General features: G+C 48.8%; 7 protein-coding genes, 2 long non-coding RNA genes and 1 pseudogene across 39 annotated transcripts in view; 5 read left to right on the forward strand and 5 right to left on the reverse strand.

Annotated features, from left to right (window-relative positions):
* The window catches only part of Rhbdf2 (rhomboid 5 homolog 2), a 25,794-nt gene extending 13,594 nt beyond the window's left edge, over window positions 1–12,200 (forward strand). For 13 of the 16 annotated variants that reach the window (XM_013078231.3, XM_013078229.3, XM_004860758.3 and 10 more), the window contains 17 exons: window positions 375–531; window positions 1,322–1,446; window positions 1,953–2,148; window positions 2,243–2,440; window positions 3,270–3,398; window positions 3,764–3,882; window positions 4,021–4,215; window positions 5,085–5,196; window positions 5,409–5,483; window positions 5,658–5,819; window positions 6,156–6,265; window positions 6,404–6,467; window positions 6,573–6,667; window positions 6,848–6,923; window positions 7,056–7,156; window positions 7,273–7,426; window positions 8,111–9,398. In XM_013078231.3, the coding sequence (XP_012933685.1) occupies window positions 388–531; window positions 1,322–1,446; window positions 1,953–2,148; window positions 2,243–2,440; window positions 3,270–3,398; window positions 3,764–3,882; window positions 4,021–4,215; window positions 5,085–5,196; window positions 5,409–5,483; window positions 5,658–5,819; window positions 6,156–6,265; window positions 6,404–6,467; window positions 6,573–6,667; window positions 6,848–6,923; window positions 7,056–7,156; window positions 7,273–7,426; window positions 8,111–8,530 (2,475 nt within the window). In that variant the 5' untranslated portion in view covers window positions 375–387 and the 3' untranslated portion in view covers window positions 8,531–9,398. Of the gene's footprint in view, window positions 1–374; window positions 532–1,321; window positions 1,447–1,952; window positions 2,149–2,242; window positions 2,441–3,269; window positions 3,399–3,763; window positions 3,883–4,020; window positions 4,216–5,084; window positions 5,197–5,408; window positions 5,484–5,657; window positions 5,820–6,155; window positions 6,266–6,403; window positions 6,468–6,572; window positions 6,668–6,847; window positions 6,924–7,055; window positions 7,157–7,272; window positions 7,427–8,110; window positions 9,399–9,608; window positions 9,688–10,114 lie in introns of those variants that run through there. The other 3 variants (XR_015450239.1, XM_087208438.1, XM_021241108.2) reach the window with 3 other exon arrangements.
* Window positions 10,353–11,554, reverse strand: Aanat (aralkylamine N-acetyltransferase). The gene is made up of 3 exons (XM_004860757.4): window positions 11,379–11,554; window positions 11,005–11,159; window positions 10,353–10,658 (listed from the first exon to the last, which is right to left on the reverse strand). The coding sequence occupies exons 1-3, from the start codon at window positions 11,539–11,541 to the stop codon at window positions 10,353–10,355; spliced, it is 624 nt and encodes a 207-aa protein (XP_004860814.2). The 5' UTR covers window positions 11,542–11,554.
* A 13,581-nt stretch (window positions 12,201–25,781) lies between the features above and the next one.
* Window positions 25,782–79,705, forward strand: Ube2o (ubiquitin conjugating enzyme E2 O). Of its 4 annotated transcripts, none has more exons than XM_021241228.2 (18): window positions 25,782–26,259; window positions 66,847–66,906; window positions 67,081–67,191; window positions 69,221–69,318; window positions 69,745–69,808; window positions 70,413–70,556; window positions 70,975–71,084; window positions 71,214–71,289; window positions 71,606–72,075; window positions 72,439–72,593; window positions 72,814–72,926; window positions 73,030–73,158; window positions 73,783–73,875; window positions 74,736–75,432; window positions 75,734–75,870; window positions 77,153–77,356; window positions 77,441–77,498; window positions 77,612–79,705. In XM_021241228.2, exons 1-18 carry the CDS (start codon window positions 25,831–25,833, stop codon window positions 78,280–78,282), a joined length of 3,819 nt encoding a protein of 1,272 aa, XP_021096887.2. In that variant the 5' UTR covers window positions 25,782–25,830; the 3' UTR covers window positions 78,283–79,705. The 4 variants fall into 4 exon arrangements, with proteins under 4 accessions (XP_021096887.2, XP_087064565.1, XP_012933632.3 ...); XM_087208439.1 differs by having other exon boundaries at window positions 73,786–73,875; XM_013078178.3 differs by having other exon boundaries at window positions 25,786–26,259; window positions 71,214–71,364.
* Window positions 53,658–56,438, reverse strand: LOC110345101 (uncharacterized). The gene is made up of 3 exons (XR_002388196.2): window positions 56,240–56,438; window positions 54,006–54,093; window positions 53,658–53,885 (listed from the first exon to the last, which is right to left on the reverse strand). It is a non-coding gene; the product is annotated as an uncharacterized LOC110345101 (long non-coding RNA).
* A 1,028-nt stretch (window positions 79,706–80,733) lies between the features above and the next one.
* Sphk1 (sphingosine kinase 1) lies at window positions 80,734–85,605 on the reverse strand. 4 transcript variants are annotated; one of them, XM_087208441.1, is made up of 7 exons: window positions 84,477–84,614; window positions 83,235–83,372; window positions 82,901–83,095; window positions 82,440–82,595; window positions 82,262–82,356; window positions 82,062–82,177; window positions 80,734–81,784 (listed from the first exon to the last, which is right to left on the reverse strand). In XM_087208441.1, the coding sequence occupies exons 3-7, from the start codon at window positions 82,908–82,910 to the stop codon at window positions 81,016–81,018; spliced, it is 1,146 nt and encodes a 381-aa protein (XP_087064567.1). In that variant the 5' UTR covers window positions 82,911–83,095; window positions 83,235–83,372; window positions 84,477–84,614; the 3' UTR covers window positions 80,734–81,015. The 4 variants fall into 4 exon arrangements, with proteins under 4 accessions (XP_087064567.1, XP_021096888.1, XP_087064566.1 ...); XM_021241229.2 differs by lacking the exon at window positions 83,235–83,372 and having other exon boundaries at window positions 84,477–85,605; XM_087208440.1 differs by lacking the exon at window positions 84,477–84,614 and adding an exon at window positions 83,641–83,807 and having other exon boundaries at window positions 82,901–83,372.
* Window positions 83,867–164,730, forward strand: Prpsap1 (phosphoribosyl pyrophosphate synthetase associated protein 1). Of its 6 annotated transcripts, none has more exons than XM_087208442.1 (11): window positions 83,867–84,008; window positions 92,451–92,558; window positions 139,695–139,747; window positions 143,022–143,088; window positions 150,714–150,886; window positions 152,240–152,355; window positions 153,147–153,202; window positions 153,953–154,098; window positions 162,419–162,489; window positions 163,374–163,520; window positions 163,989–164,730. In XM_087208442.1, the coding sequence occupies exons 5-11, from the start codon at window positions 150,733–150,735 to the stop codon at window positions 164,145–164,147; spliced, it is 849 nt and encodes a 282-aa protein (XP_087064568.1). In that variant the 5' UTR covers window positions 83,867–84,008; window positions 92,451–92,558; window positions 139,695–139,747; window positions 143,022–143,088; window positions 150,714–150,732; the 3' UTR covers window positions 164,148–164,730. The 6 variants fall into 6 exon arrangements, with proteins under 6 accessions (XP_087064568.1, XP_087064569.1, XP_004860806.1 ...); XM_087208443.1 differs by lacking the exon at window positions 83,867–84,008 and adding an exon at window positions 85,648–85,828; XM_004860749.4 differs by lacking the exons at window positions 83,867–84,008; window positions 92,451–92,558 and adding an exon at window positions 135,470–135,894.
* Window positions 95,458–102,118, reverse strand: LOC147828753 (uncharacterized). 3 transcript variants are annotated; one of them, XR_015450242.1, is made up of 3 exons: window positions 101,734–102,118; window positions 97,381–101,541; window positions 95,458–95,955 (listed from the first exon to the last, which is right to left on the reverse strand). It is a non-coding gene; the product is annotated as an uncharacterized LOC147828753 (long non-coding RNA). The 3 variants fall into 3 exon arrangements; XR_015450243.1 differs by having other exon boundaries at window positions 101,650–102,118; XR_015450244.1 differs by having other exon boundaries at window positions 97,381–97,511; window positions 97,938–102,118.
* Window positions 146,361–146,523, forward strand: LOC147828754 (U2 spliceosomal RNA; annotated as a pseudogene).
* Window positions 164,731–164,928: 198 nt separating the features above from the next.
* Qrich2 (glutamine rich 2) lies at window positions 164,929–191,250 on the forward strand. Of its 3 annotated transcripts, XM_004860748.4 has the most exons (19): window positions 164,929–167,691; window positions 167,882–167,965; window positions 169,737–169,796; window positions 169,991–170,101; window positions 177,152–179,516; window positions 180,111–180,196; window positions 180,631–180,728; window positions 181,208–181,322; window positions 182,605–182,859; window positions 183,717–183,839; window positions 183,929–184,003; window positions 184,186–184,350; window positions 184,442–184,563; window positions 185,031–185,096; window positions 185,295–185,396; window positions 186,065–186,268; window positions 186,511–186,658; window positions 187,041–187,128; window positions 189,458–191,250. In XM_004860748.4, the coding sequence occupies exons 1-19, from the start codon at window positions 167,146–167,148 to the stop codon at window positions 189,655–189,657; spliced, it is 5,013 nt and encodes a 1,670-aa protein (XP_004860805.2). In that variant the 5' UTR covers window positions 164,929–167,145; the 3' UTR covers window positions 189,658–191,250. The 3 variants fall into 3 exon arrangements, with proteins under 3 accessions (XP_004860805.2, XP_021096666.1, XP_021096669.1); XM_021241007.2 differs by lacking the exon at window positions 189,458–191,250 and having other exon boundaries at window positions 187,041–187,846; XM_021241010.2 differs by lacking the exons at window positions 182,605–182,859; window positions 189,458–191,250 and having other exon boundaries at window positions 187,041–187,846.
* Window positions 191,251–192,163: 913 nt separating this feature from the next.
* On the reverse strand, window positions 192,164–197,204 carry Ubald2 (UBA like domain containing 2). The gene is made up of 3 exons (XM_004860747.4): window positions 196,785–197,204; window positions 196,575–196,637; window positions 192,164–193,169 (listed from the first exon to the last, which is right to left on the reverse strand). The coding sequence occupies exons 1-3, from the start codon at window positions 197,187–197,189 to the stop codon at window positions 192,858–192,860; spliced, it is 780 nt and encodes a 259-aa protein (XP_004860804.2). The 5' UTR covers window positions 197,190–197,204; the 3' UTR covers window positions 192,164–192,857.
* Between the last annotated feature and the right edge of the window lie 11,885 nt (window positions 197,205–209,089).

A 209,089-nucleotide genomic window follows, 5' to 3' on the forward strand; every position in this document is an offset into this window, starting at 1 on the left:
ACATCTTTGTGCTCCTTCCATGGATTGTTTCTTATCTAAAGCTATGACGCCAAAAAATGGATCAAGGTGGAAATCTGAGGCCTCCTGAGCCCTACTGGTATAGAACGAAAGTCAGAAATAGACTGGGGGCTGGGGATTTAGCTCAGTGGTGCTGGCGCCTGCCTCGAAAGTGCAAGGTCCTGAGTTTGATCCCCGGTACCAAAAAAAAAAAAGAAATAGACTGGGGATAGATGCGCCACCCAGCCAGGTGCAGTCTGCCTTTAAGCCAACCCTGGGCAGTTTGGCTCTGAGCCTAGGCTGCCTCCCCTGGGACCAGCATCCTCAGCTCCTTAGGTGCTGCCACCCCACTGCATCCCACCCTGTCTCTGTTCCAGGCTGCTGCCCACCATGGCCTCAGCTGACAAGAATGGTGGGAGTCTCTCCTCTGTGTCCAGCAGCCGCCTGCAGAGCCGGAAGCCGCCCAACCTGTCTATCAGCATCCCACCACCCGAAGCCCAGGCCCCCAGCAAGCAGGACAGGATGACCCCCCAGGTGAGGGGCCAGACGAGGCTCACCAGCCTGCCAAGGGAACAGACGTCCCCACAGGAGGGGACCTTTCAGCCGGTTTCACTTCCCAAAGAGGCTCCTCCTTCCTGAAGCCCCGCCTTTGTGCAGCTGGGCCCCTGGGTCTGCTGCCTCCTTCCTGGGCTTGATAAGATATTGCAACAAGTTCCTGGGGCATGGGGTATAGGGAACAGCAGAGCGCTGTCCTTGAGAAAGGGCTCCCAGGCACCCGTGGGTGCCGGCTCTTTGCATGCAGATACCCAGCCAGCTCTCGGTGCCCTTCTGAGGGCTGAGGGGCACGGGGTCCACAGCTCCAGCAGCCTGCATCTACAGTGTCTGGCTTCTTGGGAAGATGGAAATGAGCTCCCGCCCCATAAAGAGCTCATTGAGGACAGGCCCTAAATGGCGTGGGCTTCCTGCTGAGCTGGGGCATAAAGGGGTGCTGTGTTCGTGCCGCCTGCTCACCCCAGGAGCTATGTAGAATATACAAAGTCCAGTGGAAAGGTGCTGCAGGGGGAGGCATGCTGGGCTTTGCTGGGAGACAGGAGAACACAGGGATTTTAAATGCACAATGAGGGCTGTGAGTGTGGCTCGGTAGAGGGCTTGCCGAGCATGTGCGAGCCCCAGGGTCCATCCTCAGCACTACAAAAACAAGCAAAAGAGTTAATGAACTAATTCCCCACAGAAGCAGCTGGGGTGGGTGCTGAGCGGGGCTGAGCTTGTTCTCAGGGCTTTCCCGGCGGGAGGCTGCACACATTACCACCTGTCCTTCCTGCAGAGGCCCAAGAACCCTACCTACATGAAAAGCGTCAGCCTCCAGGAGCCGCAGGGACGATGGCAAGATGGTACAGAGAAGCGGCCTGGCTTCCGCCGCCAGGCCTCCCTGTCCCAGAGCATCCGCAAGTGAGTGCCTGCCCTGCCCAGCCATCCCGGCAACCCGTAGATTCTGGGCACCTGGACATTTGCTGAGCCCGTCCCCATGTCCCTTCCAGAAGGAGTGAGAGGCAATAGCAGGCAGTGGCTGTCGCATTAGTGAGAGTGTCATGTTATGCTGCAGATGGGGAAACTGAGGCCTAGAGGGGCGTGCCTTGCAGAAAGCCACCATGTGGAGGCCGAGAAGGTCCAAGAAGCTGGGGGGACCTCTTCCCAGCCCTGCTCCTCATGCTCCAGCCTTCGCTCGGCCGTTGGTCAGAGGGCTCCAGTCAGGAGCTCAAGGAAAGCTGATCCCCACCTCCCCAGAAGGCGCATGGACGCGAGTGTGTGGCGAGGCGGTCACCCAGCGCCACCACATACACGTGCCCCGTCCCCTCGCCTCCCTTGCACACTCACGGTCGCCTCACACGCGCTCTGCCCCCTGGGGGTGTGTGCTGTGTGCGTGTACACCGCCCACCCACCGGTCTGCTCCACAGGGGCACGGCCCAGTGGTTCGGGGTCAGCGGCGACTGGGAGGGCAAGCGGCAGCACTGGCAGCGCCGCAGCCTGCACCACTGCAGCGTGCGCTATGGCCGGCTCAAGGCCGCATGCCAGAGGGACCTGGAGCTGCCCAGCCAGGAGGGGCTGTCCTTCCAGGGCACCGAGTCTCCAAAACCCTGCAAGATGCCCAAGGTGGGCTCCATGGGTGGGGGCGGCTGGGTGGCTCTCCCCGCCCCCACCCCCGCCCCAGGGCTGGTCAGCCCTGCTCACCCTTTGTCTGCTCCAGATTGTGGATCCGCTGGCCCGGGGCCGGGCCTTCCGCCATCCAGACGAGGTAGACCGGCCCCACGCCCCCCACCCGCCGCTGACTCCCGGGGTCCTGTCCCTCACCTCCTTCACCAGCATCCGCTCTGGCTACCTGCCCCACCGAAAGAGGATATCCGTGGCCCACATGAGCTTCCAGGCTGCGGCCGCCCTCCTCAAGGTGGGAACCCCTCCTGTGGGCAGGGCCCGCACCTACCTTCCTCCCACCCTGCAGCTCACTCAGGTGCCTGCCTTCTCACACCAGTGGGTGTCCTGGGACTCTGGAGAGAGGGGGTGCCCCAGTTCTCACGTGAGCCCCCCACTGCCTGTCCTGTTTTGGAAGCCAATCTGCACTGACGCATAAGCCAAGGAAGTAGGAAGTGAGAGGCATGCCTGCCACTCCCCTGACTGTGTTAATGAGCCTGTGACATGCTGGGCAGAGGAGGCGCCCAGGCGGGGCAGTGTCACTGCTTGGTGGTCAGTTTGGGAGAGGCTAGTGTCAGAGAAGGCACGAACTCAGGAAAGGAAGGGGGGAACAGCACCCTCAGCTATGGGAATGGCTTAGGCAAAGGCCTTGTGGCCCTTCCAGGAGCATGGTGCTTGGGGGAGCAGTTTGATGTGGTTTTAGCAAGGATGACTATGAAAAGTATGGCTGGAGATATGGGATCAGACAGGTGAGCAGGGGCCTGGTGTACCAGGCCAAGAAACAGAAATGGGGGAGCACAGGGTGTTAGGGTGTCAGCTGTTCATGCCAGAGGGGCAGGAGGTTGCCAGGGAGGAGCTGACTCCAAACCACGGAGAGCAGGGAAATCAGGGCCGATGGGCATCCTAGCCTTCCTCCCTCAAGGGCTGCTTTGGCCTGTACCCCTCCCCTGTGCACCTTGCATGGGCAGGAACCCACTCCCAAATGCTGCTCCAGGGCAGCCTGGCAAGTCCTTTGGTGCTGAGGGACTGGGGACCTGGGCTCCCGTGCCCCAGTCCTGATGCCCGGGCCTCTGCCTCATGTGCAGGGGCGCTCAGTGCTGGACGCTACTGGACAACGGTGCCAGGTGATCAAACGCAGCTTTGCCTACCCCAGCTTCCTGGAGGAGGATGCAGTCGATGGGGCAGACACCTTTGACTCCTCCTTTTTTAGTAAGGCAAGCATGGGGTGTGGGCCCTTGGAGGACAGGGGATGGGGTAGCCTGGGAGCTGGGAGGGGCAACCTTGGCCTTGATCGTATCCTGTGGGGGCCCTGAAAGACCCAAAGGCCTGGTCCCATTGGTGGGACAGGCTGTGTCCTGCATGGGGCTGCCAGGCTGGGGCCCTGCTTTCTGTCAGGCGGAGCAAGGACTGGGTGGGGACAGTGGCCATAGGGGAAGTGACCGTCAAGGCTGACAGGCATGTGGCTTCTCCTTCCATCCTAAAGAGCCTGTCTGTCCACCCTATCTTCCCGATTTGGGGTGTTGGGGGCACCATTTGGGACGGTAACTCCTTGTACCACCGTCTGTGTCCTCCACCCCAGGAAGAAATGAGCTCCATGCCCGATGATGTGTTTGAGTCTCCCCCACTCTCTGCCAGCTATTTCCGAGCGATGCCACTTTCAGCCTCCTCAGCCTCCCCCGACGGGGTGCACATCCCTCTGTGAGTGTGGGATCCTGCATCCCAGCCACCCAGCCTGTGGCCTTCCCAGACCTGACCGGCCCCCCAGCCCCTCTGAGCCGTGCGGTGGGCGTCTGGGAGACGAGGGGACATCGGGCTGAGAGCTGCTGTCCCCACCAGGAAGGAGTGTGGCCACACCCCCATCCCAGTGACCCGGCGCGGCAAGCGCATTGCCTCCACCGTGAAGCACTTTGCCTTCGACAGGAAGAAGCGGCACTACGGCCTGGGTGTGGTGGGCAACTGGCTCAACCGCAGCTACCGCCGCAGCATCAGCAGCACGGTGCAGCGGCAGCTGGAGAGCTTCGACAGCCACCGGTGAGCTCCAGCCCCATCCCCATCCCAAGACTGACCGGGAGCCGCCGGGGCCTGAGTGCTTCCCAGTCCTCCTGGCCCCTTGCAAAGCCTGTACCCCCATGGCTAGCAAGCGCTAGAGGAGCCTCTCCTGTGGGTCGGGACTGACCGCAGCTGGGGTGCCTGTGTCTGGGGGAGCCCCGGAGTCTCATTGCCTCTCCTCCAGCTCCTGCTTTTGCACCCAGATCCTCAGCCCGGTGCCCAGATAGCAGTCAGATCACTGAGCATCACCGCACACAGATGCTGCAGCCCCAAAAGAAGGGAATGTGGAGCAGGGCAGATCCGTGGGGCAGGGCAGATCCATGGGGCAGATGGAAGCTGGGCTGTGAGGGCTGCTGGGGGAGGCTGTGCACAGTGACCTTGAGGGAAACCAGAGACCAGGGAAGGTGATTCTCAGTGTATGATTGGCAGTGTGACGTGATAGACACTGAACCTCAAATTCCAAGTAACGAACGAGAATAAGTATAGTGGGCATCCTGGACAGATGGACAGAGTAGGGGTGCAGAGCTCACTGGGAGAGTTGCTGTCAAGATAAGATGGGTGAAAAGAAATGGGCAGGGCCTCTCAGGCAACAGGTGCAAAGGTCCTGGGGCTTCAGAAACTACAAGAAAAGAAGAGGAAAGGCAGCAGAAGTGGGTGGAGGCTGTGCAGTCTGTGTGCAGCACAGGGTGATTTTGAACTTCAACCTCAGGGCATTGGGAAGCCATCAAGGGTTCTGAGCTGAGAGATTGCAGAGCATCTGAAAGTTGCTCTGGGGAAGGATGAGTTGGGAAGAGTAGAAGCAGAACCCAGGGCAGCCTTGTGGCTGGGCTGAGCCTAGCCTCTGTCCCCAGGCCCTACTTCACCTACTGGCTGACCTTCGTCCACATCATCATCACGCTGCTGGTGATCTGCACGTATGGCATCGCACCCGTGGGCTTTGCCCAGCACGTCACCACCCAGCTGGTGAGGCGGGGTTTCAGCCTTCTCCCGGGCCCCAGCCTCTCCTTGATGCTTCAGCACAGTGGGTGCCAAATCTCTGCCCCCAGCGCCAGGCCTGAGCAGGAGGTGCTCAGGCTCACCATGGCCTGCGCCCTTCCTGGAGGGACTGGGGACTATCCCGCCCCTCTCCCCTTCCTGGCTCTGGGCTCAGCCTTCTGATGCCACCTCCGCAACAGGTGCTGAGGAACAAAGGTGTGTACGAGAGCGTGAAGTTCATCCAGCAGGAGAACTTCTGGGTCGGCCCCAGCTCGGTGAGGCCCAGCCCGGGGGTGCCATCAGAGTGGGGAGCCCCTGTCCTGTCACACCTGCCGGGCAGGTGGGCGGCTATCTACCCAGCCCCTCATCGGGAAACTTGACCGAGGAGAGGCGGAGTGGTGGCCCCGCCAGTCTGAGCCCAGGCTCACCAACTCCTGCCCCACTCCCAGATGGACCTGATTCACTTGGGGGCCAAATTCTCCCCCTGCATCCGGAAGGACCAGCAGATCGAGCAGCTAGTGCGGCGGGAGTGGGACCTAGAGCGCGACTCAGGCTGCTGTGTCCAGAATGACCGCTCGGGTTGCATCCAGACCCAGAGGAAGGACTGCTCGGTGGGCCCCGATCCCTGCCACCCCGCACTGGTCCCTCCCTGCTCCCCCTGCCACGGCCTGGGGAGGGTCCTTTAAGGGCTGTGACCATGTCCCCTGCATCCCCTAGCCCCGCAGTCCCCCACGCACCCCAGGTCCTCAGCCCAGCGCAGAGACTGCCGCCGAACGGTCCCTGCTGCTCCCCAGCTCGGTTCTCAGGCCCTGCCCAAGAGGCCAGGGCTGGGCCTCGGAAGGGTCAGGCCTCGGTAGGCATCTGGGAGAAGCCCCTGTCCTGGAGGCTTCGTCTGCACTGATGCTGTGACCTTGCCCTGGCGTGACCAGACCTTGTTCACCCTCCAGGAGACTTTGGCCACTTTTGTCAAGTGGCAGGATGATACTGGGCCCCCCATGGACAAGTCTGATCTCGGCCAGAGGCGGACGTCGGGGGCTGTGTGCAACCAGGACCCCAGGTACAGCCGAGAGCCGCCCATGCATCCAGAGCAGCCCACGGCCAGGCTGCCTCAGTGGCCAGTTGGATGCTGTGGATGGGCATGGCAGGCAGGGGTGCCCCAGCCCCTCACCCTACTCAGTCTGATCTCTGCCTCCAGGACCTGTGAGGAGCCAGCCTCCAGTGGTGCCCACATCTGGCCCGACGACATCACCAAGTGGCCGGTGAGTGAGTGCCTGTGAGTGAGCACCCTGGGCGGAAAGTGGCCTGGGAAGGGTGGGGATGGATGGCTTCTGTCGCTTAGCCACCCCTGTGTATCCCCTCTGCAGATCTGCACAGAACAGGCCAGGAGCAACCACACAGGCTTCTTGCACATAGACTGCATGATCAAGGGTCGCCCCTGCTGCATTGGCACCAAGGGCAGGTGAGCTGGCCTGGCACTACCACCCCCAGGCTGCTGTCCTCCTGTAACTGTCCCTCCGCTCCCTGCCTAGGGCCAACCATGGTGTGAGCAGGAGGAAAGGGAGCTTTCCTGGGCCTGCTGTGACCAGGGGCAGGGCTTCCCCAGGACCCTGATGCTGCCCCTTTCCTTCCTGTGCCCCAGCTGTGAGATTACCACTCGGGAGTACTGTGAGTTCATGCATGGCTATTTCCATGAAGAGGCGACGCTCTGTTCCCAGGTGGGTGAGGCCCTGGAGGGGTCAGGGCAGGGGCTGTCACTCTGGGCACTGAGGCCTACAGGGGTCTCGTGTTCCCACGTTGCATCCCTGGACTCAGCCAGCGCTGACCACACGTGCTACCCACACCCCCAGGTGCACTGCTTGGACCAAGTGTGCGGGCTGCTGCCCTTCCTCAACCCTGAGATCCCAGACCAGTTCTACAGGCTCTGGCTGTCTCTCTTCCTCCACGCTGGGTAAGAGGGTCCTCACTGCCCCCAACCTGGACCTGTGGTGCCACCACCTGGACCCCAACCTGCCTGACCCCACTGCTCCTGAAGTGCTGACCATGCCCGGTGTGCCCGGCCCCCAGCTTGGTGCACTGCCTTGTGTCTGTGATCTTCCAAATGACCATCCTGCGTGACCTGGAGAAGCTGGCTGGCTGGCACCGCATTGCTATCATCTTCGTCCTCAGCGGCATCACGGGCAACCTTGCCAGCGCCATCTTCCTCCCTTACCGGGCAGAGGTAGGGACTTGCGGAACAAGGGCATGGAGGGGGGACGAGGTGCCCCCCACTCCAGCCCAATGCTTTGTGGCATGTGGGGAGGGCCAGGCTTCTACCCCCATCCCACCCACTTGGGATGTTCTAGAGGAACATGGGACCCCTCCTGTGTGCGCTCAATGGTGGGTGGACAGCTAAGCCAGGGCTCATTGGTGGTCCCTTAATCCCTGGCAAAAGGGGACAGTGGTGATCTTGAATCGCCAGGCATACGAAGCCCTGCTCTGCTCACTGGTTACCTCCAGCAAGAGCTTCCCTGGCCCCCTTCACTGCTTCATTTCTGCTTCTAACCATGGCGCTTCCTGACAGCAGAGGGAGCATCTGTGGCGTGAGCCCTGTGGCTTTCCTTGGCCTACAGACTCAACAGCCTTTCTGCCCGTTCAACCTCACTCTTGCTTATTCTGTTCTGGCCCCTCCCACTGTAGCCACCCACCCAGAGCCGGCTTGTTGTCCTGCTGATTGCACAGTGCCACACTGGGCAGGAATGCAGCAGGTGCTCACTGTGTGCTGAAAGGAAGGGTGGAGTAGCCCAGCCCTGCTCTGGCCGCTCCAGCTGTGCCCAGGCCCCTGCCAGGAGCTAGGCCTTGGTGCTGTTCATCCAGCCTGGTACCTGGCACCCCAAGGCAGCAAATCGCCCCTCCTCTATCCCAGGTGGGCCCGGCTGGGTCACAGTTTGGCCTCCTTGCCTGCCTCTTCGTGGAGCTCTTCCAGAGCTGGCAGCTGCTGGAGCGGCCCTGGAAGGCCTTTTTCAACCTGTCAGCCATTGTGCTCTTCCTGTTCGTCTGCGGCCTCTTGCCCTGGATCGACAACATCGCCCACATCTTCGGCTTCCTTAGCGGCATGCTGCTGGCCTTCGCCTTCCTGCCTTACATCACCTTCGGTACCAGCGACAAGTACCGCAAGCGTGCGCTCATCCTGGTGTCGCTGCTGGTCTTCGCCGGCCTCTTTGCCTCCCTGGTCCTCTGGCTCTATATCTACCCCATCAACTGGCCCTGGATTGAGTACCTCACCTGCTTTCCCTTCACCAGCCACTTCTGCGAGAAGTACGAGCTGGACCAGGTGCTGCACTGACCCCCGATGTCGCAGGGACCGTGCCTACCGTGCGCTGCTGTGCGTAGCAGAGACCCTGGCACTGGCCCCAGGCCCAGGCACTCACCCAACGCAACGCGGCGAGGCTGATTCCGAGCGAGCCAGCCAGTAAAGGCAGTTCCCAGGGCGCGGGCCCCTCCTTCTCAGGCCTGGGTGTTCCTGGCCCGGCTTGGGGACAACGAGGACCCCTGCTTCTCCGAGGGTCTGGTTCCAGGACTCCTCATAGGGACCCCTCTCGCAGGATCCCCTCTGGGGACAGTTTCCTTTCTTCCCAGGGCCGGGGCTTCTGCATCTGCTGGTGCTTCTCCCCACGGTCACTGTGAGCAAGCCCTTGCCAGACACGGAGCCGCTCCCTCTTTCCCCAGGACCAGGGTCCCCACCACGGTCCCCTTCCTGCTTCTCCTCTCCTGCCTCCCCCGTGAGTGCACCTGCTTCATCTGAGGCCTCATGAGCCTCCCCTTAGGCTCCAGACGGCATCTGGGAGGAGCTGTGGCCATGGTACGGACAGACGAAGCAAGGCGACGCGCAGACAGGGACAGGGACACCAGGAGCCTTTGCTTGTTTTGAGCAACAGAGGCTGGATCCAGCCCCCCTCACTCCTCCCTCTGGCGCCCGTGTGTCTGATGCCAGGTGGGCGCCGCCGCCACCTCTGCCTCACTTCTGCCCCAGTGAAGGGGACAGAGCTGGGGACCTGCTCCCAGGGGTGCCCGAGGTTCAGTTGTGCTTGGGTCAGGGTTTTGTTTTTCGTTTTGTTTTTGACTAGTTTATATTAGGGTCCTAATTTTAAAAAGTGACGCTAACTTTGTATGGATGATTTCTCAAGTGTATTAAATGATATTCTTTGTGGAAATACTCTCTTTGAACTGAGACCACCAGTGCAGTGAAGGCTGGAACTTTTGGGGCTGAGGCCATCAGCTCAGAGGCAGTGGCTTAAATCAAGGGACAGCAAAAAACTTGTGGGATTTTTTGGGATTTAGTTGGACCAGAAACCATCTTGGAGCCAGAGGGAAGACCTTGGCAGGTCTCCTGTAAGGACTGAACGGCATCCTTAAACTCCCAGGGCCCTGCCCCAACCTGCTCCACCTTCGCAGTGAGGATGCTGCTGGCTTGCCTTGCCTGAGACGCTGTAGCAGGAGAAGGTGAGGCCCTGCCACTACAGCCAGGGACGAGTCCCTTCACCATGCCTGTGCCTCACCCTGAGCCACACAGCACACCAGCAAGTCACCCAGGAGGCACTGGGACATGACTGCTTTATTCTGGGGCAGAGGAGTCCATGTGGGACAGTGGGATGGCCAGGAGGGAAGAGGGGTGGGTGGGGCACACGGGGGATCCCAGCAGGAGGAGGGAGGGCCCCTCATATGCACTTCCCTGCCCCGGGGCCACCCATCAGCCAGGCCCCTGGCCTCTCCCCATCCTGCTCCTGGCTCTCCCCGGTGCGAGGGGCCAAGGCCGAGAAGGGGTGACGGTGAGGCCCCCAAGAATCAGGATGAGGCAGGAAATACAGGAGGGACCTGAAAACCCCTCCCACCATCCCCATTTACCAACCCACTCTGGTCTTGGGCACAGAGTTTGGAGGGCAGGAGGCCCAGGGGACCTTGTGAGGACAGAGGACGCGGCATTCCTGCCATCTGAACAGCCTGGACCGGGCGAAGCCACCCCCTCTCCTCTCTGTTGACTACTCTGGCTGGGAATCGCTGTCGGCTCTCCAGCTCAGCCAGGCTGGGGTGGGCAGAGAAGGAGACGAGGAGGCCGGATGGGAGCCCCAGCCTGTCTCCCCACCTCCCGAGGCCCGGAGGAGCCCAGCTCAGCAGCCGCTGTTCCTGCGAAGGAAGCTGTGGCTGCGCAGCGAGCACCGGAGCTCTGTGAAGGCAAGGGAGCCCACAGTGACGGCACACGGGCCCACAGCCTGGAAGCCAGACTTCTCGTAGAAGGGCACCAGTGCATGCTCGCACATGAGCACGGCCCGCCGCACCGCCCACAGGCTGCCCAGGTGCTGCAGGTAGCGCCACAGCAGGACGGAGCCCTTGCCCTGCTGCCGGAAGGTACGGTGCACAGCCAGCACATGCAGGTGGGCCACACGGCCCCCGGGCCTGTGCAGCGTCAGCGACTCCTGGGGTGAGCAGGGCACGGGAGTCCAGGTCACCTCTGTGGCACTCGCTCCCCCCAAGCCACCCAACCCAGGCCAAGGGCAGTGCTTCTTAAGGGGATCCCTTCCCACCTAAGGAGGACCCCGAGTTGGGAGCTATGCCTCCTTTCCATGGAGGAAACCGGAAGTTGTTCAAGACCCCAAGGGCAGGGCTGGACACTTCCCCTGGGAGGGGTCTGTGGCCTGTGCTCATCTCTGGATCTGGAAGAAGCCCCAGTCCCAGAGCTCCCTGCCCACTGTCTGCCCAGTGCCTGCCCAGGCGTCTTCCAGAAGCTTCCCAGGAGCTGGGCATCATGGCCCCCATCCTCACCTGAGTGAGTCTCTCCTTGTCCCAAAGGGAGCCAATGACGAAGGCCACAAGGCTCCCCTCCTCGAACCACCCCAGGGACAGCTCAGGACACAGAGTCAGGAAGTGCCGGATCTCAGCCAGGTCCAGGGGACAGGCCCCCGAGACAGAGATAAAGGCTGGGGCGGGAGGTGACGGGCGCTCAGTGGGCACTGCACAGCGAGTGGCCACTCAGATGCACCCACCACAGGAAGACAGGTGACTGTCAGGTTGTGTCCCCCACTTTCTTCAGTGCACACATGATCTGATCCTTCAGTTTACACCCAGCTCTGAAGGGCAGGAGACTCTAGAAGACTCCTGGGCTGGCTTCACACACCAGCCTGAGCGGAGCTGCTCACCTTCACGCTCAATCTCGAACATGCTGACCGCATCCTCCGGGGTGAGGCAGCGAAACTCACTGGCAGGGAGCGTGTGGCGCCACTGGCAGCTTGGGGACTCTGAGATCCCAGGTGGCAGGCTCAGGGTCTCAGGTTTCAGGGAGAGGATGCTCTGCATGGACATCCTGGCTGCTGGTGCCTCCCCGTGGTGTCCCAGCTTCTGAAGGCCTTGTCACCTGCGGGACACATTCGAGGGTTGGGTCTGAGCCATCTCCAGGGAGGAGAGGCAGAGGCAGTGCATCCGGCACCAGGGTGGGGTCAACCCCTAAAGAGATGGGCTCTTTCTCCAGGTCAGCTTCCAGGGACCCCAGACATGGCTGCTGTCTCTCCCCACTTGCTCTCGGGGTCAGGATGCTGAGTGGCCCCTCCAGACCTCTGGACTTGATCTCTGCCTTCCTGAGCGTCAGGAGGTGGTGGAAGAGAAGGACAGGGCTTGATGGAGCCTGAGACATGCTGTGAGCCTCTGTGACCCCTTCTGCTGCAACTGCAGGGTGGGCAGGTGCCTGGGCCTCCCACGTTGCGGTTCGAGGGGCTTGTCTTACCTGTCCAGGGAGAGACTTACGGTCCTTTGGGTGCAAGATAGTATGACTTGGAGCTTTTTAGGCAGCCTTAGTCCTCAGGCCTGGGAAAGCCCCTTAATCAAAGTGGGCCCTAATAGCTGGATGTGGTAATACACGCCTGTAATCCCAGAGCCCTGGAAACTGAGCCAAGAGGATCACAAGTTCAAGGCCAGCCCGTACAACATAGCAAACATGTCTTAATAAAAAATTTTTGAAAGGCCAAGGATTTAGCTCAGTGGTTTCGCCGCCTGCTGCGCAAGTGCAAGGATCTGAGTTCGATCCCCAGTAGCAAAAAAACAAAAAAATTTTGAAAGGGCTGTGACTGAGCTTAGTGTAAAGTCCTGGGTTCAATCTCCAGTACAGCAAAAGAAAGACAATGAAAGTGGGCCCTTCAGGAGTCTAGAGGGCTTGAGACTGAGCCATGTTCACACAAGATGGGGGATAGAGTTAGAGGGAGTCGGGGGGCGGTGGAAGAAGCATGGAGGGCACATAAACACTGCCTGCCCCTCCCTCGGCTCACAGGATGAGCCCATATGGGCACCTCCTCGGCCCTGACACCCTGCAGCTTCCCAGGTCTTCACAGTTCATCCCTCCCAGGTCACCCCTCCCTCCCTCTGTCTTCAAAGACTCTCAGAAAGCCCGTAGCTGAGAGCCAGGAGCGGAGGTCACTTACCAGGACTTTGGAGTGGGGCCTCAGTGTCCCCTCCACAGAGCCAGTGTTCCTGGGAGCCCATCCACAGATGCAGCAACCAGGGAACCCGGATTCCAGGCTTCAAGGAGGTTGTGGCAGGTGCCGCTGGCATTCTCAGAGCTTTCTAATCCTCCAGCCCCGCCTCCTGCAGTTCAGTTTACCAGTAGGGCTTAGCGGCTCAGGCCCTGTCCCTGTTCTGCTCAGTGCTGGCACAGTGGATGCACAGGGACTACTCAACCAGCTGGGCACCACCACCTCACCTGCTGCCTATCAGAGGCCAGCTTGCCCACGTCCCAGAGCTCCCCCCGTCCAGGTGACCTGCGTGCCCTGTTGCCATTTCTGCCCCTTGCTTCATGCTGAGCCCTGAGTAAGCAGCTTTCACAATACACATGACAGTCCTGTCAGGGGAGCATGAACCCCACTTTCAAGAGGAGGGAGCAGGCTCCATCCCACTCCTTCAGGTCCAAAACCAAACCTCAAAGAGCAGGGAGGTTTCCACCTACACTTTTCATGGTTTCCGAACTGGAAACCACCTAAATACTGACCATCCCATGAAGACAGTGGAATATGCACAGAGTAGCGTGTGGTCCTGCTGAACAAACCACATGAAATGCAACGCCTTGGGTGATGCTAGCACAACACTGAGAGGAGCCAGGGAACAAGAGTGGGACTGTGAGACGCTGAGCTCTGCCGAGCCTGTCAGGACCAGGTCAGCAGCTGCCCGGGGGCTCTGGGATGCTGGGAAGGCCATGTTCAGTTCCTCAGTTGAAAGCATATGTGGGGGAGCTGGCAGAAACTCCTGAAGCTGCTGATTCACGCATTATGGCTTTTGTTGTTTTGTTTTGGTTTGGTTTTTGTTTTGGATACTGGAGATGGAACTCAGGACCTTGCGCTTGCCAGGCAGGTGCGGTGCCACTGAGCTATATCCTACCATCTCCACACCTGCCCATCCTAGGCTCCTGAAATCCCCGAACAAAGTCCTGGCCCTCAGGTGCATTCCTGCTGCCTCACTGCAGAAGGTGTGCCTGCTCTCACCTGGCCTCGGGAGGGACTGCAGTGGCTGCTTTGCGTGGCACATACTTAGCCCTGACCTTGGGGAGACCCAAGGCCAGCCCAGACACCTCTACCACATGCAGTCTTCTCTTTATCATTGGGGTTCCCTTCTCCCAGGGCCCCTCTCTGCCGTGTGAGGCCCATCAGAACCCAAGGGGCTCACTATGCTGCCTCAAGCACCTACTTCCTGGCTGCTTCCCATCTTTCTCCTGCTGGGGACCATCAACAGACTTCTCAAGGTTGACCAGAAAGACCCCTCGGGCTTCACCTTTGAACCTGGTAGGGGGAACACATCACGACCTCAGCTGGGCAGCCCCACCTCCACACTCTAGCACTCCCAGAGAGGCCTCCTTTGTCCTGAGTCCCTGACTCAGTTGCACCCCCTGGTGGCCAATCACAACGCTTTGGCGATGCTCAAGGGAAAGCCACTGAATCTACATTCCTTTCCGTTGACCACCCACAAGGCCTGGAAACATGTTATGGTTTAAACATGAAGAGTCCCCCAAAGACTTATGTGGCAGTGTCCAGAGGTGGGACCCAGAGAGATGACCGGATCGTGAGATTGCTGGCCTCATCAATAGATCAACCCATTGATGAGTTCATTAGCTGAATGGCTGTTAGGAGGGAACTAGCTGGAGGAATTCCATCATGGGAATGTGCCCTTCCTCTGTCTCTGGTTCTTTCCCTGCTCTCACCCTCTGCTTCCAGTTGCCGTGGGCCGAGCAGCCCTCCTCTGCCGTGCCCTTCCGCCATGATGTTTTTACCTTGGAGCCAGCTGACTGTAGACTAAAATCTCTGAACTCACAAGCCAAAATAAGCCTTTTCTCTTTTAAGTTGTGTTTGTCAAGTGTTTTGTCCCAGTAACGCAAAGGTGACTAATACAATGCCTTGAACCTCAGAGAACAGGATGAGGCAGTATATTAAAATTGGATAAAACCATCTGTGGAGCAGGAGAGAGAAACAGAGGGGCGGGGAGGGGAAAGGATCACTGGGGCCTCCAGCAGTCAACCAGAAGAAAACACACCATCAGCGATGAGAAGGAAAGGGAGGCAGGCCCACGGGGTGGTGAGTGTGAAGACCAGGGTGCCCTAAAGTGAAATGACATCGAGACCCCAAGATCAAGAAGCACAGTATTGATCTCTAGTCCCAGCCATGTTGTGAGGCTCTCCTGAGGCATTTCAGAACCTGACCACCTCCCAACACTGCAGGGTCCTCCCACGAGAAACTGATCAAATTCATCTGATCAACAGCAAGGCATTTTCTGGATGGGAGTGCCAGATTCAGCAAATAGAATGGATACCCAGAGACTTCTGTTTGTGTGGTTGGTTTTTTTTTTCCAGTACTGGGAATCGAACTCAGGACCTTGCACTTGCCAGGCAGGTGCAACACCACTGAGCTACATCCCTACCCCCTACCCAGTGACTTCTGAACTTCAAATGAGTAATGAACAACGAGGCAGGGCCAGGGATGTAGCTCCATGGTTCCACCGCCTGCCTAGCAAGCACAAGGACCCGAGTTCGATCCCCGGTACCAAAAAAAAAAAGAACAAAGAGGTAAGTAGATGTCTATACAATATTTGGAACATGCTTAAACTAAACAGTCAACTGTTTATCCAAAAGTCAAACGTCACCAGGCATCCTGTGTTTAATCTGGTGACCCTGTTTAGGAGGTCTGAGGAAAGGCGTGGGTGGCACAGACCAGGGACCAGGGGGCAAGGGAGCCAGGAAGAAGAGCTTGCCACACTGTGGTCAGGGGAGGATGTGCGCCCTGTAAGGTAGCAGCTGTTGTGTGTGTCCATAACTGGCTGAACCCACATTACTGTGGCCCATCCAACTCTCCCTATCCAAAGCAGGGTTCTCACTCCTGGCTGCACATGCGACTCACCTGGGATCTCTGGCACCCTTCCCAGACATTCTTTTTTTTTTGGTACCGGGGATCGAACTCGGGTCCTTGCACTTGCACAGCAGGCAGCGAAACCACTGAGCTAAATCCCCGGCCCCCAGATATTCTGATGTTGGAGTTCTGGAACTGAAAAGCCCCTGGTGACCAACAGCTCAGCCAGGGCTGAGAGCCACTGCTCCACACTCCCATTCCGCATGCAGCCTTCTGGCCGTGACTTTGCACTGTTTTCACACAGCCCCTGAGCCGCCGTAGATCCCACAGCCCACCAGGCTCACAGTGCAGGGATCCAAACCTTTGTAGCCCAGGCAAATTCCTACCACTAGAGGTCAAGGGTGCGCCAGACCAGGAGCTACCCCACTGAGCTGCTGCAAGTTACCCGAGGGTACCCCAAAGGGCCCAGCCAGGGGAGAGGTGTGGGACAATGTGGACCCCAGAAAGGATTCGTGGAAAGAAACAAAATTACAGAAACGTGCAGATCCAGTTTACAGCCTTCCCCAGGGGATGCCATCCCTTCCTACTGATGGTGTTCGTCTCTCCTGCCTGCTCCACCTGCCCCTGGCTGCTTAGAAGGGTTTTGCTTTTGTTTTGTTTTGTTTTGTGCTCCTGGAGATTGAACCCAGGGCCTCTGCACCAAGCTATTTTCCCTGTTCCTTTTGTATTTTTTAAAATCTTGGGACAGGGTCTTGCCCAAGCTGGGCTCCAACCTGCCTCAGCCTCCCAGAGTGCTGGGATTACAGATGTGCACCACCACACCCAGCCACAGATGGCTAAGGCTCTGCTGGGCTCAGGGGTGAGAGAAGACATCCTTCCTGGAGGGAGCCCCAAGATGCCCAAGCTCTTTGTTCTTCCTCGACCCCTCACCCAGCCGCAGCCTGTGACCAGGAGGCTGTCCTCCTGCCACGGCTTGAATATGATTACAGGGTGTACCCCAGGGCCATGCGTTGGGAGGTGATGTGGAACCTTTGAGGGTGGGTTTAAGTGGGAAGTAATTAGGTCACTGTGAGTTGTTACAAAACAGCAGGGCATAGTGGCAGACACCTGTAATCCCAGCCACTTGGAAGAATGAGGCAGGAGAATCACAAGTTCAAGGCCAGCCTGGGCAAGTTGACAAGACCCTGTTCAAAATAAACATTTTAGGGCCGGGGATTTAGCTCCATGGTTCTGGCGCCTGCCTTGCAAGCGTAAGGTCCCAAGTTCGATCCCTGGTACCAAAAAAATCAAACAAAATAAAAATTTTAAAAAGGGCTGTGCCAGACATGCTGGTGCCCAGGAAGCTAAGGCAGGAGGGCCACCGCAAGTTTGAGGCCAGCCTGGACTACTTAGTGAGTTCAAGGCCAGCCTGAACTACATAGTGAGACCCTGTCTCAAAATAAAATAATAAAAATAAAAATAAAAAGGGCTGGAGATATAGTTCAGTAGTGGGGCATCTGCCTAGGATGTGTGAAGTCTGGGTTCCACCTCCAGGACTCAAGGGAGCAGGGGAAAAAAAAGAGCTTGCCTGGCTTCTCCCTAACCTCTCTCTTGCCCTGTGATCTCTTCTCTCACTCCCACTCCTGCCATAATGTGATACAGCTGCTGAGAGGTCCTCACCAGAGGCCAAACACATGGGCCTACCCAATCTTGGACTTTTACTCTCTAAAACCATAAGCTAACTAAACCTCTTTTCTTTATAAAATATCCAGCCTCAAGTATTTCATTATAGCAATGGAAAATAGATGAACACACCCCCACCTGCCCTAAATCATTCCTACAAGAGTCCTTAGTGGGCAGATCTGATGCATACTGCTCAGTTCTCATCATATCCAACTTCTCCTGGAAGAAGCACAGGGGAGCATGCAGTGAACCCTCCAACTGGCTGCCTTTGACAGTGAAGTAGACCAGGGCTGCTGGTGTAAATGGGGGTGTCCTAGACAGGGAGCCTCTCCTCCTGTGACCTCCTCCTTGCCTGGTTCTTCACCATCTCCTTCCTGACCCCTCTCCTGTCTGTCCCTTAAAAGTTAACACACCTTGGGCCAGAGATTTAGCTCAGTGGTTTCGCCGCCTGCTGCACAAGTGCAAGGATCCAAGTTCGATCCCCGGCACACACACAAAAAAGTTAACACCCCTAGCACACAGAGTAGTTTTAGGGCAGTGAAACTATGCTATATGATACCGTAAAGGTAGGAGTGTGTCATTGTACATTTGTCCAGATCTGAAGAGTGACTCTTAGTTACTTTTGTTTCATTGCTGAGACAAAATACCCGACACCCAAAGTTAAAGGAGGAAAGGTTTATTTGGCTCAGAGTTTGCAGAGGTCTCAGTCCATAATTGGCTGGCTCCAAGGCAGGGTGGCATCGCAGTGGGGCAGCACAGAGGAGAAATAGTCAATGGCATGGTTGGCAGAAGGTAGCAAAGCAAGCAAGGGACAAGACAAGCCTCTTTCTGTCCCTTATATTGTATCCAAGCTACTAGAAATAGGGCGGTACCAAACCAATCAGTGGACCAATTTAGTAATCACCCACCCTTAATCTTAGCATTGCACCATGAATCAATCACACACCCCAGATCCAGGCACCTCTGAAAAAGCCCCACCTATGACTGCATGAGGCTTTGGGGGGCATCTAGACACAGCCGTAACAGTGACCCTCATGCTAACTATGTGCTCTGGTGATATAATGTCTTTCTCTCTCTCTCTTTCTTTTTTCTGTACTGGGGATCAAACCCAGGGCCTTCACACTCAGCTACATCCCCAGAACTTTTTGTTTTTTTATTTTGGGTCTTGCTAAGTCACTCAGTTGCCCGGGCAGGACTCGAGCTTGTGATCCTCCTCCTTCAGCCTCCCAAAGTGCTGAGATTACAGGTTTGCGCTACTCACAGCCAACCTCATCCCCCGTCTCTTTTCTGATTTCTTGAGACAAGGTCTTGCTATGTAGTTCAGGGTGGCCTTGAACTCACTACATAGCCCAGGCTAGCCTCGAACTTGCACTGATCCTCCTGCCTCAGCCTCCCTCACTCAGTGCTGGAATTACAGGTGTGTGCCACTGCACCAGGCATCAGTGTTCAATGATGCCAACAAACAGGCAACTCTGGTGGAGGACATTGATTGTGGGGGAGGCTGTGGGCAGATAGGAGGCATATGGGAAATCTGTGCTTTCCACTCAATTTTTCTGTGACCCTAACTAATAAAGTCTACTTTTAAAAGTTATTGTCTCCTTAAGGGGTGACTAGACAAGCAAACTGAGGTCTGTGCATGTGATGAAATATTACTCAGCACCAAGAGGAGTGAAAAGAACTAAGCTGCAATTTGGATGATCCTTGAAAACACACTGAGGGCCAAGCTTTGGGGATGACCACTGTTTGGGAGAGGAGGCATTAACAGGAAGAAAGCTGAGGGAATGAGAAGGGATGATCAGGACACAACTCACATCTATGAGAGCCTGTCCAAAGGACAAGGCAGCCAGCAGCATCGAATGCTGCCAAGAACGAACGGAAGAGCCAGGCATGCAGACCTGTAATCCCAGCACACCAGGACGCTGAGACAGGAGGATTACAAGTTTGAGCCTAGCTTGGACTCAAAACAAATAACAAAAAATACTGTTTAGCATGGTGATTACACATGCCTGTAATCCTAGCACTGGGGAGGCTGAGGCAGAAGGATACACTGCCCCCCCCCACACCTATCCTGGGACCCAGAGCCCACAGCAGCTGATGAAGTGGGTGCACAGTAAGCCTCCACCTGGGGAGGGAGGCCTGTCCCAGGCAGAGGGAGCTTCCGGCTGAGAGCTGTGCCTGCTCCTCTCTAGGCCGAAAGGAGTCCACCTGGGGGAGGCCAAGAGGAGGACCCTGAGAGAGATGCCTTAACTGTACCTTGGAGACTGCAGCGTCCCCTGTGCAGCCGCTGAAAGCCAGGTGGGGCAGGGAGGACAGTGCTCTCTCTTGGCACTTGTGCAAAAATAGTTGCATTTTCTGGTATTCTGCTTGTTTGTGTTTGTTTTGTTTACTGTACTGTACTGGGGATTGAACCCAGGGCCTTTGCACCAAGCTACATTCCCAGTCCTTCATAATTTTTTAAAAACTTCTGAGACAAGGTCTCACTAAATTGCCAAGTTGCCCAAGCTAGGGTTGAGTTTACAATCCTGCCTCAGCCTCCCAGAGAGCTGGGATTACTGGTGTGTGCCACCTCACCCAGGTTTCTGGTGATTTTGATGGTGGCTTTTTTCAACTCCTCCCCTGCCTCCAAAGTCTGCCCCACAACCACGGCTCTGCACATATTTTGCCTTCCAGTGTTCACCTGTCCGTCACCACGTCCCCAGGGGAACAGCAGGGGCAGCCGGCCTAGTGCGAGGAGCTCTCAAGAGCGACCCCTTCCGGGGAGCAAGGGAAGCGACGCTTGGAGGAGGGAGAAGTCGAGCAGGGCCAATGCCTTGGCCCGTAACTAGAGGGCGCTCCGGAGCTGAGAAACCCTTGCAGATCTAGGCCAGAGAGACTTTTTGGTCTTGCCCAAGCCTGGGGCAGGCTGCTCTCTTCAGCTGAGGGCGATACTGGAGAATTCCCAGCTTCCAGTCACCAGTGTAGGGCCAACCGGGGGAGGAGTGCTCGAGATCACTTTCTCCAACAGTCAGAGTGCTACGCTTGAGTGGCTTTGCCCCAACTTCTGGGATGATAAGCCCTCTAATATCGGAAAGCGCTCCCATACCACACACTCCTGCGCAGCACGCTGCATCCTCAGGCCTGCTCTCCTGCTCCTGCAGCGCCCATTGCCCAGGACCTCCCTCCCCGGACTCCACCCAGCACCTTGTCAGCGGGTTATGCTGTCATTTACCTTCATTACTGGTCTGCACAAGGAGGGAAAAAGTGGACTAGCTACCTGGGGCCGGGGTGGGGGTGGCAATGTCTCCTTAGGGAGAGTCCTGTCCTCAAGCAGGGAGGGGGCTAACCTCTATCAGGGGAGAGGAGACCTGGCACTTGAAGACTTTTTTTTTGGTACCAAGGATCAAACTTGGGACCTTGTGCTTGCGAGGCAGGCAGTGGAACCACTGAGCTAAATTCCCCGCCCCACTTGGAGACTTTTGAGTGCGTGTCAGAGTCCCACTTCTCCCAGCCATAAGAATTAACAATTAAAAAAAAAGAATTAACAATTAATTCTGATGAAGTTAGGAATCTGACGCTCAACTCTCCCATTTCCAAACTCCAGGGGGTATGGCTGCCATGGCGACCCTGTGGCTTTTACACTTTACTTTCTTTGGCCACTCATTACCCACAGGCTTTTACTGTCTCTCTATGCTACAGCCACTGCTCCCAACAGCAGCAACCCGATTCCCTACTCCTTCCAGTTACTGTGTGCCCCTTGCCTCTCCCACACTGAGATTTGACACCCACCACTGCCTTTCCTTCCACTTGCAGCCCATACCCACCTGCCACCAGCAGGTCACAGTGGAGTGCACCAGGGCCACCACACTGCACCTGCCACTGGGGACTGATCCTCATTGCCAAGTGGTCACCCAGCTCCAAAATCCCATCCAGAATCTGTTTCCCAGCCCTGCTGGCACCAACTGCCACACAGGTCAGATTCCCCAGGAAGCAGATCGTTGGCCTCTGGGATCTGTGCGGAGAAAGTTGGTTGGGCAGAATCCACCTATCAACACTGGTGAGGGAGAGAAGTGGCAGAAGTGGACACAGGGAGAAGCTGGTCTGAGATGAGGCCCTGAGCTGCAGCAGAGGCCTCAGCTGATCCCCGGAGGAATGCTGAGGCTGGGTGGCCCTTCACAGATGTCCTCAGTCTAGGCGAGAGCTAGGGTGTCCTCTCTCAGCCAAGGGCAGTCAGTCCTTGGAGAAGGACGCAGCTAGGAGCCATCAGCAGCCCAGCTGGATGGGCAGCGGGGAGAAGTTTGTTAGACCTGAAGGGGGTTAGGACTGCGTGTCAGGACATCCATGGGATGCCCAGGCCCGGCCTTCGATTGCGTGTGGAGCTTGAGGGTAAGGGCTGAACCTCAAGTAATCAGCTTGGTATCCAGAGAGGGGACACTGCTGTTGGCCAGAATGAGGACTCTGGGAGAAGAAACCATTCAGGGAGGAGATGATGAGTCCACTCTGCCCTCAGGCTGCTCACGTCCAGGAAGCGCCCATGAGGCAATGCGAAGGAGAGGGCCCTGGCCTGGTTACTGGAGAGGTGGCAGCGAACAAGGTGGGCAGCAAGGTCAAACGAGCAGCTCTAGTCGAGCAGGTGCAACAGACTCGCTGTGTCCTTCCCCTAGGTCTTCAGGGAGAAGGAGCCTGCCAATCCCGGACTCTCTCATGTTCCACCTTTTCCCACTGCCCCAGTGGGGTTGCAGCTGCTGGGCAGTGCCCATCCTCACGGCAGGAGTAAGAGAGGCCGAGGGCTGGCTGGTCTAGGTCTTGTTCCCGAGTGAGCTGCACAGTGTCCTCAGGCAGACTGGTGCTTCTCCCAGGGCAGGAGGGCAAGGCCCAGTGAGGTTTCAGGAGCATGAAGGGTCCTTTTAACTTCAAAAGCCCGTGAGTTTTGAGTGACCCTCAGTGAGTCTTGGAGGGAGGCATTTTTCCAGCTAGCCAGAGAAAGGTGTGGGAGGCTCCCCTTCTACCCTATCCCTCCCAGCTCAAGTCCCAGGTGCCTTCTAGAGCCCCCACTTGGTCTGGGATGGAGTTGCTCTTTGGGCCAGCCTGGACCTGCTGGCACAGTGAGGTGTGTAGAGCCCAAAGCTCCCCAGGGGGCAGTGTGGGGCCCTCCGGAGAGAGGTCCCCTGGCCGATTAAGATAGGGAAGAGACAGGCCTGCTTCCCCCAGATCAGCTGCTTGGCTGCTGGCTCTGCTGCCCCAGAGTACAGACCACTCCCACCCCACCCCACTCCTACAGGAAGGAGAGAGGCCGGAGTGGCTGTGTGTCTGGCAGGCACATTGTAAATAAGTGAAATTCTCCCCTCTATGAGTTGGGTTTTTGGGCCATGAGAGGAGGGGTTTGTTCATTATGGAATGAAGTCTTTTTCTCCTTCCTGTATCTCAACAGTGCTGAACATAAAAACTAAGGAGCTGCTTCCATCCCTACTCACTCTTACCAGCCAGCTAGGGTGTGCAGGACTGTGGCTGGGGGTGCAGGGTCTGGCAAGGAGTCAAGCCCCAGGCCTTGTCTGGAACACTTCAGATCTGAGGTCCCCAAAGACACCGTAAGGTGGTGGAGGTGGGAGACCTTGCAGGGGCTCTCTCTCCAGCATGGCTCGATGTAGCTCAAAGCGGGGTGGCCATTAAAGGGGCCTGGAGATTGCACACACAGGAGAGCGTCCAAGAGTGCTCTTCTCCCCAGGTGGCTTCAACTTGATGGGGAACAGGGGGGCCACTGAAGGGCAGTGTAAATCTCAAGCCCTTGCCCCCCAGTAAGATGACACAGTACTGAGCTCCAGTAGTGTACTAGGCAGGGCAGCACACACATACAGCATAAGGCACAGCTCAGCAGTGTAGTGAGGGAAGGATGGGCATTTGAAATCGAGGACTCTCACTCCCACCTGGCAGGTTCCTGATAATCTATGTAAAATACTTAGTATAGTACTTGGCATGAAGTTACAGCTCAATTAGTAGTAGCTATTATTAGCCATTATTACAAGAAGCCTCAGAATAAACATGGCACGTCTTCCTGGAAGGCCAATTTCACTCAGATTAAGGAGGAAAGGATATTCTTTTTTTTTTTATATTAAAACAACCAACACAGAGATATGCCCGAGTAGAAGTTTTTGGATTTTTGACATCAAACACAGATCTGGGGCCTACCCTGCCCCTTCATTCTATTTGTGTATCCCAGCCCTCGGGGACATGTGACACATGGACGGTCCCTGCAGTCAGGAGCCCTTCTGGGGAGTCTGGAGAAACAGCATCACTAGAGAATCCCCAGTTCTTAGAGTCTGCTACCTGTGACCTTGGGCACTGAATTCCTTGGGTCTTGTGTTGGTAAAATGAGGTTAACAATGGCTATGTGAGAGGCTGGGGCAGGAGGGTTAGTGCAGGTTTGAGGCCAGCCTGGGCTCCATAATGAGCTCAAGACCAGCCTGGACCAGTGAGACCCTATCTCAAAACACAAAACCAAAAAAAAATAAGGTTATGTGTATGATTGTGATAACAAACAAGATAATGTATGTAAAAGATTCAGGCACAATGCCTGATCTATAATATGTGCTTGGTAAATGTTAGGTTATCAGAGGCCAAAGAAATGGGACTAAGGGGGATGGGAGGTGGAACAGAAGCTACAGTTACACCTGCTTAATCTCCCCCATCGTTGGGGAGGGAACGGGGATCTGCAGATCTTCATCCTTACAGCAATGGTTCCAAGTGGCCATTCTGCACTGTGGTCTAGGATGGGAAGGCCAAGGCCATGACTTGAGAACTCAGCTTCCCTCTAATTGCATCCCAATTCCCCTTCAGCTTTTAGCCCCAGTTTTGCTTTTCTATACTTAGTGTATGAATTTTCTAAGATTTGAGTCCATTCAAAAACCTGTCTGAGCCCAATATTATATCAATGATCTATAAGTACTTGGTCCAGGGCATCTTTTGTACCCAGTCTGCCCCCTGTGCTTTGTGTGTATTCTTTTCATTTTTTCCAAGAGTGTTATTCTCAATCCCCAGCAGCCTGTCAGTTACCCAGAGAGCAAGGTTCTGGTTTTGTGAAGACCCTAAATACTGTAACATCTAATCACCTTGCCAATGTTATTGATAGTCTTGCAGAAAAATGTAGAAAAAATGATTCTGACTGAGAAAGTATTGAATATTCTTTATTTCTCCTGAACAACCCATTATGAATCTTTCCTCTGAGAAAGTATCTAAATCTTTCAGAACTTACTAAGTGACACATTAAATTAGCAGAATTGCTATTTATATTTTCAAATGGCAATATGGAGCAGACCTTAAGTGTAACTGAATAATTTCTGCCAGGCTGAAATTTAGTCTAACCAGGGGATTCTGAAATATTACAATAACACTTAAGCTTTATTGAGGGAGTGATATGCCAGGCACTGTTCTACTTCATCTAATCCTTCTAGCTACCCAATGATACAGGTGCAGCTATCATCAACCCTATTTTACAGATGAGAAAACTGAGGTGAAACGAAGTTACTCTGCTTGCCTACGTTTATAGATTAGTAAGTGACAATGCCAAAAATTAGAATCCATGGCTCTTACTTTTTTTCTACTAGGGATTGAATTCAGGACCTTTGCACTGAACAGCATCTCCAGCCCTTTTTAAACATATATATATATATTTTTAGACGGGATCTTGCGGGCCAGGGATTTAGCTCAGTGCTTTCGCTGCCTGCTGCGCAAGCGCAAGGACCCGAGTTCGATCCCCGGTACCAAAAAAAAAAAAAAAGATGCAGTAGACAGGATCTTGCTAAGTCGCTAAAACTGCCCAGGCTGTGCTTGAACTTGGGATCTTCCTGCCACAGCCTCCCAAAGTGCTGAAATACAGGCATAGACCACCACACCCAGCCCGCCCGCTCTTCACTTCATATTCTACCTCTTTCCATGCATAGGTCTCACAGCAATTTGAACTCATCTATGTGGATTTAAAGCTAAACCATTGGAGCCACAGACACTTGCTTTTCTTTCTTACTTTTCACTGGGCCTCGTTCATCAGCTCCTGGACCAAACCCTAAGGGGATATGACCTTCTGACCTGTCAAATAGCTAATTGCTTGGAATTCCTAGTATGATGCACTCCATGTATGCGCTGTACCTATCATAGTCTTGCTTACAAGCTGCCTGGAGTTGCTTTTTCAGTTATGTAACACGTATTTGTTTTGTCTCCCCAACTAGACTGTAAACGCCTAGAGGACAGGGACAGTATCTTCTTCCGTAACCCTCGCAGTGCCTAGCACCTGGCTGGGGCGCCAAAGGAGCTTATTAAAAGTTGTTGACAGCCTGAGGACCATCCTCCGCCCCACCTTGGCCACTCCCCTTTTCCTCTGTGACCACTCCACTTCCTCCCCTGGGTCCCCGCCCCTTCCCACCCTCTTAGCTTTTATTCCCTAGGACCTGGGCCCCCCCCCCCGGACCCGCCCCAGCATCTTCAGCGTCCCCTAGCGACGAGGCGGCGGCTCCTAGCAACCGCATCCCGGTACCCTGACGACGGCTGCACGTAGGGTTACGTCAGCGCGCCGCCGCCCCGCCCCCAGGCCGTTGGCCCCGCCCCCACCTCTTCTGCCGCCGCCGCCCGAGACTCCAGCAGAGCAGCTATGGCGGACCCCGCAGCCCCCGGGCCCCTGGCTCCCGCTCCCGTCCAGGCCCTAGCTCCAGAGGCGGCCCCAGCGCGGGCCGCAGCCCCCGCCCCGCCCCTGGCCCAGGTCCCAGCGGCTGCGCCAGCCTCGGACTCGGCCTCCGGGCCGTCCTCGGACTCTGGCCCCGAAGCCGGCTCGCAGCGCCTGCTCTTCTCCCACGACCTGGTGTCGGGTCGTTACCGCGGCTCGGTGCACTTCGGGTTGGTGCGCCTCATCCACGGCGAGGACTCGGACTCCGAGGGCGAGGAGGAGGGCCGCGGCAGCTCGGGCTGCTCGGAGGCCGGGGGCGCGGGCCACGAGGAGGGCCGGGCCAGCCCGCTGCGCCGCGGCTACGTGCGCGTCCAGTGGTACCCGGAGGGCGTCAAGCAGCACGTGAAGGAGACCAAGGTGCGGCCGGGCGGGAGTGCGGGAGGGAGGCTGTGCCCGCCGCGGTGCCACTGCAGTGCCGCGGTGAGAGCACAGCCTCGGCAGAGGGTGCTCGGTGCACAGTCATTGCGCCAGCCCGGGCGCACACGCCAGCCGGCGTCGCTGGCCTGGGACCGGTCCTGGGCTTCCTGGCTTGAGGGGGAGGGGTCTTGCCAGCCGTGCTATGTTGTGGTGACGGCCTCGGGGTGATAGTCGTGGACAGACGCCCGTGGGGACTTCCCCAGCGCCGAGGCGAGGCGTGTTCGGCATTACACCAGTGCGGCGTTCTGCTGACTCCCGAGGAGCTCGGTGCTGCATTGTGCATCCGGAAAGGAAGGCCTTGCCGGGTCCGTGCAGGCAGGGAGGGATTATGGGCATTCCAAAACAAAGATAGAGGTGAACATCCCAGCCGACATGAGAGAAGAAAACAGAAAACCTGAAAAAGTTGACTAGATTGCAGAATGCATGATGGTAAAGGAACCCAACCCCTTTTTGTTTTACCTTGCAGTCTCATTTTGATTCCTGTGGCTAACTTTGAGTAAAAATCATTAACAATCGGAGCCACGATATTAATAGTACTGGGGAAGATTGTGACAGCTTCGACAGGGATTGATGATGAGTCTTGAGTGTATTTGGACTTCTTGAAAAAAAAAAATTAAGAACGATGGCTAGAGGCGACTGACCAGTGTGGAAACCTTCAGGGTTATTCTTGACCAGAGTGAGGCTGTTAAGTAAATACCAGACTTTCATGGTATATTGGGATGAGGCTGGTGAATATAGCAGTTTTCCAGAAAAAAGGGTTTTATCATCATAAACCTGAAACACCAAGATTGGTTCTGTGGCTTGTTTTCATGAATGTGAATTCCTATCAGTGATTCACACACATACACACACACCTCAGTAACACACCTCTTCCCCTCCTGCCTTCCCCCTTCAGGAAACCATTTCTAAGCACAAATCAGGCCTATACTGTTTCAGGTCCCTGGGAGGTGAAGTCTGATTTCAAGGAAGACACTTTAGAAGTTAACCTGGGTTTCTCACACTGAGAGACAAAGGCGACAGAGCAATAGTGTGGCCTCATGCCACACTACAAAGGGCATCTGTTGGGGAGGCTTGGACAGGACTCCCAAGAAGACGCTGTGATCCTTTTCTTAGTGCAGAAGTGACTCCTGATACCAGCAGGGTCTCTTTCTCACTAATACACATGGGTTCCCAGCCACAAATCCACATACAGTACTCCACTTCCCCGAGGAGAAATGCAAACTGGGAACTGCTTGAAGAAAATTATGAGTTCATTTGGGAAATACTACATTTTTCAGCAGAATGCTTGTTAAAAATTACCACCAATATTGTGTTGGAAAAGATGGTTATTGCTTCTTGTACTATGTGCATCCACAACAGATGGTTGCTAGTGAATATCTGTGAGTTTTAAAAAATCTCCAGGCTTGTGGCTTTTGAAATGCTACTCCTTTGATTCTGGTGTCCCATGTCCTGTGTGCCTCAGCCTCCTGCCCTAGGACTCAGGGAGGCAGGCCCAGGGCACCCTGGGAGCTGCCATGTTTATCAGTTGTTGTTCCTGTTCATCATGACTTTGGTGGTTACGTTTGTTTACAGTCATGCTCTGTCTGCCTCCCCCACCATCTGTAATCATATAAAGTTTGACTTAAAAACTTAAAATACTTGTTTTGGAGTTAAATGTCTTTAAGGCATCAGCTCAGATGGATTTTGAAGCTGCCCTTTGGAGACTCAGTTCAAGTTTTTTGGAACCCATTCTGTGGCTTTTGTTGTGGTGTTTTCTTTGCCATTGTAGTTTTTACAGCTTCTAGAGCAATTCCAAGGAGGTGGTAGAATGTAGCACCCAGTTGTAGTTGCAGGACCTAGTTTTTAAGCACCTGAGAATGGGTTAGGTTTTGGGGGGGGGGGGCTGTTCAGTACGTGATAGCTGTCTGTTACCATGAGCTATGGGCATATGTGGCCCTGGTCAGCTGAATGTCCCCTGCTTTGCTTCTGGACATTGATAACGGTGGTAGCATGGGCCCTGGGACCTTCCCGCAGTGTGGTATAGGGGAAGTTGCCCCCTCACCTCCTGCTCCTTATATCTTCCATCAAGGTGATAGTGTGCTGTAACCTAAGACCATTAGACCAAGACTGACCATTTAGGTTCTTATTCCTACTCATCGCTAGTCTAGTTAAGAATCCCAGTTATTGATAGAATAATGTGACAGTTTTGAGAAACTTTTATCTTTTTTTTTTAAGCTGCCACCTATTGGAACCTTTCTGTTTTATTTTATTGGAATCTTTTTAATCGTGTCCATTTAATGTGGAGTATTTCTTAGGCAGGCCCCAGAGTATTTTTTATAGTTTTCATTTTAAATTGAAGGGTCATGAATAAAGGTTTAGTATTAGTCTCTCAATTTTTTTTTTTTTTTGGTACCGGGGATCGAACTCAGGACCTTGTGCTTGCAAGGGAGGTGGTGGAACCACTGAGCTAAATCCCCGGCCCTTAATTTTTTTTTTTTTTTTTTTTTTTGGTACTGGGGATTGAACTCGGGTCCATGCGCTTGTGCAGCAGGCATCGAAACCACTGAGCTAAATCCCCGGCCCCACCTTAATTTTTTGTTAATGGTAGCAGAGTTTATTTGAAAGAGTAAGAGCAAAGGGTGAGGGAGAAACTGGCTCAGCAGAGTGAGCTTGGGCTGAGTAAAAGAAGAAAAACCAGAATAGAAGTATACCCTGGAGGACACAGGGCAGGCTACAGTGAGGAAACCCACAATAGCCAAGTCTCTTAATTTTTTAATGAACATATTTACAAAGAGAGGTGAAGAGATGGGGCAGCAAGTACCTTTGCTGCCTCCTCCATGAAAATGTGCAGCAGAAATAAAATTGTTCTTTCACGAAGCTATGGAATGTATGGTCCTATTCCTGAAGGTCCCAGTAGCCAAGATTGAGCTCCTTTAAGACCTAACACATTCCCACCAGCTTAAACCACCAGTGGTACATGCACGACTGTCCCATGGGGCAGTTTGTACCACTGATGGTACAAATGGATCTATTGACTTTTATCCATCTTTTTACTAATAAAATTAATAAAAAGTTGCCTCATGGGACAGTCATGCATGTACCACTGGGGGTTCAAGCCACCTGGTAGTGAGACATATGAATTATGGCCCCATTATGAACATGTTGAAAGAAGCAAGTGAATGAGGCATGATGAATGCCTGTAATCCCAGCACTCTGGGAGGCTGAGGCAGGAGGATCATAAGTTTGAGCCCAATTGGGCAAGTTAGTGGCTTAGTAAGCCCCTGTCTCAAAATAAAAATAAAATATTTAACAGGGCTGTGGTGTAGCTTAGTGTGGAGATCCTGGGTTCAATCCCCAGTAATGTCAAAAAAGCCACAAAAGACCAGTGGCCAGTTCCTCTTACAGGCTCCTTTTTCTCCCCAGTATCCAGGCCCCTGAGGCCGGATAGCCCATTTGTGTTCACTTGAAACTTCTCCCGTCTGGCCCTGGTGTCCTCTGCAGAGGCCATCCCACCTCATGGCTCATCATCCTTTGAGTTAGACTGGAATAAAGCCAGACGTTGGCAGCTCCTTACCCCTTCCTGAGCCCAGCTAGACATGGTGGGTCCTCCTGGTCTCCACCTGTCCCGAATCCACAGAGCGGCTCTGTGAGAAGCACAGCAGGACCCCTCTCTGTCAGTTCAGGTTCATCTTTCCTTCTGAGGTGGCCTGTTTGTGCTTTTTATTTGCTTTCCTACCTCTTAGGCATGGCGTTTTAAGTTGCTGCAACATTCTCCCGAATACTTCTCAATTGAAGCTGTCTGTGACCACCCTGCCTTTGTAAAGCTGTGTGTGAAGCATCCTTGATGACAAGTCCCTCGGGAATTGGCTTTCAGTTTATTTTTGGCTCCTGCTCAGGCCAGCATTTCCACGAAGAAAGCTATTTAGGTGTAGTGTCAGAGCCTGAGAAGGCTGTCTCCCTTGTCCAGGTTCTGGGCCCATTAAAAGCAATTGTTCTAGTGATGTCATAGGGAGAAGTTATGTAAGGTTAACCAAGATGCAGGACTAAGTGCTTCTTAATTGCATTGTATTCCGATAGGATCACAGCTTGGAGACTCTTAACAGCTGTTCTGTGATTTTCATTCCTTGTCCCTTGATTTTCCCCCTTCTGACTCGTAGACCTCTGCACTGGAATGGTGCCTCTGTCTGGTCCCTGCCTGACTCAAGGGCACTTTGGCCAGAGGTGTGGTATGTGTTTTGTACTGCAATTGGATATTAAAATCTTTGGGTGCTGTTTTGGCTGGCGCCTGCTCTGAGTGGCCTTGGCCAAGTCACGGCCTCAACTCTGCAGTGAATCTAAGATCTATCTTTCTAGCCCCTGAAGAGGAATAGCTAGAAGTGTATCCAGGTCATGCCTGGGATGACCACTTGGCTATTAGCAGACACCATTCTGTTATGGATCAAGCAGAGCCAGCCCCATCCCTTTAGGACATGACTTCTCTGTGTCACAGTGTGATGCCACACCAAAAAGGCACCTTGGGAAGTAAAAGGTGTTATCGGGAGGTTGTTTCAGTAGCATAGGAATTCTTAATTTTTGTTTGTTTTGAGACGAGGTCTTGATATGTAGTTTAGGTTGGACATACATTCACTGTGTAGCCCAGGCTGGCCTTGAACTCATGGTGATCCTCCTGCCACAGACCCCAATGTTGGGATCACAGGCATGCGCCACCACCCTAGCCCAATTAGGTGAGGAATTCCTAACTGCTGATGTTGTGGGGAATGATCAGGTGGGTTATAGGATTGACTCTTCGGTCTCTTCTAGTGGTACTTACAAACTTCATTCCTCTCTTTCTTTTGGTACCGGGGCTCGAACTTCGGTCCTCATTCCTCTTTAATACACACCTGCTGACCTCCGGGAGGAGCAGAATGAATCTACCTGTGTGTGAATGTATGCTTCCCCTATTCTTAGACCTCTTTTGAAAGTCCCCCAAAGCAGGTCATAAGATTATGAATTACAAGGGTAGTAGAGTACTACTTTTAAGATAACAAGTCAAGCATTATACGCTGTTTACCATGTGCCAGGCACTCAAATGCCATGTTTTACTTAGTGCTTACAGCAGCCCTGTGAATGAGGTGCTGTTATTAGCCCCATATTTCAGAGGAGGAAACTAGGAACAGAGAGGTTGAGTAACTTGCCCTGCATCAGACTGCTGATAAGTGGCAGAAGCTGAATACAAGTTGAAGTAAATGGCATTTGTTCTCCCTGAGAATATTTAGGTTCAAGATTCACAACTCCTTGCTGTGCCTGACAGAGTAGGACCCTGATCAAACAGGAATCACAAACCATGCTTGGCCCAGTAATTCGGCTGTTAGACCCCAGCGTCTTAGTGAAATAGGAGCCAACTGTGGATGAGGCAGGAAGGCACTCAGGGTCCGGGTGGATGGGCAGGTGGGAGCACTCACACTGCTCTGTACACATTCTATTTCCTCACCCCTTGGGCACTCACAGTAACTTCTCAAGATCAAATTTTATTTCTAGAGAATGCCCCACAGTGTTGAATGAAAGCAACTCTAGTCTGATTCATTCCAGCACTGGTTTTAGTCCCTACCTCCACCTCCTGGAACAGACCAGTGCACAGACACTCCCCGTGACTGTGACCCCGACCGTGACCACCATTTCCGTGTGCCTTAGAAGTGGTCGGCCTTAGGCACTCCAGCTTGACCACCCGCCCACTGCTGTCCTCCTCCTGCTGAAGTGTTGAGTCGTGAGACAGGGCCGGAAAGGATTCCTTGAGGAGAGGCCAAGTCCCACCTCAGTTCCAGGTTCCTTTCCCTTTGGTTACCCTGTATTCCCTGTGCTTTTGTTGTAGGACAATTCAAGGTCTTTTTGTACCTTCCCTACCCCCACTTCACCATTGTCCTGCATTTCTCTTTTCCATTTTCCTGTTTTATCAAGATGAACCCTCTCTGTCCCTCCTCCCTTTTTATCTTATTTTGCTCTTTTACCTACTGTTGGCCTCATGGAATTCACTGGAACATGTTCGGGGCCAGGACTTCTAGAAAGAGGTGCAGTTAATGTGTGTAACATGAATTGTTGCAGCAGCACCGGGCACATGATCCGTGTCAGCTGCCCTGTGGTCCCCTCAGAGTTGAAGTCAGGACAATTTCTGTGGGTTTTCACCCTAGAGAGCATGGTCTGAGCTCCTATTCTGTTCAATAAAAGCATTTGAAGTTTCCCTGCCCAGTGCTTGGGCTGATCATGATTAAAGGTGGGGTCTGCAAATTTAAATTGATAATAAAGAGGAGAAAAATGCCAGGGATGATGGCACACCTGCAATCCTAGCACTCTGGGAAGCTGAGGCAGGAGGATTGCAAGTTCGAGCCCAGCCTGGGCAATTTGGCAAATTAGTGAGATTCTGTCCCAAAATTTAAAAAAAAAAAAAAAAATATATATATATATATATATATATATATATATATATATATATATTTTAAGGTTCAACCTTTAGTCACGCACACACATACATACACAGAGAGAAAAGCAATACTTAGGAACATTTATAAAGTGCTTTCTAGTTTCCAAGGTACTATCACTTATTTAACCTAGTAGGATTTTTTTTTTTTTTAAATACTAGAGGGCCGGGGATTTAGCTCAGTGGTTCTGCCACCTGTCTCGTAAGCACAAGGACCTGAGTTCAATCCCCAGTACCAAAACCCCCCCCCCAAAACACTGGAGTTTGAACACAGGGCCTTTGCACTGAGCTATGTCCCCAGCCCTTTTTTATTTTTTATTTTGAGACAGGGTCTCACTAAGTTCCCCAGACTGGGCTTGAACTTGGGATCCTCCTGCCTCAGCCTCCAAGAGTACTAGAATTACAGGCCTGTGCCACTGCGCCCAGTGGGTTTTAACTGTACCTCCGTCTTGAGGCTCCACTGGCCCATGGACTGCTCCCAGGCCCTGGGAAGCCCATGGCTTCCAGGGTACAGCACCCACACTGCCACTCACTGAGCAAGAGGGCCCATTCTGGCTGCGTCTCTCCTGACACCTCACCAGCCTAGGGGTCTCCGGAACCACCTGACGAGTGCGCGGTTCCAGACCGGGAAGAACAAAATGCTACTGGAATATTTTTGTTCCTCAGATTGAAATTGAATCTTATTATTGGGTAGCCCTTTGAACTCAGGTACTTCAAGGTTATTTCCCCTTCAGCCCAGACTGGCTATCAAATGGAGCCTTGGTCACTTGGTCACTTGGGTGCCTTGTAGGCACAGGCATACTGTACCATGTTTTTTAAAAGCAGGATTGTGAAAAGCATTTTTCTCTGATTTAAACACCGTGAGCAATAATACACCATTCAGAAGTGTTCAGTTGGCAATAATATTGGAATGAATGTTCTTTTGGGGCAGAATCTGGTTGGTTCTTTGGCTGGAGGGTTTCGAGAGACTACAGCAGCATTTGCTGTTCTGCAGCTAGATCAAAGTTGCCAGGTCACTTGTGGTTCAGATTGATAGCATAGCTATGACTGGGAAATAGTCTGTGGCGATTTATGTTTAAAAATCTAGATACTGAGTCATAGGTGTGGCAATCAGTCTTACCCAATAAGAAGAGGAACACTCCCAGCCAGCACTGGCAGACTTCCTGTGGGCAGCCTCACCAAGAGCGGCCTTCGCTGGCATCCTGCAGTAGCCTTGATGGTCTTCCTACCCAGTGGAGTTCTGATCCTGGTAGCCAGAGCCATGGCTAGGGTGCAGGCAGGTGAAGCTGCCCTCACAGGCCTCCTCCTGGGTGAAGCGAGTGCTGGCGGGAAGCACGGACACACATCGGGAGTCAGCCTAGGTCTCTACTGTGCTGGCGGCAGCCTGTAGGTGTCTGTCTGCTTCTGTTTCATTACTTAAGGGATTTGAGGGCCCAAAGGTTGATGAGTCTTCTAGGCGAGGATGAATGCATCCCTCCCTACTTTAGGGGTGTCCCAGAACTGTGCTGGGGGGAATGGTTGTCTGCCTCCATTTCCTTAGGACTTGCTCCCGCTTCAGCCCTTTGTCTGGCCTCACACATAGGATGTGGTGGCTGTCCTGAACGTCACAGAGGACTTGTGAATCCCTGGTCACTGCACTTGCTGACGTGTCTCAGTCCTTGTCCTCCTCTGGACCTGTCAGCTGTATGTAATGTGGTTGACTATACAGCCTTAATGGAAGCTTTCTTCCCTGGGGTCCATTATACGTGACTAGACCCAAGTTCTATCCCCCCATTCCCTCTCCCCTAACCCCCTCCAGTACTAGGAACTGAACCCAGGGCCTCACATATATTAGGCAACCCTTTTATTTTTTGAGAGAGGGTCTCATTAAGTTGCCCAGCATGGCCTTGAATTTGAAATCCTGCCTCAGCCTCCTGAGTAGCTAGGATTATAGGCATGTACCACCATGCCCACTAAGTTTTCTTTCTCTCTTTTTTTTTTTTGCCTTTTATCTACTTCCTGTTACCCCAGATGTGGTACTTTTCCCATGCCTATTTTCTCCTCACCTTTCCCTCTCCATTTTTTTGAGTACTGCCGGTATCTGCATTTATATGACCTCTGCATCTGCATCACATTCATCAATGCCTACTTTTTTTTTTTTTGGTACTGGGGATCAAACTCTGGTCCTTGCACTTGCGCAGCAGGCAGCAAAACCACTGAGCTAAATCCCCAGCCCTACTTTTTTTTGGGTATCAGGAATCAAATTCAGGGCTTTGCGCTTGCCAGGCAGGTGCTGTGCCACTGAACTATACATCCCTGGCCCACCACTGCCTACTTGATAGCTCCATCTTGTCATTTAGAATGTTGCAAAAATTTTGTGATTGTGACTACCCTCCCCCCACTCCCGAGGCTGTAAAATTAAAAAGTAAATTCCTCCAACTTTTTAATATGAAAAGAACTCAAATATACAGAAAGGTTGAGAGTAAGACTCTGATGACTAATTGCCAGCCAGCAGCTGTCGACACTGCCCTAGGGCCTTATTGGTGTGCATGTCTGTAAATCTGCTTCCTCCTGAGCTATCTCTAGGTTAGAAGCAGGTGTGATGGCACTTTAACCTTTGCCACTTAAATACGCATCTTGTAAAAGTCTGAACACTTGGGACCATTTGAAATTCACCATCTTTGGCTCCTGTCCTCATTTGAAACCAATACCTTTTTGAAATGCTTCTTGCGTCCTGTGCAGCCCTGGTCTGCTCTCTGGCTGCCTGGTCAGGTGTGGCCTTCTCCTTGGTCTCCCTGCCTCCAACTTCACCTTCAGCCAGCAACAATACCGACAACACCAACACCGTGGCCTTGTTCATGTGACTCCAGCCAGTGTCTTCCGTGCCCCTGATTCCTTGAAGCACACCCACATTCCTCTCCTGGATTAGAAGCGCCTTGAGGAACACAAACAGCCAGTCCTAAAGCTGTGCACATGGAGATTCTTGGGAAACCTGTGAATAAATGACCAGAGCTTCCCCCTTCCCATTTACCCACGAAGTATTCTTGCTAGATGTCTCCATCATCTCCCAGAAGCCTGGTCCTCTGTGCTGCAGCTGTGGGGGTCTCTCGACAGCCACTCCCGTCCATTCCACCCTCTCCACCTCGTACCAGTAGGTGGCCCCTGTCATTTGCTGCTCAAGGTGGGCTCTTTTGAGAGCACTATGAAAAGTTACTCCAGGGCTAGCACTTATGAGCATCCTAATATTAGGGAGAGCAGATTAAAACTGGGCATGGTGGCACACACCTGTAATCCCAGCACTTGGGAAGCTGAAGCAGGAGGATCATCATGAAGCCAGCCTGAGCTACATAGGGAGTTCAAGAATAGCCTGAACTACAAAGCAAGACCCTGTCTTCAAAAAAATCAGAAGAGGAGATTAGTGAAAATATGCCATACTGTAGCTTATTTTTGCAGGCTTCCATCAGAAAGCAGCCCATAGTGTGTGCACAGAGGACCAGGACAAGCTACCTGGAGCTAGAAATGCAACTGTGTTTAGGGTTAAGCCCCAGAAGAAATGGAGACACTGTCTTGGTCCAGGGCTCCCAGGAGCACAAGCTGAATGAGAGTTGAGTCTGGAGCCAGTGAAAAGTCTCCCTGGTTGGCATTGCTCTGGGTTGCTGAGGTCCTCAAACTGCCACTCTGAGTAACAGCACCAGTTTGACATTCACAAGTTGCCTAAGTTCTAGCACTTGTGGTAACTTCTAGGTTGTGATGGTTAATCTTGTCAACTTGATTGGCTTGAGAGTTGCCTAGGAGATTAGTAAGGTGCACTTCTGGGTGTATCTGGGTGGGATGTGGGGGCGTGGCCTTGGGGACCATATCTGGTGCTGACCCCTTCCTGTCTGGCTCTTGTCCTGCTCTTGGCTTCCTGCTTGTCATGAGATGAGCAGCTTTCCTTAGCTGTATCCTTCTACTGTGATGTTTCCGTTGCAGTGCCATCCAGCCATGGACTGAAGCCTCTGAAACTGTGAGCCAGAATAAACAACTCCTCATTTAAGCTGTGTAGGTCAGATATTTTGTCCCAGCAATGGAAAGCTGGCTACTGTACAGATCTAGGTGGAAACATCCACCTTCATTGTGTCTCAGTGTATCCAGTAGGCATGACTGTCTGTTATGGGGAGCAGCATTATGAACCCCTAGAAAGCACCTTGCACATTCACGTGTGTGCCTGTCTTGAATGGTGATCGGCACCCAGGCCTCAGCCTCAGCACAGGGTTTCTCTGGTGGAAAAAAAGAGTACCAGCCCCATGCAGCTGAACAGGATGAGGATGGCAGCTGGGGCCTTGTGCTGTGCCTCAAGACCGTAGTTGAGAGCCAGGTGTGATGGTACATGTGTGCTATCCCAGTGCTCTGGGGGGCTGAGGCAGGAGGACTGTAAGTTGAAGCCCAGCCTGGACAGTTTAGCTACTTAGCAAGACCCTGTCTCAAAGACTGGGGGTGTAGCTTAGTGAGCTCCAAGGCTCTGAGCTCAATCCTCAGTGTGGAGGAAAAAAGGAAGACACCAGTTGCGGGAGGAGGCTGAGAGCTCCACCTGGAGTTGCCCTGGTTATCCCGGGCCTGTCACTTTGAAGAAACCTAGGACCATGCATTAAAAACAGAAGTGACCACGCTATTTATCTGTACAGGGTTAGGGGCGCCGAGGAGAGTGCTGCCCTGCACAGCTGAGCACCTGGCTGTGTGGGACTCTCCTCAGTGCAGGTTGCGGCTCATGGGCCTAGAGCTCCCAGGGACAGCACTGCAGCTGCTGCTGCTCAGAACTGCCCGGTTGGTGCACTGCCCACGTGGCACAGAGGTCCTTCGGAGCCCCGTGGATTGTCAGGAGGGTTCGTTTTTATCCCGAGCTCTGGTGGGTGGTTGAGTTGGGTGTTTTTCTAGTGCCAGTGTTAATGAACCGGAAATTGTCAAAAAGTGAGCTCTGGAGGGTTGGGAATTCAAGGCCTCAATAATCAGACACCTCTTTTAACTTCCTCTTCCCCTTGCCATTCCTTCCTGACAGTTCTTATAAATACACAGCTGCTGCTAAGAAGTTTCATTGGATTCCAATTCTTTGGAGGATGAAAATATGATAGTTGTTAGGGGTATAAGGCAAAGAGTCAAGAGGAAAATGATTATTCATTGTTTAGTAACAGTGCAGTCCTTTTATCCAGCCAGTCTCAGTGGACTCTGGCTAGGGGCCAGGCAGTGTTAACCCTGCTTTCTGCCTGCAGTTTCACTCCCCCTAAGGTCTTCAGTGCCCTATTTTAGAGAGGGAGAGACTGAAACCCAGAGAATTCCTGCTGCCTCAGCTTCCCAGAGTGCTACAACCTTTTATTGCCCAAAGATACATAGTGAAAAGCAGAGCCCAGATTTGAACTTAGGTATGTTTGTTCTTCTAAGGCCCAGGTTCTTTGCACTGGCCTCATGGCTGCCTGTGCATTGGGCCAGATGTTGCAGGGAGTGGAGGCCCCCTCTATGCCAGGGGCCAGCAGACTTTCCAGAAAGTGCCAGGTAAATGTTTCAGACTTCTCAGGCTCCTCTATCCCCTTCACATCTGCTCAGCATTGCCAGTGCAGCATGCAAGCATCTAGAGACAGTAAACGAATGGACAGGCTGTATTCTAATCAAATTTTATTTGAATAGAAAGCACACTGGGCTTGAACTTGCGATCCTCCTGCCTCAGTCTCCCAGAGTGCTGTGACCTTTTATTTATATGCATTGTATCTATTAACATTTTACCATATAAGAAGTTAAAACAAGCTGGGTGTGGTGGTGCACACCTATAATCCCCCCCACCCCGAGGGAATTGAGGCTGGAGGATGGCAAATTTGAATTCCACCAAGACAGTTTGGGAAGCCCTGTCTCAAAATAAAAAATACAAAAGGCTGGGTGTGGAGTGATAGAGAACCCCCTAGTACCACACACACACACTGGGGACCCTTGAAACATTACCGGAAACCTCTGTGGTAGGCACCAGTCTCCTGCCCAGTGTACGACGCAGGCCTAAGAAAAAAATTAAAAGACAAAACTAAGAGAGACAGAAAGCAGGTGCCGGGATGACCAATGCCAGTGCAACCAACAAAGGCACTGGCCAGTCCAAGCCACTGATTTTTATTGGTAATCGATTGGGGTAAAGGCAAGCTATGGGCAAGGGCAGAACTACATGGGAGGATGCGCAGTTGTGGGGTTTCTATGGAAATTAATGTAAACAAGGCTTGTAAAAGACAAGACAAAGCATTCTCGAATTAGGAACAGAATAGACAGAATATGTAGTTGCGATTAGAACATTATCCTTCTAGTCAGAAGGTTTTAGTTGTGGGAATGGAATTTGGGTTCCAGTTACTCTGACCTCTGACCTCGTCACATAGGCTTCAGCCAGACTCACTTCTATAAACAAGCCACTTGTGTGGTTAACTCTTCACAGCCTGCACTGCTTACAGCCTGCCTTGGGCATTGCTGTCCCCTGCACACACACAAGTTGAAACAAATTTTAAAACCCAAGAATACCAGGCATACATTCTAAGAGCTGTCAGGATTAAAAAGGCAAATTAAAACGTTATGAAAAATGTGGATCCGGGCCTCCTAAATGGGTCTCAGGGTTGTATTTTGAGAACTGCTGAGCTAGAGGTGGGCTGGAAAAGGAGAAAGTGCTGGCCATGAGTTTGGGTGTGGCTGCAGAGTATGAGCTCCTACCACTTGCTGTGTTGCACCTGCTGTGTTCTGGCCCTGCCGGAAGCACTTTGGCTTCACTGGCAGAACCCGTGAAGCAGGCCGTGTCACTTTACAGATGAGGAGAGGTCGAGGCTCTGCCCAAGCTCATGAGGAGCCTTCACTCGGGTTAAACCCCGGGGCAACCCCACCATGACTCGGTCACCCTCGGAAGACTTTGCACGGTGCTGCCGTGTGGCTCACAGGTCTCGACGACAGGCCCAGTATTCTTCAGCGACAGGGAGCCCCTCCAGAGTTTGCATGGATGAGCTCACAGCCATTCACAGCAGGTTAGGTGGGGGAGCTGGAGAACCTGCAAACCGAGTAGAGAGCTTTTGCAAAGCAGGTGAGCTGAGTATTTTAATTTTTTTTTTTTTGGTAGTGGGGATCGAACTCAGGACCTTGCATTTGCAGGGCAGGCGGTGGCACCACTGAGCTAAATCTCTGGCCTAAATATTTAATTTATGTGACATCACATACATGCATGGCATAGTGTGTTGAAAAGACTGATTTTTCAAACAAAATGGCCCTAAATGTGAGCCAGCAACTTCAGCCAATATGCACTAGAGAAATGGTCATCGGTCCCACAGGAGAAGCTAGCTGTGTTGGACTCAACTGACAGATGTAAGGATTCTTCAGAGATGATTTTGGTAGCGTGTGATTTGACCTAGGACCTATCTCCCCAGTAACATTGGGACTCTGTTGAATCTAAGACAGTAGGAAAGCTTAGGATTAGAGTAGCTGGGCATGGTGGCACATGCCTGTAGTCCCAGCACTCTGGAGGCTGAGGCAGGAGGATTGTAACTGCAAGACCAGCCTGGGCAGTTTAGAGACTTAGCAAGACCTTGTTTCAAAATTTAAAAATAAATAAATAAAATAGGCTGGGGATCTAGCGCAGTGTGAAAGCCCTGGGTTCAGTCCCTAGTACCATTAGAGAGAGAGAGAGAGAGAGAGAGAGAGAGAGAGAGAGAGAGAGAGAGAGAGAGAGAGAGAGAGAGAGAGGGAGGGAGAGGGAGGGAGGAGAGATACTTCTGAGAGTTATAGCAGCCAAACTTTGAGGCCAGGGGGGTGGTTATGGCAGAGTGGGCATGGTCAGGTGGTGACTGCAGATGGGGGTGGGCTGGGATGTGGACTCAGCTCTTGGGGACCCGGGGTTAGCACATTGGAAAAAGCCTAGGTTTGTGGTTATTGCCTCTGATGATCCAACACTGACCAAAGAATCGCTGGGGTCCTTCTCTTATTTGTCTCAAATTTGTGGCTTTTTTTTCCTGATTACCTAGTTACTTATATAGGAATACAAGTTGAGTATCCATTATCTGAAATACTTGGAACCAGATGTAAAGATTTTGGAGTGTTTTGGATTTTGGAATATTTGGTTAGATTTCACCCATTGAACATCCCTAATGTAAAAAATACAAAGTCTTAAGTGTTATAGGATCTAGAACTTTCGGCATATCATACTGGTATTTCAGATTTCAGAGCATTTCAAATTTTTGGATTAGGGATGCACTTATACAAAAAATGCAAAATATATGAAGATTGAGTTAAAAAAAAAAGTGACCTATTGCTGGGCATGGCTGAATACTCCTGTAATCCCAGCTACTTGGGAGGCTTAGGCAGTTAGATCACAAGTTCAAGGCCAGCCTGGGCAACTTTGGGAGACCTCATTTCTTTTTGTTGTTGTTGTTGTTGTTACCCAGAATCAAACTCAGGGTATTGCACTTGCCAGGCAGGTCCTATAGTGCTGAGCTACATCCCTGGGCCTAGACCCTGTTTCAAAATAAAAATAGAAGAGGCTGATGATGTGGCTCAGTGATAAGAGCATGGGGGAAGCCCTGGGTTTAGTTCTTAGTATTGAAAAAAAAAGCCACCTATAATTCCACCACTCAAGGGTAACTGCATTTAATTACATATTTCAATGGATGGTTCAAGTCTTTTATAAGGATATATTTCCGAATAGAAGAACACATGCTGTGCTAATTCTAGCTTTGTCATTCCCCCCTACTTAATACATATTAAAAATGGGTCAGATTCCAAGAGTGCATTGCCCAAGAGGGTTTCAAGCTTGCTGTGCCCATACATAGTCCCCGAACTCTGGGTGCTTTTAGATCAGGCACCTTCTTTGTCGATCGGTGTTCTGGAAACCATCTTCCTCAAAACAGGTCATCATCCACACTGAAACCTGGCAGACTGGTTGCAGTGCAGGGGGCTCCTCCTCGGTGGTGTTGGGGGTGCCCCAGAAACTCCTCTGTAGTTGTTAACATCTTCCTTCACTGTCTTGCTTACTTTTCTCATTGCTGGTACCAACGGCCAAATTTAAAAGAGGAAAGGTTTATTTGACTCAGTCTGTAGAGGTTTCAGTCCATAGTTGGCTGGCTCCGAGGCAGAGGGGGAGAGGGCATCTCAGAGCAGAAGACAGAAGCAGCAGCAGTAATAAGTGACTAGCGACCACAGCAGCCTTCTCTGTCCCTTGTATCTTATCCAGGCTAGGGTGGGCAGCACTCACACCCTTAGAGTCCCAGCCTCACATCTTTGATCCCGCCAGCACCCACCCTTTTAGGAGAGCCAACCCTCCCAAAAGCCCCGTGTATGACTGCATGAGGCTTTGGGGGGACATCTGGATACAAGCCATAACATTCACCTTGGTGTTACCCTGATTCTCAGGCTTAAACCAAAGAAATAATTCCCGGATTGTGTTTTAAAAGTAAAGAACGGCAGTAACAGGAGCCCTTTTGCCACTGTGACCTTGTTTAGGTCCCCTTGCAGAAGGTTCACGCCTGTTGTCAGCGTATCCAGAATACTCTCGACATCCATCACGCTTTTCCTGCCTTCTCCCTGTTGCCAACATCACCTGTACTTCAGGGGCTCTCATAATCAAGTCCCTTTCTGTTGCAGCAGTTTCGGGGCACAATACCTTTGCTCTTTTCAGCTGCGATGGGATTACTATTTGTCAAACACACAGACCTTGTGCTTAGCACCGATCAGAGAGGCCAAGTGGGCTACTCTCTTTCAGGAACCTGGCTTTGGTGCTGCCTGCAGCACCTCCTAATAGATTCTCACATGCAGAGGTGTTTCTGGGTCGGAAAGCTTTTTTCCTGCTTCCAGAAGACATCACTGAATGCGTACAGTCCCATCAGAAGGACAAACTCAGGTTTCTTTAACTGGTCTCCACTTTTGAGCAGTTAAATATTTTTCAGTGTTATAAATAATGGGACTAGCATCATCATACTTTTATGTTATGCTCTTTGTCAGTGTCTTTATGTTTCTTAGGGAAAATTCCTAATTGGAATTAGAGTACTACCTTTAGGAGACCTTTGGTTCATTTTATCATCCTGAAAAGTGGCACCCGTTTTTGTGATGCATCTCAGACTGACTGCCTCTTTCCCTGCAAGACGGTGGGGGTTTGTCAGGGCGTGTGCAGGACCCCAGCTAGTTGGCAGCATCTAGAGGGCTGGCACTGGTCAAGTGGTGAGGCATTTGAGACTTGTACTCTGCCTGCCGCGATGAGGCCCCCCCTCGGGAACAGGCTTGTCCACTGTGCCTTTGGCCCAAGGGCCACAGCTCCCACACACAGGGCTGGACTGGTGGCGTCCAGTGAGCAGGGAAGGGCAGCTGATGCTTCACCTCTGGGTTGGGCCCACCAACCTGCAGTTTCTTGATGTCGGATGTCCGTGACTAGAACAGATTCCTGTACGTTTGTTGGCAGTCAGATGGGGTCATCTTTGAGAGACGCTGAGCAGAGCACCTGACTTAGTAACTGTTGCTTGGGGAATAGTTTACCTGTTTCCCTTTTCCCATTTTGGTTGGAAGCCCACACGGTAAACGTGACTGAAGCAAAGTTTAAGGGAAATACTGATAATTAGCTTGTTTGCTCCAGAAGGCTGACTTTATTTGTTAGCAGTGCTGAGGATCAAACCCAGGGCCTTTTTCCTGCTAGGCAAGCACTCTGCCACTGAGTAGAGTAGCCATTTCTTTATGTTTTATTTTGAGACAAGGTCTCACTAAGTTGCCCAGGCCGGCCTTGAGCTTGTGATCCTCCCAAGTAGCTGAAATTACCAGTGTTTGCCACCACGCCCAGTGCCTGCCTTGTTTTTTAACTGATGCATAAAAACATAACTGAGGGCCTGGGATTTAGCTCAGTGGTTTCGCCACCTGCTGCACAAGCGTAAGGACTGGAGTTCAATCCCTAGTACCAAAAAACAAACAAACAAACAAAACATAAACTGATACAGAACCAGGCAGTCGCTAATTGGAACTCAACCTAGTTTGCCTTAAAAGAACAAAAAGTAGGTTTGTTGAGATAATTCACGTACCATACAATTTACCTGTATTAAATGTGTATTTCAAGTGGTTTTTAGTGTATTCAAATACTTGTACAACTATTACACCACTTTTAGAAAATTTTCATTACCCCACGAAGAAACCCCTCACCCAATGACAGTCACCCTATCCCCACTCCTCCCTGCTCCTGGCAGCCATGGTCTGTTTAAGGTTCATCCATGTTGTAGTACATACAACATTCCTTTTTATGGCCAAGTAATATTCCATGTGTATGGACATGGTACATTTTGTTTATTCATTTATCAGTTAAGGGGCATTTGCTGGTTTCTACTATTTGGCCGTTCTGAATAGTTATGCTGTGAGTATTCATGTAGACATTTTGGTGTGAATATATGTTTTTAGTTCTCTTGGGTATCATACCCAGGAGAGGAACTGCTGGGTCATGTAGGATATCTGTGTTTAAACTCTTGAGGAGCTACCAAACTGCTTTCTAGAGTGGCTGTACCATTGCAGAATTCTACCAGCAAGTGCATGGGCTCCAGCTTCTCCACATCCTCACCAACACGGATGGTCTTCGGTTGTTTTGTGTGCAGCCATCCTAGAGGGTGTGAAGTGGTGTCACACTGTGCTTTGATTTGCATTTCCCTAATGACTCATGACATTTGGCATCTTTTCATGTGCTTAAGTGCTCATTTGTATGTCTGCTTTGGAGAAGAACTGTATCTTTTTTTAAAAAGTCGTTTGCTCAGTGTTGACTGGGGTGGTTTGTTGGCATCCTTACTAGACCCTTTGTCTGGGTCCTTCTGACAGGTGGACCACCTCGTGTGTCAGGTGCCTGCATGTCACTGGGATCTCTTCCAGGCTGGTATTTAACCCCCTTCTCCTGCTTAAAAGACACTGTACAGGATTGGAGATCCTTAGAAACTGCAAGGCTTTAGTCTTCACAGGTTTAAAACTGGGGCCCACAGCCTCCCCAGGATGAGAAAGGGCTTGTTGCTTAAGTCCCCTTTGACAGTGATCCAGCTTTCAGACTTTTACCATGCCAGGTACAGTTTAAGTTTTTCAAAGGCAAAGAGAGACTGAACCACTTACTTCTTTTGAGTCTCCCTCATTAGTTTGGATTGTGAGACTCCTTTCTGTGGTGGGATGAAATGTTTGATTGACGGTTACTGTAGCCCTTTGGCAGGTTGAAGACACAGTTACGCAGAGGCTGCTGAGAGCGTCCTTGGGTGTGCTTGGGGGGCCCTGAGTTTCCGAGTGTATCTTGGCTACTGTTGCTTCACAGAGCCTCCATCCTCCTCCGTCGAAGGCAGTGTAAGCAGTGTGGCCGTCTGCTGAGGGGCACATGTGCTGCTATTTATGTTTGGTGACTTTCGCGGTGATTGTTTTTAGTTTAACATTGAAGAATCTTATTTAATTTTGTAAGTGTGTAAAATGCTGATTACCCAAGCCAGCCACATGACATTGACGGTGAGCACCTACCCAGAGCCCAGCTTTGTCCTGGCTCAGTTCTGTCTTGGTCAAATCACAGCAGTTTATGGTGCAACTTTGTGCCATCTGTAGGGGCAGATCCGAGGCCCCTTCTGGTGTTTGGGGGAATAGCTAATAGATCTATGTTCTTTTCCCTGCACCACATCAGCTCTCAGGATTGCACGCTAGAAGAGCCTACCACATCTGAGCTGGTCGCTCCACCCAGTAGGTGATGTCTGAGTGAGGGCTTTCTAATTTTTAAATTTGTGATTTCCCGTTTTTACTGACTTATCACCTCCCTTTCATCTTCAAATGTCTTGTTGTTGTATGTAAGTACTTTGCAAATTAAGGTTGAAAACCAGGTACCACACTGGGTGCAGTGGTATTGTCCTGTATTCTGGACTCCAAGGAAGGCTGAGGTGGGAGGATCACTTGGGCCAGGAGTTGGAGACCCCACCTTAAACACTGCACACTGCCACCAAAACCTCTGCTCAAACACATCCACTTATCCCCCTTCCCCAAAAGCCCTGCCAAAATAACAGCAAGTAAAATTTGAAAACATAAGCTCGCAAAAGCGAAGAATGAGAGAAGAAACAATAAAAGGCAAGAGTTCACATTTTTGGAAAATGGAAGGTGAATGGAAGCTGAGCAGAAGCAGCTGAAGCTCTGGCATCTGCAGAGGCACCGGAAGGGAAGCCGAGGAGGTCCCGGGCCTTGGTGGCGCCTGGTGTGCTCATGGTGGGAGTGAGGTTGGGCCCAAAACACAGGGTTGAGCATCTGCACAGGGAGAAGTTAAACTCTGCAAGTCACCACGTGTGCACAGTTCCATGCCCTTTTACCATGTGTGTATAAATTCATGTCACCCCACAAAGATCTCTTGTTCTCTTGCCTTTTTTGGTGGGTGGGGTGGGGACAGGGTCTCTCTGTGTTGCCCAGGTTCCCGGGTTCAAGCCATCTTCCTGTCTGAGCTTCCCAAATAGCTGAGACTGCAGGCGTGTGTCACCGTGCCTGGAACTCCCACACTTTCAGATAGGAGTGGACAGGCTGTGATCACTGCTTATGTTCAGAAAGCTTCTGACATGAAAGATAGAAGACAGAACAAGCAAGAAAGACAAGTATCTCAGAGGAGCCCAGAAAGCAGCACATAGGGAATATGCTCAACATAAAAGAATCAGTATTTTTTTAAACAGGGCCCTGAACCATCTCAATGCCATTTGCAAGAATCAAAATTTTTTCAACTTTTAGAATTTGTTATTAGTAGCTGTTTGTAGTACGTAATGATTATGTTCATTGTGAGGAGTTGGTACGTGTATATAACATGTCTTAATTCTTTGCATTCCCTATCCCCTCTCCTCCCCTCCATCTGCTGGTCCCATTCTCATTTGCAAAAGATCTGTTTCCCTGCTTCCTATTATCTACCTTTTTATTTTAAAAAGCCAATATTTTTACCCACAATACAAAAACAGTATTGTGTAAAAATCAGAACAAGAAAGAGTTCTTGGAAATTAAAAACATTATAGTTTTTCAAAAAGCAAGTTGACAGGGCTGGGGATTTAGCTCAGTGGTTCCACCGCTTGCCTTGCAAGCGCAAGGACCCGAGTTTGATCTCTGGTACCAAAAAAAAAAAAAAAAGCAAGTTGACAAAGGCTCTTCCAGGAAGTAGGATAAAAACACCTAACAGGCTGAGTGGTGGTCTACACCTGTAATCCCAGCACTCAAGAGGCTGAGGCAGGAGGAGTGCCTCGAGTTTGAGGCCAGCCTGGGCTACATGGTGAGTTCAAGCCCAGCCTAAACTGCATAGTGAGTCAAAAAAAAACAAAAAAAACAAAAAAAACCTAACACTCAGGAGGTCTATAAAGAGAGAAATGGAAAAATGAAGGCCAGAAACATGTGAAAGAAATAAATGCTTCCAGAATTGATAGTCACAGGTTCCAAAATGGTGGATGAAAAACACCCTAATTACATACTGTATAATTCTAGAACACTGGGAGTAAAGCTTCCAAAGAATATAGAAGATTGGGAGTGAACAGGCATCGGAATTATCAATCTCACTGGAAGCCAAAAGACAGCGTGGATTTTGTTTCAATAACATGGTATATTGAGCTAAAGTAGAGCCATGCCAGCTGTAGTCACCTAGAAATGCTACAGAAAGTACAACAGAAAGATGTTAAATATATAGCTGAGCTTATAAGAAAAAAAGAAGTAACAACCAAAACCTAAGCAGGAACCTAAAGCCACAGCAGAGTGGGTGTCTCTGGGGATGTTTACTGGCCCCCAGATCAGCCCTAAAAATACTAGAAATTTGGATTTTAATCCACACGTAAAGCATGGAACTGAAATAGAAATCCCCCAAAGATCCATTCCCAGGTAAAGTAAATCTGGGGCTGTTCCCCATGGGGCCAGAGAAATGGCAAAGGAGCTCATCTTTCTTTGTGCCACACTCTGGGTAGGGTTGACAGAAGTCTTCTGTGAGCTAGGAAACATCCGGGTCCAAAGCCTGTATTTATTGTGCCCATAGTTCAGGAGACCCCAAGCTGACGCAGGCTAGCGAGGCACTTGGAGGCCGGAGCAGAAGCACAGTGAGACCTATCTGGAGTGCTCCCTCCATGGCGCAGGCCATGCGGATCCTGCGATCCCTGCAGGTGTAGGGATCCCGCTCGTTGTAGGGCGTTACCAGGTGCAGAATTCACAGTAAACTGCAGCCCTCACAATAAACTAAGCTTCCAGATGAAGACCGTAGCGTAGTAGATGCAGCAGTAACATGTTTGAAGGGGAAAGAAGCATGGAAATCAAAGGAAAGAGTAAGGCACAGGACATTTAAAAAAGGATTTTTTAAAAAACTAAATAAAACCTCCAGAATGAGAACTGTAATCATTCAGTTAAAAGCCCAGTGGAAATGTTAAAAAGTGAATGACATAAATTCTCAAGAGAGAATTATATGAACTGGAAAGTAGATGTGAAGAAGCTAGAGTTCTGCACTGAGAGAGATGGTTCATCAAGAAGGGAAGTCAGCAACATGGAGGACAGAATTTTTTTTTTTGTTTTGGTACCAGGGATTGAACTTGGGACCTTGTGCTTGCGAGGCAGGCGCCGGAACCACTGAGCTAAATCCCTGGCCCAAGAACAGAATGTGAAGGCCAGGTGTGTCTCATGGGCGTTCCCAAAGGGAAAAATGGCCTCTCAAAACCAGTATGAGAGGGAAGGATAGATTACCAGGAGGTTCAACAGTGAAACTCAACAAATGTCTGAGTAGTAACAGCAGAAGCCAGACAGCAGTTGACTAAAGTCTTCAGCATGCTAAGTTTCAAAAATAAATTGTTGGCTTAGTTTTCAGTAACCAGCTTGAATTATCTTTCACTAGTGAGAACAAATAAAGACATTTTCACAGAGAGAAGAAGCTGTTTATTCACTAATGGTCTTGTTACTGTAGTTCAGGAGGAAGAGAGGTCTGGAAAGGACTCGTGCAAGGGCATGGGAACGTGGGTAAATCTAAAGACGAGTCATTTACAAATCAGTGATGGTCCCTAGTTTGAGGAACTCTAAAAATTAAAGTACTGGTAATTAGTGGAAATAAGAGAGGAGATGATTTGAATTATTCCCAGATCTTTGAACCTGTGCAGAAGAGTGGGAGGGACATCCATTTGCTTTACACTTTGCGACTCAAGTGGACATGTTCAGCATTTAATGGTGACCCCTAAGATAATAGAAATGGGACTTAGAGCTTTCGGATGCATAGAGGGAAAATATATAGCAATAAAAAACGAGGTCATTTGTCTAGAAGAAAGAGAACAAAGAAAGAATGTGGTAGTTGGGTGTGGCTGTACATACCTGTAATCCCAACACTCAGAGGCTAATGCAGGAGGATCACAGCAAGTTCGAGGTCAGCATAGGCTGGTAGTGAGTTCAAGGCCAGACTGAATTACATAGTGAAACCCTGTCTCCAGTGTGGGGTGGGGGTGGGGTGATAAGTAGAAAGCCCTAAAGGTAATAGGATTAAACCTATTTGGACCACCAGAAAAATAAACATTAAATGTGCCATTTTCCACACTGGTTCCCAGATTGGAAAATAACAAAGCAAATCCCTCAGCCTTCTGAGGAATTAATGTATCCAGCCAGAAACCAGTCCGGTAAGAATAGTAAAAACAGTCCTCTTCAGGTCTGCAAGAACTGAAATAAGGAAATCTCCTGTGGGCCATTAGGTTCTTCACCCAAATCCAGGAGTTTCTCTGGTATCCAGGAAATAAGGGATCTGACCCAGGTGGGCAGGGAAAGGAGATGAGAGTGGCAGAGAGGAATTCTGCAGGAGGGAGAATCCAAGGAAAACCATAAGACAACTGATGATGTTTAGAAAAGTTATGGTTGTGTCTCTGCAAAAATCACCAATATGTGCATAGGTTATGTAAGAAAGGGGGTGAGAGTTGTGTGGTAGCAGCTACCAAAACAGGAAGTCAAAGGGTAATACCTATAGTTAACTAGTAATTATAGGTACAAACGTGTTTATTTAGAGAGAGGTATGTATAGGTTGAGCATTTCTAAGCTGAGATTCCAGTTGCTCCCAAATCCAAAATATGTAGAGTGCTGGCACAGCACCACGCGGGAGTGGAAAATTCCACACCTGACCTCGTGGGACTAGTGGCATTCACAGTGCTGGTGCACCTAAGGTACTGTTAAATTTCCTTCAGGCTAATACATATGAGGTGCATGTGAAACAGAAATGAATTTTGTGTTTACACTTGGGTCCTCTCCCCAAGATACCCTCTACATGCAAAGTACTATGGAATTCCAAACACTTCTTCCCGAGCATTTGGGGTGAAAGTTACTCAGCCTAGATTCAAACAGCTAAGCTATAGGAAGGGATTGCCTCAAGGGAGCACAGCCAAAAGGGTAAGACAGGGGACTGGTTGTTTTGGTACTGATTTCTTTAAACTTTTCTATGCATCACTTTGATAAAATTAAGCTTATTCTTTTAAACAATTAACTGATTTAAATCAACATTGTTCAGTAGAAATACAACATGAGCCACATAGGTAATTTTTTAAATTTAGTGATATTTTAAAAATTAAACAGGTGACATTAATTTTAAGCCAAGCATGGAGGCCTATGCATGTAATCCCAGGGTAGGAGGATGGTAAGTTCGAGCCCAATCTGAACAATTTAATGAGACTCTGTCTCAAAATTTTAAGAAAGTGGGGGGAAGCTGGGAATGTAGTTCAGTGCAAAGGCCCTGTTTTCAGTCCCAAATAACAAAGAAAGAATTTTCTCTAATATGTCTAACTTAACCCACTCTATATAGAGAATATCATTTCACTATGTAGTGAATATTGGCCCGGGGATTTAGCTCAGTGGTTCTGCCGCCTGCCTTGCAAGCGCAAGGTCCCGAGTTCGATCGCTGGTACCAAAAAAAAAATATGAAGTGAATATTTAAAAAACTAGTTTGCATTCTTTTTATTAAGTTTTTGATCCTGTTTTCCTAAATGCTGGACTTCCCTCCCCAACGCTGTTTCCACTGATGTTCTGTCAGTGCCAGCCTCCCAGCATGTACAGTGGACCCTTGACTTATGAACTCAACAGTTCCCAAGGGCTGGTTGTAACTCAAGTTGGTTGTAAGTCAGTACAGCTGAGATCTGGATATTTACCTGGGTACATGCTATAGATAACAAGAGGCAGATGAATCTTCCATTAACCTAATTAACCCAACTTATTCGTATGTCAGGCCTGTTGTAACTTGAGGGTCCACTGTATTCAGACCTTGGTTAAGTGAACAGCCCGCTCACTTCTACACAGATGCCTTAAAATAATGTGTGTGATCACTGCGGCATCTAAGCAAACGGGCACCTCCTGAGTCTTTGCCACTCTCTTGGGGCATCGGGAAGTAGTAGTGTGTCTCCTGGCTTTGCAAGCATGAATTTGAGCCTGCTGTGTTAGGAGTCATGGTTGAGTATTAATATTTAAAAGACTTTCTTAAACTGGAATTCTACGTAGATTCCTGGAACTCAATTCCCAGGTTTCAATCAGTCAGGAAGTTGAAAGCTACGAAATTTTGGGTTGTTCCAAGGGTGCCAATATTGTTCTCTGTCCCACCCTACTCCACTGTTTCTTTTTTGAGTCACGTTGCCCAGGCTGACCTCAAACTTTGGAACTTCCTGCCCAGGCTCCCAAATAGCTAGGATTATAGGTGGGTGCCACTGTGCCTGGCTCACTGTTTTTGATACTCTTTCTTTTGTAATTCTTGTTTTAATGTAATACTTTGGTGTAACTTTTAAAATGTAACACTGTGTGTGTGTGTGTGTGTGTGTGTGTGTGTGTGTGTGTAACTGTTAACGAGGATCGGGAAATCATGATCTACATAGTGGATTCACACAAGCACAAGAAATAACCCCCACTGGCTCCTTTTCCTTGTTTTTCTTTTTTCTTCCTACCCCTTGCAAAAAAAGCTAAAACATCAACCCAGTTTCATAAGAGTCACTGGCATGCAGGTCTGGCCTTAGGGTTGGGAATAAAGGGAGCACATCACGGTGCCCGAAGTTGAGGGTGAGGGCCTCCCCATTCTCTGGCCTGTGGCCATCCTCAGCCCCTCGCCCTCCCCTGAGACCTGGGAGAAAGCACAGACCTGTGCCCGAGCTCCTCCCGTATGCAGAGCCTGTACCATAGACACTGCCCAGAACTGTCACCTTGGACCCATAGCTGCCAGGGCTAGGGGTTGGAGCTGAGCCATTGGGCTGGGATACTGACTTGGGTTGTGTGCAGATGTGTGTGCCTGTTCGTGCTACTCTTCGGAGACCACAGAGATGTGGGTCTTGAGAGGGAGCTCACACAGTTAAAGGTCGCCGCTGGAAGGGGTCTGCAAGGATCCGGCTGGTCATCTGTGTTTGACTCTCCAGGGACGCACCGGCTAGAAGCAGCTGTGGCCCCACAGGACTGACTGCCACTCAGAGATGGCAGCAGGTGCTGTTGTCACGTACTCTGGCCTTGGCCTTACCCGGCCAGGAGATCTCTAGCTGCCGATTGGGAAACCCATCAGCAAAGGCAACGGAGTTCCTGATCTGAGCCTGCCAGTGTGGAGGTCCCTCTCCTGAGCTGTGCCTCCTTCATAGACACGCACCCTGGCTGTCTCCATGGTTACCTCTTGGCAGCCTCTGTCCAAACTCCCTCTGCAATTTCTGCCTGACCCCATTTTTAATATCTTAAAGAGACCCTTATCCCCTCACCTACCTCTTCCCCTTCCCTCTTTAGCCCTAGATCCTGAAGGAGCTCCACCCCAGCCTGTTTCCTGGGCTCCCTGGTCTTCTCCAGCCGTGCCAGTGAGGCTTCTGCCCACACCACCTTCTGAGACCACTGAGCCAGGGTCACCAGCTGCTGTCATCTGGGGCACTGGGTCTCTCAGCAGCATGGGCCATTGCTGACCACGCTCTCTTGGTATCTGTCCCACTCTCAGGGCGTCTCCTCCAGCATGTCTCTCTCGACTCCTTCTGAAGTGTTCCAGGAACTTGCCAGGAGTGCCTTACCGAGCTCACGTTCTAAAGCCCACTAGCAGGAGACAACAAAGGACGAAGGGACTGCAGAGTAGGGAACAGGAAACACTGTAGAGAAACACACGAGGCATGGGAAGACAATGAGAAGGAGTCCCTGGAGAACCCTTTCTGAGGAGATTACATCGAGCAAAGACTTGGGTGCACCGGACTGAGCCACGTGGAAAAGCCATGACTGTTCCCTAGGGCAGCTCAGACTTGCCCTATACTGGTGCATCCTCCCACCCTTTCAAGGCTGAGAATGTTTCACTAGCATCTGGCACTTTATCTGCCAAGCTAATAGTTTGTTGAGTGACTGAATGACTGAATAATGGCCTACCATACAGCAAGCGAGCAGCGTATCATAAATGAGAGGCAATTGTTGGAAGCCCTATGTCTGCCAAGCCCGTGGGAGAGGAGAGATGGGACCTGAGCACAGGCCCAGGACCCCCTCCTGCTCACACCCTCTCCCTGTGTCCTTCACGTAAGTTGGGCTTCTGCACATGATCTCCATTTCAGTTACTGGAGCGTGAAGTAACTGAAATAGCTGGGCAAGCGTGAAGGAGGGAGGGCATGCAGCGCGCTTGAGAGAGCGCCTGTGCCTCACTTAGCACCTGCACAGAGCGCTCAGAACCGTCACTGTCATCCCTGCCCCCACCCCCAGGGCCTGTTGTCCCTTAAGGAAGGGCGTGGTGGAGCCTAGAGATGTCTTCCCATTCCCGTCCATCTTTCTGCACTTGGGATCTGTGGTCCTTGGGAGCAAGCCTTTGGGTACCGGTTCATTGGAGACGGGAAGGATCTTTGTCTCGAGTCTGCTGTTGCCTCCTGGTGTCCTTTAGAGCCCAGCGACTTGTCAGCCACCTCTTAGGGCCCAGGAACTGAGGGGAATAGAGGTAGGGAAGCCATGGCATTTACCCAATAAGGAAAGCAGCAGCCCTTCTCAGCTGAGTGTGCCGCCCACTTCATCAGTTGTGATGTACTCATCCATGGGGTGCTGAGGTTCCTCCAGTCGTGTCCTGTGTCCTGGCGGGGTCCAATGTTGCCGTTTCCATGAGGGGGATGCACTGTGTGGTATCCACCACAAGGTGACAGCAAGTGCTCCTTCCCTTTTGTGGCGCTGTCCTACAGCTGGGCTCAGTTCTAGGAATCTTGTAGCTGTGAGCATTTCCCATATTCTGTCAGAGAAGGACAGATAGCGTGTTGGGGCTGAGTCTACAGCGCCGCCATGCTTCTTATCCTCCCGGTTTGCAGACTGGTAGAGGTGTCCCTTCCACTTTCCCAGCCACCCCAGTCACCTGGGTGGCTGCGTATTTGCGCATAATTTTGATGGCTATCTTGGCCTCGTGGGCAGGTGCTTGATCCCATCCTGGCCTAATTCCAGTGCTGTGGGAACAATAGGAGGACACACGTGAGGCGTGGTGTCAGGAGCACAGGTGGGTGAGCAGCAAAGCCATCTGCTGGCTCAGCAATGCCAGCCTGTCCTGTCCTCCCTGGGGTCTGTACAGGTCGACCGTCACCGCTGACCCGAGACCCCCCGCTTGCTGTCACTCCCGGGTCTGCGCCCTTCCTCCTTGGCTTCTCATGCCTTGACCATGCTCCTGATTACAGGTGGAAAATAAATATTTGCAGCACCACAGCCCAGTTTATCTTGGAAAGACGTAGGGAAGCCAAGAACCAGTAGTAGTTGGACAGTCACTTGGTGGGTTGAGAAGCCTGCCTATTCTGTGCTATGGATTCTCCTTGCCTGCTTTGGGGGTTACTTAGCTCTGTGCCAGCAAAGGTCTGGTATTATCTTCTCTGGCCACTGGGATTGACCTGAATTCATAAGTATAAAGAAAATAAAATGATACCAGCCAGGCATATTCGTGCATGCCTGTAATCCCAGCACTTAGGAGGCTGAGGCAGGAGGGTCACTGTAACTTCAAGGCCACCCTGAACTGCATAGTGAGACTCTGTCTCAAAAAAGAAAAGAAAATGATGCCAGAAACGAGTACTTCGTGGAAATAGCAGCCCCTTCTCTTCTCCACAGATCCTCTTCACCAGGAAACTGGTCCCTGAGAAGAGACACAGACATGGACCCAAGGCCCTCCCATATTATTTTTTACTGCCTTTTCTTACAGATTTGCATTTTTTTTAAATAGCAGTGCTGGGTGGACTCTTTCCCGTGTGCGCCTGCCTAGGAAGGTAGGGTGGTGCGTTTTGCAGAGTGTGGCTATTGATTAGCAGCTGATCAGTTTGGGAGGCAGCGCTGGTGCATTGGGTAAGGGTGAGACTGTGTCTCTGGCTGCTGCAGGAGGGAGTGGCAGGTGTCTCCTACTACGATTACCTCATTCTTCTATGTGCTCAGTTAGGGAGGCGAAGACAGCGGGATGACACCTAAGCAGTGGGTTCCCGAGGGCTGTCACCATGGGCACGGACCAGGCAGGCCGGGGTGCATGTTTCTGCCGGAGCAGGTTAGTTACTCTCGGGTTTGCACGGGAGCCATGTCACACACTGGCTTGCTCCTGTCCAGTGACCCAGCTCTCGTGGCCATGGCATGGGCCCAGGAAGCTGCACTGCCACCTGAAAGTCTTCAAGGTGGCAAAACTGTGTCCCCCAGGTTCCAGGGATGGGTGCTGGTAGGATATGCTTTGTCCCATGGCAGCAGCTGCCTTGAGTCGGGCCCTTCTCTCAGTCAGCAAGGTCATTTGTGAGATGTCCCAGAGCCCAGCTGCTTCTTGGCATCCGCTTGGGTTCTGGCCAGCCTGGATCTGGCCCACCTGAGCAAAGGTCACTCAGAGTTGCAGCCACATCCATTTGAGTACTTGGTGCCTGTGTATCTGTCTCCGAAGCTGAATCACAGGAGGACTTGGCAGGAAATGCTAAGCAGTAGCTATCAATTGAATCGCACTGTTATTTTAAGCCACCATGCTTTTGCACCTTGATCTACAGATTTCTATCTTTTAAGCTTTTAAAAATTAAATGTCTGTAAGTACTCAGTATGTTTTGTTTTAGAAGAAAGGCAAAAATTTCTGATTGAAGTAGAGCTACCCTCACCCCTGTGCTGGGGATGGAACCGGGGTCTTGTACGTGTTACACACATCCTCTACCACAAAGCTACACCCCACCCCCAAATAGAGCTATTTTAACCAGGTGGATTATCAGGCTGACCCAGGGGACATTAAGAAATAGATTCCTGGCTAGGAGCGTAGCTCAGTGGTAGAGCACTTGCCTACCATACATGAGGCCCTGGGTTCAATCCTCACCACCCCAAAAGCTAAAAAAGAAATAGATTCCATCTTCATCCAGACAGTCATTCACTAGGTCTGGGATGAGAAATCAGGAATCTATGTTTTTAAAAGAGCTCCTCTGGGGATTCTGTTAAACAGCTACCTGTCTGGGCTGCTCCACTTTTCACAGCTTCATAGTCTTGCCTTTTCAACTCCACTAAACAGTGTATAGAGTCCTCCCTATCTTATGGGGCCATTTGTTGGTTTCCACCAGCTGCTCCTCAGAGGCCAGCAGAGCACTGTAACCCTGCCAAACACACCTTGCAGTTGCTGGTTGTAGGGCACAGCTTCCAGAAGTAGGTATGCTGCAGTTCAAGTAAGTTCCACTTGTTGCTCTCCTGGCATGTGCCCTCCTTCAGGTCTGTGATGAGATGAGTTCCCGTGGGAGATCAGAGAGCCCTCTGGAGGCCGAACATTCCCAAGAGGAAGGAAGTTTTATGCATAATTGTGTGGTCACAATCCTCCAAAGACCCGGGCCTGCTCTGTGCTCTAGCTTCTCTCCCTCAGGATGCTACAGGTTCACCACAGGGCTGTCCTGTCCCCAGGGGAGGACCAAGCTTGAGGCTCTGCCAGTGTGGCCCAGCTCTGCCCTCCCCCTGCACGCAACTCTGTGTCTGAGCAGGATAACACCATCCTTCTGAGGTGCCCAGGGGTGTCGGTGAAGTCCCAGATGCTTTTCTTGCCTCCTGCCATTCTCACCTGGGCCTGAGATCACCCATTTCCTGCCATGTGGCCTTCGAGGTGTTATTTCTTTCAGTAGCTGAGAGCTCTTTGTAGCACTCTGTGCTGAGATGTGTTGGTGACAGCCCCTGAAGTCCAGCCCAGGTCACCTCTGCACACTGATGCGCTCTGCCTCAGGCTCTGTCCATATTCATAACTGGGTGTGGCCCTGCTCAGAGAGGGGGTGGGGTAGGAAATTTTGACCACATCAGTGTGAGGGTTCATACTATATGGTTTCCTATGGGTTTTCTTTAGGTATCTTCCCTGGTATATCTGAAATCTCCCCAATTAAGTACTGCATCTAAATCATGTATATTAATTTCTGAATCTTGTTGCAGTCATTGTAAATGTTACTTTGTGTGCATTTGGCTTCTCCAGGTGAGCTGTTAGTTCCTTGGGAGAGAACCTGTCCGGAGCCTTGTCCAGGCCCTGCCCTGGGCCCCACGAGCCAATATGTCTTTAACTTTCAGCTGGCCTGCTTTGGGAATCTGAGGGGATTCATGCTTCAAACGGATGGTCCCTATGTGGAGAGCAGAGGTCTGGCACATGGCAGGACTGCTGCCTGGCAGGTAGCAGAAGGGAACTCGGGGCAGAAGCGCTGGAGCTGCAGCTGGAGGAGCTTGTCCAACCCAGTGCTGCCCATGCCTGAAGAGGTGTCTGGCAGCTGGGGAGTGGCAATGCTGTATCCCCAGCAGGACCTGATTCTTGTGTGTCCTCTACCCTGAACACAAATCTGTCCTTTGCAGCCTGTGGCCTCCACCCTGCTATAGTCTCATCTCACTGCATCTATAGAAGTGAACAGAGCCTTCTCCCAGTCTTGTGATTGTGCTTTTCAGTTAGTGTTTTCATCCTGGCTCACTGTCCTGAGATGCTGGTGTGCCTTGGGAGAAGTGGAGGTGAAGGGATGAGTCGCTGAGGTTCCTGGATGTAATAATCCAGCTGAGAAGTGACATCAACCCCCAGGAGCCATTTTGCTCAGTCCTGGAGTCTCCAGGCCAATTGGTGCCCTGTGACACCAGCACCCCCAGTGGTATTCATTTCATCTGCCTGGAAATAGTAACTGCAGGTGTTTGAGAAGCGAGCGGAGGCTGGTGTGGCTCAGTGAGGGTGTGTTTCTCCACATGGGATCTCTCATGGCTGAAAGCAGGCCCTGCCCACTGGACTCAGACGTGGTCCTTCCAAGGCTGCTCTTGTCCTGGGGATCATGGCTGCCGAATGCCGATGTTCCCCCTCAAAACCAGGGTTTTCCAGAAGCAGCTCAGAAGGATGGAGCTGTGTCCCTTCTCCTCCCTTGTCTTTAAAGGCCAACCAGAGTCGCCAGGGGTTGGGAATGTGTATTAGAATTACTGTGGGACTTTTTCCAAATGCCTCTTTACAGAATATTATGGCAGGAGGGGCTGGGAGTGCAGCTCGGTGTTCAGTGCTTGCCCGGAACATCATAGTGGGGCTGGAGTGTGAGCCTGGTGTAGCCTGTAACCGCTCCCCCTGATGGTAAGAGCTGCTGCTGTGGATGTGCAGGGACTCACAGCTCACCTGGAAGCTTTGTTGACTTGCAGCTTCCCAGGGGGTGGGTGGGGCCTGAGGACCCGTGTTTCCAGTGAGCTCAGGAAAGATGCAGCCAGGGGCCAGGGCCCACACTTAGGCATCCTGGCTTAAGTTGTTCCGCGGGTATTAGGGCCAGGCTGGGGCGCCGCATATGCCAGATGAGAGTCAGGTTAGCAATAGCCGGGCCCTGGAGTCCTGGTGCCTGGACGACCTTGAACGGGACATTATGTCCCCAGCCACCTCTGGAGTGGAGCACTGGGAGCAGTGCCTCCCTGCACTGCCTCTCTCCCTTGTGGTACCTCCCTGGAGAATCCAAAGAAGCAGAGTGAGTGGCATCATCCCCGGGCACAGGGTGAGGTTCCTGTGACTACCGCCCTAATGTGACCTCAGATAGATGGGCAGGGTGTGGGGTTATCTAGAGGGCAGTGTTGAGGCCCTGGGCTCTCCAGCCCTGAGTACTCTCAGGAATTCCTGGTAGCCCCAGCATGGCAGCCTATCACATGGGAAAAGGTACAGCCTCAGCCAGGTGTGGTGGCGCATCCCTGTAATCCCAGCACTCTGGGAGGCTAAGGCGGGAAGGAGGACTGCAAGTTTTTGAAACTAGCCTGGGCAACTTAGTGTCTCAAAATGAAGGGGGGTTGTGCTGGGCACATAGCTCAGTGCAGAGGCCCTGGGTTAAACCCCAGTGCTGAAAAGAAAAAAGGACAATCAGATGGACTGGCTAGGTGGTGATAGCCCGGTCACAGAATGTGCGAGTGTGCTGTTCCGTTTTCTGCCTCTCTTCGTCCTTGCAGAGGGAGGCCTGCTCCTCCTAGAGATGTTCATTCTTCACTCCTGGCTCCCACCACGGCAAGCCTGTACCGCATATCAAGCACTACCGCATCTGCAGACCAGGCCTGCTGCCCTGGCCTCGCGCCAGGCACTGCTCCGCAGTCCTTCCCCCTCCACTTAGCAGACAGCTGAACTCGGCTCCCTTTTTCTGTCCTGGGGCAGGCCGAGTCTCCACCCATCCCAGCAAGCAGGCGCTGCAGCTGCAGTTTCCACTGAGCTGTGCTGCCTGGCCGCCTGACCGTGTGCTTCAGTCTGGGTGTGACCGCAAGGAGGGTCCCCAGGGAAGGGGAGGCGTCCCAGTGCTTTTGTTTCTAGGGTATGATCTGGCTCCTCCTGCCTTCCTCCGCCTGCCATGCTGGGACAGGAGCTCAGCAATGGGTTCACTTGTGAATAAACATTTGGCCATAGTTTCATGTTGTCTCCCCTTCTGAATGTCAGTTCCCTAAAGTCGAGACACATTCCAAATGTGTCTTGATATTCCTGTCTTGTCCTGAGTCTATAGTGAACGCTCAAAAGCTATGGACTAAATGGACCTTCCTCACTGGTCTTACAGAGCTTCTGCGGAGTGGCTTCTGGAGCACACAATTGACGGCAGTCCTAGCTGGGGACCAGCATTTCTTTTACCCAGCACGTGAAGCCCCCGTCCACGTGTGTTTTGCTAGTGAAGCCTTCTGTCCTCGGGTGGACGGTGCTGATTGCTGGGTTATCAGTGGCTCTGCCACATGATGGTCGATTGCACTGAGAGAGTCCTTACACAGGCACAATCTGAGTCCCTCCTGATCACATCCCCAGTCCGGTCTAAACTAGACTTGGGAAGCGGCTAGAAGAGTGGCCCAGCTGCAACAGGAAGCCCCATTTTATGCCATTCCTGGTTTTACAGGGGAGGAGTTGTTGTTGTTGTTGTTTTTGTTGTTGTTGTTGTTTTGTTGTTGTTTGGAGACAGGATCTCGCTATATAGTCAAGGCTGACCTCAAATCCTTGGTGATTCTCTTGCTTCAGCCTCCTGAGTACTGGGATGACGAGCGTGCACCACCATGCCTGGCTTCCTGGTTTTACTATTGTAGCTGGCAGTGACATTTTAAGGAAGGCCAGAGTCCTGAGTCTCTACCCAAAAAAATGTCCAGCATGAATGTGGTAGTGCTGGATCTGTGTGAATTTGCTTGGGGAGAGGGAACAGCTCTGTACTGGATGGAACTGGCCAAAATCCTGGCCAGAGAGAACCCAAAAAGCTGGACCCAGGATGGGGCAGACTTAGGAGGAGATTCTCAAACTTCTTGACAGTGACCTACAGTAAACATTTTACGTAGTGACCCAGGGCATATGTATATCATATATGCAACTGAAAAGGTTGAAAAGGCAAAGTAATAGGTATAATGCAAACGGATACTTTTTTTTTTTTAATTGTCGGCTGTGACCCACTAAATTGGTCCCATAACCTACTAGTGGATCCTGACCCTTTGGTTTGAAAAACACTGTTCTTCTAAGGTTCCCAGCACTTTTTCAAAGGTCCACACTGGGGTAAACTTTCCGACCTGGCCTGAGTAGTTTCTCAGGTCACCCTGTTGCATGAGCATGGAAGCTGGGGGATGAATGTCCTGGGCCTGCCCCTCCCCGACCCTTCCCTTTATGCCAGATTCTTGTAAATTTTCTTCAGAGACAATGTCCATTTCTAGCCAGGCTTGGTGGCACACACCTCTAATACCAGCACTCTGGGAGGCTGAGGCAGGAGGGTGACAAGTTCAAGCCTATTCTGGGTAGCTTAGTGAGTTAGTGAAACCCTGTCTCAAAATTTAAAAAGAAAATAAAGGGCATAAATAAATATAGCTCAGTGCAAAGACTCTGGGTTCAATCCTAAGTACTGAAAAAAAGTCTGTATTTCTCATTTTACATTTGTATTCTTGAGCCTGGACTCTGTGGGAAGCATAAAATGATTTGATTCTGGGTTGCAAAAGAATTCCTGTGAAATGGTTTCCTCTTCCTCCAAAACTGGACTGGGTTTCTCAGCCAGAACTGACACCCAAGACCCCATCGTGCACTGCAGTGCAGCCAGCCCAGTGGTGCAGCAGGGTCAGCTGCAGCGAGTTGGGGCTCAAACAGTGGGGTGGGGAGTGGGGTGGGCCTTCGGGCAGGCAGCAGGCTTAGGGGCAGGTGGGCACTGAGAAGGGCTGGTTAGGAGCGCTCAGGTCCCTGTCATAACAAGAAACCCTGTCTTCCCCACTTGACTGCTGTCTTACTTCACTCTTTTTCTATGTCTGTGTAGGACTCCGACCTCCTCAGACTATATGGGTGGAGCAGGCAGAGGACTAATGTTTCTCAGATTGTTTCTATGCCTTGGGAAACAGCAAGTTAGTATTTAGAATTTCCAGTGTTGGGGTAGCCTCATACTCCTTTTGTGAATCTGGTTTTATTTTGGCCGGGGAGTGCAATCTGGGGTTTGAACCAAAGACCTCACACATGATGCTAGACAAGCACTCTACTACTGAGCTACATCCCCAGCACTTTTTATTTAAGACAGGGTCTTGTGGAGCTCTTCAGGCTAGCCTTGAATGTGCAGTCCTCCTGCCTCAGCCTCCTGAGTAGATGGGATTACAAGTGTGTGCCATCCCACCTTGCTTGAGAACCTGTATTTTTGAGTCCTGCCTGAGTGAGCAGTTTCATGCCTGTGTGTGACTGCTGGGCTTCAGAGCTGTTAGGCCTGGCTTAGTCAAGCAAAGGAAAAGCCTCACTCTGAACACAAACCCAAATCAGGGGCCACTGCAGGCTGTCCTGTATTTTCTGCACACAATATGGGGCTGGCAGTCAGCTTGTCCTTGAGGTCTAGGATTAGACTAGGTCTCGGTCTGGGACTTTATTAAGCCTCTTGGGTGTTTGCCCTCAAACTGGGCCTTTTAGGTCGGCAGCTACCGCCAGTGGGAGATTCAAGATCTGATATTGATGATGTCACCAGTCCCCAGAAAAGGCGAGGTGTTGCTTCCTCTGAGATTGAAGGACACCCACATCTTTTGTGTTTTGGTCTTCCTTGGTGTTCAGCAGGTGCGTGTGGTGTGGCTCGTAGCTCTCAGCCTTGAGACATAACATGCTAAGGCCCCATAAAGCCTGCCCTTTGGACTTTCTGCAGCTCCCCACTAGATGAGGAGCCCGTTTAGTGTTCCAGATACTGGTGCTAGTGACCAGGCATAAGTCCTAGGACAAGTGCTTCGCCCTACAGAGCAGGCCAGCCACTCCTACAGGGCCGTGATGTTCAAAACCAATTGGAAGTATCTTCGTTTTAGCACCCTTCTGTATTCAACCTGTTAATCAGCCTTAGTTTGCCTTTTCTACTCTTGAACATTCTAAACAGTTTTGAGTCACCTGGTCAGCCAAAGTCAGTGTTACCGATGAGGGTCTGGACCAGGCACTCATTGCAAGATGAGCTAGTTGCTCCTGCTGTCTTGTCAGAGGTACATAGGCCTCAAGACTGCAGCCCAGAGCAACGTGAACCTCGGGATGAGGGTGATCTTCCTGGCAGGATAGGGCAGAAGTGCCGCTGTGGTGAGCTTCCTTCCCCCCGGGGCTGACCATGCTCTGAGCCCTGCTCCTTCGGCCTTCGGACACACTCCACACAGCACCTCCGACAGCTGCTCTGATCTCTCAACTCCCGTTGGCCCCGCCCCCATTGCCTTATTTTTCTCTGTGGCTCTGATCACGACCAGACCTACCTCTGCCCCTGCTTCCTCCCCCTGTGTAGCATCAGGGGCTTGGCAGAGCAGCCCCTGGGCCCCACAGCACTGGCACAAGAAACGCTCCATCAGCACTGGCCGGGCTTCGAATTCCTTAAAGTCCCACAGCACGAGACAGATTGCCTCTTTCCAAAGGAGGCAGCAGAGACAGCCTGTCCTGGAATCCCAGCGCCAGTGGGCAGCCCCACAGTCCTGTAACCTGTGCAGACAGTCCATGTCCACTACCGACCACTCGTGCCCCTCCCCACCTACAGAGACCTAGCTTTTTGGCATCTTGTCTTCCTCATCCTTTTTCTGTCCAGAAACTTCTAATCACTGCAGCTCTCCAGGTTATGCAACAGATACCAACTCTGAGGTCGCTTAGAGTTTTAGAAAGTGTAATGATAGCTGAAATCTGCCCCATCCGTTCCTAAGCTTCCCTGTCCCTAAGTAAGATTGTTTTAAAGTGACATTCAGGGGCCAGGGATTTAGCTCAGTGGCACCACACCTTCTTCGCAAGCATGAGGTCCTGAGTTTGATCTCCAGTACCAAAATAAAAAAAGACATTCAAGGGGCTCCTGGGCAGTAGGGATTTGGGTTTTGTTTCATAGCCTTAATTTTGCTCCAGGGTCTCCTTTTCCTGGGGCAGGCGTGTCACCCCCTGGTGTTCCCTCCTGGTACCATCTGGCACCTGTAATTTGAGTCCTTGACATTTTAGGGTTGTAAGGGAAGCCAAGGGCAGATGGCCACCCCCAGGGGCAGGGCCTGATGGCATCTGCAGCCAGTGGCACCACAATATCTTCCAGACACCCCAGAAATATTTTATTGCCTTTATGACCAGCATACTCATCTTTGACAACGTGTGGACCTGCCCCCAGTTCTGGGAGTTGAACCCAAGGTCTTCACACTGAGCTACATCTCCAGGCCATTTTTTATTTTTTGTTTTGAAACAGGGTCTCATTAAGTTGTTCAGTCTGGGCCCAAACTAGTGATCCTCCTTCCTCAGCCTCCCGGACTGCTAGGATTGCACTCATGGGCCAGAAGTATATTTTACTCTGTTACTATCTCTGCAGCTCTGGGGAGGGATACACTTTTTTTTAAAAATGTGGTCTAAGAGAAAAGACTCTGAGGTCAGGCTGCTGAGTTCAAGTCTCAGCCCCTCTCCTATAAAGCTTCGCCAAGTTACATGCTTTTTCTTTATTTCACTTTACTTATCTGAAAAGGGAAATGACAGTAATAATTGCAGTACTTCTTCCGTGTTAGGGGAGACGCACGAAGTGCTTAGAAAAGTGTCTGACATGCAGTGAGCAACTGGTGGTACTGTGGGGAGGCAGAGGACAGAGGTCACAGGTGCCCCAGGAGTGCTGGGGACCCCTGAAACATTGTGGGAAACCTCTGCAGTAGGCTGCAGCCTCCTGCCCAGTGTATGACACAGGCCTGAGAGGAAAGAAAACTAAGAGAACAAAGAGAGACAGAAAGTGGGGCCCAGGACGACCAATGCTGGTGCAACCAACAAAGGCGCTGGCCAGTCCAAGCCCTGATTTTTCTTGGTAATAGATCGGGGTAAAGGCGAGCTATAAATGGGCAAGGGTGGGACTACGAGAGAAGACTGTGCGTCTGAGAAGATGCGCAGTGATGCGCAGTCATGCAGTTTCTATGGAAGTTAATGTAAGCAAGGCTTGCAAAAGACAAGTCATTCAAAGCATTCTTGAATTAGGAACAGAATAGACAAACTGTATGATTGTAATTAGAATATTGTCCTAGTTAAGAAAGTTTTAGTTGTGGGAACAGAATTTGGGTACAAGTTACTGACCTTGGCACGTAGGCTTCGGCTGGACTCATCTCTCAGAACAAGCCGCTTGTGGGGTTAACTCTTCACAGCCTGCTTTGGGCATGATCAGTATTGCTGTCTCCCACACAGGAGCACAATGGTTCCTTCCAGAATGGGGACTCGGAAAGGCTTTTGTAAAGCAGGGGCGAGGAGTGCAGAGGGGGCCATTGGGAAGGAACTGTGAGGCGTGCAGAGTTGGAGGAAGCAGTGCCTGGGGTACAGTGCAGAACCTCGGTGGGTGCCCTTCCAGACACCTGCGTCACCCTCTAGTATGCCCAAGGGAAGAGCACGTATCCCACGTAGTGGCTCCCCTCTCCCTCCCTTTTGACCCTCCCCACACAGATACTCTGCTCCCAGGACTTTCCTCATCATGAAAGGATTCGAAGGACCCTTGAAGACGGCGTCCAGGAGGGTGGCCTCTGGGAGACCCCTCTTTAGGAACATGGCTGTGCCTACCCGCTCCAGCCTCAGGCTTGGCCCTCACACCAGCTTTGGCCTGCTGCTTTGTTCCTGCTTCCGCCTCAGCTGTGGCCTCCGTTTCCCCTCCCCCACGGGGGGTGGTGCAGGAGTCCGGACAGAGTGGGTCGCAGGAGAAGGCACCTGTGCTGCTCTGCCTTTCCCTCTCGGCAACTCTACCTGGCAGATGCCACCAGCGAATGATGTGCAGGCTCAGCGCAGGGTTCTCCTTAAAGACCCATCTGCCCCACATGGCACAGTCCCTCTCTCCAGGGTTCCCACGACACAGCTTCTGGATTCTGTGATGGCTTGGAAGGACCCCAGTGGTGGCTTTCTAAAGCCTAAAAGGCTTGGTGGGGCAGCATAGAAAATGCCTCTCTCAGAATAGAGATGTGGGCACACGTCGTCACAGCCAGAGTGTTTTCTGAGTCAGGAGAGTGGCGGTGGCATCCCCGTGAGCTTCTCACAGCCCGGGCACCTGAAGCACATGTCCGAAGAGACTGGCCTTTCACGGGGCTTCCGCCTGCACCTCCCAGGGGCTGTGCAGTCAGGCAGTGGCCACAGCCATCCTGCTTGAGTACCAGCTGGGTCCCTCGCACCATGAGCATGTTTGTACATTTCTTTCCTTGCTTGTTCAGTCCTGTGGCAGTCACCTGGGAATGGCTGCTTGCACCCATTTTGTGTATGCACACAGGAACGGGCTGCCCGGGGTTGCTTGGTGTCTGACTAGAAGACCCCGTCTGCTAGGTTTGTTGACATCTGGAATGGGACTTGGGTTGCCTGTGGGATTTCTGCACTGCTGGTTGATGATAGGGTTCATTGCTTCCCTTCACATCCTACTGATAGAGTTTTAGTCATCATTGCCAAAATTTCAGCCCTTTCGTTCTGCCTTTGTGTTGTCACCTTTCCAGGGCCCAGAGCTTGTGAGCAGAGAGGCTGCTGCTACAGGTGTCTGGTTGGGTAGTATTTGAGGGAGCAGCTCCCCCAGCCCCATGGTTTGGGGTCTTGGTGAGCAGACAGAGACCACCCATCCCTTTGAGTCAGTGAGGGACTACAGAGAGGAGCCCAGGTTTGGGGACCCAGCAGAAGAGAAGACAAGGCTGCTCTGGTGGAGAACCAGCCCCTTTCTGGGCTGTAGGAGGGCTATCCAGCAGCTGGGCAGCAGGAGTGGTGGCAGCTGCCCCAGGGGGTCTGTGGAGGGACAGATCAGGTGCCTGGGTACGAAGCGAGGCTCCTGCAGCCAGCCATCCTGAATTACCCATCGGCTTCCAGGCTCTCCAGTGCTTAGAAAAGGAGCAGCCTGCAGCTGGCAGGATGGACAGCCCAGATTAGAATGTGATGTCGATGATACCCTGGCTTCAGGGGCCCCCACCACCAACCACCCACTTGTGCAGGTCCCCACCCTCTCTCTCAGCACTGAATAGCTGGGGTTGGAGGTGGGCACCTGAGGAAGGTAGGCAAGAATTAATTCACAGTGAGGTGTTTGTAGAATGAGCTGTTAACCTTGCCCTAGAGCAAGGCCTTTATATTGTCATTCAGCCACTCTTCTGTGATCAGGAGCACCTTCCAAGGCTGGGGTGGGTCTTTGGTAGGAGACAGTGACTGCAGGGGACATGTGCCAGTTCTAGATCTGACTGCTGGTTTGCAGGTTGTGGGACTCCCTCAAGCCAAAGCCAGGATTGTGCACACTTGCCATATGAGCTGTATACTTGCGAGAAGTTGGAGGAAAAATGTGTCTTCTGGTGGCTTCTGAGCCCACCTCTGACACCTGTGTTCCCTTTCACAGCTGAAACTGGAGGACCGTTCCGTGGTGCCCCGAGACGTGGTCCGGCACATGCGCTCCACCGTGAGTCCTGGGTCTCCACCCTAGCCTGGGTATCGGGGTACCTACCTTGGGGACTCGAGCCTGCCTGCCCCATATTCTGTGCGGGAGAGCTGCCTGGCTGTGGCAGGGAACACCTTGAGATTGTCCAGGTGGGGTCCCTCCGCAAGGCCCAGGCCTGAATGCCTTCTCCCTCAGGACAGTCAGTGCGGCACAGTGATAGACGTCAACATCGACTGCGCCGTCAAGCTCATCGGCACCAACTGCATCATCTACCCCGTCAACAGCAAGGACCTCCAGCACATCTGGGTGAGCGGCCCCTGCTGACCGCTCTCTCCGCTCTCTGGCTCAGCAGTGCATAGCCCACTGTGTCCAGCTCACTCCTGGCGCCCTCTGTTGCAGCTTGCGAGTGAGCCATTCAGACACAAGAGCAGGACCCCGAACACTGCAGTGTGTTTTCTAGAACCAAGGGCGCACTCCCATGTAACTACCACACGATGCCCTGGATTAGGAAATGAGCACTGACATAAGACTGGTCTGTCCTCAGACCCCATTCAGTCATCCCAACAATGTCCTTTTTCCTTTTCTGACCCCAGATTGCATTCAGGAACTCGTCTGGCTCTTTGTTGTCAACTCTTCCATCTCTGTCTAACCTAGGCCCATCACTTCTCGGCCTTTTGGCTAAGATCAAGTGTAATCTGGCCTGGCTCCCATAGTTCCCTCTCCTCCACGTCCCGGACAGTGACACGCTCAGTAGTGTGACCTTCGCCCTCGGTCTGTCTGGTTTTGTCTCCTAACCTGACCAGGACTGCCCCTGCCAAGCTCTCCTCTGGCTCAGTGGCCAATGGCCACACCATTGCGGGGGGGTTGCTTTGCCCCCTGCTCATGCTGCTGTCCTCGGATCTCCATCCTGAAGTCTCCTTTACCCTTTTGTAAGTGACTGTATGGGGGGGGGGGGTTGTTCCAAGACTGTGTCTGTATTCTGGCACCTGTCACACCCCATGCACTAGCCTTAGCTCTTTCCCTTCTAAACCAGCCATCACTCTGACGGTTGCTGTGGTGAGTGCATGAAGGCATCATTCTCTTATTATTAGTTGCCATCCACCTATGTGGAAGAGCTTTATGGCTTTACCTTCTAGTCCATTTACTTACTTATTTGTTGATTTATTTTGTGATGATAGGGACCAAACCAGGCCCTTGGGCTGTATTACTGAGCTGTATCCCTAGCCCTGTCTCATTTGTTTTTTTTAATTTTTCCCCAATACTAGAGATTGAACCCCTAGGGCCTTAGCACTGAGCTATATCCCCAGCCCTTTTTGGTTTTTAGTTTGAGACGGGGTCTTGCTGAGTCACTAAGTTGCCCAGGCTGGGCTTGAACTTGCACAGACCTCCTGCCTCAGCTTCTCAGAGTGCTGAGATTACAGGCAGTTTATTTATTCTTTTTTCTATGTAAGATGACACTGGGAGTAGTGTTCTTTTATTCTGTTGGTTGTACTGTGCTTATTGTGTTGCTGATGGAAGCCTTCAGGCCAGCTTTTGTGTTCTTTTTCATTGGCTCCCTCTCTTCATTTTTAAAGCTCTTTTCACTTTCTGTCAGAAAGAGGTATTTCAGGCTCATCTTATTTTCTCTCTGATCTAGCCCAGGAATCAGCCATTTCTCCCAGGACCTGGTTTCTTTCAAAGAAAGAAACATTTTGGCATTTTAAAATCCAAGATCCGGGGATTTAGCTCAGTGGTTCCACCGCCTGCCTCATAAGCACAAGGTCCCGAGTTCGATCCCCAGTACCAAAAGAAAAATACAGGCAAAAATCAAGATCTTGGGGCTAGGGGCTGTATCTCAGTGGTGGAGCACTTGTCTAGCATGCTCAGGGCCCTGGGTTCATTCCTAGCACACCAAAAATAACAAAAGAAAAAAAAAAAGAAAGGAAACCAAGTAAGATCTGGATCTAGGTGTGGTAATTGTACTAGACCCTCTTTAGGATGGCGGCACCTGCTTCGGCAGTGAGGACGCTGGCTCTCGATATGTTCAGTGTATCAGTCTGTTTACTTAAGCCCTTTACTCTCTTGCCCATGTGGCCACATCCTGGCCGCGCGCTTGCTCCAGACTCCCCACGTCCCCCCTGAACCCCCGCACCACTGCCTCCCCCTCTTGGGGGCAAGACTTGGGGGTGCAGCTGGACCTGTCACGGGAGCCTGCACTGCAATTGTGTAGGTCCGTGGCTGACTGGTCTGCACGTGAGCCATCCGGAGCCTCCCTTGCCATCTCAGCTTGTGCCTCCTGTCAACAGTGTCAGCAGTGTCTCCTCTCTCTCACCACCCCTGTCCCCTCACTCTCCAGCCCTTCATGTACGGGGACTACATTGCCTATGACTGCTGGCTGGGGAAGGTCTATGACTTGAAGAACCAGATCATCCTCAAGCTGTCCAATGGTGCCAGGTGGGTATCACCACCAAGGACTCATCAGCTGGGGAGGGCAGGCTGCAGAAGGCGGGCAGAGGGGGCTTCCTCACAGGGTGGTGATACAGGCTCGATCCTGGACTACATGTTACAGGTGCTCAGAGCCTTACTGTGTTGGGCTCTTTATCTGCTGTGGCCCAGTTCACCTGCTTAATCTTTGGTCTACCTTAGCTTGGAGACATTCTTTCTTTAGGATATCTGCAGGGAGTGGGCTTTATCTGACACTAATAGCAGTGAGCACTCAGGTGAGGCCTCAGTTCTTGTACCCTTGCAGAGGCTGAGCTGGTGGTGGAAGAAGAATGGTAGCTGTTAGGCCTCATGGACACCTCGGCACCTCTAGGTTACCACTGCTGGGTGCTTGGTTGTTGTGCCTGGTGGAGACCAAGCCTCTGTTCGCTGTTTCAGGTGCTCCATGAACACAGAAGATGGTGCCAAGCTATATGATGTCTGCCCACATGTCAGCGACTCGGTATGTGCGTCTGCCAGGCTGGCTTCTCTGAGGGGAGGTGCCCTATACTCCTTCGGCTGCATAGGAAGGAGGACTTAGCAGAGAGCTCAGAACTGACCCAGACCAAGCAAAGAGGACCCCTGGAAAAGGGGCGGGTGTGCACCAGAGTATCTAGCAGTTTGGGCTTGGGCAGAGAACATTAGAACTTATATTTGCACCTGTGCTTTTCATCTCATCCTTTCAGGTCTCTGTTTTGGGGTGTGTAGAGTGACTTAGTCCAGTAGGACGTGTGGCATATAGTCCCAGCAGTTTATACTGCGGGGTATGTGATTGAACATGTTTGGGGACCCTGATCTCCAGAACTGAAAGTGTGACCCTTGCCCAGCAGTTTGGCGTTGGTGAGAGCTTGGTAGGATCCCGGAACAAATCTGCAGCTGCAGCTTATCCAGCTCCTGGGTGACTGGCCAGCATGTGCAGTTGCTCAGAGCCCTAGGATGTGTCACAGGAGAGCAAGGCCTGTGTGGTGCGGCTTCTGCAGGCCAGGCCGCCGGAGGCGTCTATAGAGAGCACTGTCACCGGAGGAGGCCGCACTCACAGGAGTTCCCTCTGGTCCTAAATCCTGCAGGGTCTCTTCTTTGATGATTCTTATGGCTTCTACCCGGGCCAGGTGCTCATCGGCCCCGCCAAGATCTTCTCCAGTGTCCAGTGGTTGTCAGGGGTCAAGCCTGTGCTCAGCACCAAGAGCAAGTTCCGGGTGGTGGTGGAGGAGGTAGGAAGTGGGGCAGGGGTGGGGTGGCCTCCTTAACCTCCACACCCGGAGCTGAGCTTTGCCCCCTTTCTTGCCTGCTGCTCAGCACCTGGACCCTGTTGGACTGAAAGGCCTTTGGGTAAAGGGAACCTGGGGTCTGGTCATGCAGTGGCCCATAGGTTAATGTCTCCCATCTGGCTGCACAGGCTGAGTGAGCTGGGGGTTGGTGCCTGACTCGGGTGGGGGACTGGTGCATGTCTGAACGGGATGCTACACCAGGAAGGTCCACTTTCCTGCCCCAGAGGTCACAGGAATCTGGATAGCAGGTTACAGAGAATACCATGGGTTCAACCCCCAGTACCACACGCACGCACGCACGCACGCACGCACGCTGTAAGAACCTACCGCAACTGTGGCCTGTCCCACCTACCGTCCCCAGGTGCAGGTTGTGGAGCTGAAAGTCACATGGATTACCAAGAGTTTCTGTCCAGGAGGCACAGACAGCGTCAGCCCCCCACCCTCTGTCATCACTCAGGAAAATCTAGGCAGGTGAGCCCCACTCCTGCAGCCCCAGGGCCACACCTGGGGCCAGGCCCCAGGCCCTGGCTGTAGGTGCACAGAGGGCCAGGAGCATGCTGGCCTCTCGAAGTCCAGCCCGGCCCCTGCTTCTCCCCGCAGGGTGAAGCGTCTCGGATGCTTTGACCATGCTCAGCGGCAGCTGGGGGAGCGCTGTCTGTATGTCTTCCCAGCCAAGGTAGAGCCGGCCAGGATTGCCTGGGAATGTCCAGAAAAACACTGCGCCCAGGGGGAGGGCTCTATGGCCAAGAAGGTATGTCCTCGGGCTGGGGTTTTGGGCACTTGAGGAACTGACCGCAAGCCATTTTCGTGGCCAGGAAGGATGTCTTGGGAGCTATCCTGAGGACCCTTGCTGGCCACTTAAGTGTGTCGAGCTGCTGTCCCCCCAGACCAAGACCGTGGGGCCAGGCCAGCCTGGCCGTCCCGTGGGCTTCAGGCAGGGCCACTCCCTGCTGCTCCCCATAGCACCCTGTCCTCCTCCTCTGCCCCTGCAGGTGAAGCGCCTGTTGAAGAAGCAGGTCGTGAGGATCATGTCTTGCTCCCCGGACACCCAGTGTCCCAGGGACCATTCTATGGAGGACCCAGACAAGAAAGGGGAAGCCAAGGCCAAGAGTGAAGCAGGCTCTGCTAGCCCGGAGGAGCCACCCGACGGGTCTGCCAGCTCGGTGGAGATGCAGGACGAGGGCCCTGAGGAGTCCCAAGCCAGCCAGCCACTGACCCCCTTCCTGCTAAAGGAGGGTGGAGAGGATGGGCTGCACTCGCCAGAGCAGGACGCAGACGATGAGGCCGCCGATGACACTGATGACACCAGCTCTGTGACCTCTTCCGCCAGCTCCACCACCTCCTCCCAGAGTGGCAGTGGCACGAGTCGCAAAAAGAGCATCCCCTTGTCCATCAAGAACCTGAAGCGAAAACACAAGAGGAAGAAAAATAAAATCACTCGTGACTTCAAGCCAGGAGACAGGTAAATACACAGCGTCCAGCCTGGATGGTGCTGAGGGCCCACGTGGATATGCCCAGGGCTGTGCAGGAGCACACAAGGTCTGCAGGCCTTGCGCCAGCTCAGGGACCCCGCCCACAACGACAGGCAGCACCCAGGGCAGAGGTGGCCGCCTGAGAGGCCTGGGCGTGGTAGGGAAGTGGTGAGGTGGCCAGAGCCGGATCCCTGCCGGAGCTCTCCTAAAGGTGTCTGCTTCTTGGGGGAGAACATGAGGCTTTCGAATGTGAACTCTGTCAGGCCCGCTTACCCTGGGGAGGGAAGGAAGGAGTCCCCAGCCCTCGCCTGGAGAAGCACTGCGTGGCCTGTCTCACTGACCTGCATTGGCAGGGTGGCGGTGGAGGTGGTGACCACCATGACCTCAGCGGACGTGACGTGGCAGGACGGCTCTGTGGAGTGCAGCATCCGCTCCAATGACCTCTTTCCCGTGCACCACCTGGACAACAATGAGTTCTGCCCCGGGGACTTTGTGGTGGACAAGCGAGGTAGTACCAGCCCCAGGGCGGCAGTGGCACAGCTGCCCGTGAGAGCCTGGGGGTGCCAGGAGGGGTGGTTAGGGGCTCTCAGGTCAGAGCTAGAACAAGGTCAAGGAGGAGGCTGCCCTTTCGTGGGTGGAAGGGAGGCCCATGCGGTTTGGTTGCGGTGGGTGGGAGATGGGCCCTGTCAGGCCTCCTTAGCTAGCCGGTGTCCCCTCTGCTTTCCTAGTTCAGAGCTGTCCAGACCCCGCAGTCTACGGTGTGGTGCAGTCAGGGGACCACATTGGCCGTACCTGTATGGTGAAGTGGTTCAAGCTGCGACCAAGTGGGGATGACGTGGAGGTGTGTGTGACCCCTGCTCTTCCTTCAGGTGGGCTCTGGGGGTCCTGTGAGGGTCCCCGTGAGGGTCCGTGGCTCACAACACCCCATCCTGTGCTACATACAGCTCATTGGAGAAGAGGAAGATGTGAGCGTTTACGACATTGCTGACCACCCTGACTTTCGGTTCCGCACAACTGACATTGTCATTCGCATTGGCAACACTGAGGATGGGGCTCCGCCCAAAGAAGATGAGGTACACCCTGGTGCAAGTTCTGGATCCTTGCTCCCTGCCCGACAAACAGCTGCAGTCCCTGAGGGTGCCACCAGGTGGCTCCAGAAGACAAGACCTGAAAGTCCTGTGGGCCCGGTGTCCCAGGTGCTCCTCGGCCCTGGCACCTGTTGCATTCAGGCTGGTCATGGTCTTTGGAGGAGCTAAGCTCCATGTCACAAGCCATATGAACCTGAAGTCAAGTACTGCAGAGCACAGGCCAGGCTTGGGAGGTAGAGCCTGAGCTGGGCCTTGAAGAGGTGGGAACGTTGGGTGGGGTTGGGGCAGATTCCATGCAGATGAGGAGCAAGAGTCTGGAGGCAGGAACCCCAAGCTGGGAAAGACCAGAAGCCCAGAGAGGCCAGAGCCCTGGTGGTCAGAAGGAATTAGTAGGACTTAGGAAGAGCCGTGCTGAGTACCCTGAGTACTCGCTGCTCAGTGATGATGAGCACTGAGGGTCCCATCCCCAAGTCTCCTCCTGCAGCTGCTCATGTCCTTCAATCCTCATGGCCTCATTCCATACCACCCACTTCTGGGGCTCCTTCAGAGGTGCTGGGGCCTATGCCCCTCCCCGAGAACTGCTCCCTTGACTGTGTCTCCTTTGCCCAGCAGCCGTCGGTGGGTCAGGTGGCCCGCGTGGATGTCAGCAGCAAGGTGGAGGTGGTGTGGGCTGACAACTCAAAGACCATCATCCTGCCCCAGGTAGGCAATCCTGCTCCCGCGCTGGGAGCTCTAGCCTGTCTTCTGTCCTTGCGGGCCCAGAGACGGGCTTTCTGCTCTTTACCCACCAGGCGAAGAGACAGAGGCACCCCACATGCCCAGGTACAGGGAGGTGTTCTCAGACTTCCAGGCTTCTGATTCTGAGCATACTGTGTTGAGAAAATGCAAGTTACTCCTAGGAGATAGGGACGGGACTTTCCTTCCACATTTCTAGGAAAACTTGAGCAGACAAGGGAAAGAAGAGCTGGCCCCCCAGTTCCAGCCCCTCCTTTAGCCGAACCTACAGCCCCTCTCCCATCTCCCGGTGTGGTAGGGCCAGGTGCAGGTGTGCTGGGTGGGCCAGGCAGGGCAGGGAATGCCTTGTCCCCTCGTCCTGACAGCCACTCCAGGGAAAGGTCAGAACGTGGCCCATTCTCGCACACCTCCCCTCCTATCACGTGTTCCCAGCTCTAGGTGCAGCCCCACAAAAGCTGTCCTGCAGCATCAGCAGCTGGCCCAAGTCCTGGCGGAGGGCTGGATTTGCTAAGATTTCCCCTCGAGCCCCTCAGCCCTTGGGTAGATGCTGACCAAGTGCACAGAGTAGGGAGGAGCCCAGTGTGGGCTGTTGATTGGGGCTTTAGATCCTGCCCAGGGAAAGGAAGGATAGGCGAAGGGTCCCTCCCAGAGACTGAGGTGTCCCAAGCTGCAAAGCTGAGAAGAGTGGGAAAGGGGGGGAAGGTAGAATGGGGTCACTAAGGCCTCAGGGAGTCACCATGAGCTGTGAGGATGGGGTCCCAGAGCTTCTCCTGAGTGAGGGGCGGACTTCCTGTCTGAGTTGCCACTGCAGTGTCTTTTGTCCCCAGCACTTGTACAACATCGAGTCCGAGATCGAGGAGTCAGACTACGATTCGGTGGAAGGCAGCACCAGTGGGGCATCCTCGGACGAGTGGGAGGATGACAGCGACAGCTGGGAGACAGACAATGGGCTGGTGGAGGATGAGCACCCCAAGACAGAGGAGCCCCCCATCCTTCCCACCGAGCAGCTGCCAGCTCCTGAGGAGGACAAGGGGGTGGTGATCAGTGAAGAGGCTGCCACCGCTGCCATCCAGGGGGCTGTGGCCATGGCCGCCCCAGTGGCAGGGCTGATGGAGAAGGCTGGCAAGGACGGGCCCCCCAAGAGCTTCCGAGAGCTGAAGGAGGCCATCAAGATCCTGGAGAGCCTCAAGAACATGACCGTGGAGCAGCTGCTGACGGGCTCCCCCACCTCCCCCACTGTGGAGCCTGAGAAGCCCACCAGAGAGAAGAAGTTTCTGGACGATATCAAGAAGCTGCAGGAGAACCTCAAGAAGACCCTGGACAACGTGGCCATAGCAGAGGAGGAGAAGATGGAGGCAGCACCCGACACGGAGCGCAAAGAGGACAAGCCTGAGGGGCAGTCACCAGTGAAGGCTGAGTGGCCCAGCGAGACCCCTGTGCTCTGCCAGCAGTGTGGCGGCAAGCCTGGTGTCACCTTCACCAGTGCCAAAGGCGAGGTCTTCTCGGTGCTGGAGTTCGCACCCTGTGAGTGGGCCCTCGCCTGCCTTCACCTTCCCCTGCCTGCTGCAGGGCTCATGATTTTGTGAACACATCTGGTTTCTCCCCCTGCCCCCCGCCCCGCCCCGACCAGCCTCCACTCCTGCCCCGGGGGGCCAGGCAGCGTCCTGTGCAGGAGCAGTGGGAGACAGGCCCCTGGGTTTATTCCCCTGACCGGACCTACCAGACACCGCCCCACCAGGCCATGCTTCCTGAGGTGCAGTCAGTTTTGCAGGTGGAGCTGCCAGGGCCTCCCAATAGGGACTGATTCTTCTCTTTTCCCCTCCAGCAAATCACTCTTTTAAGAAAATTGAGTTCCAGCCTCCAGAAGCTAAGAAGTTCTTCAGCACAGTGCGGAAGGAGATGGCACTGCTGGCTACCTCACTGCCTGATGGCATCATGGTCAAGACTTTTGAGGACAGAATGGCAAGTGGGCTGGCCGGGGGGGGGGGCTTGGCGGGGGCCGGTACAGATGTGCTGCATGGTCACTCGGTGCCCAACAGACTGCCAGCCTTGGGTTCCTGGATCCTCAGAGCTGCCCAGCACCTGAGCAGCAGCCACTCACCTGCCCACTTTCACAGGGAGGGAACAGTTCCATCTGTGGCCTGAGCTGTTATTTCCTCTCTTTCTTTAAAAATTAGCTTAAAATTAATTATATAATTCTACGTTTGCTGTGCTTTCTGAAAAATCAGAACATTTCAGAGCTAGAGTTGTCCTTAACCAACCCTGGCCTCCTTTTCTCCCCAAATCCGAGGCCCTTTCTCAATCCCCAGAGGACCTGACATTGGACATTGGTGGATCTACTTCCAGATGATCTTTTTAAAGATAGTTTTGCATTCTTGTGTACCAGCTTTAGCACACAGTATTTCATATGATTCAGTTACACAAATAACGTGTCACTAAACGTGACACCTGTAGTTTGCTCTGCTCGATGTGGTAGTTGGTGAGACCTGGTTTGACTCAGCTGGTTCCTCTAGCTACAGAAGAGCACATTCCATTTCTTGTTCCACTGTTTGTGGCCAGGACCCAGCGTTCCTCAGTCCTGTTCAGGGCAGGCAGTGTGAGGAATAGACGGGCATGTCCTGCCTAACAGCTTACTGAACAACGCTTTCACGGCCTCAGCTTTGGCCCTGTTCTGAGACGCCAGAGAGAAGAAAGACTTGGGATCCTGCCAGCTGCTCCGACAGCGCCATGGCCAAGAGGTCCTTAATAACACTTTTGTTTCTCTTGGGTTTTGCTGAAAGTCCTTTAGAAAATTCCAGCCAGTCTCAGCTCTGCTGAGAGATAAAGGGAGCTGTGTATTTTGTTTTGTTATGGTTTTTTCCAAATCTCAGAGGCTCTCAGGATGGCACAGATCCGAACATACATGAGAGGATTTTGTTACTCCAGTTGTTACTTCACCCCTCCATCTCTTCTTGCCCTTCGCTCCCCTGTGCTGTTGCCCTGGCAGTCATTCACATTGTGGCACATGCACACACGCCCACATGCCCAGACCCCACATGCCACGGGTCAGCTCTTCGGACTTAACAACTTTGTGGTCTCCCAACACTTGCCCTGGAATTGAGATCCTCAGTGGTGCCATCCTTGTGGTGGAGATCACCCTGCCTCTGCTTGGAGTGCAGATATTTACATGTAGAGCCTCTGTTGCTAGCAGTATCTAGAGAGCCGGGCCCTGTGTGCCGACCGTACCCTCTCTCCCTCCCTCCAGGACCTCTTCTCAGCTCTAATCAAGGGCCCCACTCGAACCCCCTACGAGGACGGCCTCTACCTGTTCGACATCCAGCTCCCCAACATCTACCCAGCTGTGCCCCCCCACTTTTGCTACCTCTCCCAGTGCAGTGGCCGCCTGAACCCCAACCTGTATGACAATGGGAAGGTGTGCGTCAGCCTCCTGGGCACCTGGATCGGCAAGGTGAGTGAGGCATCAGTGCCCCAGCTGGGGTGAGGAGAAGGGTCGGTGTCTCTCGGACATACCTGACGGCCCTGTGTGTTTCAGGGGACAGAGAGGTGGACCAGTAAATCCAGCCTACTCCAGGTGCTCATCTCCATTCAAGGTACGGCTGGGCCAGGCGAGGTCACACTGGCTGGGTGTCTGTCCCCTGGAGGTGGAAGGCAGACCCGCCCTGATGGCTTCCCCCGCCGCTGACCACGGGTGTCCTCCTCGCAGGTCTGATCCTGGTGAATGAACCTTACTACAACGAAGCCGGCTTCGACAGCGACCGGGGCCTGCAGGAAGGCTATGAGAACAGTCGCTGCTACAACGAGATGGCCCTGATCCGCGTGGTGCAGTCCATGACCCAGTTGGTTCGGCGGCCCCCGGAGGTGTTTGAGCAGGAGATCCGGCAGCACTTCAGCGTAGGCGGCTGGCGGCTGGTGAACCGTATCGAGTCCTGGTTGGAAACCCACGCCCTGCTGGAGCAGGCCCAGGCGCTGCCCAACGGGGTTGCCAAGGACAGCAGTTCCCCAGAGCCACCTGCTGTGGCTGAGCTCTCAGACTCCGGTCGAGAAGAACCTGAAGATGGTGGAGTGGCCCCTGGAGAGGCCTCCCAGGGCTCAGACTCGGAGGGTGGCGCCCAGTGCCCAGCCTCAACTAGCAGGGACCACACAGATCAGACTTCAGAGACGGCGCCTGACGCATCCATACCACCCAGTGTCAAACCAAAGAAGCGGAGAAAGAGCTACCGGAGCTTCTTACCGGAGAAGAGTGGCTACCCTGACATCGGCTTTCCCCTCTTCCCTCTCTCTAAGGGTTTTATCAAGAGCATCAGGGGTGTCCTGACGCAGTTCCGGGCTGCCCTGCTAGAGGCGGGCATGCCCGAAAGCACAGAGGACAAGTAGCTACCAGCCCTCATGGAAGGAGTGTCACGGCGGGAGAGGCCAGCCGCTGCCTGCTCACTCCCTCCCTGGACCCTCCCTTCTTCCTGGACCCTCCCTTCTTCCTGGCCCCTGCCCCCAGTTCGAGCCTCCCACTGCCCTCTTCTCCCCAAGGCAAGTTTGATTCTGAAGTGCAAGAAGTGTCCCGAGATGCTGCGTTTCTGTTCCGAAACAATCTTTCAACAGGCAGGTCCCCTGTGGCAAAGAAATCCGGAACCCAGTTGTGATTTTCTGCTTGTCACTCCAGGCAGAATGTCCCGACACTTGCTCCCTTGCTGTCCTTTTCTCAGGTCAGAGGTGGGGTGCTCTGGGGCCCTGCAGATGGGCAGGAGAATGGATGTGCCTTGCATGAAGTATGGCCTGCTCCTGCAGTGCCCCTGGTCCCTTTTAGCAGTTGGACTGTAGCCTCCCCACATCCCTGCCGCCACCACCACTGGGTCCCCAGTCCTCCAGCGTGAACACTGTCCCATGGGAACTGTAGCTGCTATTGCTGACTTCCAGCTCTGGCCTGTTTGCCATATTATAACCCTTAGACCTGTTGAACTTGCTCTCTCCAAGAAGTCAGGAGCAGGCTAGGTTCAGGGCAACACCGGGAGAGGTGGTGGCCCTCACACCAACGTGGAGTTGAGGATAGGGAGCTGCAGGGAGAAACAGCTGCAGGTGCCTCGCTTGCTTTTCTCATCCAGGGCGGGTGGGGCACTGGCAGTTCTGGCCCAGGCCATGCCTGTGGGGACTTCATAGACTTGTGCTCTCCAGCAAGGAGGCAGGGGCATGGGCCAGGCAAGCACCAGGGCCTTCCCCACCCAGCAGCTCAGCCCTCTGTGGGAGGAGAGCAAGAGTGAGGCCTTGGCAGCCCTACACTTCCACACCACGGGCTCAGTCCAGAGAGGGTGGGAGGCAGTAGCAGCAGGAGCTCACCCCTCACCCATCTCCTACCCAGAGACAGGCCCAGAGGTTTACACGTTTTCTAAGCTTTTGATAATGTGAAGCTCCAGGTTAAGAGGATGCTGTTGAGCACATTGCAGCTATGTAATTTCTGGTGTATGTATGTCATATTTAAGATTGGGAAAAAAATCTCAAAAGCAAAGATATTAACTCTTAATAGAAAAAAAGACAAAAAAAAGCCAAAGCATGATGCGTTTTGTCAGCCTTAAGCGGGCTCCACACCTGTGCTGAGCCAGGACCACCCAGGCAGCAGAGCCTCGGGAAGGACAGAGCTGGACCTCACGCCGCAGCACTCCATGGCACCCAGACTGGTATCTAGAGACACATCCGGAGTGCCTGGGGGACTATGCTTCCCGTGCGTCGTTCATGTGGAGATGTGAATGCCTACTGCTTATGATACCTGTATAAAGTGCTGTGTGATTAAACTTTTTTTTTACTTGCATTTTTTTTTTTGGTTGGCTCATTAACAAGACAAGGTGACACCATTAAACCTGCCTCTGCCATTCAGCTGGGCTCTGTTGCCTTTCTTCCTCATGTCCCAGTGCCCCTCACATTCCCCCTCCCCAGGCAAGGCTTGTGGCAGTGGGTCTTGGATGCCCCAGGCCAAGTGTCTTTGGCATCTCCAGGCAGAATTCCCAGGGCTGGTAGGATCAGATGTCAAGTGGGTCAGTCTTCTTGCCTCTCGGCTGGGTAAAATTCCTGGCTCGTATGGTATTCTTTTTTTTTTTTGGTACCGGGGATCGAACTCGGGTCCTTGTGCTTGCGCAGCAAGCGGCGAAACCACTGAGCTAAATCCCCGGCCCTAGTATGGTATTCTTCAAAAGCCAAGTGATCACAGTGTCCACCTCCGGACAGCTGTGGTCCCCAGCAGCCAGACTGACCCATTCAGCCCCTTCCAGATCTGGGGAGCTGACTTCAGAGTCCCTGTGGTGGGCAGATGTCACTCCTGGGCTGGATGCCCACAGGGTTGCTCAGGAAGACTGGCATCTGCTCCTCCCTTCTTTGAACCTCTGCCCAGCACTCCTTACTGTACAAGACTTCGTGATTAAGGGCAGAGGCTGATGAGTGAGCCTGGAGGAGCCCGTTTGCCCTCAAGGGAACTGCTATCTGCCATTTTGACTTCGGAAATCTGTCCCCAACTCCTTGCCAGTTTCCCTAATGCCTTTAATGCATTTTCCTTTTCCTGCTCACTCCATGCTGATCTTCAGCCACACTCAGCAACTGGCTGTGTGGCCCAAGGTCAGAGACAGGAGCACAGAGCCATGGCCTTCCTACGTGTGGGTTCAGGCAGCCTGCCAGGCTCGGGGGCCTCTTCAGGCTGAAGGTGGCCTGAGCAGGAGTGCCTAAGAGGGCTGCGTGCCCACCACCAAGACACTCCAGCATGTCGTGCGATACAGGAACACCACTGGTGTCACTGACACAATTCTAGGGCTAGAACAAGACCCCATTCCCTCCCTAGGACAGGATCAGCAGGCTGGGGATATCACTTTATTTGGACTTGATTCATGGAAGAAGCCCCCCAGAACTAATGGGACTGCCTTCCGCAAGCAACTGGCCCCAGCAGTGGGGCTCTTGCCCAGGGCCCCATTTTGACCTCTGGTCCTCAGAGCATAGCCTCCACCGCCTTTCCACCCCCTTCTCTGGAAGAGTCCCCATCACCCCAACATGAGCTGTAGGCAGGCCCTTCCATCCAGGGTGGGAAGCCCTACCTCAGCCTATACCAGTAGATAAGGGACTGCAGGGCCCATGGGCTCATAAAGCCTTCTGCTGGGGCTTCTGGGTGGGTGGGGGCTCCCTGCCGCCACTAACCATCCAGAGGTAGTCAGGCTGCACCTGGCCCTGCACAGCCTCAGAGATCAACAGCTCCCCGTCCACAGCAAACACACCCCTCCCATCCTTGCACTCCAGGCGGAAGGCGACCACGGGCACGTGCACCAGGTATGGGCAGCCATACTCCATGTGCGTGCCATTCTCCATGGCCAGGAAGAGGCGCAACAGCATGGTCCTCGGTACCCCTGCACGCACGTAGAACAGATGCATAACACCAGCCGCACAGCGGCCCATGGGTGCCGTGAACATCTTGCTCGCCATGTGAGTGTGCAGCAGTGCCAGCACCAGCACAAAGTCCTGCTCGGGCACCACAGTCCAGTGAGAGGGCACTGGCTCCTCCAGGGGAACAAGGTGTGAGTCCACAGGGCCCCCCTGCAGCAGCAGAGGGGAAGTGGGTGTCTTACTCAAGACAGCACTTCCTGTGGGGAGGTAGGCCAGTTGGCCCCGGTAGGTGCGCAGGTTCACCAGGCGAAAGAAGGTGCCCACAGTGAAGCGCTTCTCCCCCAGGCACCGATACTTCTCACTCTCCACATCCACATCAGCCACCAATCCCCAGGCCAGGCTGAGCACAGAGAAGAGGCGAATCCCTGAGGCCGCGTGCAGGGACAGAAGGTTCATGGGCGATAGGAGCCTGCCGCATAGCAGCCGTGTGCAGTTGGTCAGGAGATCTTCATTGGTCACCTGCCCATAGCTGCAGGAGAAAGGTCAGATGGGACAGGGCAGCAGCCTCCAGGCATCCTCCCCTTCCTGCTCCTGGGGAGTGAGACCAGGCCAAACAATGTGTCGTCCCGTCCCCAGGCAGCTGTTCAGGAAAGTGACAAGTGGCTGGAGCCACCAACAGAGGACCCAGAAATGAGGACAGAGCTCCAGGAGAAGAGAGAATGGACACTAACTCGGCCTACAGCAACCTAGAAAAGGAAACTTGACAGTAGGGGCACAGAGATGGCACCGAGGCCCTGGGCTCTTACCCAGCATAGTGATTCAAAGAAGCGGCCAGCGCGTTCCCAGAGCCTCCTGGGAGGCTGCACAAGGGCTTCTGGATGGCGGTCTCCCAGTCCGGCCGGTCCATGAGCCCATTGACCACCTGTCGGAGCAGGAGCGGCCTCAGGCTGAGCAGCCCCACCCTGCCACCCTGCCCGCCTCAGCCAGCCTCTGGCGCAAATCTCACCTCGTGCATCAGCCCGTCCCCAGACATGATCACCAGCGCGTCCCAGCGGCCCAGCTCCTCCGCCCGCACCAGCTCGCGCGCGTGGTTCTGTCGCTCTGAGGGGAGACCTGCAGTTTTCAGGGCTGGCTCCCGCCCAGGGAAGGCACACCCCGCGCTGGGTGTGTGTGAGCGTACTCACCAGTGACCGTCAGTTTGAAGGAGACCTCCGCCTCGGCCAGAAGGGGCAGCACGAGCCTCTGGAACTGCTGCAGCGCCTTGCCCTTGCCGCCGCGCGGATTCAGCAACACCAGTACGCGGCAGGGCCGCGGGAGCGCGCCCCGGGAGCAGCCGCACGCTAGGAGAACGAACCCGAGAGGGCCGCGTCCGCAACCGGCCACCAGGAGCTCAGCGGGAGCACTGGGGCGGAAGCGTAGCGTCCGTCCGCAATACCTGGTGTAACTGACCCAATAGAGCCCGGCCCGAGGAAGCGGCGGGGTGGGGGTGCTGACACCCCCTTTCCTCGGCTCAGGCCCGGCCAGCTTTTGACCTGAGTAAAAGTGCTTCTCTTCTGAGTCTCCAGCCCCTTTTCTGGCGGTCCATCATTTTTGGAGAGGGAGAGGGGGATCCCCCGCAGCCCTTCCCAGCCAGACCCCCACAAACCTGGGTCCATAGCCTCGTCCTGTGGCTCCCGCTGCCAAGGGGTCCCCGGCGCTGTCGGGGTGCTGCCCGCGGTGACGCCGGGTCCTGCCTTCAGCTCCTTATCGGTGCCTCCCAGGAGGGCGTCAAGGGGCTCGCCCTCCCCGCCCGGAGCTGGGGCTCTGGGGGCACCCGCGTCATTCCCTTCGGCTTCCAGATCTGAGGGATGGGAGGGGACAGCGCTGGCGGCGTCCAGGGCCGCGGCTCTTGGATGTCGGGTGAGGGCCCAGCCCGATCCCAAGACCACGACCGGCGAGGTGCGCGCTGCTGAGTCGCCAGAAACCCGTGCGTCCCGGACCTGGCTTTCTGAAAGGCCGAGAGAGCCGAGGTCCAGCGCCGCCAAAGAACTGAGCCCCCACACTCCCGAGGCGAAGGGTCTCTCTGGGGACTTCGTGTTCTGGGCCCCGTCGTCTGACGAGCTTCTCACCCTGCGAGGCTGCAGGGGGAGTGGAGTACTGATTTTATTCCCAGAACTTGAGCTGACATCGCTAAGCACGAAGTTCAGAGGGACTGGGGCCACCACGCGCCTGCCAGGCTCGCGCTCCGAAGGGACACTCGCCGAGAGTGGGCAGGAAGGCTGCAGCGTGCGTGGCCCAGGTCTCTCCTGCGGGCCGCCCAAGAGCCCCCGGCCCCCGGAGGGCGGCACTACCCAGGGGGACTGACCGGTTGGCCGTTGAGACGCCCACGCCTTTCCCTACACTGACCTGGATCGGAACACAGCTTCGTAAACCCCGACGCAGCCCCACGACTGAGGGTCCACGGAAGCGCCAGCTAGCGTGGACTCCCAGGCCTCGCTGCCTCCGGCCTCCCTCAAACTTTTCGCAGCTTCTCGGCGATGCCTCGGCGCAGGGAGGGCGCTGTATCCCTTCCCCGGCTGGCCACGCCCCGCCTTCATCCGGCTCGCGGGGAAGGGCGCTTCGCTCGGCGCGACCGCAGTCTCCCACCCTCACCCCTGGTCCCTCCGCACAGTCCTCGACGCTGTCCGCGCCCGCGGCTCGGCGGGCTGAAAAAGAACCGAGGGCTGAATCCTGGGAACGGCGAGTCCCGGACACAGTATCCCAGGCGCGCGCAGGTGAGCACCCCGCACAGGAGGAGGCGCAGGCGAGCTCGCCTAGGTGCCGACTTCCGCGCCGACACTGGCCGCGCGTGGCTCTGCGCTCGCTCACGATCCAGAGCTGCACCCCGTCGTCGCGACCTCGCAGCCCCGCGCGCTGCGGGCAGCCGGGATGCAGCGCGCCCGCCCCAGCCCACCAGAAGCCAGACTCAGCCCGGCCCTCACCCCTCCTCCAGGCCGGGACGTGTCGTCCTCCCCTCGCCTTCACCCACAGGCTCCCCTCTCTTCCTCCCTCCCTCTCCCGCAGAGGATTAGTTTTCGTTTCTGGATCAGCTCAGCCCAGAGCCCGAGGCAGCGTGGAGCCCCGTCCCGGGCAGGGCTGGGCTGGCTCCGGGCTCCGAGCCCGAGTACGAGATCGCGAGAAGGAAGCTTTGTCAGCAACCTTAAAAGTTGGACCCTTTCCCCAGGGTGCCCTGTCAGGCTCACCTGGACCAGAGAAGCTGCCTGCAGAGGGCGAACAAGTCCACGCTTCCGGCCCGCTGGAGAGGAGTCTGGCAGGGTGGACGGGCCTAGGGGTTCGGGCCGGTGGTGGAGAGGCACGCGTGGAGGGCGTGGTCCTGCAGCCTCAGCCCCTCCCGCAGGCTCCGTGGGAAAAGCGGAGGCGAACGGGGAGCGAGCGCGCGTGCGTGTGTGTGTGTGTGTGTGTGTGTGTGTGTGTGTGTGTGTCCGCGCGCACGCGCGCTGGATTTCACGGCAGGTGACCTGAATGTGTCCACGACCAACTAGAGTTAAATCCCTGGAAGGTTATTTGCGTAGACTGCCAGGAAGAAGTTGCCAAGGCCGACTTGACCCAAGTAAGGCAAGAGTCAGAAAAAAAAACCAACCCACCCACCCCACCCCCGGGGGCCGGGGATTTAGCTCAGTGGTTCCGCCGCCTGCCTCGCAAGCTCAAGGTCCTGAGTTCGATCCCCGGTACCAAAAAAAAAAACAAAACAAAAGGCTGAGACTACTGTCGGGGCCCGGGCTGCAGGGGGCTCTCGCGCCCACGCTGGTGCCCATCCGACCCCCACACACCCCTCTCATCGCTTCGTCAAGTCGAGAAGAGGGGAGTCCGGGAGCGGCGCGGAGCATGCCTCGGTGGTGTCTTCTCCTCCAGAGGGCAGGGTGGGCTGCCCTCGTCCCCCCATTGGGGGTCCCTAGGCGGGGCAGAGGGACCGAGCTGGGGCATCGCGAGCCCTGGACCGCTGGGTGCGGAGCGTCCCGAGCCCGCTCGGAGGTGACTCAGCGACGCGCTCACGAATGGAGAAACTCCCGGAAACAAAAAACCAGGGCAGGCAAAGGGAGGGGGAGGGGAACCGTCCCCGGTCCCCAGAGCCGCCAGGCGCGTCCGCAGGGTTACGGTCCCGCGTCTCCGCCGCCCCCGACCTCCCCCATCCTGCGCTGGCGGGGGAAGGGCAGCCGCAGCGCCGCGGTCACGCGCGGCGGCAACGCTAGCGGCGGCTGCGGGGGGGCTCCCCGCGGGAATCGAGGGTCAGATCTGCCCGCCTCTCTTTTCTGATCGCGTCTCTTTCCCTCTCCACTCCCGGTCCGGACTTCGGCCCGGAGAAGCCGCGAGCAGGAGGAGCTGTGCGCCCCAAGATCTCACCCTAGGAGGGGCTTGGCTGCGGGAACCGGCCGGGACAGCCCCCCACCACCACCACCTTTCTGCATCCCCGCACTCGTATGGGCCTTTCCAATTTGACCTGAAAAGCCGGTGTCGCTAAGACTGAAGAGGGGAAACTGAGGCACGGGGACAGAAAACTTTATGCCTGAGTTCGAGGCTCTGACGCTTGCCTGGGGTAGGCATCCTCTTTTCCTCTGGGGCCCCAGGCTGCAGGGCTTAAGTCGGCGGCGGGGTTGGCAGGGGCGGAGCTGACTGGAAACAGTTGGCTAAGGGAGGTGGGGCAGCCCGCTGGGCTCTTTAACCCTGGCCTGGGAGCCCCGCTGCCTTCCTGGCTCGGGAAGTCCCAGTGGGGCGGAGGCGAAGGGCAGAGCCGTCTGGCCCCTGCTGCAGCCGGCACAATGCCTTCTCTGTCCGGCCTGCAACCTCACCCCCTGGCCCCCTCACCTTCAGGGACTCTGCTCTGCCCGCCTCATTCATGTCATTCGCCTCCCCATACCCGGCTGCCTTTTCCAGAGCCCTTTCCCTTTCTCCTTGTCTAAAGAATCCTATTCTCTTTCCAAAAGCTTACCCATGTCCATCCCTGACCAAGAGTCAAGGGCAAGCCACTGCTTTGCTTTTGACACATGGGAACCCAATTCCAGAGAGGAGGGGGCTCTCTCCAAAACAGACCCATCCCCAGAGGAGCCTAGAAGCAAACCCCCAGGCTGGGAGGCCCTGCCAGAGCCTGCCGTGTGTTCTAGGCCACCCTGGGTGTGACTTCCCATCCTGAGAGCTCCCTGGGGCTGCTTCTCGGTTGGCCATGCCAGGTGCTGGGGATGCTGCACACTACATGGAGGTTCAGGGGAGCACATGGGCCCAGGAGGATTCTACAGCTCCTGTGGCCTTTGCTTGTTTTTCTGTGCTGTGTTTGGGGTGACCGTAGCTCTACCCACTGGGGGCATTCTTGCAGAGGCCAGAGTCTACTGAGCCTTTAGTCTCTAGCTTCCACTGCCCCTCACCAACCTTCAGGCCTGCCAACCCTGGCTACAATTCAGGGTCATTACTTCTGGAACACTGTCTTCTTCTTCTTTTTTGTGGTACTAGGGATGGAACCCAGGACCTTCACACTGAGCTACATCCCGGCACTTTTTAAATTTTTTTATTTTGAGACATGGTCTTACTAATTGCTGATTGCTTGGGCTGGGCTCCATTTGCATTCTCCCTGCCTTAGCCTCCCAGAGTGCTGGGATTACAGGTAGGCACCACCAGCACACATAAAAGAAAGGAGAGAGGAAAGAGAAGAGCGTGTGCATATGTGCTGGAGATTTAACCCAGAGCCTTGTGAATGCTAATCACAGTTCTACCACTGAACTATATCCCCAGCCCAAGATTAGTTGTTTAGATTTGATTTAGATGTGCTCTGCATTGTTTTTTTTTTTTTTGACAGGGTCTTTGTAGTCCAGGCTGGCCTCGGATCCTCCTGCCTCAGTCTCCCATAGCTGGGATTACAGAGTTGGGCCACCACGCTCAGCTGCCTGACTGTCTGTGGACATGTTCTTTCTCAGTGTAAATGGGAAGGAAAACCAATATGTTTTTAGGACCCTAGTGTGAATCACTGTTTCGTGTTTTCATGGAAAGATGAACTGGGTGTGCATGTTTGACCCTGTGAGTTTCAGAGGAAGGAGGTGTTAGGAAGCCAGGCCTACCCTTCTGGTGTTGCTGGGGTACAGTCTGTTGGGAGGAGTTGGTTTTGTTTGCAGCCAGACTCCCACACTCTTCCAGCTACCTTGACCTTCAGATCCTGGATTCTGTCTTGGCTTATGACATCTTCAGGTTCCTGAGCAGATGGATTTGTTCCCCAGTCCTTGGAAGAAGAGTTGGGTTTTGCATTGGATGGTGTATTAGGCACCTATTTCTGTACAGATTTTTTTTTTTTGGGTACCAGGGATCGAACTCAGGTCCTTGCGCTTGCGCAGCAGGTGGCGAAACCACTGAGCTAAATCCCCAGCTTTGTACAGATTTAAAGCATCACAAACACATCATCTTACATTTCTGGGGGTTTGAAGTCTACAGTGGACCTGAGAGGCTATGTAACCCGGCTTTTTCTAGCTTCTAGGGCCCCCCTGCATTACTTGGCTCAGGACCCCTTCCTTCACTTGTAAAACCCGTGTAGCATCTTCAAATCTTATCTCTGTCTGGCTTCAGCTACCAGGTGTTAAATCTCTGTCTCCGTTTCATAGGGAGCCTGGGATTGCACTGGCCCCACCCAGATAACCCATCTCAATAGTAATATCCCAGCTCACCGTCCTTAATTATACCACAAAATGCCTTTTGCACTGTAAGGTAACATATCCACAGGTTCCAGGCTTATGACATGGATATCTTTCAGGGCCATTATTTTGCCGACCACAGATGGACAGAGAAATAACCTGGGAATTGTGTCCTTACTTGGCTCCAGAACCTTCTTTGCCAACTCCCTTTCCCCAGATCTACCCAAGCAAATGCAAACCAGGACCTTGCTTCCCCCCTCAATGCGCATTTGTGGAGTAGAGTTAAAAACATCCTCACTGGGATTGAGACATGATTTTGTAGACTTTGTGGTCTTTGACTCATCCAGCACAAAGAAAACTGGTTTCCATTTTTGAAAATTACCCAAGAAGGAGAAATTGGTATCTTTGCTAAACATAGTAATTACAGGATTGCAAAACCTCAACTTTCCACCTGAGAAAGGGTTGGAAGCAGACCAGCCTGTCCATTTTCGGCCTGGCAGAATTCCCACACTGCTTTGCAAGAAGGGTATGCCCCTTGGGCGTGGCCCCCTGAAATGAGGCACGCATGGAAACGTGTGGCCCGCCCAGCTCCTGTCACATGACCTGGCAGCCCAGCTGCTTCTACTCTTCTAGAAGAGTGGCAAAGCCGGACCAGGCCAACCTTACTGAAAGCCACCGCCCTCAGGAAGCGTCACTCACTGGGAGCATTCCATGGGCTCTGATGGATATCAGCTCCTGTTTGGGACCAAAGTGGGCTCTGACCTGGGCTCTGATGCACAGCCCCACATCCTATCCTTGTGAGGGGATTGCCACACACCTTTCTGCCCAGGCTGCAGCCAGGCCCACTCCACCCAACTGCCTTTCCCTCATGTGCCCACAGAAGCTGGTCTGGAGACCTCCAGAAAAGACAGGCCCAACAGCTGTGTGGGCCCAGGAGACCTGGGGACCAGGAAGCCAGACCTGGCATCTCTGAACTGGGAAGCAGGAAAGCAGAGCTGCGTTTATCTCAGCGGCCCAGCATTGATCGGGCAGCTCAGGGGATGGGTGTGTGCGACGTTTGCCAGGGGCTTTTTGTTTTCCACTTTCGCACCTCTCAAAAGCTAAACCGTGTCCTTGGGTGGTTCCCAAAGCAAACAGAGAGGCCTGGATGTGACTCCCGGCCAGGCTGTGCCTTACAGATGATGAGCTGAGGCTGTGTCCACCCACCTGAGTGTGGACCCATGAGGCTTTTCGGGATGCTCCCTGTCGGCCCCCTCCACTCCCCTTTTACCCAGACAAGGAAACCAGGCAGCCTTCCTCCATTGAAGCCAGTTAGCAGGGGAGCCAGGGGACAAAGGAGGGGTGCAGGCATCCAATTTCACCAAGCTGGAAAAAGGCAGGGAGCCTGGAGCATGGCTTGCCTGCTCCTCCGCTCATTATCCACACGCCCAGAATAGAAATTCCGCTTCTCTGGAGGCTCATTTTCTGAAGGTCAAACCCTTCGGTTCTTTCCAGGCACAAGCCTGGTAATTTAAGCAATGATTATGTGGGGTGGGCTGGACAGCTGGGGCTGGGAACAGTGCTCCGGACAAGGGTTGCCTTTGCCTAACTCTGCACCTTTGTGCAGCAGGAAAGGACACTGGGCAGATCCAGTCTGACAGGAGAGCCCTTTCCAAAGGCAGAGTTCCCGTGTCCTCTCTGCTCATTGCTCTCAAGTCCTGATCACAGCATGGTGACTGGAATCTTGAAAACGAGTTAAGATGTCATTTCTCCTCCAAGGCACCATCAGATGATCCCAGCTGCCCCCTCTAACAGTCCTCACTTTGAAACAGAACTCAAGGCACTGGGGATGCGGCTCAGTGGTAGAGCACATGGATGAGACCCTGGTCCTATTCCCAGTATCACACACACACACACACACACACACACATTCAAAGCTGTGTGGGTAACCAAGTGAATACCTATGGTTGCTGGAGATTTGGGTTTTTCATATTTGGTATTTTAAGGCTTGCAAACTAATTCATGACAAAAAATCAATTCATGAAAAAAATAACTATAATATGTATTTAAAACAAAACCGAAGGAACCTGGAGAGTGTTCTAGAGCAGGGAGAGCTGCAGAATGATCTCTCTCTCTCCCTCTCTCTCTCTCCCTCTCTCTCTCTTCCTTCCTTCCTCCCCCTCCCACCTTCCCTCCCTCTCTGTCTCCTCCCTAAAAGTGTAGTCAGCAAGGTTCTGCACACGGGAGGCCTGGAGTACTGCTTGCAGGCTGACCTCTCCATCTGCGTCCCTCTGGCAGAGGCAAGAGCGCCCCCAGGGGAAGGCGCTGCATCTGGACTCCAAGTGCTCCTGCAGTGCACCCAGAAAGGGCACCTTCTCTCCCCCACAGACTGGAGCCCCGCCACGGGGGCACATGGTCCTCATGTAGAGTTAAAAAGACACATCAGGCTTCCTGACTCTGCGTGACCTAGAAAAGTCCATAGCATCAGAATCGCATTTGCAAACAAGCACAGACCAGTTTAGGCTGAGTTCCGGTTTTACTGTGACAGTATCCATAACTACTTGCTTCTCTGATTGAGAACTTTGAGCTCTTAAGAAGGGAAAACAGGGCCAGGGATTTAGCTCAGTGGTTCCACCGCCTGTCACACAAGCACAAGGACCTGAGTTTGATCCCTGGTACCAAAAGAAAAAAGAAGGGAAAACACTCAATAGCTGCAAAGATGATCAGTGTGGGATGGGCGTTGCCTCTTTGTAGCTGTTGGCAGGCAATGTCATTCCTGTGGGAGAGGGCACTTGAGGTCCTCACGTGTGGTTCCGTCCTCTCTGTCCACAGCCTTCAGGGGGACCAGAGCCATAAAAGCTGGGCAGAAGCTGCAAGGGCAAGCTGGTCTCTGAGGTCTCAGGGGCACTTAGTGTCCTGCAGCCCCTAGACCAGAAGCTTCCTTCCAGTTCTACAGCAGGACCTGTGTGCTGTCAGTGTTCAACAAAAGCCAGCAGGTCCACCATGAAGACAAAGGTGGAAAACTAACCCGGGGTTACCAATCAGCCCTTGGAAACCTTCAGCTGAGCCTGGTGGCACATGCCTGTAATCCTAGTACTCAGGAGGCTGAGGCAGGAGGATCACTTCATGTTTGAGGCCAGCCTGTAGTACATAGTTGAGACCCTATTTCAAAAAAAAGTAAAGATTAAAAAAAATAAGATGAAAGACTTAAAGTTCCTTTAAAAATTAAACATAGTGGGCCGGAGATTTAGCTCAGTGGCGCTACACCTGCCTTGCAAGCACAAGGTCCTGAGTTCAAGCCCTGGTACCAAAAAAAAAAAAAACCCCAAACAACATAGAGGTCAGATGCAATGGTACATGCCTATAGTCTCAGCCATTAGTCACAGGAGGCTGAGGCATAAAGATCACTTACTTTTTTTTGGTTTGGTTTGGTTTGGTTTTTCAAACTTGTGGCAATCCTTCTGCCTCAGCTTCCCAGGTGCTAGGATTAAAGGTGTGTACCACCATGGTTGGCACAAAAGTTACTTGTGCCCAGAAGTTCAAGGCCAGCCTGGGCAACATAGTGAAACCCTGTCTCTCAAAAAAAGATTTAAATATATAATTGCCTAGCTACTGCACTTCTAGGTATGTACCCAAGAGAAATGAAAACACATGTCCACTAAAAACTCGGGCACAAATGTTCATAGCAGAAGTATTTACAATCACCCAAAGTTGGAAACAGCCCACATGTTCCTCGGTGGAGGAGTGAGTAACTACAACGTGACATATTCATTCAAGGGAATGCTATTTGGCCATTGGGTTAGTTGGTTTTCTGTTCCTATAACTAATACCTGAGGTAATCAACTTATGAAAAGGAAAGATTTATTTTGGCTCACAGATTTAGAGGACTCAGTCCATGGCTGGTTGGATGGTTGGAGCATGAGAGAAGTGTGTAGTAAAGCAAAATGGCTTACCTCATGGTCAAGGAGTGAAATAGGCAGCAAGAGAAAGGGCCTGGGGTCCCACAGTACTCTCAGAGGACACACACAGTCATTGAAGACCTCCCACAAGGCCCGCCTCTTAAATGCTCCACTACTTCCCAATAGCACCAGGGACCTTTGGGGGAAACATGTCCAAATCATAGCAGTCCTAAAAAGGAATGGAGTCTGGATGCAGTACTACAATGTGGATGAGCCTCAAAAACATTACACTAAGAGGAGGATTGCTCATGCCAAAGGCCACATAGCGTATGAGTCCATTTGTATGAAATAGCGTGTCCAGAACAGGCACATCTCTAGAGACAGAAAGCAGATCGATGGCTGCCAGGGTCTGAGGGAAGCACATGGGGAATAACTGCTTAATGGCTATGGGGTTTTATTTTGGAGTGATGAAAATGTCTTAGAACCTAAATAGCTGTGGTGGTTTCACAACATCATGCTTAATGTGCTTAATCCCACTAAATTGTTACCTTATGATGGTTAATTTTATATTATATGAATTTTGCTATAATTTTTCTTTCAGTACTAGAGATTGAACCCAGGGCCTTTGCACTAAGCTACATCCCTAACACTTTTTTTTTTTTTTTGACAGGGTCTCCCTTTGTAGTTCAGGCTGAACTTGCACTTGCTTTGTAGCCTAGGCTGGCTTCAAACTCATAGTGATCCTCCTGCCTCAGCCTCCCGAGTGCTGGGATTACAGGTATGTACCACCACACCCGGCTTTTTTTTTTAAATGTGGAGATGAGGTCTTGGTAAATTGTTGAGTTGCCCATGGTGGGCTCAAACTTGAGATCCTCCTGCCTCAGCATCCAAGAGTGCTGGGATTACAGCTGTGGGACCCATGTGTGGTTTGGTTTTGTTTTGATTTTTAGTGAGGGGCTTGAAGGAACAGGCAGTGTCCCATTCAGGATCATGCTTTTGTCTCTTTGGCATTGTGTCACTTGGAGATCAGTACTCCTACTTTCTGCAGCTGCTCAGCGGCACCTCCTCTATCCTGACAACTGTTGACAGGTCACAGTCAGAACTTTGGTGGCCTTATGTGGAGGGACTTTATCTTGTTGAAAAAGTAGTATCACTTGCAGGAGACCCTAAGTCCTAATCCTTGGTTGTCATTGTTATTTTCTTCCATTTTCTTTTCTGTGTTTCCCTCAAGAGGCATGCAACGTGGGTGGAGTTTTTTTGTTTTGGTACTAGGGATCAAACTTGGGACCTTGCCCTTTCAAGGCAGGTACCGGAACCACTGAGCTAAATCCCCAGGCCACATGTGTGGAGTTTTTATTGATGTTTAACTACATACAGAAAAGTACAGAGGTCATAAACTTTTCGAATGCATGAACTAATACACGTGTGCTACTACTAATAAAGAAAAATAACACAGCCTAGAAACCTCTCATTGTGGCCCCTCCTGTCCCTCCCCAATTCCCCAAGGGCAACCACTCATATGATGTACTATTATATTTTGGGGGGAAAAGATTTAAAAATTAAGCAAAGCAAAAATCCATTAAAGATGGAAAAATTTTAAGCCCCAACCTTGTGTCAGGGATATGACTCAAGTACAGAGCTTGCCTAACATGAACCCTGGCTGGGTTCAGTTGCCAGTGCTGCCAAAACAAACCCTTTTTGGTTATGAAGGCCTTGCCCAGTGGCTGGGACACCCTCAGTGCTTAGAGGACTTCAGGTGTGTTTGGGCTTGAGCCACCCCTTAAGGGAAGCCGCTCCCTGGAGAGGATGTGGCGGGCCCCTGTGCACACGAGGAGCCGCTGGTAGCCTGTCACTTCTGTGCCACTTGGTGCTGTGGCTCCCAAATTCAGCAGCACATTAGAAGCACCTATACTGGCTCCATCATGAGAGATTGTGACATTTTTCAAAGATTCTTAGTGACGAGAGAAAAATTCTGATGTGTCCTAAATTTGATTCTGGAGAACAGAGGGAAGGAGAATTGTGGGAGGGCCTCAGTTAATAGCTACAGGCAGATCGAAAACAATAAAATACCATTGCACATTCCTGAATGTTCAGATCTTAAATCTGTTACCACCTTCTAGGCACCGCTCCAAGTCCCTGATGGACTAGCCTGTTCTCTCCTCTGTGTAATCCTGTTCTCTCATCTATAACTCAAATGAGACAGTTTAGGCTTTCCTACCCCCAATTTTTGTTATAAAAATGTTCCTAGCTCTAGGTCCAGCAGATATGTTTCCAACCACTATCTAACCCTGCTGCTGGAGATTGCAAGAATTTGTTCTGAGGCCTGGTTCTTTGCTGGCTAGCATCTGGGATGACTCAGTGAGTCCTTTTATTTCCCTAAGACCACAATAGGACTCCTTCGGTCTCGGGAGCTTTGAGGGAACATCAGTGATCTAATGGATAGACAGAACCACCCGGTTAGTGTCAGGAGGACCTGACACCTGGCTCCCCAGAGGTTGGGCAAAAGAACTCACAGAGACCCCTGTATTTCCCACAGAAAACATCTTGAAGGGCGTCATTGTCCCCACGACAACGCCGCCCGCCGTGTCTGGAAATGAGTCAGGCGTTGTGCAGACATGACACCTACTACAACAATCTCTCCCACTTCCTCCCAGACCTCGGCGTTGGAATGTGGGAGTGGTGACAAAGCTGGCTGCCACCCAGGCTCTGAGGAAAGGGGGCCAGTCTTGGTTCTGCAGTTCTGCCAGGCAACTCCCACCAGATTGTGCCAATACCAGGCACTCTTGTGAATTAAAAAAGCAAAATTACATCCGATTTCCCCGTTGAACAGTAATACAATTTTAGAAAGACCTTTTTCTTAATTCTAATTGGTATTTAATTATTGAGGGATTCTCTTTGCCCTTGTGTGTAAAATGAAGATAAACTTACCACCACTATGAGAACCTAGAGGCTGGCTGGAGTGTTAGCCTGAGATTTTCACGTTCCTCGCACCTCGACAGTTTTCTCATATGAATCCAGACTTCTAAGAATCTGTTTTCATGGTAGTTTTTTTCCTTTGTTTGTTTTGTTTGCATTACTAGGGATTGAAGCCAGGGCCTTTGCACTGAGCTATATCCCTAGCCCCTTTTAAAAATTTTTTTGAGGTAGGATCTCACTAAGTTGTTCAGATGGGACTGGAACTTGCAATTCTCCTGCCTCAGCCTCCCGCTGTACTGGGATTACAGATATACCCCACCATGCTTCATTCCATTGTGGTCATTTTGGAATAGCAGATAGGAAGAAGGGGATGGAGAGGAGGAAGAAATGGGCAGGTGGAAGGGGAGGAAAGCACTAGAATGCTCTGAGGTGGAGTTACCTGACTTGTGAGCTGGTACGATATGCACACTGGAACTTGTATCTTTCCGCTAGCTGTGTGAACCCTTCCTGAATAGCCACTAAAAAGAAGATTTTTTCATCCAAGAGAGGAACTATGTTTCTGAAAGCACTTGGCTCCCTAGAGGAGTGTTCAAGTTATGTTTGTTTGGGGGGTTTTTGTTTTATTTCTTTTTCTTGAGACAAGGTTTCACTATGCAGTCCAGGCTGGGCTTGAACTCACTATGTAGCCCAGGCTGGCCTCCTGGTGATCCTCCTGCCTCAGCATCCCAAGTGCTGGGATTACAGGCGTGTGCCACCCCACCTGGCTCTCAAGTTATGTTTCTAAGTAATAAACCACCCTAAAATGTAGTGGCCTGAGGAACACTTTTGTTGCCTGCTAGTGTGTGTCCTTGCTGTTAGTGAAAATGGAAATTAAGACTAAAACACGAATTTACAGAGAAAAGCTTTATTTGGAAAGGAAAAGAGAAGATAAGAAGACTCCTGATGAAGTAGCTGCAGGAGCCAAACTCTGACACTGGCTCGCCCACAAAAGAAGGAAGAGCACTGGCTGAGCTGGAGCCCGGCTGATCATTACCTCGGGCAGTTTGGTAGCTCCAGAGGAATCCACATGGCTTCCAGGGCAATTCCATTCCCATGAAGTGATCATCCCTCTGTGGTGGTTTCACTCATAGGAGGCTCTGTTTTTCCTGGGACTCAGGTGACTGCCCAGCAGGGCCATGGCAGGAGACTCAGGCCACTCCACGAGTGAGGGTCTGGAGCTGGAGGTTATACAGGCTGGTCACCACGTGCCCTTCCGAATCCTGAAAATTACGCTAGTCACTCTTGGTGTCCTCCATCTCGGAGAGGGGTGAGGTAGGCTAGGTAACTTTAAGGCTAATTAGCTTTACAGTTAAGTCCCCAATTTAAGAAAAAGAACATTCGTTCGTAAGTCAGATTCGTTCTGAGTCCCACAAAGTGAGTCTTACACACCTTTGACACAAATATACAATGTAACAGTGATAAAGCAATAATAAACGATAGGGCAAGCCTTTGCACTTGCCACTCCCCATGTTTTTTGGTACCAGGGACCGAACTCAGGACCTTGCCCTTGAGAGGCAAGCGCCGGAACCACTGAGCTAAATCCCCAGCCTTCCCATGGATTTTTTTTCCTCTCCATTTCGCTGCCTGCTGTGCAAGCGCAAGGACCCAAGTTCGATCTCCGGTACCAAAAAAAAACCCCACAGCTGAGAAAGGTGGTGTGCACCTGTAATCCCAGCACTTGGGAGGCTGAGACCTGAGGATTCCTTCAAGTTCAAGGCCAGCCTTGGCTACAAAGTGAGTTCAAGGTCCCCCTGAACTACAAAGTGAAACCTTGGCTTAAAAAACAAAACACAACTTAATTAATTAAAAAAATAAAAATGAAAAACAGAAATAAAAGAAAACAAACAAAAACCAACACACGAAAATACAGTAAGTCCCCGATGCTATTGTACTACTGTGCACTACTGCATTGTGCAGTAAGCACACAGCAGCACAACTGTGACAATGTCTGGCAAATATGCAAGCTACTTCTGTGATTTGTTCACATTCTACAAATGTTTGTAATGCAAGGTCCACTGGTATCTGTGAAAGTTCCTATGGTAGGGACTTACTATCTTTTAAATTTGGGCATGGTCGGGCTGGGGATTTAGCTCAGTGGTTCCGGTGCCTGACTCGCAAGCACAAGGTCCCGAGTTTGATCCCTGGTACCAATAAATAAATAAATAAATAAATAAATAAATAAATTTTGGGCATGTTGGCACACATCTGTGATTCCACCATTCTGGGAGGCTGAGGCAGGAGATTACAAGTTTGAGCCAGCCTGGGCAACATAGTGATTTAGTCAGACCCTATCTCAAAATAAAAACATAAGAGGCCTGGGGATGTAGCTCAGTATGAAGGTCCTGGGTTCAATTCCTAGTACTGAAGGAAATAAAATAAAATACTTTGTTCTGCTGATGTTTCTTACATGAGTAACATACCTTTACCCAAAGTTTTAAGGTAGTAAAGGATACAAAAATGAAGGTCAAGTTTTATTCTACTCTTAGTTACTAGGCATCTGTAGACCCAAGTGAAAAGTCATGGGTTTTAACAAAAAACACTTTTAAGTCTCTGTTTGGTTCAGAAGAAAACACAAATCATCCTTTTAATGAAGAACAGGCTAAGGCCCCAGGAGTTTATCTCTTGTCCCTATAGTGACAAACTACCTCAGTTTATTGTCTCACAGTACGCTGTGGGTTGACTGGGCTCAGCTGGGAGTTCTGACTTGGGAGTCTCCTGTGGGTGCCATGGCGGTGGGGCGGAATGACGGTGCCAGCCGTCACTAGTCGAACAGTACCTGAGAGGAGGAGAGGATGAAAGAAAAACAAAACCTCTGAGGAAAAGAAAAAGGAGAGGCGGAGGAGAGACCCCTCTTCCCACTTTATTGCCCTTTATATACCTTTTCCACAACCCCCAACCCCTCCTCAGCACATAATTCGGGCGACTAATTATTTTCCAGGGAAAAGGTCAAATGTATCCTTACAACTCCGGGAATGACGTTCCCTTGCATTACAGACACTCGAACTCTTTCTATTTAACCACTCTCGTTACAAGTAACCATCCTTGGTTTTGTGCCAGCTGCATATCCAGGATTCATTATGTTCTCAAGAGACTCAGAGGTCTCTGAAGGTTATTTCAACCTTTCGCTCTCCACAACTCCCCCTTTTTTATTAGATGACCGTGCCTGTCTTAGGTGAGATCCTAGGACAGAATCCTACCTTACCCGTCATTGGGAAGAGAAACTTCCCTGTCTTAGGTTGGTAAGAGATTCTCCTGGTCTCAAACCCGTCATTGACTAACCGGCCTCTTGCTTAGGGGTGATCAGTCTCTGATAATGCAACTGGACAGCCATCATTGAGAACATGGATCGAACACACTGGCCAAATATAATGAAAAGAAGAAACATAAGTAACAATCCACCTGCCAACAGCCCAAGGCCCATCACTATTTGTTTAGCAAAAAGTGAGGAAGGCACCAAGGTTTTCAAGTAGTCATAAAGGGACTGTGCCAACTGTGCAGGTGACAGGCTTGTTTTTCTTGTTTGTTGAATACTCAATATTTGCTGATGGAGCTTTACTAGGTCGGAGGTTTCATTGCCATGCGACCATGCCCCTTTTAGAAGGTCCTGGATCATTTGCCAGTTATAATCTGTCACATTATAAGCTAGTGAAGTGACACAAATCCAACGATATTCTGCATGGCACTGTAAACGGTTTCTATGTTTGAGAGCTTCAAGGGAGCGTCCCAAATATACTACCGTGTCAAAAAGAGCATTCAACTTTTCTTCCATTTTTACATCATGTCTTCCTGTAACTCTAAGGCTTGAGACACATTCATTGAAAGATTATCTACAAAAGTTGCGGTTTGTACAGACTGAGATAAAGCAACTGTAGCGGTAGATAAGCTAGTCAGAAATGCTATAAAAGTGACAATTCCGGCTACAATCATGCCGGCCACCCTTTTTTCTCTTTTTAACAAACCATTTAGACTCTCCGATATTTGAAGTCCTTTTTCTGCATACCATGGTTAACTGGCAACATTACAAAAGAGGGCTGACGAATTATTAAAACATTTTGATAACCAAATTTCACACAATTTGACAAGGTACAACTATCACATTTTACATTAAATCGACGAGTTCCATTTTCATATTCAATCTTAAAATCTTCCAATAATAGTAAATAGGGCCGGGGCACACAAGCCGTAATGTTTCCCTCCAACCCGGAATCTGGTCCCACACCAATCCTTTTTATTCCTCCCATAGCAACCATAAGTTTCCATATCATGGGCTGAAAAGGGCCGGAAGGCACTCGCCAAAGTCCCATAGTCAACTGCTGTTCTGTGTTCGCCCCACCTTGACAATTGTCCAATTGGGCACTCCAATCCTGTAGCACTTCTTGTTGATCAGTGAAATTATAGATGGCTAGCCGGTCCACTCTACATCTGGCCCATGGTATGATCCTGTTATTGGTGACTGTCTTATTCATACATTGGAAAATTCAAAATGAAAAGGGTATGGTTTAAGAGATTCTGAGGAGACAAGGGGTATAACTCCCCCTTCTTTATTTTCTGAAGCTGATGTTTAAGGGCATTAAGAGCTCCTTCAACAATCCCCTGTCCTTGGGGATTATAGGGTATACCAGTTTTATGTATCAGCATACAAGTGTGCCTATTTTCATAGGTGGCTGGAGCATAAGAGAAGGGCAAATACCCGAATCAAAAGGTTATTACCATAAACAATATGTTGCAAGACCCATACAATTAGAGGGCATGAATACATTTTGAACACCAGAAAGGGAGCAGTAATAAATATCAAAGTTACATAAAACCTTATGTTCTTCACTGTAGTTTGGCACCAAAACCATCTTTTTAATAACACTCTTTTTTATGACACAGAAATTAAGCTTTTGAAGATGACCAATGTGGACATATTACAATAACATATTTAGAACTTAACCAATGTAAACATTTTACAATAACATATTTAGTGCTTAAACATCAATGATAACCAATGTAATCAATTTATAACATATGTAGAATTTAAACTTCAATGATAACCAATGTAATCAATTTATAACATATTTAGAATTTAAACTTCAATGATAACAAATGTAATCAATTTATAACATATTTAGAATTTAAACTTCAATGATAACCAATGTACTCAATTTATAACAACATATTGAGACAATATTTGTTGTGGTGTGTCTCCCATAAGATTATAAAAATTACTAGGGGGTCCCTTTAGTGAATTAAGACCAGAATAATTATTTTCTGGGTGGCCACTTCTTTATTCACCAAAGGGAGTACCCACAGTCTCTATTTTGACAAACAAAGAATAAGAATATATATATATCTTCTTATTTTACAACTGCTTATTACAATTTGATTATTGCATGTAGGTGACAATACACATTACTTTTATAAAATAAATCTCAGTGGCACTTTGATCAATTAGCAACCTGGGAAGGAAGGCATGCCTTTAATTTAATAACATTTATCTGTAAGCCAATTGAACAATAGGTGAATATCTTTTTAAAAAAAAAATTTTTCAAAAGGTGAAAAGGAAAAGAAAAAAAAATTGAGCTCAACTGTACAGACAAACAACAGACAACAAACATATAAGACAATTTATAAAATTAAGAGTGCACTCAAATATATTTAGCCAAATTGAATCGTAATATCCTTTTTATGATTATTAGATTTATAATTGTATGACTGGTCAAAAACTTTGGAATAGTCAATTAACAGAGATCTCTTGAAATTAAAATCAGAGGGAATGAAAGCGCTTTTATACCTATAAATATAAAAAGAACTCCAAGTCCTTGATAAGGAAGTAGCGAACTCAAACAGGACAGACTATTTGGAACCCAGCCAGATCCTCCCCTCTCCCTCTCGGCGGCGGCCGCCTGTAAAGTAGCCTGCAGGGCCGAGGGAGGGCGGGGCGCTGGGGATGAGAGTCGTGGGACCGGAGGGGAATCTAGCTGAGGATGGGGCGGGCAACCTCAGGGAAAGGGTCAAGCCCTGCCAGGACGCTGGGCTGGTGACCGTTTTTTCAACAGCGTTTGTTCCTTTTGTTTCCATTTCCAATTAAACCATAACATATCTAAGGGATTTGAGGGATGGGTATTTTCAGATTTATCTTTTTATCTTTTATTTTCATTTTTTCAGTAAGAGCTATTAGAGAGAAGGGAGGCCATTCCTCATAGTTATACTTAGTTGCCTCCTCCTCTAAATCTGCGGCACCAGGGGGGTCGAGGGGTTCATCTAAACCTTCCACAAGAGGGGGGGGCTGAAGAAGGGCACTCAATTTCTTTATCTATATTTGGAATGGCCTCCGGACTAGAGGCAACCGCGTCTGTTTGTGAGTTACCCACTAAAGTCCCTCGACGAGGATCTAAGCTCTCCTTGATAAGACTCCAAAGGCTAAACACATCAACAGGGAATTTGGAAGCCCCTTCCTGATCATAATAATCTTGTAATTGTTTTCCGACTTTTAGCCAAAGTTCCAAATTGATCCCTCCTCGGGAAACCATGGGCAGACTCTCTCCACAAATTCTAAAAAATGACATAACTGCTGTTGCCCTACCTTAGCTCCACAGGACCGAAGCATCCTTTTTAATATCTGAGCAAACAGCATCCGACTACTAGTAGTCCCCATATCTTATAGCATCCGACTACTAGTAGTCCTTATATCTTATATCACCGCCCCCTACTTACTTATCCGAGCTCACAATCCGGCGGCGTCCTTCACCTTGTCCTCCGTGCTCAGGTCCCTGTTCGGGCGCCACTTGTGACGGTGCCAGCCGTCACTAGTCGAACAGTACCTGAGAGGAGGGGAGAGGATGAAAGAAAAACAAAACCTCTGAGGAAAAGAAAAAGGAGAGAGAGGCGGAGGAGAGACCCCTCTTCCCACTTTATTGCCCTTTATATACCTTTTCCACAACCCCCAACCCCTCCTCAGCACATAATTCGGGCGACTAATTATTTTCCAGGGAAAAGGTCAAATGTATCCTTACAACTCCGGGAATGACGTTCCCTTGCATTACAGACATTCGAACTCTTTCTATTTAACCACTCTCGTTACAAGTAACCATCCTTGCTTCTGTGCCAGCTGCATATCCAGGATTCATTATGTTCTCAAGAGACTCAGAGGTCTCTCAAGGTTATTTCAACCTTTCGCTCTCCACAGCGGAACATCTGAGGTGACTCTCTGACGTGGCCATAGTGGGTGCTGGTTGGCAGCTGAGGATCTGGCTGGGACTGTCAGTTTGAGAGTGGCCTCTCCGTGTGACATGACAGCTGATGTCCCACCAGCAATTTTGCCGAGAGATTCAGTCAGAAGGTACAAGATTTCTCATGCCTTAGACTCAGAGGTCCCAGAACATCACCTATGCCACATTCTGTTGGCCAAGCAAGTCACTAAAGTCAGCCCAAGTCCCAGGGACAGAAATTAGACTCCTGAGTCTGGTGAGGAGCAGAAAGCACATCTAGGGAAGGAGGGCTCCTGGCTGCCATCTTGGGAGATTCTTTACCTCAGGAGATGAGGACTGAGACAGCTTTAGGGAACTGGTCTGTAGCTTAAGTATAGACTCCTTCAAAAACATTTTTAGGAACCCAGTCCCATGGTGTCCAATGCCCCAGCTTCCTTGGTCTTGGTGCTGTAACTGAAATCTCCTACCCTGCATGATAGTATTTATTTTTGAGGCTTCTCTCCTTACAGGAGGCCACTGGTTTCCCATCCACCCCATTCCACTGAGGTAATAGGGATAGAATTCAGGGCCTTTGCACTTAGCTACATCCCCACCCCTTTATTTTATTTTGTTTTTTGAGACAGGGTCTCATTAAGTTGCTCAGTTGCCCAGCCTGGGCTCGAACTTGTGATCCTCCTTCCTACGGCTCCCAGAGTGCTGGGATTACAAGAACACACCACCATGCCTGGCTTCCACTTCCTTCTTACTGCAAGTGGCTGACACTTTCAGAGCTCTGGTTGTGTCCCTGGCACTGTACTAAGCAATGCACTACGGTAGCCAGTTTCAGGAAGGCTCTGTGTCTTGCTGAAATGCACATGAAGAAAAGGGTTTTTTTTTCCCCAGTAACTCCACCCACTGTGCTTGGTCAAACTTCCTTTCCCACTGGCAGCAGGCTCCCAGGAGGGCACCTCAGTCAGATTCTGCAAGTTCCCAGCCTTCTCTTGGTGTACTCACACTGTCAGATACCTCACCCTTTCCCAGCTCAGGCCAGGCCTGAGGCCCAGAACTGCAGCCGGGACGTAGTATGTCTCTCATTCGCCACTCCCTGCTCTGTGTTTTCTTCTGTGAGGTTGAGGCAGGAAGAAGAGAAATGGAAAACAGATGTGTTTCCGCAGTGCCTGGGTGATGGTGGTGACACTGCAGTTCCCTTGCTGTGGGGGGCTCTTCATCGCTGACCCAGCTTGTTCCTGGTGTCTGGGGCTGGACCAGTCTTTGTTGTGGGAGCCTGTCTTGCACACTGGTTAGCAGCATCCCTGGCCTGCACCCACTAGATCCCAGTAGCAGCTCCTGAGCTGTGACAACCAAAAATGTCTCCAGACCTTACCAAATGTCCTGGGGTGGGGGGTGGTATGAAAAACTTGCCTTTGATTGAGAACAACCTCTCTCTATACTTGGTGGGAACAAACAAGGCCCCTACAGGCCTGCTGACAAGAGACTCTCCCAAGGGCCTCTGGGTTGCATGTTCTTGCTGATTCCAGGAAGTGGCACCATGCCATATTGCTCTATAGAGGGCCCTTAAGCCTAGTCCTGGAATCCACAGCTCTCTACAGCTCCCGACCCCAACTCTGGGCACCTGTCTTCCGACAGTCTCAGCCATCAGCCCCTTGGCTGACACCCACCCTGCCAGCTTCTCTGGACACTCCCCAAACTTCAGGAGCCCCGGGCCAAATCAGCCAGTGTATGACGGAGTGGACAGCCAGCTGGGGCTCAAGGTCTTTTTCCCTGCCCTCCCATCTGCTTTACAAAGATCCCTCTGTCTCCAACCCCCACGTGCTTTCAAGAAAACCAGTAATTCCAGCACAGGGGAGGTTGAGCAGGAAGATGGGAGAGCCTGAGCTTAGCCTGGGCAACTTAGAGAATTATCAAGACTCTGTCTCAAAATAAAAAATAAAGAAAGGGCTGAGGATGTAGCTCAGTGCAAATGCCCTGTGTTCAATCCCCAGTATCACCACAACCAAAAAAAAAAAAAGGAACAAATGAACGGCCAGTCAAGTGGAAGGCCTCTCATTAAGACACCGGCTCACCCCCAAGCCCCGCTCCTTCCTTCTGGGTTGGGAGAGGAGAGTTGTGTTGATTTCTTGGTTGTTTTTTTTTTTTGGTACCGGGGATCGAACTCAGGTCCCTGCACTTGCGCAGCAGGAAGCGAAATCACTGAGCTAAATCCCCAGCCCTGTGTTGACTTCTAATACCAACTACCTGGAGTCAGGTCAAATGCCACAGGTGACAACACAGTCCTCCCCCAGGCTGTCCTCACTTGAGATGCCAGCCACAAGTTCCAGGGTCCTTCCTTTTGCCTCGTTGGCTACAATTCTGGGAGATTCCCACTGCCCAGCCCAGGTCCAGTAATTCACTAGAATGACACCGAACGCAGGAAAGTGCTGAATTCGCTTCTGTGGGGTTAGCAGAGCAAAAGGCTGCAAATCAGTAGCCGATGCAGGGGGAGATGCAGAGGACAGGGTCTGGGAGGGTCCTAAGTGCCAACTTCTACCCTCCGCAGGGACACCTCACTCATGCGTGAGCTGTTTTTGCTCGCTCGCTTGCTTGTTGTTTGGCTGGTGGTCTCCCAGTGTCTGCTTCCTGCCATTTCTGTCCTGCATTGCAACCCCCGTTTACCTGATTCCCCATATTAAATTATGTGTTAGGGCCAGAGACGGAGCTCAGTAGCAGAGTACTTCCCTAGCACACGGGAGGCTGTATGTTCAATCCCCTGCACCAATAAATAAGCAAATAACATAAATTATTTGTCAGCATACAGAGTATGGTTGTTTTCTTGATTGGCCCAGACTAATGAATAGATACAACTATTCCCATCTCATGTCACCTAATAACAAGTATCACCAGGTTCTGTTCCAACTGCTTAACCCACAAAACCCTCTGAACAAGGAATTATTGTTATCCTGTTATCCAGAGGAGTAACTGGGAGTTGGCCGTGGTGGGGGCACACCTGGAATCTTAGGATTGCAGCGAGTGAGGCCAGCCTGAGCTACAGAGCAAGGCTCTGTCTCAAAGAAACTAAAAAACAGAAGAACAATTGGAGGCGGAGTGCAGCTCTGTTTGCCAAGGAAGGTCACAGAGCTGGAAGAGGTGGCTCCCCAGGCAGCCTCCTACCTACGCACCCTGCAGTCTACAAAGCTACTGTGATAAAAACAGCATGGTACTGGCAGAGAAACAGACCCGAGGATCAGTGGATTAGATTAGAAGATGCAGAAACAACTACAGATATGCACAGCCACCTCATCTTTGACAAAGGAGCCAACCATCCTCATTGTAGGAAGGATAGCCTATTTAATAAATGGTGTTGGGAAGACTGGATTTCAACCTGCCAAAGATTAAAACTAGACCCACACCTATCACCATGCACTAAATTAAGATCAAAGTGGATTAAAGATTTAAATATTAAGACAGAAACACTAAATTTGCTGGAAGATAAATTAGGTAGAACTCTTGAAGGCATTGGTATAGGAAAAGATTTTATGAACAAAACCTCAGTGGCATGGGAACTTGCACAAAGAATCAACAACTGGGATCTCTTCTTATTAAAAAGCTTCTACACTGCAAGAGAAACCACCAACAGAGCTAAGAGACAACCTACAATGTGGGAAAAAATTTTAGCAGCTGTACTCAGACAAAGGACTACTATCTAGAATATATAAAGAACTGAGAAAAATCAGACTCCCCAAATTCAAAGACCCAATTCAAAAATGGGCATCTGAAATGAGCAGACATTTCTCAAAGAAGTAAAAGCAGCAAATAAATATATGAAAAAACGTTCAACATCACTCGTCATTCGAGAGATGCAGATGAAAACAACACTGAGATTCCACCTCACCCCAGAAAGAATGGCTGCTATCAAGAAATCAACCAATAACAAATGCTGGTGGGGGTGTGGGGAGAAAGGAACCCTTCTCCCTTGCTGGTGGGAGTGCAAACTGGTGCAACCACTGTGGAAGCCAGTATGGAGATACCTCAAAGAACTCGGGCTAGAGGTCCCATTTGACCCAGCTATTCCCCTGCTGGGGATCTTCCCCAAAGAATTAAAAGAATCATACCGCAGTGATATATGTGCACCCATGTTTATAGCTGCACAGTTTTGTTGGGGGTTTTTTTGGTACCAGGGATCGAACTCAGGACCTTGTGCACGTGATGCAGGCTGCAGAACCACTGAGCTAAATACCCGGCCCTAGGTGCACAGTTTTTAATAGCTAAAGCTTGGAAACAACCCAGGTGTCCATTAACTGGAAGCTGGATAAAGAAGATGTGTTTTTTTAAAAATAAAATGGAATACTACTCAGCCATAAAGAACGAGAAACTAGAGATATTTATAGCTAAATGGATGCACAGCGAGGCCATCCTCTTAAGTGAAATAAATAGGACACACATGTGTAAATACCAAATAGTTTCTCTAGTGTGAGAAACTGAAAGTGTAAATAAGGATACACACGGATGAAATGGCCTAATAACATATTTCTCGGATTGTGTTTCCATTGCGTGTCATATGACTGTATTGAAATTTAAAATAGGGAGAAGTTTGGCTTATGTGGAATCTGCTAACTAACTGGAGCTTTTTTCCAGATCATTATCTGTTCAGTGTTGGTTTTGGGGCCCTTTCTGAAACAAATCACATCCTCTGGTGTCTTGTCGGTGCTTGAGATGTTTTTTTAAGTTATATGGAAAAATGTTTAAGTGCTTTTCAGTTTTGTTTTGGTTGAGTTCTACTGTATTTGAATATTATTATAGGTTTTTTACCTTGCATTGTTCTTCTTTGAATGGTTTTAATTTTTGTATGTATGTGTGTGTTTGATAATAAATTTATTTTAAAAAAAAACACCCAAAAAACAGAAACCTCATTTGGCAGAAATGTTGCGGTGTACCCAGAGGAGTTATCAGAAGGAACTAGATGATTTCTACTGGCAAAGTCTTCAAGGATATGTGGGTACTGGGGACTCCCCGAAATGCCTCAAAGGCTCCCACCAGGAGCTGCTAGAGCCCCGCAATAGAGGAGGCCTCTGTCCAGCCGAGGACTCTGGACCTTGCGGTTCCATTTCGGATTCTCCTGCGGTCACCGTGGCAGCTGCCATCTACCACTGTCCTTGCTGAAGTTAGGGAGGGTCACTCCCGGCGTGCTTGGCTCTGTCTAGCCAGTATCTTGCCCTCATCCCCAGCATGGTTTCTGGTATCCTATCGAGAGAATCAGCTTAGAGATCCAAGTTGGTATTATTTTTAGAAATAAAGATCATCCGGTCTCAGCTTGCTGAGACCTGCTCGGGGAAAGAAAACAGGGAAAGACTCATAGTTTTCCAAAGTTTGAGTTGGAGTAGGGTACCACAGTTGGAAAACTCTTGAATTATTAGAGATGGGGGTATAGCTCAGAGGTGCTTGGACTCCATCCCAGCACCAACAAAAAACAATTCCCGAGTTACTGTCTGAAATGTTTTCTTTTGTTGCAAAGATTGACCTTGTCTTCCAAACAGTGGATCCCTTGGAAAAAGGACTCAGTGGCCGTAAAGACCACTGCCTCTTGATTTCCTCCTGTTTGCCCTTGACAGTACCTCTCTCCAGCCCCAAGCTCGGGGCACCTTTGGTCTCCTGGTCTCCTGAAAAGAGGCATCATCTTTTCAGAATTCATGCTGAACCTGCAGCCCAGTCATTTTTTAAATACTAGAAAATGGAAACAGGGCTGTGGTGGATATGGAGGATGTTACCTTGTGGCTGGCAGAGCTGTTTTCCTTCCCGTCAGGAGACCTCCTGCAGGTCTGGAGTCTCAAGGGTCAGCCTGGTTTTAAAAAGAGAATTAAGGGCCAGGGATTTAGCTCAGTGGTTTTGCTGCCTGCTGCACAAGCGCAAGGACCCAAGTTCGATCCCCGGCACCAAAATAAATAAATAAATAAATAAATATTAAAATAAAAAGAATTAAAACAAAGAAAATGAAAACGGCCAAAGAAAATCTAAAAGTTTTTTGTTTTATTCTTTTGCTGTGTTGGGGATGACACTCAGGGACTCACCCCTGCTAGACAAGTGCTTTACCACTCAGCTATACCCCAGCCCCGTCAAAGACTTTTTTTTTAGAGACATGGTCTCACTATGTAGCCCAGGCTGGTCTCAAAGTTGTGTCGATCTCCTGCCTCAGCCTCCCAAGTGCTGGGATTACAGGTGCACACCACCACACCCAGCATAGTCTTGATTTAGACTGAGGTTCCCTAGAAGCAGAGGTTGATTCAAGTATGGGATACGAGTACAGTAATTGATTTGAGAAGTGAAACCAGCAAGCACCAGTGGGAGAAAAAAGGAAAGGAAAGACGATTCAGGGGGTTGTGGGCAGTTGAGGCCTGTTCCCGCCAGGAAACTGTGGTAGCCACCAGGACAGCAGCTGGCAGAGTTGTCCCGTGAGCAATGAGGAGATCGAGGATTAGAACCTGGACCTTCTGGCCTGCCCTGAAAGGGGCTCCAGTGGCCAGAGGGCTTCCTCGGGCTGACTGCACTTAGAAACTTCAGGGGAGTCAGTGGGATCAGGGTTGCTACAAGACAAAAAGACATTGGCTGGCTCTCACTTTGTCTCCACAGCGAGGCAAACAGTGCAGGTTGTCAGTGGAGAACAGGAGTGCACCAGTAATAAAGACAAAAAATAAAAACAGCTCTGGGGATGTGGCTTAGTGGTGGGGCACTTGTCTACCATTCATGAGGCCCTGGTTATTGAAGTCCCAGCACCCTCGCCCCAAAAGTAAAAATAATTTGATAAGTGTGGATTTTGTTTTCTAGAATGCAAAAAAAAAGTGCTTTACTAACCTGATTCTAAAACTAAGAACAGACTGGGTGTGGTTGGACACATCTGTAATCCTAGCACTCAGGAGGCTGAGGCAGGAGAATCACCAGAAGGGCAGCCTGGGCTACATAGAGAGTTCAAGGTCAGCCTGGACTGCAAAACGAGACCCTGTCTGAAAGAATAACAACAACAATTAAGAACAAGAAGTTTTATATATCTTTTAATAAATATAAGATATATTTCAAAATATACTTTAGTGTCATGGGTTGAACTGTGTGCCTCCTGACATATTCATATATTAAAATCCTAATCCCCGGCTGGGGATTTAGCTTAGTGGCACTGCACCTGCCTGGCAAGTGCAAAGTCCCAAGTTCAATTCCCAGTATCAAAAAAACCAAAAAAAGGCCCGGGATTTAGCTCAGTGGTTTCGCCTCCTGCTGTGCAAGTGCAAGGACCTGAGTTCAATCCCCGGCACAAATAAATAAATAAATAAATAAATAAAACCAAAAAAACCCCTAATTCCTAGAACCCTGGAATGTGATTGTACTTGGGGGTAGTTTTTGTTTTAGGTACTAGGGTCTGAATGCAGGGTCTTAGCACTAAGCTATATCCCCAGCCCTTTTTAAAAATTTATTTATTTATTTATTTATTTACTGTGCTGGGAATTAAACTCAGGGTCTAACACCAAGCCACACCCACAATTTTATTTATTTTTTTATTTGTTCATTTTTTGAGACTCAGTCTCGCTATGTAGTTCAAGTCGATCTCATACTTGCTGCAATTTTCCTACCTCAGGCTTCTGAGTGCTGGGATTACAGGGATGTACCACCACGCCTGGCTACTATTTATTTGTTTGTTTGATGTCCTGAGGAATGAACCCAGGGCCCTCTCACTGAGGTACATACCCAACCCTTTTTATATTTTGTTTTGTGACAAGCTCTCACTATGTCACCAGATTGCCCAGACAGTACTTGAACTTGATGATCCTCCTGTCTCAGTCTGTAGAATGCTGGGATTACAGGCATGTGTCATTGTGCCAGTTCTTATTTTATACCTTGACACAGGGTCTCATTAAATTGCTAAGTTGCCCAGGCTAGGCTGGTTAGTGATCCTCCTGCCTCAGCCTCTTGAGTGTGCTGGGGTTATAGGTCTGGGCCATAGCTTGTGGCTGGGGATAGGGTCTTTAAGGAGATAATTTACCCCAACAGCATATGTATGACTGGTGCCCTTGCTAAGAGGAGGAGGAGTTCAGGACACAGACACAGATCATGTGAAGGTGAAGAGCGGGCAGCTGTCTGCAAGCCATGGAAAGAGGCCTCAGGAGAACCCAACTCTTTGGACAGCTTGATCTTGGACTTCCAGTCTCCAGAAATGAGAAAATAGATTGTTTCTGTTGCTGTTTGTTTGTTTTGAGACAGGGTCTTGCTATGTGGTCCAGGCAACTCCCTATGTAGCCCAGGCCTTCCTTGAACTAATGGTAATCCTCCTACCTCAGCCTCCAGGGTGGGGGATTACAAATATTCATTTAATGACCTACCTGTTTAATGACTGTCCGAACTTACAACCGAAGCATGCTGTTCAGACTTACGACTTTTTTTTACAGTTCTATATATCTTGTTTACAGTGCCTCAGTATCTTTTTTTTGTATGGTACACCTTGTTTATATGGTACTGTAATTTTTGCTGATTGTACTATTCAGCCCAGTACTGTAGTTTTATGTTCTGTTACACAGTACAGTACTGCGTGAAAGTGTTATGCAAATAAAAGCAAAATCATCAAGTTAGAGTTCCCTTTGTCATTTCTTTGTTCTGAATATTGTCACATACACACCATATGAAGTTCCTCATTTAGTAACTAATTCAGTTACCGACCTAGTCTCAGCACCTGGACCGGAACTCCATGGTTACTTGAGGAATGTCTTCTACAGGTGTGCACTGGCACACTCTGCTTACATCTCTGTGGTTCAAACCACCCAGATTGTGGCATTTTGGTATGACGGCCCTAGCAAATTAATTCCATCATTTAAGGGCAGAAATAAGGATGGTGGCAGAAAACTTGTGTAGGAGTGAAGAAGTGGGATGGGATAAACCAAGTACAGGGCTGGAAGATGTTGATAAGCAAGTGGTTGTAGTGTGTGTTAGGCCTCTTCTAAAAAAATGAGGCAACAAATGGGCTGCTTTCAGCAAACAGCAGCTTCTCAGTAAACAGGACAAAGGGACTCAAGAGGAAGTATAGAACCCCCTGGTGCCAAGAAATCCAGTGACTGTCTACGCACCTGAGCAGACCGTCCTTGGGCATCCAAGTCATAAACATTCCTTATGATTATATCCCCTTACCAAAATCTATATGTTTTCCTTCCCTGCTAGCAAATAGAATCTCCCTGATTTTAGTCCCTGTTCACTGGAATAAACTTCTCTTTTCCTCACAGCAACAAAAAAAGCCTATTTAAATGAGTGGGTTCATGTGTGCCATCTATAACAGTGTTCGAGACTAGACATTCACTGAGAAGTCTTTCACTCTGGGGTCATCGTGAAATCTCCAGAAATCATGTTGAAGACAAAATGCTGGGAAAATGAAATGGGAACTGGGATCGGCCCTCAGCCAGGCACTGTGCCACGTGTGAGATGTCTGTCGCCTTGGGTCACAAGCTCTCTGTCCTCACCAGTTGCAAGACCTTGGGCCCCTCCTGGCAGCTGAAATCGGCAGCGTCTGGACCCTCACATCTTCAGTAAGGAAAAGAGAAATGCAGTGCTCCATTCTTTAATAAACCGCATGAAGAATAGACTATCAATGTAAACTGTTTAATTTGGAAACTTCAGAAAAGAAGTGTAAAACCAGAAATAGAAAAGATAACCTCTAGTACTGTAACACAATGGAGATAATCACCATCTGTATCAAACACATACACATTTTATCTTTATACAACTGAGATCACTGTGGAACCCTTTTGCATAAAAGAAACAGGCAGCAAACACATAGGCTTTGTGGCCAGCGGCCTCTGCTGCAGGGGTCACCTGTGTCGCTGTAAGCAGAAAGCAGTTGTAGATAACATGGAAATGAATGGACTGCTGTGTCCTGAGCCAGACTACATTCCCAAGCTGGGGCGGAGGAGGGTGGACAGCAGGGCTTCAGGGTGAGCTCACCCAGTGTACGTGGCTTTGAGAATCTTTTGAGGGTTGGGATGAGGCTCTGGTGGAGCACTTGCCTAGCATGCGTGAGGCCCTGGGTTCTGTCCTGCCCACGACAAAGGAATAAAATAAAGGTCTGTGTAACAGGCATGACTCTGCCTCTAGGACTTTTGTTTGTTTCTGAAATGGGAACTGAACCCAGGGCATTTATACTGAGCTGTGTCTCCAGCTCCCCCCCGCCCCCAGTCTTTTGTTAAATTTTAAGACAGGGTCTTGCTAGGTCACTAAATTGCCCACTTCTGCAAGTGGTGGTGCAGAGGCTGAGGCAGGAGGATCACTGCAAGTTTGAGGGTAGCCTGGGCTACATGATGAGACTGTCTCAGAAAAACAAATAAATAAATATCCTAGGCGGGGGCTCAAACTTTTAATCCTCCTGTTTCAGCTGAAGTAAGAGAGTTAACCAGAATCTCCCCCTGCACCTGCACCTGAACTTTACCCCTTTTCCTTCCTGGACTGCTTGTTCAAAGTGATAAGTTAACAAGCACATAGCTTACTTTGTGGTTGAGATCAAAGGACAGGACATGTTATACTGTGGCCCTAACTATAAGGATAGGAATTTCCTGCTGGGTCCCCCAAATTGGATTTTAACTAACTTGTAATCTGCTTCTGTACCCCTGTGCTGCCTCAAAGATGAGATCATGACATTCTATTGTGTGGTTTTTCCCTTTAAAAACTGGGCTTCCCTGTTTAATTGGTACCAAGGAAGATGGGAGCTCAAGTTCGTCCTTGGTCACCGGCCATTAAAAAGATTCCTTTAATTTGGACAGTTTCATGGTGTGATTTTTTTTTTTTTTTTGCTGAGACAGCTTCCCAGAGTGCTGGGATTATAGGCCTCTAAATTTTATTGAACAAGATCAAATCTGACTCCCAGCCTCATGTGCCAAGATAGGTGTGTGGAGGACCCCAGGGAAAGGACCTCTGGTCTTTCACCTCTCCTGTCCTGAGAGTCGCCAGCCCTGGCTGGTCCTCCACCTGGCATACTGTACTGTCCCTACCATGGGAGGACCACCTCTCTCCAGGGCTGCTACTGTAGACAGCTAAGTTAGTTATAAATATTACAGGCAGTTAGACAGGGCTGGGCCCTCAGCACAAAGGACAATTGTGGCTGGAAGCACATTCAGTGAAGGCCAGGCTTCAGGAAAAAGAGAAATGATGACACTCACATACTTCCCCTAGGGATAAACAGCAGAGATTGATATTCTAAATAGGCATCAATCACCTTAGGTGGGGACCAACCCCCCCAGTCCATTCCGTCCTGAAAAATCTTTGTTCAGTTTATGTATACTTACTATTTGACTTGCTTCTTCATTTGATCCCTATTTAATCAATATTACCAAAGAGACTATACTTGTTATAATCTTATTTGTTGACCATAGATTTGACCCACCTCATATCCACCTTGTGATTTCCCACTGGATCAATATTATCTAAGTGACTATACTGTACTTGTAATCTTATTAGTTGACTATAGTTTTGTCCCCCCTGGAATCAGCCTCACTTTGTGGCTTTGGTCAATACAACAGCTTTGAAAAGTAGGGTTGGTGGGTGACCCATTTTTTGAACCCCCTCTGTTCCTGTTAGACAGAAGCTATCTTTCTCTCAATAAATTCTTCCTACTCCTAACCTCCGCTATTCATCTACCCGGTTGAGAGCTATAATATTTCCCTTATATTATTTGGAATGCCATAGGTCATACACCCTATATCATTTTGAGGTCTCCTACTGACATAATTGAAAGGAGATAAGAGTTTGCTTTTGAGTCATAAATTCAAGATTCTGGCTTCTGGCTCACTTAGATAATCAAAATTGTCTTGAATTTTTGTCATTTGCATATGCTTTAAACTTTATATTTTGTCAATTGCTTAGGTCTTGCCTCTTAGGATACACTGTCTTTTGTTAAAATGACAGTAATTCTAAGTTAAGAATATGGGAAGATATCTCCCATCAAAGAAACTTACATTTTACATTCTATTCCTGTTTTGCATATGTTGCATTTGGACTTAGTTGCTGAATTTACTAATATTTTTTTCTTTGACCTGTTTTGACTTGGGAGACAACAGTGCTAGGGAAAAGGTAATGTTAGCCTGCCACCTAGCAGGCTTTAGCATTAACTACAAGTAAATTTAGAAAAATCTGTAAAATGGGTCTTTTTATGAAATCTAATGTATATCTGAGAAATATACATTCCTATTAATAAACCACAGGATTCCATTTGCCAGTTAAAAGGCAATAGACTGGCAACCATTCTGAAGACTTGGAGGACAAGTTTCACTGGGACGGACCGGCCTGATCTTTCTCTATACTCTGGAGAAAATGTTGCGCCTGTTCTGCCTCAATTTCCTTTCTGGTCTGATCTTCCACTGGTGAGGAGGCAATTTTAACTCTTGAGATTCCCCACTCTTGCCTTTCTAGGCTGAGAGTGACTCAGGAGCAAGTTGTCTCAATAACTTACTGTGAGCATAAGAAGAAAAGATCTCCTTTCCTGGTCTCATTTCTGATATTTCCCTACCATTTTACACTTTTCTTATACAGGCATGTAAAATTAGAAAAAGGAAAGATCTCTAATACTCCCCCAACCTTTCTAGCTAAGGACATTTAAGTTGAGCCCATAGAAAGTAAGTGTTTGTTAACACCAAAACCAGGGAAGTCATCTTAGACGCTTAGATGAGGAACATATTTACTTTAGGGGAGAACCCCAATATCTCTCTCTCTCCTCTCCTCTTAGGTCTGATTTTCATCATTTTGTGTGTAGGGGAGGAAAATACTTGTGCTAATAAGTTGTGAACTTTGAAACTTTTTCTTGTGAACTTGTAAACTCCTATGTAATGATTTTTTGCGGGGTGGGGGGAGCTGATATGGCTTAGGCTTTTATCTATGAATTTTCTCTCTGCTAGTAAGCCAGAAACTCCCCTTAAGCTTTTATTGCACTTGTTGGGAGTTAACTTTAGAACCACTTTATTAGATTACTCCTACCTCCAGGAGTCATGCTGGGGCAACTTGCAACAAATGTTTGCCCTTCACAGAGGAGAATACTAATCAGCTAGTGACATACACTTGTGCTTTGTTAAGAATAACAAATGGGGGGCAGGGATTTAGCTTAGTGGTTTTGCTGCCTGCTGCGCAAGCTCAAGGACCTGAGTTCAATCCCCGGTACCAAAAAATAAAAAAAACACAAGAATAACAAAGTGATTTTAGTCAGCCTTTCTCTTCCTTCATGTAAATGTAGGAAAGTGATAAATATGCCTTTACTAACACATGCTTATATTCATCCCCATGAGTATAAGCTTAATCTGTGAGCTTTAGAGACACAGACATTTAATATTAAATCTTAAATAAAGTGTGGCCCCGTCTTGCTGCTAAGGAAGGTTGCCTAGGTGATTAGGTAGCTAACACAGGTGCCTTAGAGGCTTCTTTGAGAGCAAAATTCCTCCAAGCTACTATTTTGCTTCTAGAGGTGATCTCCTCTGCAGGATGGAAGTGCTGCCCTTTGATCTATCTGCCTCCATCTTGTTCAAAGAATCAGAAAGCAGTGGTTTCGATCTCTTGATTATTGGTTCTGCTAACAATGCTTTCTTTTATAAAACATGATTCTTACAGCTGAAATTAATTGTAACTTGTGCTTTAGGAATACCTACAGGAGGAATAACTGAAGTTCCTGAGGAGATAACATCACATGCAGGTAAAAGGGTGGATAGTCTAGTTTAATTTATCTTCTAGGTCTCGCTCCAGTGAGCAGCCACCTCCCCTAGAATGGAATCTACTTGGAGGACACCTTGAGGCCATAGAAAGTGAATAAAAATGAAAGGGACACGGATTCTTTCTTTTTGCATCTCAGCAGGGAAGCTCAATGTCAAAATCCTTTACTCCTTTAAAATGTACTGAAGTAAAAAAGAGTGATAAACCTGTCATGACCCAATGCAGAGAGAAATATTGATTATGATACCATTTCACAACTATACCCATGCTGTAAGAAAGAAGAAAAAATGGTCAAAATTGCCTCATGCTCAGACTTCCTTTTCATTAAAAAATAATCTTTACTGTTGGGAATTTAGCTCAGTGGTGCTGCCACCTGCCTCCCAAGCACAAGGTCCCAAGTTCGATCCTCGGTACCAAAAAGAAAAAAAGAAAAAGAAAAGATCCTCTTGGTAAAAAACTAAACTAAGGGACATAGGGTTTCATATAGCTATGACACTTATTATTGCTAATTTCATGGTGTACTAAATGTATTCATGCCTTCTGGGTATACAGGTCTTCTAAGACATAAAACCAGGATTGCTTATGTTGATAACTTTAAAAAAAAAAAAAAAACTCAGATGAGATTTAGCTGTGGTACTGCACCTGCCTCACAAACAGGTATGGCCAAATTTGTCATTTACTCCCTAAAGCTTATATTGATATTTTGAACACAAGTAAGAATTATTTCATAATGTAAAAAATCTGAACATAAGGTAATTCTGACCATGTTTCCTCTTACAGTATGATTCTAGTTGTGAAATAACATCATAATCAATACTTCCCTCTATATTCCATTTTAATTCTAGGGGGTAGGCAGGCCATGTGTGGGTGCAGAAAAATGTTAAATTGCTCTTTTTCAATATATGAGAGTCGAACATTTTCCAATGCTTAAGAATACATTCTACAGGAGTAAGAGATTTTGACATTTAGTTCCCCATTTCTTCTTTTTTTTTTTGTATATCCTTTTATTGGTACATTTTAGGTGTACAACGTAATGACATTCATCATTGGAGATATGCACCTTTACATACTCTCTTGGTTCTTTTTTTTCCCCCTTCCCCTGCCCTCCCTATTTACAAAGACTTTGTTTCCATTTTTTCATTTTCTCATATTAATTCCATTCCCTTCTTTCCTTTCCCCCACCCCTCCCACTTCACCCTCCCCTTTGCCCCTTTTCTTCCTATTTCACATTATCTGTTATACCTTTTAGTCCTCATTTACACTTTCAGTTTCTCACACTAGAGAAACTATTCGGTATTTACACGTGTGTGTCCTGTTTATTTCACTTAAGAGTATGGCCTCAATGTGGATCCATTTAGCAATAAATGTCCCTAATTTCTCATTTTTGATGGCTGCACAGTACTCCATTTTAATAAAAAACCACATTTTCTTGATCCAGTCTCCAGTTGATGGGCATTTGGGCTGTTTCCAAGTTTTAGCTATTACAAACTGTGCTGCTATGAACATGGGTGCACATATATCACTGTGGTATGATTCTTTTAATTCTTTGGGGAAGATCCCCAGCAGGGGAATAGCTGGGTCAAATGGGACTTCCAGTCCCATTTCTGAAATGCAAGAGAAAGAATTGGCATCCCATTAATTTCTACTTGATTTCTATATTCTCAAGGCATCCCCTGAGGTGACTCATCTCCAGGGCAAGTGGCTGTCATATGAAGAGCAACTAGAAGATAAGTTGGGTTGGACTGTCCACTCTTTTACAGGCATGTGACTCTATCTTCTCCAGAAATTTGAATTTTTAAGTCCAGTAGGTTTGAAAAGCACACATTGCAACTGATTTCAGCTGTAATAATTGTTGAAAGAAGGAAGCACTGCTAGCAAAACCAGTAATCAAGTACAAGTTGCAACTGATTTCAGCTGTAATAATTGTTGACAGAGGAAGCATTGCTAGCAAAACCAATAATCAAGGGATCTCAACCACTGCTTTCCAATTCTCTGAAACAGAGTGAGGAAAACAGATCAAATGGGCAAATGAGAGCACTTCTCAGCCTGCAAAAGAGAACACCTCCAGACACAGAGTCAAGGTAATGGCTTAGGAAGTTCACCCTGAGCACTAGGACAAAGTCCCCAAAGCATTTATGTGATCTACCTAATCACCTAGGGAATCTTTCCTAGCTGTAAGACAAAGCTAAGGTTTGCTTAAAGTCTGTTTTAAAAATTTCTATGTTTAGGCTCAGTGGCACCGCTGCCTGCCTCACAAGCGCAAGGTCCTGAGTTTGATCCCTGGTACCAGAAAAAAAAAATTCTGTGTTTCTATATCTGTAACACACTCATGAAACTCACAGGTAAAAACTTACACCCATTGCCTAGCAATCACAGTTCACATGTTAGCAAAGGCACATTTATCACTTTCCTACATGCACGTGAAGAGAAAGGCTGGCTAAAAATCCCTTTTTTACTCCTAGTTGGCATATGTAGGACACAAGTGTAAATCCTTCTCTGATACCTTTTCTCCTCTGTGAAAAACAGACCACAGTTGCAAGCTACTTCAGCCTGACACCTCCTGTAGAGATGTGGGGTCTAGCAATAAGGCATTCTAATGTTAACTCTCAGTGATTTGGACAGGAAAAAAACTTAGTGGGGTTCTTAACTTAGACCTTTGTCCTAGTGAAGATTTGTCAGGGCATCTAGCAAGTTATTTTTATTTGTGCCTGGCCCCATAGGGGTCTCTCTTATTAGCAGAAAAAGTCCGAACCTATAGCTCAACACTTAACAGAGGCTTAAGAAGGGGTTCTAACAGCATTGTCTCAGGTAACTCTGGGACAGAGGATACCTGAAGATTACTGAGAGAGTTGCCTTTCACCTCACTGAGGAGTGAGTGCAGCTGGGGACAATAGATAAGTGGGGATTTCTGCTGGTTACCCAGTCAGGCTGTCAGGACCCAGCGTCCACTGAGGAATCTTTGGCTATCTACCAGAGAGCAGCCTTGGCCATGACCCTCAGTTGTTCTCTCAGCTTCCACCAGTTCCACGAAACCAGAGGTTTGTCTCCAGAAAGGAATCCAGCTGCCTGTCTGGTCAACATTCCATCAGCCGTTGGCTTCAATGGGGATTCACCAGAAGGGGCTGGAGAACCTATCGTCTACTTTTTAATAGAGTGACAGCTGCTCTAAGAGTGTTTTCTAGCTGGCAGAGTAACCACTGTTTGGTTTAGCATTCTATAAGGGATAAATAAAAGCCTGAGCTGTTTTTATCTAAAATGACTTCCTTCTCTTTGGTGCTAACAAATGTTCATTAAAGGTTCTTAGTTATTGGATAGTAGGGAAAAGTTGGGGCAATTTAGGATACGTTTCTTTCTCTAATCCTACATGCATCCAAAAAGGTAAGTACAAAGTGAAGGGAAAGACCAGAAGTGAGATCAGAAAAAGGAAGTCTTTCCTTATGCTCACGATGAGTTGTTGAGGCAACTTGCTCATGGGTCATCACTCTCATCCTGGAAAGATGAGAATGGGGAATCTCAAGAGCTAAGACTGGATGAGGGAGCAGACTGGTGAGAACCTCAGCAGGGTGGAGCTGGGGCTGCCACCCCACCCCTACCCCACCTATGAGTGAGGAGCAGAGCCAAGCTGGCACCCGCAGCACCACCCCAGCCCAGCGCCCACCCAGCCCAGCACACACACATACACACTCACCCGCCTCTGGCCTCCTGGCTGCATTGGTACCTGGTCCCACACTGCACATACTGCAGAGGCACAGGGGGTCATAAAGGCCATTGTCCTGACCTGCAGAAGATAGAGCAAAGTGAACAACAGAAAGAGGGCCTCTCTCAGGCTCCTCGATGAAAACTGAAGCCCAGTGGAAAAGTGAAGAGAATCTCTGCAATAAAGCCACAGCAGACCACTGTCCTTGGTAAGTTGGAGGGCTCATCACCTCCCATCAGAACCTGGACTATCTTAAGGAGAAGAGCAGCTGGAACCTGCAGTAGAACCTTACAGAGTTCAACCCTGCAATAGGTCAGGGAGCTCAACTTGGGACTTGCAGCCAGAAATCTGCCTGAATCTCATGGGTCTGCTACTGGCTTGCTGAGACTGATTGACTTATACCTGCACACTGCTACCCACATTGTATATTGTGACAGCAAAGACATACCCTGAAGGAGGCCCTTCATTTTTAGTTTTTATCTGTTATTCTCAAAATTATTATTTTTTTTCTCCTATTTTTAATTTTTATTTTTTTCTATTTTCACATTTTTTTCTTCTTTTTCCTTGTTTCTTTCTCTTTCACTCTCTCAAGCTCTCACTCTCTCTCTCTCCCACATTGTTCTTCATCTCCCTTTTTGTCCCTGTTCTGACCCTAATTAGAATTTCTTCTTTCTTTTTCTTTTCTTCTTTTTCCTTCACTTGATTGTCATTAGTTTTTTGTTTTGTTTTGTTTTGTTTGGTACCAGGGATTGAAATTGGGTCTTTGCGGCTGCAAGGCAGGCGGCAGGCGGCAGAACCACTGAGCTAAATCCCCAGCCCTGTCATTAGTTTTAAAGGAAAGTAAATAGAGTTTCTAGCCTCCCTATTGCTGTTAGGTTGTTCTGTTCTCATCTCTGTTCTCTTTTGGGGCGGGGGGGGGGGGGTTACTGGGGATTGAACTTGGCACCTTGCGCTTGTGAGGCAGGTGCCGGAACCACTCAGCTAAATCCCCAGCCCTCTCATCTTTGTTCTTCCATTCTGCCTTTTCCTCTTGTCTTCAACAGTTTCCTAGAGTTTGCGTGATCTTCCTCTGACCTCTGGCCTCACTGCTAACCTTTCCCTGTCCTTCTACCTATCTGTCCCTCCTTCCCCAACTCCTTCTAAGTCCCCATTCTGAAGGATAAAGTTGCTATATTGAAGAGTTTATTCACTATAAACATATTTTGTGCTGGTCCTCAATTTTGACTTAATTCACTCAGTTAAAGGTAATAGATGAGTAACTAGCACAAATTGTTATTTTCTAAGCTGTGCTTGATGCTATTGTGTTGCTGATTGTATCACTTGGGCTAAGGTGTTGTGATTGATCTAATCAGCTGTTCTTCTTGGTATAATGAAAATGAGATAGCCTCAGAGTCATTAGAGACTCAAAACCTAAAGACAAGCTATATTTGGACGACACCTCTGAGAAGCAATCATTCCATAAGGGTTCTAAATACAAGCAACAAAGATACTTACAATAAGCAATATTGAAGTATCAATCCAGGAATTAAACCAAGGACAGTACCAACAACAAAAATAAAAATGAAGAGAAGACATTTAAGCAAGGCATAAACCCAGACTTCCAGCATACCAAAGGCAAATTCTGGGGGAAACGAGATGGAAAAGTCTGATAATCAACCACCTGGACACCCTGAACTGATGACACAGGAAATAACAAAACCTGTGTTTGTGATGAATGAGGCTCTAGAAAAATTCAAAACAGAAATAATTTCCCAGATAACTACAGAAATGGTAAGCAGAACAAAAGACATGATTAGAGACTCTAGAACAGAAATAGATTAAAAAATAGATGAGTTCAGGACCATGATGGAAACCATGAATGCCCAACATAGGAAAGAAATGGAATCCATGAAACAGATTTGAACAGATATCCAGGAGATTAAAAACTCTATTGAAAGTATACACAGCAGACTGAGCCAATCTGAAGACAGAATATCAAATATAGAAGACAGGATGGTGGTCAGTGACCATGAAATGAGAGATCTCTTAAAAATAGTAAGGGACCATGAGAAATCAATCCAACAGCTCCTAGATGATGCAAAGAAGAATAATATAGGACTGACGGGAGTCCATGAAAAAAGCAGGAGAAAGTACAAATGACATAAAAAAAAACTGTTCACAAAATTAATGACAGAAAACTTCCCAAACAGACAAAATAATTTGACATACAGATAAGTGAGGCATATAGGACTCCAACTAGCCATGATAAAAAAATATCTATACCTAGACATATAATAATCAAGATCCTGGAAACCCAACAGAAGAACAAAATACTACAAGCAATTAGAGAAAAGAAACAAATCACGAAGAAAGGAAAGCCCATCAGAATCACAGCAGACTTTTCAACACAAACTCTCAAGTCAAGGAGAGCCTGGAGTGAGGTATTTCAAGCCCTAAAAGAAAACAATCTCCAACCTAGACTGATGTATCCTGCAAAACTATCTTTCAAAATTGATGAGGAAATAAGATACTTCCATGACAAAGAACACCTGAGAAACTTCATGAATACCAAACCAGCACTCCAAACAATTTATACAATATCCTAGAAAAAGATAACAAAGGTCACAATTTCATGAGGCCCAACAGAGCAAATTCATCAGGCAAGGTAAGAAATTAAAGGGAGAGGGAGAAAAATAAAAAAGAACCAACAACAGGAAAATAACATGGCAACCATAAGTCAATACATATCAGTTATAACCATCAATGTAAATGGCCTCAATTCACCAATTAAAAGAAATAAACTGGCAGAATGAATTAAGAAGCAAAATCCAACAATACGCTGTATACAAGAAATGCAACTAGTTCAAAAAGAAACTCGTAGACTGAAAGTAAAAGGATGGAAAACAGTTCTCCATGTGACAGAAATCTGGAAAAAAGCGGGGGTAGCTATCTTATTTGCAGACAAAGTAGATTTCAAACCAAAACTAATTAAGAGAGACAAAGAAGGTCACTACATCCTTGTAAAGGGAACAATCCAAGAGGAGGACATGACAATCATAAATATATATGCACCAAATACTAATTCCCGAACTATACAAAAATATTAGGTGACCTGAAAAACCAAATAAGCACTAATACAATGGTAGTGGGGGACCTCAATACCCCACTATCACAAATAGACAGATCATCTAGATAAAAATTCAACAACGAAATACTAGAACTGAACCAAGCTTTTGAACAAATGGACTTTAATATCTATAGTGTTCCACCTCACAAAATCAGAATATACATTCTTTTTGGCTCCACACAGGTCATTCTCCAAAATAGACCACATGCTAGCTCATAGGACATGTCTAAGTAAATGTAAAAGAATTGAAGTTATCCCGTGTATATTATGAGACCATAGTGCAACTAAACTGGAGGTCAATAGCGTAAGAGGCCACAAGAACTTCACAAACACATGGAAATTGAATAACACTCTCCTGAACAACCAATGGGTCACAGACGAAATTAGACAGTTTTTACAAATAAATGATAATGCCAATACAACATACAGGAATCTATGGAGCACAATGAAAGCAGTTCTATGAGGGAAATTCATAGCAGCGAATTCCCACACTAGGAAAACAGAGCAAGCTCAAATATACAACCTAATGCCAAATCTTATTTATTTATTTATTTATTTATTTATTTTGGTACCAGGGATTGAATTTGGGTCTTTCTGCTTGCGAGGCAGACAGCAGAACCACTGAGCTAAATCCCTGGCCCCAATGCTGAATCTTAAAAAGATTCAGAAAAAGAAGAGCAAGACAAATCCAAAGCTTGTACAAGAGAGGAAATTATAAAGATCAGAGCAGAAATCAATGCAATGGAGACTAAGAGAATGATACAAAAAAATCAACGAATCAAAGAGTTCGTTTTTTGAAAGAATAAATAAAATCTATAAAACCTTACCCAACCTTATCAAAAAAAAGAAAGAAAAGGCTCAAATACATGCAATTAGGAACAAAAAAGATGAAGTCACAACACATCCAGCAGAAATCCAGAGGATCATCAATACCTACTTCAAGAAACTGTACTCTAATAAAATGGAAAACACAGAAGAAATGGACAGATTTCTAGATACATATAAATTACCACAGTTGAACAAAGAAGATATAAAAATTCTAAACACCCCAATTACAATCAGTGAAATTGAAAACATAATTAAAAATTTACCAATAACGAAAAGCCCAGGTCCTGATGGCTTCACTGCTGAATTCTACAAAACATTTAGAAAAAACTATTGCCACTACTCTTTAAACTTTTCAATGAAATTGAAAGGGAATCAATACTTCCAAATTCATTCCTGGAAGCAAGTATTACTTTGATTCCAAAACCAGGGAAAGACCCAACCAAAAAAGAGAACTACAGGCCAATCTCCCTGATGAACATAGATGCAAAAATCCTCAACAAGATACTGGCAAACAGAATACAGAGGGCCATCAAGAAGATCACACACCCTGAACAGGTCAGATTTATCCCAGGGATGCAAGGATGGTTTAACATACATAAATCAATAAATGTAATACCTATATCAACAGAGTCAAGGTCAAAAACCATATTATCATCCCAATAGATGCAAAAAAAAAGCATTTGACAAAATTCAACACCCATTCATGATAAAAACCCTGCAGAAATTGGAATAGATGGTCTTGATCTCAACTTGATAAAGGCTATCTATGAAAAACCAACAGCCAACATCATATTAAATGGTCAAAAACTGAAAATCAGGAACAAGACAAGGATGTCCACTATCACCACTCCTGTTCAATATAGTTTTGGAAACATTAGTCACAACAATTAGACAAGAGAAAGAAATAAAAGGAATAAAGATAGGAAAGGAAGAAGTTAAGCTGTCATTATTTGCTGATATGATACTCTACATACAAGACCCAAAAAACTCTGCCAAAAGATTTCTAGACTTAATTGACAGATTCAGTAGAGTAGCTGGATACAAGGTCAACACTCAAAAATCAGTAGCCTCTTCAAACACAAATAACAGACTCACTGAAAGAGAAATTAGGGAAACAATCCCTTTCGTAATAGCATCCAAAAAATGAAATATCTAGGAATCAATCTAATGAAGGAAGCAAAAGACCTCTATACTGAGAACTACAGCACTCTGAAAAAAGAGATCAAAGAGGATATAAGAAAATGGAAAGATATCCCCTGTTCCTGGGTAGGAATAACCAATATAGCAAAAAAGGTTTCCAAAACTGCTATACAGATTCAATCCAATCCCAACTGAAATCCCAACAGCATATTTCACAGAACTAAAGAAAACAATCCAAAAGTTCATCTAGAACCAGAAAAGACCTAGAATAGCAAAAGCAATTCTAGGCAACAGTCATGGGAGGGGGTATCACAATTCCCAACTTGAAACTGTACTACAAAGCCACTGTGATAAAAACAGCATGGTACTGGCAAAGAAACAGACCCAAGAATCAGTGGAATAGATTAGAAGATGCAGAAACAACTCCAGACATACTCAGCTACTTCATCTTTGACAAAGGAGCCAATCATCCTCACTGGAGGAAAGATAGCCTCTTTAATAAATGGTGTTGGAAAAACTGGATTTCAACTTGCCAAAGATTAAAACTGGACCCCTATCTTTCACCATGCACTAAATTTAAATTGAAGTGGATTAAACATCTAAATATTAAAACAGAAACACTAAACTTGCTGGAAGAAAAGTTAGGTAGAACTCTAGAAGACATTGGCATAGGAAAGGACTTTATGAACAAATCCTCAGTAGCAGGGGAACTAGCACAAAGAATCAACAATTGGAATCTCATCTTATTAAAAAGCTTCTACCCAAGTTCAATCCCCAATACAAAATAAAATACAAGCTTCTGCACTGCAAGAGAAACCACCAACAGAGCTAAGAGACAACCTACAATGTGGGAAAAAAAAATTTACCAGCTGTTCCTCAGACAAAGGTCTACTATCTAGAATATATAAAGAACTAAAAAAAATCAGACGCCCCAAATATAAAGACCCAGTTCAAAAATGGGCATCTGAAATGAACAGACATTTCTCAAACAAAGAAATAAAAGCAGCAAGTAAATATATGAAAAAATGTTCAACATCACTGGTCATTTGAGAGATGCAGATGAAAACAACACAGACTCCACCTTACTCCAGAAAGAATGGCTGCTACCATGAAATCAACTAATAACAAATGCTGTCAGGGTTGTGGGGAGAAAGGAAGCCTTCTTCATTGTTGGTGGGAGTGCAGACTGGTGCAACCACTGTGGAAATCAATATGGAGATACCTCAAACAACCAGGATTGGAAGTCCTATTTGACCCAGCTATTCCTTTACTGGGTATCTTCCCAAAAGAATTAAAAGTATCATACCACAGTGATATATGTGCGCCCATGTTTATAGGAGCACAGTTTGTAATAGCTAAAACTTGGAAACAGCCCAAATGCCCATCATCTGGAGACTGGATAAAGAAGATGTGGGTTTTTTTAATAAAATAGAGTACTACTCAGCCCTAAAGAATAAGAAACTAGAGATATTTATAGCTAAGTGGATGCACATTGAGGCCATACTCTTAAGTGAAATAAACAGGACACACTTGTGTAAATACTGAACAGTTTCTCTGATGTGAAAAAACTAAAAGTGTAAATAAGAATCAAAATGTATAATTGATATTTGTGAAATAGGAAGGAAAGGTCTAAAGGGATAGGGGAAATGAGAGGGGAAGGGGAAAGGAAAGAAGGAAAAAGAAAAAATATGAGAAAAGGAAAAACATGGAAACAAACTCTTTGTAAATAGGGAAGGGTGGAGGGGGTGAAGGGAGGGCAGGGAAATGGGGAAAAAATAAGAACAAAGATACGTCATGTAAAGTTACAAGATCCCAATGAGGAATGTAACTATATTGTACACCTAAAATGTACCAATAAACTTAATGGAAAAAAAAAGAGCTAAGACTCACTTCTCACCAGCGGAAGGTCACACCAGAAAAGAAACAGGCAGAACTGGCTCAACATTTTTTGTAAAGTGTTGAGGAGAACTGGGCCTGATTGCCTCAGTGAACCTGTCCTGTAATTAACAACGGTTGTCAACTTATTGCCTTTTACCTGGCAAATAGAATCCCATTTTTTTTAGTTTTTATTTTGTGAGACAGGGTCTCACTATGTACTTCAGTCTGGCCTTGAACTCACTATGCAGCCCAAGCTGACCTCGAACTCACGGCAATTTTCTTGCCTCACCTTCCTGTGTGCTGAGGTTACAGGCATGAGGCACCATGCCTGGCCCATGATTTATTAATAAGTATGTATATTTTCTAAATATAAACTAGATATCATAAAAAGACCCATTTTACAGCATTTTCTAAATTTACCCTGTAGTTAGTATCAAAGTCCACTAGGGGGTGGTATAACATTGCTTTTTCTTAGTGGTGTTTAAAATAAGATAACCGTACAGGTCCCGCAAATCTGAATGCAGCATATACAAAACAGGAATAAAATGTCACTTTTTTTTTTGGCACCGGGGATTGAACTTGGGTCTTGAGCTTGCGGGCCAGGAGCCAGACCCATTGAGCTAAATCCCCGGCCCAAATGTCACTTTCTTTGATGGGACATAGCCCCCCATGTTCTCAACTTAAATAACAAAAGAATACACAAAAGAGAAACAAGGCATAAAAACTCAAGCATATGCAAGTAGTAAGGCAAGACATGAAATTTAAGAATGATGATTTTTGATTACCTAAGCGGGTTACAATCCAGAATCTATGAAACAAAAGCAAACTCTTACCTCCTTCCAATTATTTCTTATCTCATTGGGGCCTCCCAGATGATACAGGGATGATATAGGAGATGAAATAGCACCTCCAAATGATATAAGGGAAATACTGTAATTTCCAACCTGTTAGATGTCTGATATGCAGGGTGTGTGTTCTCTAAAAATCAAAGAATGAATTCTAGGAACAACAGAGGTTAAGAGTAGGAAATATTTATTGACAGGATAGTTCTTGAGATTCTGGGGTCCTGAATGGATTAGCCAGGAATCCTACTTTTCAGGGGAAGTTTTATAGAGTAAAAAAGTTTTATAGTGCTATGAACAACCAGTAAGATTATAAGTATAGTTGCTTAGGTAATAGTGATCCAGTGGGGGAACAAGTCATGTAACAAGTGTGCATGGAGAAAAAACAAAGACTTTTTCTAGGAAATGATGGGTATGGAGATTGGACTGATCTCTTTCTGGACTTTATTAGGCCAGGTGTTACCGCTTGTCTCGTCCTTTGGGGAAGTATGCAGGCCTGGTCATTTTTAGGTAGACATATTCTAGGCAGTCAGACAGGGCTGGGCCGTCAACAGAGTCAGTGCAAAAGATGAAAACACATTATAACTGTGGCCAGAGATGCATCATTGGAGACCAGGGCTAAAGATAAAGACAAAATGGAACACAAAGGAGGAGGCTTCTGGGTCGACATGCCACCACTCCCGGTGCTGAGGGTGAGGCTTCTGGGCCACCGTACTACCGCTCCCACCACAGAGGAGGTGAGCCGCTTGGGCACCAGCGACACACACCATCCCACCACCACCCCCAGGTCAAAATGAGGAGACACATAAACAAGAATCAAAAACCAGACTTCCAGATCACCTATAGCAACCCCAAAGGGAAATGAGTTGGAACACTCTGATACTCAACCACCTGGACTCCCTGAACTGGCAACAAAAGAGGATCTGGAAAAAATGAAAGCAGAAATAATTTCTCAGTTAACAGCAGAGATTGTGCTCATAGTGCAAGACATGATCAATAAATCTAGAGAGGAGCTGAGGAACATGATGGAATCTCAACATAGGAAACAAATGGAATCCATAAAACAGATGCAAACAGATTTCCAGGAGATTAAAAACTCCATTGAAAGTCTACACAGCAGAATGAGCCAAAGTGAGGACAGAATTTCAGATATAGAAGATAAGATTGCAGGGGCCGGGGATTTAGCTCAGTGGTTCCGGTGCCCGCCTCGCAAGCGCAAAGTCCTGAGTTCAATCTCCGGTACCAAAAAAAAAAAAAAAAAAAAGACAAAGCCTTGAAAAATTATTATTGGGCCAGGGATTTAGCTCAGTGGTTCCGTCGACTGCCTTACAAGCGCAAGGACCCAAGTTCGATCCTGGTACAAAAAAAAAAAAAAGAAGGTAAGATTGCAATTAGTGACCAGGAAAAGAAAAATTGCTTTAACATTGTAAAGGACCATGAGAAATCAATCCAGCAGCTGCTAGATGATGCAAAGAAGAATGACATAAGACTGATTGGAGTCAATGAAGAAAGAGGAGAGAGTGCAGATGACATAAAAAAAACTGTTCACAGAAGTGATTGCAGAAAACTTCCCAAGCAGGGGAAAAGAACTTGACATACAGATTAGTGAGGCATACAGGACTCCAACTAGCCTTGATCAAAAAAAAATCTACACATAGGCATATAATTGTTAAGATTCCAGAAACCCAACAGAAGAACAAAGTTCTACAAGCAGTGAGAGAAAAGAAACAAATCACATACAAAGGAAAGCCCGTCAGAATCGCAGCAGACTTCTCAATGCAAACCCTCAAGGCAAGAAGAGCTTGGAGTGATGTATTTCAAGCCCTAAAGGAAAACAGCCTCCAACCCAGACTGATGTACCCTGCAAAACTATCTTTCAAAGTTGATGGAGAAATAAGATACTTTCATGACAAAGAGCACCTTAGGAACCTTATGAATACCAAACAAGCATTCCAAAAAATTTTAGACAATAACCTAGGAAAAGACAATGAGGATCACAACTCTAGGAAGGCCAGTAGAATGAATCCATTGGGCATGACAAGAAATTAAATGCAAAGGGGGAGAATCCAACAAAAAGAAAAAGTCATGACAATGATAAAGTCAACACATATCAGTTATAACCATCAATGTTAATGGTCTCAATTCACCAATCAAAAGAGATAGACTGGCAGAATGAGTCAGGAAGCAAAATCCAACAATATGCTGCATACAAGAAACACACTTAATTCAAAAAGAAACTCATAGACTGAAAGTTAAAGGGTAGAAAACAATACTCCATGTGACAGGAACCTGAAAAAAAAAAGCAGGAGTAGCTATCCTCTTTGCAGATCAAGTGGATTTCAAACCAACACTAAGAAAGACAAAGAAGGACACTACATCCTTGTAAAGGAAACAATCCAGCAGGAAGAGATGACAATCATAAATATGTATGCACCAAACACTAGTGCGCCCAACTATATAAAACAAATACTAACGGACATGAAAAATCATATATGCACTAATATAATAGTAGTGGAGGACCTCAATACCCTACTGTCACAAATAGATAGATCAACTAGACAAAAAATAAGCAGTGAAATACTAGAACTCAAACTCTTGAACAAATGAACTTAACAGATGTTTACAGAGTGTTCCACCCCACAAAATCAGAATACACATTCTTTTTAGCTGCACATGGATCGTTCTCCAAAATAGACCACATACTAGCTCATAGAACATATTTAAGTAAGTGCAAAGGAACTGAAGTTATCCCCTGTATATTATCAGACCATGGTGCGATGAAATTGGAGATCAATAGCAAAAGAAACTGCAAAAATTTCATAAACACATGGAAATTGAACAACACACTTCTGAATAACCAATGGGTCACAGAAGAAATTAAAGAAGAAATCAGACAGTTCTTTCAATTAAGTGACAATGACAATACAACATATCAGAATCTATGGGACCCAATGAAAGCAGTTTTACAAGGGAAATGCATAGCAGTGGATATTAAGAAAACAGAACCAGCCCAACTAAACAACCTGATGCTGAACCTCAAGCTTCTAGAAAAAGAAGAGCAGGACAAACCCAAAGCTCATACAAGGGAGGAAAATATAAAGATCAGAGCAGAAATCAATGCAATGGAGACTAAGAGAATAATACACAAAATCAATGAAGCCAAGAGTTGGTTCTTCAAAAGGATAAACAAAATTGACAAACCCTTAGCCAACCTTATCAGAAAAAGGAAAGAAATGGCCCAAGTCCATGAAATTAGGAATGAAAAGGATGAAATTACAATGGACCCAGCAGAAATCCATCAATACCTACCTCAAGAACCTGTACACCGATAAGATGGAAAACAGAGAAGAAATGGACAGATTCCCAGATATGTATGAATTACCAAAGTTGAACGAAGACCTAAAAATTCTAAACAACCCAATATCAATCAATGAAATTGAAAATGTAATTAAAAACTTACCAACTAAGAAAAGTCTGGGTCCTGATGGCTTCACTGCTGAGTTCTACAAGACATTTAGAGAGGAACTACTGCCACTACTGTTTAAACTCTTCAATGAAATTGAAAGGGAAGCAATACTCCCAAATTCACTCCTGGAAGCAAGCATCACCTTGATCCACAAAGCAGAGAAAGACCCAACCAAAAAAGAGAGCTATAGGCCAATCTCACTAATGAACATAGATGCAAAAATCCTTAATAAGATATTGGCAAATAGGGCCGGGGATTTAGCTCAGTGGTTCCGCCACCTGCCTCGCAAGCTCAAGGACCCGAGTTCGATCTCTGATACCAAAAAAAAAAAAAAAGATACTGGCAAATAGAATGCAGAAGATCATATACCCTGACCAAGTGGGATTCATCCCAGGGATGCAGGGATGGTTCAACATACGCAAATCAAGAAATGTAATACACTATATCAACAGAGCCAAGGACAAAAACCATATGATCATCTCAATAGACGCAGAAAAAGCATTTGACAAAATCCAACATGCATTTATGATAAAAACCCTACAAAAAATTGGAATAGATGGTCTCTATCTCAATCTGATAAAAGCCATCTATGAAAAACCAACAGCCAATATCATTCTAAATGGTCAAAAACTGAAATCCTTCACACTAAAATCAGGAACAAGACAAGGATGTCCACTATCACCACTCCCGTTCAATATAGTTTTGGAAACATTAGCCATGGTAATTAGACAAGAGAAAGAAATAAAAGGAATAAATGTAGGGAACAGGGGAAGGGGATGTTACCAGAACCTCTGTAGTAAGTCCTAGTCTCCTGTGAGCCAAGGCAGCACATGGCGAATTACAGGAAAGGTAGACAAATGAGACTTTGAGAAGAAGCTGAGCTTTGAGTCTGATCAGCGCTGCTCTGGGCAGCAAAGACAGAGACCCCCTAGCTTGCAGCACCTTTTATTCAGTACCTGGGGAAACAAAAGTAACAAGTGAAATGCAGAGTTCAGTACTTCACATTGGGATAAACAAGGTGTAACAAAAGACTGGGGGGCAGTGGAAATCTAAGAACAATGAGGAACTATGCAGATGAAGATTTGGTTCCTCCCTGGTGTCTCCCCCAGGTGTGGTCTTGTCCTGGAGCAATACAGCATCCGGGGATCACTGAGGTCTCAGTTGTGACCCGAGGCCAAAATGCAGTTATGTCTGGAATACCATAGCTGGCCTGTAGGCAGGAGAACTAGGCCTACTCGAATGATTTTTCCCTAGAATTTTGTAGCATTGCTCCCAACAAATAAAGACAGGAAATGAAGAAGTCAAATTGTCATTATTTGCAGATGACATGATACTCTATATAGAAGACCCCAAGAATGCCACCCAAAGTCTTCTAGACATAATAATCAAATTCAGTAAAGTAGCTGGATACAAGGTCAACACACAAAAATCAATAGCTTTCCTCTACATGAACAACAGACTCACTGAGAGAGCAATAGGGCAAATAATTCCTTTCACAATAGCAACCAAAAAACTGAAATACCTAGGAATCAACCTAACAAAAGAAATCAAAGACCTCTTCTCTGGAAAGAGAGATTGAAGATGATATCAGAAAATGGAAAGACATCCCCTGCTCCTGGGTAGGAAGGATCAACATAGTGAAAAGGCCCATACTTCCAAAACTGCTATATAGATTCAACGCAATCCCAATTGAAATCCCAGCAGCATACTTCACGGACCTTGAGAAAACAATCCAAAAATTCATTTGGAACAAGAAGAGACCCAGAATAGCAAAAGCAATTCTAGGTAACAGAGACATGGCAGGGGTATCACAACTCCCAACTTGAAACTATACTACAAAGCTACTGTGATAAAAACAGCATGGTACTGGCAAAGAAAGAGACCTGAGGACCAGTGGAACAGATTAGAAGATGCAGAAACAACTCCAGACATACTCAGCCACCTCAGCTTTGACAAAGGAGCCAAACACCCTCACTGGTGGAAAGATAGCCTCTTTAATAAATGGTGCTGGAAAAATTGGATTTCAACTTGTCAAAAATTAAAACTAGACCTATGTCTCTCACCATGCACTAAACTAAAATCAAAATGGATTAAAGATCTAAATGTTAAATTAGAAATGCTGAACCAGCTGGAACAGAGGTTAGGTAGAACTCTTGAAGACATTGGTGTAGGAAAAGATTTTATGAATAAAACCTCAGTTGCCCATGAACTAGCACAAACAATCAACAAGTGGGATCTCTTCTTATTGAAAAGCTTCTGCATGGCAAGAGAAACCACCAACAGTGTGAAGAGACAACCTACAATGTGGGAAAAATTTTTCATCTGCTGTTTCTCAGAGAAAGGTCTACTATCTAGAATCTATAAAGAACTTAAAAAAATCAGGGGCTGGGGATTTAGCTCAGTGGTTCTGGCGCCTGCCTCGCAAGCGCAAGGTCCCGAGTTCAATCCCCAGTACCAAAAAAAAAAAAAAAAAAAAAAAAAAATGAACTTAAAAAAATCAGACCTCTCAAATTTAAAGACCCATCTGAAATGAACAGACATTTCTCAGACAAAGTAGAAATAGCAAATAAATATATTAAAAAATGTTCAACATCACTGGTCATTCGAGAGATGCAGATGAAAACAATGCTGAGATTCCACCTCAACCCAGAAAGAATGGCTGCTGTCATGAAATCAACCAATAATAAATGCTGGTGGGCCTGTGGGGAAAGAAGAACACTGCTCCACTGCTGGTGGGAGTGTAGACTGGTACAACCACTGTGGAAATCAGCATGGAGATACCTCAAAGAACTAGGACTGGAAGTCCCATTTGACCCAGCTATTCCTCTGCTGGGTATCTTCCCCACAGAATTAAAGGAATCATACCACAGTGGTACATGTCCACTCATGTTCATAGCAGCACAATTTGTAATAGCTAAAACTTGGAAGCAGCCCAATTGCCCATCAACTGGAGACTGGATAAAGAAAATGTTTTTTTTTAATAAAATGGAGTACTATTCAGCCATAAAAAATGAGAAATTAGAGACATTTATAGCTAAATGTGTACATTGAGGCGATACTCTTAAGTGAAATAAATAGGACACACGTGCGTAAATACCGAATAGTTTCTCTAGTGTGAGAAACTGAATGTGTAAATAAGGACTGAAAGGTATAATAGATAATGGGAAATAGGAAGAAAGGGGGCAAAGGGGAAGGAGAAGAGGGAGGGGTAGGGGAAAGGAAAGAAGGGAATGGAATTAATATGAGAAAATGAAAAAATGGAAACAAAGTCTTTGTAAACAGAGGGATGGAGGGGTTGAAGGGAAGGCAGGGGAAGGGGGAAAAAATATAAGAACCGAGAGAGATTACATAAAGGTGCAAATTTCCAATGATGAATGTCATTATATTGCATACTTAAAATGTACCAAGAAAATAAAATTAAAAAAAAAAAAAGAGGCCCGGGGATTTAGCTCAGTGGTTTTGCCGCTTGCTCCGCAAGTGCAAGGACCCCAGTTCAATCCCCGGTACCAAAAAAAAAAAGATAAAGATGAAATGACCAGGCCTGCATACTTCCCCAAAGGACAAGATAAGTGGTAACACCTGGCCTAATAAAGTACAGATAAACATCAGTCACCTTGGTGGGTGAGCAAGACCTCTAGACCCATCATTTCTTAGAAAAAGTCTTTGTTCTTTCCATGCACACTTGTTAAGTGCCTTGTTCCCCCATTGGGTCACTATTACCTAAGCGACTATACTTGTAATCTTACTGGCTGTTCATAGCTTTAACCCACGTGGTACCCCGTGGTTTTTTGCTCTATAAAACTTCCTCTGAGAAGCAGGATTCTCAGGTTCTCAGGTTCAAGGGTTCGGGACCCCTCCTGCCACTGAAGAGCTATCCTCTCAATAATTATTTCCAGGCTGGGGATTTAGCTCAGTGGTTCCGTTGCCTGTCTCACAAGTACAGGGTCCCGAGTTCAATCCCCAGTACAAAATAATTATTTTCTACTCTTCACCTCTGTTGTTCCTAGAATTCATTCTTTGATTTTAGAGAACACGAACTCTGTGTATCATACATCTAACAGGTTAGGAATTATATCATATCATTCAGAGATCCTATTTCATCTTCTATATTATCCCTGTATCAATTTAGTCTTTATCTTGAGGTCTGGTCTCCAACAGATGCATCTCTAGTCACAGCTGTAATGTGTTATCTTTTGCACTAAGGCCCAGACCTAACTGCCTATAGTTTTACCTTAGTTGTCTATAATTCTTGAATCCTAGAGTAGAAATAGATGTTCACAAAGTAAATAAAAATACAAACTTCCGCACATGCCACTGTGAAGCAGTCAGGGTGGTTTGCTATGATTACATGCGACCCCACAAGTGGGTCTTTGAGGGAACAGAGGATATGGAATAGTTGAAGAGGTACTTCAAGTAACTGTGAGGGCAAAGACTGTGACACGTTCAGGGAATCTTGCTTTACATAGTGATACCAGGCCGCAACATGGGGAAAGCCTTAACAATGAGGCTCAGGAATAGCTCAATTTTAGGACATTCCCGATTTGCAGGCAACAAACTGGAAATAACCCCGCCTTCCACTTTTCAACTAAATCCCAGCTAGGCGCATGTGCCTCGGAAGGCGCCCGCGCAGTGTAATCATAGAGATGCGAAGCTAGATCGTCTACTTCCTCAGTGGTAGGACATTTTGGATCCTGGCAGAGAAGTTGAAGACGGCTGAGACCACTGTCAAGCTGGGATGCACCGCTCACAGCATCAGAACAAACGAGGTCCTCTGGGAGCGACAGAAGCAAATGACGGAGAGAATTTCCGATGCCTCTGTAGAAAGAACAACATCTGAAATGTTGCACACCTCCCTGCCCTCACCTGAGATGGCGGCTTTTCGGGCGCTCTAGCCCCCTTCCCTCGGACGCCAGGAGGGGGCGCGGCCTCGAGTCAGTCGGGCTCTGAGGTGGTTGAGGTGTGTGGCGCTGTGGACGGAGCCTAGGCACTTAGTGGTTCTGGGACGCGAAGGGCTGGGTTCTTGCGCTCCTTATCTCCTTGCGTGTGTTTCCCAGCGGCTCTCCTAGCCTAACGCCTGGCCTCGCGGTCACCTCGTTCAGAGCCGCTCCCGGGTCCGGCTCCTGGCGGACGACTGTAACCGCGCTTCGGGCCGGACGATGCCCAAGAAGCTGCTCCTGCTGCCCCCGCTGACCCCATACTCGGCCTTCCGCGCCCCGCGAGCCCATCCCGCAGCCCCGCCAGCCATGAACGCCGCTCGCACTGGCTACCGTGTTTTCTCGGCCAACTCCACGGCCGCCTGCACGGAGCTGGCCAAGCGCATCACCGAGTAAGCGGCGGCTTGAGGCCCGGGGACGCCCCCTTCACCCCGGGGCCCCCCTGGACCGCCCCCACCCCCACCGTCCGCACCGTGGCCTAGGGGTAGCTGCGGGCCACCTCCCCTGGGGGCGGGGGAGAATCGTGCCGTTGCAGAGCTGGACAGACTTGGAGGGGACGGGAGCCACCCCCTTCCCCCGGTTTTGCGGCTGAGAAGCTGTGAGCCGACTCTTGGTGGATTAGTGGCCCTCTCAGTTCCTTGGGCTGTCCCCCCCACTCCCATCCCAAGCGGGTGGGAGCCTTCCTAACCCTTGGAGGGGGGGTTCGGCCCCTTCCCCACGGTTGGAGTTGACCTCGGTCTCCTAATAAGAGGGCCGAAGGTAGCTGTGACGCGGCGGATCCCACCACAGACCAAGGTGCGGGGAGGGCAGGGCAGGGCGAGGCGGAAGAGCTCCTAGGGTCGGGATGAGGGCAGTTATAGGCCACCTGTGGTGTGCAAGGCAGCTTGAGGTTGGATCAGCCCTTCCCAGTCTTTTGGGTCTGAGGTGGCCTTTGGGGTCGGAGAGCTCTGGGATCCCTTGTCAGGCTTGCCAGATAACAGCTCCACGACATCAGGCAAGTCTTGATTTTCTTTTTATTAGTCCATATTTGCAGTACGTAGTGATTACATTCATCAGGAGGAGTGGGGACATGCAGGGGACACATCTTAATTTTCTTATTTCCCCTTCACTTCCCAAGACTTGATTTTCTTGAACTTCCTTTGTAAAATGGGCATGATTCTGTTTAAGGGGACATTGTGCGCCTAACAGATAGTGAAGTTCAAGCACCCAGCAGAACGAGGGCTCATAGTGGCACTGTTTACTAAGTGGCCTTTTTTTTCTAGTGCCTCTTTTGGAGAAACCTAGAGTCCTACTGCTGAGAAGCGCCTTGTGCACTCTTTTGCAAATAAACTTCCTAGAAATATAAAACAATGAATAGTTTGTCTTTTAACAAAGTCATTTTCATATTCTCAGAAGTTACATTTGATTTCTCCATGAATTTTCAGGGTTGGTAAATAATTGCAGGAAATTATTTTGAGAGAGTCTTTTGCTGTGTAGTTCAGGCTGGCTTTGAACTTACCATGGTGCGCCTCCTGCCTCAGCCTCCCAGGTGCTGGGGTTACAGGTATGCACCACCACGCCCAGCTAACTGCAGGAACATTTAAAATTCTAGATGGTAATGTAGAAATGGGAAACTAGTTAAAATTTTTTCAGCTATGCTTGTTTTCAGTTGGAGTTTTAAGTAAGATTAGAAGAGTAAAACAATGATACTTTTGCAATCTACTACCTAGTTTCTGTTTCTCCCCGTGATTATTTGCTTTCTTATTGAGGCAAATTAAAATACTTTGTTTTTAAAATACTGTCTTTAAATATGACGTTGGTACTTGTTTATATTGGATCAGATTTACCACACATGACCATGACTCTAGAAAACTGAAGGAAATAGTAAGTAGTTTTTGCTTTTTTGTTGTTTTTTTCTTAGAGTCTTTCCTGCCCTATTCAAAAGGTTTGAAGTTACTGTAAATGATAAATGTTTGTAAATACTTCCTTGATCTGTTTCATATATTGAGTTTCTGGTAAAATGTGGGTGGGTCTGAGAGTGTGTACTTTAATTTTGGCTGTGCTGGGGGTTGACCCCAGGGCTTTGTACATGCTGAGCAAACACTCTACCACTGAGCTGCACCCCAACCCCTCAGCAACATTTTATTTGGGAAAAAAAAAAAGGTTTTACTACTAAGCAAGGTTTGAAAATCACCAGAGTGAATGACCCTTGACATTACGATTTCTGATTCTTTTCAGACTGAACTTCAAAAACAGATCTTCAGACTTTTTTGATTATGCACTTTAATCAGTAAAAGATGCACGTTACATTTCGAAGACATATATATATATGTATAAATTAAATATGAGGTTTTACTGCCATTTTGAGACAGTGTTTTACTTTGTGGCCTACCTTGGCCTTGAACTGGTAATCCTGCCTCAGCTGAGATTATAGGCATTGCCACCACATCCAGCCACATGTGTGGGTTTTTGAGGGGTGCTTTTTGAAACGGGGTCTCACTATGTAGTCAGCCTGGCCTTGAGCTCACTATGTAGCCCAGGCTGGCCTTTCTTGGTGATCCTCCTGCCTCTCCCTCCCAAGTGCTAGGATAACAGACATGCACCACCAAGCCCAGCTACATGTATGTCATTCTTAATCCATATGTGTCTTTCATCCAGTTTCTACGTTGAGTTTTTTGCTAATCTTTTTTCATTGCTCTACCTATCTTGTACTCTTTTTGTTTGGGTAGAGTATTAAAAATGTTGATAAAGGGCCAGGGATTTAACTCAGTGGTTCTGCTACCTGTCTCACAGGCGCAAGGTCCCGAGTTCGATCCCGGGTACCAAAAAAGAAAAAAAAAAGACCCCAACCGAAAAAAAAAATGTTGATAAAATATTCATAGCACACAGGGTGTGATGGCCCACCCTGTCTCAAAAAAAAAGCCAAGGGCCTGGGATTTAGCTCAGTGGTTCCACTGCCTGGCTTGAAAGCTCAAGGACCAGACTTTGATCCCCGGTACCAAAAAAAAAAAAAATCCATAACATAAAATTTACCATTTTAACAGATTTTAAGTGTACAATTCATTCACATTCACAGTGTTGTACAACTATCACCACCATCCCATCCATCTCCACAACATTTTCATAATTCTAAACTATAGCTCTGTATACTCATGGTATGAACTCCTCATTGTCCCCTTCTCCCAGCCTCTGATAATAACTTCTTTTCTACTTTGTTTCTGAATTTGTCTTTAGATAGTTCCTATAAGTGAAATCATACAATGGTTGTTTTTATCCGTGTGTCTGGCTTATTTTACTTAGAATAATTTTTTTAAAGTTCACATACATCACTAGAATTTCATTCCTTTTAAGCATAATAATATTCCATTCTATATATATACCTGGCTGGAGTATTTTTAAATAGATTCTACTTGTATATCATATCATTTTGCTTGTAAAATGGTAGTGCTGATTTTTTGTTTGTTTTTTGCTCTCAAAATGCAGTTCAAACTCACCTTGAACTCACTATGTAGCCCAGGCTGGCCTCAAACCCACAGTGATCCTTGCTAGTGCTGGGGTCACAGGAGTGCACCACCAGGCCTGGCATGATAGAGACTTTAAAAACCATTGTTCTTTAACATAATATAGTGTATTTATTTTTGCAGGACTGAGGATTAAACCCAGCTTAGTGCATGCTAGGCAAGCACTCAACCACTAAACTATATATCCCCAATCTTTTTTTAAAATTTTGAGACAGGGTCTCACTATATTGGCTAGGCAAGTCTCCAATTTGTAATCCTCCTGCCTCAACCTCTCAAATTACTGGGATCACAGGTATGCGCCACCATACCAGGCATGAATTAGACTTTCTTTTTGTTTTGTTTTGAGACAGGACAGGGTCTCACTGCATAGCTGAAGCTGGTCTTGAACTCACTATGTAGCCCAGGCTGGCCTTGATCCTCCTGAATCCTGCTAGGATTACAGGCGTGGGCCACCATGTCCGAAAACATCTAGGTAATTTTTGATAATTTGTTTGTTTTTATTATTTTTTGGTTTTTTTTTTGCAGCAGTGGAGGTTGAACCTAGGGCCTTGCACATGCTGGGCAAGGGCTTTACCAGTCAGCTACAACCTCAGCAGCTCTGATCTACAGTCTAGTTATTTTGAGTCTTTTTGTTAAAACATATCATATGAACTGGATTTTAAAACACCTTAATTTTCTTTTTTTCCCTTTAGGCGTCTTGGTGCTGATTTGGGGAAGTCTGTTGTATACCAAGAGACCAATGGAGGTAAGTTTTTTTTTTTTTTTTTTAATATAAAAGACAGTTTATTCAAAGGTGGGGGGACGAGGGACAAGAGAGGCAGGCAGCTACTCTGGATGAGTAGGGAGCATTCAAAAGTGGAATAAGTGGTAAGTTGTTTCTTAAAAATCCTTTCTTCCCTACACTGTTTAATCAGGTGGCATGTTTTTACAAGGCAGATAGTAAAGCTGGTGGTACAAGCCTGTAATCCTAGCACTCTGGCAGGCTTAGGAAAAAGGAGCACAAATTCAAGTCCCACCTGGACAATTTAGTGACTTAGTAAGACCTTGTGTCAGAATACAGAAATAAAGAGGGCTGGGGATAAACCTCTAGTTTCAATCTTTGGTACTGCCAAAAACAAAGTGGCGGGGGAGGCAACTATTATTCACGTTTAACACAGAAACTTCAGGGGCTGGGGATGTAGCTCAGTGGTTCCGGCTGCCTGCCTCACAAACGGAAGGTCCCAAGTTTGATCCCCGGTACCAAAAAACAAAACAAAACACAGAAGCTTCCCCCCCACCCTCATTGTGGTTTTATGAGACAGGTTCTCACTTTATAGTTCAGACAGAAATATTTTATGTTTGACATTGAAGGTGTGCGTATTTGTTATGTACTTCCCCAGATCCTGACCTCCTGTTCTCTTCTGATGTTGCCTTTCTTTTCTACAATGATGAAAAAATCCTGTTGTTTTAGAATGAAAAGGGATGTGTGTGTGTGTGTCTGTGTGTGTCTGTGTGTGTGTATATATATATAATTCTACGTTGGTTTATATTTGATAAATACTTCTTACATTTACCTGTCTTAGAACGTCATCAAATGACATCAAGAGCAATCTGATACTTATTGAAATGACCTTTTTTTTTTGACACTGGAGTTGAACTCTGGACCTTCCACTTGCAAGGCAGGTGGGGGTGCCACTGAGCTAAATCCCAGACCCTTGAAACGACCTCTTTAAACTGGGTGTGGTGGCACACATCTGTAATCCAAGTACAAAGAGGGGCTGAGGCAGGAGGATTGTCAGTTTGAGCCCAGCCCGGGCAATTTAGCAAGACTGTCTCAAAAAATTTTTTTAAAGTGCTGGGGATACAGCTCAGTGTGAAGGCTTCGGTTCAGTTCCCAGTATAGCCCCCCTCAAAAAAAATCTGAGGACGTGGCTCAGTGGTAGAGCACCCCCAAAAGAAGACTTCTTTAAATTCTCCATCTTTACCTTTTTTTTTCTTCTGGACACTCACTGAGTTGATAACCCATTTTGCTTCCCTCTGGGTTGTGTGAAGAACACATGTTAACTGAGAACGGTAACTGAGAATGCTTGAAGGTACTTTGCTGATGGCTAGTGTCCTACAAATGTATCATAAACCTCCTACTGGACCACATACTTCAGATTATAGTGTTTCTATTCATTGCAAAGGCAAAGTGATATAGAATCATTTTGAATTATTTTTGCAAAGTTGGAAGCCTAGGTACCTGATTCTATGATTCCCTTTCTCTTTCTAAGATACAACTGCCTATAAGGAGTTTGCAGAGATTAATTATTAAGGCTTGGTGATGTGTGAGATCTAAAAAAGTAAAGCTCAATAGAAGAAAAAGGTAGTTTACAGGGTAGTTGAATGGGAAGCACACATTCTCAGATATGTGTAAGTCACATGTGTTTTAATTAACCACAAGTTCCTTCACCCAGCTTCCACACTTAGCAGCCTTTTTTTTGGTACCGGGGATCGAACTCAGGACCTTGCGCTTGCAGGGCAGGCATGGTGCCACTGAGCTAAATCCCCAGCCCCACACTTAGCAGCGTTTTACTTGGTGACTTGAAAACTTTAGCCAGGCACACGCCTGAAATGCCAGCACTTGGGAGGCTGGGGCAGGAGGCTTGTGAGTTTGATGTCAGCCTGGGCTACATAGTGAATTCAAGGCTAACCTGAACTATATAGTGTCTTATTTTGTGTCAAAACAAAGCAAAAACCTTACTGCCTGGAGAAAACAGGAGATTTTAGTATCTAAAATCTGAAGTTGAATGTAGATAGATGAAGTTCTCTCTTTAGCAATCTCCAGTTTAATTCCTGGTTATATGTTTGAGGATCTTCTGAGTTGAAGCACTTGGGGAGAAGGTAGGGAATGGAGTTCCCTTTCCCTGCCTTTCCATTATTGCTTTAGGCCTTGTTATCTCTCTGAAGGCTTGGCTTCCAACAGGCTTCCCATCTCCATTGCTAACAGCTCTAAGTCCATTCTACTCACCTCCACCAGAATATTTCTTTTCTTTTTTGGCAGGACTGGGGGTTGAATTCTTGGCCTTCACACTAAGCTGCATCACCAGCCTTTCTTCATTTTTTTTACTTTGGGACAATATTGCTAAGTTGCTCAGGCTAGACTGAAACTTGTGATCCTCCTGCTTCATCCTGGGATTACAGGTGTGTGCCACTACATCCAGCTTCCACCAGAATGTTTATAAAATTCAACTATTTTTGACTTATTAGTACTTCCTTACTACAGACTGAGTATCCTTTTTCTGAAATGCTTGGGACCAAAAAACTTTGGAGCTTTTTAGAGTTTGAAATATCTCCATAGACTACTTTATTAAACATGTTACTATTTGGCTTGTACTGTACAAACATTTTACTAAGTATATTGTTCATGTCTTTATTTTGATGGTGGAGTTTTTGGGTTTTTTCAAACCCTGAGACTTTATGTGGACTTGTTGGTTAGTTATATCTTTGTTTTTTTGTTTTTGGGGGGGTTTTTTTGGTACTGGGAATTGAACTCGGGTCCTTGCACTTGCGCAGCAGGCAGCAGAACCACTGAGCTAAATCCCCGGCCCCTATCTTTGTTTTTTGAAAGAGGGTTCACTATGTAGTCCAGGCTGGCCTTGAACTCACCGTGTAGCCTAGGCTGTCCTCAGACTTGCAGCGATCCTCCTGCCTCAGCCTCCCAAGTGCTGGGGTTGTAGGCATGCACCAACACACCTGGCTATATTTTCTATTTTTTACTTATTTTCTAGCGTGGTATATACATACATATGTGTGTGTGTGCATAATATATGTCTCTAAATTTGTTATTCTGAAATTATTAAGAATTTATTTTGCTGTATAAAGTAAAATGTTGTTGTAGGCTCAGGTTTACTTGAAGCATTATGAAGTGCTCCGACCACCACCGCCATGGATTGAACTCAGGACCTTGCTCTTGTGAGGCAGGCACAGCACCACTGAGCTAAATCCCCAGCCCAGAAGTGCTTTTCTTAAAACTTCAGAACTTTTTTTTTGTTTTTCAGAAACAAGAGTTGAAATAAAAGAATCTGTTCGTGGCCAAGATATTTTCATTATACAGACAATACCCCGGTAAGAATTAGCACTGTTTTATGTACCCCTTTTCTTCTAAAAACCTTAATAATATAATTATCTTTTCACGTGGACCATTCAAGGTTTTTAAATTATAAATTTGTGTCTGTGTTAAACTACTTTATAAAGTACAGTTCTAGTTTCTGGAATTCTACCTTGTTTGTACTGTTGTACTGTTACTGGTTTACTTGCCCATCTTTCCAGGCTTTAAGGCTCTCTAGGGCAAAATATCTTACTTCTGCATCTGCTGAACCAAAGCCAGCCCAGCTCTGCTGAAAAACTTGTTATTATTTTATTTATTTTTATTTTTATTTTTTTAAAGCTTGTTATTATTAAGCATACTGCCTAACTGCTCCTGGTTCACACCCATCAAAGACAGTTGTTTTTTGGATTTTTTTGTGTGGTACTGGGATTGAACTCAAGGCCTTTGCCTTGAGTTACATCCTTAGTTCTTTTTTTATTTTGTGACAGGGTCTTGCTACATCGCTGAGTTGCCTAGCCTGGGTTTAAACTTGTAATTTTTGTGCCTCAGCCTCCCAGAGTGCTGGGATTACAGGTATGTGCCACCGTGCCTGTTCTGCCCATTGCCATAGCAGCATTTCAAGCAGAAGGAGCTAATTCAGCCCTGCAGCTGTTTATTCTTCCAGTCTGCAGTCTGCAGCAGTTCTTATCTTTCCTTGACTTTGAAAGCTTTGACACTTTTGAAGGCTGTTTTGTTTTTTGGGTTTTTTTGGTACCAGGGATCGAACTCGGGTCCTTCTGCTTGTGAGGCAGGCAGTGGAACCGCTGAGCTAAATCCCCAGCCCAGAAGGCTGTTTTTTGAAGGCTAACATTTTGTTACATTTTGTCAAAATCCCTTAACCTGGATGTGTCAGATATTTCTGGATGAGATTCAGGTTGTGGGTCTTAGGAAGGGGTGCTACAGGGGTGAGGCAATGTTCTTGTCTTTTTTTTTCTTTTGAGACAGGGTTTTGCTGTGTAGTTCAGGCTGGCCTTGAACTCACAGCAGTTCTCTGCCTCCCCCACCCTGGGATTACAGGCATGGGTAACAATGCCCAGCTGTTCTCACCATCTGTTCCTTGCTGCTGTCTGATGTATTGCAGAGATGTTCCCCAGTTTATTTCCAGACTTGGGCTAACACAGTGGTGCTGCAGTGAACATCCTTGTATGTATAATATTTTGCCCATGTTTCCAGTGTATCTGTAGGAAGATTCCAGTAAATGGAATTGCTGGGCGTGAGGTTCCATGCGTTGTAGTATTGATAGATACAATTGCACTTGCAATATGTGTAGTATTGCTAGACATGTCTGTTGCATTTCCTCCAGAAAATTTAGTTTTGTATTGTTTGCCTCTTGTAGTGACTGGAGTCTTTCTGCTCAGTGGTTTTAAAATGCATCTTAGAAATAAGAAGACCTGAGAGGCTTGCATATGAATCCACAAGAAAGTGGATTCTGCATGGCTTTTGTTTTTCCTCTTTCATAGCATTGACCTTAGTACCTTGAATTTGGGAAGCACTTGGCACTGCTGTTGCACATTTCCAGGTCTGACAGACCCAGCCTGACAAAGCTGTTTGCTGCACACTCAGTGACTTGTACTATTTATTACTTATGATTGGACTATATTGATACTGTGCAATCTCTTTTGGAAGAAATATCGTATTGAGTATGTATTTTATGTAGGTATTGATAGATAGCTATAGATGTAGATACAGATGTAGTTTTTTTTTCTTTTTTTTCTTTTTTGACAGAGTCGCTATGTGGTACAGGCTGCCCTTGAACTCATTATATAGCCCAGGCTGGCCTTGAACTTGCAGTAATCCTCCTGCCTCAGCCACCTGAGTGCTGGGACTACAGGTGTGCACCACCGTGTCCAGCTTCTTTACATTTTTATTTAGGATACATAAATCTGGAAATAGGAATGGAGGGTAAAGGTGAGAAATCCTTCACCAACAGGCAGGGCACGAGACCTTTTGTGTGTCACCATTTATAGAATGTTGAATCTGTCTATTTTAGCTCCCTTACAAAACTGCTAGTCCCCACTGGACAGCAGATCTTTCTAAACTCACTACTTTTGGCCCGGGGATTCAGCTCAGTGGTTCCACCACCTGGCCTGCAAGCGCAAGGACCTGAGTTCCATCCCCGGTACAAAAAAAAACAAACTGACTGCTTTTTTTCTCTTTTTTTGGTACTGGGGATCGAACTTGGGTCCTTGGGCTTGCACAGCAGGCAGTGAAACCACTGAGCTAAATCCCCAGCCCGTAAACTGACTACTTTTGAGAAAGTTAGTAGCAGCCCATCCACAAATGTTATCCTTTATACCTGTTGGCCTAGTTCCTGTAGCTGGTTCTCTTGGTTCATTCAGGTCCCCTCTCCAATGGCACCTAACTAGAAAAGACCTGAAAGTGACCCTAGGCCCTTGGCTTGGCCATGTTGGCCTGAGAACCTTGTGTGTGTGTGGGGGGGGTTGTTTGTTTGTTTGTTTGTTTGAGGCTGAGTCTCACTATGTAGCCCCGGCTAGCCTCACCGCAGTCCTTCTGCCTCAGCCTCCTGAGTGTTGGGATTAACAGGTGTGCACCACCAGGCCCAGCTAAGAACCCTTTCTTAAAGGGTAGAATAGAGAAAGTCAGCTTTTCAGCCACAGGTGTAGACCAGCTTTGCCATTAATCCTCCATGAAATAGGGAGGTCTAAGTCCAAAGGTGGAATTGGTTGGCAGAGTCTCTTCCTACCCTGCCTGACTTCGTGTTAGCAAAGGCTGTGGGTCATGGGGAGAATTGCTTAGGAAATCTGATTGACACTGCTCATCAACTGCATTGGGACCTGGAGTTTTAGCCTTGACTTTCCGCTCTTCTCCAGGAAAAGCTGGGGGGAGTGAGCCCTAGGCTTAGCTCTCCTTGTGCTGGCATGTGAGCAGCTGTTCTGTTGCTCGTATTTAGGAAACATTCCTGAGCCAGAGATCCTGTTTTGTTACTCCACACAGTGTGGATGACACTAATGACTGAGGAGTGTGTGAGCTGGAGAGCAGGGGGTTGATAAGGTTGCCTTCAGAGCCCTCATTCTGAGCCCTCATCCCTTTCTCTTTTTTCACCTCATTTCTTTCTTTTGGTGCTGCTGTTGTTCAAAATAGCTTTAGAACTCCTAAAATCACTTTCAGCATGGGAGCATAATTCTTTTGATAATAGTAAGTTTTTGGTTGTTGAGGATGGATTGAATTTTTGGAAATGGCAAGCCATTTTGAATGAAGTGATAATGCTGGTATAGTATGGTAGTTGAGCATCGCTTCTCAGCCTTTTGGCTAAGATCAAGTGTAGTATGGTAGTTGAACTGTATGTACTACTCAAAAACATTCCAAATCTATGGAGCAGTGGAACTAAATACAATAATGAACTGACAAAGTATTTTTTTGAAGGACAGTTTTCATGTTTATATACAAGTACTAGCATGTTGGTGTAAAGAAGACATTAAAGTACCATTTATAGCTTATTTGCTGCAGACAGTCCTACCCCATTCCTATGTTCCCATTTCTTCCATCTATGGTGCTGTTTTTTGCAGTCTGGAGCAGTTTAATTAATGTGTACACTGTGTCTGTTTCCTCAATACATACGAGTTTGTGCCTATCTAAAATGATAGAGCAGTCAGAGCTATTTTATATAAGTTGTGATTATTCTAGGGTAAAAAAAAGAGAACTGTTGGTAAAATAGTTAAGATTGTCCTACTTAGATACAAAGACTACAAGAACTGGCCTGGATGTGCATGGAACATTCTTAGGGAGCAGATAAAGCAGAAGCTTCCAGCCAATTTCTCCTCAGCCTGCCAGCCCAGAGTAACTGTCTGTGTCCAATTTGGCCAGTTTAATCTCTCAGTAAATGGATAAAGCCAGTGTGACAGAGGCCCCTTTATCACCTTCCTGACCAATAGGAAGCAGGGGCTGAGGAGGATTTCCTTGGCTTTGGGCAGGAAGAGAAAAAAATTAGAAAATAAATCCTCATGAAAGAAATTGGAATTAATGAAAAGAAAACCTGAAATCAGTCCCCTCGAAAATTACTTGTTATGTTACGGTCTTACTTTTGGACCTGCTTTGTGGTGGGCTCCTCATTCCTGATGACAGCAGGCAGTTGTGTATTATAAATGCCATGACAATGCTAGCTAAAAACCTGCTAATTATCTGGATAGCTGCTCTTGCAGAATCTACTAAATTAACTTCAGCTTGAGTTCTGTTGTCGACACTGAGGTCTGGTAAGAGGCCACATCCAGTGTAGTAGAGCTGTGTAGGACCACACAGTATCACATAAGTAGGTTAAGACAGGAGGACCACAAGATCAAGCCAAAGTTGACAAGCAGCCTACCGTGGAGGAGGACTTTGGCTCTAGTGTATTTGATGTCCGGTGTTGATTGTAAGTGTGGACTCCAAGGATTTTATATGTATTTTATATATATTTTATTTACATTTATTTATATATATTTTATTTGTATACATATCATTTTCTGCAGGCCATGCCGGCTTCCAGCTTAACATTCAGGAGCTTACAAGGCATTGATTTGGATCATCTCACTTTTTAAAGTCTTCTCTGTGAAATAAAAAATAAGCTTTGGGAGGAACACTCCTTCTGAGTCAAGTGTACTCCTTGGTGCACAGAGTGATTCGTGCTGTTCCCTGGTGTGATTCTGTCCTGGGTGTCTGTTCTCTAGAGCAGTAGTCATTTAACTCTGCATTCTCTCCCACCTAAGTGTGTGTCACTACCCCGTGGGACATGAGTTTTGATAAGACATGAGCCGCCTGAGGCCCCAGAACTGTCTTTTTGGGTTGTAACTAAAGACTGACAGGGCCTGGGATTTAGCTCAGTGGTTTCGCCACCTGCTGCACAAGCGCAAGGACCTGAGTTTGATCCCTGGTACCAAAAAAAAAAAAAAGACTGACAAAAATTATCACTTTAAGGTGGATAATGCTGAAAATGAGTACCAGTTATCATTAAGAACACTCAGTTTAGGGGCTAGTGGAAAGGTTGAATTTCACATTGTCAAAGCAGAGGCAATGAATTACGAAGGGAGTCCAACTGAAGTAACACTGGCAACTTTGAAAATGTCTGTACTGCCAACAGTTTCCCTTGGGGACTTTGAAATTAGACCACCTGTGGTCTTAAGGATGGAGTGTGTGTCCACTAGTAGCTGTGGAGGTAGATGCAGTCAGAAGAGGAAGAGGATGAAAAACTCTTAAGTATATCTGGAAAGTGATCTGCCTCCAGAAGTGATAGCTAGGTTCCAGAGGAGAAAAAAAGTAAAATTAGCTGCTGAAGATGATGATGATGACCACAATGAAGAAGATGATTTGATGACGAAGAAACTGAAGAGAAAGCTCCAGTGAAGATATATACAAGATAGTCCAGCCAGAAATACACAAAAATCAAACCAGAATAGAAAAGACTCAAAACCAACACCAAGATCAAAAGGCCAAAAAGCCTTCAAAAAACAGGAAAAAAATTCCTAAAACACCCAACGGACCTAGTTTTGTAGAAGCCATTAAAGCAAAAATGCAAGCAAGTATAGAAAAAGGTGGTTGTCTTCCCAAAGTGGAACCCAAGTTCATCAGTCAAGATCTTGGCAGTGGAGGAAGTCTCTTTAAGAAAACACAGTTTAAAATTTTCTTTTTTTGTTTCTGTAACAGTTGATATTTGCCTGTACTTTTAATAATGGAAAGTGAGAACTTTTCAGACTGTATTTGATAAATATTGTCCAGGTTCTGTTGCTAAGAATGTGTTGTCCAGAATGCCTATTTAGTTTTTAAAGATGAAACTCCACCTTTTGCTTGGTTATAAATATATATGGAATGTTATGATAGGACATAGTAGTAGTGGTGGTCAGATATGGAGATGGTAGAGAGATTAAGATATACATGTGAAATAAACTCAGTATTTTAATAAATTAAACAAAAGAGACTCATCCAAACTATGTCTCTGGCCTTCCCCTGAGATGGCTTCTCCCTTGTTTGCTATTTTAACCCCCCAGTGCTCGACCCCTGTTGCTCAATAAATATTTGTTGGATGGATGATTGAACTAGAACAGACAGAGTGTTATGAATTCTCAAGTACCTTGGAAATGTTTGATAATTGTTTTGTCCTCATTATGCCAAAAGACCATGTGTCTTCTGATTCCAGGCTTGGACATTATCAGTTTGGGATATGAAGGAGGAAGATGGTCTAGTTTATTTCAGAGGAAAGAAATGGTAACTGGAAAAGAGTGGAACTTACCAGTACCCCAAAAGGAATGTCTTTGTAGTCTTGAGGTTGAGCCCTGAATCAACCTGTCCTCTGGGAAAGGTGTTTTTATGTTTGTTTGTTTGTTTTGGTTTTGATTTTTTTGGTACTGGGGATCGAACTCAGGTCCTTGTGCTTGCGCAGCAGGCAGCGAAACCATTGAGCTAAATCCCCGGCCCTGTTTGTTTGTTTTCTAATCATAGACTCCTGCAATAGTGAAAACAAATACAAATAGAGGTGAGCTTGGAAATTCTGTGAGTTGAATGTGGAAATGGAAAACATTGTCAGAGTCCTTGCAGTTGCTCACTCCTGGATAAACTGCCTTTGAGATTGGGGGAAACATAAATTGGAAGACCTGGAAGGAAATAGCCTGCTTGTCTTGCAAGTTAAAAAAGCTTGCCACTTCTGCTCCAAACATGTATTAGGTCTCCTCTGGGTCAATGGTGGGTTCCCACTTTGCCATAATGAGGGCAACCTTACTCCTATGTGTCAGTTCAGGAATGGCACCTGCAGAACCTGCTGTGCCCATGGTAGGACCCACTGATTTGTTGAAGCAAGACCCATTCCTTGCCCCAGAGAAGAGGTGTTTGAGGACTCATGGAAAATCCCAGGTGGAGCCAGAAGAGGCTGCAGTACAGGTAGTTGTAGGAAGAGTGTCCTAAAGGGCTTCACAACCCTCACCTGCAGAAGAAAAGAGCCCATCTCGGGTTGACCAGCCTTGGCAAAGAGCAGCAGCCCCACATCCATTACCATTGAATCTTGCCTTTCCTTCATGTACCTTTCAGGATCATACTTCCTTCTCTCTGTGCATAATGTTTGTCAGGAATCTGTCTCAGCAAGAAGGGACAGGAGAAGTTTTTGAAAAGTTCCAAAACTTCCTCATCTTCCATCTCCCACAAGAGATGTCATTCTGTTCCTTCTTTTTTTTTTTTGGTACTGGTGATGGAACTTGGGACCTTGCTCTTGCAAGGCAGGTGCCGGATCATGTCATTCTGTTAATGACAGCTAAGTAGATGACAGATTGATTTCCCATGGCATTCATGCTGGCCTGAGTCTGAATTCTGGGAGGATGCTAGCAAGTATCAGGTAACCAGTCACCAGCAGCTTTTGTATGCTATTACAAGTGACTGCATCACTGACACAGATGAGCAAGGGTTAAGTGTCCTGTGGGTTTGAGTAACCACAGATGAAAAGTGATGCACCCAGCTAAAAAGAAGAGCTCTCCACTGCATTCATGAGGTGTTATCCTAAGCTGACTTGATAGTAGAATGTCTTTAACATCCATCTTGGCAGCCTGTGTTACATTGCTGAAGTTGAAATCCTTTTTAAGAGTTAATACATTAATTCACTCAGAAAAGGAAATGTTAACTGTTCCAGAGATGTGAATACAGCTGTGATGGAGCTACTGATTATGGCTTATGCACTGAAGACTTCTTGTGCCAGGAACATCATTGGCGTCATCCCCTATTTCCCCTATAGCAAGCAAAGCAAGATGAGAAAGAGGGGCTCCATTGTGTGCAAGCTCCTGGCATCCATGCTGGCAAAGGCAGGTGAGTGCACAGAGACCCTGGAGTTTTCAGCACTAGAATTTTGGACCCTTCCCTGTTTGAGATTAGTTTTTACCTCAGGTATCTAGTTTGGGACCTGTTTCTTTACTGTTCATTGCTCACTGTTTCTAATCTATTTTCTTTTGCATAGTTTGGTTAGAATATGTATATATTATAATTTTTACTGTGTTTTTTCTTTGTTTTTAGAATGATAGTATTTCATTGTTTTCTCCTAAATCACGCTTTTTAAAGTCATTATTTCACTTTTTAATTTCACCTAGTTATCAAATTTTAACTCTCAGGCTTGCCATTCTTGTGTGATCTTTCATATGTGTTTGCCTTAGCTACATTCTTTTTTATGTTCATAGCATTAAAACTGGATTTTCCTTTTACTACTTCTTTTTTTGGGGGGCGTACCAGGGATTGAACTCAGGACCTTGCACTTGGGAGGCAGGTAGCGGAACCACTGAGCTAAACCCCGTGCTCCTCCTTTTACTACTTCTTCAGTTTATATACTCTTCCTCCTCCCTCTATCCCTTTGGCCTTTTTCTTTTGGCCCTTTGGCCTTTTTGTAGGCAGCTCATTTTCATTGTTTTTATTCTATTTATGTAGCAGTGGCATAATTTCTGTCCTGTAAATCAAATGTAATTGATTTCTTACAATTGTAATCTTACAATTATTGAGCTTTTTTTGTTTGATGGTTATTAAAAATACTGGTTCTTTGCTCTGGAAATTTTGCAGTGACTCTTGACAATTTCCAAGGTATTTGTATATGTAGTCTTTTAGTGCTATTGCTTATAAGAGTATGATTTCTATGTCTTTCCTGTAAGAATACTTTAAAGAAATTATTCTAAAGCTTCAGCATCTTATGGTTGTGCTATAATAGTTTCTTTTCTTCTGATACACATATTACTTTGCTTCTGCTTTCTTATTCCTCTCTACCATATCTATGGTCCTTCAGTATTTCTCCCTACATTTTTAATAAAAGCCTTTTTATTGTTGACATCTATTATTGCTTTGGTATTTATTAGCCCCATATTCATATTTTCACTTCTACCTCATTTTTCTTTTCTCACTTTTCAGGATCAAGCTAATAATAATAGTAGAGGACAGTACTTTTCTCTCACCTTGAGTCCTTTGGTCCTGTGGAAAGTCCTGGGTTCCTTGGCATTAGGCTTGACACATTTTTTAACTTCATTAAGGTTGTTAAGCTTTACAATAAAAGTCTGTGCTGGTTCATTATATCACTGCCTTCAGTCTTCTGGTAGGAGACAGGAGTTGAACACCTAGTTTGTGTCCACTGTCGCCATTAACTTGCAGGGGAGAACTTTGTAATTTTTTGTTTTAAAATTTCAGGTTTAACTCACATTATCACAATGGATCTTCACCAAAAGGAAATACAAGGCTTTTTCAGCTTCCCCGTGGACAACCTTAGAGCCTCACCTTTCCTGCTTCAGTACATCCAGGAAGAAGTGAGGAGCCACCAGCTCACGTCCCATTGCCCTCAGATCCTATTTAGTTTTTTCTGGTATCAGATTTCAGTCTTGAAAGGCACATTAGATGCTTGTTTCCCTTCATCCTAAATGCCTGCAGCAGCCAGATAGACTCAGCATTTAGTCATGGAAGATCATATTTTTAAAAGACATTAAAAACATTAAAAATTGCTAAGATTTCCTTAGCAATTTGCTTATATTTTCTAGAATGAAGGTTTTAAGATTGTTCGATTGACTGACTGATGGTATAGAGGATTGATCCCAGGACCTTGGCTCTGAGCTTCATCTCCAGCCCTTTTTTTTAGACAGGGTCTCACTGAGTTGCCCAGGCTTGGCTTCAGCTTGCCATCCTCTTGCCTCAGCCTCCCAGAGTGCTAGGATACAGGCATGTGGCCAGCCCATAAATTTTATTTAACAAGATGAAATCTGATTTTGAATTTTTTGTTGTGTTCCGTTTTGAGACAGAGTCTCACTATGTAGTTCAGTCTGGCCTTGAACTCACAGCGATTTTCCTTCCTCAGCCTACTGAGTGCTGGGATTACGGGCATATGTCACTATGCCTGGCTGAATTATTTTTTATTTTTGTAATATAGTAGTACTTTTGCAGCGATGCTAAATGATGAAAAAAATTTAAATGTGTGAATAAAATTTCAACATATTTGATTGCTAGTTTGGATCATTGTTATAAGAGGAAAAAAGTATAACATCAGCATCCAGGATTTTTTCTTTTTATAACCTTTCTATATTTTCTGTTTTTCCTCCAAATATAGATTCCAAATTACAGAAATGCAGTCATTGTAGCTAAGTCTCCTGATGCTGCAAAAAGGTAACTAAGCTAGACATTTATAAGAATCCCTTTGGGGCACATCTGGAGTCAGAATTAGCTGTTTTGGAATCCAAGATTCAAGCTTTCCTCCATGTCATTGTCACATCCATGCCACAGGTTTATATCCAGCCTCTCAGAGGCCTGAGCACAGCTCTGAGTTAGTTCATTTTGCCCCTCAGAGGAAATAAAGTTCTTCCTTCCAGGTCTCAGGAAACAGAAATCAGTGGGGCTCTGAACAGTTTTTAGGGAATAGTTTTTTAAGACATCTTTTTGAACAAAGTTTTTCTAAAGATGTCCATTAGAATGCTGGAGGAAGGGGGTAGTTATCAAGAAGAAAAAAAGCAAAAAATATTCGACAAAGGATAGAAGCAAAATCATCTAGAGTCAGATACTAACCAAGAACCCAGCTTATATGCCCTTGAGCCATTTACATTCTGGCCAGATTTTTAAAATCCTTTGTGTGTCCCTAAAAGATTGAATGGTTATTTTGTTGTTTGTTTTTGTTTTGCTTTTTGAGACAGAGTTTCGCTGTGCAGTTCAGGCTGCCCTTGAACTCACTGGAACTTGCTGTCCTCCTGCCTCCGCCTCCTGAGTGCAGGGATCACAGCCATAAGGAGTTCAAGGCCAGCCTCAACTGCATAGCCACCACCCCTGGTTGGATGGTGTTCCCGTCTTGTGATTAACAGTGATATGGTGACGCTTGGGTTTTCTTTCCAACAGTGATATCATTTGTCTTTGTCTTCTTCCTAGGGCTCAGTCATATGCTGAGAGGCTGCGTTTGGGGTTGGCTGTGATCCACGGAGAAGCTCAGTGCACAGAGCTGGACATGGATGATGGGCGTCATTCTCCCCCAATGGTCAAAAATGCTACTGTGCACCCGGGCCTGGAGTTGCCATGTAAGATTAGCCCTACACAGTACTTTTATTTGTAAATTGAAGAACATTTTAAATAGTGTGAATGGCTATGAGTTAACACATGTGGATGTGCTGTCTTATTTGTTTTAAATAACTGAATGGTATTGCCTTAATTTCCTCTTTTATGAAAAGAGATTTCATAGGTTATGACATTGGCAGACTGTTAAGAATGGTTGAACTAGTGTGGGTAGCATATATACTTTAGTAAACAGTTGTGTGTGTGATGGTGTGAAATCAGAAGCCTGTGTGTCTGGTGAGATGGTTGGTAGTAGCCATTGATCATGTACCAAGCTGTGGCTATCAGGTACCTTGAGCACTTGAGTAATGCAGCTCTTTGACCTAATACCCTCCCACCTTGCTGTTATTGATCCAACAGTACGAAAGTAATTTACTTCCATAGACTTTTGAGTGATTTAAGAAAGGATTCTGTACTGGAAGATATAGTATGTTTAAAGTTTTCAAAGGAGGGCAATTTTTTAAAAAATCTATTTACCCCTGGGCATGGTGGCACATGTCTATAATCCCAGCCCTCAGGAGGCTGAGGCAAGAGGATCGCTGCAAGTTTGAGACCAGCCTAGACTGCATAGTGAACCTCTGTCTCAAAAGCAAAAAACAAATAAAAATCTACTTACCAATGCCTCAGAAATGGAGATTAACAAGGTGAAAAAATATAGAATGGTTGTGCCTCAGACGGCTTATTTCAGACTGCCTAAAGTCTGAAATATAAGCATTCTCATTTTTTTCACCCTATTAATTTCCTGTTGTGTCATTTTCAAATTTGGAGATTTTTATATACAAGGAACAAGTACTATACTTTTTAAATTAAATTAACTTTTTTTATTGTGGTGTTGAGGATTGAATCCAGGGCTTCCAACTAAGCTGCATCTCCAGCCCTTTTTATTTTTTGAGACAAGGTCTTGCCAAGTTGCTGAATTACCCAGGCTGGGCTCCAATTTGTATTCCTCTTGACTCAGCCTCCCCAGTAGCTGGGATCACAAATGTGTAGCACAATGCTTGGGTTCACTTTTTTTTTAATTTTAATTTTTGCTATCAGTATTTTATTTGCTTTTTGAGGATTCCATAATTAAAATTCTTGCGTAGGTAATATAGTCACATATTTCAAAATTCAAAAAGCATAGAGTCCTTTGCAATACAAAGCCTCCCCAAACTCTCTTTTAGTACCTTTATTCTAATACATTTGGTTTCTTTCTTATCTATTCAGAATCTTTATACATGTATAAGCAAACAAGTACTTCTCTTTCTGTCATTTCCACACAAATGATTTTATATTATACATATCATTCTGCCCCTTACTCTTCTCATTCAATAACTCCTTCCCTCTCCATAATACAGATTCCTGTTTTGTTTTGGTTTTTTACAGTTTCAGCATGGTGTGGTGGCACACACTTGTAATCGTAGCACTCAGGAGACTGAGACAGGAGAATTGCCACAAGTTTGAGACCAGCCTGGGCTACATAGTGAGTTCAAGGCCAGCCTGCACTATATAGCAAGACCCTCTCTCAAAACAAAAAGAAAACAAAAAACCCAAACAATACAGTTTCATAGTATTCCATATTATGGATATACCGTAATTTATTTACTTTTTTATTTTTTGGATACCAGGAATCAAATTCAGGACCTTGCACTTGCGAGGCAGCCGCCAGAACCACTGAGCTAAATCCCTGGCCCCCTACCATATTTTATTTTAATCAGTTCCCTGTTAATGGGCACATAGGTTTTTTTCAGTCTTTGGCTGTGAAAAACAGTGCTCCAATAAGAGTAAGTGTCTGTTGAACCCATATTGTATGCCAAAAGGTACCCTAAGCACATCAGAAGGTCCCACAGCCCTCCATGTAGGGGCTTTTGTTCTACAGACCAAGAAACAGTCACACAGCCGCCAGGAGCTGGTAGAGCCAGGGTTTGAAGTGAGACTTCAGAACCTCTTCCCCTCTTTTCTTTTCTTTTCTTTTCTTTTTTTTTTCTTTTCTTTTCTTTCTTTTCCTTTCTTTCTTTTCCTTTCCTTTCCTTTCATTCCTTTCCCTTTCCCTTTCCATTTCTCTTTCCCTTTCCTTCCCCTCCCCTCCCCTCCCCTCCCCTTCTCTTTTCTTTTCTTTCATGCTGGAAATTGAACTCAGGCCTCACACTGAACTATACCCCCAGGCCTTTTTTATTTTCCATTTTGGGACAGTGGCTCACTAAATTACTCAGATTGGGCTGAAACCTGCCTTAGCTTCTGGAGTACAGGCATGTGCCACTGGTGCCATGCGCATACTTTGTTGCTTTAGTTTTTTATCTTTTTATTTTGAGCTATCTTCAGACTTAGAGAAAAGATGAAGGCAGAACACAGATGTGTATTATACTTTTCACTACTAGAGTACCTCACTTAACATTTATATATACATATATATTTGTGTGTGTGTGTGTGCGCGCGCACACGCGCCATTTGAGAGTGAGTTGCAGGTTTAATGCCCCTTTGTTCCTAAATACTTCAGTGTATATTTCTTAAATACAAAAGATTCTTTGATAACCACAGTATAATTCTCAGATTCAGGAAACTAACATCGTTAACAATACTGTCTTCTAATCCACAGGCCTTTTTCAAGTTTCACCAATGTCCTTTAGAACAAAAGAAAAAAAAACTTTTTTTTTTCCTTTGGGCCAGGACCTAATCCAGCGCTGCACATTCCGTTCAGCTGTCATTTCTCTTTAGTCTCACTCAATCTGGAATGGCTGCTCTGTTCTTTGTTTCTTCTGTCCTTGATGCTTTTGAACAGTACAGACCAATTATTTATTCTATAGACTACCCCTTAATTGGAACTTGTTTATGTTGTCATGGTTAGATTCAGGTCATGGGTTTTTGGCAGGAATGTGACAGGAAATGTGATGTGTCCTGTTGCCAGTGATGTTGATTTTGACTGCTTGGTTAAGGCAGTATCTGGCAGGTTTTTCCGTGGAAACCCCACCCCCACCCCGTAATTAATAGTGTCATTTGTTAAGACTCTTTAATTATCCTGACTCTTATCAAATTTAGCATTCACTGGCCGGGAATTTAGCTCAGTGGTTTCGCCGCCTGCTGCGCAAGCGCAAGGACCTGACTTTGATCCCTGGTACCAAAAAACAAAACAAAAAACAAATTTAGCATTCACTGATAATTCTTGCCTGAATGAATCAGTTATTACTGATTGTTGACAAATTGTTTCTTTTTAAAGATGGTCTCACTATTCCCAGATTGATCTGTAATGGATGCTCAAAATCCTCCTGCCTCAGCCTCCCGAGCAGCTGAGACTACAGGTGCCTACCACTGCACTCAGCTTCAGATGGTCATTTCCCAACTCCATCATTTCTTCTGCATTTATTGGTTGACATTCTAGTGAGAAAAACCTTTCCCCCCTTCCCTACTCATTTATATGGATTTATATGAGTCCATAGAATCCTCTTTTATTCAGTGGGTTATAATTCTTTGCTGTTATTTGATGCTCAGAATGTCTCATACTTGGCCAAAGAGAACCTTGTCAATCTGCCTCTTGTGTCCTTTTGTGACATGTCCAGTCCTATTTTGATACTTCCTATTTTCTGGTATAACTGGAGACTCTATGTTCTTGTGGTTTTTCAGCCCTCAAATCAGCCACTGATCCAGGGAACCCTGACTCCTTTGGTGGAGAATGGCATTTAGAAGCCTGATTTTGGCCCTGTTGTGCATATGCTCAGTTACCACTGAACACGACATGTAACTTACCTGGACTTAGGCCCTTTCATGAGCACCTGAATCTAGTTCACAATAAACTACAAATAGGATGCTTGAGTCAGAGCTTACTTTGGTAGATATTGCTGTATTGTCACAGAACCTTACACAGTGGTACTCTGTTCTGAGAATGTTGCTTTGTTAGGTAAGCTGGTGACAGTGCATTGCTCTCCGGGTCATCTTGTATGCCCTGGAGACTTAGTAGAAGAGTACCTTCCTTTGGGGATGTTCTGATGTGCTTACATCACAACTTTGACGGCTGCTACGCAGTCATTTACTGTGATTCCCAACTCATAGACTTAACCAGGAAATTTCTTCTTGTATATGTAATTGTACCTTCTAAATTCAATATGGTTTATGTATTTATTATACATTGATAATCCAGTATGTTCCAACTACATTCCAGTCGTTCACTTATTAAGATATTAGAATGTTATGACAAGGCCAAAGAAAAGCAAATACCTTTGGAGTCTATGTTTTTTTAGGAAGATGTAGTACTTTGTCACCTTCTTCAAACTCATTCTTTAGAACCAGGAGCGATTTGGTTTTTTGAGACAGGGTCTCACTGTGTAGTTGAGGCTGTCCTTGAACTCATTATGTAGCCCAGGTTGGCCTCAAACTCTCAGTAATCCTTCTGCCTCAGGCTGCTGAGTACTGGATTACAGACATGTGCCACCATTCTAGACCCAGGAGGATTTTTGTCCCCAGACAATATTTAGCCATGTCTGGAGCCATTTGTTTTAGGTTGTTGCAGCCAGGAGGAGGTTGGTCATATTGCATCTTGCGGGTCTAGACCAGAAGTCCTATTGATGTCCTACCGTGGGACAGTTTTGCAGCCCAAAGCATCAGTTGTGCCCAGGTTATGAACCCTGTTTTAAAGTAATTTGTTAAAAGTGAAGTTGTATAAGTGAAGAAGAGGAACATAGTTTTTCTATTTTGTGAGGAGGACTCAATACCTCTCTGATGATGGGCAAGGACGTTTAACTAACTTGAAAAAATTTTATGTCATATGTCAATACTTTTGCTACAGACTGGTCATTATTTGTCACAATGGTGAAATGAAGAGTTTAGATCACAGAAAATGAAAGAAAAATCACTTTTTCTGGCTTGATTTTCCTGGCTTGTTAATTTTACAAGAGTGGTTTTCACTACTAAACTAAAAATGGCTATTAGCTCCTCCTGCACTCCTGTTAAATTATGTTTCCTTGTTTGCACATAGGCGGGGTCGAGCCTGGACACAGGTCACTCTTTCCTCCCATATTCTCTTGGTGAAGTTTGGCATTCCCTTGAGCTAGAAATAGATTGAGGTCTGAGGATATAGGGAATGAATAATGCCCCATGGTCCCCTTTGCTGTTTGTTTTAGCAGAGGAAGCTTTGGCTAATTGACTCCCGGGAATGGGTGAAGGAGTGTGTGTGCTTGTGCTGTGGAAGTGTGCCTGAGCCTGTTGTAATTTAAGGACATTGTGAAAACAGAATTATTCTGTTCGGAAAATACCAATTTTAAAAGCAAAAGACAACTTCCTGCTTTTTTAAGAAAAACACTAGAAGTCATTTGATGAATTGAAGATTTTTTATTTTCCCCCCAGTACCAGCGATCGAACTCAGGACCTTGCACTCGGGTGCCACTGAGCTATACCCCCAGCCCTAATTGAAGATGTTTTTAACCATAGCCAGTGCCTTCCCCCCTACCCCCATTGGGGATTGAACCAAGGGCCTTCACACTGAGCCAGATTCCCAGCCCATTTTTAAAAAGAATTTATTTTGAGACATAGTCTTGCTAAGTTGTTAAGTTGTACAGGGTGAGCTTGAGCTTGCAGTCTTCCTGCCTCAGTCACCAAACCCAGACATAGCCAGTATTGTTTTAACAGTGACTTCTGGCCAAAAGCAACATGGTATAGTTCATTTTATTCTTAAACTTGATTCTCAAGCGCAAGGACCCGAGTTCGATCCCTGGCACCAAAACAAAAAACAAAAAAAACTTGATTCTGTTGTGTGGGGTTTTTTGTTGTTGTTTTTGTTGTTTTGATAAAATGGAGATAAAGAATCTTAAACACAGGGTAGCTTCAGTACTCATTGTCTTCAGCCTTTATCACAAGCATGCAGTACTTTTGTGGAAAATTAGAATTTAGAAGGCTTTATTTTCTGGGTCAGCTATTAAGAATCGTTGACATTTTTTGGCCTGTGAGGTACTTGTTATTTCTCTGTACCCTATAATAAAGGCTATCTGTGTTTTTAGGAACCACCAAATTATGTGTTCAGTTTTATCCAGATTCTAAGGCCAGATATGCAGAAGGAATGAGTACATGGGGAGAAAGACTTTCTTTAGTCCATTCAGGCCTCTATTGTGGCCAAGCCTCAGCTTTTCATCTCAGCTTAACAATAGTTTGGGAGGAGATAGAGTTGTAGAAAAAGAAACATGAAAATGTGGACGTTTTCTTCAGTGGAACTAGAGCTGAATTTCTGTTGATCTTTGATGATCTTTCATTGACTTGCAATCTTTTTCTATTTTTTTAGAGAAAAAAGATCGAGAAAAGGGACCACATCTCTTTAAGAAGTGGCTAGCTCAATATAGCCACTTACACAAATGGTGTAATTTAAAGATAGAACCCAAGGAATTTGGTCCTAATGCTCATGGCTTAATTCTGCCTCTTTTAGGTGATGTTTGTATTCAGAACCTTTTTTTTCCCCCCCTGGTACCAGGCATGGAACTCAGGACCTTGCACTTACCAGGCAGCACAATGGCACTGAGCTACATCCCCAGCCCAGGAACCTTCTTGACTGTCCATGTTTCTGAGACTTGTCTATTAAAATGTTCCAGTATTTATTCCAGATAGTGCTAAATTTCAGTGTAGCTAGTTTGCTGTTGTATAGAAAAGAGCGCTGGTGCTTTGCAGTATCCCCTGCCTATAGGTGAGAGTCAGCTAGAATTGTTAGTCACTAAATTGTGTAATTACCCTGAATTATATTCTTCTCTCTCCCCCACTACTAGTTTAATAAATACTTCAGAATAATAAAAGCTTTTAGAAAGAGTAGAATGTTTAGCTTGTTCTTCTGAAGTATTCTCCCACTCTCAGTTTACTAACTTTTTTGTTGTTTTGGTGCTGGGGATGGAACCCAGGGCCTTGTACATGCTAAGCAAGCACTCTATCACTAAGCTATGTCCCCAGCCCTTTTTATTTTATTTTTTCTATTTTTGAGATAGGGTTTTAAGTTGCTTAGATTGGTTCAAGTTGCAGTCTTCCTGCCTCAGCCTCCCAAGTAGCCGGGATTAGAGGTATATGCCACTGCACTTGCCAGTAACCTCCTTTCAAGGGTGAATTCTTAATCTTTTTCTCTGTCCTCTAGTTTGCTTTGTATTCTCACGACCTCTTCCAGATGCAGATTTTGCAGTGAGATAAGCCTCTACTTTTTAATTTTAATTTTGATTAGTACATGTCTGTAGTGCTCTATTATTATATTCATCATGGGTACTTGGTACGTGTACATAACACAGCTTAAGTCTTTTTAACCCCCTTCCTCTCCCCACCTCCCTCCAAGAACCCTCTACTTTAAGGACCGGTTAAATGGGGAAAGACGATGGACCTGTAGCACTGTCCTGAGGTTCCCAGTTCCAGGAGCCCAATGTGTGAGTGCTGCAGGCATCTAACAGTAAGGCTACACTCCCCAAGCCAGGCTTCTCAGAGAGAAAGCGAAGTCAGCTGCCTCTTGACCAGGCAGCCTGGTGGGTTTTTAGTCTGCGTTTCCTCAACAGCCCAGTAAGTCAATTGGCCTCTGTGCCGAGTGATGTCAGGTGCTGCTTCTCTGTGTTGTGAAACGATCCACACTCTGCTCTTCTTTCTACCCATGCTGTGCAGGCTGGTGGCCATTAGTCACATATAGCTACTGAGCTCTTGAAATGTGGCCGGTCTCAACTGAGAAGAGCTGTATGTATACAATATACCCCAAACTGTAAAGACTAGCGTGTAAAAATATAAAGAAGTATATATGTTGCAATGATAAAGTTTTGGATATATTGGGTAAAATCTGTCAAGTTCACCTGTTTTTACTTTATAATGTAGCTACTAGAAAGTTTAAAGTTAGTTACATACAAAGCATGATCAAAAATACAGTGAATAGGGCCGGGAATTTAGCTCAGTGGTTTCGCTGCCTGCTGCGCAATCGCGAGGACCCAAGTTTGATCCCCGGTAGCAAAAAAAAAAAAAAAAAAATACAGAGAATATTTACATTTATTATAATAAGACACATTCTTGTTAATCCTCAAAATATTCCCCCTCCTTTACCCTTATTTCATTGTTCTTGGCAGTGTATCTCAGTGTAGTCTCTAAACAGTCACTGTATTTTTAGATCATCCCTTATGAATGGCCTGCCTTCTCCTTCTGTGAGTCAGCACTGCTCTATGCAGCTCTGTTCCAAGAGACCTTAGGTTCACAGAGGGAGAATCCGCATGCCTTGTGATTGTTGTGTCTCTGCTGTGGTTTTGCCACCACTTCAGGGAGTGAGGTTTGAGCATGTTATGCCACATGCCTAACCCAGGTCTTGTGATTGTTTTGTTTTGCTAGTGATGATGGCCAAAGAGAAGCCACCGATAACTGTGGTTGGAGATGTGGGAGGACGCATCGCAATCATAGTGGTACGGTGCTGCACTGTCGCCTTCCTTCGCAGACGTGATGCTGCTGGTTCTCAGTTTCTGCCTTTGGATTGTGTTTCCAGTAGCGATGATAGATTTCCGTGGATCCATCATCTACCCTTTCTCACCAAAACTCCTTTAGGAGAAATTTATGTAGCAGAAATTTGTATATAAATGAATAGGGATTCAAGTAGAACTACAAATATAAAAAGAGCACCATAGAGGCCGGGGATTTAGCTCAGTGGTTTCGCCGCCTGCTGTGCAAGCACAAGGACCCGCATTCGATCCCCATACCAAAAAAAAAGCACCGTAGTGCCCCATAGGAAGATTCAGCAGCATAACCTTCCATCTTGTAGGTTCTGGGTTCCCTCAGACCAGCTTGCCCCATAGTCCTCCTTCAGCTTTAGGACCCTGAGATGGCTAGCTGTTCCATTGTCACCAATGAGAATACGTGTCCCAGTGCAGCCTCACAGGATTTTGACGTATTGGCACCTTTGCTGGCTAGAGGGTCAGTGGTCGTTTACAGTAGCTCACTTTACTTCTATTTTCCTCTCATGCCACTTTCTCTTGGAAAAAAAAATAAATGGGACACTGGCTCTGTGGAATGAATCAGGAGTTTGAAAGAAGGAAACGAGCCTTGGCAGTCCTCTGCTCAAGCCATCATATCACACACACGTGACTGGGGGGCTTCACCGCTCTCCCTACCAAACACACAAGGTACCGTCAAGGCACTCCTCTTGCCATTGCTGGATGCTCAGTCTTTGACCCAGGCATGTGCTCGGACTCACCATCAGAAACCCTCTGAAACGGGGCAGACAAGAGCAGCAAGTGTGTGTCTTTGGAGTAGGGCAGAGGGCGCTTCCTTACTACTAACTGTCTTCTTGCAGGATGACATTATTGATGATGTTGAGAGTTTTGTTGCTGCTGCGGAGATCCTGAAAGAGAGAGGTGCTTACAAGATCTATGTTATGGCTACTCATGGCATCCTGTCTGCAGAGGCCCCCCGCCTGATCGAGGAGTCCTCCATTGATGAGGTCTGCTGCTTCTAAAGGGCTGGAACACTGGGTCTGAGTAAAAATTTGTTGCTGTGGTTTTTAAGAATAATAAAATGACTTAATCATAAGTTACTTAGCCCAGTGGGTGACGCACATCTGTAATCCCAGCACTCAGGCTAGAGGATTGCAAGTTTGTTATATATGGTTTGCTACAGTACTTTAATTTGGCACTATAGTAGCATATGAGACTTGAATTTTCTCCTGCTAATAGGAAAATTGCACTTCTTTTTTTTATATAGACCATGACATTTTTAGAACTTGGGTCATGAGCCATGTAACCTTTCTCCTGTGTAAAGTCAGTTTCGTTTATAAAATTGTACTAAGTGGAACCAAGTTTCACAGTTTGGAACTTGGGCTGAGGGTACAAATGCTAGATTCGCTGTCCTGAGTAGCCGATTGAAGGCATGCATCAGTAACAGCCTTTCTTTTCTATTGCTATGTGACTAGGTGGTGGTGACGAATACTGTCCCTCATGAGATCCAGAAGCTTCAGTGTCCCAAGATAAAGACTGTGGATATCAGTTTGATTCTTTCTGAAGCAATCCGGAGAATCCACAATGGAGAGTCCATGGCTTATCTTTTCCGAAACATCACAGTGGATGACTAAGTTGCTTTCACCCTAGCACTCTGAAGGAAAATGTGTACAAAGCAGTGCCATCAGCCACACACACAGCGTTTCTTTGCAGGGAAGGACAGGAAGTCGTGTGAAGCTAGAGATTGCCAAGATTGGTGGGGAGGGGGCATTCAGGTAGTAAAGAAGACCAAGCTAGTGATAAACAACATGGCCTTAAATGTCCCCCATCGCCAACCCTCTTCCTTCTGCAGAAATTACAGACACACTCCTCAAAAAAATCTGAAAATTGTTATATCGAAGAGGAGTTAAAAGCAGATAAAGTGTTAACTCTATGATGTTCATTCATTCATTTCAGCTCCAGAGAATGCAGATGTGATATTGAACTTGGTTGGGGAGCTGAGTGACCCTGCCACTGTTTCTCTCCAGTTGTCCTCTCCCTAGTCAAGCTCATATAAGTCTTTTGTAGAGAATCCTATTTTTCTTCCAGAAACTGCCATGCCTACTGCCATGGAACGGTGAAGCATTTGTGTCCTTGTTCCTTGCGGGGTTATCACAGTGCAGCCCATCCCTGGGTGTCTGTATCACTCTGAAGTTGCAAATAAAAGAATTTGTTGTCTCCTGGGTCCCCACTACACTGCAGAGTCCCTGCTAGGCAGATGGACTAACTCTTACCCACATTGTGCAAAACACAGTGGACACAAAGGAAAATAAAGGCTTGCCAGAGTCCATGGTAGAGAGAGACCCCAGGCATAAATCTAATGTACATTCCATCCTGTTCCTAAGCACTAAAGTTAAATCCTTGTTAAAGTCCAAATTAAAAGAAAAAAGAACCAACAGTAATAATTGTCTTTGTAATAGATGATGCTACAGGGCCGGGGATTTGGCTCAGTGGTTTCGCTGTCTGCTGCGCAAGTGGAAGGATCTGAGTTCGATCCCCGGCACCAAAGAAAAAAAAACATGATGCTACATCTGTTGCAAGACTTAGAACTGACTCAGCCCTTCTCAACATTTTTTTTTGGTACTGGAGATCGAACTCAGGACCTTGCACTTTTTTTTTTTTTTTTGGTACCGGGGATTGAACTCAGGACCTTGCGCTTGCGAGGCAGGCAGCAGCACCACTGAACTAAATCTCTGGCCCCTTACCCACCATTTTGAATCACATCATTGCAGTTCTAGTGTACGTACCTTTGTCAGGAAAACATGGGAGGGCGTTTTCTACCTTTGAGCTAGACCAGTCTTTAAAATAATTAGCATGATAGTAGTGGAAGAGCTGTGGACCATTAGGGATGAGACTTGATTCTTAGTCAAGTTAGGCAAGCACTTTCAAATCTAAAATTCCATCTAGATTTCAATTAACTTTTTTCTTGAATCTCTAAGGATAATTTTTAAATGTACTCATTCAGAAAAAAATATTTAGAATAGACAGTAGTACCTGGAATTAGAAAGTGCTACCCTTGTGGTATTTAGTGAATCCTAATGTACCTGGCAGGATGCTAAGCCTTGCACTGGGGTGAGCCCAAGGCCTCATTTTCTTTTTTTTTTTACTTTTTGAGACTGGATCTTGCTTTGTAGTTCATGCTGAGACTGGATCTTGCTTTGTACTTCATGCTGGCCTCTAACTCGAGGCCATCCTCCTGCCTCGGCCTCCTGAGTGCTGGGACTACAGGTGTGTGCCACCATGCCCAGCTCAAACCCTTATTTTCCATCCCTGGCACCAAAGCATTTAAAAAGATACTACGTCTCGGGGATGTAAAGACGAATGTGATGTTCAGAGAGCAGGCACGACATAGCTGGTGTAGTAATTGTGTCTTCAGACATTCTTTGGGAAAGTTACTAAAAAGAATTGAGCAAGCCTACCTCTTCACCCAGCAGGGGACCACGGACTCCCACACAGGCAGCGCTTGATCCTAAGGCTCAGACTTTGCCACCTGGCCTGAGTTTAAGATTGGAGCACAGATGCACAAAAGATTATACAGTTATTTCCTAAAACCACCTGAGGCCACCAGGTATCAGAAATACGGTGGGAAAAAAATTTCCTCCACTTAAAAACAGTGCCAGCTTGGACTAAATTACAAATCTTAGTTGGTGAAGTACTTAAATAAGATGTGGTTCAGAGGCACTCGTAGAAGTTTCCTTTGAAGAGCTTAGCCTTGTGAGCACTTCCTGGGAAGTTTTATTTACACTGCCAAGTCCAGGGCACCGCTCACATACTTCTGCCTGGTACTGACCTGTGACTGGCACTCAGCAAGGTGAGGATGTTTAGGGATAAGGTGGGTTAGGGCAGCACTAGCCACCTGTGGAGTCCGTCATCTTTTCCAAGTCCCCACCTTGATTAAACAACTTGTTATGGGAGCTGTCCACAAGGGGCCATGGCCCCAGGCCTGCTTCCCTCCCATACAGGGCTCTGCCTATGGGATGACAATGGAGCTGATGGTACAAAGCTGGTGACCATGGTGTCCCTTAAATCTTTAGTGGCCCCTCATGAGGGAGTGGCTCTGAGCTGTCAAGGTTTAAGGGGATGGACAGAATCCAGTTGGACCTCAAGAGGCCACCCCACGGGCTGATGTTCTCCTAGTGCAAATGCCCCATCCCATCTTTAGGAAAGTTTGCTGAACAAGAATTAGTGGATCTTTGAGGTGTGTGGTCAAAGGTGAGATCCCCAGGCTGAGTTTCGGGAGAGGCCCTGGCCAGCGATGGCCATTGTTCTGCGTGGGGAGATTCGGTTCTAGGGGGAGCAAGCATTCTTATGCGGAATCCTGGGGCGCGGGGGCTCCTGGTCCCAAAGTTCTGTGGCCGTGGGTTGCGGGGAGGCCCGTTGGACCCCGCCAGGGCACGGGGCACTGGTTGCAAGAGGCCAGGGTCCGGGCAGCAGACTCAGTCCTGTGACTTGCCCTGCACTGCTAGGCGCGTGGCAGGGGCGCCCCGGGGACCTCACAGGGTCCTCAAAAGGCCCCAGAGGCAGGAGGAGGAGTGAGGGCGTGTTGGTCGCCTTTGTCTCTGGGGGCGCGCGTCGCTCCCAACAGCGATCGCGATGCCGCCTGCGACGCCGGCCACCAAGGTCTCCCTTAGGGAGCTTGCCGACCTGGCCATCGGCACCCCAGAGGTGGGCGCCGTCAACTTCACGGCCCTGCATACTCTCATTGTGGCCATGCTCAAGAACCTCAATCTCCAAGAGACTGTCATCGACTTCCACACCCTGTCGCCCAAGGGAGGCCGCTCAGTCGAGGCCCTCCAAGCCCCCTCTCGAAGCACCCTTTCCAGCGCGCCGCAGTTACACCACTCCAAAGATCAGCACAAGACTGCGAGCAGGTCGTCCTCCCACGCGCTGGGCAGCCAGGTGGAGGAGCTGGGCAGCCAGGTGAAGGAGCTGGGCAGCCAGGTGGAGGGCCTCACCAAGCAGCTCAAGACCGTGGACAGCCAGATGCAGGTGATCGCCGCCCAGGTGCAGCAAATCACCTCCACCTCCACGGAGTTAGGCTTCGAGGCCCCCACGGTGCTGGAGGTAAAGAACATGTCCATGCCGGACACCGAGGAGGCTCAGATAAGGTCAACGGAAGTCCAGGAGGATGTAAGGAAGGTCAGCACCTTCGAGATAAATAGGGAGACCAGCAGACCTTCTGTCCCCCAGGACTCCTCCTAGTCCTGGCGGGAGCTGAGCCTTGAGCTGGTGCCGAGTGGGGGTAGGGTTTTGGGGGGGTGTTTGAGCCCGGAGGGGAGCGGGCCAGGCCTCCTGTGCCTGTTCTACGCAGCCTTTCTCTGCCTTGCAGCCCATGAACCTGCTCCATGATGTTGTGGAAGATGTGAAAATTTTGAAAGAAGCCTACCAAAAAGCACAGGAGTTGAAACCACAGGTGAAGGTGTCCAGGGAGCCCTTCTCTGGAGTAAGGTGCCCCTTTCCACGCTCCCCTGCCCTTGCTCCTTTTCCAAAGCTCATCGGACACCCAAGAACCTGAGCTAATCCACAGACGAGCTGACAATATCTCAGAATAGTCTTAGAGTGAATTCCTCTTAGAAAGAAGTAAGCCCTGCGTAGTGGCACATGCATGTAATCCCAGCACTCAGGAGGCTGAGGCAGGAGGATTGCTGCAAGTTCCAGGCCAGTCTGGGGTACATAGTGAGTTCTGGGCCAGCCTGAACTACATAGCAAGACTCTATCTTCAAAAAACTGAAAAAATAAAATAAAATAAAAATGAGTTAAGAGGTAAAGCTGGCACTCTGTGAGGCTGAGACAGGAGGATTGCAAGCTCGAGCTAAGCCTGGGCAATTCAGTGAAACCCTGTCTCAAAAAATGAAAAAAGAGTTGAAGATGTAGCTTGGTGTGAAGGCCCTGGGTGCAATCCCCACACAAAGAGAAGGAGAGGAAGGGAAGGAGGGGGAGGGAGCAGAAGGAGAGGAAGTGGAGGAGGGGAAGGGGGGGGCTGTTCATGGGGGCACAAGCTGATAATCTCAGTGCTCAGGGAGGTTAAGGCAGGATGGTCCCAAGTTCCATCCTGGCTGGCCTGGACAATTTAGAGATACCCTGTCTCAAAAATTTAAAAACTAAAAAAAAGGGCTAGGAAAAAAATAAAAGTAAAAGTAAAAAAATTTTTAAAAGGGCTAGGGATGGAGGCTGAGGCAGGAGGATCACAAATTCAAGGCCAGCCCTGGGCAATTTAGCGAGATCTCGTCTCAGAATTAAGGGGAATAAAGGCTAGCTTGCCTAGTGTGCCTAGTGCCAATCCCCAGCACCACTAAAAATAAAAATAAAAACCAGGCAGTGGGCTTTGAAAGCAAAGGCCAGTCCACAAGGAGGAGGTTGGGATGCAGAGCTGAACATCATCGCCCTGTGGCTATGGACACAAGATACGGCAGGCAGGGGACACTCACCTGGCCTCGGTTTTCTTGGGGGAAGAAGCCACACAAATGGCTCAGAATAAGCCCTGTCTAATGAGTGTACACTTGCACTTCAACCCAGAGGGAAAAGAAGGAGCCACTGGGGAGCAAGTCTGGGGCAAGCGGAGCCCCAGGCATGGACGCACCCTGTGCCATTCCAGACCTTGTGACCTCAGACCCGCTCCTCTTTGCTCTGGGAACTGTACCCCTTTTTCTTTTTCAACTTTAAATGGTAGGGGATTTGTTTCATTTTGTTCTGTTTTTAATCTAATCCTAGATTTGGGAGGTTGGCACAGGGGTTCTCTTGAGGGCTTTGCTCTTTAAATGGCGTAGACACTGCAGAAGTCCCTGGTACTGGCTTCCTGAGAAGCAAAGTGGGCCCCGTGCAGCTGTGCTGGCAGCTTTGGGTAGGGGGTAGTGTGAGATGAACCCTAGGCCCAGAAGTTCTCACCCCTGAGGTAGCACTGACCTTTGGCACACTGTCCCCCTACCACCCCTATGGCACCCTACTTCCCTCCTCTTGTTGGCTGAGAAAAGAACTGGGAGCCTAGACTTACTGCAGGCCAGGTAAAACCGGGTAGGAACTAGAAGCCCTCCCTCCCCCCAAAGCCACACACATGCCTCCTTTCCTCTGTTCCCTCCAGTTGAGTGTGAGTGTGCGTGTGCGTGTGCATGTGTGTGCGTGCATGTGCATATGTGCAGGGGCCCCAGTTGGGATGCATGATGCTCATCTCTGAACTCTCCTTCCAGGAAGTTTTCCAGCGCATAGAAAAACTTGAGAAGCTAATCAAAGAACGCGATGATTTCCTGGTAACATGGGGGTGTCAGCCCACTCTGGGGGAGCGCCCTCCGGAGCACAGGGGGAGATATTCTCAGCCTGACTTCTCACTAGGGCTTGTCCCAACGTCCCTCTGCATGCCCACTGGCTCTGGATGCAGGGGCAAGCCCTTTCTATCCCTGCCCAGCTCTTCATTGGCTGCATATGTATTGCCTTTTATTGTCAGGAATACATGGGCCAGAAACTGACTTTGGTTCCTAGCGGAGAAGAAGTGACCATGGTCACCTGGGAAGAGCTGGAGGAAGCAATTGCCAATGGCTGGAAGGCCTCCCAAGTGGTAAGGAACCAGGGGTCCTGGGTGGTGATCTGAGTGGAGCTCCTCACACCTCTATCTTTTTACCACTGCACAATATTTTGGTATATGGATTTTCCTAATTTATTTCACCAGTTCCATATCTGGGTATCTTGCATATTTTTTCCAGTCTTCTAACAATTGTTCCGAGATGACATTCACACATGTGAATAGGATAAAGGGCTAGAAATGGACATGTGTTCTTGATTTAACTAGCTATTGCCTTCCATGGACATCGTTTCAGCTTAGACTTCCTCCAGCAACACAGGAAAGAACTTATTTCTTTTTTGTTTTGTTTTGTTTTCTGGTACTGGGGATCAAACTTAGGAGCTTCTGCTTGCCAGGTAGGCGAGGCGCCACTGAGCTCCATGCCTGGCCCTAAGAACTTATTTCTTAACACTCTTCCCTTCCTCCTAACACCTTATGTCAGTATCCAGTATTTTGAGCTTTGTCAAGCTGAGTGGGAGAATGATGCCTAAGTATAGTTTTCATTGCTTTTGTAGCTTTTCATATTTCCTTTACAGTCTTTCCTGAAATGCACAAGTCCTTTTGCTGTTCAGGGACCAGGATAACCAACCCTTGTGGGAGGCCCTTTGCTGATGGTGACTTTGCTTTGTTTTAGTTCTGATTTTCTTTCTTTTTTTTTTGGTACCAGGGATCAAACTCAGGACATTTTGCTTGTGAGACAGGTGGTGGAACCACTGAGCTAAAACCCCGGCCCTTACTTTGCTTTGTTTTCTTTCAAAGTAGTAAGGTTTGAACACAGGGCCTTTGGACTGAACTACATCCCTAGTCCCTTTTTTTATTTTTTATTTTGAGATAGGGTCTTGCTAAATCACTAAGTTGCCCAGGCTGGAGTCTAATTTGCAGTCCTCCTGCCTCAGCCTCCCAGAGTGCTGGGATAACAGCTGTGCACCACCATCCCTGGCTCCTAATGGTGACTTTTTTTTTTTCCTAATGGTGACTTTTGCACATGGGTCTGCATCTCCCATCCTGAGATGGTGTGCAGAATGACCAAATCCCCACTCTTTCTTCATCTGAGTACTGTCAACCTAGGTTATTTTCAGATGGCCCCTGCAGACCTGGATTAGCTGCCCCTTTGGTTCTGACAGTCTCATTCCCCCAGCTCTGTGCAACTGTGATCCTCAAACAGAATCACGCAGGGGCACAGACAGCAGAAAATCAGTGAAACTTTCAGTGCCCCAAGTGTTCATCTAGGAGAACGCCAAATACTTACTAACTGGGTTCACCAGGTAGCCTGCGGGTCTCCCCGCCCATCCTCGGGGGAAACAGCAGAGAGAGTTGCAAGAGAACGCTGAAAAACAGCGCCCTCTGCTGGCTCTGTGTGTGTGCGCGTGCGTGCGTGCGTGCGTGCGTGCGTGTGTCTGTGTGTGTGTTTTGCTAGGGGTAAAACCCAGGACCTCACATGGGCTAGGTAAGTACACGTGTTCGTTTTCTCTCTCTCTTTCTCCCTCCCCCCCCGCCTCCCCTCCCCTTCCCCCCCAAAGCTTTTTTACACACGCACCGCTATCATGTTGTTTTTAGTAACCAACACATTTTCTCAGGCGACAGCCGAGGACGACCACAAAACACATAAATACCTTTAGACATGTTTACTTCTCCAAAAGTAAGGAACACGTTCATTACTTAAAATGAAGAAATCAACTCCAAAGGCAAATAAGAGTAAATACAAATATTCAAAGATTTTTAAATCCCAGCAGTCTGGTAGGCAGAGGCAAGAGGATCGTAAGTTCAAACCCAGCCCGGGCAACTCAACAACTAAGTGAGAAAACTTGACTCAAGATTTAAAAAAATTTTGAAAGGCCAGGAATATAGTTCAGTGCAAAGGCCCTGGGTTCAATCCTCAGTACAGCATTAAAAAAAAATTGTTTTTTGAGAAGCAGGAGAATGTGTGGTAGGTGGGGACAGCTTCCTCCATTGCACGGCAGGGACCATCAGGAAAGAGGTGAGGCATCTCAGTCCATCCCGTGGAGGTCAGAGAATGCCTCAGACCCCAATCTTTACGAGTGCGTGGCCGGGGGACCCTCGAACTCGAATAAGTCGGGACTTGGCAGCACGTGGCTTTAAGGTCCGTGTGGGTTTCAGTGAGTGGTGGTGACTCAAAGGCCGTCATGATGCCTCTCTGCACGCATCATGAGCAGAGAGCGAGAGTGGCAGAGGGAGCACGAAGGGTGGGGGTGATGGATAGAGAGCAGCACCTCACGTTCGGGTAACCTATCCCAGGAAAGAGCTCGACTGCAATCCTCCACGGGTGGCGTCCAGTGACTGCAGAGCAGTTCCCAAGCGTAAGGAAAGTGCTCTTCCAGGACTTGGGTGACAAATAGTGAAAGACTCACCCACAGAGCTCTAGTCACTTCTTGCTTAATAAGGGGCTCAGGTGTGAAGCGCAGTGGTAGAGTGCTTGCCTGGCTTATGCAAGACCCTGGGTTACATCTCTAGCACTGCAAAGGGAAAATAAAAGGAGAAAAAGTTTCCTTTTCTGGGCACAGTGACACAAACCTATAATCCCAGCTACTTGGGAGGCTGAGGCAGGAGGATCACAAATTCAAGCCTAGTCTGGGCAACTTGGTGAGACCTTGTCTGAAAAAAAAGCTGAGCACAGTGGCACACATCTGTAATCCCAACACTTAGGGAGGTTGAAGCAATAGAATCACAAGTTCAAGTCCCACCAGGGCAATTTAGCAAGAACCAACCTCAAAATTTGAAAATTTCAAAAAGCCCTGGGGATGTAGGTCAGTGGTAGAACATCCCCAAGTTTGATTACCCAGTACCACAAAACACATAGAAAATTTAAAGTGCTGGGGATGTAGCCCAGTGGTAGAACACTCCTGGATTCAACTCTTAAGACTGCAAAGAAAAGAAAATTCCTTTGGCTTCCTGAGACCAAGATAATGAATCCAAATGCCAATGAGCTCAACTTGAGGGACATGTGAAAGGGGAGAAGTTAGGAATCTCCCGGTGACACTTTTACTAAGTCCAAGGGCCTTGCGGACAAGGATTCAAGTGTTGTCTTACAGAAATAGCGTGCCCAAGGGAAAGGATATTTTCTCTGTGAAGCTTTGGTGACCTGATAGGCTGAACTAAGAAGCAAAAACTAAAACTGTCTCTCTGCTTCCCTCTCTTTCTCTCTTTTTTCATGACGCTGAAACCCAGGGCCTAGTGCATGCTAGGCAGGTGCTTTACCACTGAGCCACATCCCCAGGCCTGAAAGTCTTATTTCTAAGCCTTCTTTGAGGACAAAGCAGTTTTTAAAAAAGTCTTTAACACTGGACAAGCTTCAGATGGCCAGGAAATGGTATTATCCTTTCTTGTTATCTTGTGGAATTCAAGGTCCAAATCTCATGGGGACCTTGGAGGCAAAAACTGGAGAAAAGGACAAATAAAGACAGGCACAGAGGCGGGGCATGAATCTCCCCTCTAGAACAAACACTTCGCTGTTGTGCACTCCTTGATGATTAAGGCACTGGATTAGAAACTCTTGGATTGTAAAGTAATATTCCCAGCACTAAAATGGGGACAAGACTACACAATATCTATTTTGAGAATACTGGGATAACTAAAGCCTTTTAAACAGCTCTGGTTGGGTTTGATTCCTGAGGCAAGGAATTGGGGAGATGTGTATTTTAGGTCAATGAATATATTATATTCCTGTAATCTCAGGACTTGGGAGGCTGAGACAGGAGGATCACCATGAGTTCAAGGCCAGCCTGAACTACTTAGGCTACTTTTTTTTTTTTAAGTCAAGTTGCATTTACCCTAAGCCCCTCTTTCTCTGTTTACCCTTTAGGTTGCAGTCATCATTTAGATATCTCCTGTTTTGGGATCAGAATACTGGAGCAATTCAGGGAGGTGTTTCACAAAATGTAACCTGATTTTAGCTGGGCAAAATGAGTATGTCCGACCTCACAGCACATCCCTAGGAAAGCAGAAATAAGGGTTTTGCATTGTATTGCGGCATGGAACTAGCAGGTTGTGGAGAGGGGCTCTCAGTGAAGGCAGTGAGGACAGATGGCCCCAGTTTAGTAGGAGGGAGAGTTGTCAACTACACCTGCTTATTGTTCAAGGTGCACAGAGGGAAGCGCAGAAGAAATGCACTTCTCCCTTCCCTGGTTTTAACTGTTCTGAAATCAGGATGTGTCAGAGTTGGTGGGGTTTCCTCATTACTTGAGAGTGTTTTCTCTTTCCTGAGAAAGGTACAGAAAATAATGGCATTTTTGGTTTTATTTTGTTTTTTGCTTTCTTGAGACAGGGTCTCACTCGCTATGTAATTCAGGCTGCCCTTGAACTCACTAGCCTGACTGGCCTCAAATTTGAGATCCTCCTGCCTCAGTGTCACGAGTGCTGGGATTGAGGCATGCATGACCAAGCCCAGCTTTCCATCACTTTTAAATATATTTTTTGTCTGCTATAGAATTCTAGTTGACATTTTCATGTATTGTAGAAAAGTGCTGTCCCACTGTGCTTACTTGTTTCCAATGAACAAATGTTGTTTTGAGATTTTTTGTTTTGTTTTGTGAGACAGAGTCTTGCTATATGTAGCCTAGGTTGGCCCAGAACTCACAGCGATTCTCCTGCCTCAGCCTCCCGAGTGCTGGGATTACAGGTGTGCACCACCACACTTGGCTCTCCAAGGAGCAATCACTGTCCTCCTCAACTTTACCCTGCATGTATCTTTTTCTCTAGCTGCTTTTTTTTTTGGTACCGGGGATCGAACTTGGGTCTTTGCGCTTGTGCAGCAGGCGGCGAAACCACTGACCTAAATCCCCAGCCTTCTAGCTGCTTTTAAGGTTTTCTTTTTGCCACTGATTTTGAGCCATTTGTAATGCGTCGTGGTGCCACTGTCTTCATTTCTGTGCTTGAATACATTAAGCTTCTTGTATCTCTAAGTTGATAGTTCTCATCAAGTTCGGAAAGTTTTTGGCCATTATTTGATTTTTTTTCTGTCCGCTCCTTCTCTAGGGGGTCCAATTGTGTGTATGTGTGTGTGTGTGTGTGTGTGTATGTGTGTATAACGGCTAACTGATGTTCTTTTCATGTTTTATTTTTATTTTTCTCATCTCATTTTAGACTGCTTCTATTGTTCTGCCTTCAGACTCGGTAACTCTTTCCCTGCAATGTCTAATCTGTCACTAGTGTCATCCAGCATAGTTTTCCTCTCATTGTATTCTTCATCTCCATTAGGTCTTTTAAAAAATACCTTCCATGCTGCTACTTAACTTTCTGCACATAAGAAAGAGTGGCAATACCTGTTTTAATGGCCTCCTCTGCTAATTCTAATGCTTGTGTCTGGATTGCATTGCTTTCAGTTGACTGAGTCCTCTCATTCTGGGTCTTATTTTCCTGCCTCTTCATGTGCCTGCTAACCAGCCATTGTGACTTTTTCTTTGTCCGGGGCTGGATATGTTTAGAATTCTTTTTTTTTTTTTTTTCCAGTACCAGGAATCAAACTGAGGACCCAGGCAGGCCCGGCGCCGCTGAGCCACATTCCTGGCCCTCGAATTCTTATATATCTGTTTGAACTCATCCTCCCAAGTGCAGTTACTTGAAAACAGTCTGGTCTTCTCAGGCCTGGCGTTTGTGGCTTTGCTTGGTGGGTCTTGTCTGGCGGGTTCCGCCTAGGGCTGGCTGCCATCTAGGCAGGACTTGTCTCAGTGCTCCACCCTGCACCCTCAGTGAGGAGCTTTCCCACACTGGCTGGTGAAACAGATCCTGTCCCCGGCTGCGTAAGAGTCCGTTCCCCGAGCCTTGCAGACAGTTCCTTCCCCAGCCGTGGGTAGTCTCCTCCAGTGTCTGCGGCTCAGAATTTCTGAGCTGAGCGCTAGAGAGGAAGCTCTGCCTCTCCCTTCTGCTACGCTGCCACGTGAATGCTGCTTGCCTTAACCTCCGCTAATGCCCAGCCACACTTCTGCCGCCTGGGGAGTCTGCAGGTCTCCATCTCCTTTTCCTCTCCCTGTGCTGCGGCTGGAACTACATGGTGGCAGTAAGCTGAGGAAATGGAAAGGCTCATGCTGTTTGTCTCACCAGCCTCTCGGGGATTTCTATCCTTCATTGCCTGATATCCAGGGTCTAGAAAGCTGGTGTTTTGTAATTGTTGATCTTTGTTTTAGTTTTGTTTTTTGGCTGTTATACAGAAGGGTAAAGCTCTGTTATTTCATCTTGGCTGGAATGGAAATAGTCTATTATTTGTTTTTGGTTTGTTTTTGATACCAAGGATCAAACTCAGGACCTTGAACTTTCGAGGCAGGCATGGTGCCACTGAGCTAAATCCCCAGCTCTAACATAGTCCATTATTAATTTTTAATGGAGCCATAACATTCCCTTGTATGTCTGTGTCTTAAATATACCAGCACACCGGCCCCTCTTTTGAGACAAGGTCTTGCTGTGTAGTCCAGGCTGGCCTTGAACTTGCAGCAATCCTCCAACCTCAGCCTTGCAACTGCTGGGATTACAGCTGTGGGCCACCACGTCCGGCACACCAGTGCCCTATTGATAATCTCTTCTCGTAAGCAATGCTGCCAACTGCATCTTTGTGTGTCTGTCTTGTCATCCTTTTGTGAGAGTCCATAGAGAAAATTCTCATCTATGGAATTTCCTGATCCAAGGGTGTGCTTGTTTTTTCATTTTGTTTTGTTTGATTTGGTTTGGTTTACTTGCCCCCCAGTATGCACTTTACCATCAGCAATTTGTTAACAGTGGGAGTCTTTATATTTTTAATTTAACTAATTACTTATGTCCTCTAGCTACAGATTCAGTCCAAATCCATAGATCAGTCCTATTTGCAGCTTTCCCTGTCTTTTATGAAGGAAATTACACGTATGATGGCATTTGCAAATGTACAGAGTCTCAAAAACCCAAGAATGTCAAAGTTTTTTTTTTATATTCAGCTTCACTCGGGAAGAGTGTTTTTATTCAAGGGTCCTAAATCCGCCTAATCAGATATCAGATCTTCTTCCTTTCCACTCTTACAGTACTTTTGACTTATAGTGACTGATTTCCTTCTTCTTGTTCAACCAGGGCTCAGAAACAGCGTTAGGACTTTCTAAGCGCAAAGTGCAGTCTTCCTTAACATCAAGTGACCTCATTCAAAGTGGGGTCTCCACCAAGTATACAAGTACTGACCACATTCCAGATTCCGCTGGTGGGCCACGTCAGCCCTTACCTGGATCCAGTGCCACGGGCCACCTCTATGAAGCAGTCACTATCAAGCAACGGGGCAAAGGCTCCTTTGCTCCTGGTAGAGAACAGCACACAAGGGCCCATGCTGAAGCTAATGCGTCAAGATTCTATCAACCTTCTATACCCCAATTTAGAACAGAGTCAGATCACCACAGGAGTAGAGAACAATTTACTTCAGGGTATCCCAGAAGAGATATACACACTGGCCCAGCTCAACAAGACTTACCCTTGGCCAGAGATCAGCCCATTGGCCAGGGCCAAGTCTATGTAAGGCCAGATCATCATGAATTAGGACTACCTGGAATAGATCAGCTGGGATTGCCATATGCTAGCACTACACTACCTGGTGTGGTTCCCATCAGTGTGAGTCAGCTTGGTATGCTGCCACCTCAAATGGATTGTCAGGGATTGGAACCACTTGGCATGGATCAGCGTGGGGTGGTGCCACCATTGGTACCTGGCAGAGATCAACAAAGATCAGGACTACCTGGTACAGACCAGCTTGGTGTGGTTCCACTCAGCCCATATCAGTATGGCATGATAATTCCTGGCACAGACCAATGTAGTATGAAACAGCCTGGCATGCCTGAGAGTGGTATGAGACCACTTGGCATAGATCAGCATGGATTTGTAACATTGGGTGTGAATCAAGGAGGACTGGTCCCTCCTGGTGGGGTTCAGCAAGGATTGGAACCTTCTGGCATAGACCAACATGGATTGTCTCCAGTTCCTATAGACAGACATGGTTTGGTATCACCTGGTTTGATTCAAGTTAATGCAGATCAACAAGGCTTTGTGCAGCCCAGTTTGGAAACATCTGGCTTTATACAGCCCGGCACAGAGCAGCATGATTTGATTTGGCCTGACAGAAATCAGAGCACTTTGGGGCAGCCTGGTACATATCGGCCTGGCTTGGCCCAACCTGGTGCAGAGCAGCATGGTTTGGTGCAGCCTGGTGAACACCCACCTGATTTGGTACAACCTGGTAAAGATCAGGATAGTTTGATCCAACCTGGACTGGATCAGCGCAGGTTGATACAACCTGGTACAGTTCAGCATGGTTTGACACAGCCTGGTGTAGCTCAGCTTGATGTGGCCCAGCATGGTGCAGATCAGCATGGGTTGGTCCACCCTGAAATGGGTCGGCATGATCTCATGCAACCTGGGACATTTCCTAGCGGTTGGGTGCAGCCTGGTGCATATCCACCTGCTTGGGCACAGGCTGGTGCAGATTCACATAGACCGGTCCAACCTGGTATAGGTCAACATGGTTTTGTACAGCCTAGAATGGATCAGAGTGATGTAGTGCAACTCGGTGCAGATCAACAAGGTTCAGTGCAACCCGGTGCAGATCAACAAGGTTCAGTGCAACCCGGTGCAGATCAACAAGGTTCAGTGCAACCCGGTGCAGATCAACAAGGTTCAGTGCTTTTGGTGCCACCTGGAATGGATCAGCGTGGTTTGGTGCAACCCGGAATGGATCAGCATGGTTGGAGACAACCCAGTGCAGATCACCAAAGCTTGATAGTTCCAGGCACGGAGTTGTGTAGATTTCCACCATTCCAGGCAGATTTGAGGAGCTTGAGATCACCTCACCCATACCCATATCCTCGTGGTATGGTACCTCCTGGACAAGAACAGCATGGTCGTTTGTCGCCATTCCTAGCCAGTCAAGCCTCATCATCACCACGTACAGATAAAGAATCTATACGTCCTGACCAACAGTATTTGGTATCACCTGGCCCAGATCAGCAAGCCCAGATATACCCAGGTGCAGTTCAGCCTGGTCAAGAACATCCTGTCTGGGACCAACAGGGCCCAGGGTATTCAGGCTATGGTGGCCCAGGGTCCCTGGGTGTTGATCCACGTGGCCGGGTTGCTTTGGATCCAAACAGAATTCCTGACTTTCCTGCTCAGACTGAGTCAGACCAAGATGCCACCTCTGACAGGAGTCAAGACTCCCTTAGCTTTCTCCACCAAGTCTCATCAGAAAGAAGTGAACCCAGGAGTGGGACCCAGAGTGAGCAACGTAATTCACTGGAGAAACTGGCTCCTAACTTCCCCATGGCCTTGGAAACATTTCGTCTGATGGGAGAGCTCATTGGGCTCTATGTGGAACTGAAGGAAAATCTGAAGGATCTGGATGAGGAGAAAGCTGGCCAGACGGACAGAGAGAAGATACAGTACCTATTCACACTGATGGGTGAGGAAAGACCATTGTCCTGTGTTCGGTTGGTGTGATCTTTTTCAACCCTGGCTGCTGCACACCTTCTTGAGCCCCTGAGAATAGCATGTCCATTCTTAGACCTTCTGGGTTCTCCCACAGCCTTCAGGGTCCACGTAAACAGGTAGGCAAGGCAAAAACTAAACCAGTAGGATTGAAGCAGATTCTTGCCTTTGTCAGAGGAGCTGCCTGGCAAGTAGCTGGGGGAGCTGCTGGGGGAGGGAAAACAGTAACACTGGGAGATGGGTAGGAAGAGAGAATGCCAAAGAGTGAAACGTAACATTCACCTGTCACAACTCTAGGCCCTGAGGAGAATTCAGATTTTAGTGATGGACGGAAGTGGTGAGTCAGTGCACACAAGACCCTTTAGGACCCCAAGCAGTGGGTGGGTTTTTGTGGGCAAAAGACAGTTCTCTTCTCCTCTGCTCCCCTCTTGTCCCAATCACCAGGAAAGCAGGATGAACTGCTATCTCCACTTCTCTGGGGTCACTTCATTGTTGTGGGCTGGAAATGGAGACTGGGAGCCCACTGAGGATCTAACCCTTCTGACAGCATGGCCTCCATTTTCCACAGTCAAGAAGATTCTACTCCCTGACCTGCAGGAACAGATGAAGACCTTGAAGGCTTTGCCCAAAGAAGTTCATCAGGAAAAGGCAAAAGTACGTCAGAGAAAGTCAGCCTCCTCTGCCTTGTAGCCCTTTCCACTCATGCTTTGATGACAGTCCTTTGCCACTCACTGCCGTCTCACTGGGTCTCTGCTGTCTGTCAGTTAGGAGGCGTACCTGGGTATTATGCCCATTTCCTAGATCTAAAAATGGACACCCAAAGCCGTTAGCACACAGTTGAGTATGCAGTTGCCCCCAATGTGGGACTTTCTGGAGTTAGAGGGCTAGATCTTCAGTCATTCTCAATGCTAGCTATCTGCATCTGTGAGATCGATGGGCGGCTGGATGGTCAGAAGAACCTGGACTCTTGTCAGGGAAGGTTGGGTAGGGGTTAGAGAACGGGAGAGGGGCTCATTTGGGCTACAGGGCTACAGCCAGGGAGTGGGGACTCGGGCTTGCCTGATTCTCCTCTTCCACTGGGCTTGCAGGTGGAAAAGGTCCAAAGGCTCCTGGAGGGCGACGGCGAGCAGGTAGCAGGCGAGGAGCTGAAGGCTGGTCAGCTAGCCCTGCAGCTAGGCCTCCTCAGGTGACACGTCCCACCCGGTGCAGCTGCCAGACTGGCGACACCCTCTCAGGCTGGGAGGTGGTGGCACCCTTCGGTTTCCTCGTGCCCTGAACTGACCTCTGCCTGCGACCTGGATTGTACTTGCTCTTCAGGTTGCCCACATCTCATTCGGGGAACTGGTAGAAGTTCTCCTACACCAACTCAGTACTGGGGCTGAAGGGGCAAGCTACTCCTTACACTGTCCCCAGTTTGAGGCAGACAAGGCCACCCGCATGAGCCCCTGCTGTGCAGGGCCCTGTCCCACTGTCTAGCAGCCTCGGGGCAGCACACTGTGTGCCCCTTTTGGAACAGGAGCAGGGCCCAGGACTCCCAAGACAGGGCTGCCAGGGGTGGTGAGCCCCATCATTGTCCTGTACCCCCCACAGCTAGGGGTCTGCACCACCAGCTTGGGTCTCTGGGCTGGCAGTGACCAGAGCCAGGCAGTCTCTCTTGCATCACAGAATCACCGTGACTGACATTGAGAAGGAGCTGGCTGATCTGAGGGACAGTCAAGAGCAAGGCAAGGCCGCCATGGAGAATTCGGTGGCTGAAGCCTCCCTGTACCTTCAGGATCAGGTGAGGATTCCATGGGTTGGCTGCAGGTAGTGAGCAGGGCCTCTCTCTGCTCAGAGACCAGGCCCCCATGGGTGAGTAACTGTGAGTAAGGCTCAGGCCCTCCAGATGCCAGGCCGGCTCTGAGGCCAAGGGCAAAGGGTACTGAGGCCTGGGCACCTCCCTCTGAATCTGTTTCGTTACATCACTTACACATCGTGCCCTTTTTGGAAATGATGAAGGCATTTTTAGTGCACTCACAAAGCTGTATAACCATGACCACGCTGTAATTCTAAGGCGTCTCATCCCCACGGAAGAAGGCCTGTACCTCTTAGCAGTGGCTCTCCCTCCATCCTTCCCCTAGACACACAGGCCAGCCTCAGCTCCTTTTTTTTTTTTTTTTGGTACCGAGGATGGAACTCGGGACCTTGCACTTGTGAGGCAGGCACCAGAACCACTGAGCTAAATCCCCAGCCCCGAGCCTCAGCTCCTGACAACCACTCATCCTCGTCTGTCTCTACGTATTTGCCCCTCCTGGACATTTATCTGATGGAAATGAAGTCTTGTGATATGTGGCCTTTTGCCTCTGGCTTCTTTCACTTAGTAATGTTTTCAGGTCCAGGCATGTTTTAGCATGTATCAGTTATTTCATTTCCTTTCTTTTCCCGTTCCTTCCTTTCCCCCTCCTTCCTTCTTTCTTTTGCAGTACTGAGGACTGTTGCACCTCAGGCCCGCCCCAGACCACAGCCACTCCCTCCATCTTCCTGTGGCCCGGTTTTGTGCACATCTGTGTCCCTTTCTACGTTGTCCCTCGCAGCCTCTCATACCTCTCTGCCATCCCACCCCCAATCAGCTTGCCTGTCTCGCACACCTGACCCCAGGTGGCTGTGTGGAGGCTTTCAGCTTCATTACCCAGACCAAGACAAGTGGGTGCGGGTCAGCTACACTCCTCTCAAGCCAAGAAGCAGGTCCGGGTTGGTTGCTGTTGAGCCAGCAACTGGGATCGATCCTGAGCAACAGCTCGCTCGAACTGGGATGCAGAGGAGAGCAGGAGAGCCAGACTGAGCCGCTCTCTGAGGGGCAGGCTTGCACCCCTCAGGCCTGGAGAGACCCCTGAAGTACAGTGTGGTTGTCAGATCCCTTGGTCACACTGCTGGTTATGCACATGCTTGTGGACAGAGCGTGTACAAGTCCACCGTTCACATCCCAGTGCTTGAGCAGAGCCTGAGTGTTTATAGGCTGGCGTGGACAGCACAGGGCTGTGACCTACCCACAGCCCTGGCCCCTGCATCTCTCCTGCTCACAGTTAGACAAGCTCAGGACGATCATGGAGAGCATGCTGGCCTCCTCCTCCACACTGCTGTCCCTGAGCATCACCCCACACAAGCCCCTGACCATCTTGGCACCCAGCCAGATTCACCCCGAGGCCACCTGCCCAGCCTGCAGCTTGGACCTGAGCCACCAGGTCAGCACACTGGTGCAGCGCTATGAGCAGCTGCAGGAAATGGTCAGCAACCTGGCTGCCTCCCGGCCCTCCAGGAAGGCCAAGCTTCAGAGCCAGGTGGGGCTGCACTCCCCTCCCTCCTGGGGCAGCCAGACAGTCCCCAGGGGAGGTGGTGGCTGACTGCGCTCTTCCCTCCCCACCCCGAGGTCTTTGGTCTTGCTGGTCAGTTTCTCATTGTGGTGCCCTTTAGCCAGATCCCACCAAAATCCCTGGTCCTTGCCAGGCCTGGTGGCACACACCTGTAGTCCCAGCACTCAGGAGGCTGAGGCAGGAGGATCACTAGGAGTTCACAGCCAGCCTGGGGTACATAGTGCGTTCAAGGGCAGCATGAACTACATATAGTAAGACCCTGTCTCAAAAAACAACAGAACAAAACAAAGTCCCCAATCCTTCCACAGCAAGGGTAGCAGCAGAAGTAGCTCTGGCCACAGGAAACTGTGGGAAGAGCTGGCCCGGTAGGTGGGTGGGCGGGTGCCACATGACACAGGGACTTAGGCACAGTTGCAGGAGTCACGGACTCACCTGGCCACACCAGTCTTCCCAACCCCTTCCGGATTCCCTCCAAAGAGCAGGCTTGCCAGTGGGGGAGGGGAAAGCCACAATCCTTGGGTCCTGCCTCCTGGACTTGAATTCAGATCTGACTCAGGGAAGGTGGGGAGATGATAGCCCACACCTCAATTCTCAGAGGCCACAGGATCCTTGAGGCCAGCCCAGAAGGACGTGGGGGATTGACACTCCCATCCTACTGGGGATACAACTTTTAATGGGAAACTGTGAGTGCCACTGAGGCACTGAGGGAGGGGTCTGAAGTGCACTTCCCTGTTGGGCAGTGCTTTAAGGACCAACTCATTAGGGGGGCGCCTAGTGGTCACCCCAGCAGCCTCACAGTGCCTTCCCTGTCCCTTCTGAGCCAGGATGAGGAGCTGCTGGGCCACGTGCAGAGCGCCATCCTGCAGGTGCAGGGCGACTGTGAGAAGCTCAACATCACCACCAGCAACCTCATCGAGGACCACTGGCAGAAGCAGAAAGACATTGATGTGAGTGGTCCAGGCTGGGCTGAAGGTTGGCCCACCCACCCCTGCCGCCCAGCTGGGGGCTCTTCATGCACTGCTTGCTTGGGCCCCAGGTGCTGTACCAGCGCCTGGAGAAACTGGAGAAGGAAAAGGCCAACAGGAAGCACCTGCAGATGGAGATTGAAGTAGTGAGTTGCCAGCTGGGAGCCACCCTGTCCTGGAGATCTGGCTGGCCAGAGAAGGGCAGGGAGCTGGGAGTGGAGGATGCAGGCTCTTGAAAAGCTGCTGGGCAACAGGGATTGACGCCTGGGGGGAAGGGACCCTGCCATGGCTCTCTCCTGCGGGGCCTCCCCACCCCTTCTCCGGGCAGAAAGCTGACAAGAGCGCCCTAGCGTCCAAGGTGAGCCGGGTCCAGTTGGATGCTACCACGGAGCAGCTGAACCACATGATGCAGGAGCTCATGGCCAAGATGAGTGGGCAGGAGCAGGACTGGCAGAAGTTGCTGGACAAGCTCCTGGCAGAGATGGACATGAAGGTGAGGGCAGCCTGGGCAGGGCCAGTCTCCACTGCTAGGGCCCTGCCAGACCCCACCTGCTACCCTGGCGCTTGCCTGTGCCCACCCACAGCTGGACCGCCTGGAGCTGGACCCAGTGAAGCAGGCGCTGGAGGATCGATGGAAGTCACTTCGGGAACAGCTCAAAGAGCGCTCTCCCCTCTACCAGGCAGATGAGGCAGCCGCCATGCGGAGGTGAGGAGGACTGGAAGACCACAGGAGGCTGCCACGCTGTGCTGGGAGGCAGGAGGGAGGCTGGGGCGCTCCCAAAAGCAGCTCCTGCCAGTGCACAGCTGGTGCCACCTCGGACTGTCCTACAATTGGAGGGCAGAGTTTAGAGCTGGAAGAACTTCTGTAGCTCAAGCCCCTTCAGATGACAGTGGAGAAAGGGAGCGGAGGGCGCTGCAGTCCTAGAGCAGAGACAGCTCCTTGGGGGACCTGGCCTGCCCTGGGCTTGAGGCCCAGGATTTCCACTCTTGGCCACCAGGGGGCCCCCAAGGCCTAGACAAGGCACCTTTGGGGCCCTGGGAACCCTGCCAGCTTTGGGTTAGGTCATGTCTGGGAGCAGGTGAGTTTCAAGGACACAGGGCTCAGATTTGCCACCCAGGTGGGCCAAACTTGCAGTCTTCCAGCCTCTCACCTCGGTGCATCCATTCCTGCAGGCAGCTCTTGGCTCACTTCCACTGCCTCTCCTGCGACCGTCCTTTGGAGACCCCTGTGACCGGACGGTGAGTGCCCCTGCCTTGCCCGGTGCATCTCATCCATCCTCTCCTGCCCCGCCTCTGTCCCTCTCCCTCCCTTCTCTCCCCCGCTCTGTCCCAGGTGGGCCTTGCAGGCAGGTGGAACACGAGTGTGGGTGGCGGATGATCTGGGTGACAGGAATTCTCACATTCTGACCCTCCCCTTCTCTCTGTGTCCCTGTCTAGAATCATCCCGGTGACCCCTGTGGGTCACGCCCTGCCTGGGCACCGGTCCATCCGCCCCTATACGGTGTTTGAGCTGGAGCAGGTCCGACAGCAGAGCCGCAAGTAAGGGACAGTGGCACCATGGGCAAAGCTGTGGGTGGGAGGGTGGAGCAGAGACAGCCCGGGGCGGGGGGAGGCACCCTGGATAGAGCCTCCTCCTTAGGCTGGGGGCCCCTAGACAGATTATCTCCCAGGTCTTTTTACCTCCTCTCAGCAACCCTGGGCCTGGAAAGGGAGGTATGGGCATCACTCAGCCAGAGGGTGGGTTCCATGAGCGAGCTTGGTAGTGACACACCTCAGGGTCCTTCCAGCTCCTGCCCTCCTCTGGTTCCCCCAGCCCCCAAGGCTGTGGTTCACAGTAGAGTACGGCTCTTTGGGACCCCAGGGCTTCCAAGTGCATAGGGCCAGGTGTGTGATGACATTCGGAAGCTGGGACTGACCACAGCTCGTGCCCCCTTCATCTGTACTTTGGCCCCTTAGAAAAACCTTTCCTGGCAAGTCTGGCCCAGCAGGGGTGACTTGGAAAGGGCTTTTCCCCTGGGGCAGAGCTGCCCAGGGACTCCCAGCCCTAGGCCACCAGCCCAGGACTTCTAACCTTCCCATACTGGCTTCGCCCACACACAGTCCCACTGAGGGCCAGAGGCCCAGGCCCACTTATCCCAGGGAAGGGAGTGAGTGCCTCAGGGTCTGTCTGCCGCTGGACTGACCTCCCTCTGTGCCCCGGACCTAAGCCTCAAGCTGGGCAGCACTTTCCTCCCTCGGGGTGACCAGTCAGCGATGGAGCAGAGTGTCGGGCGTTTGCGCACCATGCACTCCAAGATGCTGTGGGACATCGAGAAGGTACAGATTCACTTTGGAGGCTCGGTGAAGACCAGCAGCCAGATGATCCGACAGCTGCTGCAGGCCCACTGCCTCAGCTCCCCCTGCTACAAACGGTAAGCGACGGCCTCACCCTATGTGTGTGCACACGTGTGTGGAGCATGTGTGCAGGTGTGTGTGTGTGTGTGTGTGTGTGATCCTCCAGTGGCAGCCTCGAGGCTGCTCTGCTCACCCACCTACAGTCCCCGGGTCCCCTGTTCCTGCCTGACTCCTGGAGACCCCCGGAGAGCCGTCCACTTCTGTCTGGATGGCCCCGCCCGAGGCACGCCCCAGTGACCCCATGCTGTCTGCATCCCAGGGGGCCCAACTCTGCGGATCACACCTGCTCAACCATGGCCCGGCGCTGCGGGGGCAGCCACACTGTCACCTACCCCTACCGCCGCAACCGCCTGCAGCACCCGTCCCAGGCCTTGTACGCCCCCGAGGAGATCCGGATTGCCATGAAGGTCAGGGAGGAGGCCCCAACATGCTCCAGATTCCGAGTCTTTCTGGAAAAACCACCAGAAATCACCTCATCCAGCCCTCTGCCTTGAGGCAGTTTCTCAACCACCCCCAGTTTCAGGCCCCAGCCTCTCACCCTCTCGGGAAGAAGAATGAAATCCCAGCCACCTGGCCAGCAGCAGCCACACTGCCTCCCACCCCAGGCACTCAGAACGACCCCTGCCCGCCACCTTGTGTGGCCCACAGTGCCTGGGAGGGTAGGCTCTGAGCACCATTGGGTGCTGGGAGTAGGAGTCAAGAGCGCCCTGCACCCTGCTTTCCTGGAGGCAGCACCAGAGGAAAGGCTCTGGGCACTGCCGAGGTAATGGTCGCACCCCACCTCCACAGCATGCCGAGGTGGATCTCCTGGGCCTGGATGGACATATTTACAAGGGACGGATGGATACGAGGCTGCCAGGCATCCTGACCAAAGACAGTGAGTACTCACACAGCCCAGAGGCCCTCCAGAGTCCTTTGGTGGGTTCCCAGGGACATCTGCTTCTTCATAGGTCATGCCCTTCCCTATTCCCTGCCCCAAAATGTTCACATGTCTCCAGAGGCCCCCAGGTCAGTGTTTTCCGGGACAGGATGGCTGTCCAGCCTCAGCTGATCACCTGGCATGTGGCAGCCCCATCTTTTCTTGCCAGCCTCCATCCTCAAGCCACTGCTGCCACTTTCCCTGGCCTCCATTCACAGCATCATCCCAGACAGCCTCTACCTCCCCTTCTTCAAAGCTCAGCAAAACGCCGCACTTGAGCCCCCACCCCCTGATCTCCCATGCCCTGAATGCCCACTCCCAGCTCTCCCTCCATCCATTCCTGAAGGCTGCGTGCTGCTCGGCACTTCCCATCATGCCTCACAACCTTGCACGCAGCTTCCCCACTGCCTCCCGTCCTAGGCTCGCCCAGCGCCTGGCTCACAGCTCACATACCCAGGTCCTCAGGGAATACCTGAGTGAGCCGGTGGATGGAAGAACAACAGATGACGGTGATGTGGGGTAGACATGTGTGAATGAATGAAGGGCTCAGACAGGCAAACGTACAAATTCAGACTGGCAGCCCTGTCTGCTCTATCCCAGTGGGTCCCCAGAGTTCTCCGTTGGGTGTCTCACAACTGACTCTGCCCACTGGTCTCCTCCTCAGCCTCAGGGATGACGAAACACAAGCCCAAGCAGTCCCTCAGGGACACCAGCCAGCTGCTCTCTCGGCCTCAGAGTGCTCAGATATTGGCTGGCAACAACTCAGGCAGCTTCCTCCTGGATGGAGGGCTCCTCTGCACAGCCTGGGCACTGTGCCCAGGCGTCTCCTTCCTGCCCCACAGCCCCCTTTCCAGCCCATGCTGATTTATTCCTTTGGAGCCAAAATGGGACTGAGGGGCAAGAGGGAAAATCCAGCTACTGAGGGTCAGATCTGTGGGGTGGCTACTGCTGCTGTCCCATTTCACACAAGAGGACTTAGGATGAGGTTGCACCCAGGTCTCGGGCTCCAGGCCCAAGTCCTTCCCTGCTCACACGTGTCCACTCTCCTGGAGCCAGTGCTCAGGAACTTGGTCTGAATGCTGTGGGCATGAGACCTGGCCAGGTCCTGGGGACCCCTCATTCTGACCCTGTCCTGGAGGACCCCCTCCCCACCCCAGGCCTGGAAAGTCCCCAGAGTCTCTGGTCTCCCCTGAGCCTCTGACCACACAAGGGCCTGGAGGCTGGATCACTACCAAGTGACTAAGCAAGTCTCTCCCCTCTGCAGACCCCAGGGTCCCTATCTGTCCTCAGGAGGGTACAGGGTTAGTGCTTCTCAGTCTGGGCACCAGGGCGAATCAAACACAGGTGCAGACCTGCAAAAAAGTCACGCATTGTCAGGGATTTAGCTCAGTGGTTCCGCTGCCTGCCTCGAAAGTGCAAGGTCAGTTTGATTCCCCAGAACTAAAAAAAAAAAAAAAAAAAAAGTCACGCATCCATGGCACCTTGTGGATGCATGCAGGAGGGTCAGAACCCCTGGGCCCCCTGGTTAAGAGCCAAGCTGGCTGTGCTGTGACATCCTTCCACTCATGTCCAGAGAGAGCCTGTGGCTAAGGAGGGAAGAAGAGGAACCGGCACGTCGTCATGGTGACGATGGTGCCTCGCCTTCACCAAGGGCTTCTACTGCCCGGGTGCTGTTCCACAGCTTTATAGTTAAACCACTTTTAATCCACATGCCAGCGTCAGGAGATATGAACCACTGTGAGCCCTAGTTACAGCCGAGAAAACCAAAGCTGAGAGAGGCTGAGGTACTTGCACAAGGACACACAGCTAGGAAGTGGTAGAGCTGGCTGGAATTCAAAGCCAAACTGTCGGGCCTCACAGCCAGGGCTGGTAACCATGGAGAACGGGCTGCGGGAGAAGTTTCAGTGATTTTCTTGGGGGTACCTCGCTTCATCTCCTGGCATCCCACTAAGTCTACTCCAAGGGCACCTCAGATATAGAAGCAGGAGAGAGGAGGATGGGAGTCTTAGGAAAACTCTCTGGGCCTCTGTGTGTCAGTGTTGCCTAAACAGTCCCCATGTGTCAGCGCAACAGCACCAAAGTGGCTCCCGGCCCCTGCAGTAGGGCGTGTCTACTCACTCGTCACTCACAAGGGCTACGAAGGCCTGTGTCCTCAGGCGCTCATACACACACTTGCACTGAATACCCGTCCCTCAGCCTGGCTGAAGGCTGCTCCCACCTCCCTGGGCTTCAGGTCCTTGTGGGCACCAGGAGTGAGGGAGAGTAACCCGGACCTCCTGTCCTGCAGTTTCTTCACAGTACCGACAAGGCAGACCTGTCTCCTCCGTGGGCCGTCTGGCCCAGTCCGATATGGCCCACCCACCCAGCCCCAACCTGCAGGGCAGCCTCCCAGGGCTGGAGGTAAACATGGATATGCCTCCCGGGGAGGGGCTCAAGGAGCCCACCAGGGGCCCAAGATCCACCACAGCACAAGGAACAGAGGTCTAAATAAAGTCTGGGAAAGAGGTGGTGTTGGGCTTGCTTTTTTTTTGGTCTTTCCAGTAGTGGGGATTGAACCAAGCGCCTTTGCACTGAGCTACATACCCAGCCCTTTATTTATGTACAATTTTTTAAATTTCCAGGCAGGGTCTTGCTAAGTCACTAAGTCGCCCAGGCTGGGTTCAAACTTTTAACCCTCCTGCCTCAGCCTCCCAGAGTGCAGGCAAGGGCCACACCTGGCTAGAGGTTCCTTTTTGGCCCTGTCTCAGGAAGACTGTGGGAGGCCTCCGGGGCTCCCCCAGCTCTGCTGAGAGCAGGTCTGGTTTGTAGTCTGAAAGTTACATCTCCGTTCCCACAGGCTCAACTGATTTAAGTGGCTTTCTAAGGGTGTCAGGCTTCGGGACAGCTGGGCATTGCACCCCAGGGTGGGGAGGGCAGCTGACCTCTAATGGGGGGGGTGCTGGCCCAGGGCACTCTGGGTAGGCTGAGACCCATGCAGTCATGTACCCACTGTTACCTTGGAGATGAGGGTAGAACTGCCTGCTGTCCCCTACTCCCCAACCTGCAAAGCAGTGCCACCAGCCGGAAGGCAAAACCTGTAGCCACTGAGAAGGGTTCTTGCCACGCTGTGCTGGCCCCACCTCCTAAGGCCCTGGCAGAGAGGCTCAGGGCACAGGCTAGATGCCAATGGCTAGGAAGATGGGGTACAGGTTTCTAGGGGTAGTAGACACGTGTGCAAGGTCCAGCTCTAGTCCTGCTCACCTGCACACTAGCTGCAAACCTGAGGGCAGAATTCGATGCTGTCCCAAGTCAGTTTGTGCTCAAACAGCCAGCTGAGGTGACAGAGGAATAAGGTGGGGCTGAGTCTAAGCTGGGGCAGCGGACTGCAAAGGAAAAGCCCCCAGCACCCCTGCCACATAGCTGAACCTCAAGAAACAGCTGTCCCCACCTGAGCCCAGGAAGCCCTGAATCATCAAAAGTGTTTCTGCCTCCAGTCTGTTCCCACTGGGTGGCCAGAGTGGAAGTAGGGGCTTTCCCCACCCCCAGCTCCCAGCACTCCCTCTCCGATGGGAAAGGGGTGTCTGGAGCAGGAGGCTCACCTTGGGGTGTGAGAAGAGGGGGAACAGAATCATACAGGAAAGAGTGGCAGGAAACAGGAAACGGCCAAGAAATAGATTTCTCGCCCTTGGCTTGGTGTGGGTGAAAGTAGGCCTGGCTAGGGGGTTGTGTGGAGTTGGGTTTCCCTGAGGGAGCACCCCGATCTGCAGACACCATGCCTAGCTGTATACTGTAACCTTGTGCTTGCAGCCGGACTGGAGGAGGAGCCCCTTGGGTAGCGGTCCCCCCAGCCCAGTGCCCTTTTCTCTGTACACAGGCGGCAGAGCCAGGCCAACCCCAGCCACCTCAGCTCCTGTTTCTCCCAGGCTCCACTGTGGCAGTGAAATGTCAGAAGGTCGGCTCAGTTTCCCTGGCCTACAAGCCAAATTCACTGGCTTGACAGGAGGGCGGGCCAGCCCTTCTCCCCCAGGGCTTGCTCCATGCCGAGAACCAGGAGCCACCCCAGGCTGCCTGCCCGCACTGGCCTGCACCTGGGTCCCTGCACCCTTGGCGATGTCACAGCCTGACCGCCAACAGGCCTGCCAGGGGCTTCCCCTTCCAGCTTGGGAAAGCACAGGTGGGCAGGGGCAGGGGTGAGGCTGGGAGGAGCCTCAGGGGTTTCCAATCAGGAAACAAAACTGAAAGGACGAACCCAGCTTTCCAGTACAGCCATGTGTCACACGGGGGAGACGGGGCAGCCAGGACTCAGTTCTGCTCTGCTGGCAGGAGGAGATGACCAAGCCTCAAAGCAAGCTGGGGGCCTGCCCCCTGGGCCCCTCAAGTTTCACTTCACCTCGGGCCTCTCCTCCAAGCCCCTAGCCCAGTTCTGTCCCAACAGCCCTCATCCCTCTCAGACCACAGAAGCGGGAGGCAGGCTGGCAGGAGAGTAAAGGGCTGCCCTGAGTGGTGGCATCCTGAGGGCCTCCAGCAGTCCCAAGGTGGCCAGTCACCCACCTTGGCCAACCTTCAAGTCACGGCCACACAGCAGCCAGCAGCACACCTCTCTGAGGGAAGCTGAGGAGGGAATGGTGGAGATGGGCAGGCCGCAGGATGCCCAGGAGGGCCTCTGGGCAGTGACCGATGGGAGACCGCCAGGCAGAATGGGCAGCTGGCTCCATGGCTGATGGAAATGCCTCACCAGGCTGAGTGCTGAGGACTTTGCTGTTACAGGCTACGTGGACAAGGGTCACAAAGGCAAGAGGGTAACGGCAACCAAGTCAGGACCCGCCCCTGCTCCACCTGTAGTACCAAATTCCCTGGAACAGACAGCCCTGGCCAGAAACATCCACTTCAGTAAATCGCCAATGGGGTCCCCTCCCCTCCCCCTGACCACAGCACACCCAGACCACCACTCACCCTTTCTCAAAGACTCAGCTTTCCCTACCAAGGTAAATAAAAGCACTGCAAACCAGGGAAGTTAGAAAAGTCTCTTTTAAGGTTTTAAATTAAAATTTCACCCTGGTGAGATGAGATTCTGATTTAGGAAGTCAACCCGAAAGTGAGCTCTACCGGGTCCATGTCCTCTGACCCTGGACAAGGGAAGAGGCCCCCCACCACAGAGTCTGGCCTGACTCAAGCCAGGTCTCTCTAAGAGCCGTGCACAGCCAGCTGGGGACAGGGTGACAGTAGCTACAAGGCCACCCAGGGGACATACCCAGCGATGGAGGGTGGCAAAAGGAGTGGGGGGAGAATCCTGGACACAGCAGTGAAGGCTGGGGGCAGGGAGCCCCGTGGAACCCTTCAGGGCTGCAGCCCCAGGCAGGGACAATGGGGCTCTTCCTGTTCGCAGGTGACTTCAGGGGACTCTTTTGGCCCTTCCCCTCTACCCAGCACCCCAGGTGTGCGGCCCCACTCACATATACATTAGTTATATTTATATATATCATAGTTATATATTAAAAAGAGGAAAAGAACTTGCCCAAAGAAAAACTCCTGAGGGACCCAAGCGGCCCACGAAGTTTACTGCCCCCCCCATTCTTTTATAAAATCTTCCAGTGCGATCTTCAGGAAACCCCTCACCCTCCCCCTGCGGCCCCCTCCCTGGCCCTCCTGTGTCCCCACAACCCCAGACTGCCCCCTCACTCCAGCACAGGGCCCGACGGCATCCAGTCTCATCTCTGGCCGTCCATCGCCGCCATGGCTTTCTGCTGGGTGCCGCCCTGCTGTGCTCCGGGCGGCCATGTGGGCTGTGGGCAGTGCAGGCGATGGAAGGAGGTGGGAGAAGAGGGCGGCATCCAGGGCGCCTGGTGGCTGGGTGGGGAGGAGGCCCAGAAGGGGCTGAAGTTTGCAGGGGGGGAGCAGGCCACGGCCGTCATGGGGCTGTTGCTGCTCTGTAGGCCCTCGGAGGTGCGAAGCTTGGAGAACATGGCCAGTGCGTCGGGGAAGTTGGGCGGTGTGGCAGGTGTGTTGCTGGGCGTACACATCTGCGGGCAGAGAACACAGGCGTGGGGGGCTGGCCGGGGCCCTGGGGCCTCTTTACTCCCATTTTTCAGCCCACAGAGGCTTCAATAAGACAGACACACCCCTCTGTTCAGAGCTAACCAAAAAAAGGGTAAACTCCACCAAAGTCAAAAGTGTTGAACGAGGCTAGGAAACAATACCAAGGAGCATCAGAATGGTGAGTTCCAACCTGAAGCTAAGGTGTCACTTTAAAATAAAAAGACAAGGGGCCGGGATTTAGCTCAGTGGTTTCCAGTGCCTGCTGCGCAAGCACCCCAAGTTCGACCCCTGGTACCCCCCCCAAAATAAAATAAATAATAAAATAAAAAGACAAGGAGTAGCCCAGGATGTCACTGCCAGTGCCCCCCTCTGGCTGAGGCACCCAGCTGGCATCATGTGCCCTCTGACGTCCCCAGGGTATGGGCCAGAGAGAGTGTTCAGAGGTTCTCCCTTCTGCGAAGCCAAGGAAAAGCTGGACTTCCTCCGTGTTGGGGTCATCACGGCCACCAGCCCCTAAGCTCTTGCCTCCACCATCTTCTCAAAAGGAGGCCTAGTTGCCTGAGGTACTCTTTTTCCATATTACAGACGAGGAAACTGACGCCCAGAGGCCAAGTCATGACTGAAAACACACCCAGAGCACAATGAAAGCAAGCAGATTGAATTCCCAGGCTCCTACATCTGTAGGCCCAAGCTCTTAATCTGTTCCCACGGCCCACTCTGCCTGCACAGTCACGGGCAGCTCTGGGCCCAGCCCCAGGATTTTGGCTTCCTGTCTGGAGCCTCCAGCCCATGGTACGGCCTACCCTCAGCCTGGGCCGAAGCTCTCAGTCCAAAACCCAGAGCCTCTTCTACCTCTCTGCCCTGGGGGCCCCACTCCAGGGGCAGGGAACAGGCAGCCCAGAGAGCAAGACGCACACAAGCTGGTTCCCACCACAAAGCCGCTTCTTCCTCTCCCAGGAAGCCATGGGAGGCCTTCTTTGAATTTCTCCTAATTTTAGCAACCTCCCCCTTCCCCCAGGCACAGGGTTGGGGTGGGCAAGACTCTAGGACTTGACCTCGAAGGAGAGTTCGAGGCCATCCCATTTCAATCACCAAGGCCAGGGGCCCCTCAGCTCCTAGGGAGCTCTGACCATTGTCCTTCCCAGGGGCCCTCAGAGGAGGCCAAAGGACTCAGCAGAGGCCTGGCCCCACCCAGACATTTCCCTCCTCCTCCCACTGCCTGGCCCCTGACAGGGCTGACTTCTCAGCAGCAGGAAACAATGAATGGGGGTGGGGGTGAAGGCCAATTGCTTCACAGCATCGTGCCCCACTTCCCCAGTTCACCAAGCCAGCGTGGCCTCCTCCTTCGACAGCGCCCCCAGCCTGCTGGCCAACAGGGCCTGGGCCCGCCTGCCTGGGGAAGCCTGGGCAAGCTCCTGTGCCTCTCTGGAGTGCCTCTCTACTTTGGGAAAACCAGGGCCTGGGACAGGATTCTCCACAGCACCCTGCTCATGTTGCCTTTCTCCCTTGGCCCCTGCAGATCCAACTCTGGACCCTTCCTAATCACCTGGGCAGCTTCCTCCCACTGTGGGAAGGAACAGCAGTCTACAGGACAATCATTTATCAGTTACTTGTGCCTCGGGTCACTTCTGGAATCACCATTTTGCGGTGACCCAAGCCCAGTGTTTTTATTTAACCTTTTCCTTTATTTTGTGCCTGGGCCGGGGATTTAGTTCAGTGGTTCCACCGCCTTTCTCAAAAAGCGCAAAGTCCTGAGTTCGATCCCCAGTACCAAAACCAAAAATTTTATTTTGTCCCAAGAATCTCCCAACTCTAGGAGCAGGGACACCATTCTGATGAAGCACCCAGTACCAGTTGCTGATGGTTACACTGATTATGTCTGTTACAAAACCTGCTGCGTTGCCTGAGGGGAGGTTTCAAAAGGGGCTTCAATCCTCCCACTGGGGTTTGCAGAGAAAGAAGAAACCAAACAGAACGACAGTCCTGGCTCTTCCTGTGAGCCCCTGTTCCTGGCCCCTATGAGGGGCTGTGCTGGAGGCCCTGGCTTTTCAGAAGGGCCGAAGCCAGCAGGGAGATACCTCAAGGCTGTTTTGAGGAAGGGATGGAGGCAGAGCTCCCAGGTTCAGGGAGCCAGAAAATTCCACAGCTGGATGCTGGGGTGGGGTCCTCTGGAGATGAACTCCTCCTAGGCTTGCTAGGAGCCAGGCCTCAGCTACCTCCACCCTGCAGCCAGCACCATTATGCCTTTAAAAGCCAAAGGACATTCTTGTGGGATTCATATGGGGCAAGAGCCCTCCTAAAAGAAAAGCTAGTTTAAAAAGTGGCTAGATAAAAACAGGGAGCCAAGGACAAGATACAGCACAGGAGCCCAAGTGCAGCCAGGGCAAAGACACCCAAGTGTTAAAAATGCCAAAAATGCACCCAGGAAGCCACAGCAATCCCGAGGAATAATATTTTACAATCCCCACAGATCTCAGCCCCTCCCACCCCACTGAGGCTAATAGGTAACCAGGGGGGTGGGGTGGAGAAGCCACCTCCGGGGCCTCAAGGAAGCCAAGGGTACCCCCTGGCCTGGAGGGCAAAAGCTCCAGCCTGGGGTCAGGTTGGAAAGAGAAGAAAACAAATCTAGCCCTGAGCCACTTCAGTTCCCAGGATTGTGCATCTCTTAACACAGAGATTAAATGCAAATTCTTGGCCTTATCTTGAGTCAAAATCTGTGTGTCCTCCCAGCACAGGGTCTGTTCCCTTGGGCTTCAAAAGGGCCAGCATACATTTGTGGGCAGAGCCGGTTTCCTGAGCCAGGGTGGATTTATCCCTTGCCCGCTTCCTGCAGCGCAGGGTGCCTGTGTGGAGGGGGAGGGGCCGCACTCACAGCAAGGGGGGGCTCCCCATTAACACACGAATAGCCCAAGTCTCAATCTCTTCTCCTAGGGTCTTCATTTGGGCTCCCCAGAAGTGTGGTTACCATCCAATCCAAGCCCCCTTCCCTTCTCGTCCCCTGTTCCGAGGCCATTTCTCCCTCTTCTTACCCCCCAACTCTAGCGCCCCGACCCTCGACCCCCAAAGCGAAGCTCCGGGAAGCCCAAGGCCTCCGGCCCAGACCTAGGCGCCTGGAGGCGGGTCCCGAAGTTGGACGAGCCGGCGCCGGCCCGGGAGCGCTCTTTCCTGGAAGACATTTTGGCTCTTTGTTTACATTCGCGGCGCAGCGCTCCCCGGCAACATGGCTGTCACTGCCGCGGGTGACAGCGGCCCGGCCCAGCCCTTGTCCCTCCGGTCTCTCGGTGGGCTATGCTCCGGGGGGTCCAGCCGCCGGGGGAGGCCAGCTCCCCGCTGCCTGTCGAAGGGTGAGGGACCCAGGGGCCCGTACGCGCTCTCTCGGCTACACTTACCATCTGGGGGTGGTGGTGACTGTTGGGAATGTTGGTTTCTTGGAAAAACGTGCTCAGGGCGGTCTGCGGACAAACGCGGGAGGAGCGGCGTCAGCGTAGCCAGACTAGGGGAGCAAGAAGCCCCCCGCCGGCCTCTGCTACCCAGGCCGACACAGACAGAACCCCCCACCCAGGCCCCCCGGGTTCCCTAGATCTGAGGGCCGGGCGCACCTCGAACTGCCAGTGCGCCGCCTGCAGCAGCTGCTTCGCCTGGTCGGCCGCGCAACCCGCGGCCAGCACGAACTGGTTGATCATGACCTGGTGCCGCAGCTCGTCCGTGTTCACCGACATGGCGCGATGCGAGGCCCCCGCAGCACCGGCCGCGGGGATCCGGGGCTCGGCCTCCGCCGCCCGGCGAATGTTGTGGTTCTGATCCCGCCGCCCGTCCGGCCGACACCACAAACAACAGCGCGGGGCGGGGCCGGGGTGTCCCAACGTTCCGGGGCCGCGTGCCGCCGCCGCTGATTGGCCCTTGTGCCTCCCCGCTAGCGCCTGGCTCCCGCACCGACGTTCGATTAGAATCCTGCGGCCGGCCCCGGGGCCGCACTGTTTCTCTTTTCGCCGGGCCGTGCCCATTGGCGAAGCTCAGCGCGGTGGGGCTCTCCCTCATTGGCCGGCCGCTGTGTTTTGGCTCATTCAGGCTCATGATTGGCCAAGGCCGGGTCTTGGGGGCGGGGACGCGCGCTCTGATTGGCCTCCTGTGGGTCTGTTTGAACTCAACTTGAAAACCTAGGCTGCCTGCTGATTGGTCGAGGCCTCTCTGTTTGCTGTTGTAGACTTGGGGGGTGGTGCAGCGGAATTCATTCATTACTTCATTGAAACTTAACATGCTCAGCTGGAAAAGCAAGACAGAGTGGCTTTGACTCATTTCCTCTGAAAGATGTGGTCATCTCGAGAAACAGAATGATCAAAATAGAAAACACAGAACCTTTGCCGCTGCTCTAGTCTCAAAAGTATTTAATTTTAAAAATAACTTTCAAGCAGTCCTATCTTTTTTTTTTTTTTTTAAATTCGTGAGCTATAGTGTACAGCAGGAGGTCTGGGTTCAATCACCAGCGCAAAAAAAAGGAAGAGGTTAAAAGAAGTATTATGCACAGATACGAAAGCAGTGTCTCTGCGGGTACACCTTGCAAGACTTCACAAAATGAACAGCAGTAATCCCATCACCCCAGGAGGCCGTGGCAGGAAGAGCCCAAGTTTCAGCCCAGCTTGGGAAATTTAGAGACTTACCAAGACCCTGCAAGTAGAGAAGACTTAATTTTTGGTCTCAAAATTTTAAATTAAAAAAGGGCTGGGGATGTAGCTCTGTGTAAAGGGCCTGGATTCAATCCCAGCGCCGTAAAAACAAAAAACCTGAACATTTCCCATCCTCTTCCTGTTCCCTTTTAATCACTACCCACTCAGAGCAAGAGCAAGGTCAGAGGAAGCTCTTGCTCTGGAGAATGTAAACCAATATTTATATACAATAAGTATAACGGCAAGAAGAAAAGTCACTTTCTCAAGTGACTAATACCTAAGGTGAATTTTTTTTCTTTTAAATTAGTTGACCTAACCGAAGCTTTAATTTGCTGGGTGTGGTGGCACAGGCCTATAATCCCAGCATTCAGGAGGCTGAGACAGGAGGATTACCTCAGGTTGGAGACCAGCCTGGGCTATATCTTGAGACTCTGTCTCCAAAGGAAAAAAAAGTAATTGTTTCCAAAGTTTTCTTCTTTTGTGGTACCAGGGATCGAACTCCAGACCTTGTGCTTGCGAGGCAGGCAGCGGAACCACTGAGATAAATTCCTGGCCCAAAAGTGATTTTTCAACCCTAGCCCTTTATTTGTTTACTTACTTAATTTTAGAGGCGGGGTCTTGCTATATTACTCAGGCCGGCCTTGAACTCCTGGTCCCAGGAATCCCACTGCCTCAACTTCTAGAAGTTGGGACTCTGGGCACACACCACCTTGCCCAGCAGCTCTAGTCCTTCAAAACCCAAATTTGTTTATGTGTGCTGAGTTTCCACCTTCTAGATTAGGATCTGGCCTTCCGGATTGTGTTTGGCCTTTAGGGAACTGGAAGGGTGGAGAAAGGACTACATATTTAAACAAATTTAAGGAAGAAGAGTTAGGAAGGTAGGTACAGTTTGACCTCTGTTTCTGGTGCATTCAATTAATTACAGTTCTTTTTCCAATTGCAGGGTTGTTTTTTTTTTATTTTTTAAAAATTGTAGATCGAGGGTAGCTCAGTAGCTGGTTGTATTTATTGTATTTATCATGGGTAAGGCCCTGCATTTGTTCCCTAGCATCAAACCAAACCGAAAACCTTGCATTTGTTCTGAGCGTGCAGACTTTTGTTTTGTTTTGGTTTTGGTTTTTTGAGACTGAGTCTTGCTATGTAGCCCAGGCTGGCCTCAAATTCAATGCAATCCTCTTGCCTCAGCCTCCCAAGTGCTGGGATCAGAGGCCTGTGCCCCCATGCCCAGCCAGACCTTTTTTTCTAGTCGTTATTCCCTGAACAATATAGTATGAATGGTATTTATATTGTATTAGGTATTATAAGTAGTCTAGAGATTATTTAAAGTACATGGGAGGATTGCATAAGTTTTGTTGTTGTTTGTTTTTTGAGACAGGGTCTCACTGTGTAGTGCAGGCTGGCCTTGAACTCACTGTGATCCTCCTGCCTCAGCATCCTTAGTGCTGGAATTACAGGTGTTTGCCACCATACCCAGCAATATGCGTAAGTTATAGGGAAATATTACACCATTTTATATTAGAGACTTGAGCATTGGAGAATTTTGTTATGGCAGAGAGAAGAACCCTGGAAAAATCTCCAGCCATGTTGCCACCACACCAGGCATAACCAGTGTTTATATACTGATGCAAAACACAGCTGGAAGTTTAGCTCAGCGGTAGAGTGGTTGCCCCCAGCAAACTGGGCACAGTGGCACGCACACACCTGTAATCCTAATACTCTGGGGGTCTGAAGCAGGAGGATCCAGGTTGGAACCTAGCCTGAGTAATTTATCGATTTAGTGAGATCTTGTCTAGGAATAAAATAAAAAGGGCTGGGGATGTAGCTCAGTGCAGAGCCCTGGGTTCAATTATCAGTACTTTGAAAAGAACAGAGAAGAAAAACAGCCCTGGGCACTGAAATGAGCTAATCCCATTTAGTTTGTCATTTGGTTTGTTTGTTTGTTTTGAAGAGGTAGGAGTTCTGCAATTGCCCTTTAGACACCATGAAGTGTTCATGGGCTGAGACCGAGTGTGGCTGGAGATTCAGTTATAGTTGTTCCTCAGTATCCATGGGAAATTTGTTCCACAAACCCACAAAGATGCCCACAAACTCTGTGGACGGTCAAAGCCCTTATGTAAAAGGGTGCAGTATTTGCACAGAACCTACCCATCCATCCGAAGGCAACTTATAATACTTAAAACAATATAAATGCTACTGTAAACAGTAGTTACACTGTATTGCTCAGGAAGTAATGACAATTTTAAAAGTCTGTTCAGTCCAGACACATTTTTTTCTTGAATATTTTCAATCCAAGGTTAATTGGGATGTGGAACTCCAGGTTGGAGGGCCAACTGTTCCGTTCCAGCCCTTAATTGCAAGGTGAAAACTAATGCAACCAGCCAGTAGCTTATACTGCCAGGTAGCTCCAGCCTCAAGCAGCCCCAGAACAAGGAAGTACTGCCACCATGGGGCTGCAGGCTTTCACAAGTACATACAGGTGTCAAACATGCCAGGGCACTGAGTAGTAGGGGCTAAGCCTGGATAGAGACAGTTCCAGCTAATGAAGAATACACCCGATGGCCCCACAAGGTCTTCATTAAGTGCTCAGGTAAGGCAAGGGCTCCAATTTGCCAAACTTGCTATTTCCTAGGCATCAAGGTGGTTTATGCCCAAGGTTTATTTAAAGTTTACTATTTGCAGGACACAGCTGTGGGCGCCTGGGCCTGGCACAGGAAGCATGGCTCCAAGCTAGCAGAACTGGGGTTCTGGTTATCCTCTGTGGGCATAAGGTTGCCTCAGGTGAAGGGAGGGAGGGCTGCAAGCTCTGCCAGTGATCTGCATCCTGAGAGGTGGACATACTTCAGCAGTACTCTGGCCCCTGAGAATCTGGTTGAAGATCAATGAGTGCAAGGCGTAGGAGTGCCCCCAGCCTGGGAGCAGGGAGAACGAAAGAGGTCATGTTTGCAGGGACCTTTGAGCTGCTGGCATGAAGCAACTCCCCAAGAACAAGGTATTATTAACTAAAGGTGTTATTATTATAATCTGAGAGGACAATGTGCGGCAGGTAAAAAAGAGCAATAAAAACATGCCCATTAATAACAAATAAAACAGTAGTAGCCTTGGAAAGAACAAAATCCTCTTTACATCAATGGTCAAGGCTATAGAACCATCAATGACAGATCAACTGAGAAGAGAAACAACCTTAGCCAGTATTTCCCAGCACCCAGATAACAAGGGTATTGTGAACGAAGGTCACCAAGTCAGTCCCTGAAGCAGGCACAATCCCGGGACTGTAAACACTCAGGGGCCATTTCCTAGACACTTCCTGTGTACCAGGCGCCTCTCTGAAAGTCTCCTATCTGCCAGCCCGCATCCATCCTCCCGACCATCAGGAGCCCCATTGCGTGGAGGAGGCGGCTAAGGACAGAGAATAGGAGCCGTTTTCTGGAGGTCTCAGGGTAACAAGTGTCGGAGTGAAGCAGCAATTGCCTCCCTTAATGGCATGATTGGCACCTCAGTGGGGCTCCTTCCAAATAAGAGCAATCGAGGACTCTGAGATTTCCACTGGGAGGCTTGAAATGCACGAGCCCTGGTTTGAGGCAGGGTACTGGTAGTCTTGAGTAATGCCAGGGGAGAGCTGGAGAGCCGGCATTGTCAAGCACCATCTCTTCAGTGCATTTGATTCCTACTTTTTGGGTAGGTTTTTTTTTTTTTTTTTTTTTTGAGACAGGGTCTCACTAAATCACTAAGTTGCCCAGGCTGGCCTCAAACTCATGATGAGCCTCCTGCCTCAGCTTCCCAGAGTGCTGAAATTACGTCTGTGCCCTACCGTGCCCAGCTTCTTTTAAAAAAAAACAAAAACCCAGGGATGCTCTACTACTAAGCTATACCCACAGCTCTTTTTAGTTATTTATTTTCTAATTTGAGATAGAATCTTGCTAAATTGCCCAGCCTAGCCAGGAACTTTTCCATCCTCCTGCATCAGCCTCCCAAGTAGCTGGAATTACAAGTGTACACCAACATGATTGGCTGCTCTCTTTTTTGTGGCCTTCTAATGCTACTCCTGTCTTTTGTTTCTTTAACACAACCTAATTTTTCTTGCTCTGTCCTGAATTCCTCAGTTGGATCACCTCATTAACACAGCCACCCAATGCAGTGGGTGGAACCGAGGTGGGTGGAACCAAGCAGTCCTCAGTTAGCAGGTGTGAGAGTGAGGAAGCAGAGTGGAGAAGGGATTTGCCCACCGTTGCTCAGGGTAGGCTGAAATTTGAGCCCATGCCTATATCTGGAGGGGCCACCTTACTGATCACAGTCTGCCTTCAAGTCCCTGCCCACCTGGAGTCCTCCTAGAATGGTACTGGCAAGATACTCAAGCTTGTTGGTATTGTTAGAGCAGGGACATCAAAGCTGATCCCCCGGTGATGAGCTCATGCTGGTTTACAGCAGATTACATTTTGCACAAAATATCACATGTTTCACAAGGGACAAAGGGCGTGCCACTCCCAGCACACTTAAGGCATTTCCCAAAAGCAGCACTCTGGCTCCTACACTCTGTCCTGTACCTGCCGGCCTGGGGATAAAGTGGCCCCGCCTGTGGATGCTAGGTGTGTCTCCTGGGTAGGTCAGTCCTGGCAAAGAGAAGCTTGGCCAGACACAGGAGGAGAAGATAAAGGCAGGGGCAAGGGATAGCGTCCTAAGGAGGCACCTCCTTCTCAGCGACACTCAAAGTCAGCCTGGGACTCAGGACTTCCGGTCACTTTCTCTTGGTTGGACCTGAATCGGTAGATCTGGAGCTGGGCCATTCTAGGTCAGCCCTTGTGTCCAAAACACAGGACGGTGGCCGGGGATTTAGCTCAGTGGTTCTGTGGTCTGCCTCTCAAGTGCAAGGACCTGAGTTCAATCCCTGGTACCAAAAAAAAAAAAAACCCACAGGAGGCCTGTCACTGTGGCAGGCTTCCTATTTGACTGGCTTTTTTAAATTTGAAAAATATATCACACACCAAAAGTGTTTGTGTAATTTACAAGGTGTGTTGAAAAAATACGGTGTGTGTTTAAATTAAAAAATTCATTACAGTAAAAGACCCATTGCCATTAATCTCCTTCAAAATATTCCCCCTGGCTTCCAACATATCTATCGAATGTTCTTGCCACTTTCAGAAGCAGTTCTGGAAGTCTTCATTCATGTCTTTAGTTGCACTGTTTTGGCTTCCTGGACGTCCTCAATAGGAAGAGCCAGAAGTTGTGCAGAGTCACATCTAGGGACCAAGGTAGATGAGGATGCAGCATCATGTTTTCATAAGCTGCACTCCGCACAGAATTCACCACATTTTTTATCGCATCTTATAAAGGCTCTCATGAAAGAAGACTTCCAGAACTACTTTAGAAGGGGACACAAATGATAGGATAAGTGTTCAAATCAGAGTATTTTGAGGGGGGTTGATGGTGACATGTCATTTATTGTAATTTTTTTAAAATTTCTTTTCACATTCACTGTGTTTTTCAATCACCCCTTGTGTATGTTCAATCTAAAGACTAATAGTCACCCATGTACCCAGCACAGGTATTAAGAAGTCTGAGACCAGTTCCTCTGAAGGCTCTTGAATGGCCCTCCCCAAATGCATACCCTCCTTTCTTCATCAGACTCCTATTCCTCCAATTCACACCTACTATTTCCTTGCTTTTCTTTGTTACTTAACCCTGTATGTGTGCATTCCTGGGTCACTTGCATTTTGTAAGAGACAGTCCATCTCCACACTTAACTCTAGTGGGTGAGCTCTGTGGCTGACTTTTCTTCTTAAGGCCCCTTCTTAGAATATGGAAAACAGGGCTGGGGATTTAGCTCAGTGGTTCCGCTGCCTGCCTCACTAGCGCAAGGTCCCGAGTTTGATCCCTGGTACCAAAAAAAATATGGAAAACAGAAGCTGAGAAGGATGCAGATACATTGAAGGGAGATGAAAAGGAACTTTTGGAAAGGCAAATGGTGCAAGCCAAAGAAAGTTCATACCAAGCCCATTTAGCGCACAAGTGTTTGGAGACAATGAGATGAGCAGCGCTGAGCTTGGCCAGGCAAGGCTTGGAAAGGACACGTTCAGGGCAGGAAAATGGTGTCATTGCCTTTCTGTGTGAAAATGCCATGTGTTGTCAAGTTGTTAAATTCACCGGGTTAGGCTAAACTAGATTGAATTCACGTAATCTTACAGTTTAAATCCAGCGTGGTGGTGCACATCTGTAACTCCAGCACTCTGGGATACCCAGGCAGGAGGATCATAAGCTCCAGCGTAAACTCTCTTATTACCTTTGCTACCTTGTTTGCACCATGTTGTTTCTGCTCTGCCATGCCTGTTTGTCATCCTGCCTTGGAGTTGGCCAATTATGGAATGAAAACTCTATGAACTGTAAAGTCAAATAAACCCCTTCCCTTCCCTAAATAAATAAATAAATAAATAAATAAATAAATAAAATAAATTCCAGCCTAACCTGGGCAATTTAGTGAGACCTTGTCTCAAAATTAAAAATAAAAAGGGCTAGGAATGTAGCTCAGTGTAGCCCTGGGATCAATCCCTAGTACAGTACTGGAAAAAACAAAAAAGCATGCACTTTAAGTGCTCACCCATAGTACATTTACAGCAGTTTTTGTGACTCAAGAAAAGCTACCCTCTGATCAGTGACATCATGACCTCCAGACTATGGAATCTTCCCAGCTGGAGTTGGAAACTATAGCAGTCAGGTTTGCTTTTGTTAATAAAGTTTCACTTAAACCCAGGTATGCTTACTTGTTTGTGTGTTGCCTTGGACCGCCCTGTGCTATAGTGGTGCTGTGCTGTTGCACTACAGACCACAAAGCGGAGCATATTTTCAATCCAGCCCTTTGCAACATCTGAGCGTCAAGGACGCAGTGTGGTAGCCTGGAAGTAATGGTCCTCCTCACAAGGCTCAGTGTGCAGACGTAACATGACTTCTCTGAACTCCAAAGGGGCAGCTGAGCAGAGCCTCCCCACACTCAGAAGTGGAAGAGCACAGGGTGTAGGAGCCCTTAGCGAACCCTGACTGGTCTCCCACAGGCGACCAGGCAGTGGACAGTAAGGACAGACCTCACTCATCTCTAAATGCCAGTCACAGAGACAATTTAATTATTTACTTATTTTTTTGAGACAAGACCTTGCTGTGTAGCCCAGGCTGGCCTCGAACTCATGGCAATCCTCCTGCCTCAGCCTCCCAAGTACTGAGATTACAGGCATGCACCACTACACCCGGCTAAATTTTTATTTATTTATTTATTTATTTATTATTTATTGTAATACTGGAGATGAATTTTGGGGCCTCTCTCGAATGCTAGGCAAGTGCTCGGCCATGGAACCACATCCTCAGGCCCACAGAGGGAATTTAAATTGTCTTGGACTCAGCAGAGAGAAATATTCAAAGAAGTGTGGAGTTTATGATATAAAGCATGAGATCTGTGAAAATTTCTACATCCTAAGAAGTCAGAGTACAGTGAAAAAAAGAAAGAGGAAGGGAGAGAAACAGAAGTCCTGGAAGAGAAGTTTGTTTAAAATAAAGCCCTTGATTCTCTTGCAAGTTTGGGATGACAGGCCCCCTCTGCCTTCAGAAGCAGGGCACCTCCGGCAAATGTGGGATGACATTTACTGACCCAGAGAGCCCAGGCCACACTGATCATTCTTTGGGCCCACAAGAGGTGCTGTTGATAAACACAGGCAGAGCTGTGTCCTGGGCCAAGAGGAAGTATTCATGGAGGCAAAAACGCTGGATTGCATACTGCAGAATTAGGAAACCCCCAGACCGTGACTCGCCATCCATGTCCACGCCAGGCTTGCCCATGCCCACCACTCCTAGGGCTGGAGCAGCCAGAGAGGCCCTGTGTCCTGCCCTCGGGGAGCTTCCACCCCAGAGTTCACCCACTGACCAGACTGTGGACAGGGAGAGCCGGTCGAAGAGGGAACGGAGCCAGCAGACAGGCCTGTGTCTGTCCCAAAGGTGGGGATTTCGCAAGCACAGGGGTCTGTCTGCAGCTAGGGGAGGGCGGGTTGCTCTCTGAGTCTTGTGGAGCTTCAGTTTTCTCAGTTAGGAAGTGGGAACAATAAAGTTCTTCTATCCTAGGGCTATTTGGAAGATTCAATTAAAGACTGTGTCAAAAGTCCTTGGAAGGTTCCCAGCACCAAAAAAATAAAATAATACGAGAGGCCTGGTGACAAATGTCTGTAATCCCAGGACTGAGGCAGGAGGATCAAATGTTTAAGCCCAGCCTAGGAAAATTCGGGACTTAGCGTGGCCCTGTCTCAAAATGAAAAATAAAGAAAGGGGCTGGGGATTTAGCTCAGTGGTTCCACCGCCTGCCTTGAAAGCACAAGGTCCCAAGTTCGATCCCTGGTACCAATAAATAAATAAATAAATAAATAAATGAAATAAAGAAGGGCTCAGTGAAGTAGCTTAGTGTGAAGGCCCTGGGTTCAGTCCCACTGCTGAGGGAAAAAAAAGTGATTATTCTTGGGGTAGAATGTAACTCAGCAGTAGAGTACTTGCTTAGCATGTGTGAGGCCCTGGGTTTAATTCCCAGCATCACATATCAGAGGGGGGGCGGGAGGGAAAGAGGGAACAAGGGAGAGAGGGAAGGAGGAAGGAAGGAAGGAAGGAAGGAAGGAAAAAAAGAAAAGAGATAAGGTCTTGCTGTGTTGCCCAGGCTGGTCTCAAACTCCTAGGCTCAAGGGATTCTCCTGCCTCTAGGCATAAAGCACCCTATCCTGCTTCCATTATTCTTAATAGATATTTAAGCCAGGTATGGTGGCGCACCAGCTACTCAGGCGGTTGAGGCAGAGAGTCTTGGCTGGGGATTTAGCTCAGTGGTTCCGGCGCCTGCCTTGAAAGTGCAAGGTCCCGAGTTCGATCCCTGGTACAAAAAAAAAAAAAAGAAGTATCTCAAGCTCAAGGCCAGCCTGGGCTATGGAGACCCTGTTTCAAAGCCAACAAACAACAGTTGTTTATTTAGTGAGCACTTACTATGTGGAAAGGAATGTGCCCTGTCCACCTGAGAGATTAGAAGAAACAAAGCCAAGGTTATGCTGGCTTCCATGATTCCTCCACTCATAACATTTGGTGGTTCTGTCTTATAAATAATCCCATTATGGCCAGTTTCAAGCTACCAACAGTTCACCAACTGGCTGGCAAAATTCCTCAGCAAGAAGTCCTGGAGAGCCGACCCCAAGTCATCGAACTCTCTCTAGTTAGCAAATATTTAAGGGAAAAGTTAACGGTGGTCACACCTCTAGGCCCTGACCCATACCCACCGATGGCTGCTCCAGACCACAGGGATGACAGGGACAAGTGAGGATTTGTCTACTTCTTTTTTTTTTGGTACCGGGGATTGAACTCAGGTCCTTAGCTTGCGAGGCAGGCGGTGGAACCACTGAGCTAAATCCCCGGCCCAATTTGTCTACTTCTAAGGCAGTGACACGGGCTGCGGCAGTTTGAAGAGAAGGGGGGGGGGGTCTGTGTTTTTACGTGGCCCTTTAGCAGTCACCCCCTATGTGTCTGGGAGAGTCTTCCTGACACTCTGAGTTCCAAGAGGCTTGGAGAGGCACTGGCTTGGGAATGCAAAGCCTGGACTCAGCCTCCAACCACCGGTCCATGAACCTGCCTGTCATTTACACAGCAAAGGTGAGGACTGTAACACACCTCTTGGCTCTGGAATTCTGAAACTCTGTTTTAAAAGATTATAGAATCTAGGGCCAGGGATTTAGCTCAGTGGCACTGCACCTGCCTTGCAAGTGCAAGGTCCCGAGTTTGATCCTCGGTACAAAAAAAAAAATTATGGAATCTAGCCAGCCTATAATCCCAGCACTTAAGAGGCTGAGGCAGGAGGACCTCAGTGTGTTTGAGGCCACCCTGGGCTACATAGCGAGTTCAAGTTCAGCCTGGATACACAGTGAGACTTTGTTTCAAAAAACTTTAAATAAAAGGAATCTAACCACTCTATTCTTCCTTTCTTCCTTTTTTTAAAAATTTCTTTCTTTCCCTTTTAATTTTTTTTTTTTTTTGAGACAGGAACTGTTGCCCAGGCTAGCCTTGAACTTGTGATCTACCTGCCTTAGTCTCCCATGGAATCCAACCTCTTTGCTTAAGAAAACAACTGAGACAGGGTCTCTCTCTGTAGTTCAGGTGAACTCACTATGTAGCCTAGGCTGGCCTCAAACTTGAGCTAATCCTCCTGCCCCAGCTTCCTGAGTCCTGGGATTATAAGAGTGTATCACCTCACCCAGCTGAAAAAAATTGTTTTTTAGTTTAAAAAAGGTAGAGACTGAGGATGTTCCATCCCTAGTTTAAAATTTTTTTTTAATGAGCACCTCCTAGGTAGTAAGAACTACTCTAGGGCTTTCTGTACTTGTCTGACTTAATGTTCAAAAAGCTCTTTGCTGTATTATGTTCATTTATAGATGAGGAAACTACGGCTCAGAGAGATTAAGGATCTTTCCCAAGATACACAGCCAAAAATGGAGAAGCTGGTTTTTTAACAATTTCTGACTTTAACTCCAGACCCTTATATATACTTTTTGCCTCTGGGGTGTGGGGACAGCCTGCATCTAAGTATGAAACGAGTCAAATAAAAAATACTTCCTGTAACAGGACTTCTGAGAAAGAAGGGCCAGCTGAAGTCCGTAGTGCTTAGCCCCAGCTTCCTGGACAGGGATTTCAGCTGAGTGGGCCACAGCCTGGGCAGACAGGAGAGGCGAGGGCCCCATGGAAGGGCTTCTCGTGAGCAAAAATAGAGCAGGAATACTAAGCTGCATTTGGGGTTCAAGCAGGGGTTTATGACAAGAAGAGAGAGGTAAGGGCCCAAGGAGGGGCATCTGTCTTCTGTACGGTCACACGGAGCCAACATGGGTCTACAGGCAAGGAAGTAACAGGATGGCAGCTGTATGTCGGTCAAGTTAACCTGAGAATAACTTTTACAGTGATGAAAGGAGGAAGATTGGGAGGTGGGAAAGCCAGACAGGAATGAAACTGCCAGCCCTCTTTTCCTACCCAGATTTCATCGCAGAATATAAAAGATAACAGTGTACAAGTGCACGGTATCATAAATATACACCTCATGGAGTTCAGGAAAGATCTAAGGCTTCCAGTAGTTTACTGGGAGAACCACAACAGTGAATAGTACTTCTGTTTATTGCTTTGTCAGGCTCAACACATAGTCTTTGAAGTGCTTGAGAGGACAGTAGTTATCACTTAAACAAACATGCAGTCAGCTCCGG

The sequence above is a fragment of the Heterocephalus glaber genome, unplaced genomic scaffold, assembly GCF_053883595.1.
Source record: "Heterocephalus glaber isolate CG9 unplaced genomic scaffold, H.glaber_assembly_v1.0 deba00000937, whole genome shotgun sequence".
Taxonomy (NCBI): Eukaryota; Metazoa; Chordata; class Mammalia; order Rodentia; family Bathyergidae; genus Heterocephalus; species Heterocephalus glaber.

What these genes read in the sequence shown, in the direction of transcription:
- Ubald2 (XM_004860747.4), bottom strand. Translation starts at nt 197,189, where the DNA reads ATGGGCACGGCCCGGCGAAAAGAGAAACAGTGCGGCCCCGGGGCCGGC. An exon ending in CGGCGCACTGGCAGTTCGAG is followed by an intron (nt 196,638 to 196,784) that starts GTGCGCCCGGCC and finishes GTTTGTCCGCAG; the next exon opens with ACCGCCCTGAGCACGTTTTT. An exon ending in GTCACCACCACCCCCAGATG is followed by an intron (nt 193,170 to 196,574) that starts GTAAGTGTAGCC and finishes CTCTGCCCGCAG; the next exon opens with ATGTGTACGCCCAGCAACAC.
- Aanat (XM_004860757.4), bottom strand. Translation starts at nt 11,541, where the DNA reads ATGTCCATGCAGAGCATCCTCTCCCTGAAACCTGAGACCCTGAGCCTG. An exon ending in GTTCGAGATTGAGCGTGAAG is followed by an intron (nt 11,160 to 11,378) that starts GTGAGCAGCTCC and finishes CTCCCGCCCCAG; the next exon opens with CCTTTATCTCTGTCTCGGGG. An exon ending in ACAAGGAGAGACTCACTCAG is followed by an intron (nt 10,659 to 11,004) that starts GTGAGGATGGGG and finishes TGCTCACCCCAG; the next exon opens with GAGTCGCTGACGCTGCACAG.
- Qrich2 (XM_021241007.2), top strand. Translation starts at nt 167,146, where the DNA reads ATGCCGCCTGCGACGCCGGCCACCAAGGTCTCCCTTAGGGAGCTTGCC. An exon ending in CTGCAGCTAGGCCTCCTCAG is followed by an intron (nt 180,729 to 181,207) that starts GTGACACGTCCC and finishes CTTGCATCACAG; the next exon opens with AATCACCGTGACTGACATTG. An exon ending in AGGCCAAGCTTCAGAGCCAG is followed by an intron (nt 182,860 to 183,716) that starts GTGGGGCTGCAC and finishes CTTCTGAGCCAG; the next exon opens with GATGAGGAGCTGCTGGGCCA.
- Prpsap1 (XM_004860749.4), top strand. Translation starts at nt 135,725, where the DNA reads ATGCCCAAGAAGCTGCTCCTGCTGCCCCCGCTGACCCCATACTCGGCC. An exon ending in CTGGCCAAGCGCATCACCGA is followed by an intron (nt 135,895 to 139,694) that starts GTAAGCGGCGGC and finishes TTTTCCCTTTAG; the next exon opens with GCGTCTTGGTGCTGATTTGG. An exon ending in GACGCATCGCAATCATAGTG is followed by an intron (nt 162,490 to 163,373) that starts GTACGGTGCTGC and finishes GTCTTCTTGCAG; the next exon opens with GATGACATTATTGATGATGT.
- Ube2o (XM_013078178.3), top strand. Translation starts at nt 25,831, where the DNA reads ATGGCGGACCCCGCAGCCCCCGGGCCCCTGGCTCCCGCTCCCGTCCAG. An exon ending in AGCACGTGAAGGAGACCAAG is followed by an intron (nt 26,260 to 66,846) that starts GTGCGGCCGGGC and finishes TCCCTTTCACAG; the next exon opens with CTGAAACTGGAGGACCGTTC. An exon ending in GGTGCTGGAGTTCGCACCCT is followed by an intron (nt 75,433 to 75,733) that starts GTGAGTGGGCCC and finishes TTTCCCCTCCAG; the next exon opens with CAAATCACTCTTTTAAGAAA.
- Sphk1 (XM_021241229.2), bottom strand. An exon ending in CTTCAAACTGACGGTCACTG is followed by an intron (nt 82,357 to 82,439) that starts GTGAGTACGCTC and finishes GTCTCCCCTCAG; the next exon opens with AGCGACAGAACCACGCGCGC. An exon ending in TCTTTGAATCACTATGCTGG is followed by an intron (nt 81,785 to 82,061) that starts GTAAGAGCCCAG and finishes TTTCTCCTGCAG; the next exon opens with CTATGGGCAGGTGACCAATG.